At 29.1% G+C, this 244,870-nt stretch overlaps 13 protein-coding genes, 2 long non-coding RNA genes and 1 other non-coding gene across 38 annotated transcripts in view; 8 read left to right on the top strand and 8 right to left on the bottom strand.

The window, feature by feature from the left end:
* The first annotated feature begins 3,140 nt into the window (after nt 1-3,140).
* On the top strand, nt 3,141-26,120 carry LOC119601667 (F-actin-monooxygenase Mical-like). The gene is made up of 23 exons (XM_037952768.1): nt 3,141-3,294; nt 3,440-4,442; nt 4,507-4,898; nt 4,961-5,190; nt 5,261-5,393; nt 5,455-5,915; nt 5,972-6,033; nt 6,734-6,982; nt 8,074-8,559; nt 8,953-9,222; nt 9,288-9,765; nt 9,865-9,980; nt 10,168-15,835; nt 16,153-16,169; nt 16,690-16,848; nt 17,090-21,583; nt 21,885-21,917; nt 23,630-24,095; nt 24,250-24,454; nt 24,519-24,605; nt 24,680-24,780; nt 24,900-25,120; nt 25,190-26,120. The coding sequence occupies exons 1-23, from the start codon at nt 3,230-3,232 to the stop codon at nt 25,193-25,195; spliced, it is 15,402 nt and encodes a 5,133-aa protein (XP_037808696.1). The 5' UTR covers nt 3,141-3,229; the 3' UTR covers nt 25,196-26,120.
* Nucleotides 26,121-27,607: 1,487 nt separating this feature from the next.
* LOC119601687 (palmitoyltransferase ZDHHC6) lies at nt 27,608-34,346 on the bottom strand. The gene is made up of 6 exons (XM_037952812.1): nt 34,133-34,346; nt 30,161-30,345; nt 28,886-28,967; nt 28,514-28,812; nt 28,225-28,443; nt 27,608-28,160 (listed from the first exon to the last, which is right to left on the bottom strand). Exons 1-6 carry the CDS (start codon nt 34,191-34,193, stop codon nt 27,717-27,719), a joined length of 1,290 nt encoding a protein of 429 aa, XP_037808740.1. The 5' UTR covers nt 34,194-34,346; the 3' UTR covers nt 27,608-27,716.
* On the bottom strand, nt 30,415-32,596 carry LOC119601688. Of its 3 annotated transcripts, none has more exons than XM_037952815.1 (5): nt 32,327-32,596; nt 32,200-32,271; nt 32,042-32,140; nt 31,242-31,416; nt 30,415-31,188 (listed from the first exon to the last, which is right to left on the bottom strand). In XM_037952815.1, the coding sequence occupies exons 2-5, from the start codon at nt 32,224-32,226 to the stop codon at nt 30,647-30,649; spliced, it is 843 nt and encodes a 280-aa protein (XP_037808743.1). In that variant the 5' UTR covers nt 32,227-32,271; nt 32,327-32,596; the 3' UTR covers nt 30,415-30,646. The 3 variants fall into 3 exon arrangements, with proteins under 3 accessions (XP_037808743.1, XP_037808742.1, XP_037808741.1); XM_037952814.1 differs by having other exon boundaries at nt 32,331-32,596; XM_037952813.1 differs by having other exon boundaries at nt 30,416-31,188; nt 32,200-32,596.
* A 1,755-nt stretch (nt 34,347-36,101) lies between the features above and the next one.
* Nucleotides 36,102-40,064, bottom strand: LOC119601695. Its single transcript, XM_037952821.1, has 9 exons — nt 39,897-40,064; nt 38,794-38,869; nt 38,635-38,733; nt 38,367-38,544; nt 37,723-38,288; nt 37,358-37,396; nt 37,193-37,291; nt 36,883-37,069; nt 36,102-36,764 (listed from the first exon to the last, which is right to left on the bottom strand). The coding sequence occupies exons 2-9, from the start codon at nt 38,818-38,820 to the stop codon at nt 36,184-36,186; spliced, it is 1,776 nt and encodes a 591-aa protein (XP_037808749.1). The 5' UTR covers nt 38,821-38,869; nt 39,897-40,064; the 3' UTR covers nt 36,102-36,183.
* A 1,351-nt stretch (nt 40,065-41,415) lies between these two features.
* On the top strand, nt 41,416-41,706 carry LOC119601685. The gene is made up of 2 exons (XR_005231263.1): nt 41,416-41,483; nt 41,540-41,706. It is a non-coding gene; the product is annotated as an uncharacterized LOC119601685 (long non-coding RNA).
* A 1,501-nt stretch (nt 41,707-43,207) lies between these two features.
* LOC119601679 (protein suppressor of hairy wing) lies at nt 43,208-47,726 on the top strand. 5 transcript variants are annotated; one of them, XM_037952802.1, is made up of 9 exons: nt 43,208-43,409; nt 44,405-44,865; nt 45,039-45,197; nt 45,260-45,687; nt 45,750-45,882; nt 45,945-46,135; nt 46,203-46,342; nt 46,409-47,142; nt 47,198-47,662. In XM_037952802.1, exons 1-9 carry the CDS (start codon nt 43,406-43,408, stop codon nt 47,495-47,497), a joined length of 2,550 nt encoding a protein of 849 aa, XP_037808730.1. In that variant the 5' UTR covers nt 43,208-43,405; the 3' UTR covers nt 47,498-47,662. The 5 variants fall into 5 exon arrangements, with proteins under 5 accessions (XP_037808730.1, XP_037808732.1, XP_037808731.1 ...); XM_037952804.1 differs by having other exon boundaries at nt 43,208-43,567; XM_037952803.1 differs by having other exon boundaries at nt 43,234-43,649; nt 47,198-47,726.
* A 309-nt stretch (nt 47,727-48,035) lies between these two features.
* Nucleotides 48,036-50,664, top strand: LOC119601680 (TRAF3-interacting protein 1). The gene is made up of 5 exons (XM_037952807.1): nt 48,036-48,254; nt 48,314-48,431; nt 48,501-50,008; nt 50,062-50,270; nt 50,333-50,664. The coding sequence occupies exons 1-5, from the start codon at nt 48,120-48,122 to the stop codon at nt 50,475-50,477; spliced, it is 2,115 nt and encodes a 704-aa protein (XP_037808735.1). The 5' UTR covers nt 48,036-48,119; the 3' UTR covers nt 50,478-50,664.
* A 2,164-nt stretch (nt 50,665-52,828) lies between these two features.
* On the bottom strand, nt 52,829-68,206 carry LOC119601677 (serine/threonine-protein kinase DDB_G0283821). Of its 2 annotated transcripts, none has more exons than XM_037952798.1 (4): nt 66,615-68,206; nt 55,791-55,988; nt 53,794-54,296; nt 52,829-53,699 (listed from the first exon to the last, which is right to left on the bottom strand). In XM_037952798.1, the coding sequence occupies exons 1-4, from the start codon at nt 66,660-66,662 to the stop codon at nt 53,456-53,458; spliced, it is 993 nt and encodes a 330-aa protein (XP_037808726.1). In that variant the 5' UTR covers nt 66,663-68,206; the 3' UTR covers nt 52,829-53,455. The 2 variants fall into 2 exon arrangements, with proteins under 2 accessions (XP_037808726.1, XP_037808727.1); XM_037952799.1 differs by lacking the exon at nt 66,615-68,206 and adding an exon at nt 56,459-56,657.
* A 4,927-nt stretch (nt 68,207-73,133) lies between these two features.
* LOC119601694 (transcription initiation factor IIA subunit 2) lies at nt 73,134-73,847 on the bottom strand. Its single transcript, XM_037952820.1, has 2 exons — nt 73,635-73,847; nt 73,134-73,564 (listed from the first exon to the last, which is right to left on the bottom strand). The coding sequence occupies exons 1-2, from the start codon at nt 73,704-73,706 to the stop codon at nt 73,313-73,315; spliced, it is 324 nt and encodes a 107-aa protein (XP_037808748.1). The 5' UTR covers nt 73,707-73,847; the 3' UTR covers nt 73,134-73,312.
* Nucleotides 73,848-75,236: 1,389 nt separating this feature from the next.
* LOC119601678 (protein pellino) lies at nt 75,237-122,969 on the top strand. Its single transcript, XM_037952801.1, has 10 exons — nt 75,237-75,521; nt 76,433-76,642; nt 110,373-110,465; nt 116,902-117,133; nt 119,175-119,366; nt 120,448-120,636; nt 120,720-120,818; nt 120,881-121,034; nt 121,119-121,296; nt 121,370-122,969. The coding sequence occupies exons 2-10, from the start codon at nt 76,632-76,634 to the stop codon at nt 121,494-121,496; spliced, it is 1,275 nt and encodes a 424-aa protein (XP_037808729.1). The 5' UTR covers nt 75,237-75,521; nt 76,433-76,631; the 3' UTR covers nt 121,497-122,969.
* A 14,950-nt stretch (nt 122,970-137,919) lies between these two features.
* LOC119601684 (protein Skeletor, isoforms B/C) lies at nt 137,920-189,917 on the bottom strand. Of its 2 annotated transcripts, XM_037952809.1 has the most exons (13): nt 188,659-189,917; nt 166,256-166,332; nt 166,008-166,159; nt 148,407-148,518; nt 141,884-142,102; nt 141,600-141,800; nt 140,813-140,833; nt 140,209-140,533; nt 139,924-140,138; nt 139,588-139,859; nt 139,392-139,522; nt 138,244-138,407; nt 137,920-138,160 (listed from the first exon to the last, which is right to left on the bottom strand). In XM_037952809.1, exons 1-13 carry the CDS (start codon nt 188,897-188,899, stop codon nt 137,990-137,992), a joined length of 2,301 nt encoding a protein of 766 aa, XP_037808737.1. In that variant the 5' UTR covers nt 188,900-189,917; the 3' UTR covers nt 137,920-137,989. The 2 variants fall into 2 exon arrangements, with proteins under 2 accessions (XP_037808737.1, XP_037808738.1); XM_037952810.1 differs by lacking the exon at nt 140,813-140,833 and having other exon boundaries at nt 188,659-189,915.
* On the bottom strand, nt 177,829-177,993 carry LOC119601697. The gene has a single exon (XR_005231264.1). It is a non-coding gene; the product is annotated as a U1 spliceosomal RNA (small nuclear RNA).
* Nucleotides 189,918-197,684: 7,767 nt separating the features above from the next.
* Nucleotides 197,685-219,793, top strand: LOC119601668 (shootin-1). Of its 3 annotated transcripts, XM_037952769.1 has the most exons (8): nt 197,685-198,150; nt 202,544-202,742; nt 202,804-202,990; nt 203,054-203,339; nt 203,482-203,594; nt 203,654-203,861; nt 205,395-205,842; nt 219,091-219,793. In XM_037952769.1, exons 2-8 carry the CDS (start codon nt 202,556-202,558, stop codon nt 219,252-219,254), a joined length of 1,593 nt encoding a protein of 530 aa, XP_037808697.1. In that variant the 5' UTR covers nt 197,685-198,150; nt 202,544-202,555; the 3' UTR covers nt 219,255-219,793. The 3 variants fall into 3 exon arrangements, with proteins under 3 accessions (XP_037808697.1, XP_037808699.1, XP_037808698.1); XM_037952771.1 differs by lacking the exon at nt 205,395-205,842 and having other exon boundaries at nt 219,091-219,158; XM_037952770.1 differs by lacking the exons at nt 205,395-205,842; nt 219,091-219,793 and adding an exon at nt 204,722-204,960.
* A 992-nt stretch (nt 219,794-220,785) lies between these two features.
* LOC119601665 (eukaryotic translation initiation factor 4 gamma) lies at nt 220,786-232,493 on the top strand. 7 transcript variants are annotated; one of them, XM_037952764.1, is made up of 9 exons: nt 220,786-221,117; nt 225,989-226,121; nt 226,516-226,724; nt 226,799-228,294; nt 228,382-228,513; nt 228,590-228,688; nt 228,760-228,840; nt 228,913-229,613; nt 229,719-232,493. In XM_037952764.1, exons 4-9 carry the CDS (start codon nt 226,818-226,820, stop codon nt 232,131-232,133), a joined length of 4,905 nt encoding a protein of 1,634 aa, XP_037808692.1. In that variant the 5' UTR covers nt 220,786-221,117; nt 225,989-226,121; nt 226,516-226,724; nt 226,799-226,817; the 3' UTR covers nt 232,134-232,493. The 7 variants fall into 7 exon arrangements, with proteins under 7 accessions (XP_037808692.1, XP_037808691.1, XP_037808690.1 ...); XM_037952763.1 differs by lacking the exon at nt 225,989-226,121 and adding an exon at nt 224,528-225,178; XM_037952762.1 differs by lacking the exon at nt 225,989-226,121 and adding an exon at nt 224,941-225,178 and having other exon boundaries at nt 220,786-221,205.
* Nucleotides 232,494-235,144: 2,651 nt separating this feature from the next.
* LOC119601681 lies at nt 235,145-237,357 on the top strand. 2 transcript variants are annotated; one of them, XR_005231262.1, is made up of 3 exons: nt 235,145-235,452; nt 235,570-236,419; nt 236,507-237,357. It is a non-coding gene; the product is annotated as an uncharacterized LOC119601681 (long non-coding RNA). The 2 variants fall into 2 exon arrangements; XR_005231261.1 differs by having other exon boundaries at nt 235,145-235,486.
* A 5,448-nt stretch (nt 237,358-242,805) lies between these two features.
* The window catches only part of LOC119601664 (dedicator of cytokinesis protein 1), a 38,868-nt gene continuing 36,803 nt past the window's right edge, over nt 242,806-244,870 (bottom strand). For 4 of the 6 annotated variants that reach the window (XM_037952755.1, XM_037952758.1, XM_037952754.1 and 1 more), the window contains 7 exons: nt 244,658-244,870; nt 244,470-244,582; nt 244,297-244,412; nt 244,153-244,236; nt 243,751-243,829; nt 243,511-243,681; nt 242,968-243,441 (listed from right to left, as the gene is read on the bottom strand). The exon at nt 244,658-244,870 is cut by the window's right edge and continues 61 nt beyond it. In XM_037952755.1, the coding sequence (XP_037808683.1) occupies nt 242,968-243,441; nt 243,511-243,681; nt 243,751-243,829; nt 244,153-244,236; nt 244,297-244,412; nt 244,470-244,582; nt 244,658-244,870 (1,250 nt within the window). Of the gene's footprint in view, nt 243,442-243,510; nt 243,682-243,750; nt 244,007-244,152; nt 244,237-244,296; nt 244,413-244,469; nt 244,583-244,657 lie in introns of those variants that run through there. The other 2 variants (XM_037952756.1, XM_037952760.1) reach the window with 2 other exon arrangements.

The following is a 244,870-nucleotide window of genomic DNA, read 5'->3' as shown; positions in this document are numbered from 1 at the left end:
GAAATGTAGAAAATATTTATATACATAACGGATACACCTATTGTACCTATTCTAGGCGCAATTCCAGACAAATGTTTAAATGCACTTAACAAATGTATAAAATAATTTTTAAATACATTTATACAATTTTATTTCAAATATTCTAAACTATAGACTGGACTAGACTAGATTAGACTATTGACTGAACTAGACTATACTATAGACTGGACTATAGACTGTGCTATAAACTAAACTATAGACTGGACTATAGACTGAACTCTGCTATAGACTGGACTAAACTGTAGACAAGACTATAGAATAGACTGTAGATTTGACTATAGACTATACTACAGAATAGACTAGACTGAACTGGACTATAGACTAGACTATGGACTGGTCTTTAGACTAGACTGAACTGGTCTATAGACTAGACTATGGACTGTAGTATATACTACGGACCGTACTATATACTAGACTATGGACTAGACTATAGACTAGACAATAGAATAGAACATAGACTAGACTGTAGACAAGTCTGTAGACAAGACTATAGACAAGGCTATATACTAGACTATAGACTAGACTATAGACTAGACTATAGACTAGACAATAGACTAGACTATAGACTAGACTGTAGACTAGACTATAGACTAGACTATAGACTAGACTATAGACTAGACTATAGACTAGACTATAGACTAGACTATAGACTAGACTATAGACTAGACTATAGACTAGACTATAGACTAGACTATAGACTAGACTATAGACTAGACTATAGACTAGACTATAGACTAGACTATAGACTAGACTATAGATAGACTATAGACTAAACTATAGACTAGACTATAGACTAGACTAGACTATAGACTTAGACTAGACTATAGACTAGACTATAGACTAGACTATAGACTAGACTATAGACTAGACTATAGACTAGACTATAGACTAGACTATAGACTAGACTATAGACTAGACTAGACTAGACGACTAGACTAGACTATAGACTAGACTATAGACTAGACTATAGACTAGACTATAGACTAGACTATAGACTAGACTATAGACTAGACTATAGACTAGACTATAGATACTAGACTATAGACTAGACTAGATAGACTATAGACTATAGACTAGACTAGACTATAGACTAGACTAGACTATAGACTAGACTATAGACTAGACTATAGACTAGACTAGACTATAGACTAGACTAGACTAGACTATAGACTAGACTAGACTATAGACTAGACTAGACTATAGACTAGACTATAGACTAGACTATAGACTAGACTATAGACTAGACTATAGACTAGACTATAGACAAGACTATAGACTAGACTATAGACTAGACTATAGACTAGACTATACTACTCCGTCTACTAGCGAACTGGTCACAATTCAATTAAAAGTATTAAGCTGTAAGAAAATACAAAGTTAAACTTCTAAACAAATTACTAGAACTGTGAAAGCCCCTGGAAACTTTGTATGTAAAGCATACACGTGCATAAATAAATTAATAAGTAGAAAAACTTTAAAAGAATTTAATTTTAAACCAAAAAAAATTTTGCATTTTATATGTGGTTAGTATTTTTACTTTATTTCTAAACACATGTGATATTCTATTAAGTCTGTCTATCTGTCGATAGAACAACAGACTGCCTCTTTCTATTTATCGACCCACTTGAAGTTTATTTCTTGTTTTATTTTGTATATTATATGTATTTTTGTTATAGATTTTTATAACATAAACATTATAAAAACTCATGAAAATAAGAAATACATAACCAAAAAATAATGTATAAAAGAGTCGTTGGCGTTACCATTAGCCACACTACTTCGTTGTCTCGATTTATTGGTTAATTTGAAAGCACTAACATACGACAGCAATCTGGGAAACCCTTAGTTTTTTAAATAAAAAATGTTTAAAGAATTAAGATAATAATTTGAAACTTTTGCTAAAACTTAAAAGAAATTTTTCAACTGCTCCTCGTATTTGTATGTTGTACCTGTTGTTTTTAGTTTTTTTTTTTTTTTTTTTTTTTTAATAAACTTGATATTATTGTACTTAGAAAAATTTTTGTTAGTACTTGTATTATTTATTACATTTTTGTTATTGTTTTTTCTCTCTTTTTCTTTTAGTTATTGTTAACACATGTATACATTTATTTCCTTTATGCGAGATAATGTTTTTAATGATTACAAAAATAACATTCAGTTTCAATTAATCTATCGGATACCCGAGAAATATGTATTTTATAGATTCAGATAGATTCAGGTACTTACAAATTTTGTCTCTTAAAGTTTACTGAACTTATTGGTATATTTATTAAAATGTGTACATAAATATGTATGTATTAGAAATATTTAAATTATTTGTAGCAAGACCATAAATGTAGTTTAGAATTACAGTATAAATCCCGATATCAAAAATTTTTTCAGTAAAATACAGGTTGATTATAGAATATAATTAAGATAATACTATATATCGCGCTATTGACTATATTATAGACAATACCATAGACTATAGACTATACTATATTTTTAATTTAATTTGATTTATTTCAATATTAATCCTAGTCTAATGGCCATATTCGGTTACAAATTTCTGTTTAAAGACTAGGCTATAGACTAGACTATAGACTAGGCTAATGACTAAGCTTAATTATAGACTAGACTATGGACTAAGCTATAAACTAGACTATAGATAAGAAATCTAAAAATATATTAAAATTTCTTTAATAGTCCTATTTATGTTCATACTCAGAGAATGATTAATATAAATTTCTTTAAAATATTTAAATTAAATTGTCCTCAGCTTTTGTGTAAAATGGGCTGTTGTGTGTGTATTACAAAGTAAATTTATTAACATTAAGAAAACAACATTATGACAATTGTAGACATAAATAAATTCATTCAAATGATACATTATTAATTGATCATCTTGAATGTCTCCTTTAATGTTCTTTGTAATAAAATGCTTAAGAAAGAAAAAAAAGTATTCGCACAAACATTTTACAATTTTACAAAATATTATGGGTTCATTGACGTTTTCCTTCCTTTTTTGTTTGTTTTGCGACTATGAATGGATAATATTCTTTATTTTGTTTTACATTTGAATATATAAACACAGGTTGTAGGATAAAAAGTTTTCATTATTAAATAAACTTTCAAAACGAAAAGCAACACCTAAAGTAACGTGTTTGTAAGAAAAAGTTTAAAATTCTGTAAATTATTTATTAGAATAACCATGGCAGATGATAATACTACTATTCCTCAAAAGACTACCATTTATTATGTTTGCACAGTGAAGTGGTAAATTAAATATAAACAATTTGTTCAAGTTTTTGTAGAAAAAGTACTTTCATAAACAATGTTTAACTTTTAATTATATGTAATTCTTAATGGTTATTTTTCTTAATCGATTAATTAATTTTTGTTATTTGTTTTTTGTTTTCAGCATGAGTCGGTCAGCTCATCAACGCCAACAGCAAAAGCTGCAAATGCAGCAGCAGCAACTGTTGGCGCAACAGATGGCTGACAATGAGGCAGCCGCTGCTGCAGCCGAGATGTTTGATTTGTTTTGTGTGGCCACCACAATGCGTCAAATACTTGGCTTACATCGCCAAATGTGTGATGTTGTTGGCTTACGACCCGCCCCCCTTAATGAGTTCTATCCAAAGCTTAAAACCAAAGTGCGTTCATGGAAGGCACAGGCTTTATGGAAGAAATTCGATGCAAGAGCTGCTCACCGAGCCTATGCCAAAGGTACAGCCTGTACTGGGACAAGAGTGCTAGTAATTGGTGCCGGTCCCTGTGGTCTACGCACAGCTATCGAAGCCCAACTGCTAGGCGCCAAAGTGGTGGTGGTTGAGAAGAGAGATCGTATTTCGCGCAACAATGTTCTGCATTTGTGGCCCTTTGTTATAACGGATCTACGCAATTTGGGTGCAAAGAAATTCTATGGAAAATTTTGTGCTGGCTCCATAGATCATATATCGATTAGACAGTTGCAATGTATTTTACTTAAAGTAGCTTTACTCTTGGGCGTTGAAATTCATGAGGGTGTATCGTTCGAACGCACAATAGAACCAAGTGGTGATGGTTGTGGTTGGAGGGCATCGGTTACGCCGGCTGATCATGCCGTATCGCATTATGAATTTGATGTGCTAATAGGAGCAGATGGTAAACGCAATACGTTGGAGGCTTTTAAACGTAAAGAATTTCGAGGAAAACTTGCCATAGCGATAACGGCAAATTTCATAAATAAAAAAACTGAAGCAGAAGCTAAGGCGGAGGAAATAAGTGGTGTAGCGTTTATATTCAATCAATCCTTCTTTAAGGAGTTGTACCATACAACTGGTATAGATTTGGAAAATATTGTATACTATAAGGATGAAACACATTACTTTGTAATGACTGCCAAAAAGCATAGTCTTATCGACAAAGGAGTTATTTTACAAGTAAGTCTAGGTTTGGAATACAAAATTTAAAGTTTAAAAAATAATTAAAATTCTTTCTTAAAAGGACTTTGCAGATCCTGCGGAATTATTAGCTCCTATTAATGTAAATACTGAGAAACTTTTAGACTATGCTCGCGAAGCTGCTGAATTTTCTACCAAATATCAAATGCCAAATTTAGAATTTGCTGTTAATCATTATGGAAAACCCGATGTGGCCATGTTTGATTTTACCTCCATGTTTGCCGCTGAATCTTCTTGTCGTGTAATAGTGCGCAAAGGATTCCGTCTCTTGCAATGTCTGGTGGGTGATAGTTTGCTGGAGCCCTTTTGGCCCACAGGCTCTGGTTGTGCTCGTGGTTTCTTATCCAGTATGGATGCTGCATATGCCATAAAACTATGGTCCAATTCTGGCAATAGTACTTTGGGTGTTGTAGCTCAGCGTGAAAGTATTTACAGGTACATTAAACATTGTAAATTGGTAAAACAATTCATTGAAATGTTTCTTTTTAATATTGTAGACTTTTGGGTCAAACCACGCCGGAAAACTTGCAGCGTGATATTGGTAGTTATACGGTAGATCCCGCCACTCGCTATCCCAATTTAAATCGTACATCGGTAAATGTTTGGCAGGTTAAACATTTAATCGATACAGATGATAATAGCGTTTTAGAACAAACATTTATGGATACAAATGCTTTACAACCTACTCAGGTCGATACTCCAGTGCGCAGGAAACGTCGCAGTGGAGGTTTGTCTCAGATGGCTGTCACAGCTTTAAAGTACTTAATAACGATAATTGTTTTTTTCTTTATGTATAGATACTATGCCTTTAAGTACTGTATTACTGAGGTGGATCTGTGCCCAATTACATGCCTACGAATTTACCAAGGAACTTAAAGAAGTTTCAGATGTTTTTACCAATGGCAAAGTTTTATGTGCTTTAATAAATCGGTAATAATTTTGATAGAATTTGTGTTTAATTATAATTCAAATTATTTGCTTCTTTCTTTAGTTATCGTCCAGATCTAGTCGATTTTAATACAGTTAAAGATTTAAGCCCCGTGGAACAAAATGATCTCGCTTTTAAGATATTAGACAAAGAATTACATATACCACGCATAATGAGTGGCAAAGATTCATTACAATTAAGCAATGTAGAATCGAAAGTTTGGCTTAATTACTTAGAACAAATCTGTGAAGTATTTCGTGGTGAAATACCACATGTAAAGCATCCCAAAATTGATTTCTCTGATTTGCGTGAGAAATACAAAACTAACAATGCTCATGCCCAGCCGGACTTTTCGAAACTTTTACAACTTTCTACCAAACAAAAAGCCAAATCTCCCATACAAGATCTGGTGGATGTTCCTCAAGTGGTGCAAAGACGCTCTGTACTGGATGAGGAGAAACTAAAACGCCAACGACGTTACGAACAACAGTTTGTTGGTAATGCTGCAGGTGCAGGCAATGCAGGTAAATCTTTATATAAGGACTTATTTAATCATCAAAATAACTGATTTGTCTTTCAGCACAAACTGATACTCCTCGTCGTGCCAAAAAACGCCGAAGTGCTGATAAAGCTGCCAATATTGTGAGTAGAATTTCTGGATTTTTCTCGAATGTTATTTCTCATGTTATACATAGACGTTGAAAAGTGATCTTTCAATATGCAAACCATTGAATGGTTTTAAAACTTTGTATAAATTATTTTTTTGCTTTCATTTTTTTTGTTATATTTTCATTTTGTATTATATAAAATTCATTTTCAAATGATCTCTTAAGTTAAACTTAATTTTGTATAAATTTATATACGATCACTTTTCAATCAATAATATTATGTATTTCTGCTGCTATAATATAATGTATTGATTGATTGATAACTCTCATGTACATTAAAACAAAATTTTTGAATTATAAAGGTTCATTTCATAATAAATCATTATCATGAAAATACACATATTTTGGGTAATGACATCATAACATCATCTTCGTCATATGATCAGGTATTTCTACAATTGTCTTTGTATTGTATTGTCCCATTTTGTATGTGTCATCTTAAAATATTTTCAATTAGCCCATCTTCCCAAGAAAAGAAACAAAACCTCTTGTCTTAATATATTCGAAAAAAAAAAAAAAAATATTCAGCTATATAAATTAACAAAGGATTTTGCATAAAATGTTTGTGTTAAACAAATGTTTAAATGTACGCGATAGAAAATTGTTACATTTCCTATTAAAGAAAAATACAAAATTAAATTATTCCTTAAATAATTTTATATACTACAAATCAGGAGGAACGACAAAAACGTTTGCAAGAAATTGAACTGAATCGTCAAGATCGCCAAAGTAAGCGACGTCAGCAACGTTATCAACAAACTCAAAACTTTTACAAATCTCTACACATGCTACAAGCCAATACCTTCTTACGTGAAGCCGATGAAAATACTCCCTTTGAAGATTATTCGATATTTCTGTATCGCCAGCAGGCTCCCGAATTCAACGATCGTGTTAAAGATTTGGAAAGAAAATTACTGTATCCCGTAAGAGATGATCAATGATGTTTTTGAAGACGCATGTGCAATGAATTTAAGTGCTTGCTTTTGTTTTCGAAAATGAAATTTAATAAAAAAAAAAATAAAATGTGTTCAATGTTTTCTAACAGCTGACCTTAAATAATACTACTACATAAGAGTTATAACATTTAATTGTTTTTAAACAATATTAATAAAACAATAAGCGAACGAATGTTTCATTATTGACGTATGTATGTACATTATACATAGATGGATGTATGTTTGTATGTATATGGAAGCTTTGTTATTGTCGTTCTTTTTATCATTGCCAGAAATCTAATTTGATAGAGTTTAGTTGTGACAATTTATTTCAAATCTTTGCATCTCCTTTTTCGCTTTAAAAAAAACATATTTGGAAATATGAAGTGTTTAAGACGTTTTGCAATAATGCTTTTTAAATAAAAAACTTTATTTGGATTAACACTATGTAATATTTCAATAACATCAGGAAATTTTTTAATGGAGAGTTTTAGAAAGTGGTGTTAATGAAAAAAGCGATATTTGATATAAAAAATTTTAGTAAATTTTAACTTGTTTATATAGCTAAACCATGCTAGAGCTAACAGAGAAATGCCGAAAAGAAGCTTTACTTCAAGTATCAGAATTAATTCTGATACTTTTTTATAAAAAAATATGTTTTTAAATAAACCAAACTAATATTTTCAGTGTGTTGTTACTTTGTTTCTTTAATTGATTAATTAATTATTTATCTATTTAACTTTTGTTTTGTTTATTAAACTTTTATTAATATTATTTTTTATAACTAAATTTTATATTTTTTTCTTTTCGTTCCTTTCATAACTCCCTTTTGTTTTAAACCTAATTAATGCATTTTTGTTTCCTTATTTCCCTAAATTAAACAACAAAAATAATAACAATTAAAAACACTAAAACTAAAACAAAAAACACAATTTCCCATCATTTACACTTATACCCTCTACCTTTTTAACCTTATTTCCAAACACAAACTCCTGGCTGTAAAATATAAAAAAAAAATATTAAAAACAAACAAATCAAAATTCGTCACCCAATTGCCCTTAAAAAATACCAAAAACTAGGATCGTGAACGTAGTGATATACCTTCAGCTCTGCCTCGCAATGTAGATGAACAATTTAGCGATCGTATCAAATCTATGGAACAACGCATTTCATCACGTAATGCCTATGGCAGTGATAAAAAGCCTAAAGATTTAATGCGTGCCATAGGGAAAATCGACAGCAACGATTGGAATGTAAGAGAAATTGAAAAAAAAATTGAACAATCGAAGAAGACGGAAGTTCATGGACCCAAAGGTCGTGAAAAGGTGCCAAAGTGGAGTAGAGAACAGTTTCAGGCGAGACAAAATAAAATGTCAAAACCCACACGCCAAGATTCCGCAGAAGAGAAATTCAAAGAAATCGATCAAACGCTTAAGAATCTGGATAAACAATTGAAAGAGGGTAATGTGTTGGAAGTGGGTAAAGTTGCTTCAATAGCGGGGCAATTTGTAAAACGTGACGATACATCGGAAGAAAAGAATCCCCCTACAGTAGTACCAAAATCAGTGAGTACCATCATCATCTATCCAAACATTAAAAACCGCCACAAAAACACAAATTTTTCTATTTTTTATTTGAATTTTTTTTATAAATTTTTTATTTACTAGATTTTATTACTTAATTATTGTCCAATTATTATTTATGTAATTGATTTCATTATTTTCATTAACATCTAAAGAAAATCGCACTAACTATAGCAAATATAAATATCAAAACTCGCTGCTTCACAATTTCGAAAATTCATAAACAAGTAACAAAAACATCATCATTTACATACAAAATTAATAAAATTGTAACATTAACTACAATAATTATGAAATATGTTTTATTATATTAAAAGTTAAGATTATTATATAAATTATTTAATGACATAACATTTTATTGCCTCACATTCTCAGAGTACCAAAGTGGCTTTGGCCTTTAAGAAACAAGCAGCCTCTGAAAAGTGTCATTTCTGCAAGCAGACCGTATATCTTATGGAAAAATTGCAAACAGAAAATTTGGTTATGCATCGAGGTTGTCTTAAATGTCATCATTGTCATACAAACTTACGATTGGGAGCTTATGCCTTCGATCGTGACGATCCCAATGGTCGCTTCTATTGTACACAACATTTCAGATTACCAGCCAAAGCAATACGACCGGTGGTACGCAAACCAGGACAGAGGGTATTTATAAATTACTATTATTGTAATATACATAGATATTTCTCACTTTCCTTGTCTTTATATAGAAACCTACACAACAACAACAAAATGAGGCAGCTGCTAGTGCTGCTTCAGTGGCTAAAACACCTGTGCCTACATATATCAATAGTGAATCGGGTGATGAACCTAGAACGCCAGATAAACGTGGCCCAGTCGATAATGTTGCCAAATTGGATCTCTTGGAACGTGGCCAAACACCGGAACGCATAGAATTCGAAAATACCGATGCCATGTCAGACGGGGAACCCTCTGAAGAACATATTATAGATGAACACGAGTGGTCAGGTCGCAATTTCCTACCAGAATCCAATAATGATTCAGAATCAGACCTTTCAAGTTCAGATGACTCGGACCACGATTCAGATTCTGACATGTTCGAAGAGGCAAACGATTCTCCATTGGGTGCTCAAACTTTGCAACTGGCCTCTGAGTGGATTGGCAAACAAAATTATTCAGATACTGATGACTCTGACGATTCTTATGATTCCAGTGAGGGTATGGCAGGTAAGCAAATACAATTTAATTAAATTATATATTTCAGAAATTCTTCCCAGAGAAATGTTAATATGTTGTTTTTTTTAATTCAATTTTCACTCTTTTCAGACGACGGCAAAGACGATACAGAAGGTGAAGAATTTGCTAAAGCTAGAGAATTGCGCCGTGAAGAAGTTCGTTTACCACCTTTACCTCCTAATTTACCCACAGATACTGAAACAGAGGTAAGCAAATAAAATGTTTATATAATTTGTCTTCTTTTATTAAATATACCTTAAACTTTTTTCTTTAAATCATACGCACATCATCATTATAAAACAAAAAATTATATTTTTTGTTTATTTTTACATTTTACTTTATACAATTATGGTGTTGGTTTCATGTACAAAATTTAAATTTATAAAAATGTAGGTAAAATTAACTAGTGACGTTACCACTATGAATAATAAAGATTTTATCGAGAATAAAACAGAAAATGAAGTAGCAACTGAAAAAGAAAATAATAAGAATTTAGAAGTGGATACAAGTAAAGAACGAAAGGATTCTATTTTGTCCAATGCATCTGATATTTCGTTCAAGTCTGCTTCTTCGCTAACAAATGGCAATAGGAGTTTATCTTCTGTCACTAAAGCAGATATTGAAAAATTGGAACAAAATTCAGAGCACAAATTCAGTGCTGATATAGATGCTATTACGGAAAAATTGTATCGTTTAAATAATGTTGTTAAGATGAATAAGGATATAGAGACAATTGCCAAGGAGAATCTCATACGTAGCGATATTTTGAAAAAATTGACCATGAAGGAGAAGTGGTTGGCTGACAATAAAGCGGCGGCCAAAACGAAATTCGAAGAAAAGGTGGATAATTTCTTAAAACCCATATCAAAATTCAAAGATGAATTTTTTGCACCAAAAACACCAGCAAAGGAAGATAAGAGTGAAGAAAAGATCGTGGATTCCAAGCCACAAAACGGCTCGGATCCTTTTAAGCCAAAATCTAAATTTAATGATAGTTTGACTCCAGCAATTAAAAATGAGGAACAAACTGAAACATTAGCACCTAAGTCTAAATTTAAAACAGAGGCTGAAAAAAATGCTGCAATTTTAGATTTATTAAATGATTTAAAAAACAAAGAAAATCGCCCGCAAGCTAAACTGGAAGCCACAACAGCAAATAGTTCAAAAGGCGTACAGAGCAAAATCAATGCAGAATCAAAGGAAACTCCTGCTAAAAATCCTACAACCAGTAGATCGAATAGTTTTAAGAGCCAATCAGCAACCTCAAGTCCTTTAGTTAAAGCTAAAAGTTCCATTGATGCGAAAATTCCAAAATCTGACAGTAAAATGGAACTTGAAAATATTTTAAATATCGTTAAGAAAATTGACCTCTCAAAATCGGATACAAATGTTAAAGATAAAAGCAAAGATATGGGCCAAATGTTGTACAAAGTAGAAAGTAAGTTTTCCCCTAAACCCAATAAGAAAATGGTAGATAAGCTAAAAGAAATTGAAGCAAAAAGCTTTTCGGGAACTTTGGATTCTATAAAATCACAAATGGAAACTCCCACAATTAGTGCTCAAGCAGTGCCCTCGAATGTGGATCTATCAAAATATTTTCCAAATCAAAAACAAGAGAAAAATGCCTCAAATGCTTTGAACAAAAATCAGAAAACTCTTAATGAGATAGATCTTACCAAATACTTTCCCAGCAGTCCGGTACCTCAAAGAAGACCGTCCGTGGTAACGGTGGCGGATATATTGAAAAAGTCTCAAACGGAAAAAGCTTTAGACACCATGTCACCTGCAAAATCAAATACAACTGACAAGTCGGAAGCAAAAACAGCTCCCAAACGCCAAACCTCTTTGGGATCAACAAATTACAGTTTAAAAGATAATCAATTGGATGGAGCTATAGATATAGTAAAAAAGAAACCTGCTGCCAAAGTAGTTACTACAACAGCAGTGGCCAATTCAGGAAAAAAGGGTAATGTTAAGATAATAAGAAAAATTGTTCCAAAAGGTACTAAGGCCAAGAAAACATTAAACCAGAAGAAGACTGCATTGCCTAAAGACGATGATGATCGTATTTTAGACGAAATTCTAGAAAGTGGTAATGAGGCTCAACGATCTCCCAGTATGGAGTATCAGCAACTATTTCAAGAAGAAAAATCACCTAGTGAGGATATTTCTGATAAAATAGAACGTATTTTAGAGGAAACTGGCATAGATCTTGGATTACCAAAGAAAACCTCAAGCAGTGCCAATGATAAACGAAAGAAATTGCTCAAAGCCAAATCATTTGGAGAGGGTGAATTACAACGCAGGAGTAGTATGATTGTCGACAGCAACAACGATTTGTCGGAAATGGCAAAAGAAGATGGCGATCGTCCTAGTGGTGTGCAGAACATACTTAAACGCTTCGAATCGTTGAGTTCGATGGGTTCATCAGATCATGTCTTCAAATTGCGACGTATGGAATCCACAACAAGTAATTTAAATAAATCGAAAGAGTCCATAGTATCGCGTGAGTCGGACAATTTCAGTGATTTGGAAAAGACTATGGAATACTTAAAAACAGAGTGGCGCAGTGAGGCTACGAATTTCCTGCAAAAGAAACGAAATGATTTTCATAACAAAAAGCAAGCTAAAGAAAGTGAGGAAGAACCTGAAGAAAAACGTCTTTACAATGATTTGCCAATACAATACAGAGAATCGAAATTTGCTAAATTCTTTGGACTAAAACAAAAAAGTCCTGAGAAGAGGAAATCACCAATTAAAAAGAAAAAATCGCCAGAAAAGAAAAAATCACCCGAAAAGAAATTACAAAGCTCTAATGTAAACATGAATAAACAAGCCATCTACACTTCATTGGAAGAATTGGCTTTAATAAGTGTTAGTAAGCAAACAAATAATCCAACTTCTACCAAAGTAAGTCCCAAGAAATCGGAAGTCGTCAATATAGATAAAGATACTGTTCAGGAAAATAAACCAAAAGAGCAGATTTTGGAAAAACATGTTGCGCAAAATAAGAATACCAGCGAAGAAACGCCCGTTAATGTGAGACCTTTGGTAGAAGATATAAAGAATTTGCCCAAAACTGGCTGTGACAAATCTCTAAGTAGTTCTCGACGTGGTTCGCAGACTAGTCTACAGTCTCGCAGATTGTCTAATGCATCACTTACTGAGAAGTTAGAACTTGCAGCGGCCGATTTAGAAAAACATGCAACAACTGTAGAAGAATTAAACACTGATGTAAATTTAAATAAAACTATATTAAGCACAGATAATTATGATACAGATTCCTTGTGTACATCCATAAGTAAAAGTCCTAGTGTGGCTCCAGTTACCGTCCAAATGCGGGGCTCTTCAGAGGATGAAAGCATAGAGAAATTATTTAGTCAATTTTCCGATGAAATGCTAGTGAATGTAGAATTTGACTCGAATGATGAGTTAATAGCTATAACACCACGATCACCAATTAATAAAGAGGAGGAACATTTAGATGAAGATATATTAGACAGAGTACAATCCTTGGAAAGAGATGCTGATAAAGAATCATCATTAGAAATTGATGTCAATTCCATTGTCACTAAGATTCCTATGAATACTACTGCGAATGAATTTAATTTTCCGACTAAACCACAACGCAGACAAAAAAGTCTTTCATCGTCTAGTGATTCTCCTGCTCCCTTAGCTCCACAAAGAATAAAAAAGAAATTATCAAGATTATCACCAACTAATATGCCACCATCCGTGCAAGATTTAATGATGGTTGTTGCCAGAAACGATTTGGAAGCCAGTTTCGAGAAAGATAACTCTAAAAATACTACGAAACCATTAAAGTTTCCAAGAATTATAGATGAAGATGATGTTTTATTCGATGAATCTCAAACTCCATACAAATATTTTATACAAGACCAACCAGAAATATCAAAAAATATTGCGAAATCCTCTGAAATTGCTTCCCAAAAACCTTTAGTTGTAGTTACAAAATCATTAGACGATGGCTTTCAAAGTAATTTGCCCGAAAATGTTACAGAGTTTACAAAGGTTCTGAAACCCATTGCTCAAAACAAGGATACTGATTCCTTGGAAGATGATAAACAGAATACTTCTGATAGCAGCACTAAATCCAAAGAATCACAAACAAATTCTACAACGCCGACTGCTTCTACTAACAACCCCATGGAGTCACATTTAACAGTAGAAGAACATTTGCAACCGAAACCCAATTTAAGGGAGCCTTCATTAGAATGGAATATGGAAATGATACCAAGCAGTCCAATGCCACCAAGACGTAAAGGACCCGCAAGTGCTAAAACTAACTTATCGAAGCCTGAGTCAATAGAGAGTTTAAACAAATTAAAGAAAATGGAATCAAACGCCATCACTGAATTAAATACCACATCCAGTGACGAAAAATTCAAGGAAAGTGTAAGATCACCGGAAGAAAATGCATCACAAATCAAAAAAACAATTTTACAAAGTGAAACACAAGAGCAAAATCTTTCGAGAAACTCAGTTAAAGGGAAAGAAGTCCCATCACCTAAGACTGCAGATAGTATATCCTTATCATCTCTAAATGATAAAGAAAATGTAGTTAATCTGAGAGATAAATCACCCACAACTTCTATAAAGCAGCTTAATAACATTGATGCAAATACTGAGGCTTCTCAAAAACGTTTGATAGAGGAATTTGAATTAGAACGAAGACATGCTCTAATCCAACGAGATAAAGAATATCAAGTTATGGAAAAGCCTGAACTTAAACAATCATCTTCCATCGACAGTTCCAAGAGTAGTTCGAAAAAATCTACACCTTTAGTAACACCCTGCAAACAGAGTCCTCGAGATTCTCGACGTAGTTCAATACAAAGTTCCACAACTAACAGAGGTGGAACACCTCCGATGACAAAGCCGTTGGAGATACCTGAATCCCCAACTTCACAAACATCTCGCCGAAGTTCATTTGCATTTATAGAATTGTTAGATAATAAACCCATAATAGCTCCAATGCCAAAGAAATTAGACTTGCCTAAAATAGAAGATGCTCCCGAAAAGCCCGACAACCTTAACCAGCCCATTGGCGAAGATGTTAAAAAGAGACCTTGGCCAAAGTTGCAAGAGGAGGAAGATGAAGATGAAATATCGAAAGATGAAAGTGAGGGCTCGAAGAAGTTTGCCTCAGAAAAAGTAGAATATGCAAATATTCCTGCCCATTCTGGACGTAATCGTGAATGGCCGGATGGTAAGACTGTTTTTAGTAAAAAGGAAAAATCGCGTTACAAGCCACGTTCGGAGACACCTGAAACAAATCGCAGTTCTTTTGATGCTGTCTTAGAAAAAGGAAATCCCTCTTCTAAATCAATAACCGATTTACGAAAACTTCAGTCACCATATAATTCCAACTATTCATTGGCTACAACTGGTCAAACCGCTGTATCTTACTCCAGCAATGATAGCAGTGAAATAGCTAATCGAAACGTACATGTAACCCCACAGAGACCCACACGTCATCACAAGAATACAGCAGCAACATCCACAAGCGGTGATGATGCTAGCACTCAAATGTTATTGGAACGTAGTAAGCGTCTTCATAACCGTAAACGAGATTTTGTCAATGAGCGTGTTGTCGAACGTAATCCCTATATGAAGGAAGTCATTAACGAAGAAAGGCGTAACTCTGGCCATCTTAAAAATGATTCAGATGATGACGATGATATAACAACATATCGTCCTCGACATTATACCTCCAGCTCGATAAATACCACCAGATTTCCTTCTTCTCGAGCCTTGGGTAGAACAAATACTTCGTCATACAATTACGATTATGTACCTACTTATGACACGTCCTCATACAGCTCCAGGCGTTTACCTACCGTAACAGGCTTACCCTCAACTTACAACCACTTGTCATCACCGTTAAATAGTGGAAGCAATTATTATTATAAACCCTACACTTCTTCATCGACTCTAGGTCATTCTGGAGTCCGTTCATCTTACCTCACCGATTATTCTAGACGTTCTCCTTCCCAGCTAAGAGATCGAGGTGATCTTTCTAAAGACTCTTGCGTTTTATGTTAACAACTCTCTCCAAAATCCAAATCATACTCATTTTACTCGAATAACATTTGGAGAAAAATGAAACCAACACACCATAAAACCAACAACAAATAAAAAAATAAAATAAAAAACAATTCCAATTCCAACCATTTCAATGCTTAATTGCATACAAAAATCAAGCCCTGTAACACCAATCCAGCCCAAAATACCCAAAATCTTTCCATCCGCTAGCCCAGCCTCTCTGCTCTTGGTGTGCATCAATGATAAATAACAATTATCCAACCTCTTTCTCTTGGTTCTTACAACTCCTTAAAAAAATACATAAAATAAAAGCGAAAGACAGAGAGAGAGTGACCGATAATTCGAATTGATTTGAAATAAAATGTTAAAAAATGTAACTACCGTGGGTACGATCTTAGAAGGTAAAATAACGTTTATGTGCCAAACGCTGAATATAAAATGTTTCCTTACTGTTGTTTGCTACGCTACATGGAATTAACAAATGAAAATCTAAAAAATAAAATACGGAAAGCTGTTGAAATATACCTCTAACCTCTGCTATTGTGTTTTTTTTGTTTCTTTTTCTGACCATTCAATTTTTTTCTTGTCGTTTTTATAATGCTCAATGTAATTTTCATTTAAGTCTTTCAAAATTTAACCCTCTAATGTTGTTGTTTAAACCTTTTTGGATCGTACCTAAAAGGCCTTTCTTTTTAACTCAACTCTTTTTTTTAGTTTCGTTTCTTTTTATTATCTTTATGCATGCGTTTTTTTATTAAAATGATTGTTTTAATTTTATTTTTATTGTTAAATATTTAATAATGCTACTAATTTTGTAAATGATTTAATAAAATTGAACAACAATTACAGGTGCAAAGTGAATCAGAGACATCGTCACCTGATGAAGTTGAACTTAATTCTGCAACAGAAATTTCAACAGATTCGGAATTCGATCAAGATGAAATGATACGCGAAACACCAAAAATTTTCATTGATGATACACATTTAAGAAAACCAACCAAAGTACAGGTATGTAGAGATTAAAATTTTTAAAACGAAAATGTCATTAATAGTTTAATCCCCATTACCACATTATCTGGTCATTACGAGTCTTTACTTTGTACGAACAATTAAAATTTTTTTTATAAAAACTGTCTGTATATATTTAATACAACACGGACTAGACCTTCTCTTTAAGATATTCACTATAAACGTCTTAAATATTTTAATATCAGTGCTAACATTCCAATTTTAATTTTTAAAAATTCAGATTAAATCTACTGTTATACCACCTTCAATGAGTCAAAAATATAATAATGTCGCCAATACCCAGCAAGTCAAAGGTGGCACTTATTTAACAAAGTACCAAACACAACCACAGCAACCCGTAATGCCACAATTTAAACCACTAGTCCAAGTGGATCCCTCCCTTTTGAACACAAATCGCACACCCTTACAAAATCCTCGCCCAGGAGATTATTTACTTAATAAAACGGCCAGTACCGAAGGCATAGCGTCGAAAAAAAGTTTAGAGTTAAAAAAACGTTATTTGCTTGGAGAACAAGCTAATGGTAATAAGATACAAAAGTCTGGTTCTACTTCCGTATTAGATTCACGCATACGCAGCTTCCAATCAAATATATCGGAATGTCAAAAGCTCTTGAATCCCAGCAGCGATATAAGTCCTAGTATGAAAACTTTCCTAGACCGCACTAAGCTGGGTGAGAAAGCGGGAAATGAATTAATGAGATCCGCCACCAATAATATACTCAACGATCTGAAGGTGGAAATAACAATACAAAAAGCATCATCTACTGCTTCCACAGACAATGAAAAGGAAAATGTTTTTGTAAATAGTAAAAATGAACTTAATAAATGTTTGGAATATTCTGAGACCGTAAATAATACCTTATTGGAATCTATTAATAAAAAATCGACTCCTACGACTCCAACTAATAATAAAAACATAATTGAGACAATTGATTTAGTTACACCGGAAAAGGAAAGTGCAATGGATACATCGGATAGCAATAAGGTGATCGATTTAACGGGTGATTCCCCAGTGAGGAGTAATCGTACTATAATCGAAGCAGCTGTCAAACCTGATTTATCACTCGATGTCAAACAATGTATACCAGATATTTTGGGTCACATAGAGAAGAAGGAGGAGGTAAGCAAATCAAAAGAATGTACACCAACTGCAGAAAGGCAAAAAGAAGAGGACGAGGTTAATTTAATTGACAACAATATGGAAAAGGTAGATGTACCGGAAAAATTGGAAGCTATCTATGATAATGAAATAGAAGATGTACAGATTGAAGTCCCCAATATAGCTTGGAATACAAAATCCGATAATCTTAGTTCGAGCAGTAATTCTAGCTGTTCGTCACATTCTTCAAGTTTGGAGGATATAGAGCATTACATATTGGAATCAACCACTAGTCCAGAAACACACAATAGTGCTGGCCTCATGTCATCTTCAGGTGGCAATCATCAGGTACCTAGACTAGAAATACATGATACCTCCGGTACTCTCATGCAAATCGATAGTTTAATGATAATAGATGGTAAATATATAGGTGATCCTGAAGATTTGAAATATATGGAGTTGCCAGAAGGAGTAATTGTTCCCGAAGTGCCAGCAGTTAAGACAACAGAATTAGAAGATGAACATGAAGTGGATGTGGAACCAGTCACAGCCACCCCAGAACCCGCCGAAACCACTGTAATTGAGGCGGATAAGTTGGATGTAATTAAAGATGTCGAAGAAATAGTAGATAGGGATGTAGATGAACCGCCACCACTGCCAGAAATAGGGCCACCACTGCCAGAAAAAGGACCACCTAAAATTAAGCCTTCTAATCTTAAGTTTGACACGAAAAACGAAAACAAAATTGAAAGTCTTAAAAATCTACCTTTGATTGTAGATGCCTCCTCAAAGGACTATAAGAAGGCAGTCAAACCCATTACCCTGAATCTAACTAGCGCACAAAAAACACCGGAAACTCCTACAACACCCAAGGGAAGTTTCCTTCAAACACCTACTTCGCCTCTAATAGATATGGATAAAACTCCTACTGGTGAGTTGATCTCACGTGGTTCAGATTCTGAAACAGAACCTACAGGTACCGCACAAATTCTGACAGAGACTGAGTTGTCGGACTGGACGGCAGATGATTGTATTTCTGAAAATTTTGTTGATATGGAATTTGTCCACCACTCAAATAAAACAAATCTAAAAGGCGGCAAAAAAGATAAGAAAAAGAGAGGTCTACCCACAAGCAATGAGGTGTTGCAGGAAGTGGCTAAAACCGCTCCAGTGGCTGAATTTGAGGGTATTCTCAAATCAATTGATATTGATGATATTGAATTTATGGACACAGGTTCTGATGGTTCGGGAACCGAACCTCTTTCCGCAACAAATACAGCTTTGCTTCGTAACCGTGGCTACGTTGAATTCGTAGACAACTCTCCAAAACCTAATAGAACTACAGCACTAAGTGCAGTATATGGTGCTGCAACATCCTCAAAGGAAAGTTACAAACCCATCCAGACAAAGAGAGACGAAAAACTGGGGATTGACTATATAGAACAAGGGGCTTATATAATGCTTGATGACATGAATAAAACTCCTGTAAATGAAGCTGCTAAAAATATTCCTTCCACACTAATGACGCAATCACTTACCGACTCTAGTACCATTAACGATGTAGAAGACGAGAGTACTTGCGCTTTATCGTCACAAATGCAACTAACATCGGTTGATACCAGCACCACATCAAAACCAACACAACAAATGACTACCACGGAAGAAAGCGAAGCTTTAACTGTAGTCACTAGTCCATTTGATTCTTCTTCACCACATACACCAAATTCAAACAAAATGGGAAAAGAAAGCAACACCGGCATTGTGCTGGAAAAGGGTGACAGTTCAACACCTAGTAGCTCGGATAGAGCACCCAAATCGTCACAATCAACTTCATGCACTAACTCGGCCACATCCTCCAGTAAAAATACTCCTCCACGACAACTAACTAAAGATCCTCTTATGGCAACCGCAGACAATTCGTCATTGAGGAAATCAAACGACGAGTTGTCATATGAAGAATATGTACGAGCTTTGCAGCAGAAGATTGTACAAATTTCTACAACTGCTCGTGGAGATTCATTAGAGGCTCGTAAACAACGAAGGAAAAGCTCAAAAGGAGAGGCTCCAGTAGCCTTATCAAATCCAAACCAAACTGTGATAGAATCAACACCAACAACTACAACCGCATTAACTACAACAACTAATTTAAGATTAGATAAGGACGACGAAACTAAAACGAATCAAACAATCACCGCTTCACCAGCAAACGTCGCTGAAACAGCAAATGCAAATACAACCGTTGCAGCAGTATTACCCACACAACTGAATAAAGTACCTGAAATTCCGACGCTTACAAGCAAGCTGGAGGAAATCACCAAAGAACGCACCAAACAAAAGGATCTTATTCATGACCTGGTCATGGACAAATTACAATCGAAAAAACAATTGAATGCGGAAAAACGTTTGCACCGCAGTCGTCAACGTACAATGGTTACAAGTGGTGGTGGTGGCTGCGGTCTCGGCGGTGGTGGTTACTCATCAGGTTCTAGTCTAAGTCCCACGCCCAAATTGGCGGCAGCTAACTCTACCACTGATACAAATTGCACAAATCAAGCTCACTACCATGTATCCACAGCCGCGGCAGAAACATCCTCATCTTCTTCCAACCGAACACCAGCACTGCGTCTTCTGAATACAAACTCAAGCTTTAAAGAGAACAATCCCTCGACTTCATACACTGCAGCTTATGGCATGGAAGCTCTATCGCCCACTCGAGCTAAAGCCTACAAACAACGTCCGTTTAGTGAACACTTGGAGGGAGATTCTCTAAAATCATTTGAACAACGTTACAAAATCAATAAAACACCCTCATTTTCCTATGCAACAACTCGGCAACAGCATCCGGTGGCGCAGCCCACATCTTACTCTGAACTTTCTACCCCTATTCCACCAATGCGACAAAAACGAAATGGCGAAAGTGTTGCAACAACACCAACCGAAACGAATAAAGAAACTAATTTTTCGGTATCCACTGAGAATCTTAGAAGTGAAGCTAGAGCTCGTGCTCGCTTGAAATCCAATTCCGAACTGGGACTCAGTCCCGAAGAAAAAATGCAGTTACTGCGCAAGCGTTTACAAGTGGATGTGTGCACAGATCCAGAACCCGTTAAAGCTTTACAATCTTCATATGAACGACAAATAAGCAACAGTAAACGTGAAAATAAAATGAGCTGCTCGAAAAGTGTTAACGATCTGGCGTATTTAACCCAATCACAAAAACAAAATACCGACAGTGTTGGTAACGATTCTAGAGCAACTGATTTTACCTCAGATCCAAACCTATTGATTTCATCCACACACTCGACCTCTGCCGCTACGGACAACAGTAAACAATTGAAAACGAAATCCGGTCGTAGAGTTAAAGATCCAGAACGACGAAAATCATTAATACAATCTTTATCGAGCTTTTTCCACAAGGGACAGCAGAATAAGGAGAATAAACAACAACAAAAAGATGCCACTGCTTCGACTAGTGATGGCAACTCTGCACAGCCAGAGCGTCCTGGCACTGGTGGTGGCAGTAGCAGCACATCTACATCACAAACAGTTTCTTCAGGTATCGATGGTGTTCTAAGTCGTTTTCGTATATCACCCAAAACCAAAGAGAAATCGAGGGTAAGTTTACATTTTTTTTTTCCAAATTTCTACTTTTATTTTTTTCAACCAAAAATCATGTATTTTTGTTGTATTTTGTAAATATTTTATGTACTATTTTATAACGTAACAGTCTGTCTTATTGGTTTTGGTTGGGGGTTTATTAATTTTTTCTATATATAAATTTCTAATCTGGATTTTGGTTAAATTTTCGTTTCAATTATTATTTGGGATTTAAAAATTAATTTAACTTTAATTTTCTAATAATGTAGATACGATGGGTTTTATGTATAATTCTTTATGTGTTTCTAAATATTTTCAGTCTTGCATTGAACTCAGGAATTTCAGTGTTGGTGTAAGCTCCATTTAACTATTAATGTTGTATATTGTAGTTGTAAATTGTTTTTTTTTTTTTTTTAATTTGTCTGCATCATAGGCTTGTGAATTATTATTTTATTTGTTAAGCTATGCTTGACATGGATTTTTTTTAATAATTGTTTCGCATACTTATTATAATTATTTTTTTTATCATTCTGTATTTTTAATTGCTCGGCCTGCTTTTCATTGTTGTCTTGTATATATAAAAAGCTATTAGTGTTTTCCAATGAGAGATGATTGTTTATGAAAATAATATATTTTAAACTACTCAAAGGTTTACAACATAGTTTTCGAACTAAACTAAAACTATAAGTTTTTAAAAGAAATTATTTTGGGGAACGAAATATGTGTTAAATAAAAATAAAACTGTTTTTGTAGAAATTTTTGTTTTTAGTTATAGAAAATAGAAATTTTGAACATCGTAAATAAAAGTGCTCACTTTTTTAAAAGAAGCATCGACTAATAATTGCTTTCACAATATTCAGTTGTAATAATTGTCATTAAAATTACCATCTCATATTGGAATACACTTTAAATACGAATAAATGCATATAATATTGTATCCTGTGCTGCAACAGCTTAACAACAATGCTTAATGAAAAAACTGGTTAAAATTGGTATAGAGATTATCTTAACAATATTTTTTTTTTTGGTTTTTTATTTTCTTCTTTTTTCCCTTTTTGACTTTTTTGCAGAACGATTAATTTTATTTAATTTAATTTTATGAGAAATTATGAAATTATGTCCGTCAATCAGTCTTATGATGAAATCCAGTCGTCTTTTATGATTTTTTTATTAATCAAAATATTTTTTTATAAAAAATCACAATGATGCCATTTTATTATTTATTATTATGATGCTCTTTGTAATTGTTATTATAATTATTATTTTTAGTTTCTTTTTTACGGATAAATAAATTGTAATTTTTTTTAATATTGTTTTAAGGCATACAGTATATTTTTATTTTTGTTTTCTTTTTTTTAATAGTTGAGTGCAAATTTTTTAAGTAATTTAATAAAAATGTTTGGCAATACATTTGTATTAATTTGATATTGAAAGCACCTATCAAGTCCAGTGGTATTTTTCTAAATTATTCTTAAAATTAAATTCTTTATTTTAGGTATTTTTCTTATTTGCACTCAATTTTATAATAACTTTTAGATTTTATGTTTTGTTTTGGTTTTGGTTTTAATATTTCTGTAGGTATAGTGTGTTGAATCATTAGATTTGTTCTGGTGATCTTTGGAAATCCTTGTTACCTTTTATTCCTTCACAGCTTTCAATTCCCCACCAAAGTATACTTTTTCTACACTCTTTTTTAAAACTAAATTTCCAAAAAAGCATGTTAATACTTTAATAATTTTGAGAATGAGTAAAGCGAAGTAAAAAGTTTTTATAATCGATTTGTTTTCTTAAATTTATTTCCATTTTAAAACATGCTGCTTCCTTGGCTCGGCAAAAAAAAAAAAAAAAAAAAACAAAAATTATTTCCAAAAACCAAACTTATTATTTAAACCAAAAAAACACCAAACCAACCATACATTGACTACATTCTCTTAATTGATATTCTTTCTTAAATCTTTAATACCAAACGCTCAATATAATACAAATCAAAATTATTTTACTTTTTTTAAACCAAATACAAATAACAAACAAAAAAAAACAAAAAACATTTATAAACAAACTCAGGATAAGGAGGATTATTTATACAATATGGTCAATTATACTGGTAGCAGTCCAACAAGACGTTTGAGAACCTCGTCAGCTTCCATGGCCATGACATATGAGTGTCAAAATAATCCTGATTTTCCCATTAGAACACAATTAACGCATACACCCTACAGTCATTCACAAATAAATAATTTGAACAACAGCAACAGTCGACATCGTCATTACGACCAACAGCAGCAATACAAACATCAACCGCAACAACAGTCATCAGCAATAGCACATCACAATCAAAACTTTTCACACACTCCTACCAAGAAATCATCATCTTCATCAGCCCTGGCGTTTTCATCATCTAGTCCGCAATTGTGTGTGAATAAATCACAATCAATGACAAATACAAATACCGCCGCCGCAGCAGCCGCTTATGACGATCAGACACCGCCTCCCATACCGCCTTTACCACTGAATTATCAAAGATCTGATGGTTTGTTTTCTCTTTTATAGTAATTTTTTCATTTGTTTTTAACCAATACAAACAATTCTTTTTTTTTTTTTTGCACCTTTGACTTATTGATTTCTTTCGTTTTGTTTGTTATAAAGTTATTAAAATGTTTATATTTATTACAAATTTCCCTTAGACGAGAGTTACGCTACCGAGACTCGCGATCAAAAGAAACAGCGTGCAATATCGAAAGCTGTTCGCCAAGCTGAACTTAAGCGATTAAGAATCGCTCAGGAAATCCAGCGTGAACAAGAAGAAATTGAAGTGCAATTAAAAGAATTGGAAACACGTGGGGTACTCATTGAAAAGGCTTTACGTGGTGAAGAACAAAATTATGAAAAGTAAGGACTTAATTTAAAAAACAATGTTTTTAAATTTATTTGTATATTATCTGGAATTTTTCAGTCCGGATTCTACTACTAATGTGGGCAGTAGTGATGAGAAACTCTTAAAAGAACTTTTAGAAATATGGCGTAATATAACACAACTTAAGTAAGTGTTAATAAAATGTTTACGTGGTTATAATTTATGTATTTTATTGGATATTGTTTAATATATTTTTCTAGAAAACGAGATGAAGAGCTTGGAATTCGACAACAAGAACTACAATTAGAACATCGACATGCTCAGCTTAAAGAAGAACTTAATTTGCGTTTATCCTGTAGCAGTAAGTATTCATCTCAGTCTCATCTCTTAATAATGAAGATTCTCAAGAATGCAATTTATTAAATTTTCAACAAAGTATCGAAAACTCTAAAAATTACTTTTAATTAATTCTAATTTCAGAACTAGATAAAAGTTCTGCAGATGTTGCAGCCGAAGGAGCGATTTTAAATGAAATGTTAGAAATTGTAGCCAAACGAGCCGCTTTGCGACCATCAGCATCTAATCACGATTTGGCTGGCAACTCCGATCTATTAAGAGTTGGAGATAAAGCAGCTGCTTCAACGAGCAAATTACAATTGAGTTCAACTCGTGGACAATCAAATGATAATGAAGAATCAAATGTGAGTAACAATTTTAAATCTTTTTATAGTTTTTCCAAAATAATATTTCTATCATATTTACATTTTCAGATTTGAAATCCTAATATATTTTTGAAAATACTCGCCATAGAAATTTTGATGGAAATTTTTAAATTATTCAACTAAATTCCAAACTATTTACTAAAATATTTTATTAAGCAATGATGTAAGAAGTAACAATGGGCCAACTAGACCAGCAAAAGGAAAGAGAACAAATAAAAAAATAAAAACTTAAAAAGAAAATCATTTAAATGAAAGCCTTCTTAAAATGCGTCATCGAAATCAATTAGTAAACTAACTTGATACAATTTTAATATACATTATTATTAAAATAATAATCGATTTTAAACAACCATATAAATTTTTCAAGCAAACAACAAAAATAATATTAATATAATTACTATTAGCTTCTCTCAATTTCTCTCTATTAAGTAAGCGTTATGCCAAATATAAAATGAAAACTTTTGGATTAATTCTTTGGAAAAAAAAAACAAAAAATACAAATAAAATGAAGTAATATGATTTTTTTTTTAATTTATTTCTTCACAAATTGTATGTTTTACCTAATTATAATGTTTAAAAACAAATTACATTTGTATTTTGTACTTTTGCATGACCGACATTCATTATTAAAAACTGTCCTTTTTTTCGCAACTATAAACGTAATTTTAAATGCAAATAATTGTGCTATTTTTTTATTATTTTTATTATTATTATTGTTTAAACGATGTCTGTGTATGTTTTATTCAGTTTTAATTATATATTTTATTTATATTTTATGTATAAATGTATTCATTTACATTTTAAGTGTTTTAAATAATTAAATTTGTTTTTATGTACTTTTAATTTATACAAGTTTTGTTAGAAAATTTGCTGGAAATTAAAATTGCAACAATTGTTTCTAAACGTCTATATGAATTACCAGCCAATAAACAAAGCTACATAATTTATTAAAATGTATTTGTAAAAAATTTGAAACGAATTTATTGGTATTGTTTTTTTTTTATTTTTATAGTTTTATTATATTTTATTGAAAACAGTCAATAAATATGAAATAATGTAGTAAATAACTATTTTTCATTTTAATTGAGAACGAGGTAAGTAAATAGTTTAACAGCTTTTCTCTAAGTGTATGTGGTTAAAAGTAAAGCCTTTAGGCATGCTTTGTTTTTATAAAATTATAAAAATAGCGCCATCTAGTGTGATTACACTTGTTTGAAACGTGCAAAAATAATTGCTTAACTGTGGCAACATTCTGCTTTAAAAAGCTTTGGTCTTAACAATGTTGCCAGATCCTGTTTTTAAAAGTAAGTTTAAGTAGTTAGAAGTCTTTATTTGTAAGTAAAATAACAAATTTTCAACTTTTGGAATTCAACATTTCTTACGTTGTAAAAAAATAAATATGTTTTATAACAAAACATACAAGGTAGGGTTCTATAGTTGAAACGAAAAGTCGACTTTTCGACTTTTCGACTTTTTGCATTTAGTTAAAAGTCGACTTTTCGACCTTTCGACTTTTTCCATTTTATGAAAAGTCGATTTTTCGACTTTTCGACCTTTTTCATTTATTTAAAAGTCGACTTTTAGACTTTTCGACTTTTAGTATTTTATAAATGGTCGACTTTTCGACTTTTTTCGACTTTTTTCGACTTTTCGACTTTTTCCGACTTTTTTCGACTTTTCGACTTTTTTCGACTTTTCGACTTTTTTCGACTTTTTCCGACTTTTTTCAACTTTTCGACTTTTTCCGACTTTTCGACTTTTCGATTTTTTACGACTTTTTGACTATTTTCGACTTATTTTCGACTTTTTTCGACTATTTTTTACTTTTTTCGAGTTTTTCCGACTATTTTAGAGTTTTTGACCTCTTTTCCACTTTTTTAAAATTTTCGACTATTTTCGACTTTTCGACTTTTTCCGACTTTTCGACTTTTTCCGACTTTTCGACTTTTTCCGACTTTTCGACTTTTCGACTTTTTTCGACTTTTTGACTTTCCGACTTTTCGACTTTTTTCGACTTTTATTTACAAAGTCGACTTTTCGACTTTTTTCATAGACGATAGTCGAGTTATCGACTTATTTGGAACAAAATAGTCGACTTCGACTTTTCGACTTTTTTCGACAAAAAGTCGATTGTTCGATTATTCGAAAGTCGATTTATAGAACCCTAATACAAGGGAAACATATTTGATCTGGTAGCACTGGAAAAGTGGTCATATTTTAACAGAGATATTGCCAGACTAAGGAAATCTATTTTCCAGTTTCTAAGAAATCATTATACCTTTCAATAGATGGCGCTATTTCAAGACTACAAAACGGAAAGCATACTTTAAGGAGTAATACTTCCGGTTTAATATAAACTACAATTTCCGATATTTTCAACAAGAACTAATTAACACACACATAAAACATTTAAAAACTTTCCAATAAATTATTTATTTTTTTTTTAAATTACAATATATAAGTTTGTTTACATGAATGTGTATAAATATTTTACACACAACAGTGTGTATTTTTAGTTTTTCTTTAATCCAGAATTATTTACTCGCTAATCATACAATAGTAAAGTCTTTTTATATCAGTTATTTTTCTTACGATGGTGACCATTTTGTGATTTTGCACAACTGGCCCCGTTATTAAGTGTCGCCTTCTTTGGAGTCGGTTGGTGTCGATAATTGGTTTCGTTAACCTCACAATCTTCACCGCTCGAACAGGGTTGTTCCGGTTGTATCAGTTCGACAGCACAACGTCTGGGAAACCAACCACGTAACGGTTTTTTAATGTCCTTTTCCTTCCTATCGTCCACAACACGTTCGCCAAACAACCAGTGTTGTCGAAAGCGTGTTACTTTAATAATGTCATCGGGTTCCAAACGTAAACGGGGCTCATCAGTGCAAGGTGGAGATAAACAAACACGAAAACCTTGAGAGAATAGTGGTAAATAGCTTCCAGTAGCTTTGCGTATGCATTTATAGGTGCGTGTACGGGCACGTTTTTCACATTTTTGGGCGATTTGTTCACACTAGTGAAGTACAAATAATTAAATTTTTGTTTTTTAAACCTTCTTGTTAATATTTAAAACTTACAGTCAAAGTATATTGATGACATCCTTCTTTAACTGGCCATTCAATACCGGCTCCTTTGGTTACATTGTCATTTACAAAAACTTGTTTAATATTTGACCACCAGCCCAAATCGTAGGGATACACAAAATCATCTAAATCCGGATTATGCATGCGTCTGTACATGGCCTTTTCAACAATCCACATCTCAATGCCAGTTTGATTTTTAACAATCGATTTAAGCTGTGCAGCATAAATATTAATCATTATAATTATTTTTTTTTAATTATTCTAAAAAGTTTTTCCCTCCTACCTGAAAATATAAAAGCATTCCCAATGCTATCACCACACCAATTGCCAAACCCATAGAGAAAATACATAAAATAATGCTATACATGGAAAATTGCACGGTGGCTAAGTGAACAAGACCTCGTGACAAATACCAATAACGATGAATGCCTCTGTAAAAGGTAATGCACAGAATGACAGCACCATGCAAACTACCAATAATGGAAAATGCTAAAAAGTAGGTGAAATAGGCATGATTGGCCCAACCAACACAATGATTAATCCAAGGACAATGATGATCCATTTTCTTAATGCAACGATTACCTGCAAATCGGAAGGATATAAACATTTTAAACATACAATTACTGAAATTACTCTATTTTTATACTCGACTTACATTTACGACAATGATGAGATCTGGGTGCTTTATAACCTTCACATACTTTACAATATTGTAACTGCTCAACAGCTTTTGGCTCCTTAAGAAGGAAAATAAATTATACAAATTGTTATAATAATGTCGGTAATTTAATAACAAGAAATGGACGGTTTTCTTTTTGTTTATATTCCCAGTAGATTGTGACATTTTATGTATGCAAATATTTAACTAATAGCCCTCAAAATTGCGTGTTAAATGTGTATAATTTATTATGCATACAAAATTTTTCATGAATGATTTACAATATTTTTCACAAAGTGTTTACCAAGTAATCTAAATATATGTACATATATGTATGTACAAATGTACATTCTACAAAGTTGCAGCAAGAAAATATTTGTTAAATAAGTTGTAACTGGTATATTGGTTGCATGCACAATAGATTGGCCCCTAAAAAATTTATTTTGTTTTCTATGATGAAAGAACATTTAAAAAATATCAGATATGAGAAAACCACGGAAAAAAAGTGAATTAAAACGAAATAGGCAAATTTGAAATATTATTAAAAAAGAAACAATTCCATCAATGGGAAAGTAGCAAAATAGTTTTATTTTGTGAATTCCATATATACTATTGGTGTGCTCATTTTCGTAGATCAAAGAAACTATACACTGATCTTTTAATTATTCCAAAATGGAATACATATTAAACAAACTTACAAGAAAACAAAACGCATTCATGGATAATATGACTACATATTTTCTATACAATTTATTCCTAGATTATATCTTCCAATTACTTTGCAGTTCCTTTCGATTTAAAAAATAATAATAATAATTTAAAATATGATTTATTACTTCTATTTAACAATGGGTACGTACAGTTATTTAGTTTTAATGTTTGTGGTTGTGTAAATTAATGCATATCGTAATATTAAATACAAACCATTTATTTACAGTAAATTTAAACACGCAAATCCGTGTTAATAAGGAAATGTATAAACCATAGAACGTGAGTTTGTTTTTGTTGCGGTTAACTACTTACAAATGTACATATAAACAGATATCCTTTATTAAGGAAGTAATTAACTAGCTTAGATGACTGCTAATTACACACTTCGAATATAGAGTGCAATAAAAATTGAATGAAACTTTAACTAATTGCTAATAAATGTATAATTATTACAAACAACAATCTACACTACAATCAACACTATGTAGTATGAAAACATTCTAGGAAGGTCAATGTTTTATGTGTTAAAATAAAAAAATGTATTTTATATTTTTTACTCACCTGTGGTTTCCAGTTTTTTGGCAATATGCCAGGACCTGTCAATGTCGCCATTATGTAGTTAAATGTGGCCACCGAAGAAAGCATCAAAAATATGGCTTGATTAAGGAAACCCCCAAAAGATTTATTAGGCGGCCACCACATAGAGTTCATGTATAAAGTAGTCAATGTAATGCATTTTATAATACCTAAATAATAAAAATAAATGAAACAATAAGTACAGTGTGTAATTAGTGGGGGTGTTTTATAGATCCATTCACCTTAAATACAGTAATAAAATAATGTCGTAAAGCCAAACAATAGCTACACATGAATGCAATTTAGTTTAAATTGAAATGATTTCTTTATAAATGTTTAAATTAGTTAGCTATGCAAGGTGATGACATAATCTTAATATTTTATAGAAAGAAATACATCATTAAGTTTAAATTGTAGTTTTTTTTAACATTTATTTTAAATAATGTACAAAGAAAAGAAATTATTTTATTATTAAAATATATTACTAAAGGAAGTTTCAACATCAGCAGTTTTAATTGATTTTAGTGCCAGTTTTTCCTTAAGTGCCAATTCTTTCATGGCTATTCTCTCTTTTATTTGTAGCTCCATTAACTTTAATTTTTCTTGGCTTTCGATTTGTTTTTCTTTCAATTTCATTTCTAAGCGAAATTTCTCTGCTTTAAATTCAAATTTAGTTCTTGCCAGTTCAAGTTGTTTTTGTTTTATTATGCTTTCTTTATCAAATTTCCGTCGTTTAAAATTAAATTTACCCGTTTGTACAGCCAATATGTCTTTTCTAATACTCTTGGGTAAATAACTCAACATAGGTTCTTCATGCAGAATTTCTTCATTGAAACTAGTAGTTGCATTATTATTAATATGATTTGTTGTATTGGAAAAAAGTTCCTGGTTTGAAGTTTCATCCTCTTTATCAGAATTAGTTACTTGTACATCTATTCGTTTATTTTCCGACATTTCATTAGGGAATAGAACATCAAAATCCTCCACATACCAACAAATTTTGAACATTACATCTATAATATATGAATTTAATTAAACAAATTTTAAATTTCATCAGTTAACTTACTTTTTACAGCCTCAGCATCCATTTCATTGACATCTCCTCTTTGTTTTTGGTATTCTTTAGCTCTGCGATAAACTGTTCGCATATTACGTACTTTATAATATACAAGTTTCCAATAAATATCATCCAATCCATTTTCTATTATAAACTTTGTATAATACTTTCGTTGTGTTGGTTTCTAAAATGTAGTAGAAGATATTTAAATTATTTTACTTTATGTACAAAATGTGACCCAAGTTAAAGTATAAATATTAACTCATTATTCTTTTAGTTTTCAACCGAAAATTAGGATTTTTCTTTTTAGAATCCAAACGATTTCGAAATACATCACTCAATTTTGGACCTTTTTTATTTGTATGAATATTGAATTTTATTTCAGTAAGGGAAATGAAAAATACCAATTTAAAAAAAAATACAGATTTGATATAAACATTTCAATTTAGAATGTAAGTATGGTTCCATACATTACATTCAATTAGAATATAGTTGGGGTCCTCATTTTGGCATTTAGTGCCTTATTTATATTGAAAACGAGCAGCTACGTTTTCTCTTATGAATACACAGCAGTTCATCAAAGTCGATTGACTTTATGAGAAGCACGTGTTAAAATAGATAGTCACTTGGGTAGTGCGGTGGCAAGAGAGAGGTAACATTAAATGTTATTTAAAATAGCTAGTTCGGAACAGTCCTCGAACTACTGGAAATTTACACACAAACAAAATTTCAGTAAGTTAGTAAGCAGCTCGTTTTCTTTATAAATAAGGCCACTAATTTACGCACAAGATATTTATTTTTAAAATTACCTCAAATTCACGGTTTTGTTTTAGGAAATTGATTATAGCAGCTTCATCATTATGATCCCATTTTTTTGTAATTGTCGGTTTATTGCGTCCTTTGTTTTTCTGAAATATAAAAAAACACTTTACTAACTTTTAAAAGCAATATCAAAATGTGTACATACCTTTCCTTGTGTATTTATTTCACTCATTGTTTAAAAAAGTAATGACAAAAACGATTTTTTGTTTTAATGATTCTAAACAATGTTATTTATTTATATTTGACCAGGAAAGACATTTAAACAAACATACATACATATCAATGCGGCACAACAAAATGCAATTCACCACTGTAGTTGTAGGTCGTATTGTTGTTTAATTTTATACAAACGATAATGTTGTTTTGATTTTAATATTTATTATACAAATTAAATTGAATTATTAATTTAGTTATAACATGAATTGAATTAAATTCATGCGTAAATAATTATAAAATGCAAAGAATTATTTTCTCGAAATTGTTTGTACTATTTTGTATAATACAATAGAAAAAATGTAAAACAGCTGGTCTAATGTTATCAGTTTACCCTTCCATTATTGTTGTATATATCATCCACTTTAAAATGATATGTGTGTGTGCAGATCAATACAATAAATAACTACAATTTAAAACAACTCTACACAAACAATTTAAAAGTTTTTACATACCTAAATGTTTCTTATGTACATATGTATTTAATACCGCTATACCACTGTATTTCTCCTAGAAGTAGTATTGCTCGCAGTTTTTATTTATTTCTTTATTTAACCAAAAAATGAGGCCGCAAGCCTATTTTTGGATAAAAACAATACTATACTTTAAGCACAGATTCCATTTTGAGTATAAAAATAGTTCCTTAACCAACTTATACATATTGTACATATACATATTTTGAGTTGTTAGCACTTCTAATGGTTCCAAAAAAATTTTTTTTTATAAATTTGCTTTTTTGCCTTTAAGAACTTGATAGATATTTTCATCAATAGTGTTTGTAAAATTGGCCGGACAACTGTGCCACTGTTCTTGTAAGGGAGTTACGGGACTTCCAAGTTTTTTTAAATTAGTAATAAAACCTAGGTATTAGTCATTTATTGATTTTATTATAGACAGTATGTGTGTCCTACAACATATAATTGTGGAAATGTAAACTTAATAACTGAATGTCTTTCCATGAAATTATAAAGAACAGTATCCACATGATAGTAAAACCAAAATTTTCTCCAAAAATTAAGTAAATTTTACATAAACAATATTGTTGTTGTGGCAGGAAGGAACCAGTGTTCCAATACTTTTCTAGATAAAGATGTTTTTATATTCAATACAAATCCAGAGTAAATAGTATTTAAAAATATCATCAAGAGAATTTTGTTTAATTCATTATTTAATTGAATAATAGTAAAACTATTTTGTAGGTTGAAGAAATATAACCGCCAACTGATAAACAATATCTACATATGTATCTTCCCCAATCAAAAACAAGTTAAATAGCATAGTTGTATATGACATGTGGGCGTAGGACCAACACTTTTTTACTTCATAAATAACAACACGTCACATCCTTCCTACCACAATGGTCTAAATTATAAACACTTCTTTGTTTAGATGTTATCCCATAAATCATTGATAGACTGTTGACTAATTACACCTTGAATTGCAATTAACAAATCCAAATTACTTGTATTTATTATAAACAAATTTACACATTCACTCAAACACCAGCGGTCAAAACACAATATTTAAATAATTACGACGTTGGTGCTACAAGTGACATTTACGCAGGAATGTTAATATCCGGAATAAATGTTTGCAACGGAAATGTAGTGGGAGTTGTGGCATAACAATACCACCAACAAATTAAACTATTTTGTTAATACCTACCAACCACAAGAAATCAAATTATAATTGTTGGAATTAAATTTAGAGTTTATGTAGTAGAAGCAGACAAAATATAATTAGAAATAGAATGGTAGTGTTTTTAATAATTCAACTTTAATTTTATACCTTCAAATTGGAACAAATATGAATATTTTTTTTGGAAAAATTTTCTTTAGTGAGATTCTTATGGGATTTCTACTTACTTAATGCTGTTATGGGACCCCAGTGCAGAAATCGTTTAAATCCTGCGAGTCCGTTTGACATATCTTTAATTTAAGTTATTTTTTTAATTTCTAAATAAAATTTTGTTATTTTTAATTATATTTTTATGCGTTTTGTTTATAAATCACTAGACAAATTACGAATGCAAAATTACGCACGTCTATCGAAATGAATGAGCAAAAATGAACTGAAAAAGGAAAATTGAAGAAAAACAAAACAAACATAGTTGTATTTTTCTCTTCAAGAGTTGCCAAGTTAAATATATTTTATATATTTTCATATCTCAGGAGTATTTTTAATGCATTTTTTTATTATTACTTTATTACTTTATTTTATTAAAGATTTCATTATATATAAAAAATATTAAATTACTTTTACAGATAAAACAATAAATCCATATTAAGAAACATTTTAAAAAATGTGAACGATTTGAAAAAAAAAAAAAACATTTTTGAAAGTTTAAACAAAACAATTTTCCTATTGCATTTTAAATTCCATCCGCACAATTTTTAATTTAATTATAATTAAATAAATAAAAAATGATTGAATTAAAAAATAAACCTAAAAAATCTAGTTTATCCCTCTAAAAACGTACCTAGATCCTAGAGTATTGTGTCAAATTATGATATTCATTATTATAAGAAGATCCTTCATTTTCCATTGAATCTAATGCTAATTTCTCTTTAAGTTCCAATTCTTTCAAAGCTATTCTCTCTTCTATTTGTAATTCCATTAACATAATTTTTTCTTGACTTGCAATCTCCATTTCTTTCATTCTAAGTTCTTGACGAAATTTTTCTTTGTCAAAAGCTAATTTTTCCCGGGCCAGCTCAAGTTCTTGTTCCTTTAGGCTAGTGTGTGTTTTACGTTTTTTTCGTTTCAAACTATACATCTCCTTTTGCACTCTTAATATTGGTCTATCTATGCTGTTTGAAGATGAAGAATTTGATGATAGTTCTTCTTCTTCTTCACCTTCTTCACTTGAAAAACTTTTATCAGTCATGGGATTATCTGGCTTTTTATTAATATAATTATCCAATTCATTGGGAAAAAGAACGTCGAAATAATCCACAAACCAACACTTTTTTAATACTTTATCTGAAAATAAAAGATTTATGTAGGCCCTTTATAGAAGTTGCAGTCAGAAATGAAAATTTAGGATCTTTTATCCTTTCACCAAATAAAGATCATTTCATTTTCGGTGGGTATCAGAACACGTCGATTTCTATATGAGTATTACTTACTTCTCACAGTATTGCTACCGGAACTTTTGAAATAATTTTTATTAATTTCATATTCTTTAGCTTTGCGATATGCCACACGCATATTACGTACTTTACTACGTACGAGTTCCCAATCAATACCTATATCCGTAGTTGATAAAAATTTGGTGTAATAAATTCTTCCAGTTGGTTTCTGAAAAAATCATAATATACTTTTGAATTGCAGAAGAGCAGGAATAAATTGAATTATTAAATTGAAAAGTTACCTCAAAATCAGGATTTTCTTTTATATAGTTGATTAAGGAGATCTCTTCACTTCGACTCCATTTTTTTAAAGGTTTTAATCTGTTGCGAACTGCCTTTAGCTGTAATTATATATTAATTTATTTAAATATTTCATTTCATAAGAAAACCAATCAAAATACAAACATTTCTTTCACTCATTTTAGGTTCTTCCCATGAACAAATTTAAATAAATCTGGTTGTTGTACCTGAAGATATACATACAATAATTATTAATATACATATTGTTGGATTATAAAATACAACTTTAATATAGTTTAAGTCTGTCTATGTAGTGAAAAGTTTGAACGAGGAAGGCTTTCTTTGTATTTAGTTAAATGTTTTGTAAATTAGACAAAATTATATTGACATTAACTACAAGATTTTTAACAACTAATTATTGGCTTTAATTAGAATAACAAATAATAAAACCAAATTTGTTTTATGAATTTTATTAACAAAAATAAATAAAGCATTTAAATATTTTGTTAATTTTAAATTATAGTAAATTTCATTTTTAACAATATTTAGACCAAATTATGATATACATTGTTTAATGAGGATGTTTCTCGTTTTTCCATTGATTTCAGTGCTAGTCTTTCTTTTAGTTCCAATTCTTTCATTGCTAATCTCTCTTTCATTTGCAATTCCATTATTTTTAGTCTCTCTTGGCTTTCGAGTTCTTTTTCTTTTAATGTAAATTCTTGGCGAAACTTTTCCTTTTCAAAACTCAATTTCTCTTTTAACAGTTCAATTTCCTGTTGCCTTATACTTGTGTCCTTATGATGTTGTGTTTTAAAATTAAATATATCCTCCTGCTTTGTTATTACATCTCCATTAATACTGTTAGAGGATGAACTTGATGTTAGGTCGTCTTCTCGAAACAAATTTTCAGTTGAAATAGGTTTTGAAGTATTAAATTTAAATGGCGGTTCTTGGTCAGAGCAAGTATCTTCATTTAAAAATTGTGTAGAATTATTGATGTTGGATGAAGATTCTTGATTGAAAAATATATCTGCTTGGGGTTTTTTGTAAATATAACCATCCATTTCATTGGGGAAAATATCATCGAAATCATCTATATACCAACAGATTTTTAACATTTCCTCTGAAAATTAAAATTTCAAAATTAATCGAATTCTTAATTAATTAATTTACATTATTTATGATTTGAAAAAAAACTAGGTTTTTACAAATAAAATTGATTAATTATGCGATATACTTACTTCGAATATCTTCAGCATTAAATTCGGAATCATTACATGCTGATTTTTTGATTTCACATTCTTTGGCTGTGCGATATCTTACCCGCATATTACGTACTTTTGACCTTACAACCTTGAAATCAATACTTTTATCATCAATATTATTTTCTTCAAGAAATTTGTTATAGTAAACTCTGGCAACTGGTTTCTGAAATAAAAAAAAGCATTTTTGTTTATCGCAAAAAATTACTACAATAAAATACAGTTTCTTCCCGATTTGACGAATATTACAATGATAACCCAAATACGTTATGCTGATTTCTTTAATTACCTCAAAATTACGGTTATTTTTAAGGTAATTGATAAGAGTAATTTCTTCGCTTAGAGTCCATTTCTTTATAGGTTTAGTCCTGTAGCGCAATGGCATTAGCTAAGATTTAAAGATAAAATTTTATTATTATCAACGTTTCATGTTAAAAATAAATTAATGTCATACCTTACTCCTACGTTTGGATGCACTCATGTTTTGGTGTTTTTTTTAATGAAATTTATATAAGATTTATGATATTCTATGCACCTAATCAATAAGAAGAGATAAACAAATGAGAAAAGGCGAAAATAGAAGGGTAAATATAAATAATCAACCAAAATAGTCATATAACGTAAATCAATAAAGCAATGTCACCAATATACATATATACATAGAAACTTAATTAAAATTCCTAGCTAAATAAATACTTAAATATCCTATTCTTTTGGTATTTAAATTACCAAATAGACTTTATTATATAATTTTTAGACTAAATGGAATTCTATTACAAATGGCAAAACATACAAATATGATATTGTTTATAATTATGTAATATCATTATATAAATTTGTATAATTTTCGTGTTTTTCCACCGATTTAAAAGCTATTCTTTCCTTAAGTTCTAACTCCTTTAGGGCAACTCTCTCCTTCATTTGTATCTCCATTATCTTCAACTTTTCTTGACTTTCGATTTCTTTATCTTTAATTTTTAATTCTTCGCGAAATTTCTCTTTTTCAAAGCAAAATTTCTCTTTATCAAAATTAAATTTTTCTCTATCAAGTTTAATTTGCTCTCTAAGCAATTCAAGTTCCTGCTGTTTTATAGTTGTGGTTTCACCGTGCTGTTGTCGCTTAAAATTGAACATTCCTGTCTGTACGGCTAGTATATCTTTTTTAATACTGCTAGATGATAAACTCATTGCAGGTTCATCCAATAAATATTTTTCGTTAGAATCTGTACTTGTGTTTTTAATATTGGAAAATGATGCCTCGTTGGAAACTTCATCACAACTAGGGGCAAAGGCGTTTAAGTACATGCCATCGCTGTGAGTCTCCATTTCATGGGGGAATATTATATCGAAGTCGTCTAAGTACCAACAGATTCTTAACATTTCTTCTATAATTGTTTAAATATTCAATAAACTTATTAGCTTTTCTTTTTTATTTATTTATTTATTTATTTATTTATACATACTTCTTACACTTTCGTAATCTTTATATAAGTCATTCGATGCTGCTTTCTTTATTCCATATTCTTTAGCTTTTCGATAAATTCTACGCATATGACGCATTTTGTGGCGTACACGATCCCAATCAGTATCAATTTCACTTTCAAAAAGAAATTTATTATAGTAAACTTGAGCAGTTGGTTTCTAAAAGATATTTTTAAAACATTTTAAATATATGTTAAGTTAAAGAAATTGGTGTTTTTAATATTTGTTGGTGAAAAATTGGTGATTTACCTCAAAGTCTGGATTTTGTTTAATAAAACTTATTATAGCAGCCTCATCACTTTGCAGCCATCTCTTATTTGAGGTTCGCTTTTTGCGCTTAGAAACTTTCTGCAATATTAAATAATGTTTATGTTATACATTTAATGTAAAATTAATAATCGTACATACCTTTTCATCTTTGATATCACCACTCATTTCTAATTTCTTATAATGTACACAAATAATTCACGATGTCGTATTTTAACTATATAAAATAAATACGAGAGAATATGTATCAGGTGACATAAACAAGCGTTTAGGTGATATTTTATACTTGTAATATATTATTATACACTATGGAACTGCCATGTCAATCACAACTTTTAACATTCTCAAATATTATCAAACAATTAACCGAATCGTTTAAATTTCCTTTAGATGGGAGTCTAAATTAAAAAACTTCTTGCAAGCGATTTCTAAAAAATTGTATGTAGAAAAATTTCTAAAAAAATATGTAGAAATAGGTATTGAACGTTATAAAATAACGCTTTTTTGATAAAAATCGTTTACAGTAAATTAATTCAAATATCAAGAACATACATACATATATACATATGTACATACCATGATGTAATTAGTATTGCTTCCTGATACATATCTTTTATTTTTCGAAAGTAATAGACTAAAGTAAAATTCATAGTATGTACTTGGAAGCAATGATAATAATAAAGCCGAAGTGGTTGAAATCTGTCCTTTATATAACCTAGAGCCCATACCAATGGACCTTAAGATTTTGGCTTTTTAGCTCATAACTGCGGCAAATATACTAGTAGCTCTTCAGAAATCGACACCTATACCTTGCGCACAAGTTTTACATGGACGGAGATGTCTTAATCAACACAGAATGTGTTTCTGTGCCAATCGGTAACTAATATTCTTGTGCGTTACAAAAATCAGCACAAATGCATAATACCATATGCCGGTTTAGGGCATAATCATGACAATGGTTTTAAACATCTAGCCCCTGATTTTCTAAGTAAAAAATCTAAGATATTCCTCGATTCTGTTAGTTTAAAGTATAGACTATATATGTACATACATATATAAACCTTTTTATAATTCATTCTATGCCAATTCGGAAACCAGTTGGAACATAAACATTCTTTTACTTGGGGATTAAAATTTATTAGCTCTATTCACAATCTTGTGTAAATGGTCTTGCATCATTGCATTTGCAAAATATTTTTACTACAAATTAACAAAATGTGCAGAAATATAAAAATTGTGCTTACCTGAGGCCATAGAAGTCCAGACTATTTGTACTACAATCGAAATGTTATTATTTTAATATATTCTTAATATTGTATGTAAAAATTCCACTTCTAATAATGTATTGTTTACGAATAACAAATAAATATCAAATGTTTATAATAAATTAAAATATACGAAAATGAATCAAAAGAGAAATTAAAGAAAAACAAGTAAGAAAGTATAGTCGGGCGTGGCCGACCATATGATACCCTACACCAGTTATGAATATTAAATGTGATTTATTTTTCATAATATCTCATTTATCTTCAATATTCCCTTGTTCCGATACATTTAAGCAATTTATGGATGAAAAACTAATTTTCTGAAAGAGGCTTTATATGGGGGCTAGGGGCAAATATGGACCAAGCCCGATAAAATTTTGTGAACACAAATATCGCTGAATTTCATCGCGATATTTGTGTTTATAAGTTAATTTGGGACATTCAAGTAATTTTCTAAAGGGGACTTTGTATGGGAGCTAGGGTCAAATGGGGCCCGATCTTTATGAAATTTGGCAGGGTTATCAAGACTTCTATAAAACTTAGTTGTGCCGTATTTTGTCGATATATCTGTATATTTAACATAATTATGAGCTCAGAAGCCCTTTTCGGGCGGTTCTGTTCTATGGGGGCTAGGTGAAATAATGGACCGATTTTAACCATTTTCAATAGGCTTCGTCCTTGGGTCAAATAAAACGTGCGTGCCAAATTTCATCCAATTATCTTGAAAATTGCGACCTGTACCTTGCGCACAAGGTTTACATGAACAGCCAGCCAGCCAGCCAGACGGACGGACGGACGGACATAGCTTAATCGACTCAGAAAACGATTCTAAGCCGATTGGTATACTTTAAGGTGGGTCTAGGACGAATATTTTTATATGTTACAAACATCAGCACAAATCCAATATACCCTCCCCACTAAAGTGGTGTAGGGTATAACAAAAAACATTGTTGTATTTCATTACAGGGATACCTAGGTTTCAATAAATTTAGTACAAGCGGGGGTCCAATTATTTAGTTTAACATAATTTCAAAGTAAGTAATTGTTATATCTTTTAAATTATTATTTTTAACTATTAACCAATTTCAAGCTTTGCTATGAATTTTTAATATTTATTTATTTTGTATTTAGCAATTATTCAACAAAACAAAATACATCTATATATCCCCACTTTTTTATAAGGAAATTTTGTATCCCTAAATGGGTATTTGTTAATCTCATTAACATAAACTCTAAAGTGTTGTACTAATTGACACACGGTTGCTTAAAATTGTACTAAAGTGTAATATGTTTGAAGTTTTATTTATCTAAAAAAAACTAAATATATTTTTTATAAACAAAAGCTAATTAATTAATTTCTGGACAATTGCATGCTAATATAGTTAAATTTTTTATTGTAATAAAAAATAAAAGTAATTAGTACAATTACTTTACTACTATTCAAGCAACTATGTTCAAAGAGAATTTCAAAAAAAAAATTAAAATTAGGTAAAAATCATAAAAACTTTTGAAATTAGTTTTGCCCAAAATAAAGAGTAAAAATTTAAAATAAAAGAATATATAAAGGTAATAAAACCAACAACTATTAATAAAAAATAATTTTAAAGTATAATTTATTACAGTTGCCAGAAACCAGTAAGGAATGGAAAAAGGAATGCAACAAATTTAACAGACGTTGGAACTTCCCCCATTGCATAGGTTCAATCGATGGGAAGTATAAGAACACCAAAGGAGAGCCAAGATTTTTACCTAAATTACAAAAATACCTACTCTCTTGCTTTAATGGCTATTGCGAACGCCAACTACGAATTTCTTTTTGTTGATGTGGTTACAAATGGAAGAGCTGGAGATGCAGAGACGCTCTGCAAAACTAATTTTATTCTAAATTAAATAAAAATGAATTGGGAATTCCGGAGCCAGACAATTTACCAGATACAGATCTAAAAGCTCCGTATGTGTTTGTAGGCGACAGTGCCTTTCCACTTGGGGAAAATTTGATGAAACCCTATCCATTCAACACTTCAGATTCCCAAGAAATTGTATTCAACAAAAGATTATGAAAATCCAGGGTAGTCATTGAAAACACATTCGGCATAATGGCTAATTGTTTCAGAGTATTTCATACGACTATTAATTTGTCTCCGGAAAAAGTTAAAATAATAACTTTAGCATCATGCTATCTCCATAATTTTTTGCGAAAACAATCACCCACCATGTCTTCTAACAGCCATTTATGCAATAACAATTGTAAATTTTTTGTAAATATTTAATTGTTTATAAATTTGTTTGTGGAAATAAATTAAGTGAAATGGTTTAGCCCTATTGGGGATGCCAGGCATTAAAAGTAATTGACAACGCTGCCGGTACCCGCTGTAGTACCTCATTGGTGGTGTGGAAAGCTACACAGTTATTAAATTCATAATCCATGGCAATAAAATATTTCTCATTTTCCTTTCTAACCCATTTCAGTCTTTTTTATATAACTCGGAAATTAATGTTCCCCAACTTATATGGACTTTTGTCCAGCAGTGGTAAGAAATACATGGGATTATATGAAAGCTTGGTATTATGGTTTTAACCTTTATCCCCGTCAAATACTCGGGTCAAAAATTATGCTTCCCAAAATTGACCTATAATGGGTCCTTTTTTGTATATCATGTTATATTTCGTTGGAAAGGTTTTTGAAATACTTCTCATTTGATATATATATCGGACCAAACAAATGTTTATTTTTCGAGATATGGCCATTAATATTTAAACTTTAGAGGCCCGCCCACCCTAAAGTAGGCGTGGCCTATAAACAATTTTTACTTCATTTCACTCACAATCGAACTTTCTATGAGTGGTGAAATTTTCGAAGTGATTTGAAAAATGCCGCTAAAACCGACTTAAGCCTAAATAAATAATTATCTTAGTGCTTTTTTAATAATTAAAAACAAAAGTAAATTATCATTAATAGCACATGCAACAAACAATGAAAATCAATTAGTTATAACATTTTAAACATTACGTGTAAACTTAACGATAAGGGTTGTATTAAATGACACATGGTTGTTTAAAATTGTACTAAAGTGTAATATGTATGAAAAGTTTTTTTTTTTGTCTAAGAAAACTAAACATATTTTTTATAAATAAAAACTAATTAATGAATTTCTGGAAAATTGCATGCTAATATAATTAAATTTGTCATTACAATAAAAAAATCTACAATGAAGATCGTTTAAGTACAATTACTGATTATCTACTACTATTCAAGCAACTATGTGAAGAGAGAATATTTTTGCCACATTTCGAAGCATAAAATTAGGTAAAAATCAGTCTGGAATCTATCGATCAAAGATAATTTGTAATAAACTTTATTTATTTTTAACAAAATAAAAGATTTAATTAACTTCAGTAAAAAATAAAATTACTAGAAGTGCATTTAAATGAAAGGGCTGTAAAAACTGAAACAAAATCTTCCCACAAAATTAAAATTTCACTCGTTTATGTGTAAGCAGACGTGTGTTGTGTGTGGACTGTGAACAAAAAATTATTCTGCAAAAATAAAATAGAAACAATTTTATCTAATCTATAAACGAAGCAAATATTCACTGACTCGATATTATTAAAGGCAACTTAAATTATTAAAATATTTGTAAATTTTAAAAGTATGCAATTTGTATAAGAAATTAAATTTTAATTTGTATATTGAAAAATCTGATCGGCAGCAGAATTTAATTTTTTTCTTAGGTGGGTTAAGAAAAAAAACTTGTTGCATGTTTTTCACGGTTTTATCTCCCATAGATAGAAATCGAGAGACCCTGAGTGTCACAGAGAGAAATTTTCTCTCATTTTGTATTTATAAATTTCATTGAAAACAAAGTAAATTTATAAAGTAGACTCAATTGAACAGCTGACTATTTTTTTAAACTTGCTATTTGTGGACTTACTTGTCAAAAATGTTTATGTTGCCATATTTGTTTTCATTTTAACGCTTGCTTTTGTACAAATTTCTGAGTAATTTGTTGTATTTAATGTGAAAAAGTGTATAATATTTTTAAAAATGTTCTAATTTTTAAAAAATAAAGAAAACTCTGTAACTTTTAATATAAATAACAACATATTTTTGGAAAGTACAACAATAATGCCATATTTTCCATTAATTATTGGTTAATTTTTGTAAACAAATTTTGACAAATGAGTATTTCGAACAAAAACAAATTGCCTGTGGTTTTTGTAGACGTTTGTTGTACAACAACTCGTGTCGCTACTTTATTAATTTACTTTGATTGAAAATTTTAATGCACTTGTAGATGCCGCCATTTTATTAATATTTATTACGCTTTGTGTTTTTAGGCGTAGTTCTTTATATTGGTATTTGACCCGCATTATTATACAATTAGGAATTTGAAGAACATTTTCAAGAAAAAACTAATTTAAAATTTTGCCTAAAAGTTGACTTTCCTTTTTAAAAACATTTTTAATTGTCCTTCAATATATTTTAGTCGTGATCATGAGTACGAAAGAAGAAAAGCCGAAAGCGTCCACCACCACTAGAAGTTCTAGTTCGGGTATTAAGATATTAAATGATGAAAAAATAACTCCAGTAGTTCCTTTAAAAATACCAGTTATGACATCTGTGCCGTTGTCTCCACCCAAACAAATGACCTTGTCTATTGCCAAACCAAAAAAAGCCATGAAGCAAAGGAACATGGATCATTATGTGATGAAAACAGTAAAGGGAGAGAAAAATACTGATACAGGCATGGAGGAAAGCGAAACGATTGATTTTATATTGGCGGAGAGTAATGATGATGAATTAGTAACAAAACCGAGTGGAGAAATAACCGAAGAACTTCATTTGAGTGATGATGATGATGAACATGAAATGACATTTACCGGATCAACCCAAGAGATTGTTGAACATGTTTGTGGAAAATGTTATAAGACTTTTAGGCGAATTAAGGTATGGTTATAGAAATACAGTTTTATTATCAGGCCAACTATGAACAATAATTCTTCGGGAGTTTATTCCCCTTTGCATGCTTTATGTATAGGAGAGGGAACAATCTCCCCGGGAATAGGCCTGTATGTAATGTTATTGGACTTGTTATTCATGTTTTTATTCGAATATTTCAGAGTCTCAAAAAACATCTTGATTATTGCCGTTTTGATAGTGGTTATCACATTCGTAAAGCAGAAATGTTGAAAAATTTGGAGAAAATCGAAAAAGATGCCATTATAATGGAAAATAAAGATGTCTGTTTTTGCTGTGGCGAAAGCTATGATACTTTTCATGTAAGATTCTTTGAGTTTTTATATTATTTTTGTTAGTAAACTCATTTATTTCTTTATTTTAGTTGGGTCACATCAATTGTCCCGATTGTCCTAAATCATTTAAAACCCAAATGAGCTATGAACGTCATATATTTATCACACATTCAGAGTTTGATGATCATCCCTGCAGTATTTGTAATGCTAAATTGCGCAGTGCAAATCTTTTAAAACTACACGAAGAGCAACATCGTAATCGTGGCAAACCATTTGCTTGCAAGATTTGTGGCAAAGACTTTACACGTTCCTATCATTTGAGTCGTCATCAAAAGTATTCCTCCTGTTCGGCCAATGAGAACGACACCATGCATTGTAAAGTTTGCAATAAGGCTTTCTATCGTTTGGACAATTTAAGGGCTCATCTAAAGCAGCATTTGGGCACACAGTCTAATAAGAAATCAGAGTACATGTGCCCGATATGTAAAAAATGTTTCTATAGTTTATCTACTTTAAAGTAAGACTTAATATTAGCAAAACCTTTTAAGTTAACTTCATAAATTTTTGTTGGCTTTTCAGTATTCACACACGTACCCATACGGGCGAAAAACCGTTCGATTGTGATTTATGTGAGAAAAAGTTTCCCTCATTGGTAGCTTTGAAAAAGCATAGACGTTATCATACCGGAGAAAAACCTTATACTTGTTCAGTGGTAAGTATTTTATAAATAATAATATTTAAAAGATGATAGGTATTAATTTTATGTTGTTTCAGTGCAAACAATGCTTTGCTGTCAAGGAGGTATTGAATCGTCATATGAAACGCCATACGGGTGAAAGACCACATGTTTGCAGTGAATGTGGTAAAAGTTTTATTCAAGGCACACAACTACGTACACACATCAAGGTCCATTTAAGACCTTATGAGTGTGATCAATGTCCAGAGAAATATAGAACCGAAAAGCAGTAAGTTTATTTGTAAAATTTAACTGTTTTATATGCTGATGACTACAATATACAAAATTTGCTTCAGATTAGAGAAACATATGAAAGAACATACAACAACAAAGCGTAAAGGACGTACACGAATGGCCAATAAATGTTTAATATGTAAGAAAGGCTTTAAAACTGAACTCGAGTTTAATAACCACATGCAGATGGGTAATCATACAAGTAAGTCTCTAAAACTATACTATACCAAATGATGATCATTTTAACACAAATATAATTCTTATTCAGCACCTGCCCAAAGACGTAAAATGAAAAGTCGCACTGATTGTGCGGTATGCAAGGAAGACTTCGATTCTGTACAAAGTCTTCAATTTCATATACTCAAAGTTCACCAAGAAGATCCCGAGACCTTTGTAAATGAAGACCCCTTCGAGACTTCGACACGAGTTAGGAGTAATGAAGATTCTTTAGTAATGCCTGCTCCAAAAGTTATTAAAATTGAGGATGCTCAGGGGCAGCGTATAGAATTTGTTACCACCAACAGTGAGGGTAAAATTTTAAATACCAACATTCAGGGTCTAAATGAAAAACAAATCTTAAGTACCGAGACCAAAACAGAAGACTCGAATAAAGTGCAGATTTTGGAACAATATATAATCGATGATACTCCTTCCACATCAGCAAACGCTGGTGGCAAACAGACAATATTCCTAACTAATGAAGCTTACACTGTAATACCCCTGGAATCGGATGGTGGTATAATAGAGCCCATTACCACTAACACTATGCCAAGTAATATTATAAGTCCTGAATGTAAAAAGGAACAACGAAAAACTTTGGCTGAAAGTTTAGCAGCCGCTATAGCTGACGATGACGAAACTGACTTAAGTACTATCGACGAAGAATCACAGTTTACCGAAGAAGAACTAAAACTTAAAGATAATGTTAGTAAACTATTGGATATGTTGGTGGATGGTTTTACTCTTAAGAAATTTGGATGGCCAGATATTTCGGAAGAAACCGTAAGTTATTTAAAATTCCATTGAATATTAAAATATTAATATATTTCGTTTTTAGGTTTTATGTAAAGTTATAGAGAATTGTGGTCATGATTTAACGAAAGATCAATATAACTATAGCGGTTGGGATTATGCCAGTCGTATGCGTGAATATGTTAAATTACTTTTCACCGTTGTCATACATAATGATTCCATTAAGGAATTGTTAAATAACTATCCCATTGATGAAGTTATTGAATATGTTTTAGGCAATGATGATGACGAGGATGATGACGATGAAGAGGAAGACAATGCAAACAAGAGCAAAGACAAAGGAAATGATGAAACTGTTACCATTAAACGTGAAAGTGGAGATTAGTTTATCACAATGTGTATTCCTATAAAAACTGGACAATATTTAGTATTAAGTTTTATTATCTATTGTTTTCTATTCTTTAATTATAAATACGCAAAAAATATCTAAAGTATTTTTATATACTTTTATTTTTAGTAATAGTGCCTTATTAATAACAACAAAAAACTAATTATGTACATATACATAATTTATACAAATGTAATATTTAATGAACATACTTTTTTAAACGTTTTTAAAAAACAATTGTGTTTCTAATAAAATTAAACTAAAATTTTTATTTTTATTTGAAATTTTGCATCTTTAAAGGGTGGCAACATTGTTAAAAATTATTTCAAATCATTAAACATCTTTACTAACAGAACATTTTACAGAAATTTCAACGTTCCAAAGTTGAAATGATCAGTTGTTTAAAACATACAAACATATATTTTTATAACAAATGGAGTAAATACCTTTTATTGTAAAGCAGCTGTACTGTATATCCTTGTCACCATGGATACGAGTGTTAAAAAGTGTTGCCTAGGGCAACAGTGTTCAAAACATTACATTTAGTAGTTTCCTAAAATCAAATTAAAAATAATTAAGTTTATTTTATTTTTTTTAACTAAATCCTTTAACACAAATCATGGCTGATGAGTTAAATCCAGCTATAATAAAACGTACTCAAGAAACACTGGGGAAATATGTTAAGAAGCCCAGTTTAACGGAAAAACTTTTAAAAAAGCCTCCTTTTCGTTTTCTACATGATGTTTTCAGTGTTGTAAGTTCAAAATGAAATTATAAATTCTAATTATTTGCAAATATTAAGCTTTTTTGCAGGTTATTCGTGATACTGGTTGTTTTGATGGATTATATACTCCGGAGGAACTTACATATGAAAATATCAAGGATCGTGATGATAAAATGAAATTTTTACAAAAAATGATTGATGTGGTCAGTAAGTATCAGAAGAGTTAAGACTGGAAAATGAAAAGATCGTTAAATATTTTTATTTGTCTTAAACTAGGATTGACTACAGGCTCCTCGTTGGCTGTACGAACATCAAAAATAGTAGCTGGCCACGAAGCGGACAAAACAAATGAGCTGCTTCAATTAATGGGGGAAATAATCGATAAGAAATTAGATTGGCAAGCGGCACTTGAACAGGTACTATCTGGTAAAACTGCCAGTAAAGCATCCCCCAGAAAACCGAAGGAAAAGGTTTCAAAGGATACTACAACTAAAGATAAACATAAAGAGAAATCAAAAGAAAAGGATTCTAAAATAAAAGAACCTAAAATAGCTAAAACAACGTCAAGCAAAACCGTTGCATCAACTAAAAAGGATGAAAAATCTAAATTGAATAAAACCAAAGAGAAACCAATTACAAAATCCGTGGCTAAGGAGAGACCCTCTAAAGGAAACAAAGAACCAGATAAACCCGTAAAAAGGTCAACAAAAGAAACATCTAATACAAAAACAAAATTAACAAAAACTGAGTCACAATCGAGCAATAAAAGTTCTCCTTCACCCATTACACAAGAATCTACAAAAGAACAAAAATCCGTGGAAAATAAAACTGAGTGCAAACATGAAGAGATGACACAAATACAACAAATGGAAAATGTTAAAGTAGCCACTCCCCCCAGAAAATCCTCTAATAGCAGCATTAATAATGAGATTACGAATATAAATGAGGATGTTGTTGGAAATCAGCAGGATTCACTGCAATCCAGTAGTCATTTGGAAGAAGAACGTAGATCTGCAGGAAAATCTAAAAAATCTTCAGCTAAAACAAGAAAATCTAGCGCACGCAAAGTGGTGGAAAGTTTTGGGGAAACTGTTCAGGATATTAAAACTGCAAACAATTTGGAATCATATAAAGGGTCTTCAACACCTGAGAAATCCGATACAACTAAAGCTACTGATATGAGTTCTTCGCAACAGGAATTGGTCACAGTAAAAGTTAATCAGCACCAGGACTTAATAAAACAAATGGAGTCCGAAACTGTTAAAAATATTGAACCCAAAACATCACCCCAAACGCAAACTCAAAAACCCATACAAACGCAAGCATCACCTCCGGCCAGTTTAACAAATGAAATGAAACGCGAATCGACTTTTACGCGAGAAAACTCTAAAGAGTCTTCATCTAACCAAAGTTCATTAGTAAATCGACCAAGAACTTCATTAAGACCACCCAGTGCCCGACCGCCTTCTGCCCGTCCGGGTGCTCCCAGGCGACGAGATAAAAATATTGAAATTGTTTTGCAGCCTAATGATCAAATAAAAATGTCAGGCATACAAGTAAAATTGGAAACTTTCGGAGATCTAGATGATGATGGTGATAATTTGGTAATTATTGAGAATCCGAATACGAATGATATTACCACCGATCAACAAACAAACTTAACTGAAAGCGAGAAAATGATGCAAGACGAAACACTTGAACAAGGTCATTTAGTTCAACAAATTTTAGAGACACAAAAGGAACTAGTGCAAAATGATGTTAATAATCAGCAAAAAAATGATAAGGTATGAAGAAATATAGTATTGAATTTAAGACAAGGGATTTACATTTCTTGCAGGATTCCACAAATGGTTTAGTGATGAGACAAACATCAGCACGAAACATGAATAATTTGCGTGATGTTATACAAAATTTAACAAAATCTGTTAATCCATTGGGTAAGTTAATGGATTTTATACCAGAAGACGTAGATGCCATGCAATTGGAATTTACCATGTGCAGGGATGCTTATACACAAGCAGCCAATGAATTAAAAAGAGAAAAAAGGTAATACATGTTAAAAAAGAAATAAAGAAAACAAGGATTAATGTCTTTGCATTACTTTACAGTCTTACAGAATCGGCTACAGAACCCATGAAAAATCAATTAGTGCAAATAGAAGCCAATATAACGGAATATATGGAAATGATTGATGCAAGTCGGGTAAAAATTTTGCAAAATTCGGAAAAAATTTTGAAAATGTTAATAAATTAACTACATAAAAAGAAATCTATTCAACATATCTACATAAGCTACACCTAGTTTTGTATATCTGCACATTGTTAATTGTTATTATCATTTGATTATCACTCCAATTTGAACATCTCCAAACAAAGAAGGATGTTGTGTTGAGTGTTGTCACCAAAAAGAAAACAAATAAATACTATTATTCGTTGATTTCTTAAATAAATACCTAGTTTTTTTTTTTTGTAAATTGATGACTTTGTTATTATTATGATTTGGTATAGTAAATTTTGTCACCTCTTGATGAAATTGTTTGTTATTATTTCTTTGGATTTATTATTTTTTTTTTTTAAATTTTGGTACTTTTCCATTAGAAAATATAAATAATAATTTTTTATATGAGATCACGTTCCAGGAAATTTTCTACTTTGACTAATAATAACGATGACTTGCCAAAAGTTAAAAAGCTCTTGTAGGTTTTGGTTTTTTAATGAGTTTAGTAAATTTTGTCAAAAAAGTATGTTAATTAATAAAAATTTCCAAATTTGGGAAAAAGGGTATGTGATTAAAGTCATGATTACTTTTTTTATATGTGCATATGTATGCGTACAATATGTATGTATATATGTACATCTACATAAAATAAATCAAATTTTGCAAAGATTCTTAACACTTTGATTTTCATTACACTAATCCAATAGAAACCTATTTCAAAATTTTATTATTTGTCTAGTTTTTTTTATAAAAACATTAGAATATTCGCTAAATATTTTAACATTTATTTGCGATTTGCTCTATTTTGGACATATGCATACATATACATATAAACTAGAATATTGTTATGACTAATTTATGCTTATCTTCGTTATTATTATAAATATTATTTACATTATTTATATCTAATTTTTGATAAAAAAATAGATACACTGAGGATCACGCCCAATAAAATATTTCTAAAGAAATTTAACAAAGAATTTCACAATTTTTGGGGATGGACATGTGGTAAATCAGTGACTATTTAAAATTAGAACTTCAAGTCGAAAATTTTCATTGAAATCTGATGCCAATTTAAGATATTCTAGAAAATCGAAAATTCGAAAATAAACTTTAAATTCGAATTGAACTAGATGAGGATTTTTAAATAAATTTCGAAATTTCGAACTTACATATATTCGAAACGTTTTTAAAGCTATTAAAATAACCTTGAAACAATTGCGAATTCAAAAACAATAATTTTCACAATTTCGAACCAACAATTTTGAAATTAATTTAAAAATTTTCTGTAGAAATATCAAATCAAATAGTCTTTAGATTAAGAGAATTTAAAATCAGTTTTCGGAAATACGTACTTATTAGGCCTGTCACAGAATCGATTAATCTCGAGGATTAATAAAAATAATTTAATATCGAACGGTATTATTGAAATTAATTTCAAAAGTTTTGGTTGTGTATGCCATGTATATGGACGTTTAAAAATATCTTATGTATGGATAACTCCTTATAGGTCTGTCTCCACTTCAAATCTAATGCCTTAATAAACGACCTAACTAAAGAAATACATAAATAAAAGTCATTGAGTTTTGTAGTTTTTCATAATTTACGTATAATTTTGTATGCATTTTTTTTTATTAAATATTATAATTCGTTCGTATTATATAATATACATGCACATATTTAACATTCAACAGATAAGAAAAGGAGGTGGAGTATTTTAAAAACATACATACAATACATACTTGAAGATAAATAATGCAAGTAATAATTATTAAAATACCCATCCCATTCATAGAGGTTATTTTAAAAACATACCTATTTTTTTTTCTTTCACGACCATTTAAGTAAAATTTTATTTAAGTATAGAAATAAATTTGAAAAACAAAAATAATTTCCCTAATAGATAAAATTTTGGTGCGTTTTAGATTTCTTGATAAATATATTCTTCATTCGTTTATAAAACTAACTACAAACACAGTTTACTAATGAGTTTGTCAATCAAAATAAATTTTAAATCAAACAAAACCATTGTATTTAATATGTATAATAAAAATTAATACTTTATTTAAATTAAAAAAAAAAATAAATCATAATAAATGGAAAGAGTAAGTGAAACTATTTATGAAAGGTACTCATGTAGTTTGACAAAGGAAATGTTATGGGATTTAAATGAAAGTTATGTATAATATATGTATTATAGTATTTCAAATTTATACAACTTTAAACTAAAATAGTAGAGTATAGAGTAAAAAACTAAAATATAAAATATATTTATGTATAGGTGTAAATTAAATTAAATTAAACTACATTAATTAAAAAAAGAAAAATTATAGACAAAAAGCTGCATGTCAAGTTTATAACATTTTTATACATTCTTTTTTCTGTTCTTTACATCACATTTTTTCGCTAAATAATATAAGAAGACCTTTTATTTAATTCATTTTTTTTTTTTTTTGCTATTTTATACATTTTACTTTTTTATATAACCCACAAATACAAATACTGCCATCATATATTTAATTTATATTTCCCCTTTGATAATCTATTTTTGCGATATCAAATCAAAACAAAAATTCCAAATCATAACAATAAAGAACACAGTCAACTTATAACAAGTCGTATATAAAGAAATTATACAAAAAAATATTGAACTTTATAAAATAAATCATTGATTGAATTATTTACAATTGCGAACGATTTATAAAATTAACTGTTTTGAGTGTGTGTTGTTTGTGTTCCTTAAGTAGTAATCTTTTAGGTGAAATGGTGCTAAATATTTGTTTGTTATTGTTGTAGCTACTTAATTAATATTAAGATTATGATTATGTTGTTTAAAAAAAACGAACAAAAATGTTTTAAGTATAATTAAATAAAATAATAAAATTCTTAAAATTATATTTAAATTACAATATTAAAATTTCAGTATTGTTGTTGTTTATGTTAATTATGTTATTGTTATTATTATTAATATTAGTATTACTGATTGTGTGCTTATTAGTAGTTAAACTAGTATGCTACAATTCAAAAAAATCATCTTGTTGCTTCTCTAACTTTTTTAAAGAGTTTTGAACTTTTCTTAATTGTGTAGTATTTAATAATTGGGCGGTATCGGAATTACTGCCAGTCGAACTGTGACGTATGTGATGAGGCTGTTGATTTTGTTGTTTCTTATAGGAATTATTTAAATTGTTATTACGTCGACGGGGCACAACATCGGTGGCAACAAATAAATCATCATCAGTCTGATTAGTGATCGTTCTGCAAGAAAAGAATTGTAAAAAAATAATTAAAAAATAGCTCTATAAGGTCATCATACACTTTTTATACAGAAATAACAATATTGCATACTTACTCTTTTGATTTTTCCACATATTTGCGTGACTCTGAAATTGTATTATCAATTTTACTTAAGAACTCATTTATACTGCGTCGACTTTCTTCCTCGGGTGTCATAACCGCTGCCACCGAATCCAATGATTTACTCTGTTTATTATTTCCATTATTGCAATTGCTCAATGTGGTTTCATTTTCATGGTTCTGTACCAATAATTCACCAGCTATGGAATAGGGTCGGGTGGGTAAAGCGGCAGGACGTGGATTACTGTCACTACACATGGACGACGACGAGGCAGATGCTGAGGATAATGTTGAGGATGAAGTACAATTTAAAGGATCTCCACCGCTCATAACGACATTCTCCATGATATTGTGTAAATTATTTTCATTTTCACTTGTGGTTAGAGTTGAAGCATTCGGATAATAGGGGGAAGATTTCTCAACGGGTACTAATAAAAATTGACGTAAAAATAAACTGTCTGAGGCGAATAAACGATTGGCTCGGCGTATTTGTTCAGTCTGCAAGAAAATCAAAAGAATTAATTAAGTTAATGAGTTTTTAATTATTTAATTAATTTCAGCGGTTTATTATCAAATGACTATAAAGTTTTATATTACATGTTAAATAAAACATTGTATTATTATTAATATTATTATTGATAACTGTCAACTAAATTGATTGATTGATGATTGTTCATTTCAAACAACGTATTTTTAATTTAAATCTACAAATAATAAATCTATTCATAAATCATACCTTAAATAGTAATACAAAATATTTATTTATTACTTGTATTAACGTTTTCTAAAAATCCTCAAAATGTTTTATAATTGCTTTGAAATGCATTTCTAAATCTAGATATTTTGTTTTATTTATTTTGGCTGTATTTGTTACGATCATGATAAGCTAAATACATATATTTATTTACTTATGAGCCGCACAATTTGTTGAAATGAAAGAAACAAATCTTCTTTATAGTAGATACAAAGTTTTGTTTAAAACTCGTGATTTAAATCTTTGACAGTTTTTTTTTTTAATTTTTGTCTACTCTACTACTTGGTTTTGTTTTTGTTTTTAACATCTTATCTCAAGATTTTGAATAGTTAAATAAATAACACAACATTTTTGTTCTAATATAAATACATACTGTCATGACTGGGTTCGCGTAGCATATGGCTTAAAAATAAACATTTGTTAAATAAATTTAAATTTCAAATACAATTTATTACAATAGAATATGGCAGTTCATTCACAGTAATAATATTTTATTAAAAAAATATGGAAGATTTATAGATTTCGTTTGAAAAAAAAGAAAATAGAAATTTTCATATCAGTTCTAGTTCAGTTCAAGTTCTAGTTTATTTCAAGTTCATTTCTAGTTAAGTTCTAATTTATTTCTTTAACAAATCTAGTTCAGTTTAACTGATTTCAAATATACTTTTCCAACTTAAAATTATTAAAAAATTGCCGAATTTTATTATGGAAAATTTCAAAATGGTTTCTGTAAAATTTATACCACAGATGTGGACTTAATTTGATGAATATTTTGCCATCAAAATCATTTATTATAACACTGATGATACTACTAATTAAAAAATAATGTGTCATGCAAATGATGTTAGACAAAACTCTACAATTGCTAAGGAAATTGAAAAGGTAAAATTAAGATAGTAAAAAAACGGTAAGATAAAGATATTTACAGTACTTAACCACAAAGATTGTATTGTATAATACAATTTAATAATAGGGAGACAGATACTATAGTACAGAATAATAAAAATTTCAGTAGAATTTAATAAATAAATTAAGTACATGTGTTTAAATAAACAATAAATCAAGCGAATACAATTCAATTGATACCCTCTCCTATAAATGCATAATAAATTTTAATATTTTAGCAAAAAAAAAAACAGCAGCAATTGTTTATAATTATTTGTATATACTTGTAATTATCGCTTGTATTATTATCATACAATAAAATAAATAAAAAGAGAAGTAGTAGAAGTACTTACAGTGCAACCATATTTTAGAGCAATGCCCTGTAATGTGTCGGTTTTCTCGACATCATGTCGCACCAGGGTCTCATTGTTGCGTATCTGATGATTACAGCAAGTGCTGCCGTATTTCTTTAGAGAACGTGCAGATTCGCGTATTGATTGTTTTTCATTGAACATAAATTCATCATCCATATCGGGAACAATTTCATGGAACTGCAGAGAAAGACAGCAAACGAATACACAAAAGAGAAAGTCACAATTAATTACTAACATACATATACAACAGATTTTTAATAATATATAAAAATTAATTTGTGTAGCCAAAAGAAAAATAAAAAACTAGAAATTAATAATAGAAAACAATTGAATTTTTTTCGATATAAATTTATTGTATTTTGTGACGTCATGTGACTGCGCAGTTTTTAATTACAATTTAAGTTACAACTTTTTTAAATTTTCTTAGTTTTAGCTTTAAATCACAAATTTACAAAGAAATTTTATTTATAGCTTTTAATTATTTTTCATTTTAAACAGATTTCTACTTTACACATTTGTTGTTATCTTAGTATTAGAAAAAATTTAGTTCAAATTTACAACAAAAATAAATGAACCCATTCACTTTTTTTGCTGTAACATTCCCCACCTCCCGCAAAAATTTTAATTCATTCGATTTTTTTACTTACACACTTTCACAAACAATAATAAACTAAATATCACTTTATGCAATATAAATTTAATTTCAAGTTATTAAAAATCTACTTTAAAATTGTGTTATTTACTCGTTTAATTAAAATTTTTTATAACAATTTACTTATTTCAAATGGATATATACTTTTTGAAGCGAGAAACCAAAACAAAACCCTTCACTGAAATGAAAAAACCAGACTGGCGTTTGACATTTGGTACATAAAGAAAGAAAACAGCTGGTACCAGTGTTGCTGAGTGTTGTTGATTTTCTGAGATTTTTTTTTGCATTTAAAAATGTTTAAAACAAAATTTTTATGAATTTGATTACATTTTGTGATTTTGTAACAACAAAAACTTTGTTTTGAACTTGAATATTATTAAAATTTATGCATGAAAATGTCTTCTTCGCGTTAATTGATTAAGTGGAAACAAAGCTCTAAAAGTTAGAAATTGAGTTATATTTTAAAGAATTACAAATCTTCAAACTCATTCCGTTTGATTTAATTTCTAGAATTAATTCTTAAAGCTTTCGATGTAATTGAATTAATTCTCTAATGAATTAATTCCTATAGAATGTTAAATTCCTTCTGAATGAATTAATTTTGTTTGCATTCAATCTGTTACAAATTGAATTAAAATAAATTTCAACAATTCCTATTGATTTTTAAATTCCCTCTGAATGATATAAATTTTGTTTGAATTCAATCTATTACAAATTGAATTCAAAAGCATTTTGTATATTAAAAATTGAATTCAATTTTTTTTCTTTCATTCAATTTGTAATAGAAGGAATTAAACAAATATGAATGATCATTCAATTGAATTCATTCCTATAAAGAATGAATTCTCTTAGGAATTAATTCAATGGAATATAAAGCCAAGGAATTCAGCTTTAGAATTTAAATTCAATGAATGATTTTAAAGAATGGTACATTAAAAAATTTAAAGCCGAATTAAAAATATAAGGGAATTAATTCCAAATAGAATTCATTCTTTCCATGCTTTGAGTGGAAAAGACAAAGTATTAAACGTATGCGTTTGTGCTAATGTTTGTAATACAAAAATTATTAATTCTGTACCCTTATAAAGAAAAAAAAAAATTACTATAATTGGATATTTTTATCTTTTGGTGTTCCTAATATTGGATATTTAAAATTTCCCGGGTTTTAATTCCTAAAATCTACTGTTTTTTTTTGCTGACGCAGATAAAAGTAATGCCAAGTTTCATTTGAATGGTGATGAAAACAATATAACGGTTCATTTTAAAATTTAAATTAAATATACATACAGGTTTACTATTTGTTTGTTTTGCTACGTCTGTTTTGTTACTTTTAAGTTGAAATCATGAAATCTTAATTAATTTTTTGCAATAAAAAGTGAAATTTGTTGCTTTTCTTTCGTTCTAATTTCACGTGATAGTAATGTTAATCTACATATCAGTTTAACTGGATAAAACCTGTTTAAGGCAAATTAGAAAAAAGAATGAAGAAAATTTAAATTTATTTGTACGTCTGTATATGAGTTTTGCAATAGATGTGTATTCATACTGAGCAAATAATTATTTTTATACCCTACACCACTTTAGTGGGGAGGGTATATTGGGTTTGTGCTGATGTTTGTAACGCACAATAATATTGGTCCTATACCCACCTTAAAGTATACCAATCGGCTCAGAATCATTTTCTGAGTCGATTTAGCTATGTCCGTCCGTCTGTCCGTCCGTCCATGTAAACCTTGTAATCAAACTACAGGTCGCAATTTTGAAGATAATTCAATGAAATTTGGTACATGATCTTCTATTGCCCCAGGGACGAAGCCTATTGAAAATGGTTAACATCGGTCCATTATTTCACCTAGCCCCCATACAACTGAACCCCCCAATAGGGCTTGTAATCCTTGTAATCAAACTACAGGTCGCAATTTTGCAGATAATTCAATGTAATTTGGCACATGATCTTTTATGGTATCGTAGACGAAGCCTATTGAAAATGGTTAACATCGGTCCATTATTTCACCTAGCCCCCATACAACTGAACCCCTCGAATAGGGCTTTTAAAACTTGTAATCAAACTACAGGTCGCAATTTTGGAGATAATTCAATGAAATTTGGCACATGATCTTTTATGGTACCGTAGATGAAGCCTGTTGAAAATGGTTTACATCGGTCCATTATTTCACCTAGCCCCCATACAACTGAACCCCTCGAATATGGCTTTTAAAATTTGTAATCAAACTACAGGTCGCAATTTTGGATATAATTCAATGAAATTTGGCACATGATCTTTTATGGTATCATAGACGAAGTCTATTGAAAATGGTTAACATCGGTCCATTATTTCACCTACCCCCCATACAACTGAACCCCCGAATAGGGCTTTTAAAACTTGTAATCAAACTACAGGTCGCAATTTTGGAGATAATTCAATGAAATTTGGCACATGATCTTTTATGGTACCGTAGACGAAGCCTATTGAAAATGGTTACCATCGGTCCATTATTTCACCTAGCCCCCATACAACTGAACCCCCGAATAGGGCTTTTAAGTTCATAATTATGTTTAATATACTCATATCTCGACAAAAAGCTGCAATAACCAAGTTGTATACAAGACTTGATGACCCCCACGAATTCCATAATAATAGGTTCTCATATGACCCTAGCCCCTATGAAAAGCCCCCATCAAAATTTCACTTAAATGTCCACAATTTTATCAACAATAAACGGCTTAAGTATGTATGTATTATGGCAACTAAATCACATTATATTTTTTTCAAAGGTGTAGGGTATTATATGGTCGGCCTCGCCCGACTATAATTTCTTACTTGTTTTTTCTTTAAACATGTACATATCTATCTATTTGTCAATATTATTCCTGTTGATGCTTTTGTTTTTTTAATGGAGTGGTAAGTACGGGCATAATTTAATTCGATTAAATTCAAAATCATTTGTTGTTAATAAATAAAACAAGTAAGAAAGTAAAGTTGGAGAAGTTCGATAGTAAGATATCCTACAACATTATTTATATCAACTAACTGCACTCCGAAAAAAATAAAAAGCTTGTTTTTTGGGTATAGTTTGCTTACAAAATTTACTGGACGGAAATATCTGCAAAAGTTATTCTGAATATATTGTTATAATTTTAGAGCTAAAGATATCAGCATATCAGGATATAAAATAGGCGGATATATAATAATTAACCAAAGAAAAAAGGTTTATTCAATTGCATCTAATATTTTTCATTATACATATATCAGAAAAAAACCCATCAAACTGTCAAAGTTGTTCAATTTACGTCATTCCCACAAAAAAAAACATCGAACAGCATTAACTCTTCATAAGCGAGAAAATCATCAATAATCATTATAAATTTTCATTAAATACAGGTAAGTAAATTATAAACAAATTGAAAACTTTAAACCCCCTTTGTTTTTTAATAAAAGACAATGGATGGGGTTTTCTTATCAACATTTATAAAAAATATACAATTTTAACTCATGACTACTTAAATACCTGTATTAGTTAGTCAGTCGTTATTTAACAAAATTTATATATTAAATATATGATTGTTGGTGTTGGTCTTAAAATTGGCCTTCATTTTCTAATTTTAATTTATAATAACAAGTAACAATTATAAAACATTTCTGAATTTTTAAGCCCCCTTTATAACTGAAAAGGTATTTTCGTGTAGTATTTGCCTCGTGTAAACAAATTTTAAAAATTAATTTTCAATTTCAATATCAGCTATTAAATGTTTACATAAGAATGTATACATATTTATGTTTGAATTTTATTTGAAATTATTTAATACTTTTGATTTTTGTTCTGCAAATATTGATTTATTTATTGCAATTACAAATTGCCGCCATATGCAAGTGCAATAAAAATAAATATGAATTAATTTAATTGTTTTAAACAAAGATACATGTTTATGTTTGTAAATTTAAATTACAAACATATGGTGGAACTGTTAGTTTTATTTTAATACGAGTAACCCCATTATCTCAATATCTGGTTATGTTTTATCGTAAGGTTAAATTGACAGTTTACATACAAAAATATTTTAACCAGCAGCATATCTACAGGTTAAACGATAACCGGAGGTGGATTTAAGGGGGGTAATTACAATTTTATCATCAGATAATTCCGCAATAGATTACAGTTTAAAGTCGATTCATATAAGATTCTTAAGCAAATTTCAAAATTTTAACTTGGAACTGTTTCAATTATGGGCCATTTATACACGGCCACTAATTTTTAACCAAAAGACTAAAATAAAGCACTGAACTGCGCTAAATTCGAATCTGAATCTCCATCACATGAAGTTTTCGTGACATTAAACTCCGTTTTGGCCATATTTGAGAGCGAAGACATTTTTATTTATAAAATTTGTGTTGTCCTCTGTCTTCTTCGAGATATTTTAACCTACATCCGGCAAAGTAATTAATTAAGTCCTACTGACGAATAAGAATTTCCCAAAAAGAGGAAATCACAAACCCTCATAAAAATACGAGGAAAATCCCTATTTACTAATCTTGAATTTGTTACTAAAAACAATAATACAATTTAATAATTAATGCATTAATATTAAATACAGTTAACTTATTTCGTTAGTACTTTCCATTTTAAGTCTGACGAGATAAAATTCATTTTTTTTTTTATTTATACACACGTCAGACGTGTTAATTTTTCATTTTTTTTTTTCAAAACAGTTGCTTTATTTTGTGTGTTCGATTCTTTGTTTATAGCAAAAAAAAAAAGATCTGCTGTGATTTCCGTGTTAACAGTTAGAAGCAAAAGAGTGGTTGGGGGGAAGGGCTGTACGAAAGGTAAGGTTGTTTGCCCTGTTAAAGAGTAAATACATACATATTATTAAAACAGCAGTTGTTGTCTCATAATTACAAGAATGTTAGAAAAATAGAACAACAATAAGATAGAAAACATATAAAAAAACTTCGTATAAATACTTCTGTTGTCAACTCCCAGCTGCGAAATATTTCAATCAGACAGAAAGTACTATTGTGTAGCGAAAAAAAAATTAAAAATATTGAGTTGTACAATTAGCATAATGTAAGCATTATTTAGGTGTTGTGTACATGTGTGTTTCTTTGTACATAATAAATTTGTATCTATGACTTTTATTATTTACACTTGATTACTTTACAAAAGAAATAATATTGTCTATCTAGTATGTGTTTGCTTTTTATTTAAAATTAGTTTTTACTTTTTGTTGTTTTTATTGTTGTTAACATTTATAAAAAGTGAAATAAATCAATACGTTTATTTAATTTAATATGCCGCTGCGTTATGCATTGAAAACATTGTATTAATATTAAATAATTATTTTCACTGTTTTAATTAAAAATTAAATAATAATTTAAAACAGTTTTGTTTTGTGTCTGTTAATAGTATTACACTTTATTAAACAAAAACTTTAGTTGTTTTAAATTTTTTTCATTAAAAAGAATGCATGGCTTTTGAATGGTTCATTCACCTAGAGCTAGTTTTTAACTTTGAAGATCAGCATTTGAATTGAAATTAATCTTTGAATGTTGTTTTTAACTTATCATTTATTTTGTTTTGTCAAAAGAACAGCTGACGTCAAAGCTTATTTCCTGACTGGAGAGGAATATGTTAACCTAAAGCTTGAAACTATCATAAAATGAGGACTACGTAATCCTTGCTAAGATTATGAATCTTTAAAAAAGTTTTTTTTTTTTTAAATTTGTAGCAAATTGACCAGAAGTAAAAGTTTTCTGATTAAAAATTCAACATCTTCACGTTTTAACAAGTAAGTAATTTAAGTATTTTATTATCTTGATACGATAAAAACGTGTCTTTAATCAAAATATTTGTTATCTTGGTATTTAGATTATATTGTTAAATGCCCAATATTTTATTTTATTATTAAATGATTCATTGTTTTAAAAGAGTAATGTTTTTTATTATATGTATATAATTTATGGGTCCGGAATACTTTTTGAGTTAAGTTTGTTTTTTGTTCTACATTCAAGTCTGAGTTCCCATTAAAATCCATTCCAAATGGAATGAGTGTAGTAATCCAACTAGATTTTACATCGGCTGGGAAGGACTTTTAAAAGAAAAACAGTCAAGTAGAGTGGTAGTGACTCCGTTTTGACTCAAGTATAATAATTTAAAACTCGAAAATTATTAGATTTGAGAGGTAAATTGATTTAACTCTTTTAAAACTCTTTAAATATATTATTTTACTCTTGTTTTTTGTTTAATACAGATACAAATATGTATAAATAAATAACTGATATATAGTTTTTGTTTTTTGACGCAGTGAAAATATAATTTTTTTTGCTTTGATTTGTTTTATCATTAGTACTACTATGAACAAAAATAATGAAAAATATTAACAGTAACCAAGTATGTATCTCTCTCGGTCTATATACATTTAATGGAAAATTTGTTGTTTCAAAACCTTGAAATTGTCTCGTGTTGTTTATTTGAATTTTTTTTCTTACTTTGCAAATATCCAACAGATAAATATGTTTATATGAATGACTATATAAAAGCATGATTTAAAAGAAAACAAATTACAATTTATACCATTTACAAGTTATAGATTGTTGTAGTTTTTGTCATGTCTATCAATTGTCAATATTGTAGATATAAATTGTAAATATTGAATTTTACATTAAACCATTATTGTTGGTTCTATATGTATGTATATGGATAGATATTTTTTAAGATAGTATGAGTGTTCATATTTTTTACAATTTACTTAGAAATCAAGATTCTTAAAATATCAAAATCAAAATTTTAAAAATCAGGTATCAAATCTCCTCCTCATTCTCCTCATTGATCGTGTTGGAAATTTATCAAAAACCGTATCGAAGAAGATAAAATAGAAACCGTGTTAAGAGTTAAGGTAGTATTATTGGAATCGTGTTCGAAATTTTTGTTTTAGAGATCATGGCACTCGATATCGAACAGGAATCCGAGTTTTTGATACAAATTGTGAAAAAATCGGTTCTTTGTTAAAAATAAAATATTTGCTGAATATTTATTTTAGATTTATTAGAGGGGCGTACGTTTTAATATAATCTAAAAGTTCTTTTAATCAAAATTTTAACACAATTAAACAACAAAATATATTAACAATTGATCAAATAAAACCAGTCAGGAAGTGACTGCTGGTATTTTGCAATTTATCATTTTCTCTATAAAAAAAAACTCACAAAAGCGGAACTAACCATTGAAAAGGATTTATTTGCAATTAAAATATTATTAACAAGAAAACTCAACCCTCCAAAAAAAAAAAAAAATGATGATACATATAATTCCCAGTAAAGTTCCACTTTTTAATAAAATTGATTTGTAATCTAACAAAACGACAAACTATTTTTAGCTTTTGACAAAGTTGTTGTTGATTTCGTTTTGCCGTAAAAAAATTTTTAATAAAATTTTAAGTGGTGGTTCTGTTTCTTGATATAATAAAAAATGATTGATAACAACGTTTATATTTAATGAAATATAATAAAAATATTGGCCATAAAAATACACAACACACATTTAATGAAATAATAATAATAATACAATAATTAATTTGTCATTTCTCACAATTGTTAAACAAATACATAGTAAATTGCTATATAAAACATTGTACATTTTTTTAAAACTCCTAACCGCTTCTCATTGCTTGAAACAATTATTATTAAACTTTAAAGCTAAATCTCATGTTTGGCCTTGATTATTAAGATTTGTATTTTTTTTTTTTTTGTTTTGATCTTTTGTTAATCACCAGTTAAGGGGTTTTTTAATTTGTTTAAATTATTGTTGTTATTATTTATATGAAGGTAGTATAAAATTTAATTAATTTACCATGTGAATACATTCAGACGAGTGTATAAAAATCAACGACTTTAGCAATAATTGACGAGTACTCAGCATAAATTCTTTAGATCAAATTAAATCTGACGTGTCATGAAACATTTTCAAATTCAACATTTTTCGTAGATTCAATTATTAAACCGGTTCAGTGAATTCATTCAATAATACAAGTATCCGGGAGTCAGTCTTTTCAATGCTCAGACTCAAATAACAATGGAATGAAAACTTATTTAAGTTTAATTTAATAATTTGTTATATTTATATGGCAATTAAGGAAATTAGTAAACATTTTGAAATTAAGAAGCATAAGATTCTTAAATAATAATTTATTTTTTAAAAGAACTTTTAAGTCTATTTTTTTAATTTGGGATTTATCTAGTTATTGCTGTAATAAGCCCTTCAATTGTAAATTTGTAAACTTTATAAAAAAGTTTATAGTTATAAACTTATTTATCTCAACCTTTTTATCAAAATTTCTAACTAAAATATAAATCTCAACCTAACTCAATATTTAAAATGTTAAAACGAAACTAATCCAATACAAAATCCCCCATACAAAGTGGGGTTTTACAAAACAAGTAATTGATATTTTTTCATTATTATTTATTTTTTAACCCCAGTTTAGACTAAATACAAAACTGTGTTAATTAATTAAACATTTATACAACCGGAAATGCAAGAAAAAAGATTTTCTTGTGGGATTTTTTTTTCATCAGAAACCCATTAACTTTGTTTTATCTTAACAAATAAATATTGGCCAAGTTTCGCTGTAGTCTAAATCAAATATATTTGGGTAATTTTTCAAAAGGGTTTTTTTCTGAAGACTCTTTTTTCTTCATGTCATATTGAAGAACAAAATTCTCAGAATCTCACATAATTTACACCTTACAATTAACCCACATTTGTTGATTTTTTTTTTTTTGCAAATTATTTGTGTTATTAGTCATATATGGTGATATCGCAGTTTAGTCAATATTACAAAAATATAAGAAATTCAAAACGCTTGTTTTTAAGGATTTCATAAACTCAAAATATTGTGGTTGCGGTTTAAATATTTTATACGTATTGATTAACATGTTGTGGAACTGTGGAGTCGAAGTTGTAAAAATGTAAATTTGTTTTTACGATTTTAAATTGTAATTAAATAAAGATCAATATCAATTAAAATTCTTAAGAATTCGATCCATACAAGTCTCTCTTCATACAACTTTTTGGAAACCAAAGTTAATTGAAACCCCGTTATATATAATAGAAAAACTTTAAAAGACTTTAAAGGAGGTCAACAGCTACTTGTTAACTCTAATGAAAAAAGTCTAGTAATATTTGTATTAAATCCAATGATTTAAAGCTTGTTCGAACATATTAATAGAAAAAAAGCACTTTTTTCTAATTGTCCAAATTTCTTCAACGAGTTCTTATGGAAACTTTTAACTCTGATACAAGGTTAAACTTTCCTAAGGAATTCTTCAATTTTCAAAGGCACTCAGGCTTTCATAAATTATACGTTTCCAATAAGCTGAAGCTTTTCTGAGAAAACATTAAACTAAAATAATCTCAAACTTTCTTAAAAAACTCTTAGCTCTCCAACGAACTCAATATTTCTTAGGGAAATCTTTAACTTTTTATCAACCTTAAGCTTTTCTAAGAATCTCTTTAACTTTCTAAAGAAGCTTTCCTAAAGAAACCTTTGAATTTTCAGAAAGCTCTAAGAAAACTTTCTACTCTACCATCCATCTCAAGCTTCCAGCCTTTAACATTGGGAAACCTTTAACTTTCAAACGAGCTTGAGCATTCCTAACAAAACTTTTAACACTCCAACGATCTTGAGCTTTCCTAGGGAATCTTTGAACTATCCAACGAGCTTACAATTTTCTAAAGAGACCATGTACTCAAGTTTTTCTAAGGAAATCTTTAACATTCCAAGAAGCTTGAGCTTTCTTAAGAAAACTTCTTGCTTTTTAAAGAACTAAAGATTTTCCAACTTTTAACTCTTTGTGTGTGAACTCTTCAACAAACTCAAACTTTCTTAAGAATCTCTCGAATCTAAGCATTTTTAAAGAAACTTTTAGCATTCCTAATAATCAGCCCTATTTGCACTCCAATTCCAATCGATATTTTTTTCGTTTGGAAGCCTTAATATTCTGCAATGGATTATTACCTAAATGTAGAGTAATTAAAAAAAACGTATACTTTTATAAATTGCCAAACGAACGTATACTAACTGGCAGTCACTGTACGTAATTTAAGTTTGTTTTCAATACGAAATGTGTCTAAAGAAGTAGAAATTCTTCTTACCTGTGAATGCAGTTTCCAATCTTTATATGCTTTTACGATGTAATCCATTTTGTTCTTGTTGCTGTTGCTGTAGTTGTAGTTTTATGTTTTTTATATAAAAATGATATTTTTAGCACAAAATTTCGCTTTTTTTCTTGCTTCTTTTCGGATTTGAAGTTTCTTTTGTTGGCGTTTCTAAAGAAGAGGAAGAACTCTAGTTTTTGTATTTTTTAACGTTTTTTTTTAAGCAAAGTTGGTTAACAACAAGTTGTTGTTGTGGCTTTTTTAACTTGGCTAGTAAGTGAGTGAGTCGTGTGTTAGTGTTGTTTTTAGTTATTAACAAAAAATCGAATATAAAAGACTGTTCAGCGATGATGATGATGATGGTGCTGATGGTTCGTTGGTGGTAGTGTTGGCTTGGTTTTGGTTTATTTTGTTGTTTCAACGACTCTCCTCCCTTGTACGTTTGTTGGGTTAGTTGAATGACTTCAAGTTTTTCTTTTTAGTTTTGGATTTTTTGTTTAAATTTATTTTTAAAGAATTACACTTAATTATAATAATAATAAACCAGATTATGAATAATGTTAGCCAAAAATGAGTCTAAACTCGATTTCCTAAATATCTCCAAGTAGCTTTTTGTTGTTGTTGTCTCTTTTTGTTTTTATGTCTTCAATTGTTTGACATTTAATTTATTGACGTTTATTATTTGTAGCGAAGTTAACTAACGGTTTTTTTTATACAATGCAGATTTTGTTATTGTAATTTTTGGCATAAATCTATAATGCGAATAGCGTGTGTTTTATTTTAAAAAATTTTTAAATTTTAAACGTGATTTTGATTGAATTTTTTCTAATTTACAACAATTTCAATTTTTTCACGTATGAAATTAAAAAACACTAACAGCTCTAGTTAATTCAATGTTATTGAATTTATTTGAATTTTTATTTAATTCTTTAAAATTATGTTTGTAATTTGCATTTGACACTTGACAGATTTTAGCTTCACTTCTGTTTTGTTTCAGTTAATTTTTTGCTCGTTACTTTAAGTAGAGCGATTTTTTTATTGGTTTAATGGCAATTTAAAAAATTATGAAATATTTTTTATTTGTTTTTATTTTTATCGTCATGTAGCAGTTCCCGGTTTTATTATTTATTTAAGAAAATGTAGTAAAGTTCATTATTACGTTTGTCTGGCTGCAATTTCTACGTGAGTGCATTTGACTGACTGACGACTTGCAATGTGATATGCTTGCTATAGCAGTAGGAGAAGGAGCAGACGTGCTTGATTAATGGAAGGAGCTGTCTCGTCACAGTACAACGAATGACTTTTTAAAAAGTAATAAAAATTAAAAAAATATTCATTCGATTTTTTAGCGCGCACAGAGCTTTAACTTCCATTCACGTTCGAACGCTTACTGATGTCAGGAAAAAATAACACAGCTGTTAGATGTCTTTCTTTCTTGCTTGCTGTTTGAATGTAGTATTTATTATTTGCTCAATGTTTGGTTTCGTTGGTTGGTTGCTTGGTTAGTTAAGTTAGTTCACTGAGCTGGTTAAAATTTCTTGACAGTCTGCCTGTTAGCGCTAGCAGTTTGTATGTAGCAGTGTGAGTATGTAGCTAACAGCTAGCAATCGCTTTGTATTTTGTATAGCACGAACTTCTTTTATTATTATTATTGTTGTTTCTGAAAATCGGTGCAATTGTGTTGGTAATGTAATCAAGAACAAAAACAACAAACGTTTGCCATTATTATTATTGTTATTAATAAATATAATGGTATTAGTAGCTATAGGCAAATTGTTTTGTCGAGAGAACGAGAGTACCGATATTATTAGTATTACAAATACACTTGGAGAAATTAATTGTACATCAAGTAGAATACTGCGGTTGGGACTATAACATTTTTTAGTTATAGGGTCGGTGGGTCAAATCTCTGGGAAATTCATACGCACTTATCTGTATCGAACTCAGCTAGTTGTTTCGTTGTCTATAATCACGGGATTATACGAAATACTTGTCGGATTTGATACCGTCTCAAAGAGGAAAATATTATAATTTTAGAGACTATGTTAGTCACTTAGGCAAATAACTTTGTAGGCATCGTTCGATTGTGATTTCAGTCTACCAGATTAAAATCTGACATAGACTTTAAAAATTTTTTTTAGGAATAAATTCTATTTTTTTTTTTTTTTTTGATAACAACAAAACATGAAAATATGTATGTATGTGTATGTGACAAATTTTCTCAGTGTAGTAAATGATACTCGTTCCTTAAATGATACTCGAGACATATTAGTTTCTCGTATGATATTGTTTGTTTTTGCAAAACACTTTTTATAAAATTTACAAAAGAGAGTAAGAATAGCTAGAGAGAAACCATTTTGTTATAAGAATGAATAAATAATTGATTGATAACAATTGTTTTTGTTATTATACATACATATATGTATATTTTGCTCTTGTTACGACTGAACTGATATCAGTTGCTCAGTTAAAGAAATAGAACAACAAGAAACTAGACCAATTACTACACTCACTACTATGAACACTTCAGTAGTCAGTCGTACAAACAAACAAACTCTTCTAATAATGAAATTTATTGCTAATAGGGCAACAAAAGAGGAGGTAAAGGAACTGTATATATAATTTATCATCTACTTACGATATTGCAGGGAGAGTCGAGCAATATTTTTATACAATTAACAAGTACCGCATATGTTTCGTCGTCGCTTGTTTATGTGGTTAAAATATTTAAGTTGCTTGATATCAAAATAAACAAATTGTCACTGAGTGCTAATGATAAAAGTGTATATTATTTTTGTTTTTTTTTCCTTCTTTCTTCATTTGTTATAATTTTTTTCATTCGTTTAGTCAGTCAGTACTTCAATGTCTGTCTGTTAGTCTTTCTGTCGTCGGTTTTACTTTTTCGATCTATGCAAATATTTGTGGGGGAACGAGAGCATTTATTGGTTTTTATGAGTTGGCATTTTCTTTTTTTGTTCGTCAGATCTGTGATGTGTTGAGATTACAATAAAACAAGATTAATAATACATACTCGTAATAAATGTTTAGTAGGGCAACAAATTGTAAAACATATGGGTAATTAATATGCAAATAAGTTTAAATAAATATTATGTCTGTATGAATATGTGTATTCATGTGAGCAAATTAAATACAAGTGTTTATATGGAATATATTTAAGCCTGCATAAACTAGTATATGAGTAATAATTAGAGTATTATCAATTCTATAACAAGTCAATACTTTTGGGAACAAGTTATGAATGAAAGCCTTGAAAATTACACTTTAAAATAATCAATAGAAGAAAGTAGATTTCTAGAGTGATACATTTTCTGTGTGTTTTGAAAGTTTTTACAGATCTTTGATACTTACATACGTATTTATTTACTTCATGTTATAAAATCAAAAATCTATCTAATATATTTAATGTAAACTAAATCTGGGAATTTAATTCAGTCATAACCAGGACTAGCACGTCTATCAATGTATCCTTCTATCTATCTATCTATCTATCTATCTATCTATCTATCTATCTATCTATCTATCTATCTATCTATCTATCTATCTATCTATCTATCTATCTATCTATCTATCTATCTATCTATCTATCTATATATCTATCTATATATCTATCTATCTATCTATCTATCTATCTATCTATCTATCTATCTATCTATCTATCTATCTATCTATCTATCTATCTATCTATCTATCTATATAAATGTCTGTGAATTGAATTTTTAGATCTCTATTTAGAATTTAGGGCATAAAAGTGCAGTAATAATAATCTGGATTACCAAATCGAACCTGTCACAAGCGTCCAGAATTTTATTCAATTGTGAAATTTTATAAATAAAAACTTCTATTAACCCAAAAAATGTATATTCATATTATAACAGATAATAGAACACTATTAGAATGTGTGTGTATTGAAAAGTGTGTATCAATATACTGATAAATAATCTATTTAAATGGAAAATGCTGATATTGAAAATGTTAGTCACAGATTAACAATTTGATAAAACAAATAACTTATAAGTAACACACAAATACAAACTAAATTAGTAAGTATAAATCAATGATAAGAAGAACTTTACACTTAATAACAATAATTATTAAAAAAATAATAATAAACACAATATTTTAATAAATATGTACATATGTATTTGTTTTATTCTTTTGTATTTTCAGGCGTTAATTTTTAACAAACTTGAAAATTTTGCGACCTTTGTTATTAATTATTTATATTTTTTATAATCTTAAATTATTTACTAATAAATAAACAAAATGGGGAAATTTCGTTTTACTTTGATAATACGCGCCGTTAGACATTTGTCTTAATATTTCAAAATTAATTTAAACAAATAGATAGTTGAGGTGTCAGCTCCAATTTATTTTATCTTAAATAAATATGTCAAATTTTTAAATTTTGCTGGGTATTTAATTAAATTATAGATTTTGTTATTTTAGTGATAATATTTAAATAAATAAAAATTAATAAATTTTATTTGGAAAATTTGACAACTTCAAGGTTTCATGATACGTGTGTAGGTAAAAGCGTAGTAGAAAACTTGACAAATATTGTTAAACTTCCACAATTTCACAAAAATTGTCACAAAATATTCCTAATAGACTTAAATAATCATCATCACTCTGAACTAAATCATTCAGTTAAGACATGCTCGTATTCAAATAAACGTAAATATTATATTGATGAGACAAATTTATTGTGTTAATTAAATTAACACATTAGTTTTCATTGGATTACGATTCACCATTCCCTACGTACTCTATTACTCATTTATATATGTATATTTATTTTGATAATTTCATAAAATACACATTGTATTTATATTGAAATTTGATTTTCCTAGATATAACGCCACGCATTTGTCTATAACATTAATGATATGAATGTAGTTTCACTATTTTGTGTTTGTTTCTCTAAGTGCACTGTCATTATTTCCTCTATGATTCATTGCCATCACTCTCGTAATAATAATAACGGATACGGAAATGTATAACAGAATAAGAAAAGTTGTTTATTTTTATTATACGAGTGTGTATAATAATCGTTATACAGCACTAGTCTTATTACATTTCCGGCACAATTTCCCGATTTATTAAATGTCTCTTGTTTTGATTGTACCATAATTCATTAGAAGAAAATAATTCAGTTATTTTGCCTTTAGCTGAGATCCTTAAATTACTTTAAGATATTACTTTCTTTTTTACTTGTTTGGTGTGTAATTTTATTTCTAGACATGTTATTATTATTTGTTTTGTTTTTAAACTTGTGTTAATAATTAAAATTAACATGTATCACGCGACTTTTGTATTAATTTTCGATTAATTAAATTTTAAAAATCAATGATTTTGGAAAAAAAAACTTGCTAATGCATTAATTGTAAGCTGAATTTTAATAGCCAACAATAAAATTAAAAATACATTTAGTCAAATAAATACCGTGAATGTAAAACTTGATATGATGATAATAATGATTTATATTATTTGAAAAAATAGAATTTTAAAACGTAATATCTTTATTATTTAAATTCTGACGCATTTTAGTAAGATTAAAAAAATATTTTTAAATTATTTTTAGAAACAAAAACTTGTTTGAAAATATTTTTGTTATTTACAACCGTGGAATTTTTTTTTAATTACACGATTGGAAACATAAAAAATTCACGATTGAAATGATTTCAATTCCGTAGTGATCATTACAATAAATTTTGTTTTAGCTTTTCCATATTAAGATTAATTTTGATAATTCACAATTAAAATTGGATCTTGAATCAAACTCAGCCAAAGATTGTCAGCTTTATACATCGAACGTTTTTCCCCAGTACCGTTATAACACCAACATCAAACCGTCGTTGATTTAAAAACATCCGATCCAAAAATGTATTTGTTAACGTTTTTGAAAATTCGATACTTATTAGGGAATGGTATAAAAATTCAATCATTGAGACATTTCTTGTTGTATGCGCCTATGCTAAATCTCAAATAGCAAACTTAGAGTAAATTTCAGAAGGGGTTCTGTATTTGGAATTAGGTCATTATGGATTAAATTCTATTGTCATATACATTCATAGCTATGTTCATATCGTCACCTGAAACGCAAACGGCCTTATTTAACATTTTAAAAATTTTACAGGAGAAGCAAAAAACTATTTAAAATGAAAAGGTAGTTTCTACCAGCGCGATTTATTTTTATTCAATAAACAAATTTTTTAATAGTGAAACCTAACATTTGTTATGGTTGTTGAAAATGGCGTATATAAAAATGGATAAATTGTACTTGTTAGCTTGGTCATATATGTAAATGTTTTTGTAGATAGGGCCTTTTATATGGGGCTAACGTAATAGACAGCCTTTATAAGATTTTATATGACATATGCAATGTCATATGAAAATTCATTTTATACATTTCTTAAGAATACATACCATATGTTGAACTGATGAGAGCTCTTCAATTATTATGATTTGCATCCGCCAAGGGAATCTTGTCTCTAATTACTTTAGAAATTCCATATTTTTATTATTTATAAAATCTTAATACTATAAATCATAATTAGGTATAGTTCTCCACAATGAAGTGTTTAATTAACCATCGGCAGATACAGTAGTGCCTGAAACCCATTGATAGCACTAACTGAATTGACGTTGACGTAAATGAATAAAACATAAGCGAATTAATTATAATCCGCACTTTTGCCATCACAGGCTACTATTTTCACTTTATCCACTTTGGCAAATTCATGTACTTCACGGAATTCCACTTCGTTTAACATCAAAGTCCAGACATTGTCACAGAAACGATACGTATTAAGTTTATTGGCCTTAAAGGTGACACGAGCCTTAACACGTTGACTCAGGGCATTATTAATGCATTTATCGAACTGTAGCAGAACCTTAAAAGCCAAGGCAGGAGTAATTTGTCCATACTGTAAATAAAAAAATTAAAGATTAATAAGTACGAAGGTAGGAGAGTGTGATGCAAACAGATGTTTGTACCTGAATTAATTCATCCAGACTTTCCTGAAGCGTATTACCCAAGGTGGTATTGCGATATAATTGATAGGACATTTTGTGTTAGATTCTTCTCCTAATTAATGTGTTAAATAATTATTTTTTCTTTATTCTATTAAAAATAAAAGACAAAATTGTGTTAAGAAATCCGTCAGTCAACAATTTGTTTTAAGTGCTGCCAAGTTGAAAGCATCTTGTGTGCTGCCATACTTATAGATAAATCTATTACATTTACAAATTGTAGTAGACTATTTTAAACGGCATTTTTTGTTTGTTTATATTTTCAGAGAAGCCACTTTTCAATGTCTTTTTGCATACAATTTTAGTAAAACAATTTAATTTTTAATATAAATTATAATTAGAACCAATTATATCCAAGATTGATGCTCCACTAAATTGCGTAATAAGTTTTTTTCAATTTGATTTTATAATTATGAAACATTAAAATAACGGAAAACTTCCAGAAATGCAAGAACAACAATTTCAAAATGTTTTTATATGTATAAATAGTAAATACAAAAATGTATTACTCTTAAAAATTATTTGTAGATCTATTCAATATTTGGGGAGAAATTCGAAAAAAAAATTGTTCTTATAATTTTGTACGTAATTGGGGGTTGAATGTTGAATGAGAGCGTGAAATACGAATAATTGCTCCGTGTGAACGGGGTATAAGCAATCAGGGACTTGAGTGAATGAAAATTTAAAATGGAGTATTTTCTGGTATTTTTTCCTTATTTAACTGGTACTTTTTGAATTTTCTATAATATTAAACTTAATCGACATCGCCACACATCAAATTTGTTGACTCAAACGGTAAGTTTTTTAATTATGTTTGTGAAAAAAACTCACACAAAAAACTTACCGTTTGAGTCAACTAATTTGATGTGTGGCCAAGTCGCTTTAGGAACATGAAATTGAATAAAAGAGGTCTTTTGGTTTTCTAAAATATATATATAAAGATAAAATTAAACACGCAGTATCCTGATTGATCAAAAATTTAAAAAGTAAAATATTGAACCTAAACATAAAAATGGACACGCAGCTTCCTGATTGTATAAAAATCCGTATGTTTGGTGATCTGGATCAAATAATAAACCTTATTAAAGTTTTTCCTATTTTATTTATGCTTTACATAAAGGAATGATAATTAATTTTGGTATCTTGTGAAAGATCTTCGAGAGGCGCTTTTGATGGCGTATTAAAAATTTTTCATAATGTTAAAAAAACAAATTAAAATGTTATTTAGATAATTAAGAATTAATAAAATTAAAAAAAAAAATAATTTTTTAAGTTTTTTTATTTATTTTTTCTATATCTGAATAATTTCTCACACAACATTTGTGCTTGTTCTGTTTTGTTATAAACGATATATTTGCTTCCCAAAATCTTACTTTTTTTATCTCTCGGATTTCGTTATCATTTAAAATCGTTGAAAATTTAAAAATTAAACGTATGTATTTGAGAACATAGACGGCTTACAGTCGATTTTAAGCCGCCGAAGATATTTTTAGTGACAGCCCCCACCGCCGTTAATATTGTCGGAGCACTGAAACACAAGTTACTGGTTACTTTTTTCATCTTCAGTTCAATTTTATTCATTTCGTGGTGTGGATGCGTTTTTTGTCCATTTGTTAAGAAATAGTGAATCGAAAAGTATATTTAAAAAAATAAAACTTAAAACTTGTTAAAATTAGCAGAATACACATAAAATAAATGCAATTTAAAGCAATTTATCCTGAAAATTTCAAACACAGTGAAAAAATTATAGATTTTTTTAAACAGAAAATGGAGTATAAATTGTTAAATTTAATGTTTTGTTAAAAGTTTTTTTGTTGGTCTGTTTTTGTGTATAAAAGAAAAAAAGCAAAAGTAATTATACAAATTATTATAAGAAAAAATAAAGTAAATAAAACAAAAAAATATTTATATACAGCTAATTTAATAAATGAGCAGAGAATATGAAAAATAGCAAATAGAATGGAAAGAAAAATCTAGTAAAACACTAAAAGGTTTTTTTCCCAGTTGGTTGGAAAAAAAACTGCATTTAATGATTTTTGTGTTTTTGCACTACAAAAAAGCCTGTTAAGAAACAATAAAACTTTTTCACTTTAATAATTATTAAATAGCGAAAAAAAAGTAGGAAATTTAAGATTTTTAAATAAATATTGTTAAAAAGGAAAGAAAAAAAAACGCAAATAAGAATATGAATTTGATATGTACATCATCATCATTATTATCAACAAAAACAACAACATAATCATCATTATCGTCATATCACTTCGTCATTTTCTTTATGGAGTTCTTTATTGTTGTTTTTGTTTTTGTGAATATTTTGTTAGAGCAATATGAGTGAGTGTGTGTCTGTTTGTATATGTGAATGCATATGTTTGGTTTAGCGGGGGCGGGTATTGTTGGTGTGTTTACAGTTGTTGGGTATTTTTCGAATGCATGATTAAGCCACCATTAAACTCCATACTCTCCAATATCCAAACGTACATACTCACAATTCACCCCTCTCTCTCCCTTCTATATACACATTTTCAAAACAACGTCATTTAATACAATAACAAAACAACAATAAAATCAACAGACAATATTTATTGCGTTTTTTTAATTATTATTCTTTTTGCAGTAATACTTTTTTATTTAAACAAAAACATAAATAAAACATTATTTAAGCAAATATTTACTGTGTGTGTGTTGTAGTTTTTTCTTTCAAATTCTAAAGTGTTTTTTGAAATACTTTTTGGAAATTTAATATTTTTTTTGTTAATTTTTAGTTAAAACTTAAAAAATAGCTAAAGTATAAAAAATAAACTAAACATTAAATAATTAATAAAGAAATTTTGTGTGTAAATATTTTGTTTTTATAAAATCAAAATTAATTTCCGGCGCATAAAGATTTTTTCAAAACTGGATTATAATAAATCCGACGATATTGGATCTCTACAGGAAAATAATTCAGGCATAACCAACAAAATGGTTAAACGGTAAGTTTTAATGAAAAATTTTATAAATTTTATGGTTAATTTTTAAAATTACGGAACTTAATTTATGGGATTTTTATAATAGAATTTCGCTTAAAAAGTTTTTTAACATTATTCTAATTAGACAAAAATTCTTATTTGAACTTTTATTATACATAGTAAAAAGAAAATGTTTTGTACAAAACTTGTACTTTCTCTCATTATTTGGATCCAGGCACAGACAGGTCTCACTTCAAACCTTTTTATGAAAGAACTCTGTTCTTGTTATGCTGACATAAGGATCAGAAGGCTTAAAGTGCTGATTTGGTGGCGTGTCATAATGTCCAGTGACATATTGTCCATAGACCTTATGAAACACTAAATTGAGTCATAATGTCCATGGACGTTAGGACAATTTCAAAAGTGTCATAATGTCCAAAAGCAATGTGACAGAAAGTCCATGGATTACAAAGGGTCTATTTATCAAAAAAGGCTTAAATTAGCGAAGCCGGTATTCGAAATACCCCAGAGTTTAAAAACCCTGCGTGCGGCCGAAGGCCGGCTATCCAGGACACTTTTTAAAAGAAATCGAAAATGCAACATATCCCAAATTTAGGAGCAATTCTTTTCGGCATAAGTGTCCCCCTTTCCTAAATTCAAAACAAATTTTTCCATACATTTCTGTCTATACATTAATGTCCATGTACATTATGACATTTTAAAAAAGTGTGTCATAACGTCTATGGACATTGTGACACGCCGCCGCTGATTTTAGAAACAATATATTTTGATAGTAGATGTATTTTGTCCTTGTTGATCCACTAATGGATTTAGAAATCCAAGCTTTAAGGGCTTAAAAAAAAGTAAAAGCGTAAATTTATTAAAATAATATAAGAGTAAACGGGTAAAAACTGTAATTTGGTACTTTTTTGGGCATCATGTATCTTTAAAATCTGTGAACATAAATCTGAAATTTATACCTGATTAAAAAATTACGAATACAAGTTTGATGTTTTAGAAAAAATGGGACGTTTAAATGGTAAAAATAGTACTTATTTTGGTACTTTTTATAAAATATTTTTTTCTATATATTGACTTTATGGAACTCGGATTCCAAGCTATACTTATGACTAAATTCGGCTGGTAAGGGAATTTTAAGCAATTTTAAAACAATTATAAAGAATTTCTCTACATACAATTTTCACTTTTTATCTATTAAAAAGAAATACGCCGTAGATTATTTTTTTTGCAACAAAAACAAACACATAAAGATATAATTTTATAAATTATAATGCATTTATAACACTCATTAATTCTTAAATCGTAGTTTGAAAATAAAACTCACAAGATTTTCAAATCAGAAAACGTGCATGTTTTAAAAGTCATAGACCCTTGAGGAGTAAACGCAATTGTCTCGCTTGCTTGACACGCTCTAAATGTATAAATACGTAGAAAATAAAATACATATCAATAAAAATTGTGATAAATTATGACATGTGTATAAGTGCTTACTACGTATTTAACTAATTCTATTTTGAAATTATAATTTCGGGGCATGTAATGTTTAAATATAGACGATTGCAGTTATAATTTCTTTATTTCCTAAATTATCTCATGTCCTAAAATAAAACAAAACATAACAAAGGGGTGTTTGGTTATACAAAAAGAAGTTAAGAAAGTGTATTGAACTCTAATCATGTTAAACGATATCTAGTGATTGATCGTTTGATACCAGTTTGGCTGGCAGACTATAACTGGATTGCAATACATACTGACTGACTGGTATTTAGATAAAGGGAATTAAATGTCGTTTAACTTTCTTATAATTAGTTAAGCAATGAGAAAAACAACTGTTTTAAAAAAAAACAATTTAATTTTTTAATAATTGTAAATAAAATTTAAAACAGATTGTACTTTTCGACAATAAAGAGTCTCATTTTATATATTTTACTGTGAGTTTTTAGAAAATGTCATTGTTTATGTTTTTTGAAAAATTAGTAATGAAAATCTACAAATAATCTGTTTATGATTGCTATGAATCAATGTTCAATTTCATTTTTTCAATATATATTTCAACTTCCAAACATTTAATTGCTGAACTGTGTAGATTTTGTTTTTTGCTTTATTTGTTTATAAAAAAAATATTATTTATTTTATATTCATTTTTGTTTATTTGTTTAGTAAAAAATTGTTGGTTTTTTAAGGAAATTATTTTAATTTGTTTACTTAAATTTAAGTAGATTTATTAAGATTTTTTATTTACTTTCAAGCAGTGTGAATTTAAAATTAAAAAATATAAATCACAATTAATCGAAAAGTTTTTTAATTTTATAAGCAAAATAAAAAGGCAATATCTTTTTTGCTTGCTTTGTATAAAGATATCAAAGGTTTTTGTTTAAATGCTCAAAATTCCTCTTATAAAGCTTTAATAACATCAATCATTTGTGAATATGAAGACAGTCAATGTTCTACAAAAGTCATAGATAGCTAATTGATTTTTCATTAAATTGTCTTCGAAGAGAATAAATTGTTAACTTACATCATATATTGCATGTATCTGTCAAAAAAATATAACAAATCCTACAAACTTAACTAACAAACTCAGCACCTCTGTGATTATAACGTCATAGCTGTTCATTTGTTCTAATGATAAAATCACATACATATACCATAAAAAATAGTTTATGAGAAGTAGAGGGATTTCTACTCTTTCACTTCATTTCGGTTTCCACCTGTGACTAAATTATGAACAATATTTTTGTAGTTAAAGCAACAACTACAAAAATTAAGTTTATACACGCAGATAATTAAATTATTTATGAGAAAATCAAAAAAGAAAGAAACTAAAAATAGCAGAAAGAGTACAGAAATCAGTTAAACTGGGAAGTTATAAATAAAATTACTTTTTTAATTCTCTAATTGAAATTTTGTATTTATTCCCAAATTCTATTGGATTAACTTTCTAGTAATCTTTCATAGTACTTTATTATTTATTGAAATTAAAACTAAGCTTTCAATTTTTAATAATTTTCATTCTATTTTTATTCCTATTTATCTATTTCAAACTTTTCTTAAAATAATTTTGTTGTTGTTAGCATTTTTATACACATTTTATAAAATGATTCCCTCCTCGAAGCAAATGTTTTTGGCATTTGTGTTTCATCTCCATTTTTAAGTATTTTTATTTAAAATTTTGTAAAAACCCAGTAGTTCTAGAAGCTTTTTTCATTTTATTGTAAAGTTTTTAACTGGCAATAGAAATAGCTAATTGGCTAAAAAACTACAACCACACTTTGCAATACTGAGACTTCAATAGATTACTGGATGATGTTAAAGAGACATTTAAATTTCTTTCAGCATTACAAACATCAAATACAACATCTGAACTGAAAATTCAATATAAAGACCATCTAGTAAAATGGATACATTGACTTCTGTTAAATCTGCTGGTACGCGCATGCGTTTTACAATTGTAATAACAAATATAAAAAGACTGGCTAAAGCAAATTATATGAATGCAACGATTTTTCTCAATTTTCCAACAGTTTATGTTTTGATTAAAAATTTCTTTTGTATTTGATTCGCATAACCAAAAAAAAAAAGAAAACTTTATTATGAACTCTAAAAAGGGGGAGGAAGCGGTTTTACTAAAACACCTAAAACTTGGTCGCACTGTCATCAGTGTTCATTGAAGAAATAAAAACAAAAACAAAAAGTATATGTATAGTACTGTGAAAGAGGATATTTACGTTGAGAAATGTTTAGGTTTTTTTCTTCTACCATAAATTCCCACATTTACATCAAAATATATTTAGCAGTATTCTCACATACATTTGTAATTTTCAGGGTTGGAAACTTTAGTACTATTCAACTTTTTGGTATTGAAAAACATCGCTTTATTCCCAGTTCTTCTTCTATATTATAAACTTTAACTAAATAGACCATATACTTAGCAATAGATTAAGCTGAAATCTTCGAATGCACCTATTTTCTATTCAAGATTTTAATCTCTAATTATATTTTAAAATATATGACACTTTTTTCAGAATATCTCAATCACATTAAGTTTTCCAGATAAACCGACTTAGCCATATTTTAGACATTAACACTGTAATTGTTTTAAGTATTCTTCCTTTTTTGATATTCAAGATTGATTTGGATTCACCGCAGTTTATTCTTCGAGAAAAGTATGTTTCGGTCTCTGGGTTAAAGTTTTTTTTTGGATTATACCTATTATGTACAGATTTTAAAGATTGTATAAAAAAAGGACTTTTAAACCAAAAAGTACCCTTTTTCAGTAAAAGTTGTTACTATTTCGAAAGTTAAATTGTCCATGTCTGTTATAGAAATTTAAAAGTTTTACAATAATACCAGATTTTTCGATTTATTGGGTTTTTAAGAATTTTTGAATCGTGTAATAGGTATATTTTAAATATTGGTGTACCGAATGTATTACTTTTGTAGGGTACCCTTCCAAAACTTACTTTGACATATTAGTTGAACCTTCGATAAAGTAGCTGCCTAGGTCATACCTACTTCAAAAATTGTGTTCATCATTAATAAGTCGCATAAATACATACCTATAACGATAAAAACACAATTCTAAATTAGATTAATCTACAGAACTGTGAAGTTCGAGAAATTTGCTCAATTGTTCAAAAATGAACAAACTTGGCTTTAATATCGTTAAAAATAAACTTTTACAAATATGGGAAGAATTCGTAAATATTGGCAACACAAAATATCGCCCTCCGCATTTCAGCCACCTTTCCAACTAACATTCGCCCTTATAAAGCTGTATTTGTTGTTGTTGTTATTTGTGTTTATGTTTTGTGCTTTAAACTTTGTATGTATGTGTCTGTTGGTTTCTGATTATTGTTTTTGTTTTTTATAATTTCCTTTTTATATTACATTCGTTATTTTTGTCGGTTGTTTATTTTCATGTTTGTTTGTTGCACTTTTCCAGCTGGTTTTTCCAATTGCTTTTATTTCATGCTGTTGTTATTGTTTTCTTCACTTATTCCCTTGTACATATTTGTTGTTATTATTATTTGTTTTTGTTGCTGTGGTTGTTTTGAAGCAGCAATAACAAAAAAACCCTCTGGTGGTAGAAGGTATAATGTGTATAAAAGTCATGCTAACAGACACATACCCAAAGTATCTATAGAGGAGCCACAACATTCAGTCACTGACTGACTGGCACATTCCAATAAAACCGGTTGTTTGTTGCTGTTCTGTTTCTTGTGTATCAACCCAGTGAAAAAAGAGGGATGTAAACCATAAAAATTTCGTTTATCTTTTAGTTTTATTTAGCTTTTTTTCTCTTTATTTTAAAAACTTCGAATTTTTATTGGTTTTTTTTTTTCATTATTATTGTTATAGTCCAACAAGTAATTCTATCTATCATTGTCGTTCTGTCATTTTAATCATTAAATGTAATCCCTACTAGAACTACTGTTACTAGGTAGCTATCATGTTTGCTTCTTTCTAAAACCCTTAGATTTAGGTTTAATTACTATTTCGGTTTTTTTTTGCCATAGTTTCAAGTGCATATTTTTGATTACAACCATAGAGAAAGAAAAATATTGAAAAACTAAACCACCTTACTGACATACAATAAATCACTTTCATTACTAGCAGTAGTTTTTTTTCTGCTCCGACTCTGAGTAGGTACCTATTGTTTGTTTTTCTTTTTATTTTCAGAATATTCAAATTGTAGTTTTTTGTTATGATTTTTATTTGTTTTATTATGAATCTATTAGTTTAATATTGTTTTGTTTTTTTGTTTTATTTTTTTATTTATTAACGCTTTTTTCCTTTCGATTTTTATATATTGATTTGTGAGTTTGTTTTTATTAACTTTCACTTTAAGTTGTAAAAAATATATTCTGATTAGTAACCGTGTTATTGTGCGAAATACCTATGTATATTATTTATAAAACGAATAAATGCAACTAAATTTAGGACGTTTGTTATTCGAAATTTCGTAATATCCTCTTGATTGAAAATTTCTCTTTTGTTATTTTTATTTTTGCAAAATTTCAAAAATTTTTCAAATATGTACCTATAAGTAGGTACCTACTATTTAATTTAAATTTTTATTAAATTTAAAAGTACATTGGCTTCTTTATCGTTGTTGGTCGGTCCATGCTACATTTACAAAATGCGTACGAAGAAAGTTTTCTGTTATGCTGCTCTCAGCATGTTTTTTTTTGTCATTCTATAGAAACAACTAAATAATTTTCTTGCTTTTTTTCTTATATAGTTTTCACAAAGAAATGTGGCGACGTAGATTTTTTTCTGTTCCTTAAGATTCCAAGAATATAAATATATTTGTACATCCCAAAAACAAAAACAGAAAAATAAATAAACGGGATACAAATAGATATGAAAATATTTTAGATACGAACTTTTCAGCAGCAACAAATGTGCTTTTACTCTTGGTATTTGGCTACGAGTGCCGGATTAAGTGAAGTGTTTCAAATTTTTGTTGGATATTCATAAAAGTGTATTCTGTACTATAGATTATTCTATAACTAGTTGGGACAATATTCTAGACTATAGTCCAAACTATAGTCTATTCGATCGTCAAGAATATAGTGTAATCTATTCTCTAGGTTAGTGGTTAGTGTTCTAGTCTTGTAGACTGGAGGTGGTGTTTTCGATTCCCACCTGAGGCACTGTTTAAGGAGCGATAGAGGCCTAGGGGTATTTTTTTGGACTTGATGAATATATATATATATATATGTATATACATACTTCTTTCAAACTAATTAACTATATTCCAGATTATATTCTAGTGTTTAATAAGGACACTAGTCTAGTGGATAATCTGGACTATATCGTTTTCTATAGTTTGGGCTATATTCTAATCTATCTAGTCTAATCTGTAGTCTAGACTATAGTCTAGTGGATATTCTGGACTATAGTCTAACCAATAGTCTGGACTATAGCATAGTCCCTCGTTTACACTATAGTCCAATCAATAGTTTATATTCTGAACTATAGTTTATTGTATATTGTGAAATATATTCCTGACTATAGTCTGAACTATAATAGTCTTATCTATAGTCTAATCTATAGTGTAGGCTATAATCTACTCTGTAATCTGAACTATAGTGAAGTTTAAAGTCTCAACTATAGTCCAGACTGTATTTTTGTTTAAAGTTTTGACAATATTGTAGTGTAAAGATTTGACAATAGTCTTGTCTACACTAAACTCTAGAGTATTGGTTAGGGTATTCTTGGATTATAGTATAGCATATGGTCTAGACTAAAGCCATAGTATAATCTGGATTATAGTCCACATAGGTTCATTACAGGACATGATTCCCTTAGAATGTTATAGAAACTTTTTAGGCAATTATGCCCCCATGTAGGAGATCGTTTTTTACTTAGTTTCTTATATATTTTGCGTGCTAATTTTGTTGATTTGTTTGCTTTTGAAAATTGTGCAAATTAAATAAAGATAAGTGAAATAAGAGAGCAATGACTTTTCTCCAATTAGTGTTGCCAGTGCAACAAGTTTAAACCCCTTAAAGAAAAGTTCAATGTTATTTTTTGTTTCATCTCTTTGTTTTGGTAAAAAAAGTTTTGATTTCATTACTTCTAATGATTACAATGAACTGTGCGTTTCATATACGTATTTTAAGTTTAGTAGGATATTTACTTGGTTGTTTTATAATTTAATTTTTTTGTGACCAAACTGCAAACTCATACTATACGTCTACAATTTATTAAAAAAAAAACGTTCATGCCATCATTATACGCACTTTGATAGGACGGGCAGTCAACAGCAGACAAAGATATTAAAAATTGGAAAGGGAGGGGGTGTTAAAGCGAGATACAGGGTTGTGTATTAATTATAATAATAATTATAGTAATTATAATATACATACATTTTATTGTGGTTTAAAATATCAAGAAAGATGCGATAAAAATTTTTGAATTAAGCTTTCGTCTTAAGGTATTTCGTTTAATAATAATAAAACGCAATAGCTTCTAAATAAAGCGATTTTTGAATCGTAAGGATAACTAACTAAATGTGCAAAAAAACTATGTTGTGATTATCGCCATCCGTCCTTTGGAACTTTTTAGGACACTAATATACATAATTCTTAAGGCATTTTCTAGACTAATGTCGTTTTTTTGATTTATGCATATACCTCTCCTTAAATTATATTTTAATTATTAATTTAAATATAATATATAATAAAATATAACGTAGAAGGAAGGTGGGTGGGTGGAGTAACAATAGCTGTATTATATTTTTATAAATTTTATTACATATTGTGACTGCTATTGTTGTTGTGAATGTAGATGGATGGATCATTTGTTTAATTTTCTTTGTTGTGGTCTCGTACATAAATCGCTTACAGAAATTGTGACCTCACAATGCGCTGCTTAACTTTTCTTCCTCCACGAATTGAAAACAACAAAAACAACAACACGTAACCAGAAAGTGGATGAAAAAATGCCTGAATACAAAAATAGATAAAATAAGAAAACAAAACCATCATCATCGTCGTTCATGATTTTAATTAAATGTTTAGCCAGGGAGGCAGACATTCAACCATCCATCCATCCAACCAACTACCTAGTGGATCAGACGGACAGACATTCATCCAGTCAATTTGTCAGCCATGTGTTTTATTTGTGTGTACGATGAGTGCAAGTGAGTCGAGTTGAACTGGAATGAAATGAGTTGAATTGTGTTGTTGTGTTGAGTGTGCAAGTACGTGATCACATGCTCCAATTTGTTGTTGTTATTATTATTTGTTTTGTTTATATATATATTTTTTTTGATTTGTTTGTCTGTTGTTTGTTTACATTGTCATTAGATTAAAAAATAAAAAACAACAACAATAACAATAACAGCAGCAACCATAACAAATAATCACAGCAAACCAAAATAAAATTATAATCAGCAACACCAAATGTCAAAATGCAATGCTGCAGCAATATAGCAGCAACGACATTTAAACAGTGATGTCAATTTGTTTATAAAAACTTTAGAATTAGTTAGATGCCTTTGTAATGGATTCTCTTTTATATTTGTGTGAAAGATCAAAAATTTTCAGCAAAATTGTAACAAAAATTATCAATTTTTTGTGGTATTTTTTGTACATAAATCACTGGCCAATCGCTTAAATTTAAGAATATTTGAAAATATTTTTGTTGGAAAAAAAAATCACCAACTAGACATTACTGTTTTTAATACGTCTTAATTTCGTGTATTCAGTTTATTGTAAGTCTGATTACAGACTTTATGGTATTTTTTTCAAACTATATTTGAGATTACACAAAACAACAACAACAAAATGTTATAAAAAGGTACTTTGGGGTCAATGGAATAGGGCCATATTTAACATGCGGTTTTGTATTTATATCTTTAACTTTTTTGCAGTTTCTTTATAATCGCAATTGGAGTTTGCAGCTATTCTATTTATAGTATTACAGTGTGGGACAATAACTTAGAAATAAGAGAAAATTTAGTTTTTTAGTGTCTGAAAAAATAGGGTAAAGTTATTCAATTGTAATTACTGACCTAACAACATACCTTTCAATGACTACTACTAGTCTAATAAGGTCTTACAAATATGTAATGTGTTATATAAATACATTCTAATTCATTAGTCATTTTGCCAGTAGAGATATAGAAGATATTTACGTTTTTTCATGCGATTTACAAAGACTACTTTTTCTAATTACTTGTAATCGTTGGTGTAAGTACTTGCCTCCAATGACATAACTGTGATGAAATAATGACTTCAAATGAAAGTTTTTCCTGGATATTTTCAGGAATAAAAATAATTAAATATTCAAATTTCTAACAAGACTGAGGAGATTTTATCAACTAAAATTATCAATATTTAGGGGAGGGCTAATGTGTGTTGCTATTTTGTTAAACTAAACTGTAAAAGATTATAATATAAAACCCTCATATATAATTTATTCATGAATTGTTCCTAATATTTGCATGTATGGATGTATAGTGGGCTAATGACTTACTTAGTTTGCTTTTGCTTCTTCCTTTTCTTCTTCTTTTTTTTCATCGTCGATATGACAAACTTCCGGGAACTTTGTTTTATTGTATCCTTGTAACACTTACTACTTTTTTATTATAAATTTCTTGTTTATTTTTTCTACTTCTTTTTTTCTCCTTGCTAAACTAAAAGGAAGCAGACTATTGTATACACTTTAGTTATGTGGTTTTTTTAACCCTTATGCGGTTTAAATTTGTAAAAAAGAAGGATTTTTTTTGCATGTGATTTAAATTCTTTAACATACTTGTTTATGTGGGTGGTCTACATATTAAATATTGAAAATATAAAAATATTATAAATATATTCTTTTTACATTCTGTGAAAACATAAATAGCGTAGTTCCCTTTTAAAGAATAAAGATTTGTTATTAAAAAAATATTTTAAACAATATTTGAATTAAACACTTAAGTTTTAATTTTTTTGCCTTAAATCGTTAATAACCAAACACACACCAAGAAAAATCAATAAATGTCATGGCCCTGGAAGGGTTAAGTGTGTCAGTGTTTGTATGTGGCAAGTTTTAAAAATAGTGTATGAATATACAACTATTTCTACATGTTGTATGCATTTTTTCAAGAGCCACATTTTGTTGTTGTATTTTTGGCACTTCTACTGGTGCACTCTCTAGTAACATTTACAAAGTTTTAAACCAGAGAGGTATAAGACTACTAATGATGAAGATGGTGGTGATGACGACGACAATGATGATGATGAACCCATATGTATAGCCATAAAGAAGGCAAAATTCTATAAAGCTGTCAGTCTAATTGCCTGCCACCATTATCTTCATCATCATCATCATTACGACCATCATTTTTTTAGTTGGTAGGGTTTCATTGTGGTAATAGATCATGTGATTCAACCAGCCAACCAACAATTACAGTTTATTGCAAATGACTGTTTCAGTGTAAGGGCAATATATATATATATTTTTTTTCAACAAAATACTAATTAAATAAAAAACATTGCCATATATTTATTTACACACGTTCTATGTCTATCTGCTACCAGTATTTAGTACTACATGTTTTGTTTTTATAATACTTTGTTCTCTTTTTATACTTTTATCTTTTTTTTTAAGATTACATCTAAATCTATTTATCCTTTGAGCCAAATAAAATCCTCGCAAACCTTGATAAATGTCACCAAGAACACATTTCAATTTCAAGCTTTGTTGTGCAACAAACTAAACAAATTTATATTGATTGATTGAATAAAAAGAATTTTTATTGTCGTGGTTGGTTGGTTGAAAATCAAAACCTCAAGGCAAAAAGATTTAAAAAAAATCGTATTCTAACCGCACTTTCTCACACATGTAATTCATAAATATTTAACTCAATGAACCTAAGTGTTCTGCTACATATGACGAATATGACGAGAATTATAAATTGATCCTTTGACTATAGACTAGTCTAGACTATAGACTAGACTATAGACTAGACTATAGACTAGACTATAGACTAGACTATAGACTAGACTATAGACTAGACTATAGACTAGACTATAGACTAGACTATAGACTAGACTATAGACTAGACTATAGACTAGACTATAGACTAGACTATAGACTAGACTATAGACTAGACTATAGACCGAACTTCTATAAAACATTCTTTTTAACAGAAAACTACAAATATTTTGATTATTACTATTATCGAAGAAATATGCTTTAAATTAGAACTAGATTCTATTTTCCTCGAATTAGTTTCGGAGCTGTCTAATTCTATCCATATGGTAAGGTTATTATGTATACAAATTGTATTTTATTTCGTACCAACACATTTTCGTAAAATCACACGTTTTCTACATCACTCTCTGGATTGTATTGTTCTCTAGTGGTATGTTTTTATTGTTGTTTGTTGTTGTCTTTTATCGATTAAACAATAATATTGATGGCAAACAACAACAAAAACTAAAACCAGAAAAAAACTTTCACACGAAACACTTAAATATTGTCAATAATAATAATAATGATGAAAAAAATAGAAAAAATAAAATACAGAAACAAAATATTGTATGAGAAAAATAAATAAATACCAGCTCTAACTATAGCATTTAGTGATTTATTTGCTAAAATAAACTACGAAAAAACAAGTTAGTGACATTGTAAAGCAGCAACACACCGAGATCACTTCATACATAATTGTGGCTTTTTTTTCATAATCTCTGAATATTAAGCCGGTAAAATAGCGACCGACAATTTTGACGTTTAAGTTTTAGATTTTGCAGTAAAAACAAATTTACACCCAAACTTGATAAGTTGTAGTTGCAGTTGTTTTTGTTGCTTTTCCTAAACATGTTTTTTTTGTTGTTGTTCGTTGCTGTAATAATATTTGCTGCATTGAATACCAGATTTAGTGGGAATTTTTAATTGTTTTTTTTTTCTTTCAGTGTGTGTTTTATTTGTTTCATTTAAAATTTTTAAAATTTTCTTTCATTACGTTATTTTGTTCATTATTATTACACAATTATTGTCTACCGGTGCTTATATGTGATAATTATATGTCATTGTTTTGCTGCAGTTTTTTTTCAAATATAATTTGTTAGCTACATTTTATGACTGTGGCAGACAGTGAGACAGTTAGAGACTTGTTTGTTTTTTTTTCTGCAGGTTGCGCATGCGTTTGCATTTTTTAACATTGAAAATATGCAGAAAATTGCATGTTGTTGAAACAACTTTTGCTTTTCGAAAATATTTAATCATAAATGAGTTTGTTTACTTGCTGATAAAATGTTTATAATTTTAAAATTTTAGTTAACATTGAAATTTTATTAAACATTAGTTGGCTCATGATTATAGTTAATAGTGGAATTTCTAAAATCCAAGATGGACTTAAATTGTAGACATGAAAATGATCTCAAAATGGGATTTATGTAACTAAGGAATTTTTCCTCAAATTTAAAAAAGTTTTTACTTAAAAGAGTAGAGTTCTTAAACTATTCGAATCACAGTTATACTGCTATTCATTTTCGTTAGAAAATTTCACAACAATAGTTTAACTTCTCTAGATAATGTTTAATATAACAGTTTTATCATTAGAAAATTATGTGTATAACAGATTTTCTTTGACTTAAGCTGTATATAACAGATTTCTATAGAAAATTTAAAGTATAACAATTTTCTCTATATAAAATAACAGATTTTCTTTGAAAATGTTTGTGTATAACAGATTTACAGTAGAAAATTTTTCATATAACAGTTTTCTTTATAAAAAATTATCAGTATAAGAGTCTTCTCTATAAAACATTTTGTGTATAACTATATTTTCTATAGAATATTTTTTGTATAACAGTATTTAGTATTAAAATTTTGTGTATAACAGTTTCATCTATATAAAATTGTGCGTATAACAACAGTGTATTCCACTTTTTAAAAAATAGCTCAATTCTTCTTCTCCCAGTGTAATTCTAAAAACCGTGTTAAGATGTTGTTATTTGCTGTCATGTTTGTCATAATTGAACAATTTAATATAAAAAAAATTAAGATAAATGATTTTGCATATAAATTAGAAATAAATAATATATATGACTGTATCCATAAATATGTAAATTTGTTTATGATTTATCTTGTAATAGTGATAAATTTGTATGTAAATAACAAAACGAATACATACTTATAAAAACAAAAATAGAATTTGTTTAATATTTTCTTGTTGTTGTTGTCATTTGTTGTTGTGTTATTTGAAAAGTAGGCCAAATTTCCCACAATCTTTGAAAAAAAAACACATACAACAACCACACACTATCAAATTCATAGAGCAACAGTGTTGAGTTAATAGCAATTTTAATTGGTACCAAATTTTTTTTATAAAAAGTGCCAGAGAGCAGTTGATTTTTAAAATAATAATGCTGGTTTGTTGGTACCAAAGAAATCGGTGCCCATTTGTCCCTTTTATGCCAACACTGTTATAGACTTGAAATGTGATTTTTTAAATTTTTATTTACTGTTAGGTCTAACAACAAGAATGTGGGCAAAAACACACAAAAATAAAAAAAAACGATTTCCTCTTAATTTTTACAAAAAATTTGTTTAGCAAAAAATATTGATTGAGTTGAATACAAACGTACATATATTTGAAATTAACAAGTAATTTGTTAAATTTGCGTTATATTTGAAATTTGAAAGTAATGGGATCTAATACAACATATGTGAGTAAACTTCAGGAGAAGGTGAATACTTTTGATTGGGAATTGCTGCCTAACGATTGTGTAAATTCTGTGGGCTGTAGGACGCAGTTGAAGAGCAGAAAAATGGCGGCCCTTTTTTTTTTATCAAATTGTACTTTAAATGGGTTTAATTATACTGTATTTTATTATCATTATTTTTTTAATCACATTTGTAAATTCTAATGCTCAAACAAATTGGCATAACTTAAAATATGTAGTATTTCTAATATAAAATTGACACGTTTCGGTTAAATGTCAATGTCATAAATTAGCACATGTCAGTGAAAATGGTACAATTTCATTGTGATTGCCTTTTTCCTATTCTTTTGGTTAAAAAATTGTCTTGTCATGCCATTTTAATAAAATATTAGACTAAAATAGTTTTTTTTTTATTAAACACATATAGTTGTCAATAATAAATATTAAATTTAGTTTCATTACTCTTCCCTTTTTAATGATATACTAATTATTTGCTTATAAACACTACTAACGTTATCTTATTCTCAGTGAATTTCAACAATGTAATTGAAATATAATACTTTTTCAACAACAACTAAACTTACATACATTAAGGTATTATTTTTAAAAATACCACTTGAAAAATAAAAACATTTAAAAATACATACAATTTAATTAAATCATTTGAAACAATTCTCTGTTTTTACTCACATTTAAGGGATTTTATTTTTATATTTTTTAAGCAAAATAAACCATAATAAAATAATAACCTTGAAAAGGTAAATTTTATTTTTTCATTTAAGTATACGAACTTTATTAAGCTAAAATGTCAAAGTATCTCCATTAAAATTTAACTTATTACACTTGTGTTGCTTTCTTTGCCGTTTTCTTGCTCCTTTTAAATTTGCTTTAGTAGTCATTTTATTATGCAGTAAAAAAAATCTAAATAAAAACTTAAAATTTATTTTGTGACATAAATAATTACATCATGTTAAGTTAAAAAAAACAAGACTGACTAAAGGATAAAGGTAAATATTATTGACAGAAAATTAAAATTAATAGAAATCTTTAAAAAGCTGATTGTTTTTATAAATTAAGAGTGACATTTAGAATATTTGAAATGTGTTTGTATTAAAATTGCTCTAATAAGAAAAAAATTTAAATACCAGGAAAATTTGGTGTATAACAGTTTTCTCTGTTAAAAACTTTTCTGTATAACAGTTTTTTTCTATAAGAAATTTAGTTTTCTCTATATAAAATTTTGTGTATACTAGATTCTCAATAGAAGATTTTGTATATAACAGTTTTTTTCTATAAAATAGTTTATAACAGTTTTCTTCATAGAAAATTTTGTGTATAACAGTTTTTTCTATAGGAAAGTTTGTTTATAGCAACTTCTTTATATATTCTTTATTAAAAATTTTATGTATAACAGCTTTTTTAATAAAAAAATAGGTGTATAACAGCTTCTCAATGAAGATTTTTTATATTACAGTTATCTTTATAAAAAATTGTCTGTATAAAATTTTTTTATAGAAAATTTTGTGTATAACAGCTTGTCCATAGAAGATTTTGTAAATAACAGTTTTTTATAGAATATTTTATGTATAACAGTTTTCTTCATAGAAAATTTTGTGTATAATAGCTTCTCCATAGAAGGTTTTGTATATAACAGTTTTTTATAGAATATTTTATGTATAACAGTTTTCTTCATAGGAAATTTTGTATATAACGGTTTTTTATAGAATATTTTATTTATAACAGTTTTCTCCATAAGAAATTTTGTGTATAACAGCTTCCCCAAACAACAAGTTGTATATAAAAATTGTCTTTATTAAAACTTTTATGTATAACAGCTATCTTTATATGACATCGTCTCAATAGAAGATTTTGTTTATAAGAATCTTTTATAGAATATTTTATGTATAACAGTTTTCTCCATAGGAAATTTTGCGATAACAGCTTCTCTAAGGAACAAGTTGTACATAAAAGTTTTCTTTATTAAAACATTTGTGTATAACAGTTATCTTTAAAGAAAATTTGGTGTATAACAGCTTCTTAATAGAAGATTTTGTATATAACAGGTTTCTTTATAGAAAATTTTTGTGTATAACAGTTTTTTTCCATAGAGAATTGTTTGTATAACAGATTTTTCCATAGAAAATTTTTTGTATAACAGCTTCTCTAAAGAACATGTTGTAAATAAAAATTGTCTTTATTAAAAATTATGTGTATAACAGCTATCTTTACAGAAAATATGGTGTATAACAGCTTCTCAATAGAAGATTTTGTATATAACAATTTTTTATAGAATTTTTTATGTATAACAGTTTTCTCCATAAGAAATTTTGTGTATAACAGCTTCTCTAAGGAACAAGTTGTACATAAAAGTTTTCTTTATTAAAAATTTTCTGTATAACAGCTATCTTTTTCTATCAAAAATGTGTTGTATAACAGCTTCTCTATAGAAAAAGTTGTATATTATTACAACTTTTGTGTATAACAGTTTTCCTTATAGAAAATTTGTTGTATACCAAATTCTCAATAGAAGATTTTGCATATAACAGTTTCATTTATAAAAATTTTGTGTATAACAGTTTTTTTCCATAGAAAATTGTTTGTATAACAGTTTTATCTACAGAATATTGTGTATAACAGTGTTTTCTTTAAAATTGTGTTTGTTATAAAGTGCAATGTTAATAATTCCAAAAAAAAAAACAAAAAGGTTAAAATTTAAATTGTATATTTCAAATGTTATTTATTGTTATTTTGTAAAAACCTTTTTCACACACAACAGATTTGACCCAACAACTCTTTTTTTATTCTTAACAAAATTTATTCATCCCATAAGTTTTTTTAGCATTCACACACGTTTTTTTACTTTTTTGATTTTTTTATGTTTTCCTTTCCAGTTACACACGCGTGCAATTTTGTTTTTGCGTTCATTAATTCATAATAAAATATTCTACAGTAGTAGAATCTCTATTGTTAATTCTCTTTTTTTTTCATTTTTATTTTATTTTAAACATTATATGTAGTTTGTTTAAATATTGGTTAAAAATACATATTTTTGCACGTTATTCAAACAGTTGCTGGCCACATTTTCAGTTTATTTGTTTTGCTGGCGTTAGTTCTATGTTTTCTTTAACCATTTCCAATTAAAAAGCTTTACATTTTGTTAAAAATTTTATTTTTTTTTTAAATTTCTAAATTTTTAAATTATTTTAAAAATTTTGTTATTATATTGATATTAAAAAAAAATTAAAGCAGATAAAGTAAGAAACTTTTTAACTATGTATGGAAATGGTGTAGTTCTTTTGTACTGCAAATAATTTCACGTTAAACGCTCTAATTCTAGTGTTTGACAATTTTGCTTTTTTTTTTTGTCGGCTTTTATTTAAATATAAAGTATATTTTTTTAATTCATATAAGTATGCATAAATAAGGAATGTTAGAATAAATGAATGTAGGCCAATTAGTCATTTAGTGTTAAACTGTTTATTCTTTACAGATTAAGCTGATTTTAGGAATTTCCTATTGCAAAGTTTTAAAAGAAAGTAAATAAAATATTTTTGCAAATTAAACGAAACAATGTTATAGTTCTTCTTTATTGTATATCAATTAAATTCAGCGAAAGTTTAATCCTAGTCCCGGAGTAGGAAAGTCGAGTGCTGTATTCCCATGACCTATGAAGTACATACCGTTTCTATATACCAAAATTTCTAGTCCTTAAACCTAGTCTTCGACCGTAGACTAGTCAATAGACTAATCCTTAGAGTATCCCATAGACTAATTATTAGACAAGTTTTCAGAGTAGTCAACGGAGTAGTCCATAGACTATTTTATATATAGTTTATAAACTATTTTATAATCTTTAGACCAGTCAAGGAATTGTCAGTAAAGAAGTCTCAAAGTCTTTACAATAGACTAGTCCCTAGACTAGAATATTCTCATGATAAGTCCATATAATATAGACTAGTCTCTAGATTAACGAAAAGATTAGACAATAGACTATTGTGTGGACTAAAGCGAAGACTTGTCTTTACACTAACGCAAAGACTGGTCAATATACTAGTCCACACACAAGACCATAGTCTATAGACTAGTCCTCAATCTAGTCCTCAGATAAGTCCTTTTACTATCCCAAAGACTAGTCTATGGACTGGTCTATAGATTGAACCATAGATTAGTCCCTCGATAAGTCCGTATACTACTAAATGGAGTAGTCAATAGCTGGTCGTGATACATAAGGAATATGTATGTGTAAATCATAATAACTCGGACGTCGAGATGCGTATTCTTGTAATATATATTCTTTGCTAGAACATATATTATCTGAAAACTAGCTCAAGTACTAGTCTATAGACTAATATACGAACTAGTTATTAGACTAGTTCATAGATTAGACAATAGGCTAGTCCAGAGATCTGGCAATACATACACAATCCGAAGTTTTAAGTATTTGCACCATCTATCGAAATTGCATTATGAAATAATATGAAAACTTAACGATCGGACAATACAGTTAGCCGTAAATTGATTATTCACCTAAAAACACGCAACAGCAAGAAAAGACATGTTAGAACCTAAAATTTATGCAGAAACTTAACAAATCAAAATTATTCCCCCATTTAAACATTTGTGAACTTTTCAGTCCCTTGTGGCACGGGTTCAAGCATGTTACGTTAACATTTTTTATAACGTGTTTAAAGTAAATGTTAGCATTTTACTGGGTTTCAGTCTCCCACTTCTTGCACGAATGAAATAATTTAAATAAATTTTTAAACAAATTAAAAACTTGAGTAAATAGTTGTGTTAACAAATTATTGCGTTTTTGCAGTAATAACTTTATGAAATATTTAATTATTTTAAAATTAATTCATTACGTATTAGTTTAAAAAATTTATTAACAACATTATATTATAACAATGAAATCACTTTCTTTTTGAAAAAGAAAAACTAAAAGTTTTCTACTTAAACTAGTTAAATAATGCAATCCAAACGTTCATTCATTCATCCTTTTTGAATGAACGTAATAATTTTTTATATAAATATTTTTTTTATATTATTTTACATCACATTTTTTATTTCTAACTTTTAGTAAATATTATTTTTTTCTTTCTAAATAAATGAATGAATTAGCTGTAGTCAGTCAATCACATATAAACACACTTTATTATTATTTTTTTTATAAAATAAAATATAAGAAAAATGTGTGTGTGTAGAAAAAAAACATTCATATTTGAAATGAATTCCCTGTAAAATTTTGAATACTTATACAACACTTCTTCTTCTTCTTCTTTTACGCTACACACAATAGTTTGGAAAACATTACAATGGTTTCTTGGAACAAATCAAAAGAATCTTAGAATTAATAGCAATCTGCATGATTTTTTATGTTTTCCATATTTAACTCAACAATTCCAACAAACCCATACAGCCAACACTCCGTTTACACTACACATTTTAGTTTTATATGTAAATCATCATCAGTTACGACACACATTTTTACGATTAGGTTCTATTGTTGTAATTTTGAACAAATAATTAATTTATGTGGAAATAATTGATGCAATCAATTTTTACATTCAATACGTTAATAGTTAAACCAACAACTAAGGCGTAAAATTTTGTGCTAATTTTGACGGGAAGGTTTAAAAATTAAAGAAAATTATTTAAACTTTACAATTAGAAAATTAAAAATATTATTTAAAAATTTAATTTATTTAGTTTGATGATAAGAAAAAAAGTCATTTAACTATTTTGTTTCTGCAAACGCCCTTATTCCCTTACTTTTCTAATAGAGAAAATATTTTGAATGAACTCGTAATACTTCTAGTTTTTATCTCTTCCATAATCAGCTGAATAGTCTTTTTTTTTTTTTTTGCTACCAACTCTAATACCACAAAACTTGCATAATTTTAAGTTTTTGTCATAAACAAAGAACTTACAACAAAAATCTATTGTTTATTTATGTCGGCAAAATAGAAAAAATGAAATAAAAAAGTAGTAAAATGTTGGGCGCGGTACACGCCAACATAGTTTTTTATTATTATTATTTTAACTTTGTTTTTGGGATGCACTCACTCACTTACTGACAAGTCTTTTGAAAAAGACACAAGTTTAACATGACAGACTGACTGACTCAATGACTAACTTGTAGTATTTGGGTGTAAAAGTATGAATGTTTTTGAGTATTTGCGATTATTTCATTTTTTTTTTTCATGATTCTTTTTGCAATGTATGTCATGAATTACATGTCATTGTTTGTGCAACAATGAAATAAATTGAGAAAAAAAGAATGTCTACCATATAACATTTATTGCCAGCATAAATAAAAATAAACAAATAAATAGAAAATCGTTATTCCACTTGTTTTTTGTTTTTTCAAGAAAAAAGATAAAAAAATCTATTGAAGTTTTTTTTTATATATTCACAGACTTATGTGTATTTAATAGAGCCCAAAAGGGTGTAGACATTTGAAATTCATTAGTTTTTTTTCTTGATGATTTTCATTTTTAATAGCCGGAAATTAAAATTCGTATGTGACTATAATTTTATCTTTAGTTTTTTTTTTATTCACCTCTTTACTTTTTTAATTTTATTTCTTAGTAATGTTATGTTCGGGTTTTTAAGGACTGAGATCAGTTGAATTGAAAAGGGTAAAAAACATTGACACTGAAAAAAATTTTAAAATGTTAATCTCTATTTCATTTTTGTAAATTTTAATGCATTCTATAGAATATTGATCGTTTCAAAATTACTCTTTAGAGAACTGATCGTATTAAAAGTTTTCCATAGAAAGAAAATCGGTATAAAGTATTTTATTAGGAATTTGATCGTCTTAAAAGTTTTTTATGTATAAATAATTGATCGTTTTAAAAGATTTTTATAGAAAACAGATTGTTTTCAAAATGTTCTATAGAAAACCCAACGTGTTTAAAGTTCTTTATAAAAGGCTGACCGCCCTAAAAGTATTTCTAGGGAAAACAGATTTTTTTTATTAAAACTGATCATTATAAAGGTATTTTTAGAAAACATGTTGTACTGTAAGTAATTTTTGAAAAATGATCGCTCTATGAAAACGACTAATTGTTTGAAAAGTTTTCTATAAAATGACGATCGTCTTGAGAGCTGATCTTTAAAAATTAATAATCTTAAAAGTTTTTAGAAAGAACAGAGAGTCTCTGTTCTTTCACTCTCCCCTATCTCTCCCTCTCTTCTCTTTTCTTCTTCTTACAGGTATTTTTACAAAGGGATCAACATGGACCCAAGTAAAGCCGAAATTGGCTACCTGTGTAAACCTAACCTAAAAGTTTTTAGAAAATATATCGTTTTATATAAAAAAGTAATCGATCAATGAGTATTCTATGAAAACTACTAATAGTCCTAAAAGTTTTCTATTAAGATCAAATCATCTTTCCATAAAAAACTGATCGTCTTAGACATGTTCTATAAAAAATAATCATGTTAAGCTTTTCCTTAAGGAAATTGATAATTTCAAAAGTTTTTATAGAAAATTTTTAATAAAAAGAATTTTGTCATTAAATATACTTTTTTATAAATTTTAAATACAATTTAACTGATCACCTTCCTTACACATGTCTTTATAAGCAATTATTATAACATTATTATTTAATATTTCTTTACCGAGTGTCTTAAGGCTAAAAGAAAACATAAAAATCTTTTTTAAACCGAAAATTTTTGTTGACTTAATTCAACTAATGGTATATATTAAAGAAATAATTATACGTTTTCGGGAATAACGTTAAAATCGTGGTTTTAAAATTCTAAGTATTTGAGAGAAAATATTTGTATGTTTTTCTTTCAAACTATTAGTTAAAAAGAAAAGGAATTGAGAAAAGCTCTTAAGGACAATATGATCGAAAGAATATGTTCTATATAAAACTGATCGTTAGATCCTATTAGTCTGATCGAGAAAAAATATTCTATAGAAAACTGATAGAAAACTTAATTTAAAATTGGTTGGTTTTAAAATTTTCCATAGAAATCTGATCGCCCTAAAAGTTTTCTGATAAGTTGATCGTTTTAAATGCTTTCAATAGCCTATACTTTTAATACTTTTTGCGGAAAACACGCAAGACAATCACATTTTTTAATAAAACTTTCAATACGATCAGTTTTCAAAGTTTTCTATAAAAAACCCTAACAATCAGTTTTTAATATAAATTTTTAAAGATTAGAAAACTGATCGTATAAAGTAATTATCTATAGAAAACTAATCATTTTTAATGTTTTCTATAGAAAAGATCGTGTCAAGTATTTTATAAATGTATAAAACTGATCGTGTTAAAAGTTTTCTGATCAGATTTTGTTTTAGAACACTGATCGCATTAAAAGTTTTCTATAAAAAAGATCGTGTCAAGTATTTTATACATATGTATATAAAACTGATCGTATTCTATATTTTTTTATAGAAAACTGATTGTCTTAAACGCTTTTTTGTCCAGATTTCCTTTGAGAACACTGTTCGCATTAAAAGTCTTCAATAAAAAGATCGTGTCAAGTATATATGTATGTATAAAACTGATCGTATTAAAAGTTTTCTTTATTTCTTTTTTATAGAAAACTAATTGTCTTAAAAGTTTTTTCGATCAGATTTCCTTTTAGAACACTGATCACCCTAAAAGTTTTCTATAAAAAAGATCGTGTCAAGTATTTTATATACATATGTATAAAGCTGATCGTATTCTATATTTTTTTATAGAAAACTGATTGTCTTAAACGGTTTTTTGTCCAGATTTCCTTTTAGAACACTGATCGCATTAAAAGTTTTTTATAAAAATGATCGTGTCAAGTTTTTTATATATGTATAAAACTGATCGTATTAAAAGTTTGATATATCTTTTTTTCCAGAAAACTGATTGTCTTAAAAGTTTTTTTGATCAGATTTCCTTTTATAACACTGATCGCTTTAAAAGTTTTCTCTAGAAAACTGATCATGTTAAGATTTTTTTATAGAAAACTTAATCTATTAAGAGTTGAAGTGAATATTCGTTTTTCTTTTTCTTAAATTTGAACACAAATTTAACAAAATTGTTCCTTTCAAACTGTCTCTTCTTTAAACCCACTCTTTTTATGTAACTCATTTAATTAAATTTAACTGTTATTTAATATGACTTTTTAACTTTTTCTATCAATTACCAATTAACAATAACTATTGTATTGTAAAGTAATTAATTTTATTTAAAATAATAATGAACATAAAAACAAGAAAACTATGAAAAACCTCCAACACAAATTTGTTACAAAATTATAAATAGAAATACCAAATACGGTTTCTTATTACGCGTTTGACGTTGTTGCTTTTAACATTCTTTCGGAAGCGTTTAAATTACACTTAAAGAAATAAGTGATGCATACGTAATGAAACTAATATGTGGCCTTCAAAAAGAAAAAAAAAACAATGTAAATGTTTATGGGAGACTTTTTTTATTGCAGGAACTTATATAATTAAATTTTTAAATAATAAAACAAAAATTGAACTTGAAAAATACTATAAATTGAATTTTTATTAAATAATAAACTTTTTAAATAAATGTAAATATTTCTATAATTTCATAAATTTATTAAAGTGCACTAACTAACTACCTTTTTAGTTGTTAACAACTAATGTTTTTTCTTTGTTAACTATTTGAAAAGCCTTTATTTTGACCAAAATCGTTTAAAATGATTGTCATCTTTTGAATAGAGTTTATTTTAGTACAATTGTATGGAACCACTCATACTCTCCTCTCATACTGGTTGTGTGGAGTGGTAGTTATGCCCTAATTTTCTTTTTACGGAAATTTAAAAATCATACACTTGTAACCAACAACAACAATCAAGACAAAAAGGCAGCACAAAATGTTGTTGGCAATTCTTTTATTATTATTTTTTTTTCTTCAACCATTTTACCACATTTTGTATGAGTGAATATAAAATATTACATATTTTCTTCATACTTGTACTACAATCCATACAATTGTTTGTAAAAAAAAATTATAAATATTTTTAAATTTTGTATAGTTTTGTAAAGAAAACAAGTGAAAAGAATCACGCACCACTGTTGTCAAGTGATAGAAGGCAAAAGATAGAAAAAATATACAAAAAATAAACCCAAAAGTAGAGTGTTAAAAAATAATGATTTAAAAATAGATTTATTGTTGCATAAACTTTGAAAGTAAATAGAGTCACTAGGCCTTAAAAAGCACCATTTTAATATACACGACTGTAAGACACGTAATAGTTTGTTACGTCTTTTTTTGTTTCTATTTAAAATAATAATTTTTAAATGTGCTTTTAACACACTCAAAATAAGTAATAATGAAAATGTTATTTATTTAAGTGAGAGTGCTAAATTAGGCTTGTTTTGAATTTAATGGTTGAAAAAAAAAAAAAAAACAACAACAATATAATTAGTTACCTTTAACAATAATTTTTACGCAAAAAAATTGATCGCGCTGTTTTAAATGGTAACGTAATATTTTCTTGGAAAAATATTAGGAGATTGGAAAAAATAGCTCAAAAAAAAAGTATTTGAAACATATTTAAAGTCATTCTAAAAAAATTTATCAAAAAAAATGTCCAAAAGATATGATACCCTACACCAGTTATGAATATTAAATGTGATTTATTTTTCATAATAATTCATTGTTCCGATACATTTAAGCAATTTATGGATGAAAAACTAATTTTCTGAAAGAGGTTTATATGGGGGCTAGGGGCAAATATGGACCAAGCCCGATTATATAAATTTATATTTATACAATATTTATTTGTGCTGAATTTCATCGCGATATTTGTTTATAAGTTAATTTTGGATATTCAAGTAATTTTCTGAAGGGGACTTTCTATGGGAGCTAGGGTCAAGGTCATCAAGGTTTGTATAAAACTTAGTTGTGCCTTAGTTATACCTGTATCGATATACAGGTATATTTAACATAATTATGAGCTCAGAAGAACTTTTCGGGGGGTTCTGTTGTATGGGGGCTAGGTGAAATAACGGACAGATATTATTCATTTTCAATAGGCTTCGTCCTTGGGTCAAAGAAAGTGTGTGCCAAATTTCATCCAATTATCTTGAAAATTACTATTTGTACCTTGCACACAAGGTTTACATGAACAGCCAGCCAGACGGACGGACATAGCTAAATCGACTCTAAGCCGATTGGTATACTTTAAGGTCAGTACAAACCCAATATACCCTCCCAACTAAAGTGGTGTAGGGTATAAATGTAAAAAATGTCCAATGGAAAACTGGTTGTTTTCAAAGTTTTCTATAAAAAAATGATCGCCTTAAAAGTTCTCTATATAAATGAAATTATTTTAAAAGTCTTCTAAAGAAAATTTGACGTTTTTTATAGAAAGCTGATCGTTTAAAAGTTTTTTTTTATGAAAATGTGATCATCTCAAAAGTTTTTTATAGAAAAATTACTAGCTTTTTAAAGAAAACTTTTTTAACACGTTTTTATAGTAAACTGATCGCCTTTAAAGTTTTATATGAAAATCTTATTGTATTAAAAGTTTTCCATTTGACTTGATCATTGTGAAAATGTTCTACAAAAAACTGATCGTCTTTAAAGTTTACTATATAAACATCTCAAAGATTTCCTATAGAAAAATTATCATTTTTTTATAGAAAACTTTTTAATAATTAAGGACTTTCTACAATAAACTGATCCTCTTAAAAATTTTCCATAGAAAACTGATCACCTTAAGAGTTTTCTATATAAAACTGATTGTTTTAAAAGGTATCTGTTGAAAATGGATCATCTTAAAGTGTTATTATTAAGAGTTTTCTTAATTTATCAGTTATCTATAGTTAAAGTTATCTATAGATAACTGATCTTGTTGAGGTTTTTCTATAGAGAACTTGTCGTGTTAAAGAGTTTTCTATAGAAAACTTATTGTTTTAAAAATTTTAAGGGATCATTTTAATGTTTTTTAATAGTTTTTAAGAGGATTACTGATCTTAAAAGTTTTCCGTAGAAAACTGATCATCTTAAAAGTTTTCTACAGAAAACTGATTGTTTTAAAAGTTTGCTGTAGAAAATGGATCAGAGTTTATATTAAGAGTTTTCTATATAAAACTGATTATGTTAAAGTTATTTATAGATAACTGATCGTGTTGAGAGTTTTCTTTGGAAAACTTGTTGTTTACATTGAAAACTTATTTATATATATTTTAAGGGGAGACTTCATTTTCATAGTTTTCTATAAAAACTGATCGTTATCTACAAAAATTTAAAAAGTTTTTTTTGTAGAATTTCCTATATTTTTATAACTTGTATAAAAGCATGAAAGTCGCTAAATGGTTTTATAGAACCCTGAACGATCGACTTATATTTTATGAAAATCTGATCGTGTTTATAGTTGTATAAGAAATCTGATCATAGTAAGCTTTCTGTACAACATTTATGAACAAAATCTTTAAAAAAAACTGTTGGAAAAAATATTTTATATAAAATTAATTGGGAAAAGTTTCTAAAGTTAAAAAAAATTTTAATAATTTTACAGTAAAGTGATTAAATGTAGAAGTTGGTTTTTTCTCTGGCTCAAAATTGTGAGTCACTAGTAATAAAATTTCCAAATAAACTTGGGGAATATTTTGGATAAATTAAGCAATATTAAACGACAAAGTAATTCTAATACGTAGTTAAGTTAAATTTTTTCCCAAATATTTGCTTTGCCCTACTTAAATTTAGTATGACTCAAACATAGTTTTTTTGCTTCTTCTTTTAAAAACGGCACGATTCATCGTTTTTGGATTATGTATTAAAAAAACATAATTTTAGTTTTAAATAAACACAATTTTTTGGCGTGTAAATTTCATATTCTTTATTTATTTGTTAACAAAAAGTAAATTGAAAAAAATATACTATGATAATTGTCATTGCTGTTTATGACAGCTTATGTAAATTTAAACGTTTTAGATTATTTTTAGAATTTCAAAGCGAAAAATAAACGAAACTATTTTTAAAAAGAATTTTTATGAAAAATTATTTTTAGAATAATTATTATAAGTTAAGTAGGTTGATGTAAGTAATTCATATTAAAATGTTTAACTTTTTATTGACAATGATTAATATTGAATTTTTATGTCAGAGACTGTCTGGAAACATTTTATTTTTCTTTTATTGTAGGTCAGTTTTATAATTAAATATAAAAGAGTAATAAAAATATCTATATAAAAAGTTTAATAAACAAAGGGTGTAAAAAAGATTGAGATATTTTATTGTCAATTTTTAATTGTTTTAATTTGTTTTATGTTAATTTCTTTGGAAAAGTATAAAAACATAAAATATTATAAGACTCCTTTGAAAAGTTGTTTTATTTTGTTTTGTTCTCTTGACCAAGAATTTCATTAATGATAAACAGGGCCCAAATTGTGGCATACGATATCGATCGAAATCTCCATTAAGATTCTATTGAGATTTCGATCGATATCGTATGCCGTAATTTGGGCCCAGGTTTTGTTACAGCAACTAAAAATAATTAAGTTGGCTTCAATTTGAATTTTTTTTTTTGACAAATGAATTTAGAAAATGTTGAACATCTAAGGACTTCTAGATACTGTAACAAAATTTAACATTTGTTATAATTTGTTGTCTTAATAAATTTATATATATTTTTTGTCTACAAAGTTGTTGTATGTTTCATTGTTTGGGTTTACATTTTTATTATTTAATTGCCACATAACTTTCGTGTTATAAAATAAAAACAATTTATGTAATAAAATTCATATAATTTCAGAAAAAAACAACAAAATATTTTACGCTAAAATAAATTTCTAATAACATGACTCCTATTTGAAATAAAACATTTTACAATAATGGTATTCACAGATTATGGAAAAAGTATTAGAAATAATTTCAAATGGCATTTAGACTAGATAGAACTGATCGTATCATTTCTCTAGTGTAGAGTGATTGAGAACAATTTAGGAAAAGAAAATTACACAAGAAAACCTTTCTACAGGAGTTTTAATAAAGTGATCTAAGATAATATTATTACAAGAAAACTGATCGAAATTAATGCTTGATGAATTTTGTCAGAAAAAACTGAACCAGACTAGCTGTCTATATAAATATAATATCTGAAATGTTTTCTATATGTAATTGGATTGTTAGAAAATATATTGTCATAATTTTTTTTTATAAAGAACTGACAGTCTTTAATAATTTCTAAAGAAAACTGATCGTTATTTTAAAATTTCCATAAGAAAGTGATCGTCTTAAATGTTTTCAATAACTGATCATATAAATTTTATAAAGAAACTTATCTTCATAGTTTTCTTTAAAAAATTGATCGCTACAAAAGTTTTCTGAAGAAAACTGATCGTCTTTAAAGATTTCTTGAGAAAATTGATCGTGATTTCAAAATTTCCATAAGAAAGTGATCGTCTTAAAAGCTTTTAATAATTGATCATATAAGTTTTTTAAAGAAACTAATATTCATAGTTTTCTTTAAGAAATTGATCGCTACAAAAGTTTTCTTAAAAGTCGTCTTAACAATTTTCTATAGAAAACTACTCGTTAATTAATATTTCCATATAAAAGTGATCGCCAAAAAGATTTTTGTAAAAAACTGAAATTCATAAAAGCTTCCCATAGAAAAATGGCAGTCATGGAAGTCTTATACAAAAAATTGGTCATAACAATGGTTTTATATAGAAAACTAGTTTCCACTGATAGTCATAAAAGGTTTCTGTAGAGCAATTATCGTCATAGAAGTCTTATACAAAAATTTGCCCATAATAAAGGTTTTATATAGAAAACTGATCATAATAGTTTTCACTGGTAGTCATAAAAGCTTTCTATAGAGCAATTATCGTCACGGAAGTTTTATACAGAGAACGGTTTATAAAAAAGCTTTTATATAGGAAACTGATCGATATAGAAGTTTTCTATTGAAACTAATAGTCAAAGTTTCCTATAGAAAATTGATCCTTTTAAAAGTTATCTTTAAGAAGTTGATCATTATAAAAACTTTCTAAAGAAACCAGATCGTCATAGCAGTTTTCTTATAGAAAACTTATTTCCATTAAGACTTTCTATAGAAAGCTACTCAATTAATATTTCCATATTAAAGTGATCACTTTCTATAGAAAAATGATCGTCGTGGAAATTTTATACAGAAAACTACACATAATGAAGGCTTTATATAGAAAAATCATCATAGATTGAATCGTATTGAAACTAGTCGTCATAGTTTTCTATAGAAAACCGATCCTTCTAAAAGTTTTCTATAAAAAAACTGATCCTAAAGTTTAGTTTTTACGATCTATATGTTTTTTTTATTATTTATAGAAAAAGAAGTTTCCTGCGGAAAACTTATAGTATAAAAGTTTTCTATAGAAAATTTATCGTCTTTCTACAGAATTATTAACACCTTAAATGTTTTCTATAGAAAAGTTTCTACAGAGTATTCTATAGAAAACTGATCATAATAATAGTTTTCTAAAGAAAACTCTTTAAACAGTTTTCTAAACTGATTGCCTTGAAAGTTTTCGAAAAACTGCTAAATACGACCTTGAGATGAAATATTATGTTTTTAATCAAAAGTTTAAAACTGTGATTACCCCTAATAATACTTATAAAAGTGTATACCGGCATAAATGCACACACAAGTGTGTGTATATGTAAGAGTATGTATGTTTTTTAACATTTTAATAAAGTATATACCTATGTATGTAAGTAAAGTGTGCATATTTTCTGCATTTCATGTCATCATTTAAAGGGTTTCCGATTCCATTCAAAAAGAAATACAACAAAAACAAGAAAAACATATGTCTGACAATGAGCCACATACTTGTACATGATTTTTTATTATAATTTTTTTTGTTTATTTTGTGTGTGATTTTTTTCCTTCAATATTGATGTACAAGTGCAGGTGTTCTGTCTGGATTTCATGCATCTCTTACAATCAGGAAAATGTACAAAAAAGAGATGAATGAATAAACAAACACATCCCTCTTACAAATTGTGTTAAATTTTGCAAATAAACAGATTTAAATCTTGAAAAATGAAACGAAAACAAATACTTGCCATGAATTTTTAGTAATAGGAGAGTTTTTATTTATTGTATTTTTTGTTGGATTTTGTACACACCTTCTTCAAAGAAAACGTTAGAAGTAAATAAGAAATAATCTTACTTGTAGATCAGGTTCCAAAGAGTCCTTTTTCTTTATTTTCAACAAAAATTGCTTTCATTAAAGTCGTATATGATTATTCGAATTTAACAACTGCTCTATGCTGGAAATTATAATATGTACCAGAAAAAAACAATAAAGATTTCATTAGAATTTCCCGAAATATTTCAATCGTTAATGGTTAATAAGTTTAATATATTTTAGGTAATAAATAAGATTTATTGCATTTAAAAGTTGAAATTTTTACCACAATAGAGCAGATACATATATCACTTGAAATATAACTTCAAATAGATTTATTTTGTAAATACTTAAGTGTGTTTGTAGTTTTATTTAACAACCGTTACTTTTAACCTTTGACCCTAATGTAAACGATTATCATACGTTTTATTTTATTACTTTTTGTACATAAGTATTACGTTCATTTACAGCTATAGAAATTTATTGAAAATTTTTCAAAATCAAGAAAAAAAAACCTAAAAGCCCAACCTTTTTTATTTTACTCATAAGGAGGGGTAAAAGAAAATAAAACAAGATAAACTATAGTAAAGCAAATTAGCTGCGCCTATTTTGAATAACCTCTTCTATATACATATGCCATGACTTTTTTTTGAACTTTTTCATTTAATTTTTTGTTTATAACGTTTTGAAAAGCTTCAATGTCATTTAAAACAAACCAGCAATAAATACGTAAAAAATACCTTAAAAAATGTGACATGCAAATATTTTTTTGCTTAAAATTTAACCCTTTTAAAGTACCTTTCACTGGAAAAAAGAACTAAAAATATCTGCAAATTCAATTGACATGCAATTTTGATGTTTAAAATAATAAAAAAATCTGTATTTTCTCTATATGTACCTTTCTTTTTTATGAAAAAATAAAAATTTTTCTGCGTATTTTCACGTTGAAATTTTTATATATTTTTTTGCTGTTTCCAACTGCATTTAATGAAATTGGTTCAAGTTTAAACTGCTTTCAACCAACGTTTTATGTTTTGTTTGTTGGTGCGGCATTATCGATTTGTCACTAATGAATGATATGAGTGATTTTCACATGCATTAGGATGGTTCAAAAAAATAATTTAATATTTTTAAAGTTCTACATTTGGAAGGATAGATAGATAAAGAAAGAAAGAAAGAAGATAGATAGATAGATAGATAGATAGATAGATGATAGATAGATAGATAGATAGATAGATAGATAGATAGATAGATAGATAGATAGTAGATAGATAGATAGATAGTATAGCTAGTAGATAGATAGATGATAGTCGATAGATAGTAGATAGATAGATAGATAGATAGATAGATAGATCGATAGATAGATAGATGATGGTGATAGATAATCGATAGATAGATGATAGATCGATAGTAGATGATCGATGATAGATTAGCTCGATAGATAGATAGCTAGATAGATAGGCTAGCTCGATGCTAGCTCGATAGATAGATAGATATAGTCTGATCGCTCTATAGATAGCTCGATCGATAGATAGATGAGATAGATAGATGATCGCTCGATGATGCTAGTAGATAGATGATCGATAGCATGATCTCGATGATAGCTGATCGATAGATGATCGATCATAGATCGATAGATATAGATAGATAGATATCTCGCTGATAGTTACTAGCTGATCATCGTCGATGACTCATAGATAGATAGATTAGATAGATTAGATATATATATGATAGATAGATAGATAGATATATAGATAGATAGATAGATGATAGATTACATGACAGTGTAATGAAATTTCAACGGACGAAATATCGCCAATCAATTGGTATGTTTAAGGATCAACCATGTTGGGTATAGCTGAAAAAATACTTTGGGTTAACTTAGCGTTAAAAATCAATAAATCCATTTTATTACACATTTGTTTAAGCAGAACTAATAAATTTATACTAAGTACGAAAAAAAAATAATAAAATCCATTCCGAATATGTTTTCTACTTTTTAATTAATCCAATTTTGTGTTTTTTATCACAATTTCAATAAAAAGGTATTAAACACTTTTGTGTTCAAAACAGTTTTCTAAATTACTATTTCTATTTTTATATAAAAGCGAAAAAAAATTAGAAAAAGCAAAAGAAAATCATTGCTTACAACCCCTGATATCTAGGGATACATCAAATAAATTAAAAATGGCATTAAACCAAGTTAAAATTGTGTATTATGAGGGGTTGAAAAACGCTACAAACCCCAAATATGAAATAACCACAGACAACATAATTTTCGGCAAGGCGCCAGTAATAAATTTTATTTAAAATTGCAACGAATTGTACGAAATTTGTATGAAATGAACTAATTCAATTGTAAAAGAAATTAATTGAATTATTATATTTAAGCTTCTTTTTTTCAGTTGCACTAATCAAATACTTGACATTATTCTATTATTAAGCAGTTAAAAGTAATCCACTAATAATGCTGTTGCTGTTTTTTCGCTCTCTCTCTCTTCCCCGTAGAACCGAACTAATCACCCACCCATAAATGTTTTAAACTGAATTCAATTGTATGTATTGTGCTTGTATAGTATAAGGGTATTATTGTTGGTGTTATTTGATCTGATTAGTTTGGATATATAATATTCATCCATTCATTGTACTTTGTGCATATTACTTGAACATAACTGCATTTTAATATGCACATATTTGCATGTATTATGCACGTTAAAGTTTTTTTTTTATAGTTTTCTCTTTTGTTTCCCCTTTATGTGTAGTTTTTGCATAAAAATTGTTTGCAAAACCAGCTGAGTTGCTGTTTAAAACTGAGAAGTAGTTGAATACCCCGGAGACGTGTATACATGAAAAATTTGATATTCTTTTGATAAGCTACTGAGTAAATAGAAGTAGTTTTAGGTTTTTCCAAAAGTTTGAAACAATATTCTATGAAAACACTAGCAGGAATCGTCCGGCGTTATTTGTGTCTTTATTTCTCTAGATTTTTTGGTTCAGCGGTTTGGGTATGTCAAATTAATATAGATAGATAAGTATATGGGTTCTTTCTAGCATTTCTGAACCGATTTATTTGATTTTTTCAACGATTTTAACCTTTTCTTATTATACTGTAAAAATAAATCGTATTGCACAATTTTCTTTGTTTCTTTTTTACTTAAATTTCTCGTAAGTTTCCTTCTTTGAATTCTCTTTGTCTTTAAACATTTCATGCATTTTAGTCTTGTGGTCTGGTCTGGCATGGATTGCTTCAGATTGGTGTGTGGGTCTTGGCAACAGCATGGTTCACACGTACTTATTTAATCATTTGCTGCTCTGCATTGTTTCAACTTTTATGAATGAATTTATACGACTTCATTCACTAAACAAACGATTCAGACTGACAGAAAAAATCGAAGAACATAAATAATTCGTATATAAAAAAAAATAAATAGTTTTAATATCTTAAAAAATTATTTGTATTTCTTTGCAGCACTGATGGTTCAGAATCCCCCACATTAGCGGAATCAGATGCAGATGGTCATGAAAAACCACGTGTAAAATATGGAGAATTAGTTATATTGGGGTAAGTTGAGTTAAAAAAAATAAACAAAGAAACACAATCGTTAGTCCATAAAATTTAACAAAGCACCGAAAATATAAAAAAATAAAACAAAATTGTAAATGATTAATTTCTTAAAGTGACCTGATTTTGTAGCTCTTTCTATGTGGCTGTTAAGTTTTTATCTTTATTATTATCTCAACCCTACTTTTTTATTTAAACAGAAAACTTATTTGTACTTTTGTTCTGGGCACTTAAAATTTTGTAACTAATTTAATTTTCAGTTACAACAACAAATAAAAAACCTTTAAACTTTAATCGTTTAATTTTGTTAGTGTAAGTATATCTTTCTTTACTTTCAAGTTACAGAGAATTGTATCTAATTGAGCCGCAGACAAAGACCAAGCAGACATATCGACAGACACAAACATATGAAGAAATAAAAATAAAAAAAAATAATAAATACTTACACTGACAGACAGACAGACAACCCAGCACCAACGCCTGACCCAAAGACGGACTGACGAACATTACGCACTTATAAACACTGTAGTTTTCAAAATATCTTAACACACATTAACACGAACACAAACAATTAAGTCAGGGCAGACATTTGTTACAATGTACTAGACGACATTTGGTTCGTAACAGAGACAGCCAACCAACAACATAAATTAACAAAAAAAAAGAACGAACACCTTTCTTTTTAAATCAATTTGAATACATTGACATTTAACGCGCCACCAGTACAAGTTACAAATAAGATTAAGTTCACGACAACAAATTCCCAGTACTTAAAGTGAAGGGGTGAGGGGGCGCCAAACATGTAAATAATATGTAACGGGGGAAAAACTACAAACTATTTTTATATATTTTTGTTTAAATAATATTTCGTAATGAAATTTAAAAATTCACAGTGCAAGCTTTAATAGCGGATCGTAACATTATATTTAAGATAGGTCAGTTCTAGTTCAGTTCTAGTTCAGTTCTAGTTCAGTTATAGTTCTAGTTCTAGTTCAGTTCTTGTTCAGTTCTAGTTCAGTTCTAGTTCAGTTCTAGTTCAGTTCTAGTTCAGTTCTAGATCAGTTCTAGTTCAGTTCTAGTTCAGTTCTAGTTCAGTTCTAGTTCAGTTCTAGTTCAGTTCTAGTTCAGTTCTAGTTCAGTTCTAGTTCAGTTCTAGTTCAGTTCTAGTTCAGTTCTAGTTCAGTTCTAGTTCAGTTCTAGTTCAGTTCTAGTTCAGTTCTAGTTCAGTTCTAGTTCAGTTCTAGTTCAGTTCTAGTTCAGTTCTAGTTCAGTTCTAGTTCAGTTCTAGTTCAGTTCTAGTTCAGTTCTAGTTCAGTTCTAGTTCAGTTCTAGTTCAGTTCTAGTTCAGTTCTAGTTCAGTTCTAGTTCAGTTCTAGTTCAGTTCTAGTTCAGTTCTAGTTCAGTTCTAGTTCAGTTCTAGTTCAGTTCTAGTTCAGTTCTAGTTCAGTTCTAGTTCAGTTCTAGTTCAGTTCTAGTTCAGTTCTAGTTCAGTTCTAGTTCAGTTCTAGTTCAGTTCTAGTTCAGTTCTAGTTCAGTTCTAGTTCAGTTCTAGTTCAGTTCTAGTTCAGTTCTAGTTCAGTTCTAGTTCAGTTCTAGTTCAGTTCTAGTTCAGTTCTAGTTCAGTTCTAGTTCAGTTCTAGTTCAGTTCTAGTTCAGTTCTAGTTCAGTTCTAGTTCAGTTCTAGTTCAGTTCTAGTTCAGTTCTAGTTCAGTTCTAGTTCAGTTCTAGTTCAGTTCTAGTTCAGTTCTAGTTCAGTTCTAGTTCAGTTCTAGTTCAGTTCTAGTTCAGTTCTAGTTCAGTTCTAGTTCAGTTCTAGTTCAGTTCTAGTTCAGTTCTAGTTCAGTTCTAGTTCAGTTCTAGTTCAGTTCTAGTTCAGTTCTAGTTCAGTTCTAGTTCAGTTCTAGTTCAGTTCTAGTTCAGTTCTAGTTCAGTTCTAGTTCAGTTCTAGTTCAGTTCTAGTTCAGTTCTAGTTCTAGTTCAGTTCTAGTTCAGTTTTAGTTCAGTTCTAGTTCAGTTCAACTTAGTGTTACTTTTGGTATGTTTCAATTGAATAATCATTTTGAATATTAAAAACTTTAGTTTACATTAGGTCCACTTTTTCTATTTTAATTTGAATAGATAAGGTTTAGTTTTTTAATCCATTATTTTAAAAAATATTTCAGAAGGGAATTTCACTTACACATTAAAAAATAATGTCGTTCTATTGAAATTTTAAAGTATCTCTACCAATCCCTTATTTTCAAAGTGAAAAGATTATTATGAAACTCACTGTCAGTTTATGCATTTCCCCATCTAATTTAAACACAATTTTTCCTTTTTTGTTTTTCGATCGTAATGCCAGCAGTTTCCGCATTTATTGAAGCAAAACATTAAAATGTCAAATAATAAATCTTGTATAAAAAAATTATATCAGAAACAGATCGTCATTGTTAATAAAATTGTTTTTTTATAGTTAAACTTTAAATTTGATGATGCTGTAAAGTTGTGGCAATGTGCATATAAATTTTAGTTTATATTGTCATGCTTTTTTATTTGTAATAAAAATAAAGATTAATTTGTTGTTTTATACGAGAGAACTCTCCCAATTTGGAGACAAACAGCATCCATTGCATGCAACAGAATGATGACCAACCAATTGTACACAAATGATATTGAAATCAGATTTAATTTAAAAAAAACCGTGACAGACAGGGATTAATCATCATTGAATAGGAGAAACATTAAAAATGATTTATAAACAGTGTGAAAAAGAATATTTCGTACAAAACAAGTTTTATTTTGTAGATAATATGTTAGTTATTTTAAACATTTCTTGTTTAAATTATTAGATATGTATGTGTCTGTGAACTTGAAATTCAAATAAACGATTACAATGATTGTTATCAACTAATAAATTGTAAATTCTAATAAAAATAATATTATAATAATTGAAATCATATTGTCATACCATATATCAATAGACAAATTGTTGTTTTACCTTGAGTTTCAGCAAATGGCTAAATACATTTTATAAAAATAAATACAAATTTGTAAAGACAAAATTGAATTAACAAGAAAATAAAAATAAGAATTTCATGTTTTTTTTAGCCTCTTTAATTATTATTTAAACGTTGTAGGCTTATTTTAACTATATTTAAACAGGCACATTTAACTCTATTTAACCATAAGTAACTAAATTTAATAATAGCAGCAGGCAGGCACAGGCAGAATTACTTAAGAAGTCATGGCCAAAGACCTCTTAATAGTTTTTATTTTTATATTTTTCGTTGTTGTAAAGAAGCTAGCTCTTCATTATTAATTGTAGCAATTAACTGTTGTTTAATACACAACCAAAACCACATATACTGGCGGTGGTTCGTACCTCTCTTACAACTTTATCGACAACGACTTGAAAGAAGCGCAGAAGAAACGGCCAAAAAAAGCAAAATTGTTTTGTAAACACACATTTATTCATCATAACTACAGACTTCTTAATAGTTATTATTTGTTGCCTCAAAGCGGTCAAGTCATTAATACTCATTACCATCATTAATATGTATTCAACAAAAAATTCTGAAATAACTGAAAAAAAGACAAAAGAACTGCTAAAAGCCCACTGAACTTCAGTTCACACTCATAAACTTAAAAAATACCGGGAATGAGATGAAAACGAATACAAAAGAAAATCAATGTTAAACTTCCTTTTATTAAATAATGCGAAAAAAACATGTTGAAAAAATTCTTTTATGATTTTTATAACAGAATAATGATGATAATGTGTCTATAAATTAAGTACGTAATGTGTAAAAGACAAATTTTGTGTAGACTACTTTTAATCTGGACAAATAATCTTCTAAATAGATGTTCCCTTAAAAATTACTTCAGTTCTAGTAGTCTAGTTCAGTTCTAGTTCAGTTCTAGTTCAGTTTTAGTCAGTTCTAGTTCAGTTCTAGTTCAGTTCTAGTTCAGTTCTAGTTCAGTTCTAGTTCAGTTCTAGTTCAGTTCTAGTTAGTTCTAGTTCAGTTCTAGTTCAGTTCTAGTTCAGTTCTAGTTCAGTTCTAGTCAGTTCTAGTTCAGTTCTAGTTCTAGTTCAGTTCTAGTTCAGTTCTAGTTCAGTTCTAGTTCAGTTCTAGTTCAGTTAGTTCAGTTCTAGTTCAGTTCTAGTTCAGTTCTAGTTCAGTTCTAGTTCAGTTCTAGTTCAGTTCTAGTTCAGTTCTAGTTCAGTTCTAGTTCAGTTCTAGTTCAGTTCTAGTCAGTTCTAGTTCAGTTCTAGTTCAGTTCTAGTTCAGTTCTAGTTCAGTTCTAGTTCAGTTCTTAGTTCAGTTCTAGTTCAGTTCTAGTTCAGTTCTAGTTCAGTTCTAGTTCAGTTCTAGTTCAGTTCTAGTTCAGTTCTAGTTCAGTTCTAGTTCAGTTCTAGTTCAGTTCTAGTTCAGTTCTAGTTCAGTTCTAGTTCAGTTCTAGTTCAGTTAGTCAGTTCTAGTTCAGTTCTAGTTCAGTTCTAGTTCAGTTCTAGTTCAGTTCTAGTTCAGTTCTAGTTCAGTTCTAGTTCAGTTCTAGTTCAGTTCTAGTTCAGTTCTAGTTCAGTTCTAGTTCAGTTCTAGTTCAGTTCTAGTTCAGTTCTAGTTCAGTTCTAGTTCAGTTCTAGTTCAGTTCTAGTTCAGTTCTAGTTCAGTTCTAGTTCAGTTCTAGTTCTAGTTCAGTTCTAGTTCAGTTCTAGTTCAGTTCTAGTTCAGTTCTAGTTCAGTTCTAGTTCAGTTCTAGTTCAGTTCTAGTTCTAGTTCAGTTCTAGTTCAGTTCTAGTTCAGTTCTAGTTCAGTTCTAGTTCAGTTCTAGTTCAGTTCTAGTTCAGTTCTAGTTCAGTTCTAGTTCAGTTCTAGTTCAGTTCTAGTTCAGTTCTAGTTCAGTTCTAGTTCAGTTCTAGTTCAGTTCTAGTTCAGTTCTAGTTCAGTTCTAGTTCAGTTCTAGAAAGTCGTCGAATTTACCCCATGATTTGGTAAAATTTAGGGGCATTACCCTGCAACTTCAACAACTTCAAAACAACAAAATACATTAAAAATTTAATTCCTTTAAATGTCTGAATAATTGCATTGTCTCATAGGTTCTAGAGTCGTAGTAAGTAGAAAATAAAACAGAGAGGTACAAGAGAGAAGTGGGAAGTAGACACGAATATTTTCTTTCAGCTGATACCATTGTTTGTCTGCCACATTAATTTACTTACTTTTGTGACGACTTATAAAAATATTTATTTATACAAATATACAAATTAAATATTATTATTATTTCGTTGTTACTGCTTATGTTTAATATATAAATATAACATTGGTATTATCTCCTGCAGTTTATACTCTCACAATCATATTAAATATTATTGTTATAATTTAATTATACCAGCATTATCTGTCTTAAACTTAAACTTGTTGTTTAATTAAGTCGCCGAATGAATGAAAAGCAACAATGAACAAGAAGAGACCAACAAACCCCATTTATAATTTCATTGTCATTTTTTATGAATGGAAACACAAACAACTGTGACGATCTTAATTAATACTTTAATTCTTTCAACACCACCAGACCGATCCCATCTCCACACTCTGTTGGAAATTAAATGTTATAAATACATTTGTATGTTACTCCTAATTTCTTTGGTATTCTTAATTATAAAATCTAATGTCATTACTTCAACATTGAAACCATTAATTAACTCTTCTACTTTTAAAATAGCAGTTTCTTAATTCGTCTAAATGGTCCTTCGAACTTAAATTATTTACATAATTTTCAAATATTTACTTTGCAAATTTTTTATTTTATTTCTAAAAATTACTTCTAAATTTTATTGCTTTAATAACAAAAAATAGAAATCGATTAAAGATTTATTTTTCTATATTTTTATTAAATTTGTGTTGTAATGCAAAAGTGATAATTACATGTGTAAAGGTTAATGTCGAAATACCGCAATAACAACAGAAATAAGTTTTTATTTTTTTACAGCAAATTACAACATTACAAATAAATATTCGATTTTTTTTCTGTTGTTGTTATTGTACTGTGTGAAATTTCATTACAATGAACAAAAATAAATAAACAAAAATTAGAATTACAAAGTTAGATACAACTGATAATTACATATAAAGAGTATCTGTTATTTATACTCCTATAAATTTAACATTGTGTTATTTGAACAATAAGAGTGTGAATTAAATATGTACGTTATAAACAATAGAATTGTATGTTAATATTTTAGCTGCTTCTTCAGTTTTTCAACAATTTTTTTTCTCATATACATACATAAGTACTTGTGTAAATTTTAAACTAATTTATTTAATAGCGATACAAATGTAAAACTAAAAAATAACAATAATTTTAAAACTGTTTATAAAACTTGACCCACATTAGAAGAGAAAATTAAAGTTCAAATAATTTTACAAAATTGAAAAATATTCTTGTATTTTTATTTTAGCTACAATGGTTATTTGCCTCAAGGTGATCGTGGCCGCAGACGTTCTAAATTTGTTTTATATAAACGCAGTGAACCCAGTGGTGTTAAACGTTCCAAACATTATATTGTCCAATCACCACAAACATCTAAAGCCATACTCGATGCCAATCAACACTCAATATCATACACATTATCACGGAATCAGGCTGTTATAGTCGAATATAAAGAGGATACAGAAACCGATATGTTTCAGGTGAGTGAAAAAATATGTAATTACAAAGTTCAGTAATGTTTTTAAATTGTTTGAATTTCAGAACTTAATTTCATGACCCTATTTTCGGATATTACACAGGTCAAAAAAATTTTAAAAAATTTAAAAAAATCGTAAAAATTCGTTTTCGAGATATCATGTTATAAAGTTTGCAAAAAACTAATTTTTGGCCATATTTAAGATGTTATAACAGCACAAATATACCCTCTGTTTTTAAAATCTCTTAAAATTGTACTCATAGTTTACTTCTTAGGGCAATGAACAGTTATTCCGATTTTAATATAATTTTGAAAAAATATACGAAAAAGAACTGAACTAGAACTGAACTAGAACTGAACTAGAACTGAACTAGAACTGAACTTGAACTGAACTAGAACTGAACTAGAACTGAACTAGAACTGAACTAGAACTGAACTAGAACTGAACTAGAACTGAACTAGAACTGAACTAGAACTGAACTAGAACTGAACTAGAACTGAACTAGAACTGAACTAGAACTGAACTAGAACTGAACTAGAACTGAACTAGAACTGAACTAGAACTGAACTAGAACTGAACTAGAACTGAACTAGAACTGAACTAGAACTGAACTAGAACTGAACTAGAACTGAACTAGAACTGAACTAGAACTGAACTAGAACTGAACTAGAACTGAACTAGAACTGAACTAGAACTGAACTAGAACTGAACTAGAACTGAACTAGAACTGAACTAGAACTGAACTAGAACTGAACTAGAACTGAACTAGAACTGAACTAGAACTGAACTAGAACTGAACTAGAACTGAACTAGAACTGAACTAGAACTGAACTAGAACTGAACTAGAACTGAACTAGAACTGAACTAGAACTGAACTAGAACTGAACTAGAACTGAAACTAGAACTGAACTAGAACTGAACTAGAACTGAACTAGAACTGAACTAGAACTGAACTAGAACTGAACTAGAACTACTGAACTGACTAGAACTGAACTAGAACTGAACTAGAACTGAACTAGAACTGAACTAGAACTGAACTAGAACTGAACTAGAACTGAACTAGAACTGAACTAGAACTGAACTAGAACTGAACTAGAACTGAACTAGAACTGAACTAGAACTGAACTAGAACTGAACTAGAACTGAACTAGAACTGAACTAGAACTGAACTAGAACTGAACTAGAACTGAACTAGAACTGAACTAGAACTGAACTAGAACTGAACTAGAACTGAACTAGAACTGAACTAGAACTGAACTAGAACTGAACTAGAACTGAACTAGAACTGAACTAGAACTGAACTAGAACTGAACTAGAACTGAACTAGAACTGAACTAGAACTGAACTAGAACTGAACTAGAACTGAACTAGAACTGAACTAGAGCTGAACTTGAACTGAACTAGAACTGTACTAGAACTGTTAAGAGCTATTAAATCGGATCAAGAATTTAAAATTTGTTCATTTTAAGTTTTTTTATAGTGGTACCCAACTCTGGACGCTTCCGAAATTTTATTAAAATTTAACATTTTCGCGACCTACGTTAATTCCTAATATGATCATCCATTGATTAGGAAAAAACACTAGGCTTCAAATTCGAAATTTATAGTTGAAAATTTTTCAATTTGTTATTCATATCATTGAACTATAATATGCAAAACCAGAGTCCCATAGTCTTTACAAAACAACCAAGCAAATTTATAACACAAACTGCAGCAATTTTGTTTATGGACAAAAGGAAAAATCAAATTACTTTAGTATAGTATTCATGACTAAATACCAATACCAATCACTGCCATGGCACCAGGGTATGAATTGTAATAAAAAGGAATTTATAAAATATTTATACCACTTGTCATACTACTAGACTTTAGATTATAGTTATTTTAACCAGTTTATTATATTGTTGTTATATACGTACTATGTACTACAATTCATATAACACAAATTCATTCAGACCATCCTCCCATTCAAATCAACTATCTAATATTCATTCATAATTATAATGTTGTTGTTGTTTGTTTTTTTATTCAATATTCTTTACAGGTTGGACGCTCCTCAGAGTCGCCTATTGATTTTGTTGTAATGGATACACTGCCTGGTGATAAAAAAGACGCAAAAGTAATGCAGAGTACAATATCACGTTTTGCATGTCGTATCTTGGTCAACAGATGTGAACCCTCAAAGGCGAGAATATTTGCAGCCGGTTTTGATTCGAGTAGGAATATATTCTTGGGTGTAAGTATATTTATTTATTACTTTGTGTGTCATTGTTAGGAAAGAAACAGTATCATCTATTATATTTACATATCCATCATCAGTTTAGTTTCTTTTCTGTGTTGTATTGTTTAGTTTAGTTTTAGTTTTGGTTATTTTATGCATATGACTACTTGTATGTAAGTAGTTACTTGTATGAGAGATGAGATGACGATTAAATTAAATCAATAAATGTTTTTTTTGTTTTTCTGCAATTTTAAATGCAATTTAAATGGAATTAATGCAAAAAAGAAAAGAAAACATGTGTGTTGCATGTGGTTGTTTTATGAATAAATTAAAGCAACAACAACTTCTACATTAAGTACTAAACCATTTCCATGTTGTTAGAGAAATTTCTTTCAAAATTATATTGCAAGTTTATAATTGCTGTCCTTTGGTTTATTTTGGAAATAAATCGGTATCTCATGAAATGTTAGAGACATAGTAAGGATACGATAACTTTTATATTTAAAAAACAAAGCATTTAAATAAAAGCCAAATTCATGATTAGAAATCCTGGAAATGGTTTAAAGCTAAATCTTAAAAGTGCTTGGCTAACAATAACTAAAACCACAACAACAACAATAAACGACGACTATAACAAAAACAATATTAATATTAGTAGTAACAGAGTGTGATGGCGTTTTTATATACTTTGGCCCCATAAAAATGTGGGTCATTGTTACGGTATCCATAATTTACAAGAGACTTTTTTTGTTTTGCACTACGAACGATCAAACAAACAAACATACATACATGTTTAGATTTCTGATGGTACTTACTACTTATTTACAACTGCCACACTTCATACCACAAGTATGTCGTACTTAAAAAACTAAATAAATGTTTATTTGTTGGTTGTTTTGTATTTTTTTGTCTATATTTGTTTCTTGTTTCGCATAATCTCAAACATTTAATCTATAATTAAATTTAAATACATTTAAATTGAATTTTATACATTTAACATTTGTAACCTACTCGCCCCCAGCCAAAAACAATTTATAGCAATTTAAACATTTGTTTGTGTTTTTTATTTCAATTTCTTTTTCATGTTTGAAAATAGGAAAAAGCTACAAAATGGCAAGATAATGTGGAAATAGATGGCCTTACAACAAATGGTGTTTTAATCATGCATCCAAAGGGTCAATTTTGCGGTGGCAATGCCAAATGTGGTCTATGGCGTGAATGTTCGGTGGGTGGCGATGTCTTTAGTTTGCGTGAATCACGCTCAGCCCAACAGAAAGGACAACCGGTAATTATTTTCTATTATCTATTAGCTAGTTTATGATTAATAATACATTTTTTAACTATTTGGTTTTTACGTTTGAAATTTAGATTTATGATGAATCAAATATTTTACAAGATGGCACTTTAATTGATTTATGCGGTGCTACTTTATTATGGCGTTCTTCAGATGGTCTACAGCATTCACCGGTAAGTTTTTTTTGTTTAATGTATGATTCACTTTTTTGCTTAATTTTTGTTATGTTGTTTAGACCAAACGTGATTTAGAGAAACTGATTGATGAAATCAATGCTGGTCGCCCTCAATGTCCTGTTGGCCTTAACACTTTAGTTATACCCCGTAAAGTTAACATTGGTGATCAAATTAATCAGCCTTATGTGTACTTAAATTGTGGTCATGTTCAAGGTGGGTGTTTGAAAATAATAACAAAAACTAATTCCATTTTTAATAAAATTTTAAATTTCGAAATTTTTCTATCTCAACAAACAGGTCATCATGACTGGGGCCAAGATAAAAGTACTGGCGCCCGACGTTGTCCCATGTGTCTGGAAGTTGGTCCTGTGGTAACACTGTGTATGGGTTTAGAACCAGCGTTTTATGTAGATATTGGTCCACCAACATTTGCATTTAATCCATGTGGTCACATGGCTACAGAAAAAACGGTCAAGTGAGTTTCTTGTCTTTTTTCTAACAAATTAATGTTTAATTGTTTTTTTTTTTTTTTTTTTTAATATTTCCAGATATTGGGCTAATGTTGATATACCACATGGTACAAATGGTTTTCAAGCTGTTTGTCCATTTTGTGCGACGCCCCTTGATGGTAATTCCGGTTACATTAAATTAATTTTTCAAGATAATTTAGATTAAAATAAATATGTATAATAAATATTAAAACAAAATAAGTAAAATTGCAAAAAAACAAATTGAAAATTTAAAGTAAAAAAACAAATAATCCATAGGCTTTATTTTTCTAAAAACGTAATTATTATAAAAACAAAACAAATCCAAAAAAAGAAATAATATAAAACAAATAATGAATTATTAATAATATTTACAAATTATTTTTTAAAATATCAAAAGAAAAAAAAATTTCTATTTATATACATACAACATACAACAAATTATACATAAATACATACTTATATAGAAAAAACAAATACATACAACATACACACATCTATAAACATTAAAATTTTGAAAAGAGTTATTAAAAAGAAAAACTGAAAATTTAGATTATTATAAATTGATTACATAAATACATACAAACTCAAATTCATTAAATCATTTCCTTTTTTCATTCGTATTGTAGTTATCGAACATTTTTCTATAGAATATTAACGAAATTCTCCTCAAAAAATTGTTTTAAAAGCTTTATACTAACGATAACTTTCTCTTACTGAACATGTTCTTTAGAAAACTTTTCCTTGTTATCAATCCAATAGATTAGATAATTACTTTTTTAAAACAAATGTTAATAATATTTGATTTTCAAATTACCACATGATGTTTCCAGTTTTCTAATTTCTCTAAAGGATTAAACCATCTTTCGATGCGAAAAGAAAGGCTTTCGATAAACAATGTATTTAACATACAAATTCTAAAGCCTCTGTTTTCGAAACAAGTTAATGCTTCTTTGTTTAATTCCTTTCAACTTTTTATGAAAATTGTCTTTAATATCTCTGTTAATATTCGCTATAGAGCAATTATTATATTTTTTACAAGTTTTTTCTTCACTAATCACTCATTTCAAATGATTTGGTATGAAATGTTAAACAAAAGAAAGTAAAAATAATATTATAAATTTTTGTAATTATAAATTGTAAAAAAAATATAATTGATAAATAGATATTTTGTAGTAAAAATCATAACAAACATACATACAAACAACATACATACAAATTTAATTTTTCTAATTTATAAATTATATAAAAATTATAGTAAAAAAACAACAACAACAAAACATAAAAATAATAAAAACGAAATGCCTTGAAGAATTTTTTTGTACAACTTTTTCTTACGTTTGTTTTGAAAACGAAAACGAAAACAACAACAACAAAAAACACACAACAACAAATTCTTTTGATTTTTCCAAATTTTATTATAAAAGAAAAAAAAACCTTAAGAATAAATAACTATTTGTTGCTAAAATAAAACTCCTCCTTGATGATGATGCTCTATTGAATGTAAAAGTTAAAAAAAACACAAATAATTTTTTTGTCTGCTCTTAAAAGAAAAGTATTAAATGAATGTTATTAAGCCTAAATAAGAATTTATCAAAATTTGTATAAATATTAAAGTAAAACAAAAAAAAAAAAAAAAACTTAAATTCCAAACTTAAAAACAAACTAAGAATTTGAATTAAAAAAACCAAACTAAAGGCGTGTTATATTTTTACTCATAAATATTTCTATATAGTATAATTTACCCACAAAGAAATTAAAAAAAAAACAAAATCACCTTTAAACCATAATAAAACACATATTGTCCAAAAACAACTTGTCAACAACCAAAATATTTAAATATATTTTTTAAAATCCTTAAAACTGCGGGAACCACAAACATAACATTTTCAAGCAAATAACAAGTTTAAAAGTTCTAGCTTAAAGAAAAGAAAAAAAAAACAGTTTGGAATTTTGTTCTTAACTTAAATGATATACTAACTTTAAGTTAACTTTAACCTGTTTCAACTTTGTTGAAATTTTAAAACAATTTCGTTTTGTTTTATTTATAATTTTTGCCTTAAATCTTTTTAAAAGTTCTTTTTTTTACAAATACAAGTAATTTTAGTTTTTTTAGTTATTAATTTTTAAATACAAATCAATGAAAGTATTTAGTTTTTAAGCTTTTGTTTTTTTTTAACGTTTATTATTTTATATTAAAATTTGTAATTTTATTTATGCCTATAATTTAAATCTAAAACTATCTACCATTTACTGAGAACATTTTTATTATTATTTTTATAAATAAAACTATTTTTTTTTAAATAAGTCTTTTTTAAATTTCCTTTTCGTTTTCTTTTCAAATATTTAAGCCATAATTGTTTAAGAAAAAAAAAAAGGAAAATAATAAAATAATTATTGCAACTATTTATAATCAATAATAATATCAGTTATACAAAATCAGTTAAAAGATAATAATGAGTTTTCTTTTCTTTTAATTATTGTCTGTTTTTGAATAACTGTTGCTTTATAACGAAAAAAACATATTTAATTAAAAGAAAAAACCTAAATAATTTATATTCAAGAAAAAAATCGATTTATATATAAATATATGAAAAAATATACAAATATTATATATAAAATTAATAATAAATTAATAAACATAAATTAAAATAAAATAAAACAAAAGAATGAAAAAAAACAAAACATCCTTATAATGAAATATCGTTAGTAATAGTAATTGTAATTAATTAAAAATAAAAAAACAAACAAAAACCAATTATGGAATTATAAAATAAAGATCAAATGAACTGAAATAAAGTAAATAAAACAAAATATATTATAAAAAATAAAACAAAAAATAGTTTTTAATTAAAATAAAACAGAATAAAGTGAGTCAACAAAGTAATTATAAAATTGTTTCTTAAAAAAACTATCGAAATTTGTCATATCCCTGTAATAGAATTATCGATAATTCTTATAACTTAGAAGACTTGTGAATATAGTAGTACATAATTAATCAATAATATTAGTCAATAGAAATCCATAAATTACCCTAGTTCATTAACTACTCAATAAACTATTGGATTGGGCTTAGATTAGTCAAAAGACTATTTCATAAACTAGTTGGAAATATACTTGTGTTTAGACTAGTAAATGGTCTAGTTATAAGACTAGTCAATTTGCTAGTTCATAGAATAGTTAATACTCTAACCCTTAAATTATTCAATAGACTAATCTATAGACAATTCAATGGATCAACAGAACAGTTAATAGTCCATAGACTAACAAATAGAATAGTCCATAGTATAGTCAAAAAGTCTTGTCAATTCACTAGTTCTTAGATTATATAAATTAATCAATAATATTAGTCCATAGACATCCATAGAATACACTAGTTCATTAACTACTCGATAAACTAGTGGGTTGGGCTTAGAATAGTCAAAAGACTATTTCATAAACTAGTAGGAAATAGACTAGTGTTTAGACTAGTAAATGGTCTAGTTATAAGACTAGTCAATTTACTAGTTCTTAGACTAGTCCATAAAATAATCAATAGACTAATCCATAGGCTACTCAATGAATTAGTCAACAGACTAGTCAATAAAACAGTTAATAGTCCATAGATTAACTAATAGAATAGTCCATAGAATAGTTAATAGTATGGTCAAAGGTTTAGGTTAGGTTTAGGTAAGAAGGGTAGCCACTCATTCAATCATGAGTTGCTCACATGGGTCCACTTAGTTGCGTTCCCGTTTTGATATCCTAGTGGTTGTTGTTGTAGCAACGATAGTGTATAGTCGGTGTGGCTGGGTTGACAATCCTTGGTCGTTGTTCGTTGAACTCCGAGTCGTTCCGGTGTGAAGAACCGATTGTCGTGGGAACGCATCCTAGTGGTCATACGAGTCATTTTAAGTATTACTCTCTACTTCTACAAAGTTTATTATATTTTGAAGGCATATCCCAGATTGCTCATCAAATTAAGATAGAGCAGCAAAGACGATACAGTGTTCTCTGCTTTCATTGAATGATGCACAGTGGTATAGGAAAAAAAAAGAGGGAAATAATTCGGTAACTTCTAAACGGTTAATCCGATTTTAATGAAATTTGGTATGCACAAAGAGGAGGTGTTGTCGAGTTTAGGTTTTGAATTTGGACCTTATAGGCCAACCAGGGGCCCGGCGGGGGGTCCTCAAATTAGGACACCTCGGCTATGTTAAATTTTTAAAACGATCTTATTTCTTCATTTGAGTTCCGATTTAAAAAAAATTTCGTATATAGAATCTTCTCATCGAGCACTATAAAAAATGTCGTCGTAGCAGTAAATTATCTCTTATAGTTCAGGAGATATTCGCATTTGAAAATTAAAATTTTAAAATTTTTACCGTTCTTACTTTAGTTTTTTGATAATAGCGGGTCCAAATATTCCCATTTCTTTTTTTATTCGCTTAACAACAAGTTTATATATCAAGCAGTGAAAGAATTATGTAAAAATCATGACTGAGTCCAAAGTTATAGGCATTTTAATTTAAAAAATTAAAAAAGGCGATTTTTTGCCATTTTTTTGGGAAAAAAGTATCTTTTTCTTTTTAAGTTATCTAAAAAGTTTCTAAGAAGATGTATATAGAATTTATACTTTTTGAAAAGCTGACTTTACATAAAATACGATAAATGAAACAAAACCTAAAAATTTTTGATACCGAGGGGACCAGGTCCATCCAAAAAACCCTATTTTTTTATAGAAAATTCAATTTTGAGCAAAAATTCTCAAATCGCATAGTCGATATCAAATTATAGTGACCTGTTTTATATGACCCAATATGTTCTTAATCATTTTGTAACGGGTTTCGATAACCCCGCCCCTGGTATGGATATAATAGGCAAAAAACCAAAAAATCCCATTTTTGGGATTTTTTAAAACTTTTTTGGGAATTCCGGGATTTCTAATAAGAAAATTCGAACTTTTTATTTAATTTTAGATTTTGAGTAAAAAATCTACCTAACTGTAAAATTTCATCAAAAAATATTCATAAATAAAATTTTTATTGCAATTTGAAAAATTTGTATCTTCGCAAAAACTGAATAAAAAACATTTTTTAATTTTTTTTAAAAAAGTATTCCGCGAATTTTTTAATTTTCAAAAATTATATACAGTTTTGAAAAATAGACAAAATTACCTTTCCATTGATATATAACATGCCTACCTAATGTTTTTTAAGTGACAAATTAATTAGGGAAAACTCAACATCTTTTAGAAAATTTACCTAGCACTATTATTTTCATCCATAACGTTAACTCTTAAATTTGTTACATATATTAAAAAATTTTCAGGTATTATTTTTTAAACTGTAATGATTTTTACCCCTATAGGTCACTTTAATAGGTAGCTTATTAAAGTGACCTATTGAGGAAAAATTCATTACATAAGGATACGTTAGACATATTAGGTAGAATATCATAACCCTTTAAAAAATAATTTAATTTAAGTACCTGTAATTAATATATAAGACAGGTTTATATCTGTTTGTAATTATTTGTAATTTTCTAACCATGGCGATCGTACTAAAAAAAAATGATTTGTGCTCCATTTTATTTGAACACTCTTCAGCTCCTTTTCAAGATAAAGTGAACTTCTTATTGAAATATATTGAAACTGCACATAAAAATAAAGTGGATAAAACTGATATATGTAAAATTGAAAATTTTATAAAATCAGTTGATATAAAACTGAAGAGTGTTCGGTATTCCATTGCTAAATTTCGATCGAAATTTTCTGATTGTCTGGATGAATGTGTAGAAGTTGCTATTTGCGTATCAACTGTTGGTGCTCCCTGTAAGCAGTATGAGGATTTGAGCTCAAAATCTAAGAGGAAAAGGTTATCAACTTCACTAGAAACCTTATCTAACGAAGAAGTTTCGGACACTTTTAAAGCAATGTTAAGAAAAGAAAAACAGCCTTTGGATGCCATAAAAATTGCAAATATTCTTCCAACCGCATCACCAAGACGACTGAAAAGAATTGTAAAGAGTATACCCACACCATCATCTGATACAACGTTCACTGAGGAAGAAGCTATTGCGCTTATGTTGCAGCTGGGATTAAGTCGTGATAACTACATAACGTTAAGAAAGGCGCTATCTGAAAAAGGAGTGGATGTTTTACCATCATATGACAAAATAAATGAAAAGAAGAAAAGCATTATACCACCTCCTATTGAAATAACTGATCGGAAGGCTGTTATTGGACTCGGCGCTCTACTCGAAAATACTGCTTTAAGGATTGCTTCTGACTTTTCTTCAGACCAACTAAAAAAAATAAATTCTTGTGATCTTCAACTCATTTGTAAGTGGGGATGTGATGGATTATCAGCACTCTCGGAATATAAACAAATCAACACAAGTGAATCATCTTCCGAGTATAAAAGTGTATTTATGGCATCGCTAGTTCCATTAAGAATTCGAAAGTATGCTGACAGCGATTCTCCATCAACCAGTTTCGATGATATTTGGAAGAATTCGACTCCAGGATCCAAAGCTTTTTGTAGGCCAATAAGCTTTGAGTATATAAAGGAATCCAAAACAACAACGCAAGATTTGATAAATCGTATTGAAGCAGAAATTAAAAACTTGGAACCTATAACAATCGAAATAGAAAATTATTCGTTTAACATGTCCTATGATTTAAAACTTACAATGATTGATGGGAAAGTTGGAAATGCCATTACAGGAACATCATCTACTTGGTACTGCTACATATGTGGTGATAAAAAATCAGAATTTTCGAATATTTCCAAGCAAAGATCAATAAATGAGGAAACATTACAATTTGGAATATCCCCCCTACATGCTCGCATACGATTTCTGGAACATTTTCTACATTTAGCATATGATTTAAAGTACAGAAGCATACCGGAAAATGCAAACAAAAGTGCAAATAACAATAAGGAGTTAATGGAAATGAGAGCCAGTGAGAAACGAAGAATTCAAGAGGAATTTAAAAAGCGGATGGGATTAAATATTGATAAACCACTCACAGGATATGGAAGCACAAACGATGGTAATACCGCTAGACGTTTTTTTAAACATTTTGAAACTACTTCCGAAATAACCGGAATTAGTATGGATTTACTGCAAAAGGTCAATATTATTCTAATGGCGATAAATAGCAAGCATAAAGTGAACGCAACAAAATTTGGAGAGTATTCTACAAAAGTTTCTAAATTACTTTTGGAATTATATCCCTGGAAAGAAATGACACCTACAGTTCACAAGATATTATGTCATGGAAAGGTCATCATAGAACATAATATTCTGCCTTTAGGAGAGCTTACAGAAGAACCCCAAGAATCGAGGAATAGAGACTTTAAGCATATTCATCAGTTTAGCTCAAGGAAGTGTTCTAGGCAGTCTCAAAATGAAGATATTTTTAATAATCTGATTCTATCTTCTGATCCTGTTTTATCTACTATAAGGAAACGTTGGATTTGCTACAAAACGTTAGCATTTGAAAATATTCATGAATTTAAAGATTTACTTTATCTTTTAGATATGGACTACTGTGATACCGATTATTTTACAAAATTATATTAATTTATAAAAAAAAAATAAATAAAGACTATTTTTATATAAAATAAATACTTGTTAATTTTTTTTAGGGATAAAGAATAAAAGATTAATCGTAAAAAGTGGCTGTAAAAATTCATAAAAATTTAGGTAGTAAAACATGCCTAACAAATGTATGGATGAAAATAATAGTACTAGGTAAATTCTCTAAAAGATGTTGAGTTTTCCCTAATTAATTTGTCACTTAAAAAACATTAGGTAGGCATGTTATATATCAATGGAAAGGTAATTTTGTCTATTTTTCAAAACTGTATATAATTTTTGAAAATTAAAAAATTCGCGGAATACTTTTTTAAAAAAAATTAAAAAATGTTTTTTATTCAGTTTTTGCGAAGATACAAATTTTTCAAATTGCAATAAAAATTTTATTTATGAATATTTTTTGATGAAATTTTACAGTTAGGTAGATTTTTTTACTCAAAATCTAAAATTAAATAAAAAGTTCGAATTTTCTTATTAGAAATCCCGGAATTCCCAAAAAAGTTTTAAAAAATCCCAAAAATGGGATTTTTTGGTTTTTTGCCTATTATATCCATACCAGGGGCGGGGTTATCGAAACCCGTTACAAAATGATTAAGAACATATTGGGTCATATAAAACAGGTCACTATAATTTGATATCGACTATGCGATTTGAGAATTTTTGCTCAAAATTGAATTTTCTATAAAAAAAATAGGGTTTTTTGGATGGACCTGGTCCCCTCGGTATCAAAAATTTTTAGGTTTTGTTTCATTTATCGTATTTTATGTAAAGTCAGCTTTTCAAAAAGTATAAATTCTATATACATCTTCTTAGAAACTTTTTAGATAACTTAAAAAGAAAAAGATACTTTTTTCCCAAAAAAATGGCAAAAAATCGCCTTTTTTTAATTTTTTAAATTAAAATGCCTATAACTTTGGACTCAGTCATGATTTTTACATAATTCTTTCACTGCTTGATATATAAACTTGTTGTTAAGCGAATAAAAAAAGAAATGGCGAAAATCGGGAATATTTGGACCCGCTATTATCAAAAAACTAAAGTAAGAACGGTAAAAATTTTAAAATTTTAATTTTCAAATGCGAATATCTCCTAAACTATAAGAGATAATTTACTGCTACGACGACATTTTTTATAGTGCTCGATGAGAAGATTCTATATACGAAATTTTTTTTAAATCGGAACTCAAATGAAGAAATAAGATCGTTTTAAAAATTTAACATAGCCGAGGTGTCCTAATTTGAGGACCCCCCGCCGGGCCCCTGGTTGGCCTATAAGGTCCAAATTCAAAACCTAAACTCGACAACACCTCCTTTTTGTGCATACCAAATTTCATTAAAATCGGATTAACCGTTTAGAAGTTACCGAATTATTTCCCTCTTTTTTTTTCCTATACCACTGTGTGATGTATTGCTCATCATTCAATGAAAGCAGAGGAGGTGAGGTATTGTTTCCTCTTCCTTCTCATTATTAAAACTCCTAGTGTAGTCGTTATATTCGAGACCGATTCTTCCGGCATGATTGCCAATTGTACAGTGTCCAGTTACGACTGATATCAGCGTTCTTATCTGTTCCCAGCGAAAGCTTAATAATAACTTTGAGCTGGGTGTATCATATAGAGGCTAAATTGACATCGAACCATCTGTTTCACTGAACCATCTTATTTGAGCCATTTTATATAGTTCAGTATGAACCAGTGACATACAGTTTGTAAGGGAGATGCCAGTAAATGCGTCGATTTCAACTTCCCCTCTCATAACACCATTCCTGGCAAGTTCGTCAGCTATACAGTTTCCCTAACACTTACTATGTCCAGGAACCGATATTAGCGTTATCTCATTCAGAGATACCCGGCATTCTTTGGTTAACTTAGATGTCGTAATGACACCCGCTAGATTTTTGATCGCAGCTTTGTTGTCCGTATATATACATACATATATCACCCGATATTTGATAACGCCTCAGCCAGTTGGTGTCTCGTTTGAGATCAGATATCTCTGCCTGTAAAATACTACAAGAATTGGTATCCTAAACGAGGATTTGATTAAAAATCTTTTAATGTAAAAGCCACCACCCAACCTTCAACTCCTCTTGAAGCCGTCAGTGTAAACATTTGTAACACCATTAGTTGTGTGAGACTGGGGTACTGAATTCCCAGCAGGAACTAGGATATGAAAGCGTCTGTTAAAGTGAGGTTTCGCAACGCAATAGTCTACATTAAGATGCAAGGATTCGAAGTGTTAAATTATTCGTATGTGTCCTATGCCTTTACTACCAGAACACGAACCACTTGCGTTTAGTCTAATAGCAGAATTAAGAACCAGTTGACCAATTGGTGACCAATTCATTATAGTTAACAGGGCCTTCGTTGGCGTCGTCCTCATTGCTCCTGTGATCAGGATGGCAATGTTTCGTAGGGTACGTTCATTGGCTGCACAAAAGTCAAAAGTCTTGTCAATTCACTAGTTCTTAGAAATTTGATTTTTTTAGTGTTTTTACTAAAGTTGTCATTCTATTTTTTCATTCTATCAGGACGCTGCGAGTTTAATTCTGTTTCTCCAGTTGACAGCGATAATTGTTAAAGTTTTGTCATTCAAATTTCTAAAAATCTTAGTGGATCGAGTGGCAGGAGACCAACCTCCTTTCCGAATTTCAACTTTCTAGTTTCAGACGTTTAGGATGAGCGATGGCGAATCAGTCAGTGAGTCTGTAACGTATATACATACATATATACTAGATGAACATTTTTGGTTAATCCAAAATAAAGAAAATCGATAATTATTTGGATCCGCTGTAATCTATAAAAACATTTTTGCATGACACAGTGAAAATTTTTTCAATGTGTAATTTGACATCATGATAATTGTAATTCGGTCAGCTAACAACACTTTGTTATGTTAATGAAGAAGAATTCTGTTATAGTTTTGCTGCATACATGCGCTACCCTGTTGTTTAAAAGCAAATTTAAAGCATACTTGTTTAAAAGCCAATTTAAAGCATACTTTTAGGCTTATGCGTTAATCATATATTAAGGCCATTCACAGCTTATAAAATTAACAGGATCACTTACCTTTATATTTTTACTTAAAAAACTTTAAAATAAAACCATTTAACATTTAATTAGTTGAAAACAATGTTTTTTTATTACTTCTTTATTGTTAATCTGAATTTTTATTTATTTGTCTTTTCACATGTAATTTGTTTTTATTATCAAGTTTTAGTTTGGTTGCTTTTTGTGGTAAATTTTTTTAATGAACAATTTTATTGAGTTTTATTAATTTAATGTTTTTAGTAATAAATTTTTTTGAAATTTGTAAGTGATTTATGAAAAATGTTTATATATAATTATTGTTGCTTTCTTGTTTTTTTTAATAATGTACGAGTATTACAAATTTAATTGTTTTTTTTTTGTATGATTTGTAGTAAGTGTTTATTTTATTGTCTTAATTGTTTTAACTTTTCTTTAAATTTTGTCAAATGTTTAAATACCAAAATTTTTGTATGCGTTTTATGCAATTATATAAAAAATTATAATATATTTTTTGTGTTAGCATGAGTTAAGTAATTTTATGTTTTAAGTTATTAAGCTTAGAAACTAATTTAAAAAACACCGTTTAGTTATTTATTAGAGGAAATTTAGAAGAAGTTATTTTTTATATTCATTATTTAGCGAAACCATTTTACTAGAAAATGTTTAACAGGGAACAGTGTTTCTTTTGGTTTAAATTTAAACATTAAATTTTTTGTAAAAAAAAAATTAAAAAAGATTTTGTATGAAAAAATGCATGCATTTTTGTATTGAATGTAATGTGTTGTAGTTTTATTCACAATTAGATGGGTTTTGAGTTTTGTTAAGGTGAATTTTAGGTGAAAAAATGCCTCTATCTAAAAGGTTTTTGTTTAGTTTTACTAATTTGTTTTGTTATGTATGTATATAGAAGTTTCTAGTGAGATTTGTTTATATGAATGATAAATTTAACATTTTATTTTTGTGTTTTTAGAAAGTAGAACATTTTATGTACATATAAGTAAATATAAATATTATGAGGAAAAAAAAAGAATTATTTGAAACTATTAAGAATAATCACAGATTTGAAGAAGAAATAAAAAGAATAAGAATGCTTTCCTAGAGCTAGTTCCAAGGCGGACAATTTCAAACTAAAATAATTTATAAAGAAATTGTTTATAAATTGTTAAAGAGACAAAAATTTCCCCAAAAATCGTTAGTGTAAACGTCAAACTAACTTAAACTAAATGCTAGTTCTTTAAAAAGTCAATATTTTGCTAAAATTTATTTAAATTTTCAGAAATTCATCAAACTGTGATTAGCCTTAATATGTTCTCAGTGGAATATTAACATTGTAGCGTTTTTTTGTTTGTTCATTTATTGTTTTGTGCGTTTGATTTTTAGCATTTTGTATAAGTTTATTATTATGTTAATTACTATTTAAATGCTTTTAATGTTTTATTTATATTTTAAGCAAAATAAAGTCTAATGATGGTTTAACATTAAAAATGAGAGATTCATTAAAAGCAAGTTAATCCTGTAGTTTTTTATATAAAAACCAAAGCTCTAAAGAGGAAATGAGCAAATGAAAGAAATTGTTACAATAATACAACTAATTTTACAATTATTTGTTAATATTTCTTAAAAAGAAAATTGTTAATGTTAAATTTATTTAAAAAAATATTTATTTTATTACATATACAATAAGTAAGTATTTATTTTTCGTTTTACTAAAGTTTTTTTTTTAATCAAAGTTTTTTTTTTTAATAATATTTCTTGTTTTTCTAAAAAAATGTTTATCTAAAACAAGTACAAAATAGTTAATTACGTTAAGTAAACATTATAAACTATTTAATTTATTTAATTTTAATTTTTTAAGTATTGTCCTCTTATTAAATCTTACATATCATCTCGCATCCTTTGTGTTGCCATTATTGTCCAACATTATTTTTGTTAAATTTTTTTATTGTCATTTTTCCTTCAGTTTATTATTTTTTTTTAATCTTAAACATTAATATTTTTAATATTTGTTTTAAACAAATTTTGAGTTATACATTTAAATAAATAAAAAAAATTTGCCTAGAATGGAAAAAAGCAAGTATTACTTATTTAGCGGTTTTTTATTATTATTATTATTAATATTTTACATTGTTATTGTCAGCGTTTGTGGGTCTTTAAAGTTAATTTTAAATGAATGCAATGATTGAAAAATGTAACATTTGAAACGTTTAAAGTTCTGCCCCAAAGGGAAGCCATTAATTAAACTTAAGTTTTTAAAATTATGTATAAAAGTTTTATTCCTTCAGATTTAAGACCCTAATATAATAATAGGGCCTGTCATAGAAATCCATTCCGAAAGTGAGATTATTACTTAACTCTTTGACGTATACGGGACACCGGTGTCCCAAGATTTTTTTTCAATATTTCTTGATTTAGAGCGTAACTTTGAGTTCACAGCTACAGTAAATGGTTATTTCCAAAGAAAATCAAGTTATTTTTTAGAATTTGGTGTCACTACATTCTAAAAAGGATAATATCCTTTGAAAACACTTTTTCCATTTTTCATCAAAAATGATCATTATACGTCAAAATAAAGTGTGTGGCGAAGAGATATTCATAAAAAGTCGAGCGGTATAGTTTTGTGCGTGAAAGGGTTAAGCTATGTTGTTATATCTTACAATGTTGGCAGAAATATAAATATTTTTCTAACAACCGAAAGATTGTAAAGTCACATTTGTTGTAAGATCTGACAATCGTTTATACTTAGCTTTAATAAACAAATTGATTAAAACTTTAAACAATTTTCATTCCAAAAAGTTGTAATTTTTTCCTTTTTAAATCGGAATGGTATTCTGTCATTTCAACATATGAATCAGGTCTTTCGTTAATTTACATAAAATATTCATGTCCGTCCGTGTAAACTTTGTAATAAAAGTCGCAATTTTAAAGATAATTTCATGAAATTTGATACTTTTGGCCCAGGGAGAAACCCAATTAATTTTAGTTGCAAACGGGCCACAATTATGATAAATATGTATCTTTACAAAAATTTGCTCTGCTAATTTTTATAGATGTAAAATCACACCACCGGGTTTGGTAACTATCGGTCCATAATTGAACATCCATAACTGATTTACAAATATTAGTATCGCTTTGAAACACGAGATAAATCAGGTTTATATGAACATCAATCCGTTCCGAACTTGTATATATGTATGTACATACGTAAACCGACATATATGTACATATGTATTTGACCCTAGTCTTCATACAGAATACCCTTATGGTCGGACATGGACTTCTATACTCTCTCTTACTTGTTATTTAATTATTGTCTTCAAAAAAGTGGCATTTTGATACTCATCTGAAGTTAAAAGAAGAGTGAACAATTAAATAATTATTCGTTGAATTGTTAAATACAAATTTCTTTAATAAAAAAAAAAATTAAAAATGGAGTTATGTTTATCTAGAATCTAGTATATTTACCGATTACTACGTCCAAAACTAAAACTTTAAACCGAAATTTTATGGAGCTGATATTTAGCATAAAAAGTCATGCCTGAAACATCAAGAAAATAGTTTTAAAGTTTTGGGTTATGAATTTATCGGTTTTCCAGCTATCCATGTAAGAGTGTAAGATCTAATAATCTTGGAAACATCTCTAATTTGTGGAAATGTTTTTATATCATATCAATTATGACCCCTATTCAGCATTTCGATTACGTTTCCGCATTCAGTTACGCTACGATCGAAAATTGGTATGCCAACAAAAAACGAAATCATAAGAAAAAGAAGAAGCAATTCCAATGTGTTTTTTTATTACGGACTATGATAAATCAGTCCATGAACTATTCTCTGAACTGATCTGTGGTCTAGGTTATGGACTAGTCAATTGATAAGTCTAAGGATTGGTATATGTACTAGTCTACGGACTACTACTATTGAATTGTCATATACTAATTTATTGACTAGTCAATTGACTATTTAGCAAATTTTTGTAATATTGAGTACTTTCAATTAAAAATGATAAAGATTTGTTAAAAACTTTAATTTACGTAATCATTGCATTCTTTTGATATAATAAAAACAAAACAAAAACGTATTGATCTTTTAATTCTTTTAAATACATACAAATATATAAATATGTACAAAACATCCATTAATGTTTCAGATACATAATTAATTATTTTTTTTTTTTTTTTATTTAACATTTTATTGTCTTTATACACATTTAAAAGAAAAACGAATTTGCATAAAAATTTATAAAGAGATTGATTTTCTAGAGAGAAAGAGAGCACCGGCAAATTGTTTAAAAATAATTTACCCAAACAGAACAGTTTAATTGTGGCAATGACAAAATTAATCAATTATGATGACCTTAAACAATATCTTGTTAATATTAACAAAATGTTTGCTTAAAGCAAACAATATTTTTCAAGATTTTGTTCAATACAATTAAACTGTTCTATTAAGTATTATTTTATAAAGAATAGAATATTTAAATGTATTTTATAACGATGTAATTAATTTATTTATACATATGTATATGTATGTTTAAAAGATTAAGTAAGAGAAAGAGAGAAGTTAGTAGAGCAGCAAAAGTATTTTTTTTTTTTTTAGTTTAAGAAAAAAAAATTTTATGTCTAGTTATATTTTTTTGAAATTTTTATTATGTTTGTTTTAAATTTTTATATTTTTTTTATTCATAAAATACTTAAATAATTGAGCACAATTTATTGTTATGTTAATTATTACTGTTTAATTTTCTATAGTTAAGTATGTATGTTTATTTTAAGATGAAAATATTTTTTGTTCATCAATTAATTTTTTCATTGATTTCTTTACATACATTTTACTAAATAATTATTGTTTTTATTATCAGTTTTTATTTGTCTTCATTATTGTCATTTTAATATTTACAAAAAAAAAGTTAATTCTTAAGTAAACATTTTACAAGTAATTTTATATTTTTTATTTTGTTTTTTTTTTTTAATTTTATTACTAAATATATTTATATATCAAAAAAACAATTAAATATATTTATATAAAAAAGAACAATGTGTTTACAAATAATATTTATTAAAAATAAAAGTTATAATTATGTTTTTAACATAAAAAATTAAACAACTTACATGCTGAAGTTTACAATTAGAAAAAAAAAATATATATGTATGTATAAGTATTTCTTTAAGCCCTCGAATACAAAATCTAAATAGAGAATTACCCTTAAAGCGATCGTATGCAAAACTGCCTTTCTGAATATTCGTGAATATTCCAGGAATTTGTTTTCTTATTTATTGTTTTTGAAGGTTATATGTGTATTTAATAATGATTCGTTTATATTCTGCCTTCGATCGCCTTTTAATTGCAATTCCAAAACTAATTGTGCCTTTCTTAATATTTTTTATTCTTTAATTATTATCATTATTACTTCATTTTTTTGATTTGATTTTTTTTGTATCAGAATAAAACTGATCTTATAATTATTGTCAAGATATGTTTTTTCTAGATGATATTTAGCCTGGTTGTTTTAAATTTTTTAGTTGGTTATTCGTTTTATAACTTTTTAACAAAATAAACAATAATTTAAAAGAGTTTTTCTTTAAATAAAATTTAATTAATTAATAATTAATAAAATGATATGCTGTGTAAATTTTATTTGATATTTATTTTCAAAATATGTATGGTTGTTGTTGTATTTTTTTTGTAATTTCTATTTTGTTTTTAAATTTCCAAAATTTTAAAGTTCAATTAAATTTCTGTTCCTAAAAATCTAATAATTGATGCGAGTTTCTTTTGTTTTGTTATTATTCAATACATTTTAGTATAGTTTTCTTTAAATTCTGTTTAAATTTTGCATAGATTTTTGTTTATTAGCTTCAGATTTATATTAAATACAATTAATATTAATTATGTATTTTTTTATTAAAACAATTATCTATCTAATTTTTCTATATTGGCTTTCTTTACTCTTCTTCTTGTGTTTTTTTAGAAAAACTCTCTTAAATTATTATTATATTTACTGTTGTTTTTTTTCTAAAGGATTTTTAACTTAAATTTTAAAAAGTTTTTTATTGATATTTTAATTACTATCAGGCAATAAATTGTAATTGTGTAAAAGTCTTTCTTACAACCAGGCTAAAGATTATTGTCAATAGACAGGGCATTATTGTATAGGTAACGGAAGAATGATGTACAGCAGCCGCTGATTCTCTATTATTAATAACATTGATCTTCCAACCCAAGTGATTATGGGTAAAACACTATTTTTGTTTTAATAAATTTAAGGAATCGGTTATTAGTTTCGTTAAGCTATTAAAATCTGTTAAAGTTCTTGTAAACTTACCTGATAGTACAGCACATCGGGAGCATCCATGGGTACCGTCCAATTGAGATAACCCGGCTCACCATTTTCGCATTCTAAATTAAGTGTTTTCATATATTCTTCGAATGTTTCAATTTCTGCTGAACGATCTATAGTTTTGTGTGTCCATTCACAATAGCGACCAGCTGGAAGAGGGATATAAAACCATTCACGATTAGTTGTTATGATTTCAGATCTATGTTTCTAGGTTTAATATTAAAAAAAGATCTAAAAAGTATCAATTGAAGTACGAAAAAGTACCAAAAAGTTTACTTTTATAAATTTTCATTCCAAAAAGTATTATTTGAATGTCGAAAAAGTATCAGAACATCCCTTTTATAAATTTTAATTCAATCAGTATGCTGCGTGTTTAATTTTGTGTTCTTTTAGGTTCAATATTATAATAGATTCAAAAAGTACCTGTTGAAGAACAAAAAGTACCAACAAATTTACTCTTAAAGATTTTAATTCCATCAAGATATACATACATAAGTATGTATGTCTATTATTATAGAATATAACAAAAAATTCAAATATGTACCTTTTGAAGAATGAAAAAGTACCACTAAGTTCTCTTTTATAAGTTCTCATTTACTTCGGGCTCTATATGCTTAATTTTGTTATTCATTATTATAGAAAGTTTAAAAAGTACCTTTTGTAGAACTGAAAAGTACCAAAAAATCTCATTTTACAGTTTCTCATTTACTTCGACTTTATAGAAAATTCTAAAAGTACATTTTAAAGAATGAAAATGTACCAAAATTATCCCTTTGATATGTTATCATTTACTCCATGTTCTACTTGCTTAATTTTATGTTTCTAAACTTCGTTCTCCAAAAACTTACAAACTACCTCGGGACCCCCTATTCTTTCGTCCGGAGAAACAACATTTTGGCCATCGCATTGTGATAAATCAGATAGGAAATAATACTCAGCAGGGAATACTCGTTAAGTGGTATCAAAGAAAGCCACCACTACATCTGATTAAGACATTTGGGCCCTACCAATGGTCCCTCATAAACCAAAGCCATATACTGATCTTCAGTTTAATAGTATAGAAAATTTAAAAAGTACCTTTTGAAGTACAAAAAATCTCTATAAAACTTATAAATTTTCTATTAAAAACTTACCAGCAGTAGGTATAGGACTGCCATCTTCATCGTATTCAACGCCAGCGTATGCTTTTTGTTTAGTCAATTCCAAACCAGTCTTTTGGCCAATGCCTCCCTCAGGGGAGTCAGTAATATAAAATGGATGGTATCTAAATGGAAATCGAAATAAAACGATTTAAAATTGAAAATAATTCTCTTGCAATTTTATACACACCTGGCAGGTTGGCTGGGATTATCACCACCTTCCACAAAGAATTCATAAGTTTTACCACGTTCTACGGTGATTTCGGGTATCAGCAAATCGTTAATATACCAAGCAATACCCCAAGAGGGTTCACCAGTAATGGGTGTGTAACCTCGCTTGCCACCGGTAGGACCAATTCTAGCTGTAAATGTGTATTCATTATCGATTTTACGTGTAGGCCAAGCAGCAGGGCCACTTTCATCCTTAACACTGTATAATGAAGTTTTGCAGGTATTGTCATTCTATATAAAAAAAGAAGAAATCGGGTTAATAAATTTTTTTGGTAAAATATTACAAATATATTACCCTTGAGGAGAAGTTAATTTTGATATCATCAACATTATGATCGCTGGGGGTATGGGAATGAGCATTGGCCTCTTTGCGACTATTCAAAGGACCAATGGCCGCTATAACAGATACCTCACGATCTGTGGGAATGGGAGCATCATAAATGGCTTCATTGGTTTGCAAAAGACGTTTATATCTAATAGTGGTAACACCATTCTTACGATCGCCACTTACTTTTTAAGGAAAACATATTAGAAAATAGTTATTTTAAAGAAATTTCGAATATTACTGCAAAAAACTTACAAACTACCACATCATTACGGGCCCCTATTCTTTCGTCGGGACAAGCACCATTTTGGCCGTCGCATTGTGATAAATCTGATAGGAAATAATCTTCAGCACGGAATACTCTAGCAGTGGTATCATAGAAAGCCACCACTACATCTGATTGAGACATTTGGGCCCTACCATTCGCCCCCGATAAACCAAAGGCCATATATTGATCTTCATTAATGCGACCATACAGATCAATTTGTATGTACTCTCCCTGTAATTCCCATTTGACTTGTAGTTTATTGGGCAATAATTCCCGACAATTGGAGTATGAAGGACGTGGTGTAGTAGTAGTCTAAAAAGTAAAATTTTAATATGAATAATTAATTAAGATTTCTTGGGGTCTAAGGAAAAAAGGGGTTTTTGTGTTTGTAATAATGAGCTCTATTAGTTTGATTTTGATATGTTTGTGTTGTTGTTAAGCTATTGATCATAGAATAAATGACGTGAAGAGAAGCTTATTTAGAGATAACACTTTTGATACTACATATGGCAACAACTGTCAGTTGTATGTTTGACAGTTGCTGATCTTCAACTTCCAGTCATTTATTCTATGCTATTTACTAGTACTTACAGGAGAATACCACCATGGAGGCTAATGAGTTTTTATATTTGTTGGTGATAAAAGATAAAAATACATAATGTTTGGTTACGAAATGCAAAAAATGTCCATGATTTTGTTAGAGAGAAAATTATAAATATAATATTATACAAATACATATGTATTTTAGGATAAAGGTTTTTAGTAAATATTGGTTAATGTTAGACAAACTAAAGCAAAAACTAAAAAAGGTACTAAATTTTTAGAACACCTCATGTTTTGGAGAAATGCTGGCGGTTTTGGTTTTTAATTAGATTCACAAATTATTGGATTGAAATTAATATACTAAAACAGTTCATGAAAGTTCATGTAAAGGCATATCTAATGGTATATACAACTATTATAGGTTTAGGATTAGGAAATTCTGTAAATCTGACCAGTACCGTATCGAACTAATTACATAGACCTACAAATTCTTAAAAAAAATTCTTAAATAATGGATATGAGTATACTTTTCTGGTTTGGGTTGCTCTGAATCCGAATCTGTAATTTGAATTTTTCCACGACATCCGATTTTCTCGTCATAGATAGGATATCTGCACGAAAGCTTGAAAATAATGGTTTAAACACTATTATATATGGTACCTTCTTAGAGATATCTTTTCTTATCTCAAACATTTAGAAAAGTATACTCAGGGTTAAAAATTTGTTGGCCAGTATTATTCTAAATATAACCAATAACAGCGAGTTATTCTCATAAGGTGTTCTACTAAATTCTGATTTCTCTTTTTTTTCTAATTCCAAAAAACAATTTACTTACGGTAATCTTAGTTTGTCCCAAAGCTGGAGGTACATCCAAATCTTTAGGTATGAAAACATGACCGAAATTATGTCTATACTCAACACACCAAACCGAAAGCCAATCAATATCGTAAACGGTCAAAGAACCGGGTAATTGAATTTCAATATCCTCACCCTGATAACCACGCAGAGGTTCTAAGGAACCAATTTCATTGGGTACCTAAGAAATATTAAAAATTCATTTCGTTTCTCAACAGAAATCTTAGCAAGATTTATGTTATTTCTTTTTTTCCTATATATTACCTTAATACCCATAATATTTGGCTCGGTACCATTGCCCACCCAAAAGTAAGCATCTGGTCCGGCACCATCGTAGTGTAGATTTGGTATATAAAATGTTTTGGCATCTAAGACACTGATATTGCTTGATCGTAAACCGTGAGCTAAACGTTTGAATTCTGGTAAAACGCGTGGTTTGGGTACATCTAAGCCCGGTGGGATGAAAACTTCACCAAAATCAACCTGTGAAAAGAGAGAAAGAATATTTGTTAAGGTTAAAGAAGTTTTTAAAAGATGATGTTATAAAAGATGTTTGTGCAAATACTTTTTGTTTATATATTTGTATTTGCTCATTAAATTTGCTGCAAAAAGAAAGATTTTTAATTGAAACAAATAATAAATGTTTGTGTGTATAAGAAAAATTAAATTGGAGTTTATATTTCTGTTTATCTAGGTATATAGTGTTAAAAAAGTATTTTATAGTATTAATTTTTAAATATGTATGTATGTATATAAATTCTTAAGTAAATACACCATTTCCAATTAAAATATACTTTTTAAGATTATAACAAATTTATTCTAATTTCAATCCGTAGACTTGTTAAAAGACTAATTAATAGATTAGTCCACAGACTTACCAATAGATTCATTAATAGACAAGTCAATAGTCTAGTCCATAGACTAGTCAAGAGACAATCCATATTCTAGTCAATAAACTAGTACACAGACTAGTCTATTGACTAGTTTATAAATTACAGTAGTAATTAATCGAGAGTCTAGTTCATAGAATAATTAAGAGTCCACAGACTAACCAATTAATAGATAATACAGTTGACTATCCTATAGACTAGTACATAGACTTGAGAATAAAGTAGTTTATAGATTTGTATTTAAATTATTACAGAGAATAGTTTGATTGATTGATTAAGTTGGCACTAAGCACTCTGATCCAAGTTAAGATCTTTTGTGCAGTCCACCATTGGAGATTAAGTCCATGAATGAATCCTAATTTTCTAGACGTTGAAAGATTGAATATTTCATTAGGCGAAAGAAAAGCGCCTACCATAATACCCATTCTGAGAGTCCATAGTGGCTAACAGTCACAAAGTACATGTTCAGAGGATTCATCATGCATTTCGTAGAATAGGTTATATTGTTACAAAGAATGTGCTTTTGGTTTCAAAGTCCACAGTGTCCGGTATAAAGTCCCCCTAGTAATATTAGGTCACTCTCTGTAAAACATGCTTGATCAGCATGTTCCTGCTACCAAGTTTGGTTTGTCCATTGGTCCCTTTTCGGTATAAGAACCTCAAAGGATCTGTGTAGTGTCAAAACTGTTGAACCACAGTCAGGAATCCATATATGTATATGTATAAGTCATAAATGTATTTATAATACTCATGTGTCTCACTAAATTACTAGCTTTTAAACCGGTTATTTCTGGTAGGCGAAGAGCAGATTTGCGTGCCTCATCCTTTATGATAACCTGTAGCCGTGGAATGTGCAGAATAGCACCAAGAGCATAAGTGGGACAACTTCTCATGGCCCCCGTTATGGAGACACAATAGACAGATAATAGTTAGACCATTGACAAGTCAATAGACTAATCTGTCAATAATCTTACTGTCAATAGTCTAGAGTCTAGACTCTAGACTTACTATTTTAAAAACTGCACAAAAATTTTAATTTTAACCGCGTGCAATCGCAAATGGTGTAAAATATATAAATATACATATGTATGTACAAGTGTAGGTATATGAATAAACATAACCATAAGAGTATAAGTATTTTTATGTTTGTATATAAATACATTTTATATTTATAAAATATATTTATGTACGAAACTTTAACTACGATTATATACACATAAATATAAACTCGCACGATTCTATTTGTATTGAATAAACTTGAATGGATTCAAGGAGACAAAAATTTCAACCAAAAAACAAAGTGCGCGCGCAATTTTGGGGGATTTAACATAAAAAAGGAACATAACTCCTAAATAATTCTACATATATAAAAACACACACACGCAAAGCTTATGCTTTTATGCTAACAAGAAAAAGGAAACAGTTTTTTTTTAGTAAAAGCTTTTAAAACTTGTGTATGTATTGGTTTGTGGTATTTAAATTTTCACCATTTAGCTAATGGTGAAATAGAACTTACTCTCTTTCTCTCTTAAAAAACCAACATTCTATGCATTTGAGAGCAAAGGAATTTTCATTTCCGTGTATCAATGTGTGTGTTGTTAATAGTATTTATTTTTCTTATATGTATAGATATTTTTATACATAAACAAATAAATAAGTATTTGTAGATTTATATACCAAGTATTTGTATATATATGTATGTGTGTATGTGTATTTATATAGTATATACTCTTTGAGTACTTATTGTGGAGTAGCACTTGTATTAATCAAAAATGTCTGCCGTAAATTTTATTATTACTACAACGTTGTTGTTTATAAGGAGGACGATGACTACGACGCCATCTTTAAAATATTTATTTGGCCAATTCTCCTTTCTGCCTTACTAATACCTAACTACAGCCATACAAACATACATACATACTCTTTTTGTCTAATTAAACGTAAATAATTTTATGCAGATTTTTCTTTTTCTATTTGCATTTTTTGCTTCTTTTAGTTATTGTTTGTTGCCATTTTGCCTGTGTGTATGAATAAATATTCTCTTAAACATTGTTGGTTTTTAAATAAAGTAAAAAAAAAAAATAAAAATAAATAAAACTGTAGAAAACAAAAGGATTTAAGTATGACTATTAAATGTCGTTGTTTTTGTTGCTGCTTCTGCTGCTATAAAATCTGATCTGACTATTTTTGCTTTGTTGATTTCTGTTTATTTACTTTGTTGGGTTTTATATATATTTAAAAAAAAATAAATGTTTCTTGTTTTAAGAGTAAAAAAAAATTGTGGTTTTTCGTTATTTTTTGTTTTACGAATATTTAGTGTGAAATACATAAGTATGTATTTATTTTGTAATACATATTTTAAGGACAAAGTTTGTGTTTGGGCGCGGTTGCACAATTTTTTCCTTTTTTTGCATTATTAAATAAGTATTTTGTTCCCATTCTATGGAAAGTTTTTGTTGAGTAGATGCGTTCTTTTTTGTTGTTGTTTTAATACCAGAAAGCCAAATATATAATTTAAATGAAAATAATTATTAAAGTTTGTTTAAAATTTATGAGATGAAATTTGTGATAACATTAACTTTGTAGGGAAATGTGTTAAAAATACGTTTAACCAAAATTATTTTATGGAAAAATGGACTTTTAAAAGAAATAGTTTTCATAATAGAGGCTTCAAATCAAATGATAACTTCATCATAGGGATTAGTAATAGTTTATAATTCTTCTTTTGAAAATAAAACACTCATACGCCACCAACGCAAGTTTGTAAAACTGTTTAATGAAATTGTTTTTAGAGTTTCATTATAAACTATTATTATGAATACTGAATACAAAAAGTTGGAGAGAGAAAAAGTACCAATAAAGGCGTAAAATGTTAAATTTGTTCAAACTCATTGAACTTTTTTATGTATGTATGTATGTATGTATGTATGTATGTATGTATGTATGTATGTATGTATGTAGTATGTCTGTATGTAGGTATGTAGGGAGGGAGGGAGGTAGGGAGGTAGGGAGGGAGTAGGAGGGAGGGGAGGGAGGGAGGGAGGTAGGGATGGATGGAGGGAGGGAGGTAGGGGTGGAGGGAGGGATGGATGAAGGTAGGGATGGAGGGAGGGAGGGAGGGAGGGGGGAGGGAGAGGAGGGAGGGAGGGAGGGAGGGAGGGAGGGAGGGAGGGAGAGGGAGGGAGGGAGGGAGGGAGAGGGAGGGAGGGAGGGAGGAGGGAGGGAGGGAGGGAGGGATGGAGGGAGGGAGGGAGGGAGGGAGGGAGGGAGGGAGGGGGGAGGGAGGGAGGGAGGGAGGGAGGGAGGGAGGGAGGAGGGAGGAGGGAGGGAGGGAGGGAGGGAGGGAGGGAGGAGGGAGGGAGGGAGGGAGGGAGGGAGGGAGGGAGGGAGGGAGGAGGGAGGGAGGGGGAGGGAGGGAGGGAGGGAGGGAGGAGGGAGGGAGGGAGGAGGGAGGGAGGGAGGGAGGGAGGGAGGGAGGGAGGGAGGAGGAGCGAGCGAGAGGCCGAGCGAGCGAGCGAGCGAGAGAGCGGCGAGCGAGCGAGCGCGAGCGAGCGAGCGAGCGAGCGAGCGAGCGAGCGAGCGAGCGAGCGAGCGAGCGAGCGAGCGAGCGAGCGAGCGAGCGAGCGAGCGAGCAGCGAGCGAGCTAGCGAGCGAGCGAGGAGCGAGCGGAGCGAGCGAGGAGGGCGAGCGAGCGAGCGAGCGAGCGAGCGAGCGAGCGAGCGAGCGAGAGCGAGGGAGCGAGCGAGCGAGGCGAGCGAGCGAGCGAGCGAGCGAGAGCGAGCGAGCGAGCGAGCGAGCGAGCGAGCGAGCGAGCGAGCGAGCGAGCGAGCAGGAGCGAGCGAGCGAGCGAGCGCGAGAGCGAGCGAGCGAGCGAGCGAGCGAGCGAGCGAGCGAGCGAGAGGAGCGGAGCGAGCGAGCGAGCGAGGCGAGAGAGCGAGCGAGCGAGAGAGGAGCGAGCGAGCGAGAGAGCGAGAGCGAGCAGGAGAGAGAGAGAGAGAGAGAGCGAGAGAGAGCGAGCGAGAGAGCGAGCGAGAGCGAGAGAGAGCGAGAGAGAGCGAGAGAGAGAGAGAGCGAGCGAGCGAGGAGAGAGCGAGCGAGCGAGCGAGCGAGCGAGCGAGCGAGCGAGCGAGCGAGCGAGCGAGCGAGCGAGCGAGCGAGCGAGCGAGCGAGCGAGCTGAGCGAGCGAGCGAGCGAGCGAGGCGAGCGAGCGAGCGAGCGAGCGAGCGAGCGAGCGAGCGAGCGAGCGAGCGAGCGAGGCGAGCGAGCGAGCGAGCGAGCGAGCGAGCGAGCGAGCGAGCGAGCGAGCGAGCGAGCGAGCGAGCGAGCGAGCGAGCGAGCGAGCGAGCGAGCGAGCGAGCGAGCGAGCGAGCGAGCGAGCTAGCGAGCGAGCTAGCGAGCGAGCGAGGAGCGAGCGAGCGAGCGAGCGAGCGAGCGAGCGAGCGAGCGAGCGAGCGAGCGAGCGAGCGAGCGAGCGAGCGAGCGAGCGAGCGAGCGAGCGAGCGAGCGAGCGAGGAGCGAGCGAGGAGCGAGCGAGCGAGCGAGCGAGCGAGCGAGCGAGCGAGCGAGCGAGCGAGCGAGCGAGCGAGCGAGCGAGCGAGCGAGCGATGCGAGCGAGCGAGCGAGCGAGCGAGAGAGCGAGCTAGCGAGCGAGCGAGCGAGCGAGCGAGCGAGCGAGCGAGCGAGCGAGCGAGCGAGCGAGCGAGCGAGCGAGCGAGCGAGCGAGCAGCTAGCGAGCGAGCGAGCGAGCGAGCGATGGAGCGAGCGAGCGTAGCGAGCGAGCGAGCGAGCGAGCGAGCGAGCGAGCGTATCTATTCTATCTACTATCCTATCTATCGATTATCATCTACCAGTCTAATCTATCTATCGTATCTATCTATCTATCTATCTATCTATCTATCTATCGATATCTATCTATCTATCTATATCTATCTATCTATCTATCTATCTATCTATCTATCTATCTATATCTATCTATCTATCTATCTATCTAATCTATCTATCTATCTATCTATTTATTAAATTTGCCAATCACTCCGTTTACACCACGCAGATGGAATGACCCAGTCACTCAGTCATTAGTATGATAGAAACAACTTCCGACACTCTAGGTAAACGGGTGGGTAAGGTCCGCAATCAATCCAACTCATTTACAACGCTTAGTCCCACAGTCACTTCTTTTTGGGGTATCTGCTGTCTCAGCAACAGCACCGAACTTATAATAGACTTTACCGTACATCAGTCTTTTAACCGGCATTGCCTTTCCGTGATTTGGGTTTAATCCGCCGACACCACGTGTACCGTGAAGGGACCTCTCCAATAACATGGACAAGACAAAGTTCCTGTGGTTCACTAGTTCGACCCCTTGTCAAATCATTCTAAGGAAAGGCCTTTTATCAGAAACAAAAATATTTCCTTAACACCTTATTGGCAGACGATCGTAGTAAGTACTTAACTATATCCCTATTTCTAAGCAAGCTGGTAACTACTTGCCTCGAATGTCTTTACCTTGTCAAATGACTTAAAAAGCTTTTAAGACACTAAATGGTCTATTTTAAAAGAAAAGAAACCCAATTTTTAATTCGGATACGAACATTTTAAATTAAAATCTAATGGAAAAACTTTAAAAAATAAATTTTAACATTTAAATACTAGCAGTTACAATTTTTCTACCCCATTTAATCAAGAAATATTTAATTTTCTTTAAGTATTTAAAAGAAACCAAAAAAATAATACAGATTTTCAAACAAAGTTTTTCCTTTTTTATTTAATATTTAAATAAAACTGCACTAACAACAGAGCTAACTACCACAACATAATGTAGAACGAATATACGAAAAAGATACAAATGATAATAAAGAAATAATGAAAGAAAACCACAACAATGATATTTAACTTACCGTGAAACGTCTACACCATACTGAGAGCCATCTTATATCCTTAATCCTTTTTCCCATAGGCAGACGCAGTATGATGTCCGTATTATTGTGAGCCTTTAATATGGGGGGATCGCTGTAAAATACAAAAAAGTTATTGCAAATGTTAGAAGAGATTTGATTTAAAGTAAAAGTTTTTCGAAATTTATGTTTTATTTATGCAAACATTTAAGAAATTAATTGTTTTTTTTTTTTTTGTTTGCTTTTCGTTAATTGTAATTTATGGCATTAAATAAAATTAATTGTAATTAGTGAGAGTTTTAACAAGGAAAAGTTTTCATATTTGCATTTTTAGCACATAAAGGGTGAATGTAATTAAAAAGTCAGTTACTTAATGAAATTTTGCAAATTTTTTTAAGATTACAAAATTTCTAAACTACATAACCTTTTTTAATTAATTTAAGTTTTTTTAAAATTGTTCTTATATTCAAATATTGGTCAGTGTTAAAAAAATACTTTCATTTATACCATGTTTTTGATTCTAATACTCGTACATTTTAATCTCAAGAGATTCCTCTAGAGATTTTAAAATGAAAATAATATTTACAATAGATGAATGATGGAATTGTACGAGTTGAAAAGAAGCATAACAAAAAAAAAAAAAAAAAAAACACCACATTATGGCAAATAATTGAAATTAATATGAAAAACCAATTCAAGGCATTTTGATATGTATAATGATGTTATTCATAATGATACTAGAAGTAGTTGGTGGTGGTAAAAAAGGTACTCGTATATTATAAACGAGAAACTTTCATTAAATTGACATAAAACATCATTTGTAGACATCAACATTGTTAAAGATTTTTTATTATTATTATTATTTCGTTTTGCAATTATATTTAAGAAAAAAAATCCCAAAACTTGTACAACCCTCAAAACAAAACGACCATAAACATGGATGATTAAACAACTTTGTAGACTGATAGACAGTTGGAGTGAAGGACGGACAAACATTATTTGCTGGTTTTGGTACTACATACTGGCAACCTGAAAAATCAACATGTTTGTTGATTTAAGTGAATGAATGATTTAATATCAATCATTGTTCAAACGAATGGCCCAAAGGCAAAGTGTTAAGAGGTGTTTCGAAAATTTGAAATTTTTGTATTAAATTTGTTTAATATATGTGTGCGAGTTAGTGTGAGCCTTCTTATACATAAATGTATCATTAAAGTAAATTTACCCTTGAAATGTCTATATTTACCTAAATGATATGAATGATACAAAATAAGTACTTAATATTAGAAATAATACTTTATTTATTGTATGAAGTTAAGAAGTTAGTTCGGAAGGTCACTTTTTTAGTTTCACCAATTCTAGTCTATAGTCTAGTCTATAGTCTAGTCTATAATCTAGTCTATAGTCTAGTCTATAGTCTAGTCTATAGTCTAGTCTATAGTCTAGTCTATAGTCTAGTCTATAGTCTAGTCTATAGTCTAGTCTATAGTCTAGTCTATAGTCTAGTCTATAGTCTAGTCTATAGTCTAGTCTATAGTCTAGTCTATAGTCTAGTCTATAGTCTAGTCTATAGTCTAGTCTATAGTCTAGTCTATAGTCTAGTCTATAGTCTATAATCTAGTCTATAGTCTAGTCTATAGTCTAGTATAGTCTAGTCTATAGTCTAGTCTATAGTCTAGTCTATAGTCTAGTCTATAGTCTAGTCTATAGTCTAGTCTATAGTCTAGTCTATAGTCTAGTCTATAGTCTAGTCTATAGTCTAGTCTATAGTCTAGTCTATAGTCTAGTCTATAGTCTAGTCTATAGTCTAGTCTATAGTCTAGTCTATAGTCTAGTCTATAGTCTAGTCTATAGTCTAGTCTATAGTATAGTCTATAGTCTAGTCTATAGTCTAGTCTATAGTCTAGTCTATAGTCTAGTCTATAGTCTAGTCTATAGTCTAGTCTATAGTCTAGTCTATAGTCTAGTCTATAGTCTAGTCTATAGTCTAGTCTATAGTCTAGTCTATAGTCTAGTCTATAGTCTAGTCTATAGTCTAGTCTATAGTCTAGTCTATAGTCTAGTCTATAGTCTAGTCTATAGTCTAGTCTATAGTCTAGTCTATAGTCTAGTCTATAGTCTAGTCTATAGTCTAGTCTATAGTCTAGTCTATAGTCTAGTCTATAGTCTAGTCTATAGTCTAGTCTATAGTCTAGTCTATAGTCTAGTCTATAGTCTAGTCTATAGTCTAGTCTATAGTCTAGTCTATAGTCTAGTCTATAGTCTAGTCTATAGTCTAGTCTATAGTCTAGTCTATAGTCTAGTCTATAGTCTAGTCTATAGTCTAGTCTATAGTCTAGTCTATAGTCTAGTCTATAGTCTAGTCTATAGTCTAGTCTATAGTCTAGTCTATAGTCTAGTCTATAGTCTAGTCTAGTCTATAGTCTAGTCTATAGTCTAGTATAGTCTAGTCTATAGTCTAGTCTAAGTCTAGTCTATAGTCTAGTCTATAGTCTAGTCTAGTCTAGTCTATAGTCTAGTCTATAGTCTAGTCTATAGTCTAGTCTATAGTCTAGTCTATAGTCTAGTCTATAGTCTGTCTATAGTCTAGTCTATAGTCTAGGTCTATAGTCTAGTCTATAGTCTAGTCTATAGTTAGTCTATAGTCTAGTCTATAGTCTAGTCTATAGTCTAGTCTATAGTCTAGTCTATAGTCTGTCTATAGTCTAGTCTATAGTCTAGTATATAGTCTAGTCTATAGTCTAGTCTATAGTCTAGTCTATAGTCTAGTCTATAGTCTAGTCTATAGTCTAGTCATAGTCTAGTCTATAGTCTAGTCTATAGTCTAGTCTATAGTCTAGTCTAGTAGTCTCGGTCTATAGTCTAGTCTATAGTCTAGTCTATAGTCTAGTCTATAGTCTAGTCTATAGTCTAGTCTATAGTCTAGTCTAAGTCTAGTCTATAGTCTAGTCTATATTAGTCTATAGTCTAGTCTATAGTCTAGTCTATAGTCTAGTCTCTAGTCTAGTCTACTAGTCTAGTCTATAGTCTAGTCTATAGTCTAGTCTATAGTCTAGTCTATAGTCTAGTCTATAGTCTAGTCTATAGTCTAGTCTATAGTCTAGTCTATAGTCTAGTCTATAGTCTAGTCTATAGTCTAGTCTATAGTCTAGTCTATAGTCTAGTCTATAGTCTAGTCTATAGTCTAGTCTATAGTCTAGTCTATAGTCTAGTCTATAGTCTAGTCTATAGTCTAGTCTATAGTCTAGTCTATAGTCTAGTCTATAGTCTAGTCTATAGTCTAGTCTATAGTCTAGTCTATAGTCTAGTCTATAGTCTAGTCTATAGTCTAGTCTATAGTCTAGTCTATAGTCTAGTCTATAGTCTAGTCTATAGTCTAGTCTATAGTCTAGTCTATAGTCTAGTCTATAGTCTAGTCTATAGTCTAGTCTATAGTCTAGTCTATAGTCTAGTCTATAGTCTAGTCTATAGTCTAGTCTATAGTCTAGTCTATAGTCTAGTCTATAGTCTAGTCTATAGTCTAGTCTATAGTCTAGTCTATAGTCTAGTCTATAGTCTAGTCTATAGTCTAGTCTATAGTCTAGTCTATAGTCTAGTCTATAGTCTAGTCTATAGTCTAGTCTATAGTCTAGTCTATAGTCTAGTCTATAGTCTAGTCTAGTTAGTCTAGTCTAGTCTATAGTCTAGTCTATAGTCTAATAATTTACCAAGTATAACTTCTTGACCATTGTAAATTTTGGATAGATCCGATCAAAAAAACCCCAATAAAAAGTGATGCGTGGCCAAATCTTCTGAAATACGATTTTCGCATATTCCGGATTGTTACAGAATCCATTCATTGTCAGAATTGGATTTGAAAATAAAATTGTTTTAATAGAACTCAACGATTCCATATTTTGTCTGAATTGTTCCAATAACACTACATTTGTATAAACATTGATAGTCTTCCAGCCGATATAGTATCGAATAATTGAGTGAGTGAGCGAGTATATGTAAACAAATAATAGTTGTCACTTTTGTCAATTGAGTCCTTTGGGAGGAAATTTGCAAAGTTTTGCAAAAGATTTGTTTACTTTGCTAGGCACAAACACACATACATAGATTCACACTAATACAAACGTGTGTAAATAAAGGAGAAACATCAATACTATTAGATTTTTCTTTATTTATTTGTGTTTTTCAGCTTTTTGTTGTTGCTATTGCTGTTTCTTATTTGATATTGAAAGGAAAAATAATGAAAATAGAAAAATTTATCATTTGTAGTGTAGAAATTGTTGTTGCTTTTTTTTTCTTAGCTTTAGCTTTCTAGCTGTTTTATTGATTTCTAGTTTGTTGTTTATTTATTTGTTAATGTTTTTTTTTTTTTTTTTATATTATTTATCATTTTGACATCATTTTAGGTTAAAGATGAAAGAGAGTAAGAAAGAACAGAAAAGAACTGTATACAGGAACAGGGGTAAAAGTAGAGAGTGAATTGTGTTTAGTGTTAAAAAAACAAGAAACCCGGTTTTATATTTGTTATATACCAATATTTTTTCTTCTATATATTTTTCCCTTTATAAAACCAATTATTTTAAAAGGCCTTCAGCAGCAGCGTTAAAGTAGAAAAAAAGTAGTCACTACTTAGTATAAAAATTGTTACTCAGTTCTTTTAATGTTGTTGTAGTCATTAAGATATAGTCATTATCATTTTCAAAGCCTTATTTAACATATTTTGCAATAAAATTAATTTAATTGTAAAAAGTTATAATATCCATCAATAATTAGGAATCTAGCTAGGACTTCCGGTAGATCTAAGGAAATATTTGGAGTTTGAATAAGATTTTTAATTATTTTTTTTTTAACAAGAGAGCAATTAAGAGTACAAGTACTGCATTTAAAAAGATTCATGTTTTCTACATGTATCAAATGTCATTTTAGAATCATTACATTATATTCCACTAAAGTTTAAGTTTACAACAGTTTTGCCAGTTTTCATACAAATAAAATTTTAACAAAAAGTTTTATTTTTTAATTTTATCACTTTTTTGCAAGTACATAAATACATACATACATATATTTATATGTTAAATGTTTAAAGTTATTTATGAATCACTTAACTTTATGATGCCACCAATTGTAATTATCACACCATAAAATATTTAAGGTACATTTTCATTATCATTAACATAAAATGCAGCTACCAGCAGCAACAACTACCACAACAAATAAACTACAACTATAAGAGCAATGTGAGCAATAGCAACAGCAGTAACAACAACAATATTCAATTTTTTTATCACACTCAGTCAGTCAACCAGTCAGTGCTCATTAATGTTTCATTAGTCATTCTACTAATCACTACGAGGAGTAACTTTTCTACCGAAAGACTCAGGATGTACAATATTGTGAAAATAGTAAAAAAAAACAAGTACCAGAAAAGAGTGGGTGTTAAATACTATGTGTATTTAGTACTTTATTTATCTTTCTTTCGCTCTTCCCATCACAATCTTTTGTAATTAATGAGAGTGAGTGTAAATGTTTAATGTTTCCGAAAAGAAACTATATATAGAATTAAAAAAAAGAGTTATAATTATAATGAGTTTTGGCATCATTACATTGTTAGCAGGAATGGAAAGGTATACATTCTTTTCTAAATTAAAAACAATTTTTACAGTGGATGTAAATTCAGAGAGTTTTTTATCAGCTGTTTCGAATGGTCGAATACTATCTTATATTTAAATATTTTAGATTAGATGTTTCTAACTGAAAAAAAAACAAGTAAGAATTTATAGTCGGGCATGGCCGACCATATGATACCCTACACCAGTGATTATGTTACAAATTTTGTTTATTTTTTATTTTCATTTTTACCTTAATTCATAAATATTTTAACAATTTGTTGACAAAAAAGAGATTTTTTTAAAGAGAGGTTATATGGGGGCAGGGAGTTAATATGGTCCTATTCTTATAAATCATCAGTTATGTATGCCGAATTTCATCTTAATATTAGTGTTTATAAGTGAATTTTGACCATCAAGTCATTTTCTGAAAGGAATTTAGTGTGGGGGATAGGGTCAAATGAAGCCCGATCATTACGAAAATCAAGATTATCATTAAGATTTATATAAAACTAAGTTTTGTAGAGTTTTGGAGTGATACAAGAACATTTTACATATTTATGAGCTCAAAAGCCCTATTGGGGGATACGGTTGTATGGGGGCTATATGAAAAATGAACCGATTTTAACCATTTTCAACAGGCTTCGTTCTTGGGTCAAAAGAAGGGTATGTGCGACTTGACAGGCAGACGGTCAGGCTGAAGGACTTAGCTAAATCGACTCATAAAGTGATTCGGAGCCTATTGGTATAATAATCTAAAATGTTATAGTTGACCACAAAAGGCTAGACATTCCGATTTCTGTGAAATATTTATCAAACTTCAGTAAGGGAGAAATTTATAACTATGGAAACGGGAGTTATACAAAAGCAATGATATATTTTCTATATTTCCCCAGTAAAAACTTTCATTACTATGTAAGGGGTTAAAATGCTAAAATTTACTTACACAATAGCATTTTAAGTCATTATTTTAACACGGTGATGTCATTGGAAGCAAGTACTTACCACAAACGATTACAAGTAATTAGAAAAAGAATACATTGTAAATCGCAGGAGAAAACGTATACAGCTTCTATATCTTCACTGACAAGATGAATAATAAATTAGAAAGTATTTATAAAACACATTATTAGTAAGACATTATTAGACTATTTCTATGTAATCCAGACGATATGTAGTAGTCATTGAAAAGTATGTTGTTAGGTATGTAATTACAATTGAAAGCCATTACCCAGTTTTTGCTGGCTCTTTTAATAAACTTGTTAATGGAATACTCATTCCAATATCTATCGTTATGTACGAATTTCGATAGATATTAGAATCGAATCCAATAAATCATACTTTATCAGATGTTGGGTTTATCTGATCTGATGATTAGAAAGCGTTGTGTTCCCTAGGAGCTTCCCTTCAAAAGTAGAAATAAAAGAAAGAGACTGTTAAAAATTTGAACTAAATTTTCGCTGAAGAGACAAAAATAGGAGTAGATTTGGAGTGGAATTATCCGAAAAGGTGGCTTGAATATTCTATACGTACTACTCTGATAATATATGAATAATTTAGATAAAATATTTGGTCGTTTACAATTTGGAATACCTAAGGCCAGCTCTAATCTGCAGATAATTTTCCTATGATTCCGATGGGTACAACAGTGGTCAATTTATAAAGATTTATGTTGAGCGAAAAACATCGTAACCCTTAACTTAAGAAAGGAGTTGAGAATGTAAGGAACAAGGCGAAGCTGTAGAATCATTTATTATTAAAGAATTGAGTCTTTAAAATTACTTGAATGTTAATCATAGGAAACTCACAAAAAGAAGAAAAAAACTCCTTAAAAATAATTAAATTTTGAAAACTGAATAAAAAAGTTCATCTTGTTCTAAACAAAATCTAAAGACTCTTCCATTAAACTTGTGACAAGTACTTGTTTAATTTAATTTTTCAGCATTTTCCAAATTATGCCTGTTGCTGACTTTAAAACTCTAACACTCTAACTGTGTAATGATTGTCTTATCCGTCTGTCTGTCTGTCGTACTGTGTTCACTGTCATTATCATTCATACATTCATACGAGTGTAGAGTATCATTGACATGTTTAAGAGAACGTGTTTCAATACCAGTACATGGATTGCGTGTTATTTTTCTAAGGGTGTCATTTTATTTTATACAATCTTTTTTATTCCTCCGACTCCCTTTGGTGACATTAAAAGCGTGAAAGTGGCTAAATATATATTTTGTACTATTGGCGATGATGATGTAGTTGATTATTATGATGATGCATCACCATCGTCATCATTATGTAGTTTGTTAATAAACTCATTTTTTTGTTTGTAATGAATTATTATTTTTTGTCACCCTTAAAAATTGTGTATATATTTCGGTGAAAATGTTGATGATGATGAAAATGTCATGACTTACAAGTACCCACTCACTATCACCCACTTAGTCGTGCAATCCCACATCATCAGTCATGCTTGTTATTGGCAAATATCACCAGAATACAAGTAATAAAGTAGTTATGTAGTTATTAATTTTTCAAAATAATTTGGTCATTATTTATCTTATAGAAACAAAATTTCGAAATATTCTTCTAAAACTTTAAATTATTTAAGAAACTTGTTTTACACCATTTCTTTTTGTGTTCAAGAAATTTCTGAAATTTTAAAATTTCCAGTTCAATGTCATAAAATAACTACATATTATTGTCTAAATGTATTTCAGAAAGTTCTTTTAATTCTGTTGGAAATGGTGTAGTATATTTAATACTTTAGAAATCATCAACATTTTGAAAATTTTCTTTTTTTTCTCTCTGTGTACTTTGTCAACTAAATGCAATTTACATAAATCAGTCTTTTTGTGGATTGAATTTCAAATTTTAAATAAAAAAATTCAATTTAAAATGTAAATTTTCTAAAAAAAAAAACTTTAAATAAAAAAAGTGCTACCGACTACAAGCCGACAACGAAGAGAACAATTAAATCTTCTCAATATTCATGGGGAGTAGACATGAAACGTAGTCATGACGACATTGCGAGCAACTCTTAAGCAGGATGTTAGTGCAGTGCCGTGTAGTCTTTGAAAAAGTTCCCCCGTTTCATCCTTTGGCTTTTATTTTTTTGTTCGTTCGCTATTGTCGCTATTGGAGAGTAGTAGTAGTAAAATTCTAATTTAATTACTTATGCCGAGTGCATCTATTGTCACGTTGTTACTCACGTTTTAAACTTGTATACATACAGCCAGCCAAACATTCTCCCATCCTTTCTCCAACATTAAATATTCAACATCAGCAATAACAACAGTATGAACCAAAGGATATTATCTAATAAAAAATTTACACATATACTAAAAAACCATAGAGTTTAGTCATTCATAGAAACATTTACTTATCAAGGATGAGGCCATAACAATCCATCTGTATTTAGGACTGTAAGAAAAAAACTCTCTTTCTCTTCTTTCCCCTCTGCTTTTCTAAAAATTGTTGATGCAGTTTGCTCTTTTATTTTTGTATTGTTAAGCGGTTATTATTTTGTTTTCAAATGCAAATTATATATTCTGCATAAAAAAACGAACGAACATTTGTATTTAGGTTTTTGGTCCTTTTTTATGTTGAAATCTGTTAATTAAACATGACACTTGTAAATGTATTTTCTGTGAGACAAATTAAAATTTAATTGACTTGAATTGATGTAAAAGAACTATGATGTAGACGTTGTTTGTATTGTAGTATTAAAGAGGGAATTACATATTTAATAAATATTAAATAATACAGGAAAATAGTAAGTAAATGGATGTTGTAAATTCTTTCCTTTATTATGTTCTATCTACCGAATAATTTTCTCCACCATTTTACTCGTATATTTCACAGCAAACTTCCTGCACTGTCTGGACACGCAGACGGACGGATGCACTTGACTTAATCAACTCAGAAAATGATTCCAAGCCGTTTGGTGTACTTTAAAGTGGGTATAAAGGCCCAAATAGACTACACAAGCGGCTTGACAAACATATCAATATTTTACGTTTGTGCAAGCCTGTTGTGTGTAGTGTATGAGGGTGTTTCGTGTTTGTACAAATGCTTGCTGTTTGTTTGTACAAAAATTAAAAAATTTCGATTTTTACGCAAACATATTGAATTTTTGTCAAACCATTTGTATGGTTTATATTCAATAAAAAAAATTTTAAAAAATTTACTTTTCTAAGAAAAATTGACATCTGTATCTTTAAAAGTCCACAAAAACGTGAAAAAAATCGGTGTTTGTGCGTGCAATGTTTGTGTAAAAGGGCACATACACAACACCAGCATGATGGCACAATAATTTGATTGTGCTTTCTTGCTCGAACCATATATGACACCAGCATGCTTGTACAATATTTATTTTTTCAGAAATTTTCAAATTTCCAATCACTTTATTGTGCCAGCATGCTGGTGTTGTGTATGGGCGCCTTAATGTGTGTGCGAATGGAAAAAGTATGTATGATAAGCCGCTTGTGTAGTATATTTGGGCCTTTAGTGCAATATTTTTGTGCGTTGCAAACATCAGCACAAACTTAATATATCCTCTCATTTTCATTTCATACAAAATTTTAGAACTTTAATTGATCCATTCTCCCAAAGAACTAGTCAAGTAACTAGTTATACCCTACACCACTATAGTGGGGAGGGTATTATGCGTTTGTGCTGATGTTTGTAAAACCCAAAAATATTGGTCCTTCACCTTAAAGTATACCAATCAGCTCAGAATCACTTTCTGAGTCGATTAAGCTATGTCCGTCTGTCTGTATATTCATGTAAAGCTTGTGTGCACGTTTCAGGACGAAGTCTATTGAAAATGGTTAAAATTGGACCATTTTCGCCATTTCGCCTAGCCCCAAACAACCGTACCCCCGAATAAGGCTTTAGAGCTCATAATTATGTTAAATGTTCGACTACCTCCACAAAAATCGGCATAACGTGGTTTTATGTACTAAATTATACTCCCGATTTTCGTAATGATCGGTCCATATTTGGGCCTAGCCCCCACACAAAGTCCCACGTCCAAAAATCACTTGAAGTTCAAAATTCACTTAAAAACACTATCTCGATAAAATTCTTCATAAATAACTTTAAGGTAAACGTAAATCCCTTTACCAAAATGCATAAGGATAGGCCCATATTTACCCTTGCCCCCACATAACTCCTCTTTTGGAAAATCACTTTATTTGTCAATATATTGTCAAAATATTTCGGAGATAAGGTAAAAAACAAACATGCTTTATTATTATAAAATAATCCATATTTTTTACATACACACTGATGTAGGGTATCATACGATGGGCCATACCCGACTGTACATTCTTAATTGTTTTTGTATTCCTTTATTTAAATAGTTTTTTTATAAATTGATTTTTTTGATTTTATCATCATTATTGTTATTAATACTCATATTACTTGTAAATTATTAAATATTTTTTTTACATAATTGACATTGTTATTTGTATCTTTTTTTAAATAATTTCCATAATAAAACCATTTTTCTTTTAGTTGTTGCTACTGTTACACACTGATTTTTATCGAGAAATACACGCATTTTTATTAGGTAAGTCCCTTTAGATTGTGACTTTAAAAATTTTAGATCAAAAGGAGAAAATTCAAACAAATTATTACCAATGAAAGATTTTGGTAAAAAACTATCTCCATTTGGTCTCTTAGAAAGGAAAAATCCTTGGAAGGGAGTTTTTATCATTCCTAATAAAAATGTTAGAGCAAACAGAAAACACATTTTATTGAGTCCATGCTAATCCATCCAATCTAATGCATAGTGCAGAAGCAATAACAAAAGGAAATGGAAAAAATATGAAATTTAATAATAAAAAAGCAAAACAAAATAGAAAAAATACAAAATTGTATACGTAACGTAACATGTCTTGTCCTTTACAACAAAAAAATCTATAGAAATCCTGTTGCCATTCGAGTTATTGTTGTTGTGGAATACTTTTTATGCTAAAAGGAAAATACTTAATAATACAGGAACAGCAACAACAACAATAAGAACAAAAATAATAATGTAATGTAAAGTAAAGTAGACGACGTGGTTGTTGTTGTTGTAAAATTATTTGTTGGCATGATGAGTAATGCATGTAAAAGCGTAAAAGCGTGCAATCATCAATCGTCGAACGCCCGTCCGTTCGTTCATATTTATGGATGTATTATATGTTGTATATCTGTCCGTCTGACTATCTTCTATTCATTCATTTCATTTATCCGACCAACCGACTAAAAACCCAACAACCGCCCATGATGGGTGTTTTTCATGTTCTCGCCTGACACCAGAATTACAGTGTATGAACAAACTAATAAAGCCCGACACGTGGCATCAACAATGGAACGCATTAAAGTCGTTTACATTAGACAACAACAACAGCAACAACATTCATACAATTTTGGAAATTATTAATGCAGCAACAAAAAGTTCCTTTTTTACCATTGTTCCGCATTTCCTTTATTTTGATTTTAATATTTTTTTGTATTTGTCTAGGTATTAAATGAATAAAGGACTTAATGTATTTCTGTTTAGGTTATTTTTACTTTATTTGTGAACAGAAATAACTGCCTAATAAATATAATTGGGAACATGTTATTTAAAATTACTTAAAAAATATTAAAATAGTTTAAAATTTTTAATCATTTTTAAAATGGGTAGTGGACACTAAGGCGTATGAGTAGTATTTAATTATATTTTAATGGCCTTCAATTGCGTGAATTCTAAATGCTTTCATGTCTGCATGTTTATTTTTGTTCTACCAAACAAAATCGGTCATAAATACGAAGACATTTTTCCAAAAATCTAAGTATTATTACCAATACTTTAGGATATATCTCGGACGTTGTTCTTTATAAATATACATACGTACTTACATATATCAAAAGAAAGGAAAGTCCATAGATTTATCCACAAACTAATGAAAAGATTAGTATAAAGACTAAAAGACTAGACAAGAAACAAGTTGATGGAAAATGATCGGCTGATTCTGTACTCCACAGATTAGTCAATGAACTAGTCAACTGTCAATCGATTTGTCCATGGGTTAGTCTATAAACTAGTCTCAGTGTAGACAATACACCAGTCCAAAGTTCATTCTATAGACTAACCAAAATACTAATCAATAGACTAGTAAGTAGATTTGTCCATAAGCTAGACAATACAAGTACTATTCCATATACCAGTTACTTAATTAGACTATATATTAGACTATAGTCTAGACGGATTCTTAAAAATCCGTTAACTATTGACGGAGTTATTAATAATTTTCTTAATATAAAGTTTTTCAAAAACTGACTTGATTTGCTACAATTTGATAACAATAATGATCGGACCTTATTTGGCCCTGGTCCCCATGTCCACTGAAATGTAGTTTAACATTTCTCAAATGCAAAATGTTATTAATCCACATTTTTAATCCATAAATACCAAAAAACAAATATGGCCATTTTTTCTTTACATTCTTGTCCTAATTGTTCTATTTAATTTTTTGTTATAACCTTTTGTTATAAATTTAACTCAAGGCTATTTATTTTTGTAAAATTATTTGAGTACAAGTAGTAAACTGTACTCGTTTAAATACATACAAGTGTATACAAGTAGATACATTATAAGAGACATTCGTAAGATGTCCTTAATCCTTTAGCTAACTAGTTAATTGTTGTCATTTGTATTTAAAAATGTTCACTCACACATTCTAATACAATTGAGTACATAAAGAAAACTTTTCATCAAGTTGAACATCATGACGAATTGTATGTGTGTGTAAATGTGTATGTACATAAAAGGTGCGTGTAAATGTTGTTTTTCTTCCTCTTAAAGGATAAACAACTAAAAAATAGAAAAAAATACAAAATGTCTTATAATTTTAATCCATTCTTTATCACTTGTTTTTGTTTCTCTAGGTTTTTTGTTTAGTTTAGTTTCATTCGTTTCATTTTGGCATTCATTTCACTTAATCGTTCGGATTAAAATGTCATTTTCTTTTGTGTTTGTATAAGAAATTTGTTTCATTTTTTTATGTTTCTCTAATAGATTGACATTCAGTTTTTTGTTAACAACAACTAAATATAAATTCACAAAAAATTTCCAGTTGTAGTAAATTGTTAAAATCTCACAGATGGTTTTTCTTAAGGCCAACCAAATTTTATGTAGTAGTATACATACTTATATACATACATACAAATATACACAGGTAACTACCCACCTAAGCTTAACAAGTGCTTTATTCCCAACAAGGATTTTTTTCTGCACTTTTTTGAAATTCAGCTTACGTGTAAGTGCGTGTATGTATGTACATATTCGTTGATAATCGTTTTACTCTATATATTTGTCGTGTACAAACATTTTGTTGTAAAATTATTTTTGTGAAAAAATGTATATAAATATTTTTCACATATACTCACATGTTGACTATGAAAACAAATCTTAAAAATTTAATAAATTCACGTTTTTAACAGATTGAATAGTTTTAAATATAAATATTCGTAAATATACGCACGAACACAAATATATACACATATTCATTAAGTTAAAGCTTTGATTAAGAATCGAACTTTTATAGATTTATGATTAAGATTGTTTTAAAATAGTTTTTAAATAAAATGAAGCAAATTTAACCATTTTGAAACACTTCATTAACAAATCCTAAATTAATTGTTATAGAAATTTGAAAAAGTACTATAACAAGTCTAGATTATGGATTATCGATTAGTATATGAATAAGTCTATCGACTAGTCCATTACCTATAATCTAATCTACAGCATATAGTCTAGTCTATAGTCTAGTCTATAGTCTAGTCTATAGTCTAGTCTATAGTCTAGTCTATAGTCTAGTCTATAGTCTAGTATAGTCTAGTCTATAGTCTAGTCTATAGTCTAGTCTATAGTCTAGTCTATAGTCTAGTCTATAGTCTAGTCTATAGTCTAGTCTATAGTCTAGTCTATAGTCTAGTCTATAGTCTAGTCTATAGTCTAGTCTATAGTCTAGTCTATAGTTAGTCTATAGTCTAGTCTATAGTCTAGTCTATAGTCTAGTCTATAGTCTAGTCTATAGTCTAGTCTATAGTCTAGTCTATAGTCTAGTCTATAGTCTAGTCTATAGTCTAGTCATAGTCTAGTCTATAGTCTAGTCTATAGTCTAGTCTATAGTCTAGTCTATAGTCTAGTCTATAGTCTAGTCTATAGTCTAGTCTATAGTCTAGTCTATAGTCTAGTCTATAGTCTAGTCTATAGTCTAGTCTATAGTCTAGTCTAGTCTAGTCTATAGTCTAGTCTATAGTCTAGTCTTAGTCTAGTCTATAGTCTAGTCTATAGTCTAGTCTATAGTCTAGTCTATAGTCTAGTCTATAGTCTAGTCTATAATCTAGTCTATAGTCTAGTCTATAGTCTAGTCTATAGTCTAGTCTATAGTCTAGTCTATAGTCTAGTCTATAGTCTAGTCTATAGTCTAGTCTATAGTCTAGTCTATAGTCTAGTCTATAGTCTAGTCTATAGTCTAGTCTATAGTCTAGTCTATAGTGTAGTTTATAGTCTAGTCTATAGTCTAGTCTATAGTCTAGTCTATAGTCTAGTCTATAGTCTAGTCTATAGTCTAGTCTATAGTCTAGTCTATAGTCTAGTCTATAGTCTAGTCTATAGTCTAGTCTATAGTCTAGTCTATAGTCTAGTCTATAGTCTAGTCTATAGTCTAGTCTATAGTCTAGTCTATAGTCTAGTCTATAGTCTAGTCTATAGTCTAGTCTAGTCTATAGTCTAGTCTATAGTCTAGTCTATAGTCTAGTCTATAGTCTAGTCTAGTCTATAGTCTAGTCTATAGTCTAGTCTATAGTCTAGTCTAGTCTATAGTCTAGTCTATAGTCTAGTCTATAGTCTAGTCTATAGTCTAGTCTATAGTCTAGTCTATAGTCTAGTCTATAGTCTAGTCTATAGTCTAGTCTAAAGTCTAGTATAGTCTAGTCTATAGTCTAGTCTATAGTCTAGTCTATAGTCTAGTCTATAGTCTAGTCTATAGTCTAGTCTATAGTCTAGTCTATAGTCTAGTCTATAGTCTAGTCTATAGTCTAGTCTATAGTCTAGTCTATAGTCTAGTCTATAGTCTAGTCTATAGTCTAGTCTATAGTCTAGTCTATAGTCTAGTCTATAGTCTAGTCTATAGTCTAGTCTATAGTCTAGTCTATAGTCTAGTCTATAGTCTAGTCTATAGTCCAGTCTATAGTCTAGTCTATAGTCTAGTCTATAGTCTAGTCTATAGTCTAGTCTATAGTCTAGTCTATAGTCTAGTCTATAGTCTAGTCTATAGTCTAGTCTATAGTCTAGTCTATAGTCTAGTCTATAGTCTAGTCTATTAGTCTAGTCTAGTCTATAGTCTAGTCTATAGTCTAGTCTATAGTCTAGTCTATTAGTCTAGTCTATAGTCTAGTCTATAGTCTAGTCTATAGTCTAGTCTATAGTCTAGTCTATAGTCTAGTCTAGTCTATAGTCTAGTCTATAGTCTATTCTAAAGTCTAGTCTATAGTCTAGTCTATAGTTTTTAAAATGTTTGCGACAAGTTTGTTTGTCTAAATTGTTGTTGAAACAAGTTTGTTATAAATTAGTCAATATCATTAAATTAAATGTTGAATTTTGGTTAAAATAAAATTTTAAAATCTCAATGTCATTTATTTCCTTCCTTTTCTCCATTTTCTTAAAACTATTTCAAATCTATAAGTATGTATAAAAACATTTCTTCACATTCACCTTCATCAGGTTTTTCTTACTAATGATGCAAAATGAAAACATTTCTGAATTGAAAAATTGTAGATTTCTATATGTGTGACAAAATTTATCTACAAGTATGTGTGTATGTAAACTCGTATGTTTCTCCAAGTAAGTATTATTAACTTGTAATGTGAACATGAAAAATGCTTTTTAATTTTTAAAAGTGGTTTTGATTGTTAACCGTGCGTAACGCGGGGTATAATGGTGTGGAGAGTGTGATTTGTTGAATGAGAACGAAATGAATGACTGAACGAGCGAATGAATGAATGAATGAATAATAACCGTATCACACATTTAGATCTGTCACATTTGCAACAAATATACCATATAGTACTTATTACTACTACATTATGTCTACATACATAAACTTTTATTCAAGAGCAAGTTGATTTTTTGCACTAAACTTAAAAAAATATATATCCATAAAACACTTGATGACAGACAGACGTTTAAAGTAGTGGAATTATTTGAAAAATTGATCTCGAACTCCAAAAATATTGAAGTTGTAAAGCACAAAACTATAGGACTATATAAATGTAGAATCAAAATTTGAGGGTCTGGCAAATATAACTAATGATATGAGAAATGAAATTTTTAGTTTTCTTATAGAAATTCGTTCCATTTTAAATTAAAGCTCTTGATTTTTAAAAGAAATAGCAAAAACTTAACTATTAATTCAGTCTTTAAAGTAACTGCAATTAAGATGTACGTACTTTGGTACACTTGACTAAAGTATAAATTGGACGGAAAGAAAATGGATTTTTTAAAGTATATTTTTTACTTTATTTAACATTTTTCTTTTAAATTGAAAAAAAAAAAATAAAAACATTGTTTTCTTTGTTTTTTTTTTTTTTTAAGAAAAAAACCACAAAAATATAAACCACATACTGGGACAAAACAAAAAAAGAAATACACCCCAAACATCTCGACCAAAAATTCTTTTTTTACACTTTTATTGTGAATCTTTTTTCATAAACTTGTAAAAAATGCAAAATTCTATTTTTTTATATAAAAAAAGAAATAAAATAAAGAACGGAAATGCGCGTCAACTCCAACATAATGGAAAGTGCATTAAAATGCATACATACACATATGTATGTATATACTCGTTTAAAAGAGTTGAAAAGGAAAAAAGCTCTCAGCAGGCTTATGTAAGTTTATTGGTAAGTATTTATGTCTGTTTTTTTTTTTTTTAAACTTCAACTTAAAATTACTTTTCTTTTTACTTACATTCCTGTATAATCCTCTGGGTAAGGTATAATGAATCCCTCTGGACTTGGACGTGGTGTTTTACCCACCCAAAAGAATGCATCCGGTCCCGTACCATCATATGCAAATGATTTGATAAATAATGTTGATTCATCCACAGCATAAATGGAACCCTTTTACAAATAAATATAAAATAAAACATATATAAAATATTAATACATTTATTTATATTGAAATATATATGTTTTAAGAGGATTTCGTTTACTTACCTTTATGCCATGGGCAAAATTTGTAAACTGTCCGATGAACCGACCATAATAGGGCTCAGGTGGTGCACGCCCGTGAGCTGGAATTTTAAGAAAAAAGTGCAAAACATTAATTTAATTTGAAGTAAAAAATTGGTATTATGAAAAAAGTCTATCCTATAACAAATTTTCCCAGATATTTAGAAAATCTTTCGTCAGATTACGAAGAGACAGACAAAAAGCACACTCTCGTTTACAAAGGGGACACTAAAGAGACGATTATCTTCACGTTTACAAAGAGTACGTCCGTGACGAAAGACAAATTAGACTCTTATTCTAATTCTAGTTAGAACCAACCAGGTGGTTAGACGTTAGTGAAATTCACTTTTTTCGGATTTCTTTTTATAGAAATTTTGAAAAAAATTATTTTATAAAAATTTCGAAGAAAATTCTTTTATAAAACTGTAAATTTCGAAAAAAAAAATTTTTTCTTGATACATTTTTCCTCGAATTACGAAACCTTTGGGCTACACTTCGCTGACAGTCTGACTGACAACTAAACATTTAAACTGTCAGCAAATAAAAATAACACAAATGAAATGAACATGAAATGAAAGATTCGAAATAAAAATAAAGAAATTGAAGAAAAACTCAAGCATGACGATAATAATAATAATTTGCATTAAATCGAACTAATGTGCCTCGTCACATTAATCTGAATGTAGTGCACGCTGGATCAATCCTGCACGTGCCTATACGTGCTCCAGGATATTTATTTTGAAAAGACCGTGATGCCAACAGCACTCACTCTTATTGTTATTGTTGTTATAGTAACAAAAACAACAAGTGCTACTACATTAAAAAAACAACAACAACTAGAAGACATGATGGCAGTCAGGAGATTTTAAACACGAATGATAAAGTCTTTCACAAGAAGTTCTTACATAATAAACAATGGGGAGGAAAAAGTGGTGCATGTTTGAATAGGAATTATGTGAAAAAGTTACAATTCATTTCAAAAGATTGTTAAAATTTGATATAAAATTTATTTTATCTCATCGTAACTTAATGATGAACTGTTGACAGTTACAATGACGATAGAAATCTTTGGGTTTTTGTAAGAGAAGTCAGACTGTAATCTTTTAGAGCAAATGAAGTTTAATTCAAACAAGTGGTTTTTATTTTGGAACTACAACATTTTATAGAAAACTATTAATGTTCGAGATTTTGTAGAGAAATCTTAATATCTTTCTGAAACAGATCAAAATTTTGAATTGTCGAAAACTTAAATTGAAATTTAAACCATTAAACTGGAACACCCTTCAAAAATCTTAAATATGTATACTTCAGTTGGTCTTTCAAACTTATTATTAATAATTTATATAAACTAACAACAACAAAATTATATTTATTAAAAAACACAATTGATCAGAAACGCACGTACTCACTATAGAAAATAAGGGAGAGAAGAAATAAAAAGAATTCTTTGCATTTAATCGCATTAAAGTATTATGACATTTGTTAATAATCCAAAGTAATGACAATATAATCTAGACGAAAAACAAGGAAAGAAAAATAGAAAAGCAACAACAAATAACCAACTAACTGGTAACTATGGTTTTGTATCCGTATCTATTAAAACTTCTCACTCCCTTCTTTGAACTAACCGAGCAAAAGGTGGTTTTGTACAGTGATAGACAAAAGTTTAACACAACCGTCATATTTTTTCAATGGACAAAGTTTAAAATTATTAGACCCTTTCGAGTGATCTAATCGTGTAAAAATAGCTCAACCATTTGTAGATCGAGATTCTCGAACGTGTGTCTAATAGATTGGATAAAGATTTGGGTCTGTAATTTAGCAGTATTTATTACCGGTATTTATCTTTAAATACCGTCTAAATTCCGAATAGATTAAACACTTAAGAGTTTAAATTGCTTCAACATTTTACCTCAGCTGATCCATGTTTCTAGACATACCAGATAACCATAAAATGTTAACCGTAAACGTTTTCATAACATTCACTCGCCTGGGTATTTAATGTCCTTAACAAGCACACAACAACAATAACAACAACTGTAAAATCAGCCGCAGCAGCAGGAACAACCCTTTTCTTACGCATCCAACTTTCAAATCATCACATAATGCGAGCAAAGGACCAAACATAAAGGAGGAGAACAAAATCAGGATGGGTTGGAAAATGACAGTGGGTAAATAGATAAATGTAAAGTCTTTATCCCAAACCGTATCAAATGAAACTACATAAACTGTATTAACAAATACAAAAAAATAAAGCATCTAGTGTATTACTTCTATCATCTCTATACCTCCACCCCCCACCCACTCATAAAATCGTACTTTTAATAAAGTAAATGGTTCAATATTGAGGGTGGTTTTGATTTAAACACAATAATACCGGAACGAAATTAAAGTGGAGTTGTTAAATAGAATGAATATTGGAATCTCTGTATGTGTGAGATTTTTCTCACATCGATACATATGTATGTACATGTAATCTATATGAATAAATTTCGAATGTTTTATACAAATATTTATTTAAATGTATTTGTTTGCATTTTCAAGTATCTCGATCTATTTAAGTTGCTTTACATACGCGTCTATTGGTATTATTGCGTTTTTATACGCACTGAAATTTGTTGTTTTTTATTGTTTGTGTATTTTGTACTTGTACGAGTAATATAAACACTCAGCAAATGTGGAGATTTTATGCAGATATAATCCTTTAATTACGACTATAAATTGAAATAGCACATATCATGATATTTGGAATTATATAAATTGATGTACAATATAGTGTATTGTCCATTATAACGAGCGATATCAAAAAATTTGCAAGCCGATTATATGCAAAAGAATTAATTAAAATTTAACGAATAATAAGGACTGGTATTAACTAAAATCGAGGCAGGCGTTTGACTAGACTATAGACTAGACTATAGACTAGACTAGACTATACTAGACTAGACTATAGACTAGACTATAGACTAGACTATAGACTAGACTATAGACTAGACTATAGACTAGACTATAGACTAGACTATACTAGACTATAGACTAGACTATAGACTAGACTATAGACTAGACTATAGACTAGATAGACTAGACTATAGACTAGACTATAGACTAGACTATAGACTAGACTATAGAATAGACTATAGAATAGAATAGACTATAGACTAGACTATAGACTAGACTATAGACTAGACTATAGACTAGACTATAGACTAGACTATAGACTAGACTATAGACTAGACTATAGACTAGACTATAGACTAGACTATAGACTAGACTATAGACTAGACTATAGACTAGACTATAGACTAGACTATAGACTAGACTATAGACTAGACTATAGACTAGACTATAGACTAGACTATAGACTAGACTATAGACTAGACTATAGACTAGACTATAGACTAGACTATAGACTAGACTATAGACTAGACTATAGACTAGACTATAGACTAGACTATAGACTAGACTATAGACTAGACTATAGACTAGACTATAGACTAGACTATAGACTAGACTATAGACTAGACTATAGACTAGACTATAGACTAGACTATAGACTAGACTATAGACTAGACTATAGACTAGACTATAGACTAGACTATAGACTAGACTATAGACTAGACTATAGACTAGACTATAGACTAGACTATAGACTAGACTATAGACTAGACTATAGACTAGACTATAGACTAGACTATAGACTAGACTATAGACTAGACTATAGACTAGACTATAGACTAGACTATAGATTAGACTATAGACTAGACTATAGACTAGACTATAGACTAGACTATAGACTAGACTATAGACTAGACTATAGACTAGACTATAGACTAGACTATAGACTAGACTATAGACTAGACTATAGACTAGACTATAGACTAGACTATAGACTAGACTTGAGACTAGACTATAGACTAGACTATAGACTAGACTATGGACTAGACTATATACTAGACTATAGACTAGACTATAGACTAGACTATAGACTAGACTATAGACTAGACTATAGACTAGACTATAGACTAGACTATAGACTAGACTATAGACTAGACTATAGACTAGACTATAGACTAGACTATAGACTAGACTATAGACTAGACTATAGACTAGACTATAGACTAGACTATAGACTAGACTAGACTATAGACTAGACTATAGACTAGACTATAGACTAGACTATAGACTAGACTATAGACTAGACTATAGACTAGACTATAGACTAGACTATAGACTAGACTATAGACTAGACTATAGACTAGACTATAGACTAGACTATAGACTAGACTATAGACTAGACTATAGACTATAGACTAGACTATAGACTAGATTATAGACTAGACTAGACTAGACTATAGACTAGACTATAGACTAGACTATAGACTAGACTATAGACTAGACTATAGACTAGACTATAGACTAGACTATAGACTAGACTATAGACTAGACTATAGACTAGACTATAGACTAGACTATAGACTAGACTATAGACTAGACTATAGACTAGACTATAGACTAGACTATAGACTAGACTATAGACTAGACTAGAATAGAGACTAGACTATAGACTAGACTATAGACTAGAATAGAGACTAGACTATAGACTGAAAAAAGAAAATACTGCGTATGACAAATTACAATTTTAGTATTTTCATTCCTCCAAGTTTTTCCTAAATTTGACTATCACCTGTAGATATGTATATAAGTATCAATGAATATTTGTGTTAATTATCCACTTGTTCCTTTAAATATTCATTTAAATTTATTGATAATTTCCATTCTTTACACAAAACTTTTTAAATTTTCTTTATCAAAAACATAATAAAATAAAACTTCCATAACAACTTCATTTACTACCTTTTTGGATAATTAAATTCGTTTTAATCTTACAGTAATTTATATTATCATTTCCATCTCCATTAACAACGGTGACAATGGCTTGTCTGCACACACGCACGCTCACTCACACACACACACTAACACATAATAAAAGGAAACTGATTAAGTCCTCGTTGTCGTCGTCATTGTCAATGATATTAAAAAGTTCATTACTTTCTTTCTAAGCATCGAGCAAACAATACTTGGAAGAAGAAAAAAAAAACAAATACAACCTGGAACATGTATCTTCCCTCTACACAACCTCGATAGATAGATAGGAAAATAACAACAACAATACCAAAAACAACAACAATCTACTTAAACTTAAAGCATTAAAGAGAAAATCCTTATAAAATAAATACAATATACATAAATACGTTAAATATATTTATTATGTTTTATAAAAAAGAAAAATCTTTCCTCAACCCTCCAGCCCATTGAACCAAAATCTACCTTCATGCTGAACTATTAGATAAAGAGAGAGAATCAATGTCGTTAAGGGTAAAAAGGAAGTAAAAAAGTCATTGGGAGATGACGAAGAAACAACGAGAAGAGACAACTTAAATCGAATAAAAATTTAGCTGACTCAATCAAAATCAAAAAGCGTTAATGCCAACAACGTTTATGAATTTAACTTTAACCGACCGTTTAAAGATTGGAGAAAAACGAAAATAACTGTTAAAATGAGGCAGTATGGAGACACTGTAACTGTTGATAATTATTACAAGATTTTATCGATTTAAAGTTTGGTCTTAGAAATATTATTTTTGTGGATCCATAAAGGAATCTTCATTCCAAAATAAATATACATACATATTTAGTATTGGACTTTGAAGAATATCAACTGTGTCTGGGAATAAGTTTCTTCTGTGCAAATATTATGATAACGGAAGCAAATAATAACTTTACAAATTTCCTAAATTTTTGCTCAGTAATATGGTGATAAGATCCATATTCGCTTTTTCAGATAGTGTTCACGTGTAAATATCATCATCATTATTTTTATTATTATTAACCGCTCTATCAGAAAGAGCAGCTGCAGCAGCACCATGCCGTGATCCTTGATAAATGAACTCAAAGAAATGCAATCAACATTAAACAATTTTAAGGATTTGTAAATGATACAAAGTGGGTGTAACAACAAGGAGATTGTAGTCTGAATATAAGGGATGCAGTACCAACACATGATTATGATTATTACTACTTATTTTTTAAACAGCACCCATAGTGTTCAGTAGGATAACAACATTCACATTTATGTATATTATTCCTTTTTTACACTATGAAACTGCTGTTGATAAAAAATAATATTACCAATTGATGAGAAATATATATTTTTATATTTCTTTGGAATCATCTGCGAGGGGGGAATTGAGTTGCTAGCAAAACTTTTACTTAAATCCCAAAGATTAGAAATTTGCTGAACATTAACTTTCAACCAAAACAACCTGCGAATTTGAAAAAAAAAAAACATAGGAAATTGAGCTAAAAAGCATAAAGCGCTACAAACGACTGGGAGTTGTACTGAAAAAATGGAAGGATGCCAGTGAATGCTGAGCAAATACAAGGGTAGTTTTGCTTCTATTGTTTTTTCTTTGCATCAATTTTGGTTCCTGTATTTTTACTTAATAAATATATGTGAATATTGTTGGTAACCACAAGTGTGAGGAGGTAGTTGTGGTATCCACCCATCCAACAGTTTATTAAAACCGCAACACAGCAATATAATAGACTGTCTGTCGGTCTATACGCTGAGTCAGCGATGGCAAATACTTATTGAGTTGATTAGTACTTTTTGTTGAGTTAAAAGTTATGAATTTTGCGGAAGGTAAATATTTGTACTTTTTGGGATTTCGTGACTAGTTAAAGACTAGTCCAAAATCTAGTAAAAAGTACTTTAAATGTCTATTTAAAATTACACTTAAAAGTCCTTCAAAATTATATAATATTTTATCGAACGGATAAATAAAGTAATCCGAAACAAATAAAAGTTATTACTGCTTATCTGGTTAAACCTCTTCCAGGTTTCTTAACCACATTAAGTTTAGTAATGAAGTTTAGTTAAAAATTGACCAATGTCGGTAGTCCGTTGAACTTTATGTCAGAAGTACATTTTTAGATTATTATGTAAATAAATTTATAATTGTACAAAATGGCCATTGTACATTTGGGGATCGAATACCAACAAAGAGTACACAGAGAAGAAGGAAATATACACGCCTGGTACCTAATTGACACCAAACTGTTTATAATTTTTCAATAACATCCGTTGTCAAAGTATATACGTAAGTACGGCAACACTATGTAATGTTGACAACATTGCAACAATTCGTTGTCGAAATCTAAATTTTATACACATCCGTTGTCTAAATGTTAACAAACGTGGTAAGCTCACTATTGACAAACAATACGTTGCCAATAGTGAGCTCACCACGTTTGTTAACAATTACTCAACGGATGTGTATAAAATTTAGATTTCGACAACGAATTGTTGCAGTGTTGACAATGCAACGTTGTCAACATTGCAACAATTCGTTGTCGAACATATGTATATACTTTGACAACGGATGTTATTAAAAAATTATAAACTCTTTGGTGTCAATTTGGTACCAGACGTGTATATTTCTTTTTCCCTCTGTGTACTAATTCCTTGAAATGTCACTAAACTAGTTAATATAAAAGTCATTAGACAGGCCAAAGTCTAACAGAAAGTACTATAAAAGTCTATTCAAAATAGCACTTAAGAGACCTATAAACTATATACAATTTTTATCGATTAGAAAAAAATTTAAATCGAACTTTTTTTGGAGCAAGTTTAGTGCATTGCTTATTTGACAGATAAAGAAGATTTTTTACTTTTCTAAAAAGTACTATTTTACTTCGACTTCAGTACAATTTCCATCCCTTTTTAGTTTTCTAAACCAGTAACGCTCTTGAAATATGTTTGTAAAAACCTGAACAATATTATTATTTTTTGCTTTCATACATGTTTAAATTTGATTTATTTTTTCCAACTTGTAGATGCTACAGATAAATATGTATTATACTCACTCCAATCGCTCATATTCATATGTACATGCCTGGCTAGAGTACGACGGGAGTAATATTATACGCATAAAAGTTTATTGCATCCAGAACTTTATTTGCCAGACGAAGAACATAATGCTTGGGCTAATTTAATCTTAGCAAATTGTTTGACAATCTGTACAGGATTAGTACGAAAAGAAACTAAATTGTTACTGTTCGCACTTGATATGGCCTGAAGAAGCGTATCGAAGGGGAGCAGTTGTATGCCAGTGTTCCCTTGATTTACGGGCAGACTTTACACCCGCTGTTTTATGGCTGTCTAGATTAAATATGGGAGGATTTTATTTGATAATGTTTGTAAACGTTGGGACGTGTAACTAGATTAAATTTTGTATTGTTGCTACTAATCATTTATAATTTACTATTATTTGGTTATATTTTATTCGAATAACATTCAATTTGTTGCTGCTGTTAGATGATACGATTGTTAATAATTGAATATGTAATGATAGTATTCAGACATGGAAAATTGAAATTTTTGATAAATACTACTTTTTGGGTTCCAATGTACTAAATTAAGTTTCCACTAGACTATAGGACAGACTATAGACTAGACTATAGACTGAAAGATAAATATAACGATATTCCCCGTTTTTATTTCCTTGCATACAAAAACAATATTTCCATTTTTTTCACACCTTTCTTATTAGACTTTTTTCAACAAATTTGTTTCTTTCCAAACTCTTCCACTACCCCCTTTGATTAACATTTTCTCATCATTTAACAAAACGAATGGCCCGACAAAAGAAAATCACCGACCAGCGCTCGGCCTAACTAAATTGTATTAAATTTTTAGCAAATTTTAAAACACCTTTTTAAACAAATATACATATTTAAATATATTAATTTAAATTGCACTATTAAAACTGAAAAATCGAACACTTTAGACATTTTTGTTGTATAATATTAAACAAATGTTAACTTATATCGGCATATAAGAATATTTATGAAAAAAGTTTTAGAAATTAGTGCAAAAAGTGATAGAAAATTTAATAAAAATGTGCAATTTTTCAAATTTGTTGAGGCAATTATTAGAAGTAGCCAAATACGAAAGAGAATGTTGTGGATTTTTTTTATTTTTCATAATAAAGCATTTATCTTCAATATTCCCTTGTTCTGATACATTTAAGCAATTTATGGATGAAAAACTAATTTTCTGAAAGAGGCTTTATATGGGGGCTAGGGGCAATATGGACCAAGCCCGATAAAATTTTTGTGAATATATTTATATTATCGCGATATTTGTGTTTATAAGTTAATTTGGGACATTTAAGTAATTTTCTGAAGGGGACTTTGTATGGGAGCTAGGGTCAAATGGGGCCCGATCTTTATGAAATTTTGCAGGGTCATCAAGACTTATATAAAACTTAGTTGTGCCGTATTTTATCAATATATCTGTATATTTAACATAATTATGAGCTCAGAAGCCCTTTTTGGGGGATTCTGTTCTATGGGGGCTAGGTGAAATAATGGACCGATTTTAACCATTTTCAATAGGCTCCTTGGGTCAAATAAAACGTGCGTGCCAAATTTCATCCAATTATCTTGAAAATTGCGACCTGTACCTTGCGCACAAGGTTTACATGGACAGCCAGCCAGACGGACGGACATAGCTCAGCGACTCAGAAAACGATTCTAAGCCGATTGGTATACTTTAAGGTGGGTCTAGGACGAATATTTTTGTATGTTACAAACATCAGCACAAATCGGTATATTGGATTTGTGCACCACTAAAGTGGTGTAGGGTATAATAAAGGAAGTAATCTACATACATATGTATAACCTGGCATGGAAAATTTAAATTTTGAAATACTACTTATAACTAACTTTAAATTACTTAATTAATTTTCAATAGATTATAGGCCAGACTAGACTACACTATAGACTAGACTATGTAAATGTCTAGTGGAAAATTAATATAGTACTAGTCTCCTTTTGTTCAGTACTAGTCTATAGCCTAGTCTGGCGGAAAAATAGTCTAGTGGAAAAATGGTTTAGTCTATAGACTAGACCAACGTTTCCCAAATGGGGGTCCGCGGACCCCTAGTGGTCCGTAGTAAAATCCTAGGGGGTCCGCGAAGACGAACGAAAAAAACATGAATAAACAATATTCTTTTATATGTATGTACAAATATCTCCAATTTTTGTGCAATAATCCCAAATTTTTTGGTGACTTTTTGAATTTTATTTTTTCGGTTGTTTATCAGGAAGAAGCTAGGCCCTACAAATTTATTGTATAACTTTTATGAAGTAAAGTATTGCGTGTTTTGTAATTTTTATTTCCTGTATATGTACTGAAATAATGGTTTTTATTTCAGACAAATAATACTCTGCCTTACAATTAAATTAGGGATACTGGTATTCCGGAGTATGAAGTTCAATTCAAAGACAAGCTTATTACAGATTTAAGTTTATCAAATTGTAAGCAAAAGTGTTCTTGTTTGAAAGGACTAAAATTATATATTTTCAAAACAGAGGTGACTCTTTATGTATCTCTTTATAAATATTCCAATCCGACGTGATACACAGATTTTAACTTGATTTTGTCGACCAATAGATATTATTAAATTAACATCAGAAAATCCATAGCGTTTCGCGTAAATATGTAGCCAAAAACCATGAAGTAAAATAATTCGTTGGTATTTTAAAATTCAAATTTAAGTTCCAAATTCACAGTACTTTAACAAAGAGTTCAAATCATATATTATGCGGATAACGCATTCCGCAACAACATAGAAGAAGTCCAACTTTCTTATATTATTTTCCCGAAAACTTAGCTCACTTACTCAGTTCACCCTTTGCAATCGCAACAAATTTTTGAAACGTGACTCCTTAAGCACATGTGACAATATTTGATAAAGAAACCTTTTCGCTACCTTGAAGAAAAATGAATATGAAAGATCTCACGATCATAAAATTAAACATCATGTTAACATATCAACAATGAAGTCATTCTATCTTCAAAACATGCAATTGAAAACCTATCTGAAATATTATATATTCTCAATGTACGGGAATATTTTATAGATATGACATCTCTACATTTATTAGACCTAGGGATTAATGGACTAGGTCAATTTTCGGATGGACAATTATTTAGAACAATAAGATATCAAAATATGTATGGGGGTCCGCGAAATTAAATAAGTTCTTCAAGGGGTCCGCGAAGTAAAAATCGGTGGGAACCGCTGGACTAGACTATAGACCAGACTATAAAATATATTGTAGATTACGTACTGAATACTATGTGGACTTCTTATCAAAAGGGAGTACCGCGGTATTTTTCGAAATGAAAAATTACTGAATAAGTACTACAGTACTGAATTTTCCATGCCTGGTAGTATTGGAAAAAGTCATACCTGCTGAGAAAGAAGATGGTTAATTTATTGAAGTTAAAAATTTAGTTTTTTCTTCATTTATTTAAAATATTTCTTAAAGTTTTACTAATATTTAATATTTTAAATTCACTTTCATTTCTTTTTATTAAATAATCGCTCAAGAACACATGTTTAAAGTATTTGTTTCGTGTACTGGATTGTCCTTTCGAAAATTGTCAAAAAAAAATCAGTTTAAATAATTGAAATTTATTATTTTACGTCGGGACGGCGCGAACGCCATTCCCGGCTATCAAAAATTACACGCACGAGTTATTCACATTAGGAATAATCGCAGGGGTCAACTCAATCGAAGTGCAATGATCAAGCCTCACCCTGGAGGAACCGCCTTCTTGATCACGGTTAACCTCTACGCCAGGTAAGTATGCTTTCTCGTCTTCAACTCAAACTATACATACAAATTTAAATATAAACAAAATGAGAATTATAAATTATTTTAGTAGTGCGTTAGTGAGACGCTAATGAAATGAACAAGAGATAAAATACTATTTAATGGTGTGTTTTGTTGTAGATACGTTTACTAGTAGTACGATCAGTGGATGCAGAAACGGTAGGTAGAAAAAAATATCACAAAAGAAATGTTTTCTTGTGTGCGCAAGAAGTGTAGAACAAAACAAAATTGAAAGAACAATACTGATAAGGTGCTAGTAGCATTGCAAGACTTATTAAGATTTTACAAATATAATATTAAGAAAGGCGATACAGTACGATCATAGTCTTGTGGATGATACATGTATTTATCCCAACTAATTTGTTATAAAATTATTTAGTTTACAAACATCCAGTACATTTTTAAATAACCTCAAAATTTCAATTTGAAAATTTCTCAATAATTTTGAAATACATACAAAAAATGTTAAAAGGTAATATGAAAGGTAAAACTTCATTTTACATAACTAAGTATTAGTCACATTCATTATATAATTTACTTTTTTTCAAGCCAAATCGAAAATCATTAATTTAAGTCAGACCAGGCCAACCACAATTCACCTAATATTACTTTTGTTTTGTTTACAAGTCACACTTATTATGTGATCGTAAAAAACTTTATAGTTTTACTATTAATTCAGTATGTTACAGAAAATATATTAAACAAAAAAACTGTTGCAGCATTTTCCCATGGTTAATGCATTAAAAATGCAGTTTTTAAATTATTTCGTAATAAATACAGAGCAAGAAAAAATACAAATATAAACAAACTAAAGTCTCGACCAAAAACAAATACATTAAATAAGTTAGTAATAAATAAATATTTAGTTATGTATGTACAGAGCATTATAAAAAATAAAATTTAAATTGTTACACTGACCGGATACATAGATTGGCGGACAGGCTAATATTGAGGTACAAATTATACCATGTTTGTTAAAGCACTTAAATAGGAAGGTGGTGTGAAAAGTCTGACATCTGGGAAATTAGTATTCAAAACTTCCTTACATAGAAATAATTCATATCTGGAATGAATTCGGTAGTAAATATTATGAATCGAACATGACATTATTTCCAAATTTCAAGATTATAATCTTGTTTTTATTTGTCTATAATAGACTTGACCATAGACTTGTCAATAATCATCACTATATTATTGGCTATATTCATAGCAAAGTCTGGACTATAGACTTTAATATTGAATATACAACATGCCTTTTTACTGAACCATAGTCTTGACTAATGACATGTCAATAGTCCTAAATATATGTATGTAGATTTAATTATAGCCTTGTCCATAGTCGTCACTGTAGTATTGCCTGTAGACCATAAAATTGTTCAGACTTTCCAATAGTCTTGACTATAGACTTGTTGTCTACAGTCCTTAGTATAGATTTGTCTATATTATTTACTGCAGACTTGATTATAGACTCTAATAGATACATTACAATATACAGGTCTAAAGACTTTACTAATAGCTAAACTATAGTCTCGATTATAAACTTGACTATAGACTTGTGCTGACTATTCTATTAGCTATAGGCTTTACTATAGACAGGAGACTAGAACTGACTATAGACGAAAATATGAAACATAGTCAGTACTATAGGGTAAATTATTAAGATATACTTTTAAGTAAGTAGTCTTGCCTATATTCCTGACTTATCTCTTAACCCTCGTATTAGCTAATATAAAGACAAAGTTACACGCTTTATATGCCAATATAAACTACCAAAAAATATTAAAATTCGTACTAGTACCAGTTAACAAAAAAAAAAAAAAAAAAAACTGTAACCATTTAACCCATCCATTGTTTTTTTATGCAACTGACGCAAAATGAAGTCAATGTATGAATAAATAGACACAATAAGTGAGGGAGGTAAGTGTGTAGGGTGGTAAAGCAAAAAGGCAGCCGGGTCAGTGGGCTTATAGGCAGCCAGCAGACAAATAAATAATACTCGGAGTTAAAACTAGTATGAGTAGTGCGCGCGCATAAGATACAAATGATCAACTAACTGTTTGTCTGTCCGTCATTTGTGCCTTACTGGTTGACTGACTGATTCACTAACCGACTGGTACTGGCACGGTTGGGTGTACGTACTTACGTTTGTATACGTAAGAATACGTGTAAATACGTCTAGTTTAGTAGTTTTTGCTTTTGTTGTCTTCTATTTCTTTTTATTGTATTTGCGTTTTAGGCCTTTTTAAGCTGCTGAAAAATCATGCAGACGTATTTAACAGATTCTTTGATTGTTTTGTTTTATTTTACAATCGTATTCACTGAACTCTTTGTGTGTGTGTTTTTTTTTTTGTTGCTTTTTTATGTGAGCAAAAATATGAAGCAATATTTACAAAAATAACTACGTGATTTCTTTACAACACTGAAAACTACACCTTCATTATTGCATACAAACGTTGGGGGAAAATGCCGCAAAATTGACACAAAAAAAAGTTACATTTCAATTGTTTGGATAATAAAATGTGATTTTTTCAATATTTAAACAGTAATTCGCATACATATTTATGTATGTATGTATGTATGTACATATGTATGTATAAATGTTATACAAACGTAAATGTATACAAACGTAATTGACATGTAGGTCTTAATTTATATAATTCTACAATATGATGTTTCTAGTGTCAGCTAAAAATTTAACTTACATTCTAGCAAAATAAAGTGAAATGAAGCTGTTCGTTTACCTCGGTAAAACTTCTAAAGTTTTAGATTTGACTAGACTAGATTATAGACTAGACTATATACTAGACTATAGACTAGACTATAGACTAGACTATAGACTAGACTATAGACTAGACTATAGACTAGACTATAGACTAGACTATAGACTAGACTATAGACTAGACTATAGACTAGACTATAGACTAGACTATAGACTAGACTATAGACTAGACTATGGACTAGACTATAAACTAGACTATAAACTAGACTATAGACTAGACTATAAACTAGACTATAGACTAGACTATAGACTAGACTATAGACTAGACTATAGACTAGACTACAGACTAGACTATAGACTAGACTATAGACTAGACTATAGACTAGACTATAGACTAGACTATAGACTAGACTATAGACTAGACTATAGACTAGACTATAGACTAGACTATAGACTAGACTATAGACTAGACTATAGACTAGACTATAGACTAGACTATAGACTAGACTATAGACTAGACTATAAACTAAACTATAGACTAGACTATAGACTAGACTATAGACTAGACTATAGACTAGACTATAGACTAGACTATAGACTAGAATGTAGACTAGACTATAGACTAGACTATAGACTATAGACTAGACTATAGACTAGACTATAGACTAGACTATAGACTATACTATATAGACTAGACTACAGACTAGACTATAGACTAGACTATAGACTAGACTATAGACTAGACTACAGACTAGACTATAGACTAGACTATAGACTAGACTATAGACTAAACTATAGACTAGACTAGACTATAGACTAGACTATAGACTAGACTATAGACTAGACTATAGACTAGACTATAGACTAGACTATAGACTAGACTATAGACTAGACTATATACTAGACTATAGACTAGACTGTAGACTAGACTATAGACTAGACTATAGACTAGAATATAGACTAGACTATAGACTAGACTATAGACTAGACTATAGACTAGAATATATAGACTAGTCTATAGACTAGACTATAGACTAGACTATAGACTAGACTATAGACTAGACTATAGACTAGAATATATAGACTAGTCTATAGACTAGACTATAGACTAGACTATAGACTAGACTATAGACTAGACTATAGACTAGACTATAGACTAGACTATAAACTAGACTATAGACTAGACTATAGACTAGACTATAGACTAGACTATAGACTAGACTATAGACTAGACTTTAGACTAGACTATAGACTAGACCCCTTAAGTTAGGGGTCTAGTCTATAGTAAGATATCCTCAGATTTCTCACAGCAACAGGCTGGATCTAATACTATAAATACTACATCTAACGAGTGGAGTGGTCCGGTCAAAACGGAGTCTCTTCGACTCTACCACGTAAACCAGCCAACCAGACTCCTTAAGTTTAGTCAAAACTAGTCCCTTGATTATAGTTTTTGCTATAATTTTGAAAAATAGATCTTTACGTTGCAAATTATAGAAATACATATGTATGTATGTACGTATCTGCAAACCTTCTAGATATTTAAAATTCCCACAAAATGAATGAACAAAATTCAAAACTAATAAAATCTAAAAACAAAATGACGATCATTAACAATAAATTAACGTTATCATTGCACATTTTATGCTTGATCAAGTTGGTCAACTGGTCGGTTGGTCAATAGCAATTAGCCAGCTGTTTAGTCAAAGTTAACGTAATCACAAAATAGTATTTATACTATAAATACGATTATTTGTAGTAGATTTTTGTGACCATATACATGAATCTATTAATATGCAACAGTTTTATTTAAAATATTTATATGCTTTTGTTGGAAACTTTCAGTTCAAATGATGGCATTAATTTAAAAAAACACAACTTTTTAATAAATTGCCTTTTTTTGTTTGGTAGGCGTTGTTTGTCTACTGCATACATATTTAGTTTTGTTAGTACTATTTTTTTGGCTTACAAATATAAACTATTACAGTTTTGTTTAGTTTTATATAAATATAAAAAGTGTGTGATGCAATACTTCATTGACGAAATTATTTATTTGCCTGTTGCTTTTATTTTAATTGTCATTGAGTTTTAACCGGATTTACCGGCTTTAAACCAGTACAGAATAGTCAACCGAAAAAAATATGTGTAACTAAATGAAGTCAAAACAAATTATGTTCAATGTAATAACAATGAATTTAAAAAAATAAAAAATACTCTACTACTAGTTCCATGTAGCAAAAACTTAAATATTAAATAAATAAGATCTCACGTTAGCATTGATGTAAACTTTATTAAGTAATCGTTACTTGATATGCCAAAAGCCAATGCAACAAAATGCCTTTTTTCGTTATGGGTACTTTTTGAAAAGGTACTATTGAACAATGTCGAATGCTCATACATTTTCGTAATAAAAAATAGAAAGTCAAATTTCATGCGCATTCAAAATTACAAGTGCAAGTGAAAGTCATTTAAAAAAAAAAAAAATACATGAGTTAAGGATTTTGAAATGTTTGAATATTGACCCTGAGGGTCTTTAGAAATCAATGAAATAAAATGCAATTTTCAAATTAATTTATAGAGTTTTTGAACACATACTTATGTATAATCAGCTTGCTAACTTAACTCTAGATAATAATCTTGATTATGTTGTCTTTACTTGATAAGACTTGCCTATAGTTTTGACTAAAAACTTGACTATATTCCTGATTGTAGTCGTTTTTATAATCTTAACTATAGACTTGACTACAGTTTTGACTATACATTTTAGGATATTCTTGAATATAGTTTTGATTATAGTATTAACTATAGACTTGACAACAGACTTAAGTATATTCTTGTCAATAGTTTTGACTATAGACTTGACATTAAGTAAGTAGATTGAAGGTATATACAAAATTAGAGCCTGTTGTGCGATCCCAGAATCTCTAGTGGGAATTAAATTAACGACAGACTAGCACACAACTAACTATCCTACCGGGAGTTTATAATAATAGTAATAATTTTTATAACATGATCTTAACTATATTGTTGCCGACAGTCCTGGCTATAGGTTGACTGTAGTACTGACTGTAGTACTGACTATAGTCATGACTACATTTTTGACTAAAAACTTGACTATTGTCTTGATTATAGACTGGACTATAGTTTGACTAAAGCATAGTAAAGAGTATTGACTTGTAGTCTTGATGAGTTTTTAACTTAACTATAGGACTAGAATCTTGAGTACTACTAATATAGTCTTGACAATAGACTAGACAATGGTCTTGATAATAGACCAGACCATAGCATTTATTTTAACTGTAGACTAGGCTATATTCATGAGAATATACTATTGCCTTGACTATAGACTATACCAATAAACTTACAATAGACTAGACTATAGCCTAGCTGCAGACTCAAGTTCTAATGGCGCTTTATAGAGGGTTATAGTCGTGTCTTTATTAATCTTGATTATTGGGATGATTATAAACTGCGCTGTAGAATGAACTATAGATCTCAAAATAAATAAATATTTTTCATAAGTTAAGTAGAACCAGGTATTTTCTAGATCCACTTATTTATCAAATATTTGAATAATGTGAAAGTTCGTTTACTTTACTTAACTTTCATCAAAAATTTTTTTTAAATAAATAACAAACTAATGGAAATTTTTCGAAAATATCAGAAAGTTCCGGGATCTTTTTGACAACATTTAATGTTTATTTTAGGGTCGTTGACTAGTTAATTAGCATAATTCTAAATTTTAAAAAACAAACATACCAGTCATCTTCTAATTATATGTATTGATACAATCGTTATTTAAAACAAAAATAAAATTCATTGCTAAAAATAAACTGCTATTTCTACACCATGTAGTTATGGGTTTTAATACTAAATCATTTATTTGATTTATAATTAATGAGACCAATTAACTTAAGAAAAGAAAGAAAACAGGATTTGGAGTTTGGATATTATTGAAAGATAAATTAAAAAAAAAAAACACAGGTGAAATTTAAAACCCGCAACAACCAAACGGTAACAGTTGGTCCCATCATATACAATATTTTGTTCAAAGCAAAATTAAATAATGTTTTTGTTTTAAGTTAAAGGTCCAGTTAAAAGAGATCAATGAACTGTTAATTGTTTGTTTTATACATAAACAAATTATTTAAATTTTTAAATATTTATTCCAAATAAAATATTACAAAACATTGTTTTTTATGGTTTTACATAAATATTTGACCCCTTCAAATTTGAAATGGTGTTGTGGTGATTAATAATTTCGGTTTCGGTTCTTAATAGCAAAAAACTGCGTAAAAGGCAGAAATAAAAGGTAATTAAAAGTTGCGAACAAACAATTTTTCACGCCTTTAGCGTTAGTTAATTTCAATATAATTTGATCATTCTCTCGAATTTAAGAAATTCCCAGACAATAAACTTTATGCCATATAAATTATTTGATCATTAAGCTGACAAGAAAACAGCAAATTGAAAAACAATTGATTTTAAAATTTATAAATACATACCTACATATGGACCGACTTATTTGAAAATAAAGTTTTGAAATAGTTTATATACGAAATTAGTAAAACGTGGGCTATACTAAGGACTATATTTATAAATAAAATAGCAATATTATTTGACCCATTAAAATTTTAAACTGTGTTGACGTAATTAATAACCTCGGTTTCGGTTCTTAATAACTTTTTAAGAAAACAAACTGCGTAAAAGAACATAATTGGTAAAAAATATAATTAACATTTTCTACCAAACAATTTTCCATGCCATTAGCTTAAGTTTTGAAAAAAAAAAAATTTTAATTACTTTTTAATATCTATGTTTTTATATTCAAATGTGTATTTAATTCGATTTTTTTATTCCCCTTTATTTAACGAATTCCCTGACAAACCTATAACTAATAATGATTTATTACGACGAATATATTTTATGACACATAAATTATTTCATCATTAAGCTGAGAACAAAAAAAAAAAAAAAAAAAAAAACAGTGTAAAACAATTGATTTACCTATAAAATGTTTAAAATATCGCTCATTTATTACAATTTTGACATAACTCAAAATTTGGTTTTATTTGTTTTCAAAAATGTCAGTTATTTTTAGTTCAAAGCGTTTTTAAGAGAAAATTTGATGAACTTGTACTTCAAAACTCCGAAATTCTAAAATTTTGCATATTCGAAAGTTTAAAATCCATTGACTATTATATTTACTAGACTATGGATTATATATAAGTCTATTGACAAGTCTATTGTTTAGTTTATGGACTAGAATATAGGCTATTATAATGACTGGTTTTTAAACTAGTCTATTAATAGATTAATTGATTAGTCTATTGACTAGAATATTGATTGGTTTATTGACAAGTTTATAGTCGATTGATTAGCCTCCTAATTAGTCTCTTTCTTTCTTGAGCTGACCGATTTCAAAAAGCGACATCAGATGTTTATAATTAAACTGAGATATTGCCGCCTTCCTGAATCAAAGTTGAGAATATCACATCGTAGCATTGATTACAAAAGCCAATAAAAATTTTAAATACTTGAATTCCAGAGACCAAAATGTGCATTTCTAAAGGATTGAGTCTGAATCCGAATCTGTACTCAGAATTTCTCATAACAGGTTTTTGTGATTCACGATAGTAAAAACTGAAAAAATCCTTTTTTTAGCCATTTTGAGGTCTTATAACAGCTAGAAGACATCTTCGTTTATAAAATCTGTTACGTCATCTTTCAGATCCAATCTGTTGACTTTAAAATAATGGTTTAACGTCTGTTATATTTTCATCTTTCTTTAAGATATATTAACTTAAAGTTTTATAAAATTTACGGTTGTTTCAAGACTTAGGTTAAGTTATATCGAAGAAAAATTAAGACATAATAGAGGTTAAACCTTTATGTTTAAGTCTGAAGACAGGATTTTCAGATGACATAACACATTTTATCTATATATAAGTGCTTTTGAGCTGAAATATAGTCAAATATGGGAATTTTTCAGTATACTTTGGTAACAAATATTGACCTGTGTTATCAAGGTTAGTTCGAGCCCTAATATGGTTTCTTTGCAACAAAAATACTTAAAACAGATAATAAACTACATATCTGGAAATGTAACATGCAGTGAAATAACTTACAACATTGTCCAGAACTCTTGAAAAGAAAGCGGTAGGGGTTTTTAATGCTAACAGCCCTATTGGCGAGTCACAGAACTAATCATTAATCTAACATATCGTTCTCAACTTCTCCCTCATGGCGAATTGAAGAAACCACATATTGTTTCATGTATTAGATCGATATCGAATAATATAACTTCTTAAATATCTCCATCTCTTCAAATATCTATTATATAAAAACTCTGTATCTGTTTACTTCGCGAAAAATAATAATTTATAGAAATGGAAAACTTTCCCTTGTTTTTACATTTTTTTGTAATGAGTAACGTAGTAGTTATTTTATATATTACTGCGTAATGAGTGGTTGTTATCAATAGTATTAGTTCAATTAGTTGAATAGGATTTGTAGCGTCTAGAGCGCCTAGCTAAGAAAGTTTTTTGAAAAAATATTGATTCCAAAACCTTTCCAAATGGCGTAATAAAATAATAAGTTAATGGAGAATTGAGTAAGCGAATGGACTAATAAACATAGACATCAACTGAACAGCTCATTATAAATCCGACAAAGTAAAGTAAGCTTATTGGTAACCAGTTAAGAAGTAAGAACTTCCACTTTGCTCCAATAGTACTTGTCTGCTTACTGGGTAATTAAAGCTTTAAAACTTTAATGATTTCGAAATTATGTATACTTTGTTAAACCGTGTTCACTAAGCTAATATTTGTGTGATTTCACCTCTTTAGATTTTTTTGTTATGATTGTAAATAATTGTCAAATTAAAAATCACATTCACCAAATCACATCAAAAAATGTGAACATACCACAGATTTCAAAACAATGAAGGTTTCTCATTCACATGATTGTTTCAAGGTGTTAAATTTTTTTGAGACCAACAAAAAAACATTACAAAATTACTCAGAATAAATTCAATGAAACTTTTGCAATACTATGCACATTGTTTCACTTAAAAAATTTACTATAAATTTTGAAAGTTGCTACAGTGGGCAATGTCAAAAAAGTAAATTCATAATATTTTTTTTATTTATTAAGTTATAAAAAATTTTAGTCTGCCATTTCTTATTAAGGCAAACAAGTTTTTATAGTTTAGATGTTTTTGTTTTTATTTTTGCACTTAATGCAATATTTAGTATTGATTGAATAACCAACCAAACCTGACCTTCAGTTTTATATAGAATTCCATTTATAGTTTTCGGTTATTTAAAATTAAAACAAACTAAATAAATGACATTTAAAACATGTGTTCTTTTTATATTGCAACTTTTTAAATCAAAATGAAATTGCATCTGCATTAATAATTTATTTCTTATGAACACATTTGTTTGAAAAAAAACTTTTAAGAATCAGCTTTTGAATTTCTCAGTATTCATTAAATAAATGTTGTGAATAAAAATCACGTTTCGAAATTTTTAAAATATTTCAAATAAAAAATATTTTTATTCACATAAGGAATTAGTTCTTCAGGATAATTAAAATCAGATTAAAAGCATTCCCCTTGTAAGAAATTGACTTTGTGATAGCTCTAGGTTATGTATAATTTCATTCTGAAATAATTAAATTTTTTTAAAATCATGAAATCCCTTTTTCTGTTTAAAATTCCACTATCAATATCTTAATTTACAACTGGTTTGATTGGAAGCCATTTCGACATTCAGAATTTAAAACAGAATAATATCAAGTTTTTTTTTCAAAATCCTAGGATTTCCATTTTAAATTCCCATTCCCAAGATTTGATTTTACAGCTGGTTGGTTAAACTAATTATAATTACTAATTCGTAAACATAAATTAACAACTTACCGCTATTAACGCAACAACTAAGCGTAACGACAAAAATCATCAGTAGTAATCCATAAGATAACGATGATAAACATCTTGTAGATGAGACCAGTAGTAATCCAAATGGTTTTCGGTGTGTTCTTGTCGTTGGTGAAACCTGACGAGATGTTTTCATAAATGTTCGATGTTTGTGATGAGTTTGTGAAGCGGACTTTAGCTGGTGGCCAAAATCTTCGCTTGTAGATGCAGCAGCAGTCAACATTTCGTTAAAGTGTAGAAGTTTCTAGGCAGGCATAAATGTTGGAAATTATATTAGGAGTTACTGCTAACCGGGATTGGTTTGAGATAACGTTGTGGACGAAACTTAATGTAATTGTTGTTTAAATAAGAGTTGGAGAGTAAAATGTTCAGACTTTGTAAATAGTTTAATTTTACACTTTAATATCGGTAATAATAATAAAAATAATTATGATTTCAAAAAAAAAAAAGTTTAAAATGTCGTTTATGCCTTTATCGAAAAAATATTATGGGCAATAAGTTTTCATAATTCTGTTTAAATTTGGGGGATTTTTTTTTTTAATTGTTGTTGCTTCAGTGTAAATGGGGAGGGAGTAAAGTAAGCTTTTCTTATATTTTATTTAGTTCTTGTTTTATACAGTTATTTCGTTATTTTATTATTTTTTTTTATTTGTTTGCTCCTCTCTTTTGATTTTTCGTTTTTCTCCTCTTTTTTCCTTGTTTGGAGGTCCTTTTTATTTTTTGTTGTAGTAAAACGAAGGAAAAAAATCCAAAATGGCGTATTTGTATGTAATTGTGTAATCCTTATGTATACATTTATATTTTATATGTTTTAACACTAACTTTCATTTAATTTTTTTTCTAATTTTTCATTAAGGAAATATTTAAATTTTCTTCTATATCCTTTTTTTAATATTTTAAGGATTTTTACTTTAATATTTTTATTTATTACTAAATTTTTAACTTATTTTTAAACACTTAAGTTAAACAAAAAATTTACAGTATTAAAACTGAAAAAATTGAACCAAAAATATTTAAAACCCTTAAGGTTTTGTTTTATTAAAAAATTACTTTGTTGTTTTTTCCATAAAATTTGCCACTTTTTTCTTAGCTTTTGTTTAAATTATTGTTGGTTTAACCCACTCTGCGCCAAAATTAAAAAAATTTAAAAACAACATTTAATGCACCGCTTTTATTTCAAAACACTCGTCAGGTTTGTTGGTCGATCTCGGACTGAAGACACATTTTTATAATTCCAATACTGATTTGTTGTAAATCTCAACACACACAAGCAGCTTTGCAAAACAAACATTCCTCTACATCGTTACCGTTAAACCACCAAAAGAGAGAGCACTGCGAGGTGAGTTTCTTTAGTTAACAGCTTTTTCAACTAAAGCTTTTTTTATAATGCTACAAAAGAAGAATATATAGAAAGAGTTGTGAGATGATACCAAAAACAACAAACTTTATTTATTATTAATTCCACATAAAAGTTTTCCTATTTTTAAGTAACAACAACAAAAGCGGAAATGCAAAAATGCACAAAACAAACAACGAAAAAAAAAAATTGAAAAAGAAAAGTTAAATTAAAAGGAAAAAATAATGTTGATGTATTTATGTGTAGAAAAGTTTCTTGTTGTTGTTATTATGTTTTGCTCTTTTACCACAGAAACCAACAAAAAACGAGATATTTAAGCCAAGTATCAGCAGAACCCACAAAGGAACCAAACACATATGTATACACATTCATACACAAGACTATCATTGTCAAACAGGAAAGTTAAAGCTGCCAGAATTGGGATGTCATTCCACAATATAGTGAGGAGACTTTTTTTACGAATTAAGGTTTTCGGATATTTTGGCCTCAATTTTCCATGCAATCTAGAGTAGGTTGTGATAATTAAAAATTTATTTATGTTTGAAAAATGACTTGTTCTAGTTCAGTTCTAGTTCAGTTCTAGTTCAGTTCTAGTTCAGTTCTAGTTCAGTTCTAGTTCAGTTCTAGTTCAGTTCTAGTTCAGTTCTAGTTCAGTTCTAGTTCAGTTCTAGTTCAGTTCTAGTTCAGTTCTAGTTCAGTTCTAGTTCAGTTCTAGTTCAGTTCTAGTTCAGTTCTAGTTCAGTGTTCTAGTTCTGTTCTAGTTCTGTTCTAGTTCTGTTCTAGTTCTGTTCTAGTTCTGTTCTAGTCCTGTTCTAGTTCTGTTCTAGTTCTGTTCTAGTTCTGTTCTAGTTCTGTTCTAGTTCTGTTCTAGTTCTGTTCTAGTTCTGTTCTAGTTCTGTTCTAGTTCTGTTCTAGTTCTGTTCTAGTTCTGTTCTAGTTCTGTTCTGTTCTAGTTCTGGTTCTGTTCTAGTTCTGGTTCTGTTCTAGTTCTGTTCTAGTTCTGTTCTAGTTCTGTTCTAGTTCTGTTCTAGTTCTGTTCTAGTTCTGTTCTAGTTCTGTTCTAGTTCTGTTCTAGTTCTGTTCTAGTTCTGTTCTAGTTCTGTTCTAGTTCTGTTCTAGTTCTGTTCTAGTTCTGTTCTAGTTCTGTTCTAGTTCTGTTCTAGTTCTGTTCTAGTTCTGTTCTAGTTCTGTTCTAGTTCTGTTCTAGTTCTGTTCTAGTTCTGTTCTAGTCCTGTTCTAGTCCTGTTCTAATTCTGTTCTAGTTCTGTTCTAGTCCTGTTCTAGTCCTGTTCTAATTCTGTTCTAGTTCTGTTCTAGTTCTGTTCTAGATCTGTTCTAGTTCTGTTCTAGTTCTGTTCTAGTTCTTTTCTAGTTCTGTTCTAGTTCTGTTCTAGTTCTGTTCTAGTTCTGTTCTAGTTCTGTTCTAGTTCTGTTCTAGTTCTGTTCTAGTTCTGTTCTAGTTCTGTTCTAGTTCTGTTCTAGTTCTGTTCTAGTTCTGTTCTAGTTCTGTTCTAGTTCTGTTCTAGTTCTGTTCTAGTTCTGTTCTAGTTCTGTTCTAGTTCTGTTCTAGTTCTGTTGTAGTTCTGTTCTAGTTCTGTTCTAGTTCTGTTCTAGTTCTGTTCTAGTTCTGTTCTAGTTCTGTTCTAGTTCTGTTCTAGTTCTGTTCTAGTTCTGTTCTAGTTCTGTTCTAGTTCTGTTCTAGTTCTGTTCTAGTTCTGTTCTAGTTCTGTTCTAGTTCTGTTCTAGTTCTGTTCTAGTTCTGTTCTAGTTCTGTTCTAGTTCTGTTCTAGTTCTGTTCTAGTTCTGTTCTAGTTCTGTTCTAGTTCTGTTCTAGTTCTGTTCTAGTTCTGTTTCTAGTTCTGTTCTAGTTCTGTTCTAGTTCTGTTCTATTCTGTTCTAGTTCTGTTCTAGTTCTGTTCTAGATTCTGTTCTAGTTCTGTTCTAGTTCTGTTCTAGTTCTGTTCTAGTTCTGTTCTAGTTCTGTTCTAGTTCTGTTCTAGTTCTGTTCTAGTTCTGTTCTAGTTCTGTTCTAGTTCTGTTCTAGTTCTGTTCTAGTTCTGTTCTAGTTCTGTTCTAGTTCTGTTCTAGTTCTGTTCTAGTTCTGTTCTAGTTCTGTTCTAGTTCTGTTCTAGTTCTGTTCTAGTTCTGTTCTAGTTCTGTTCTAGTTCTGTTCTAGTTCTGTTCTAGTTCTGTTCTAGTTCTGTTCTAGTTCTGTTCTAGTTCTGTTCTAGTTCTGTTCTAGTTCTGTTCTAGTTCTGTTCTAGTTCTGTTCTAGTTCTGTTCTAGTTCTGTTCTAGTTCTGTTCTAGTTCTTGTTCTAGTTCTGTTCTAGTTCTGTTCTAGTTCTGTTCTAGTTCTGTTCTAGTTCTGTTCTAGTTCTGTTCTAGTTCTGTTTCTAGTTCTGTTCTAGTTCTGTTCTAGTTCTGTTCTAGTTCTGTTCTAGTTCTGTTCTAGTTCTGTTCTAGTTCTGTTCTAGTTCTGTTCTAGTTCTGTTCTAGTTTGTTCTAGTTCTGTTTCTAGTTCTGTTCTAGTTCTGTTCTAGTTCTGTTCTAGTTCTGTTCTAGTTCTGTTCTAGTTCTGTTCTAGTTCTGTTCTAGTTCTGTTCTAGTTCTGTTCTAGTTCTGTTCTAGTTCTGTTCTAGTTCTGTTCTAGTTCTGTTCTAGTTCTGTTCTAGTTTGTTCTAGTTCTGTTCTAGTTCTGTTCTAGTTCTGTTCTAGTTCTGTTCTAGTTCTGTTCTAGTTCTGTTCTAGTTCTGTTCTAGTTCTGTTCTAGTTCTGTTCTAGTTCTGTTCTAGTTCTGTTCTAGTTCTGTTCTAGTTCTGTTCTAGTTCTGTTCTAGTTCTGTTCTAGTTCTGTTCTAGTTCTTTTCTAGTTCTGTTCTAGTTCTAGTTCTGTTCTAGTTCTGTTCTAGTTCTGTTCTAGTTCTGTTCTAGTTCTGTTCTAGTTCTGTTCTAGTTCTGTTCTAGTTCTGTTCTAGTTCTGTTCTAGTTCTGTTCTAGTTCTGTTCTAGTTCTGTTCTAGTTCAGTTCTAGTTCTGTTCTAGTTCTGTTCTAGTTCTGTTCTGTTCTAGTTCTGTTCTAGTTCTGTTCTAGTTCTGTTCTAGTTCTGTTCTGTTCTAGTTCTGTTCTAGTTCTGTTCTAGTTCTGTTCTAGTTCTGTTCTAGTTCTGTTCTAGTTCTGTTCTAGTTCTGTTCTAGTTCTGTTCTAGTTCTGTTCTAGTTCTGTTCTAGTTCTGTTCTAGTTCTGTTCTAGTTCTGTTCTAGTTCTGTTCTAGTTCTGTTCTAGTTCTGTTCTAGTTCTGTTCTAGTTCTGTTCTAGTTCTGTTCTAGTTCTGTTGTAGTTCTGTTCTAGTTCTGTTCTAGTTCTGTTCTAGTTCTGTTGTAGTTCTGTTCTAGTTCTGTTCTGTTCTATGTAGTTCCGTTCAGTTCTAATTCCGTACTTAATGAAACCATTTCCCTAAGCAGACTTTTCCGTAGCATTTTAAAACTTTATTTCCAACCTATTATTTGGAGATATTTTCAAGGTTTTAATTAAATATTCCCTCAAATATATTAAATTTAATACGATTTAAATTATTCTAAAATGTATTTATTTAACAACAAAAATAGCACACAAAAATAAACTTATTGCCATATATAAAAGCAAACAGAATAAAAAAGGAAAAAATGGATCCCTTTAGCAAAGAAATTAAATAGAAGAATATATATATATGTATATACTCTCTTACATATAAAAATTTGATATGAAATCACAAGGACTCTGTTTTATTCTTTCTTTACACATATCCTTCATTTTCATTCTTATATTCTACTAAATAGTAAACAGTATTAAAACTTTATTAAAAGGACAAATTTTAAGTGGAAAAACAAATGGTGAACAATACTTTCATAAAAGAAAGTAAAGATATTTAAAAATTATATACGATACGTGAAAGTCCTAAGAAGGACACTCACGAATTAAAGAACTTAAGAGACTGTCCAACTGACACATAAACATTGAGGCAATTAGAAGAAAAAAATTCATAAAAGTGACAATATATCAACATTGATAGTACTATTTCTTTAATAAAAAAATATGGCACAGTGGTCTGGTATACAGTAATCAGTTCTCTGATTCGTTAAATCGAAATAGTGTTAGGTTTTAAACCGTATTTATCTTTTGAAATTTATAGGTTTCCAGGTATTCTATAATTTCGAGATATGTATATTTTTTTCTTGTAATCTGGTATACAGTAAAACAAATTGCTATCGTTAAAGATTCATACAACAATCCCATTTATTAGGTAGAATCGATACAATACGATTATGGAGACGCCTATTTTGTAGATCTCGTACTAATGGCGGTGAGTGGCGAAAACTGCGTTGTAGCATGCCGTGACATCTTTGGATTTAGGCATTACTAAATTTAAAAAAACCATAGCCTCGGAATATATTTATATTTAAATTGAAAACAACATGATGATATTTGAAGTTAGATCCGAAGTTTACACATAATTTCTATAAATTTATAATCTGTGCCGATAATCTTACAATAAAACAACTGATTGAAAGAGTGTGCAACCAATAATGCTTAGAACTCGACACAAACAATGTTACAGGGTGCACGGAGTTAGAAATTGCGTACTACTTACGATAAAACGGAAACCTTTCAATATCGTAAAAAATAAAAAGAAGAACTCACAGCGCATGTCTGAAATTTTAACAAATACCAATAGAAGTTTGAGATTTTGCTGAGTATATAAAGGTATAAGTATTGGTAAATTAGGAGTATATATATACGAATACATACATAAATGTATATAAGAAGTAAGTCTTTGTATTAAAGGCACCCATTTCACCAGAAGGGGCGGACATTACAATTTTGTGTATGAAAAATATTGTTACAACTTGGCATTTACATTAGTTTCGCAGCCATTGACACATGAGGACATGCCCGTTTATTCAAAGGCGTTTTAAGAGCAAAAAATTATAAAAACCATATTGTTGCAATTCGTTAAAGTAGTCTTGTATTTTATTTTCGTAAATTATGGAGTTAATAAGTGAAATATTGTATTTAATTTTTAAGTGCTAAATAGTTTAATATTCCTCAAAAAATTAAAAAATACTAAATAAATAAATAAATAAATAATGAAGAATAAATTTTAACACCTTTTTAAAATTTCAAAAATGTGTTGCATTTATATTTCTGAAAAGGCAAGAAAGAAAATTTTTAATAAAAACTACAGAACTTGTCTTCAATGCACTTTAGCAGCAATCGCTTGATAAGAAGATACTTTTGGAATTCAACTTAATTTAGAAGTACTTAGGATTTAATTAACAATTTAATACGTTCTTTATATATATAAAAAAAAACATTGAAAAACAAAGAGAAAAACTTCTTAATTACATATCGCTCGTTTACATAAAAATTGATATAACTCAAAAAAAACACCGTTAACAAAACACTATACCTTGTTATCTTACATAATATTACCCAAAATGTGTTTAAGTAGAAATTTCTAACCGATTATGGCCAATAGTATAGATTTAATATGGAAATAAATTAATAAAATTAATATTCGCTAAACAGTTCGTAAGCTGGACCGTTTTCATAGAAATTTTCCAAAGGGAACACGACTCTTGTGCTGGATTAAGAATTAAGCATCGCTAAATCCGAATCAAAATCCCAGTTTTTGTCCTTATTTTATTCGTTATAACCGAGGGCTACAAAACATGCATCTAAAGTCTTTCATATGTATAGGTTTATCAAATTGATATTATTTTGTGAGATCGATTTCTTGTTAAAACTTAACTTAAATTTAGATGAAAAACATACCTATTAAACTTTACTATCTAAATCTGGTTCCACTTTTCAAATTCTGGGATTTGTTTAAAAGTTATTTAAAAATATTAAAATGTTATTAAACATTCAAAGTGATTTTTATCGAAAATACTTTTATATAATTATGCCATTCTTGTAGTAAATGAGCGTTATGTATGTTCTGAATTTCATCAAATTATCTTGAAAATTGAATGGATAGACAGACATACATACATAGACAAATCGACTTAGATAATGATTCTGAGACGATTGGTATACATACATACATACATTAATATATTCCTATACCCAATTTATAATACCCTCCACACTATAGTGGTGTAGGGTATTAAAAAGAATCCAAAAAGTTATATTATACGTACCAAAACAAATCACATTTTTAACACTAAACTGTCAAATAAACTGTTCACCATTAAATATTTTATATTTACCGCCTCACTTTTAGTGATGTGTTTTTAAAAGTAAAAGCGAAAAAGCTTTTATTTTACTTTTATCGATAAACTGGAATGTTTATAAACAAAGACAAAAGCTTAATATGGCAGCACTTAGCTTTTTTAACTTATAAATATGGCAATACTGCATCTTGCTGTCAAAAAGCTTTCCAAAAGTGTTGTTCAAGGCGAATTCATATAAGGTAGTGTTCAAGGCGAATTCAGATAAGGTGGTGTTATACAATCAGCTGATAATTTTTTTCTTAATTCGCCTGGTTTACGTAGCTGTCAAAGTTTGTTATTGTTTACATTTTTATATTTAAACATTTAAAACTCCGTTAATATTTTGAATTATTTATGTAAAAAATCTAAAAATACCAAGCATCTCGTAAACAAATATCATTTTATTTAAATAATGGCATAATTGGTATGTATACAAATATGTTATTTAGGAAAAATATTTTTTTCTATTAAATGTTAACATATTACACAATATTGTTTTATATTTTATATTAAAATTGTGTAGATAACGTGATTAACTAAAAAAATCTCTTCCTGAACACTTAATATTAAGAAACGCATATGAAGTATTTTCCCGGCTGGCGGCTGCTACATTATGGCCAAATATTGAAAATTACTCCGCCGGTGTAGAATTATCCATTCGCAACAAATATTCATTCATTCGTAATATAATATTTTCATGAATATGTACTTTTTTATGTTTATTTTTCACAAAAAATTAAGTTTTACTTAACTTCAGGCACTCAATTAAAAATTTTACGTAAACCAAATGCAAAAACAAAATACATGTAAAATGTTGTTGTTGCAGAACTTTATCTGAATCCGCCTTGCGATATGCTTTGTATTTTCAGATTTTTTACATATATAATTCAAAATATTAAATAAGTTTTTCTCCGTTTAACGGAAATTTTTAAATATAAAAATGTAAACAATAACAAACTTTGACAGCTACGTAAGAAAAAAAAATTATCAGCTGATTGAATAACACCACCTTATCTGAATTCGCCTTGAAGCTTTCCAAAAGTGTTGTTGTTAATTTCTGCTTTGTTATCTGATTCTTTGTTGCCAACATAGTGCTTTTAGCACTGTATTTAGCGCTTTTTGAGTTCTCAACAAGGTAAAACATTTATTTGGTATCTTTTTCGTTGAATTAGCTAGTGGTTATCGTTGAATTGTAATACAATTCAATATAAATATGTTGATAGTAAATAGGAAAATCGTACAACTTTCTTTAAAATGTACATAATTACTAAAAAAACTTAGTGCTTTTTTAACCCTAGAGTTTTTAGACCTTTTTTCATGAATATTATTGGCAACACTGTGCACTTTATTTTATTCATTTCTTTTTTGCCGTTTTTTATTCAATGAAACTAAAAAAAATTAGTCGAAGTGTAATTTTTATAAGTGAATGACGTAAAAAGAAGAGGGAATTAAGAATATTTAAAGAAAAAATAAAATATAAGTAAAAATTACTTATATTTTCATAAATCTAAACAAAAATTTTAAACTTTAAAAGAGAAAAGAAGCTAAAATACGAGTTATTTTATTTTAAATAAAAGTGTTCGAAAGAAAGCTTGCTTTATTCAGAAAGTAATAAGCAAAAGAAAATAACAAAAACAAAACCTAATAAAAAACCCAAGAGATAAAAAAAACAACAAGTGCGTGCATTTCTTTACAAGACAAAAACAAATACAAGAAAAAACAACAAAACCCTCTGATTTGTTGGCATTTTGGTACAAGATTAATTAAATATTTACTGATATTATAATTTATAATTATTGATTACAAAGGAAAACAAACAACTTTGTTTACAATCTCAAGAAGATTTTCCATGAAAATAATTTAACGGTTGGTATTTTAATAAAATTTTATATTATTGTTTATTTTATACCACTTTTTGACATGTTGTGTAGAAATTTATTTATATTTTATTAATAGCTATGCAAATTTTGCTTTTTTATTAATCACTCCTAGAAATTTATATTTGAAAAGAGTTTGTTTTGTTTTGATAATTTTTTGCAACAAATTTGTTTTTCTCAAAATAAAAATTGTATTTTTATAGGTATGTAGTAGTTTACATTTGTAAATAATATACAGCTATAGGTATGTTTTATTATTACAAAAATTTTTTTAATTTTATTGTACAATTATTTTGTTATTTCTGTGTTATTTAATATTACACTATATATTTTGTACCACATAAATAGGTCTAGGTTTTATTATCGCCATATAAATACATATCCCGTCTCGTTTGTAGTATTATCCATCCCACCAAACAATTAACCACAAAGAACCAGTTAGTCAAGTACAGACATCCCACACTTTACACAAAACCAAAACACAACCACAACAAACAAAATATTTATTCATTCATTTAGTGATTTCTTTCACAAAAAGTTGCCGTCCTTCCGCCGTCTGTCCTCCAATGCATTCAATATTTTTAATTGTTTAGTCATACATTGAGTAAAATAAAGCAAATATTGTTTTTATTAAAATGGGTCAGTTTCATTAAACTTTGTGTCGATTCTAATTTACAAATATGCAAATGAAATTATTTAAATTTGTTTTGCTTACTAAGTAGAAAGTCATCAAGTCATTACTAAGATCACTTTACACAGATCCTATGTATATCCACCTTAATATTTATCGATCTGCTCAGAATATCACTTAATATTCGTCCTTTTAAAAATCATACAGTAAATTTAAATTTCCAAACCCATACCCATATACATATTTTATTTGAGTGTAAAGGTCAATAATAAATTTCAATTTATTGAGAAATTGTATTATTGGCAAACTTTTTATAACAACTTAAAAATGATAGAAATTTCTTTATAAAAAGTTGCTCTGTAGTTGAGAACTTATTCCTAGAAAAAGCTCATTTGAATAATACAAATTTTCTATAAAATGTAGCTAATTTACTGTCAACTTTTCGATGGAAAAGGACCTATTCTGGCAGACACCTTTTTTTAGAGAATGCTGTTCTTATAGAACAGTGCCATTCTATAGAAAAAGCACTGAAAACTTTTCTATAGAAAAAGCTGATATGTTTCTGACAACTGAAAAAGCTTTTTCTTATATAGAAAGAGGGGCCCTAAAGAGGGGCAGAAAACTTTTCAATAGAAAATGCCTTTGTTAACAGTAACATTTCTATAGAAAATGTTTCTCAGTTACAGAAAACTTTTTATAGAAAATGCTGCTTTTATTGCAGACAATTTTTGTATAGAAATCTGCTATAATACAGACAACGTGTCTAACTGGTCTATTATAGAAAAGGCTGCTCCGTTGAAGAAAATTAAATATATAAAAAAACTGCTATATTGCAGACAATTTTTCTATAAAAAAAGCTGCTCTGTTACAGACAACTTTTCTATAGAAAAAGCTACAATCCTCTAGAAAAAGCTTATTTTCTAAAGGAAAACCCTGATCTTTTACTGACAGAACTGAAAAAGCTTAACAAATTTTATATAGAAAAAGGAAACCATTTGGTCTTCTAATAATATAATTAAACTTGTTTTGTTTAATTTGTTATTAATAAATGTCATATAAAATCTGTATAAAGATACATATAATATTACATCTAAATAATAGTAGAAATTATAGCTCTAATGCAATCATATTTCAAAATTTTTTCCATTCCCCTTTAAGTTCATAATACAAATTTAAAATAAGTATTGTTAATTTCAATTTTATTTTTAAATTGATTTTTTTAAAATAGTTTTCTTATTTCTTTCTTTTGTTTACTTTGGATTAACATACATAAACTTGTTTTAGAAAGTTTTCTTTTCTTCATCAGTATTATCTTCAACAGTATAGATATACATTCAATACATGATTGCCCCAAAATGTGGCGCTGCCATTCACACGCACATTATATTTATTTGTTTCTACTGTTATGTCTGCTATTTTATGTTTTATGTCAAAAACAAGCTAATAAAATAATTATATTATATAGTGAGAAAGAAAAACAGAAGTTTTTATTTTTTAAAAATCATTGTTTTGTAATAATATTTTTAGGTTTTTCCAAAACTAAGTAGTAGTTAATTTAGCAAAGTAGGTCAAGAGTTTATAACAAATGAAAAATGCCACTCCTCTTTATATTCTAAAAGCGAAAATTTTATTTAAAATATTTAAATAAATAATTAAAATTTTCACTCAATAATTGTTCAATTGTTTAAATTTCTGAAAAAAAGTATAAAAACAAATTTAAACTAGATTAATAGTAAAAACAGCTGTTTGACGTATCATCCATAATAAATATTTGTTTAAATAGTCATTTCGCTTGGCATATTTCCATTTATATGCTATGACATTTGCTTACATTTATTCTAAAACTGCTTAAAATGCTTTGAGATAAGGAAAATATATACAGATATATATACACACACCCCCTTGACCTCAACCACAATTAGAAAATTTTGAAATTGGTCAAGTTATTTTTAAAATGATATCATGCAGATTATTTCGATTGAAGCTTCTTAGGAAATCGTTTTATTAAATTATTACAAATTAGAATTGGTCGTTGTATTTCATGAGCGACAATTAAAATAAAAAAATCAAATTGAATAAAAAAAGTTATTTCTTAAAACAGAAAATAAACATTCGTTCGTCTTCTTCTTTTTGTTTATAAATTATTGTAGTTGTATAATGTACGTCTTTATAATTTCAATATGAGTCACGTACTTTTTTGTTTATTGTTTAACACATTTTTTTTTAATTTATTTAGTTTTCATTGTAAATTCTTTGTCTGTTTTTTTCTTCTTAAGTGTGTGAAGCAACAAGTAGTTTGTTCTTTCTGTTAATAACTTTATTTGTAGTTTAACATTTTTTATACAAAAAGATTAGTTTTGTGTTTTAAGTTTAGTTTACCTTTTTTCATATATGATAAATATTTTATGTTAAGAGTTTATTTAATTGATTCTGAAATTAAATTTACATGTTTGTATATTTGACCTTTTCACACCATATTTGATTTATGGTTATTCAAGACTTCCTCATTTTTTGTAAAAAATTTGGTAGTATTTTAAATTTTGTAATTTTTTTTCCTTTGTTTTTATAAAGTTCTTATTTCTATATTATATAGACTGCATGTCTAGTTTGTTTTGAATTTGGTTAAATTTTTATTAGAACATTTGTTGTTTGTGTATAGTTTTTTTGTTTATGCGTATGTTGTTATTAATAATTCAAACTTTTCATTCAATAACTAACTCATTTTAGTATCATAATTCTGTCTGTTTCTCGGTTGGAAATCATTAAATAATAGAAATCAGCAGACAATAATGGATGCCGGATATGCCAATACATGAAACATGGATTGTAACTAATAACAATCTTTTCCTTTAAAATAAGAAATCTAATTAGTTTCATCTGACTTTGGTGGGTAATGCAGTGCATTAAAAGAATTTTATAAAATTTAAAATAAATTTTAATTTTATTTATACATTAATATGTATGTGTCTTTGGAATTTTTATTTCTAGTTAGTTAGTTAGTTAGTTAGTTAGTTAGTTAGTTAGTTAGTTAGTTAGTTAGTAGTTAGTTAGTTAGTTAGTTAGTTAGTTAGTTAGTTAGTTAGTTAGTTAGTTAGTAGTAGTTAGTTAGTTAGTTAGTTAGTTAGTTAGTTAGTTAGTTAGTTAGTTAGTTAGTTAGTTAGTTAGTTAGTTAGTAGTTAGTTAGTTAGTTAGTTAGTTAGTTAGTTAGTTAGTTAGTTAGTTAGTTAGTTAGTTAGTTAGTTAGTTAGTTAGTTAGTTAGTTAGTTAGTTAGTTAGTTAGTTAGTTAGTTAGTTAGTAGTTAGTTAGTTAGTTAGTTAGTTAGTTAGTTAGTTAGTTAGTTAGTTAGTAGTTAGTTAGTTAGTTAGTAGTTAGTTAGTTAGTTAGTTAGTTAGTTAGTTAGTTAGTTAGTTAGTTAGTTAGTTAGTTAGTTAGTTAGTTAGTTAGTTAGTTAGTTAGTTAGTTAGTTAGTTTAGTTAGTTAGTTAGTTAGTATGTTAGTTAGTTAACTTTTAAATAGAGATGTAAAAAATATGTTTTAAACTAAAACTACATTTTTGAAATTGATATACTAGCTGCAAGTCAGAAACCGGTACCCCATAAATATACTACTATATTTCATTCCCAAAAAGCTTAAATATGTAAAATTTGTAGAATAAATATTTCTCACTACATGTCAAAGAGTTACCTACACACAATCACATTTTGTTCTCAATATATAAAAAACAAATTTACCAACTTTACACTTTCAAAGAAATCAAAAACCATGGAACGTAGAGGACGCATACCAGTGGCGAAATTTCGCACACAAGAAGGTAAAACTCGCAGTCGCAGTAGAGTACGAGAGCCAGACTACAATGAACAAGATCCGGAAACAGATTTATTTACCCTACTAGAGGACAATATAGCCTTAAAAGAAGAAAATAAAGCTTTAAAATTGCAATTAGAGGACCGTAAGTTTGTTTTTTTCTCTCTCAATTTATATCACTACAATTTCTAAACATTTTACTTTAGATAAAAAAATACAAAACGAGTTACTAGAAGATAATACCAAACTTTCAGATGAATTGGATTTGCTAAAGAAACAACATTTAGAATTAGATGTCGAAATCAAAGGCTTGACAGTCAAATTCAATAAAGTGCAAAATGAGCGTAACGCCTTGGATAAATTGCATAAAATGAAAGTGGAAAATATTAATGGGTAAATTTTGTAACATTAAACTATTTCTAACTTATATAAAGTTTATCTAAAATATAATTATAGACTACAACAAGAATTGCAATTACTACAAGATCGTCAACAGAATTTCTCACACAATGTCAACTGTTCACACAGTTTAAAATCGAAAATTGTTAAAATGCTGCCCCTACTTAGTGGCAATAATGACATGGAAAGCATTATAGATGTTGATACCACAATGGCAACTCCCCTGACCAGTGATTTAGTGGAGAAAATTGTTGATGAATTTTTAGTGTTGAAAAATTCTATGAATTCAGTAGAGCTGCAATTGTATGAAGCCAATGAAAAAATAGCCGAACTAATTGAAAATGTAAGTAAAAATAATGAAGAAATATAATAAAAACTTAAAAAATAAGAAAAGTAAATAATCAACAAAACACTTATGTACGTTTTCTGTTTATTTGTTTAATTATAATTTCATTTAAACATTTTGTCCATATTTCTTCATTTAGCAACATCATTTGGAAGAAGAAAATGAAACTTTACGTACTGAAAATACAAATCTCACTAAAGTAGCTAAACTTTTAACGGAAAATATGAAAGAAAGTGTAGAGACTAGTAAAAAGTAAGACAATTTATTAAATATTTATTTAATTACTATAAATAAACGTTTTATTTACTTAGAATGGAGTCTGCTTTAATTAAGTTAAAACAACGTAATGATGAACTGACAGCTAAAACACGCGATCTAACCGATGGTCCCACATCTCGCACATCGACACCAATACCAACACCCTCGCCCACCACCATCAAAACAAATGAAGAATTTGAACAGATTAAAGATGAAGTTGAAACACAAAATCGTGATCATAACGAACGTATTGTTGAGATGGTAAGTTAAAGATGTTATTTATTTGCTATTTATTTTTCTTCTTTTTGTTTATTTTCATATATTTATTTATTAAAAGTAAATTTATTACTTTTGGATGTATGTATATTTTTATAGTTAGTGCACAATGATTTATTTGGATATAAAGAATTCTTTTGGTAGTTGAATTTTTTAAAAACTTTTTATTTTTATGTTTAAATTTAAAAACTACGGTTCAACACATAAATAGGGAATAGTTTTGTTTGAAATTAATAAATCATAAATATCACTGAGTCATAATGAAACCGGATATTACAAAAACACAAAAAACTTCTTGTTATACGGTAATGCAGTTTGGTGGGTAATGCAGTGTATAACACAAAATTATGATAACTTGCCAAATTCATTACATTTTAAAGATGTAGACAAATTTGAACTTAATATTTTAAGTAAGAAGTTAGACTGAATAGCGATAACTGAATAAAGAGCAGAGTTTTTGAGATATTTATTATTTCAAAACATTTTAACAAATATCCTTTGGAAAATTCCTTAATCTATATAGAAATCTTTTGCAAAAAAAGTTACTCTCAATCAAAGATCAATAAAATTCTTTCTAAATAAATCATTGTGCTACTTAAATAGACAAAAATTCACGAAACAAAATTCTTTTACACAGATTTCTTAAACACAAATTATTATTTAGAAATTAAGTACACAAACCTCCTGAATATTGTCATTCACTACAATCATGCATACTCGTATTTATGATCATTACTTATTATCATCGTCATTCATATATAATCATTATTATGATTTGAAAAATGTTCCTCTTTTTTTCAAAAAATTATAATACATGTGTTGTTGTATGTACGAACAAATATTAGGGCTTAAAACGTGTATCGGGTTTCTTTAGAAATATAAATATATTTAAAAGTAACCCAACTCCACAAACCGCGCAAGAAGAACAAATCGCACAACCGCCACCACCTCAACCATAACCACAACCACCAGTAATATCAACACAACCTACCAACAACAACCGCAACAACTTTATTAAAAGAAAATCATTAGAAAATGCTTCAACTTCTACTACTTCTTCCTCTATTCCTTCCTTAGTTGGCAACATAAAGAAAATAACACTCTACTCTTCTTTGCGTATTTCATAGAAATTGTAAAGAAGAAAAGCGAAAAAAATATATGAAATAATTATGGTGAAGGTCGGTCATTTTACAAGGCAAAAAAGTAAAACATCAGAAAAAATTAAAAGTAAAATAAACCTTAATTTAGTTAGCAAAAATTAATATACTAACATTTATTTTAAAAACGCTTTCTGCTTATTATTGTTGTTGTTGTTGTTTTATATTCTAAACTTTTACTACTACCAAACTGTATGTACATATGTAGTTGGGTTTATGGGATTTAATTACAATTATTGATTTCCTAAAAAAATGTTTTAATTCTAGTAGTTCCTTTAAAAGAAAACGAAAGTCTACTAATTGTTGTTTTCCTAACCCCCTTCTTTTGTTCTTTGTTTTACAACTTTACCACTATTTGTAGCAATTCCTAATGGAGGCGGCTATAGAAAAAAATACTAACGATGAACTAAAAAAATTTCAATTAAAACTATCCATATTGGAAGAAGAATTACGCCAGGCTATAGCAAGAGCCGAAACGGCTGAAAAGGAATTAGAAAAATACAAAAATCAGGAGAAGACTAAAACCGAACCCATAACCCCGCCTCTACTACCACCGCCTCCACCACCACCAATGCCCGCTAATTTACTTTATAAGGCAACTACCGCTTTTAATGCTAATACTACCACTTCCTCAAATACTACTACTGCTACTACCAGTGCCACTCATACAGCAGGCATATCGTCATTACACGACTCTACTTTTACAGACCGCATAGCGCAGCATAATTTACATAAATCGAATAATATTGGCGGTGGTCAGAAACTTATTGAGACTGTTAAGCAACAAGTACAGCCAGAAGCAGCAACAGGTAGGTTCTACGTAATTTTCTTTCCTTCTGCACCATAGTCGGTCTTGGAAAAACTACGTATACGTACATGTGAACTTTAACACATTGACACGCACACCCCCCACACACACATACATTTAGACATTCAGATACTGTAATACTGATACTTAACAAACAAAAACAAATGTGATTCCTGTTGAGAGCGGGAGAGAAAGAGCATTTTGATTATTTCATGCACTCAAATTTACATATTGAGTTGTTAAATGGAAAAATAAAAAGAAATTATAACACGTGACAGGCATGGAAAATTTAAATTTTGAAAAAGTATTACAGAAATATCAATATTGACTAGTCTATTGAAAAGTCTATGAACTGGTTTACTGGCTGATCTATTAAATTGTTTTAGTATACTGATTAGCCTAGGAACTAAAGTGTTTTCACTATTCTATATTGATTACTATATACTGATGTCTATTGATAAGTTCATTGACTAATATATTGATTAGTCTATTTATTAGTCTATGGACTAATCCATCGACTAGTCTATTGACTAGTTTACTCTACTAACTAGTTCATTGACTAGTATATGGAACAGCCTATGATCTAGTCCTATTATCTCGTCTACTGAATCGTTTACTTAATAGATTAATTTATTAATTACTTAATGGACTAGTCCTTTGATTACTTGTCCTCTGACTAGTCTACTGAATTGTATATTACTTAGTCTACAGACTAGGCTTTAGACTATATTATTAACTAGTCTATTAGTTCATCAAATGCGAAAAAATGTTGGAATACTAAATACTAACCTACCGGAGGCACACTCTACTTGTCTATTAACTAGTCTTTTGACAAGTCTGTGGACTAGTCTATTAACCATTATTTTGACTAGTCTATTGATTCCACTCGATTGTTTACTGAATAGTATATTGATTAATCTATTGACAAGTTTATAAACTAACCCATTTATTAATTCTGGAACTAATCCATTGATTAGTCTAGTACCGTAAAAAGTACAATTTTCCATCTTTGATACGTGAGAGAGAACAACTAGATTGCGAGAGAGCAAAAGTGTTTTATATGTAAATATACATATGTATGCACGTGAAAGTTGTAAGAATAAAAGTGACAGTTACGACAATCTGTCAATATTTGTTTATATATTTTAATTAATTGATACAAAATCGATTATGCTAATGAACAAATGTTTGGAAATCACCAGGAATATATTCCACGTTGTACGAAGAAAGAAATTCAAGAGTCAGCATATATTCTAACAGACCTTTAAGTAATTGCACTTTAATTTGTTGAACAAAGATTCGTTTCAAAGTCGAAATAAAGTATTTTGTGCTAAAATTTAAAAAAAAAAAAATTAATTTCTTTAAATTTATGTATTTATTGTTTTCCCCAGCATTTGTGTTAAAATTTTTCCTCTTATTAAGTATGCTGTGATTTCGTATACTCCTGTACATTTCAAATACACACATACACATACAAACAAACTAATAAACAACCATGGCAGCAATCATGGGTTTCTAAGAAACCTTTTTCATGCAACAAATACACAATAAATTTCAATATTCTCGTAATGTACACATTCACACTCCAAGAATTGTTGTATTGCTAGTATTTCTTTATTATAATTTATTTATTTATTTTTTTTTGTGTTGTACCCACTTAAAGGAAAAAGAAGACATTAAACGGCATTTTTATTTGGTCTAATAGTTTGCAATACATTGAAATAGGTATTAGTGCGGATCGAATTTATTTACATTTTTTTTTTAAATTATTGAATTTAAATAATTCAGAATCTATTAGCCCCGATTCTGCAAATTTATGCGAAAGAAATAGAGATACGTTTTTATTGCAATTATTGAGAACTAAATTAGATTATGGCAATTAAATTATTATATTATCACAGTAACAGTAAACACATCCTGCTGTGTGCTGAATCTAATAACCTTTTCAAATTCTTCGCATATTTGCTTGCGAATTACTGTGCCCTTCTAGTAACCGATCTGTGTGCTATTACGTATACAAATTTCCACTTTTTATAAGTTTTTGAATCTTTATATTTTGTTTAAAAACTTTTATTTGTGGTAAAACAAAAACTCTACTATTATTGCTTTCATTTGAATTTAGTTGTGTAGACTTAACCCAATTTAATTAACTTTATTAAATTATTATTTGTTGTATACAGCGCGTAAGTGTGTGTGTGTCTATAGTTTTCAACAACTTTTAAACAAATTATTAAGTTTTATACAAATTATAAGAGCACAAATAAATTCGAAACAAACAACAAATATACAAAAAATAATAATAAAACTTTAAATAACTATCAACACTAGTTTCACCTCACAACCAAATAACCGCCTACATATTTCTGAAAGTTTTTGCAAGTATTAAATATCTATTTATACTCTCTCATACACTGTCGTTTTGGTAAAAATATAATTAGTAAAATAATGGAAAAATATTACAAAAAAGTCTGTAAATTGAAAAAAAGTTAAAGCAAAAGAGTTTGTGTCAATCAATAAATACAGAATAGTAATATAAGATATGTGATATTACAAACAATTCTCAGTGATAAGCAAAATTTCAAAAATATTTTCTTCCAATAAAAGAGTGTGAAGAGTTGGAGCCTTTTCCTTTTAATTTATATTCTTCACTCTAATTTGTTACACCCTGTATCTTATAGTTTACTATAAATTGAAAATTATTTTGATTTTTGTGTGTGCGTATTTGCGTTCAATATGTATCTAGTAGATACTTGTTTATTTGCTTTTTTAATTTCCTCTTTTTTTGAATAAGTATTATTTTCTGTTTTTTTTTTTTTGCCAAGGAACAAAGAAAACTGTTCATGTTCTTTATGATTGACAGCTAATTGTATTCGTAACGTTTAAATAGTGTTTGGATTGTACTTATTAAATTATAGATTTTTTGTTGTTTAAAGTAATTTAATGCAATATGTTTGAATTTTACAACAAGAACTAACCGTAAAATCTCGTTAAATATCCATATAAGATAATAATTCTTGATAATTCTAGAAGCAATTTCGGAAGTTTTTTTATTTTCTAAATAGACTAGTTATTTATTGTATATATTATATATTATGTTATATATTATTGTATATATGGAGATGAACTTGTATATTTACAATTATGTATTTAAAATAAATAGTCTATGAACAAGTCTATTGGCTACTCTATGGTCTAGTCTATTGACTTTTCTGTGTGTTAATCTATGCAATATTCTATGAATCGACACTGACTTGTCGATGATTATAACCATGGACTCTATTAAATAGTCCATAAACTAATTAAGTATATGGTGATGTTTAAATAGTATATATACTAGTCTGTTTGTAACTCTTTGAACTAGTCTGTTGACCTATCTATGAACTAGTCTATTCAGTAGTCAATGGACAAGTCAGTAAACTAGATTGTTAACTATTCTATGAACTGACTATTAACTTGTCTATGAAAGAGTATGTTGATTTATCGATTAAGTTGTCTACTAACTAGACTATTAAAAACTATATTGTCTAGTCTAGAAACTAGTACTGACTAAACTATAAAGTAGTATATGGTGTAGTCTATTAACTAGTCCATGACTTCGTCGATGAAATAGTCCCTAGATTTTTCTATTAACAAGTCTATTGATGAGTCTGTTAATTATTGACACCATAATCGTGCTATTAAGTGAAAATATATTTTTTGTACTATTCTATTAAGTAGTCTGTGAACAAATATGCATGTATGTATATATGTATATGAAAAAGTCGATTAAGTACTGACTATACTATGAAGTAGTAAATTATCTTTCCATTGACTAGTCTATGATCTATAATCGTGCTATTTTATTACAATTTTGGGATTTTTTCTTTAAAAAAAACAGGTTTTTGCTTTAATTGGAAAAATTGACAACACTTTTTTTGGAAGCCTGATGAGTATGAACAATATAGAATTCCATTAGAATACAATATGAAGTATACGCACTATAAAAGAGAAAAAGTCGTCATATTTTGATTTCAAATCCATTTTAAATAATTTAAATGCCAACAATGAAAACTTTAAGGTTCAGTAACCTTAAATATTAAAAAAAAAGTCTTTTATTAACACCTTTAAATTCAACTTGTTTTAGATAGTAAAAAATTAAATAAAATCTTTACCGATTTATCAAATCAAATATACAAAATACACACGTATATGCAGACCTACTTACATATACATATACAGTGGTGGCTACGATTTTAGCACACTTGGTATATGTTGCCTATAACATGAAATATTTCCTATAGTTCTTAACTTTTTTAACAAATTCTTTTTTATGCGTAACACATGTCCTTCGAGGATCACGACACATTACATTTTGTTCCACTACTTTGTTGCATATAGATTTTTTTCTTTCCAAAGTACATCTACCCCCAAAAAAATCTGGACATAAGTTTAGCACAAAATTAAAAAATCATTAAAAAATTAAAAATAAAACCAAACAACCGGCTATATTTATCTTATTGCATTTAAAATTTTATATTTTGTGGAATAGTTGCAGATTTTGATAATATCATTCTTCCTCCTGGACATAATCTTCACCAGAACCCTCTAGAAATTTCATGACATAAATATTAACTTTCAGCCCATAAATTGGAAAAATTCTTGGTGATTTCTGCTTTTATTTGTTGGTCCATATCATGTTATATGTTCTCTATTGAATTGGAATCGAGAAAATATACTGGGCACTGCAAACATGACAATCCCGCTCGCTTCCAAGCAGCTCATATCAGCACTTTTAGCATATTTACGGTCGATGTCGACCAAAAAACGCCATCTTTGTCCTCCGATATTTTTAATAAAGTAATTAAAATCCTATTTTGATAGTCATACGGATCCATTTCTGCATCCAACATCAATATAGGACCAACAGCACGCCAAGAAAATGCAATGAATACCATGAAATTTCCCCCCATTGTGATATATGATTTCTCTGGAACACTTTAGCTTTATCTGCATGATTGGAGGATACTAGTTGAAGATTAATAGGATCAAATTTGATGGAAAAATGTAATTATGCTGTACTCCAAACATGCAGCAACAACCAAAGTGTACATTTAAAACCATAAAACACAATGGGTGAAATATGACGAATTCGGAGGCGTTTTCCGGGCGTAGTGGAGGTTCTATACGCAAGGTGGATGCACAAATGGATCAGTATGACTATCAAAATAGACTCTAAAATATTTTAGTAAAAAAATTAGTGGACAAAAGTTCAGTTAAATGGCGTTTTTTGGTCGACAATGACCCAAAATATGTTAAAAGTATAGAGAGGAGCTTCTTGGAAGCGAGCGAGATTGATATGTTTGCAGCGCCCAGAATAATTTCTAGATCCCAATCCAATAAGGAACATATTAAACGAAATGGTGCAACAAATAAAACACAAATTCCTAAGAATTTTGCCTAATTATGGGCTGAAAGTTAAAATTTATGTCATGAAATTTCTAATGGGTTCTGATGAAGATTATGTCCAGGAGAAGAAATTATATTATCAAAATGTGCAACTATTCTACAAAATATAAAATTTTAAGTGAAATTACATAAATTTATCCGGTTTCTTTGCTTTATTTTTAATTTTTTAATGATTTTTTTATTTTGTGCTAAACTTATGTCCAGATTTTTTTGGGGGTAGATGTACTTTGGAAAGAAAAAAATCTATATGCAACAAAGTAGTGGAACAAAATGTAATGTGTCGTGATCCTCGAAGGACATGTGTTACGCATAAAAAAGAATTTGTTAAAAAAGTTAAGAACTATAGGAAATATTTGATTTTATATTTAACAGATACCAAATGTGCTAACCTCATGGCCGCCACTGTATGTACATTTGTAAGAATGTATATTTTATAATACTTTTGATATTATTACTCTTATAATGTCATACAAAATAAATAAATAAATATTGTATGTATTATAAATCATAAATATATAGTTTTATATACTACATACATACATATAATATATAAAAAACACATACAGTGTTATTTGTGTGTTTGTTTGTACATAAATAAATGTCACTTTATTTTATTTTCCTTCATAATTTCATACGTATGATTTAAAAGTGGAAAAAAGCCGTAGAAAGAAAACAATAAATAAATAAAATAATAACAAAAAACTAACAGTCACCTGGCAATACACATGTCAACACACATGTTAACTAACGCATACACATGTATATAAATATTTATACACTCTACAAATGTGTTTATATGTATGTATGTATACAATACTAACATCACATCACATAATAAACTCTTCTATAGCATACTTAGATGAAGGAGATTCGCACGAAAAGTGTTGTCAACATTTTATCAAAATAATTTAAACTCTAATTAATCAATTGATTGGTTATAAATAAGTAAAACATCATTTTGAGTAGAAGAAACTTTTATTATTTGCCCATTTAAGAATGTTTTGAATTTCTCAATTTAAAAGAATTTTGTTAACTTTTTATGCCAAATTATTACTACTACTTACTTACTTTTATTTCGAATTATAAAATCCAAATAAAGTTTTTAGTTTTTTTTTTTAATCATAAAATTTTAAAATTAACAACACTTTAAACTGTCTCTGTTGTATCGAGTGCGTATGAATGGCTTCTGTCAGTCACTTCACTCTTTACTTCACTATTACTACTACAACTACCAATATTGTAGTATAATTGAATAAACATGTCATAACACTAACTTAAAGGAAAATAGAAAAAGAACCTTCAAACATACCTAGGTATTAGAGTGTCCGAGAGAACAGCATTTCTGGGAATCTCGTATACGCACACAACTCAAATGTACTAAGTTAAGGATTTACAATTACTGATACTGAATTGAACACCTTTTTCCCCGTTTTTACTACTGATACACGTGGTTTATTTATGTAGATGTCAAAAAGTACCTTAAAATTATTAACGTGGACTAACGGATCCAAGCTGTGCCAAAATTAGCATGACAAATGATAAAACCCAATAGATGCTGCATCCTTCTAATGTGGTATCAATGTGGTGTATTATACTCATGAATAGTGGGATGGATTACTTAATAATATTAATTTAATATGTGTTTATGTATGTGCAAATCTCAAAACTCTGGCAAACCATAATTATTTTTCATTGTACTAAAACAAGTTGCAATATTGTAACAGTTTTAGCTGAACAAAAAAATAACAAAAGTTTTATTTTTCCTCCCACTGTATTATGTACTCACTCATACTGTGTACAAGAGTTAGAGTAAATAATGAGAGTTAGAGTAAATAAATGAAAAATTGCTTTAAGCCCTTAAAGAATACGAAATCTTGCGGATTAATATCATTTAGTTGCAAGTTTAATCATGTAAAACCTGCTCTTTCAAAACATCTCAGATTTAAAACAATTTAAACAATATTTTTTAAGTTTAAACAACTATCGACCACTTTTCTTAAGTTATAATTATTCAGTAGAAGGTATTATGTCCTTTAAAAACATTTGAATTATCACTTTGACATTCCAATACATATGTAAAAAGCACAATGAAACAATACAACACAACCATCTTTCCATCAAGTATCTCTTTAATAGTGTTTTCTCTCTGTCTCTTAACAGTCAATTAAATCAATGTTAAATTTGCACAAACACATACCTATACTTTAATGCATTAACCAACAGTTTTATAAGAAGGCGATGTTAGACTTAACCCAAGTATAGCATCAATTTAGTATCTCCGAATAAGTTGGATTAAAATATTTTGTTTTCTTTATCTTATTAAATTCACAAAAAGTAATATCTTAAAAAATCGTTATAAGTTTGATAAGAAAACCTCAACAAACTGCAGGGGTTTGATAGTAAAACTGATAATGGTGATGCCACTGAGAGAATGTTGTTGTTATTGTATATTTAAATACATATGTATGTATGTGTTTTTGTAGGTCAGCAATGCAATTTTTTAAAATTTTAACATCTTACCGTGTTTGGTATTTATTTTTTAATTATTTAAACAAAAAACAATATTTTTGCACAAAAAACACAAATTTTTAATTATTTTAAATTAATTATATGTATTTGCAATTAAAAGCCATTTTTACTTATATTTCTTTTGCAATTATTTTGCATTTTTTTTTTAATTTTTACATATTTTAATATTTTTATAATTTTATTAACTTTTTTTAATTTTATTTAAAAAAATATATACTTAATTTTATAGGTATCGTGGGTATATTATAATTTTTTACATTTCACTTTTATATATTCCCTTTACACCTTACACTGATACGTTACTATTCTTTTTTTGTTTAAATAAAATCAAAAACTAAATAATATCATCGTCTCGAAAAATATATGTGTTTTACGTTCGAAAGGCGCGCAATAAATGAAGCGAAATACTTTAAAAAGCTAAACAAAGTTCAGATGACAAACCAAGTGACTGAGGCTGGCTGCTAAGGCAGGCAAGGAAGTAACAGTATTCCATACAGTGGCATGTTTTTACGTATTTACACAAACAAAGTGTTGAATGTGTTTATATGTTCGTTTATGCTTTCAACTTGTTGTAACCAGAAGCCTGGTGTAGTTGTCTACACAATGAACAAAAAAATAGGAAAAAAAAAATAATAAAAACATCAGCAACAACAACGTCTAAATAAAATCATATAAATGTGTACATATATATACGAGGTCTATTTCAAAAGTTTACAGTTTTTTTCGCTTTAAAATCAAAGTTGTGTTCTGAACAAATCTCGACAATAATTTAGTCAGTAGAATTGTCAATAAACTAATCAATAAAGAAAGTAATAAACTGAACACTAGACTAGCCAATATATTTATCAATAGACTTGTCAATGGACTAGCCTAAGCAGTAGACAATAGACTAATCAAGTGATTAATTAAAAGACTAGTCAATAAATTAAACAATAGAAAAATCAATATACTAGTCAGTAGGATAGTTAAAAGGTTAAGAGAAGTCAATTAATTAGTCAATGATCTAATCAATAAACGAGTCAATAAACTAGCCAATATACCAATCAATATACTAGCCAATAAACTATTCAGCAGACTATTCAATAAACTAGAAAGTAAACTAGCTAATAAACTAGTTAGTAAACTTTGCAATAAAGAAGATATGAGTAGTCAATAAGGTAGTATGTAGTCTTGATAATGGAAGGGTCTCATTTTCAAATAATTGTAATTGGTGATTACATTACTAGTAACTGTAATTGACTATGAAATGAATTACTTTATGTAATTATTACGTCCCACTCTTGATAGTAGACTAGGAATATTATTGATCATATAGTTAATATTAAGATATTCAATTCTCAACATTATTATTCTTTTACTCATGGTCCCGTGTACACTCATACTCTATACAGCATCAAAACAAAAATACTACTCAATACAATTACGCACAAACACAAAAAAGACGAACATACGCACATACACTTGTATACAATAGCTGTTTACGAGCATGAAAACGATGATAATACCAACAACAACAACAAGTTAAGAACCGTAGAAAAATACTCGTTTAAACTCTCGTATTTTCATTGTCAAACATCAAATAGAAGAAATATGAAAAGAAAACAACAACAAACTATATTAGCCACAACATCAAGAGCAACAATAATAATAACAACAACAACACCCACATCAAGTTTCATTCATTGTCTTCCTTGTTCAGTAAACGGTTTGTACTTATTGTTGTTGTTTGAAAAATTGTTGCCAGATATTAATTTTTTTATTATTTTTTAAACAAATTTGAAATTTCGTTACAAATACTTGAATGGCAAGTACTTACAAGTTTGTTCAATACTACTTATTCTTAATTTTTAAATTGTTTCCTACTTTAGGCGATTTGTTTAATAAAAATCTGGTAACTATGTTTTTTATATTATTCGTTTTGACATGAAATCCTAGAAACAATTGCAAGCAACAAATAAAATGGAAAAGTTAGTAAGAGAACAACTAAAAAATCAAATGTTTAAATACTCAAAAACTGATTTTACCGTTCTAATCGAAAAATCTCGTTATTTTAGCAAAATTATTTTCAAAAACTATATTATTATTATTTTGCAAAATTTGCTATAATTTTTTGTTTAGTAGAGTAAAATAATAATAATAATATTTAAATATTTTTCTTATTAAGTTCCAACTGGGGGGTTTTTACTTTTTTTATATTTTCCAGTATAAAATTTCTTGATTTTCTTTTGTAGTTTTATTCTGGGTAATTTCCTTGCCCTGCTTGTTTTTCCTCCCAGTTTCTTAGAATGTCCATAAGACATTGGCTTTACATTTTAAACGAAACATTCATATACGAATTCTACTCGTCTAGTAGACATTAACATAGTTTTAGATTTCAATTTGATGATGTTGATTTCTTTGTGCGATTAATCATGACTTATTTATACTTAGTGTTGATGTGTTTTTGTTGCTCTTGGGTTTTAACACGAGTAATACAGGGTGTAAATGTTATTGTTCGAAAAATTGCTTTAAAAAGAGAATCAAAAATAAAACGTCTCGGTTTAACGTCGCGTATACGTAATTATTTTTGCTTGTTACAGCACTCATACGTTCTAGTGGAAAAATTATATTACTACACTTCACAAAATTGGAAATTAATAATTTTTTAAATTTAAAATGATAATTTAAAGTTATAAACTTAATACTTACTTAACTCGTTATTCAATCGCAAACTGAAGATCTGATGAGATTGTACAGTGGGATATTCAAAAAATTAATTAGGGAAATCTTAACTGTTAGATATGTATAAAAGTTTTTTTATTATATTTTATTATAATATGTATTTGCTACCTTCATTGTATATTGTTATTTGATTTGTCCTTGTCCTTCGTCTATTTTTTTTTTCTTTCTTTCAAATCTCATTGATTTATTTCAATTTAGTTTAAATTTATTTTTTGCCTTCCTATACACGCAGACAAATAGGGTGGCCTCCTCCATTATATATAAAGGAAAAAACTTTTTTGAATGTTATTAAAAATGTATGTATGTATATCAAATATTTGACATCGAAAATTGTATATTTTTCAAATTTTTAAAATTTTTAATTCTTTCATAAGATGTGTATGTATTTTTTGACAGATAAAAAATCGAGTTCGATGTTTAATTAACAGAACTAAAATAGCTAAATTGTCTGTAGACTTGTCTGCAATCTAGTCTATAGTACAGTTTATAGTATATAGAATAGTCTGTAGTCTTCTATATACATATGTATTCTGGTCTATAGTCTGTACTAAAGTCAAGTTTAGTTAATAGTGCATTCTATAAACCAAAGTATAGATAGTCTAGTCTATAATCTAGTCTATAGACTGGTTTATAGTCTAGTCTATGGCATAGTCTATAGTCTATTCTATAGTCGAGTTTATAGTTTAGCCTATAGTCTAGTATATAGTTTAGTATAGTCTATCGTTTCGTCTTAGTCTAGACTATTGTCTAGTCTATAGTCTAGTCTATGGTCTACACTATAGAATAGTCTATAGACTATGCCATAGACTAGACTATAGACCAGTCTATAGACTAGATTATAGATTAGACTATCGAATAGAATATTGGCTAGACTATAGAATGGAGTATATTCTAGACTCTATAGTCTAGTCTACAGTCTAGTCTATAGTCTAGTCTATAGTCTAGTCTATAGTCTAGTCTATAGTCTAGTCTATAGTCTAGTCTATAGTCTAGTCTATAGTCTAGTCTATAGTCTAGTCTATAGTCTAGTCTATAGTCTAGTCTATAGTCTAGTCTATAGTCTAGTCTATAGTCTAGTCTATAGTCTAGTCTATAGTCTAGTCTATAGTCTAGTCTATAGTCTAGTCTATAGTCTAGTCTATAGTCTAGTCTATAGTCTAGTCTATAGTCTAGTCTGTAGTCTAGTCTATAGTCTAGTCTATAGTCTAGTCTATAGTCTAGTCTATAGTCTAGTCTATAGTCTAGCCTATAGTCTAGTCTATAGTGTAGTCTATAGTCTAGTCTGTAGTCTTTAGTCTAGTCTATAGCCTAATCTATAGTCTAGTCTATAGTTTAGTCTATAGTCTAGTCTATAGTGTAGTCGTTAGTTCAGTCTACAGTTTAGTCTATATTGGTGTCTATAGTTTGATCTAAGATTTATTCTATAGACTAGTTTAGTTTGCAGTCAAGGCTACAGTATAACCTATAGCCTTGACTGCTACAGTATAGCCTGTAGTCCTTATTCTACTATAATAAAATCGCCGATGTTAATACTTGCTTAGACAGCCTTTGGTTCAGAGACTCTGGTAAAGGACTACACAAGAGGCCCGATAGTAACTTAAGTGTATTTCTTCGGATCAGATGTATCATATTAACTAACTAATTGCATATGTATGTAAATCGTCATATTTACTTTTATTTACAGGAAGCCCTACTATTGATTTTATTCGCAGTAGCAAACGAATTGATTTATCTTTTCATATAATTTATTTTTCTTAAAGCTGTTGACATCCACGTATGATGACATAAAACTCTTGACATACAAACAATTGTCATCTTTTACTTGGGGACGTTTCTTTCATAATCCTTTATACACGAACTTTGTCATGACAATGAAAGTTGACACCATTGAAAATGAACACAAACATATAGTTTGGATCAGATTTCGATAATATTTTGCGTATTTTTAAAAATCCTTTAAACTAACCATTTAACTAATCTAAATCTAATTTAATAGTTCTTTAGCAAAGGCAATGAAATAAAGCAAAAGTGGTTAAAATAACTAAATAAAACTATTATATTTTGCAGATCTGGTAATTTTTTTGTTAATACTAATATTTGGTGTATCTAGCAGTAAAACAAATTAAAAAAATAACACCTCAATTAAAATGCATCATTGATCCAAACAAATTGATCAACCACCGTTACAATTTTATATAGTAAACTGAAATGTCCTTGTTAAATGTTATTGAAAATAAATTCTGTTATAAATTTAAAATTAATTGTCCAATTCACAATATCATATTATGTCGAAATTTGTTGTTATTGTTTTGTTTGAAAAATTTGTATGACATACAAAGATACGACAATGATTGTGAATTGCAAAAATATTTTCTACTACTAACAATAAAATCTTTCGTTATCAAATTGTGTACTGTCCCAAAATAGCATGAATTTAAATGTTTCTGTGTTAAAGGATCGAAAAATATTGTTGTTTTGTGTTAACGCAAGCATTTTAAATTAATTTATATTTTTGCGATTTATTTAATAACATTTTCTTAATTTTCCTCTACAGGTGTTGACGCTTTAGTACGTGAATTGAAATCTGGTCGTGTGACGTTAAGACGTAATCGTCGTAAGACTCAAACCAACGATGCTTTGCAGGAAATGTTCCAAGTCTTGGAAATTAGTCAAAAACAGAATCGCAATTCAAAAATTTGTGTGGACATGAATTTTTAGAAAAAACTCACAGCAATAGCAACAATAACAAAATAATAACAGTAATAACATCTTAAGTTATTAAAAAAAAGGAATGAAATTCTAAATTAAAAAACTAAACTGCCTTAACCTTATTAAAAAGGATCAAATTATTTTTGTATTAATTTAAGTATTTCTGCACTACTTATTTTTTATTATTATAAATATTTTTGTAAAAAAAGCTCAAACAATGGTCTTTACCAATTATTAATTTTACATATTTTTTATAAACAAATACATATCTTAACGCATTAACTTGTTGTTATTTTCATGGGAAATATTTTTACATCTTTATAATGAATAGATTTTTATACAGCATTTTTCTGCCAATATTGAAAATCATTTTAAAATTATGTTTTTAATTTGAAACATGCAGAAATTTATTTTGAAGAAATTTTTTTGTAAAAATATTTCTCATGTCGGTGATTGATGTGTGTACTTGAATTTTTGTAATTATTTTGTAACAACTAAGGAAGTATTGAAAAATATTTAGATTTATTTAATAAATATTTTTTACACCTTATTTCAAGTTTTTCATTTTAAATGTCATTTTAATTTAATACACTACAACTGAACTAGAAGTAAACTGAAACTAAACTAGAAATAAACTCAAACTAAAGTAAACATAAACAGAACTGAACTAGAACTGAGCTAGAATTGAACTAGAACTGAACTAGAACTGAACTAGAACTGAACTAGAATTGAACTAGAACTGAACAAGAACTAGAACTGAACTAGGACTGAACTAAAATTGAACTTGAATTGAACTAAAACTGAACTATAACTGAACCGGAACAGTACTAGAACCGAACTAAAACTGAACTAGAGCTATATTAGAACTTGAAAGAGAACTAAACTAGAATTAAAGAACTAAATTGGATTTGAACCAGCACTAAAATTTAAATAAGACAACTACAATTTAACACGAGCTAAAAGAATTGAACAAAAGCAGAACTAGAATTAAACCACTATTAATTAACTCACTGCGTCGTGAAATAAACTTTTAAATTGTAAAAGTTAAAAAGTCGACTTTTTGTTTCAACTATATAACCCTATATGTATTTAACAGCCAACGATAATAAAAAGAAAATGAGTGGCAGCACCAACTGTAAAGTTGCCACAAAAACGATAACGAAAGCTTTGTTTGTGACATTAGCGTTTGTTTCATATGTCAAAAGAGCTTTCTGTTGCATGTTTATTTTATTGTTGGTCGTTTAAAAAGACAACGGCGTCGGTTCCACTAGAGCTAACCGTCGTAATATTCTACATATATTCCACATCGAATATACTTCTTTTAGTTTAACTCCTCTTAAAAATAAACGTTTCTTTATTAAATATAATTCGCTCAGAGGATTAACAAATTCTTAAAACTTTAAAATTTTAAATAATAGTTTTCAATTTGCAAAAGCTTATTTTAGCCGGCTACAACACAATAAAAAGTCGTTGACATTCATAGAATCTGACAACGCCGTCAAGAAACTTATGCACACAGGTCTTTGGCCTTTATAAATGTCTACAATTTTTTGTAGGCTTTGCATTTTCTAACGCGAGTGAAAATGGAAAAATTAAAATAAATTTTCAAACCATTAAAAATGTTTAAAAGTGAAAAGAAATTAATATAAATTACAAACAAACAGCTATAAGACAGTTAAAAAAACGCCAAGAAATCAAAAAACTTGCAAATAATTTATAAAATTATTACAAAAACTTTGTGAAAAAACAAGGAAGCAATAGAATATTACGCATGCAGAAAAAAGCATTCATAAAGGACTTTAAAGAAAAATTGAACTGCGAGTTGAAAAATAAAGGTGTTAGTGAAATACGGCTTTATTGAAATTTGAAAAGGTCTTAAAACTAGTTAAAGCTAAATTTTCCTATAAAAGTAAAAGTGAATATATCCTTAACAAAAAATCCATATATGTACTTATAAATGGTAGGCTTGAAAATGAAGTAAAAGAAAAAATTGTAAAAGTGTTGCCGGTTTAGTGCTTTACGATTTTTTAACGTTGTTTAACGTCTGAAAACGTATTATAATAACTGAAAGCAGAATTATTAAAAAATCCAATCAATTCTTCATTCCCTTATTTGTCAAACATAAATAAAATCGAAAAATCAAATCAATAGTTCATTGTTTTAATTGTCAGATAAAAGAAAAATTGTAAACAAAATAAACAAACAAAAATAACACAAAAATAGAATATTAAAAACAAAAATTTAAATTTCCGGAAAACAAATAAAAATACATATTTAAGTGAGTGAAAATATTTTGCATATTAAAAATAAATATTAATTATTAAGTTTTTGAAACAAAATTATGCACCCGCTAAAGTTTTAACGCTATTTTAAAAGTTTTTAAAGTTTAATTTTATAATTAATTCTAAGAAAATTTTACAGATATTTCACAGACATTTTGTATTGTAATCAAATATTTGCAATAAAAATTAGGTGCTTTTGCATTTATAAAGTTTGCACCACTAATTTAACAAAGAAAGTATAAAATAAAAAGAAAACTTGCATCTTTTTCTAATCGTAATTTTGTTTTGATATCTTTATTTAATCAAATGCATTTATTTTGCATTTATGATAAAAAAATCGCTGTCGCAGAAGTAAAATAAAATTTTAAGTGAAAAATTAACAATTTTCGTATAAAATCGAAATGTAAAGCAAATTTAAGAGTGATTTACTAATATATTTTAATTTCCAACTTTTATTTAACATTGCTGTTTTCCTAAGACGTGTATTTTTCCCTTTTAGTGAAAAAAATTTTGCATTTTCTCTTGCGAATAAAAATAACTTTAAAAGAATGATCTTCATAGTGCTATTGAAAATTGATCAATAAATAGAGAATTTACTAAAAAAAATATGTGAAGGAAAAAAGGAAGTTACAGAAAATTACGCATGCATGCAAAATTCTTTCATAAAGAACATGAAAACAAAATTAAATGTGTAATTAAAAACTTAAGCGAGACAATTAATTGAATATTATACAAATAAAAAAGTGATCATATCCTGATAGACACATGTCTTTGGCCTTTAAAAATGTCTAACATTTCTTGTAGGCTTTGAATTTTCTAACGCGAGTGAAAAAAAAGAAAAAGTAAATTTTCAAATCATAAAAAATGTTTAAAAGTGAAAAGAAATTAATATTAATTACAAACAAACAGCTATAAAAAATAATTTATAAAATTATTACAAAAAATTATAAATCCTTAACAAAAAATATATATTTATATGTTAAAAATGAAGTAAATGAAAGAAATTGCAAAAGTTTTGTCGGTTTAGTGTTTAGTAATAACTGGGGGCAAAATTATTAAAAAATTTAATCAAATTTTCATTCCCTTATTTGTCAAACATAAAGAAAATCGAAAAATCAAATCAATAGTTCATTGTTTTAATTGTCAGTTAAAAGAAAATTTCCGAGCAAAATAAACAAAAAATAATACAAAAATAGAATATTAAAAACAAAAATTTAAATTTCCGGAAAACAAATAAAAATATATATTTAAGTGAGTGAAAATATTTTGCATATTAAAAATAAATATTAATAATTAAGTTTTTTAAACAAAATTATGCAAACGCTAAAGTTTTAACGCTATTTTAAACGTTTTTAAAGTTTAATTTTATATTTCTAAGAAAATTTTACAGATATTTCAAGAAATTTTGTATTGTAATCAAATATTTGCAATAAAAATTAGATGCTTTTGCATTTATAAAGTTTGCACCACTAATTTAACAAAGAAAATATAAAATAAAAAGTAAACTTGCATCTTTTTCTAATCGTAATTTTGTTTTGATTTCTTTATTTAATCAAATACATTTATTTTGCATTTTTGATAAAAAAGTCTGTCGCAGAAATAAAATAAAATTTTAAGTGAAGAATTAAACATTTTCGTGTAAAATTGAAATATATTATATTTCAATATTCTAACTTTTGTTTAACATTGCTGTTTTCCTAAGACGTGTATTTTTTCCTTTTAGTGAAAAGAAATTTTGCATTTTCTCATGCGAATAAAAATAACTTTAAAAGAATGATCTTCATAGTGCTATTGAAAAATCATCAATAAATACAGAATTTATTTAAAAAAAATATGTGAAGGAAGAAAGGAAGTTACAGAAAATTACGCATGCATGGAAAATTCATACAAAAAGAACATAAAAATAAAATTAAATGTGTAATTAAAAACTTAAGCGAGACAATTAATTGTATATTATAGGAGTGTGTACAATAAAAAAGTGATCATATCCTGATATTGATAAAATCAAGGAATTTAATAGACACATGTATTTGGTCTTTAAAAATGTCTAACATTTTCTGTAGGCTTTGAATTATCTAACGCGAGTGAAAAAATAGAAAAAGTAAATTTTCAAATCATAAAAATGTTTAAAAGTGAAAATAAATTAATATTAATTACAAACAAACAGCTATAAGACAATTGGAAAAACCTCAAGAAATCAAAAAACGTTCAAATAATTTATAAAATTATTACAAAAACTTATAAATCCTTAACGAAAAATATATATTTATATGTTAAAAATGAAGTAAATGAAAGAAATTGCAAAAATTTTGTCGGTTTAGTGGGGGCAAAATTATTAAAAAATTTAATCAAATTTTCATTCCCTTATTTGTCAAACATAAAGAAAATTTTAAATCAAATCAATAGTTCATTGTTTTAATTGTCAGTTAAAAGAAAATTTCCGAGCAAAATAAACAAAAAATAATACAAAAAATAGAATATTAAAAACAAAAATTTTAATTTCCGGAAAACAAATAAAAATACATATAGTGAGTGAAAATATTTTGCATATTAAAAATAAATATTAATAATTAAGTTTTTTAAACAAAATTATGCAAACGCTAAAGTTTTAACGCTATTTTAAACGTTTTTAAAGTTTAATTTTATATTTCTAAGAAAATTTTACAGATATTTCAAGAAATTTTGAATTGTAATCAAATATTTGCAATAAAAATTAGATGCTTTTGCATTTATAAAGTTTGCACCACTAATTTAACAAAGAAAGTATAAAATAAAAAGTAAACTTAGATCTTTTTCTAATCGTAATTTTGTAATGCATTTATTTTGCATTTATGATAAAAAAGTCGCTGTCGCAGAAGTAAAATAAAATTTTAAGTGAAAAATTAAAAATTTTCGTGTGAAATTAAAATATAAAGCAAATTTGGTATACCGATATATTTCAATATTCCAAATTTTTTTTAACATTGCTGTTTTCCTAAGACGTCTATTTTTCCATTTTAGTGAAAAGAAACTTTGCATTTTCTCATGCTAATAAAAATAAAAATAACTTTAAAAGAATGATCTTCATAGTGCTATTGAAAAATCATCAATAAATACAGAATTTATTAAAAAAAATATGTGAAGGAAAAAAGGAAGTTACAGAAAATTACGCATGCATGGAAAATTCATTCATAAAGAACATAAAAATTAATTGAATATTATAGGAGTGTGTACAAATAAAAAAGTAATCATATCCTGATATTGATAAAATCAAGGAATTTAATAGATACATGTCTTTGGCCTTTAAAAATGTCTAACATTTTTAGTAGGCTTTGAATTTTCTAACGCGAGTGAAGAAATAGAAAAAGGAAATTTTCAAATCATAAAAGATGTTTAAAAGTGAAAAGAAATTAATATAAATTACAAACAAACAGCAATAAGACAATTGGAAAAATCTCAAAAAATAAAAAAAAAACTTTAAAAATGTAATCAAATTTTCATTCCCTTATTTGTCAAACATAAAGAAAATCGAAAAATCAAATCAATAGTTCATTGTTTTATTTGTCAGTTAAAAGAAAATTTCCGAGCAAAATAAACAAAAAATAATACAAAAATAGAATATTAAAAACAAAAATTTTAATTTCCGCAAAACAAATAAAAATACATATATAAGTGAGTGAAAATATTTTGCATATTAAAATTAAATATTAATAATGTTTTTTAAACAAAATAATGCGAACGCTAAAGTTTAAACACTATTTTAAAACGCTTAATTTTATAATTATTTTAAGAAAATTTCACAGAAATTTCTTTAATACATTTGGTATTATTATCAAGCATTTACAAATAAAATTGTGCGTTTTTGAATTTATAAAGTTTGCACCACTAAATTAACAAACATACATCTTTCATTCGCTCTTTTTCTAATCGGAATTTTGTTTTGATATCTTTATTTAAACAAATGCATTTTCGGAATATGTGATAAAAAGTTCGCTTTGGAAGAAATAAAATAACATTTTAAGTGAAAATATACAAATTTTAATGTAAAATCAATATACAAAAACAAATTTCAAGTGAAATACTGATATATTTCAATGTTCCAACTTTTCTTTAGCATTGCTGCTTTCTTAAGACATGTATTTCCCCTTTTAGTGAAAAGATAGTTTGATTTTTATGACGCGAATAAAAATTAAAATAAATTTAAAAGAAAGATCTTCATAATACTACTGAAAAATAATAAAAAATACAGAATTTATTACAAAAAATGAAAAAAGAAAAAAGAAAGTTATAGAATATTTCACATGCATAAAAAATCCATAAAGAACTTAAAAAGAAAATTAAATGTGTAATTAAAAAATTTTAGCGAGACAAATAATTGAAATTATAGGAGTTTGTACAAATAAAAAAGTGATCATATCCTTAATAAAATTAAATCCATATTCTATTTAAATAAAATAAAATTTATTTTTAATTGTCAAAAAGAGTGATAATATATACATATATCAAATCTATAATACATTGACTTAATTGTTAGAAAAAAGTAAATTGGCGAACAGAATAAAAATAAAAAAATCAGCAAAAAAGCTATTTGAATTTCTGAAAATTTAATTATTAAGTGAGTGAAAACATTATCCAGATTAAGAATTTTCAATTTCCAGCTAAATTATGCGAACGTTAAAGTTTTTAAATTAATACCTATGCTTACTTTTGTAATCAATATGGTCAAAATTTGTATTGAAAAAAATTTTTGGCAATAATAATTTTGCAATTTTGCGATCAAATATAAAAATTAAATAGTGCAATGAGAGATGTACTCCTATTCTATTTCGAAGTGGAGTTTTATTTTTCCAAAACAGATATTGTTTGCACTTATATTTTTTTACTCATATTAATACAATTTTTATTTTTTAATGCTTTTCCAAATTACGTTTATCCTTGCTTTTTTCTTTAAATTTTAATTTACTTATTATTTTATATTTATGTACTAATAAAAGTCCTTTTATTTTCAGACCCAAAATAAAAAAAAATAAAAACTGCGCCTATTTTGAGAGCCATTGACATACGATATAAATAATCCAAGATATTACAACTGGTTCATTGTTATCTACGTTTAGACAAATAGTTGTCCCAACTTACTTTTTTGACATCTATTGCATTTATTTCTTGGCAAAACGGCAACAATAACGTTTCCCAAGCAGAAAAACCATCAAAGGAAGAGGTAAGATTTTAAGGTTTCATGAATATGGAAAAAAAATTGAAATTTAACTTATTTTTTTTTTTTTTGTCTTAAAGGTCTTCGAAAGATCCTCCTATGTTCGTTAATACGGGTGGGGGTGGGAAGACGCAGCAGCAGCAGCAGCCGTTACAAAATCAAACAAACGCATCAGTTCGTCATAATAACCCATACCCACATACGCACACACATTCACAGCCACAACAACAACAACAGCAGCCACATTATGAGCATCATCAGGGACCGGTTACATTTGTTACATATCCGTTCTGTAATGTTGCGCCAACAGCTCATGGCAATACAGGTGGTAATGGTGTTAGTGTTGGTGGGGGTCAAGCGAGCCATGTCCTCTATCAGACAACTCATCAACCACAGTCACAGCCTCATCCCACACAGCAGCAGGTGGGTCTCCACAATGCCGAACAGACTTTGCACTATTTTACAAAAAGTGCTCAATTGCCGACGCATCACCTTCACCATCCATCACAGCAGCAGCATTCTCAAATAAGAAATATGATAGCAGCTGTATCCCATCAGCGACAGCCATTTGTAGTCTCACCCAACTACTTTGCTTTATCACATGCTTTATTACCACAGCAAACGCGGGCGCCACTTCTTTCAAATGCTGCTCCTCAACATGCGGCCAGTGGTGGTTCAATGAGTACACAACTTCAAAATACTACACCCAGAAGTGTAGCTCCTAGTGGCCCAACAGCATACGTGCCACCACCATACTGCACACCACCACTACTGTTAGGTGCTCCACCAACGGCTGTAACGCCTCAACCAACACCTATGTTAACTGCAGCAGCAGGAATAGGACAGCCTCCTACTCTGCAAGCATACGCCCATATGGGTGGAGGAATGCCAACAGCTCCAACCTCATCCACACCCATAAATATACCAGCTGTAGGTCTAGCAGTTGGTGGTGCAGCATCAAATACAGAGCACTCTACAAACATAAAACAACGAAAACACGCAATTCCCATTATTAATCCTGACACCCTAGAGATCGTAACATTTGAACACTTGGCTGCTGATGTCCAAACACAGACACAGCCACAAATTCCCGCTAAAAATGAAATAAATGTAGAATCTGTATCAATACAGACAGACAATGACAATTCTTTAACTGCCTCGATAGCGAGTAATGCTTCAGATGTTGTGACACCAACACAGTCACAATCGATCTCTGTACAGACAGATGATGGAAACTATGATATCGTTAAGCAGAACAGTGGTTTAGCAATAGCAACTCAAACAGTTTCAGTAGCTGTTGTTAATACCGGCACTCAATCGTCAAACTCTGATAGCGAATCGCCAAAAAAATTAATTTACGATGACCCCAATGATACAGATGCCGACACTAATGAACATGAGTTGGACAATGAAGACGATGTTCTCGATACAATTGATGGAAATTTAACGTGTATTGTTCAAAAATTACCAGATAACGATTCAAAAAATCAACAAGAGCCTGAAAATGTTCCTGCTGGCGATCTTCTTACAATGCAGCCAGTAGAGTCTGATTCTGACCATTCCACAGAAACGGAGGGTAAGTTGAAATTTCATATAACTGTACCTTTTGAATTAATGATAACATTATTTTATATGATTTAAAATTTATATTTTTATCTTGCAGTTAAATCAAAAGATGAACCTTGCACAATATCTGCCCAAACTTCCGTTGATAATAAAGATGAAGTAAAATCCAAAGATATTCAACAAGATTTGCCGCAGTCCGTATCCTCTTTTGTTGCAACTGAACCAAAAAGTATGTATACAATAACAGTGGTTTCAAACATACATATTCATACATATTTTTAATAAATGATATTTTTAATAACAAGTATTTTTTGCGATAGGAGGTCGTAAAAATAAAAAAGCAGCTAAACGCAAGGAAAAAATACAAAGGAGGATGAAACAGCAAAATAATAAATCCAATAGTGGTAAGATAAAAATTACAACAGTAAATAGTATAAAGCAAAATGTTAAATTAAATTTTATTTTATTATTTTAGCATCCGTACAGAACGAAGATATTTGCACAACATCTACTTTAAAAACCACTGACACTGAAATTAAATCTATGGACTTGAAAAGTAAAACATATTATATAATATTCGTATTATTGAAAAATAAACTTACGTTATTATTTTTTATTTATTTTGTAGATGAATCCGAAGAAGAGACTACAAATGTTCTTATACGTTACTCTTTGGAAGAACTAAAAGCTTTTGCCAAATCACCAGAATCTCGAAAAACTCCTGTTGTACCCTGCCAAAAAGGTGACTGCATCTCTCAACTTTTCGTAGCTCGTCAGCAACATCATCACCATCATTTAACACACCAAGTTGGACAAAATTTAGCTGCAATCAACCTTCAACATCACGTTCAGCAATCGTACCATCATATGAATTTCAATGAATCGATAGAATTTGTAAGTGGCAAACGACGTGTTGGGGGTGGCGTTGGAAGTGGTGGCATTCAGAGAAAACATCATGATCATCATAGCAATGCGGCCTCTACAGGAAATATAAATATTACTGGTCTCTCAGTTGCTCCGGGATCAAGTGGCGTTGGAGGCAATTCATCGCAAATTCAGAAAAAAATGCAAGTTATACGCATTAACTTGTCATTAAATGAAGAAATCAAATTGTCAAAATGCGAAAATGCTTGGCAGCCGAAATTTCTATCCCGCAACTCAAATAACAATTCACCCACGACTGAAAAGAGTAAAAATGATGATGGTGATATTGATGACGTTTTGAAAAAAGTCCGCGGAATTCTTAACAAGCTGACTTCGGAGAACTTTGATGTCTTGTTGAAAGAAATGACTAGCATTACAATTAACACACAAGAAAAAATGCAAAAAGTAAGTAAAAATCTGTTAATATTTTAAAACCAATAAAAATATCTTTATAAATTATGTTTAAACCGTAACTAACTATGAATTTTCTTATTTTTTATTCTATTTCAGGTGATGCTATTAATATTCGAAAAAACAGTTAGCGAGCCTAATTTCGCACCCACTTATGCGAAATTTTCCAAAGTTTTATTCGAAGAATTTAAAGCGGATAGCAAAAAAATATTCAATGCTTTATTAATAAAACGCTTGCAGACAGAATTCGAATTAAATGTGAATAATGCTGATGCAAAGGAGCGAAAATTGCAACAGATTATAAACAAGTTAAATGAAACAACCGATCAGCAGGAAAAACTCGAATTACAAGCTGAACTAGAACATCAGGAGTATCAATTCCGCCGTCGTGCATGGGGAACGGTGCGTTTTATTGGCGAAATGTATAAATTACATTCATTAACTGCTGATCGTGTTCTGCAATGCGTTGAGTCGTTGCTCGAACATGGCAATGAAGAAAAGTTAGAGTACATGTGTAAGTTACTGACAACGGTCGGTAACTTACTGGAAAGCAATGATGCAGATTCGTTTAACAACAATCTTAGAATGAATAAGATTTTTGCAAAAATCCAAACCATTGTTAAAGAGGCTAGAGAACCTTGCAACAAGAAAAATAAAATCTGCAGTCGTGTGCGTTTCATGATGCAAGACTTAATTGATTTAAGATCCAGAAATTGGGGTCAATCGCCTAATACTCATAATAGCCATGTTACACTACGTAGACGACATCCTGATATTAGAAATAGTAATTTGTCATCTGGTTCCTTAAATGCTTACGATAGAGGTTCTTCGCAACGATCGTCCTTTGGTAATAATAACAACCGTCATAATCAAACACGTAATAAAGACTCTGCTGCTGGCGGCAATGGTGGTAACTATTTCATACAAAAAGCAACAAAGTCGCAATATTCAGGCCAACGTGAGCAACATAGTATTGATTTGAAAAAGCTAAATTTCTCCCGGGGTGATGATTCTTCACAAGCAACAACCAAGCTCGGCAATAGTTCAATTTACATGTGGTCAACTGCTGGTCGACAAGCATACCAATCTAGCGATTCACAGAACAGTGGTCGAACCACACCCACATCATTGCCATTAAATACACCGCACCAATACCAGCAAAAACATCAACAACCACATCAATCCCAATATTGGGGTGTTAAAAATCAAAATTCCAATTCAGATATAAAAGCAATACTGACATCATCTTCTAACAAAGACAATCAGAAACTATTGAATCACCTCATAGAAGAATATTTAGATTGTCTGCCATCACGCAGCAACAGGTGGCATGAAGAAGTTTTTAATACTTGGCAAAAGACGACCAACAAACAGCAAATATGTTTGGTATATTATATCCTAATGAACTATTTGCATTTAGCCGCAGTCAAACGTTTGGAAAGAAATGCCTGCGCTGACATTTTCGTCTATCTCATGACTTCTAATGCATTTAGTAAGACGACATTTACGCGAGCTTATGAACAATTCGCTGAGGAATTTCCTGACTTATTAATGGACGTTCCTAATGGCTGGACATACGTTTTAGAATTCTTGGGTCCTATGCTACATGAACGTTTCCTAAGTTTTAACGACATATGGAACACAAACTGGCGCAATGATCAGGTGTTTACTGAGCGTTTTATTAAAGCTTTAGTGGTTTACTTTACCAAAGAATTTGGAGCGAATTATGTGAGGGATTTGTGGCACAATGAATTTAAACTGGATAGAGGGCAAGTTTTCATGGGTGATCAACAGCAATGGCGCCAATTTATTGCCCTAAATAAATTACAATTCCTCTACGACAGTAAGGCAAAGCCTGAAATCATAACAGCAAATGCCAATAACAACAACAACAATGATAGTAGTTTATCAATAGAGGATCATCATGTGAAGCGTTTAGAAATACTTTTAAGTTCACCCAATGATTCGAATTTAGCTTTAGACTATATCAACACAAATGTAAATATAAATATTAATTTTCTAAAAAATCTAACACGATTACTCTGTGATTATGCCACCACAATGAAAACGACTCTGTCGGGATCATCTCCGGTAAGTAAAAACAGTAGTACCTGCAGCAACACCAGTAGCAGGAGCAGTACCAAAAACACAGAACAGTCTAGTAGTAGTAATAATGCCAGGAAACCCCAACTAAATGTTAATATATTTCGCAAAAATTGTTTACCACTTTTGCGATTATGCATTGACGCCCATGAGGATCATGAATTGGCATGTCTCGACTCTGTTGTAGATGACTTACAACAGGAGTTTGATACAAACACTGCCAACGAACTGATCTGTGGCATTTTTGATATACTTTACGACTGTGAGGTTATACCAAAAGAGTCCTTTGAAAAGTGGTATAACACAAGACAACACCAGCAACAAGACCAGAAAAAACATGTAGTAAATTCAAAACAAATAAAAAGACCTTTAAGTGCTCATTTAGAGGCTTATATGCAAAAACTACTCTAACAAAGTAAAGTAGATACAAATAAGAATTTAAAACAAAATTAAAAATATACACAAAAAGAAAAACAAACAAATTATTTATAGACTGCAAGTTTCTTTCCTTTTTCTAGTACTTTTTGTCAAGATCCTAACACTACACAACTAATATTAAACATTTTAACTACAAATTGGAAAAAAATATAATTACAGGAGAATACAATTTTCCTGTAAAATTCTACAACATTTTCAACAATATTATTTTCTAAATTTCATTTCAAAATTAACTGTGATTTCTTTTATAAAAATATATTATTTTTTTTATTTTAAACTTCATTATTCTTGGCAAATTTGCAAATACAATTTCAAAAAACAAAAAAAAAAAAAAAAAAAACACTCACCAAGTTCCTTAAACAAAATTACATTTTAAAACACTTTTATAATATTATTAAAGATTATTATTTTTTAAATAAAGTAAAAATAAATATTAAACAAGTCTTTTTAATTATTTCGTATTAAAACCTTTTAGTACAAAAACACACACACACATACATAAAATAACTTATACATTCATTCAATCACCACATATTATTTTTTTAATGCAGTCGCTTATTATTTTTAAATATAATTAATGCAAAAATAAAAACAATAAAAAATATTAATATAAAAATATATAAAATACTTTGTCTTATATTTAATACTTAAAAAAAATACTGAAAATAAAACAAATATTTTTTTAGAATTAGTATTACAAAACTATGTATTATATATTTATAAAAAAAAGAAAAAATACAACTAGGCTTTTAAATATAAAAAAATTAAAGGTCGGTTTTATAGTTCAAACTAAGGGAAACAATTTCACTTCAGTTTGAAAATTTCATTGAAATTTCAAAATCTAAGTGCAATTTTTTACCCTAGTGAGAACTGTAAAACCCAGCCTAAGAAAAAGAACTATTACTAAAACAGATTTTTTGTAAAAATCTTTAAATAATTAAATTTATTTTATACATAAATAAATTTCCAGTCAAATGTCAAAACAAAAAATATTACTTTTAAAGTGTTAGGTGCTAAGAAAAAAAACAGACTTTCTCCATTTAGTTGGAATTATATAAATAATAAACTTGAATAATATGACAAAAACACACACACAGCAAACACAAATAAATGGGCTTTTATTTATTAGGTTTAAAGGAGTTTCAGGGTCAAGCAATCAAATTTTGTAATCAATAAATATATAACGACTTTTATTTTTTTATATTTTTATTAATTTTGTCTACTTAAGCTTTTTCTGAAGAACTGAGGCTTTATTCAAAATCAAATTTTTATTTCATCAAAAGTTTATAATAATAAAAAAATAAAGAAGTAAATAAAATAAGAATTTGTATCTGTGGGATATAACGGATTCCAGGACATAAAATTTAATGGAAATGTAAGAATCTATAATCAATTTTAGGTTTTCATATAAAAGTTTGAAATTTTAAATGATATCTATTAACTCTGTTATTATTTTCGAAAATAAAAATTTGTAACAATCACTTGCTATTTAACAGACGTATTTCGAAACCTTTTTTCAATCGAATGAAATTAGTTCACTTTAGTTAATGTTTGTGATTTGAAATCGCCAAACTTCTTGCGATTTGATTTCACAATCGCCAATGTTAGGCGAAATACGGTTGTCATCACATGGGCGTATTTATAATATAACTAACTACTAACTAAGAAGCTGCTATCTATCCCTTGTGGGAATTTACACTCAAAAATTAATTGCAATTCATTTCCAATTCAAATGAATTTGTCAAATAAATTGCAACTCGTTTCTGATTCAAATGAATTCATAGAATGCTCAATTGGCTCAAATTTCAACTTTCGTTTCTTAGTTCGAAATAAAAATCAGTTTTTCTTGAAGAAACCAAATTCAAACACCATCAGGCGTGGATCTACGACAAAGCTTTTCAATTTTTGTACTGAATATTTTCATTCTAGTAGGAGAAATTTTCACTTTTCTTTCCCTTTGATTGATTGCGACTCATTTATGATTTCATTCAACTCAAAGTTAATTCAATTGTAATAAATTGCAATTCATTTTCACAAACTCAATCGAATTAAAAGCGAATTCCAATTCATTTGAATTGAAAAAGAATTGAAATGAATTTCTGCCTAATTCGTTTGAATTGATTTTTTGTTGTGAAAATAATTCAAAAATTTGTTAATTCGTAACGAATTAAAATAAAAAAATGAATAATTCATTTACAGCTCTGTATGATCGCTATGGAAATGGAACTGCTTTTTTATGATTTAGTTTAATTGGAATACCCTTTTTTCGATTGTAGCGTTAATGAATTGCAGCCATTTTTTACTATGTTATTAAAAAAGTCAACGATCGAGTGTAGTGTGTTTCTAGTATGTCAGTACGTTAGTCGAGGTTTCAATTCCCACCAACCCAACAGGATGTAGCAGAATTTTTAGGCCTGGACATTGATGAGGAACCCCCAACTAGATCTTTGTATAGTTTTAGATGTTACAACAACAAAAACAAAGTTATGAATCTTAAAACAGTATTCCGGGAAAACATTTGTACAGGGATTACATTAAATCTTCGAACGGACTCTATAGTACTTTCAACAGACAGACGGATATTACACAACTTTTAATTGAAAATATTACGAATGAACTTCAACCAAAAATATAACATATGTATATATACCTTTAACCATTCTTTGCGAATATACGGGATAGTACGCAGTTCGGAAAAAGACAGCTCATTTTTATTAAAATATATATATGTATATTTTTTTTTTTTTGTTGTTAGATATTTTTTTATTTGCAATAAAATATTTTTATTTATTTGAAGTTTGAATTTAAAAGCAAATGTGGGATTAATATTCATGAATATAGTAGCTTTATTTTCTACTTTAACTTCAAATCGACTTTCTTGTCAGATGGTTAATCAGACTGACATTAATGCAAATTGAAACTACCTTCTAATATATTTATACCATATGATATTACGCATGCAGAATTATTAAAAAAGTTATGTGAAGAAAAATAGAACATAAAAAGAAAATTATATGTGTAATTAAGAAACTTGAACTTGAATATTATTGGAGTGTGTTCAAATAAGAAAGTGATCATAATAAATTGTAGGCTTAAAAATGAAATAAAAGAAAAAATTGCAAAAGTGCCGGTTTTTTAACGTCAGAAATCGTATTATAATAACTGAAAGCAGAATTATTAAAAAATCCAATCAATTCTTCATTCCCTTATTTGTCAAACATAAAGAAAATCGAAAAATCAAATCAATCATTCATTGTTTTAATTGTCAGATAAAAGAAAATTTCTGAACAAAGTAAACAAAAAGTAGAATATTAAAAACAAATCATGTAATTTTCGGATAAAAAAATAAAAATACATATTTAAGTTAGAGAAAATATTTATATACTAATAAATGTCCCTTTATTTTCAGACCCAATATAAAAACAACCGTTATTTTGAGAGCAATCGATACTTCTTTCAAACCCTGCTCCTCAACATGCGGCCAGTGGTGGTTCAATGAGTACACAACTTCAAAATATTACACCCAGAAGTGTAACTCCCAGTGGGCCAACAGCATACGTGCCACCACCATACTGCACACCACCACTACTGTTAGGTACTCCACCAACGGTTGTAACGTTTCAACCAGCACCAACCAAGCATACGTCCATAGGGGTGAAGTAATGCCATGCCAACAGCTTCAACCTCATCCACACCCATAAATATACCAGCTGTAGGTATAGCAGTTAGTGGTGCAGCATCAAATACAGAGCACTCTACAAACATAAAACAACGAAAACACGTAATTCCAATTATTAATCCTGACAGAACCCTGGAGATCGTAACATTTGAACACTTGGCTGCTGATGTCCAAACACAGACACAAATTCCCGCTAAAATGATGTAAATGTAGAATCACAGTTACAGTCGATCTCTGTACAGACAGATGATGGAAACTAAGATATCGTTAAGCAGACCAGTGGTTTAGCAATAGGAACTCAAACAGTTGCAGTAAGTTACTTTTTTCGGCGATTGCAGATAGCGAATCGAAAAAGTAACTTACGATGACCCCAATGTTACAGATGCCAACACTAATGAACATGAGTTGGACAATGTAGACGATGTTCTTGATACAATTAATGGATATTTAACGTGTGTTGATCAAGAATTACCAGATAACGTTTCAAAAAATCAACAAGAGCCTGAAAATATTCCTGCTGGCGATCTTATTACAATGCAGCCAGTAGAGTCTGATTCTGACATTTCCACAGAAACGTAGGGTAAGTTCAAATTTCATATAACTGTACCTTTTGAATTAATGATAACATTATTTTATATGATTTAAAATTTATATTTTTATCTTGCAGTTAAATCAAAAGATGAACCTTGCACAATATCTGCCCAAACTTCCGTTGATAATAAAGATGAAGTAAAATCCAAAGATATTCAACAAGATTTGCCACAGTCCGTATCCTCTTTTGTTGCCACTGAACCAAAAAGTATGTATACAATAATAGTGGTTTCATATTCATACATATTTTTAATAAATTATATTTTAATCAAGAATTACCAGATAATGTTTCAAAAATTCGACAGTAGAGTCTGATTCTGACCATTCCACAGAAATTAAGGTTAGGGCAAAATAAGTGTGGAAAAAAATTTAGTATTTTTATCACAACTAGTAACCCGAAGTGCTTCAAAATCGGGTGAAAATCTATAAATTTTACATTAAAGGCCCAAATAGACTACGCAAGCGGCTTATCAAACATACTTGGCCCTTAACGAGTCATTGGAGGGATGTTGTTCATTTTTGGCAACTTTGAACTACATATATCCTTATTTGTAGAAGCATTAAAAATCTGATATTTCAATGTCAAAAATAAACCACATTCTTTCAATGACACGCTAATGTAAATTTCATTGGTTTTTCACCAAAATTTGAAGTATGTACTTCGAATGTGTTATTTGTAGTGACTTTTGAACATATCTTTCCTCACTTTTAAATGTCTTTTCATTTGTAAGATTATGTTTGATTTATAAAAGCGAAAAATATGTAATCGCATTTTTAGATGTGATTAAGATGTCGTTCGTAAAGTATGACATCAATAATTTTTTGCTGGGAACTAGTAACCCGAAGTGCTTCAAATTCGGATGAAAAACGGTTTATTGCAGGGATGTTGTTCATTTTTGATAACTTTGAACTACATGTAATCTTATACATATTTAGAAGCAGTAAAAATCCACATTATTTCAATGGCACGTTTATGTAAATTTTACTGTTTTTTCACCAAAACTTGATGTACTTCAAATATGTTGTTTGTAATGACTTTTCTACATCTATTTCCTCACTTTTAACTGGGTTTTCATTTGTAAGGAAATATTTGGTTTATAAAAACGGAAAATATGTAATCATATTTTTAGATGTGATTAAGATGTCGTTTGTAAAGTTTGACATCAATTATTTTTTGCTGAGTTTACTTTGTTAAAGTAGATTTTGCATATAAGCCTCTAAATGAGCACTTAAAGGTCTTTTTTTTTTTTTTTGAATTTACATGTTTTTTCTGGTCCTATTGCTGGTGTTGTCTTGTTTTATACCACTTTTCAAATGACTCTTTTGGTATAATCTCACGGTCGTAAATAATGTCAAAAATGCCACAGATCAGTTTATTGGCTGTATATGTATCAAACTCCTTTTGTAAGTCATCTACAACAGAGTCGAGACATGCCAATTCATGATCCTCATGGGCGTCAATGCATAATCGCAAAAGTGGTAAACAACTTTTGCGAAATATTTTAACATTTAGTTGGGGTTTCCTGTCATTGTTACTATTACTAGGTTGTTTTGTAGTACTGCTACTGATGTTGCTGTAGGTACTACTGTCTTTACTTGTTGCACTACTTACCGATCCCGACAGAGTCGTTTTCATTGTAGTGGCATAATAACAGAGCAATCGTGTTAGATTTTTTAGAAAATGTATATTTACATTTGTGTTGATATAATCTAAAGCTAAATTCGAATCATTGGGTGAACTTAAAAGTATTTCTAAACGCTTCACATGATAATTCTCTATTGTTAAGCTATTATTGTTGTTGTTATTATTATTATTGGCATTTGCTGTTATAATTTCTTGCTTTTCCTTACTGTCGTAGAGGAATTGTTATTTGTTAAGTGCAACAAATTGTCGCCATTGCTGTTGATCACTCATGAAAATTTGCCCTCTATCCAGTTTAAATTCATTATGCCACAAATCTCTCACATAATTTGCTCCAAATTCTTTGGTAAAGCTCAGTAAACACTGCGTATAACTTGCATTTTTTTTCTGTATTTGTGAGGAATTGTCCCTAACACCACTTGGTCCTGTAGAGACCGCATTGCTATGATGATCATGATGTTTTCTCCACTCCAAATGCCACCACTTCCAACGCCACCCCTGTAGTAGTCTCTTCTTCGGATTCATCTGCTAAATAAATAAAAAATAATTTTTTACTTTTCAAGTCCAGATATTTAATTTCAATAGATGTTGTGCTGATGCTAAAATAATAAAATTTAATTTGATATTTTGCTTTATACTATTTACTGTTGTAATTATTATCTTACCACTATTGGATTTATTATTTTGCTATTTCATTCATTTTTCCCTTGCGTTTAGCTGCTTTTTTATTTTTACGACCTCCTGTCCCAAAAAATACTTGTTATTAAAAATATTAATGATATTTATAAATAAGTTACTTATAACTATTTTTAATAAATGACTTCTTTAATAATTTATTAAAAATATGTTTGAAAGCCACTAATATTATATATGTACTTACTTTTGGATCACTGGCAAACGGAAGTTTGGGCAGGTAGGTTTTGACTTCAAGGTAAAAATATAAATTTTAAACCATATAAAATAATGTTATCATTAATTCAAAAGATACAATTATATGAAATTTCAACATACACTAGCAAAAAATAATTGATGTCATACTTTACAAACGACAAACGACTTAATCACATCTAAAAATGCGATTACATATTTTCCGCTTTTATAAATCAAATATTTCCTTACAAATGAAAACCCAGTTAAAAATGAGGAAATAGATGTAGAAAAGTTATTATAAACAACATATTTGAAGTATATCAAGTTTTAGTGAAATACCAGTAAAATCTACATAAGCTTCCCACCAAAAAATAATTGATGTCATACTTTACAAACGACATCTTAATCACATCTAAAAATGCGATTGCATATTTTTCGCTTCTATAAACCAAATATTTCCTTACAAATAAAAACCGAGTTAAAAGTGAGGAAAGAGATGTTGAAAAGTCACTATAAATAACATATTCGAAGTACATCAAATTTTAATGAAAATCCAATGAAATTTACATAAGCGTGTCATTGAAAGAATGTGGTTTATTTTTGACATCCAAATATCGGATTTTTATTGCATCTATGAATAAGATTAGATGTAGTTCAAAGTTGTCAAAAATGAACAACATCCCTCCAATGACACGCTAATGTAAAATTCATAGGTTTTTCACCAAAATTGGAAGTACTTCAAGTATGTTATTTGTGGTGAATATTCTACTTCTTTTTCCTCACTTTTTTTGCTGGGTTGTCATTGAAATAATGTGGTTTATTTTTGACATCCCAATATCGGATTTTTATTGCTTCTAGAAGTAGTTCAAAGTTGTCAAAAATGAACAACATCCCTCCAATGACACGCTAATGTAAAATTCATAGATTTTTCAATCGAATTTGAAGCACTTCGGATTACTAGTTCCCAGCAAAAAATAATTTATGTCAAACGACATCTTAATCACATCTAAAAATGCGATTGCATATTTTTCGCTTCTATAAACCAAATATTTCCTTACATGATGAGATGTTGAAAAGTCAGTATAAATAACATATTCGAAGTACATCAAATTTTGCTGAAAATCCAATGAAATTTACATAAGCGTGTCATTGAAAGAATGTGGTTTATTTTTGACATCCAAATATCGGATTTTTACTGCATCTATGAATAAGATTAGATGTAGTTCAAAGTTGTCAAAAATGAACAATATCCCTATAATGACACGCTAATGTAAAATTCATAGGTTTTTCACCAAAATTGGAAGTACTTCAAGTATGTTATTTGTGGTGAAAATTCTACTTCTTTTTCCTCACTTTTTTTGCTGGGTTGTGAAGAAAATACTACATCTTTTTCCACACTTTTTTGCTGGGAAGTAGATACAAATAAAAAAAAAGAAACAAATTCTTTATAGACTGCAAGTTTCTTTCCTTTTACTAGTTTGTTTTAATTTAATTAATTGTTTTTTTATAAAAATATATAATTTTTTTTTATTTCAACGTCGTTATTCTTGTCAGATTTACTAATACAATTTCAAAAAACAAACAAAAAACACTACAAGTTCTTTAAACAAAATTTTTATAACACTTTTATAATCACAGCAAAAAAAGTGTGGAAAAAGATGTAGAATTTTCATCACAACTAGTAACCCGAAGTGCTTCAAATTCAGGTGAAAAACCTATGAATTTTACATTAGCGTGCCATTGGAAGGATGTTGTTCATTTTTGACAACTTTGAACTACATCTAATCTTATCTTTAGAAGCTGTAAACATCCGATATTTGTATGTCAAAAATAAACCAAATTCTTTCAATGAAACGCTTATGTAAATTTCATTGGTTTTTCATCAAAATTTGAAGTACTTCGAATATGTTGTTTGTAGTGACTTTTCCACATCTCTTTTCTCATTTTTAACTGTGTTTTAATTTGTAAGTATATGTTTGGTTTATAAAAGCGAAAAGTATGCAATCGCATTTTTAGATGTGATTAAGATGTCGTTTGTAAAGTATGACATCAATTATTTTTTGCTGGGATATTATTTAAGATTTTTTTAAATAAAGCAAAAATAAATATTAAACAAGTCTTTTTAATTATTTCGTATTAGTACAAAAACACACACATATAAATGTATGTAAGCTTTTGATAAACCGATTCCAGGACATACATTTTTATTGGAAATGTAATTTAGGTTTTCATATAAAAAAAAAAATTTGAAATTGTTCGTGCTATCTATTCCTTGCGGGAGTTTACACTCAAAAATTAATTGCAATTTATTTCCAATTCAAATTAATTTTTCTTTTCTGATTCATTTTCACAAATTCAATTGAATTAGAAACGAATTGCAATTCATTTCACAAATTCAATTGAATTGAAATTATTTCTGACTAATTCGTTTGAATTGATACACATTTCATTCAATTCTTTTTTGTTGAGAAAATAATTCAAAAATTTAGTAATTCTCAACGAATTAAAATCAAAAATGAATAATTAATTTACAGCTCTGTATGATCGTAAGCAGAATACACACAATCGTAAGACATTGAAAGCAAATGGAACTGCTTTCTTATGATTTAGTTTAATTGGAATACCCTTTTCCGATGGTAAATTAATGTGGAAGGGTGTAATTACAGCCTATTTAGTTTTTTAGAATATTTTCTTAATTAGTATGTTACTAAAGAAGTCTACGACTGAGTAGTGTTTTTCTAGTATGTCAGTTCGTAGGTCGAGGTTTCGATCCCAACCAACACAACAGGCCAAACATCTATATATAAATCCTGAAATTATATGGTACATATGTTAGGAAGGAATAATATGTTACTATTTAATTCAAAATTTCAAGTGGGCGAGTGGTCGCTTATATACAAAATAATTTAGATACGCACGTTCTGTATTATTCTTACCAATAAAACACATATTTTTGTTTAACTTTTTATTATAGTTAATCATATAAGTAGGTATATTTTTTGTATGTATGTGTATAATATAAACATTAAATTTATTCTAAAAACGTTGTTCTTAATATAAAATCTAGTGTACACTTATAAAATCTTTGGCCATTTATTAAATAAAGATCCAAAATCATAAAACTAAACCAATAAAAACAAGTACAATACAAATAAACATTAAATTAAAAATAAGACACATATAAATGTTTAAAATTTTAGAACAATATATTGCAGCATAAATTGTTTATCCGAAATGAAAATTTTATAAAAAAAGTTATCCTAAAATAAAAATAAATTTCGATTAAAAACGTTATTGCCAATGAGGTGAAAATCATAAAAAATAAGAAATATCAATTATATAAATATAAATAATTGGTTTTAACATTATTTTAGATTTTTTGTTTTCTGTTAAATAATTGACTTGATTTTTCATTTGTGTTTGTTACTTAAAACGATAAGAAAATAATTGTAATAAGTTTGTTATTTGTTTAATATAAAACTTAATTTGTTGTGGCACTTACTTAAAATTAGTTAAACAACAATAATTAATTTTTGTGCATAATTAATGTTAAACGAATACTGAGTTTTCTTTTCAGTACGATTTTCTTTTTTGTTAGTTTTGGAAGTAAATAATTTGTTTATTATTATTAACTTATTAAAATTTAAAGTTATTGTTTTTTGAAAAATGACACAATAAGTATAAAATGTATAAGTAAATAGAATTAAAATAAGGGAAGACATTTAGTACAAATTATGAATGTAAAGTGTAAAAATTTTGTTTTTCATAAAATTTTTAATATCAATTTTAAAAAAGTTCCTTTTTCTTTAAATTTTAGAGCGAGCGTTCGTCAAATTGTTTTGTTTCGTTTTTTGATTTCAATATTTTAGTTTTATGTTTTTTTTTTTGGCACTTGTTTACTTCTTTTTAAATATTTATTTTATTGTTTTTGTTTAAATATTATTTATTTATGTATTATGGCTTAACTTTGGTCACTTTGTTTTTTTTTGTTAACACGAATATTTTCCATTTTGAAACCTGAAAAACTATGGAATGTGTTTGCTATTCCTCGATGGCTTTGGTGGAGGCGTGGGCGGCCTCTTTTTGTCATCTAAAGTAGTCGATGTGATAATGAAATTTTTAGCTTCAACATATTCGTATGATGTGTTGACAATACTGGTAGTAGTGGAGCAGGAAGTGGTTCTGGTAATTGTACCAGTTGGACTCATGGCACCACCCAATGAAAATGAACCGTTATTCCAATCCAAACTATAATTGAGGCTTGTAAAGTCGGTAGAGTCTCTTGTTTTGGCGGGTAGTGGTGGTGGTATGAGGTCTTCTTCCGATGTTGAATCGGTGGTGTCGACTGAATTGCGGTTGCTGCTTTCAGCACCCGATAGCGATTGAGAATCGGCCGCCGAGAATCCCTTCATACTGGCTGTAGGAGTAGCTATACTAGCCGGACGTGATAAACGTCTTTCTTTTTCCTTTTCCGAGCGTAAAGGTCTTTTGGGTGTTAGCTAAAGAAGTTTTTAATATAGATATTGTTGTTTAATGACAAAGTTTAAGTTTTATATGAAAATATTTACCTCTTCTGTGAGCACTTTTGGATCAGGTGTTTTGACAGATGACAACGAGGTATTGGAAGCACTTATTATAGATGTATTAGAATCTCTTTCAGGCGTTGATGTTATGGTACTTAAAGGTGTTGTATACCACTGACTATTCGCCACTGGTAGACTTAATGTTTCGCGATCCAACTAAAATGTATAAGAAAAATATCAATTACATACTACATTTCTTAATTCTTTAATAAAATAACAACAAACCTTTTTAATTGATCTTCTCTTTGAGGGTGTCTTATCCTTCGTTTTGCTCTTCGTGCTGGGCGAATGTCCTAAACTGGGTCTGAGCGTGTTACAAAAACAAATAACAACGAAAAAACCAAACGAAAAGGAAAAGGAAACAAAAAAAGAACACAACACATAAAGCAAAAAATTTACACAAAAGGAGCTTTAGAATTTTAAGAAACTAAAGAAAGAAAAGTTGCAACAAATTTACAGAAAAAATAATTAAATTCTTAAACTGAAGAACACAAAAATAAAATTATTTACAAAACAATTAAAAATGGTAAAAAAATGAAATTATTAAAATGTTTTTTACACAATTTGTTTTTCTATGCTGTAATTTTAAGTAAAAGTTGTTCAACTGTTTCAATATTTTACACGTACCTGGGATTAAAAGCAAACCCAAAGGTGGATTTAATCGAATTCGTTTGAGGTCTAACGGAAGAGGTTGATTTCGATAGTCCGCTACTGCAATTAGAATACATTCTTGAGATCATGAAATTTTAAAATATTTTAAAATTTACTTACTCTGATGAACCCATGCTGGTTTCAGACAAGCGATTGTTGTTGTCAAACATGTTGGGTAAGAAAGAGTTATTGCGTCGCATTATAACCGAATCTCGATCAATCTTTAAATCGCAAGACTATAAAAATGAATCGAAATAAAATTTATAGTCAATCTAATGTTAAGCTAAACATACCTTTTTGCCATATTTGGCTTCAACATTTGCTTGCATATCGGCAAAACAACTTTCCATGCGTTCATGGAAAAGTTTCAAACTTTCGGGTGCCTTTTGTTTATGCAGAGAAATTGCTAAAATTGAGACAAGTAAACAACAAATAAACAAGATTTTACTTAATGTTATTAATATTATTAGGTAAAACTTACCAATTTCCAATAAAGGTATTTGAGAAGCTATTAAATCCTTTAATTCATCTACTAGCTCTTTGTGATTAGGATGCTCTTCTAAATAATCGCAGGTGAGGAAAGCATCTTCATATTTGCTGAAACCGCCCATGACAGCTGGATCTACAATACCATTGATTTTCATGCTCAACTGATTGATGGGTAAGTTTTCATCGTTCTTATGGGCAATAATCA

The sequence above is a fragment of the Lucilia sericata genome, unplaced genomic scaffold, assembly GCF_015586225.1.
Source record: "Lucilia sericata isolate MDLA Ls3-8-SP2 unplaced genomic scaffold, ASM1558622v1 Contig000185F_arrow, whole genome shotgun sequence".
Taxonomy (NCBI): domain Eukaryota; kingdom Metazoa; phylum Arthropoda; class Insecta; order Diptera; family Calliphoridae; genus Lucilia; species Lucilia sericata.
The sequence above is the reverse complement of the archived record's forward strand: the minus strand, read 5'-3'. Positions and strand labels throughout refer to the sequence as shown.

Excerpts from the sequence above, each read along its gene's own strand:
- LOC119601695 (XM_037952821.1), bottom strand. The coding sequence starts at position 38,820 with ATGAGTGGTGATATCAAAGATGAAAAG. Across the intron at positions 38,289-38,366 it reads AGATTACGAAAGTGTAAGAA|AAGAAATGTTAAGAATCTGT; the intron begins GTATGTATAAAT and ends AAACAATTATAG. Across the intron at positions 36,765-36,882 it reads TAATGCTGAAGATATTCGAA|AGGAAATGTTAAAAATCTGT; the intron begins GTAAGTATATCG and ends TTTAATTTTCAG.
- LOC119601665 (XM_037952764.1), top strand. The coding sequence starts at position 226,818 with ATGTTCGTTAATACGGGTGGGGGTGGGAAGACGCAGCAGCAGCAGCAG. Across the intron at positions 228,295-228,381 it reads CCATTCCACAGAAACGGAGG|TTAAATCAAAAGATGAACCT; the intron begins GTAAGTTGAAAT and ends TTTATCTTGCAG. Across the intron at positions 228,514-228,589 it reads TGTTGCAACTGAACCAAAAA|TATTTTTTGCGATAGGAGGT; the intron begins GTATGTATACAA and ends TTTAATAACAAG.
- LOC119601688 (XM_037952815.1), bottom strand. The coding sequence starts at position 32,226 with ATGAGTGAAATAAATACACAAGGAAAG. Across the intron at positions 32,141-32,199 it reads AAATAAATACACAAGGAAAG|AAAAACAAAGGACGCAATAA; the intron begins GTATGTACACAT and ends TTTATATTTCAG. Across the intron at positions 31,417-32,041 it reads AACAAAACCGTGAATTTGAG|AAACCAACACAACGAAAGTA; the intron begins GTAATTTTAAAA and ends ACTACATTTTAG.
- LOC119601687 (XM_037952812.1), bottom strand. The coding sequence starts at position 34,193 with ATGTCAAACGGACTCGCAGGATTTAAACGATTTCTGCACTGGGGTCCC. Across the intron at positions 30,346-34,132 it reads GGGTCCCATAACAGCATTAA|GTATTATAAAATGCATTACA; the intron begins GTAAGTAGAAAT and ends TTTATTATTTAG. Across the intron at positions 28,968-30,160 it reads CAAAAAACTGGAAACCACAG|GAGCCAAAAGCTGTTGAGCA; the intron begins GTGAGTAAAAAA and ends TTCCTTCTTAAG.
- LOC119601667 (XM_037952768.1), top strand. The coding sequence starts at position 3,230 with ATGGCAGATGATAATACTACTATTCCTCAAAAGACTACCATTTATTAT. Across the intron at positions 5,191-5,260 it reads CAGGAAACGTCGCAGTGGAG|ATACTATGCCTTTAAGTACT; the intron begins GTTTGTCTCAGA and ends CTTTATGTATAG. Across the intron at positions 6,983-8,073 it reads AAAGAAAATTACTGTATCCC|GATCGTGAACGTAGTGATAT; the intron begins GTAAGAGATGAT and ends ACCAAAAACTAG.
- LOC119601678 (XM_037952801.1), top strand. Across the intron at positions 117,134-119,174 it reads CAGAAACCGATATGTTTCAG|GTTGGACGCTCCTCAGAGTC; the intron begins GTGAGTGAAAAA and ends TATTCTTTACAG. Across the intron at positions 121,297-121,369 it reads GCTACAGAAAAAACGGTCAA|ATATTGGGCTAATGTTGATA; the intron begins GTGAGTTTCTTG and ends TAATATTTCCAG.
- LOC119601694 (XM_037952820.1), bottom strand. The coding sequence starts at position 73,706 with ATGTCCTATCAATTATATCGCAATACCACCTTGGGTAATACGCTTCAG. Across the intron at positions 73,565-73,634 it reads GTCTGGATGAATTAATTCAG|TATGGACAAATTACTCCTGC; the intron begins GTACAAACATCT and ends TTTTATTTACAG.
- LOC119601684 (XM_037952809.1), bottom strand. The coding sequence starts at position 188,899 with ATGTTGACTGCTGCTGCATCTACAAGCGAAGATTTTGGCCACCAGCTA. Across the intron at positions 140,834-141,599 it reads TGGGACAAACTAAGATTACC|CCTCCATGGTGGTATTCTCC; the intron begins GTAAGTAAATTG and ends AAAACTCATTAG. Across the intron at positions 139,860-139,923 it reads AAATTAACTTCTCCTCAAGG|AATGACAATACCTGCAAAAC; the intron begins GTAATATATTTG and ends TTTTTTATATAG.
- LOC119601679 (XM_037952802.1), top strand. Across the intron at positions 45,688-45,749 it reads TATAGTTTATCTACTTTAAA|TATTCACACACGTACCCATA; the intron begins GTAAGACTTAAT and ends TTGGCTTTTCAG. Across the intron at positions 46,343-46,408 it reads GCAGATGGGTAATCATACAA|CACCTGCCCAAAGACGTAAA; the intron begins GTAAGTCTCTAA and ends ATTCTTATTCAG.
- LOC119601668 (XM_037952769.1), top strand. The coding sequence starts at position 202,556 with ATGGAACGTAGAGGACGCATACCAGTGGCGAAATTTCGCACACAAGAA. Across the intron at positions 202,991-203,053 it reads AAAGTGGAAAATATTAATGG|ACTACAACAAGAATTGCAAT; the intron begins GTAAATTTTGTA and ends ATATAATTATAG. Across the intron at positions 203,340-203,481 it reads TAGCCGAACTAATTGAAAAT|CAACATCATTTGGAAGAAGA; the intron begins GTAAGTAAAAAT and ends TTCTTCATTTAG.
- LOC119601677 (XM_037952798.1), bottom strand. The coding sequence starts at position 66,662 with ATGGATTACATCGTAAAAGCATATAAAGATTGGAAACTGCATTCACAG. Across the intron at positions 55,989-66,614 it reads ATTGGAAACTGCATTCACAG|TTCCATGAAATTGTTCCCGA; the intron begins GTAAGAAGAATT and ends CTTTCTCTGCAG. Across the intron at positions 54,297-55,790 it reads CTCTAAAATATGGTTGCACT|ACTGAACAAATACGCCGAGC; the intron begins GTAAGTACTTCT and ends ATTTTCTTGCAG.
- LOC119601680 (XM_037952807.1), top strand. The coding sequence starts at position 48,120 with ATGGCTGATGAGTTAAATCCAGCTATAATAAAACGTACTCAAGAAACA. Across the intron at positions 48,432-48,500 it reads AAAAATGATTGATGTGGTCA|GATTGACTACAGGCTCCTCG; the intron begins GTAAGTATCAGA and ends GTCTTAAACTAG. Across the intron at positions 50,009-50,061 it reads ATCAGCAAAAAAATGATAAG|GATTCCACAAATGGTTTAGT; the intron begins GTATGAAGAAAT and ends CATTTCTTGCAG.